This window comes from Phyllostomus discolor, chromosome 8, assembly GCF_004126475.2.
Source record: "Phyllostomus discolor isolate MPI-MPIP mPhyDis1 chromosome 8, mPhyDis1.pri.v3, whole genome shotgun sequence".
Lineage (NCBI taxonomy): Eukaryota > Metazoa > Chordata > Mammalia > Chiroptera > Phyllostomidae > Phyllostomus > Phyllostomus discolor.
The window spans coordinates 42161812-42430124 of NC_040910.2; the positions used below are offsets into that span (position 1 = coordinate 42161812).

Genomic DNA, 268313 nt, shown 5'->3' on the forward strand with positions numbered 1-268313 from the left:
CTTTATTGAAACCAGAACATTAGCTCTGCCTGTCTTACATTTCCCTTCAAGCCAGTGCTCTTATAACAAAAAACACAGTGTGGTGAGGTGTTTTGAAATTCAGGGAAAATTAGATTAGAAAAACTGCAGCATTCTCACCCTGGGAAGTTAGCTCTCCCAGGAACACAATGGCTCAGATATCTCTAGCTGTGCCCCAGGAGGTCATCTCTCTCTCCCGGGAGTCAGGGTGGGCTGAGCCACAGTTCCTGAAACAATAGCTTTAACATATGCATTACCTACCAGGCTTATTAACTAATTTACCTTAAACTAAAATTTTCCAACTCTTGAGTCCCCCAGCATTATGACCCAGCAATTCCAATTCTGAGTATTTATCTGAGGAAATCCAAAACACTAATTCAAAAAGATGTATGCACCCTTATGTTTATTGCAATATTATTTACAATATCCAAGATATGGAAGCAACCTGAACGCCCATAAATAAATCAATTGGGCAACAGAGAAACAGTATACATATACAGTGGAATATTATTCATCCATTAAAAAATGGAGTCAGCCCTGGCTGGTGTGGCTCGGTGGATTGAGTGCAAGCCTGTGAACAGAAGTATCACCAGTTTGATTCCCGTCAGGGCATATGCCTGGGTTGCAGGCCAGGTCACCAGTTAGGTACCTGCAAGAGGCAACCAGTCGAGTATCTCTTGCACACTGATGTTTCTCTCCCTCTCTTTCTCCCTCCCTTCCCCTCTCTCTAAAAATAAATAAATGAAATCTTTAAAAATATGGACTCATACCATTTGCAACAAGATTGGGCGTAGAGGGTATTGTACTAAGTGATATAAGTCAGTTAGTGACAAAGAATGTATGATTTCATTTGTATGTAGAACTGATAGGGGACTCTAGACTTGGAAAATTTTAGTTTAAGGTAAATACTTATAAACCTAGTAAGTAATGCACATGTTAAAGCTTTTGTTTCACAACCTGCAGATAAAGCCTATCCTGGGTCTTGGGAGAAACAGCTGGTCTCCTGGGGCACTGCTAAAGATTACCGCCTGGGGACAAGTGGAGGCATCTGAGACATTGTGTTCCAGGGAGAGACAGACAACCACCTGCCCCTGGAAACAGCTAACTGCCCAGGACAAGAAAGTTGCATCTTTCTCATCTACTTTTCCCTGAATTTCAAAACCCTTAACCACACTTTGTTCTTTGCTATAAACTTCTGGCCTGGAAAAAAATGTAAGACATTTTGCTTTAGGGTGTGAACCCACAGTCTTCTCAGACTATCAGTCATCTGAATAAAGCGCCCATAAAGATTCAATTGCTGTCTCTGCTTATTGGGTTTGGTAGTGACAGGCAGCCCAAACACTGGTATCTTTTCCGATTTCAGAACCTCAAAACAAACTAAACAAATAAAACAGAAGCAGACTCATATATATAGAAAATAAACAGATTGTTGCCAAGTGAAAGAGTGATTACAGGACTAGATGAAAAAGTGACGTAATTAACAAATATAAATAGACAGGAGGAGGTAAAGAATAGTGTAGAAAATCTAGAAGCCAAACAACTTATATGTAAGACCCATGGCCATGAGCTAAGGGTTTAGGGTATGTGGGTGAGAGAGGGACACAGGGCAGAAGAAAATAAATTCTGAAAAATGGGAAAACTGTAATAGCATAATCAATAAAATATATTTAAAAAACAAACAAATACAAATTCATAGTTACTACTAAATACTCATGAGGATATAACATACAGCATAGGAAATATATGAATATATACATATAGAATATATAATCAATAATATTCTAGGAACTGTTTATTATGGATTATGGGGGGATCACTTCATAAATTATTTTATTTATTAATTTTTTGTTTCATGTGACTTCATTTTTTTATTTTAATCATTATTCAAGTACAGTTTTCTGTCCTTTACTCCCATCCCAGCCCACCCACCCATCCTTCCCCACCTCCTTCCCATTTCCAGCCCCCTAGTTTTTGTCCATGTGTCCTTTATACTTGTTGCTGTATACCCTTCCCCTTTTCCCCTGTAATTCCCCTGAATTACAGGGGAATTCAGTGTCACTGTCAGCCTGTTCTCAGTTTCAGTGTCTTATGTTATATTTTGCTTGCTTGCTTGTTTTGTTGTTTAGGTTCCTGTTAAAGGTGAGATCATATGGTATTTGTCTTTCATTGCCTGGCTTATTTCACTTAGCATAATGCTTTCCAGTTCCATCCATGCTGTGGCAAAGGGCAGGAGCTCCTTCTTTCTTTCTGCTGCGTAGAATTCCATTGTGTAAATGTACCATAGTTTTTTGATCCATTCATTTACTGGTAGGCACCTAGGTTGCTTCCAGCACTTGGCTATTGTAAATTGTGCTGCTGTGAACATTGGGGTGCATAGGTTCTGCTGGATTGGTGGTTCCACTGCTCTTAGGATATAGTCCCAGCAGTGGAATTGCTGGGTCAAAAAGCAGATCCATTTTAGTTTTCTGAGAAAATTCCATACTCATTTCCATAGTGGTTGTACCAGTCTGTAATCCCACCAACAGTGCACTAGGGTTCCCTTTTCTCCACAACCTTTACAATACTTGTGTGTTGCTTTGTTTATGGTGGTCATTCTGAGTGGTGAGAGGTGGAAAGCATCTCACTGTGGTTTTAATTTGCATCTGCCTGAAGGCTAGTGATATTGAGCATCTTTCCATGTATCTCTGGATCCTCTGTGTGTCCTCTTTGGAGAAGTGTCTGTTTAAGTCTTTTGCCCAGTTGTTCATTGGGTTGCTTGTCTTCTTAGAGTGGAATCATGTAAGTTCTTTATATATTTTGAAGATTAAACCCTTGTCTGAGGTATCTTGGCAAATGTGGTTTCCCATACAGTTGGTTCTCTTTTTATTTTAATACTGTTTTCTTTAGCTGTGCAGAAACTTTTTATTTTGATGAGATCCCATTTGTTTATTCTTTCCTTTATGTCCCTTGCTCTAGGGGCCATACCAGTAAAAATGTTGCTGCATGAAATATCTGAGATTTTCCTGCCTATGTTCTCCTCTAGGACTTTAATAGTGTCATGATGTGTGTTTAAATGTTTTATCCACCTTGAATTTATTTTTGTGTATGGTGTGAGTTAGTGCTCAAGTTTCATTTTTTTGCACATAGCTGTCCAGTTTTCCAAACACCATTTGTTGAAGAGGCTATTTTTACTCCATTTTATGTTGCTGCCCCCTTTCTCAAATATTAATTGACCATAGAGACTTGGGTTTATTTCTGCGCTCTCTGTTCTGTTCCATTGGTCCATCTGCCTGTTTTAATACAAGTAGCAGGCTGTTTTGATTACAGTGGCCTTGTAATACACTTTAGTATCAGGTATTGTGATCACTCCTACTTTACTCTTCTTTCTCAAAATTGCAGCAGCTATTTGGGGACGTTTATGGTTCCATGTGAATTTTTGAAGTGTTTGTTCTATGTCTGTGAACTATGCCATTGTTACTTTAATAGGTATTGCATTGAATCTCTAAATTGCTTTGGGTGGTATGGACATTTTGATGATGTTAATTCTTCCAATCCATGAACACGGTATATGTTTCCATTTGTTTGTGTCTTCCTTGACTTCTTCCTTCAGTGTTGTGTAGTTTTCAGAATACAGGTCTTTTTTCTCTTTGGTTAGGTTTATTCCTAGGCATTTTATTTTTCTTGTTGCTATAGCAAATGGGATTTTTTTCTTGACTTCTGCTTCTGCTGTTTCATTGTTGGTGTACAGAAATGCCTTTGATTTCTGGATATTGACTTTGTATCCCATTGTTTTGCCAAATTCATTTATTAGGTTAACCAGTTTTTGGCCGAGTACATAGGATTTTCTATGTACACTATCATGTCATCTGCAAACAGTGATAGTTTTGTTTCCTTCTTTCTGATTTAGATGCCTTTTATTTCCTTTTTTTACCTGATCACTGTGGCTAAATCTTCCAATACTATATTGAATAGAAGTGGTGAAAGTGGACAACCTTGTCTTGTTCCTGATCTCAGTGGAAAAGATTTCAGTTTTTGCCCATTGAGAATGATGTTGGCTGTAGGTCTCTCATATATGGCTTTTATTATGCTGAGGAATGCTCCATGTATCCCCACTTTGATGAGTGTTTTTATCATGAATGGGTGTTGTACCTTATCAAATGCTTATTCTGCATCTATGGATAAGATCATGTGATTTTTGTCTTTGATTTTATTTATGTGATGTATTACACTTCCTGACTTGCATATTGTACCATTCCTATATCCCTGGTATGAATCCCACTTGATCATGGTGTATGATCTTTTGAATGTATTGTTGGATGCAGTTTACCAATATTTTCTTGAGGATTTTAGTGTCTATGTTCATAAGTGATATTGGCCTGAAGTTTTCTTTCTTTGTTGTGTCTTTATCTGTTTTGGGGATTAGGATGATGCTGGCTTCATAAAAAGTGTTTGGGAATCTTCCATCATTTTGGATTTTTTGGAATAGTCTGTGAAGGATAGGAGTAAGCTCTTCCTTAAATGCTCTGTAGAATTCTCCTGTGAAACCATCTGATCCAGGGCTTTTCCATGTGGGGAGTTTTTTTGATTACTGCTTCAATTTTATGTGATGTTATTGCTCTGTTCAGGCATTCTGCTTCTTCTTCATTGAGTTTTGGAAGATTATATTTTTCCAGAAATTTGTCCATTTCACCTAGGGTTTCAAATTTCTTGGCATACAGTTCTTTGTAATAATTTCTTACAATCCTTTGTTTTTCTGTGGTATCAGTTGTAATCTCTCCTCTTTCATTTCTGATTGTGTTTATTTGGGTCTTCTCTCTTTTTTTCTTGATGAGTCTGCTTAAAGGCTTGTCGGTTTTGTTTATCTTTTCAAAGAACCAGCTCTTGGATTCATTGATCCTTAGAATTGTGCTTTTGGTCTCTATGTCATTTAATTCTGCTCTGATCTTGGTTATTTCCTTCCTTCTGCTTGCCCTGGGCTGTCTTTGTTGTTGTTTCTCAAGTTCTTGTAAGCATAGGGTTAGGTTGTTTGTTTGAAATGTTTCTATCTTTTTTAGGTAGGCCTGTATCATTATGAACTTCTCTCTCAGGACTGCCTTCACTGTGTCCCATAATTTTGGGTTGTTGTGAGTTTGTTTTCATTTGTTTCCAGAAACTTTTTGATTTCTTCCCTAATGTGATTCTTGACCCATTCATTGTTTAGTAGCATGCTGTTCAATCTCCATGATTTTGAGTGTTTGTGGTTTTTTCCCTTAGGGTTGATTTCTAGTTTCAGCCCTCTGTGGTCAGAGGAAATGCTTGGTATTATTTCAATTTTCTTGAATTTGTTGAGGCTTGTTTTGTATCCTATCAGGTGCTCTATCTTTGAAAATGTTCCATGTGCATTTGAAACGAAGGTGTATTTAATTTCTTTGGGATGAAGGGCTCTATATATGTATCAGTTAAGTCCATTTACTCTAGGGCATTGTTCAATGCCAGAATATCTATGTTGATATTTTGTTTTGGAAATCTGTCCATTTTTGACAGTGGGGTGTTAAAATTCCCCACTATAATTGTGTTGTTGTCAATATCTTTCTTGAAGTTCTCTAAGATTTTCTTTATGTATTTGGGTGCTCCTATGTTCAGTGCATATATATATTTACAATGTTTATGTCTTCTGGTGGATTCTCCCCTTGAGTATTATGAAGTGACCTTCTGGGTCTCTCCTTATGGCCCTTCTGGGGAAGTCTATTTTGTCTGATATGAGTATTCCTACCATGGCTGTTTGTTTTTTTTCATGTCCATTTGCTTGGAAAATTTGTTTCCAGCCCTTCACTTTCAGTCTATGTATATCTTTTGTCCTGAGGTGGGTCTCTTGAAAGCAGCATATGTGTGGGTCATGCTTTCTTATCCATTCAGCTATTCTTTGTCTTTTGATTGGAGCATTTAATGCATTTATATTTAAGGTTATTATTGATAGGTACTTTTCATTGCCATTTTTGTGCCTGTGTTCCCCTCCCTCCCCCACCCCTTTCCTTTCTTTCCTTAAAGGAGGCCCTTTAGCATCTCTTGCAGAGCTGGTTTGGTGGAGGTGTATTTTTTTAGACTATCCTTGTTCTGGAAGCTCCTATTTGTCCTTCTATCTTGATTGAGAGCCATGCCGGATAAAGTAGCCTTGGTTCTCATTACTTGGAATATTTCTTACCTTTCTCTTCTGGCTTGGAGCATTTCCATTGAAAAGTTAGCTTATGTTGCTTCCTGTTTCATCCTTGCTGCCTTTAAGATTCTCTGTCTTGAAATTTTGCCATTTTATTTATGATGTGTCTTGAGGTGGGCCTCTTTGTGTTCCTCTTGATTAGGACTCTCTGTGTTTCCTGGATTTGTGTGACTTTTTCTCTCATCAAATTAGGGAAGTTTTCCATCATTACTTTTTCAAATAAGTGTTCTTGCTCTTTTTCTTTTCCTTCTCATATCCCTATTATACAGATATTATTACCTTTCATATTATCTTGCATTTCTCTTAATCACTCTTCATTCTTTTTTTAATTTTATTTAGATTGTTGTTGCAGTACAATTTTCTATCTTTTACTCCCATCCCAACCCACCCACCCAGCCCTCCCCTCCTCCCTCCCATTTCCACCAACCCCTAGTTTTTATCCATGTGTCCTTTATACTCAATCCTGTAAACCCTTCGCCTTTTCCCCTGAAATTCCCTCTCCTCTCCCTTCTGAATTCTGTCAGTCTGTTCTTTATTTTGGTGTCTTTGGTTATATTTTGCTTGTTTCTGTTTTGTTGTTTAGGTTCCTGTCAAAGGTGACATCATATGCTATTTCTCTTTCACTGTCTGGCTTATTTCACTTAGCATAATACTTTCCAGTTGCATCCATGCTGTTTCAAAGGGTCTTCTTCATTCTTTCTGAGCCTCTTTTCCTTTTCTTGCTCTTTCTGGGTGCTTTTTCTACTTTGTACTCCAGCTCACTGATCCAATTTTCTGCTTCATCAATCCTGCTTTGGGTTCCTTCTACTGTGTTCTTCACTTCAGAAATTGTATTCTTCATTTCTTCTTGGCCCTTGTTGATTGTTTCTATTTCCTTTTTCATGTTGATCTAGTTTTCAGTGAGTTCATTGTAGCTTCCCTGTAGTTTCTGGTAGCTCATTGTGGGCTCATTGAGCTTCCTGATGATCATTGCTTTGAACTCAATATCTGATAGTTGAGTTGCCTCTATTTCATTTAGCATTCTTTCTGAGGCTTCCTTCTTTCCCTTCATTTGGGGATTCTTTCTTTGTCTTCCCATTGTTTGTGAGACTCTTCTTGTTAGCCTCTGCTTCTTAAATGGATCTGTTCTGGCTCCCTGGGTTTTTCCTGTGCACTTCTGTGGTAGAATACTTCTGAGTTTCAGTGGTGCAGTCTCCTTCAGGTATCCTGGTGTTCACAGCTCCCACCTAGTCTTATTTGTGATCAGTTGGAGGGGAAAGGCAAAATGGTTGAAGACAGCAAGAGAGTATTCTATGATATTTGCAGTAGCAGCCAGTAGAGAAGAAATAGGAGATCCTTTGGCTATGTATAGTGTTAATTGTGATAATCTACCCAGCTAGTCATTTTTTAGAAAGGATGGAAAGAGGATAAGACTCTTGTTGGGGAAGGAAGGATTGTGAGTTGGATCTAGAAAGCAGTGAGGTTGTGGGAGGTCAGATTCTGAAGTAAGGTGGGAGTAAAGGATAGTAAATAGGTGTAGTGTGTGAGAGAATAGAGTTAACCACTACAGTAACAGATCTCAGTAAATTGTGAAGTGGGCTAAGATCTGGGGTGGGTGTGTTGTGTAGTATTTACAATTGTATGGAATAGCTATTATTTACAGTAATATTAGAGCAACAATCATATTACAGAATCTATGAGATCTAGATAACAAGAACAGGGAGTATAGAACCTTGAGTAGTGTACTAATGGAACACAAATGAAGGGAAGAACAGTAAATTAGCAATACAGTATGAATGAGATAACAGGGGAATCTGTCAAATGATTCAACATAACCAGCCAAGCAAAGAAGACTATACAGAAAGAAGAGAAATACAAAAATACTACTGAAATAATGATGTAAGAATAATGAAAAAATAATAATATAAATATGCAATAACTTGCAGGTTGTCTGTAATAGCAAAGTGAAATTTGTCGTGCTCACTGTCTCAGCTGTTGGGATGCCCCCTCTTTGGTCCAAAGGGGACCCAAAGAGGACCCATGTGGTCTTTTCACAGCTCCTGTTTTGTTTTTTTTCTTTTTTTGGTTTTTTGTCTCACTTGAGGGTATTTAAAAAGGAAAAGAGAAAAGGGAAAAAAAGAAAAAAAAGCAGAAGAAGAAAGGAAGAAGAGATAAAATTGGGACGAAAGGAAGAAGGAATAAAACCAGAAAGAAGGAAAGAGAAGCAAAAGGAATTGAGAGATATAATAATATAAAAACTTAAAAATTACTTAAAAAATTCAAACAAACAAACACCCACTTGTTGGTTTCAAACTGGTCAAACTGGTTTTTCTGGTCTTGTTGGCTGCAGCAAGCTGAGGAGCGATTGGTTTCCCTTTTCTCCCTTCCTGTTCAGCAGTCAGTCACTCACTCTCCCCAGAGCCAGTCTGGTGCCTCTCTGCAGGGCCATGGGTGTGGGATCCGGACCCTCCTAAACACCCTTCCACTGGGTTCATGGTTGTGGGCTCTGGGACTCCTAGGCAGCTTGTGCTTCCCTCGTGTTTATGGGTGTAGCCCTAGGGCTCCTGAGGAGCTCTCACTTCCCCAGGGTTCACAGTTGTGGGCTCCAGAACTCCTATGGAGCAGGCGCTTACCTCAGGTTTACCAGTGTGGGCTGCAGGACTCCTGTGGAGTGCTTGATTCCCCCAGCTTTACGGGTGTGGGCTCCGGATCTTCCACAAAGCAACTCTGCCGTGGTTACGGGCATGGGCACAAGGCCAGGCCGCCGTTGGTTTCACGGCTGTGACACGCAGTCTTCCCAGGGCTATGTGTGGGTCTTCACAGCCCCTGTGTGTTTGCTACTCTGTCCTCATTCCACTCTCTGCACCTTCAAGCAACCAGGCCTCCCCTAGTGTTGCTCAATTCTTGTTTGGCTTGGGAGGGAGTGGTTGACCCAGCTCTCTTCCAAGAGCCCTATGGGAGACCTTCCAAGTGCCCAGCCTGGGGCTACAGCCTTCTGGTCCCCCGTGCACTGATCCCTGGGCCATTACTGTCCTGAAGCACTCTCCTTACCATCTGGTTTTTCAGTGTTCACTACAATTTTTGATCTCCTATTTTTATATATGTTGTGCTACTATTGGTGTTTGTTTTTTTCCTCCATAGATTAGCTAGGTTTTTCTCCCATGAGTAGGGAGAAGTGGAATCTGCTCTCTCCTACCATGCCACATCCTGCTGTCTCCTTATTTTATGTTCATAAATGATTTTAATATCTAACCACTATATTGTATACCTAAAATTAACATAAAAATAATATTAAATGTCAACTGTGATTAAGAAATGTTTTTGAAACAACCTGCACCTGTGGTAAGTCATTCCCCATTCCCACACTGCCCCTACCCCTGACAACTGTTCATCTGCTTTCTGTCTCTATGGATTTGCCTGTGCTGGGAACCACCCTGCCTGGTTTTAGAAGCTGTAACTTCCTATGGCTAAGGCTAAGTGAGAGACCTTGGAACCCTAAGCCACCAAGGAGACAACGCTTATGTCCCTGGCAAGGGTGCCACCTCTGCCCCCTTTACTTCACCCTGCCTGGCCTGAGTATATGACTGGTTAGCCAATGATGGATATGATTCCTCAAAGGTGGGACATCCTAAGACAGGCACAGTCATGAGGGAGCCCTGAGGGAAGGACTTGGGGACTATAGAAAAAGGGGGTGATGGACCCTCACACCTCATCTTTGACATAGCTTGAGTCCTCATTCTGTCTGCAAGAAGTCTCCTAATCTCTTGGCTGCCTTACTTCTTCTGCCTCACTTAAGCCTGAAACAATGCCAGAGGTGGGTGTGGCCCTGTGCTGGAAAGGGCAGATTCCCTGGGGTTTTCAAGCCTAAGAAGGAATGCATAAAATGAAACCTGCTTTGCTAATACCCTCAATTTAAATGATAAGGTTCTAAGCATGAAATGAATTTGTTTCCCCAAAGTTTACTGGCCCTTTAGCTATCTGACCCTGACTCAAAATAAACCCTCATACTTCTTTGAATGTTACCTATTGTTTAGCCATTACTGCCTGACAATAACTTGTGAGCTTTACATATACTCCCTATATTTCTATGCAAATAAATGCAACAGTAGCCCATTGAGGAACAGACTCCTGGCCCTTCTCCTTTGAGAGATTAGCCACCTTTCCTTCCCAAGCAGATCACATCCTGGTAAACTTATACTCCTCCCTGGCATTTGGGGGTGTCTCTGCAGATGGGGCACACCCACAGCCTCTTATGCAAATTTCATGTAAGTGGAATCATACCATTTTAGAAATCCTCCTGTCTTTTCTTTCAGTGGAGTTGAGTTCAATCTCTCTCCCTTACTGCAATCAACTTGGCCCCATTGCAAAGTCTTAAGTGAAGTCTCTTACATGTTTGATGATGTCTTATGCAATTTCTCTTTCCCATTATAAACAAGCAATTATACAAATTTCTTTATGACAAATTTCTACCAAACAATCTTTAAGGCAGTGAAAGATTTCCTGTTTATGCCAATAATACCACATTTCACAAAAAAACTTTGGATTGGAAGAGGACCAAAACTCATTTTCATCAGGACCCAAATCAGTTTAATTTAGAACAGAGTAATTGAGGCAGCCTAGTACAAATATTTTCTTTTATAATACTCAAAACTTGTGAGTTCACTCAGAAGGTAATAACAATACAAGAGAAATGCAGAATAACTAGATGGAGAGAATATCAGGAGAATTTAGATGAGTGTTCAGGCATCTTAAGTGCAATATTTTAGTGGAGACTTGAGTAACAAAGAAGAAGAACACTCTAGACATAGATAATTAAGTTTAATGGTCTTTAGGTTACAAAGAACATGGTCTGTTCGAAGACGTACAAGAAAGAAGATACGTGTAACCAGACTTAGCATGCAACAGAATCGCTTGTAATGGGTTCCAGCTACAGAGGTTCTGATTCTCCAGGTCTGGAGCAGGGCCTGAAATTTAGCACATATAAACTCCCAGAGTAATGCCCATAAATGGACCAGTGACCAGTGATGGAGTTGGAAAGGGATGGAAGAGACTAAACCATAAAGGGTTTATAGACCTTGGCAAGGAGTTCTAATTATACCTAAAACAAAACAAAACAAAAAACCAAAAAACTGGCTTCCATGTAAAAGGGGAGAAAGTGAACATTCAGAAGCCTTTTAGGATGCTCTTACAAGAGTAGGAAATACAAATCATCAGGAAATCTGAGCAGTTATAGTCTCATGAATTTTGAGAGAGGAAACAGGAAGAGAGTACTTAACTCTTTAAACATACTCCTTAAGTATGTCAGCCAGCTTGCAGTTAAAGCTCCTTCCACTCTTTCAGGTCACCTGTCTGTGCATCTCTGTGTTCTAATGCACAAGACTTAGTACATGCCTCAGGTCTTCATACACCTCTTCTTCCCAGGAGGACAGCAATATCCTTAGTGATAGACACTGTCATTAAAATAGTCCTCAATGCCTTCCAAATCTAAACAACCAGAATCAGGGGAACCTAACAAAACATGGAACAAAAATCAGGGACAGATGGGACCATACATCCTCTAGAAAATTCAGGATGACAGAGGCCAAATAAATTATCATCCTTACCTCATATTTTATTTATACTCTAAAATTTAATATTTTTAAATAAATGTTTTTGAAGTACAATATTTCTGCAGATGTTATTATCTCAACTCTGTTCTCCCTTTGAATCAAACATTTCTAAATTTGGATTTCTAGATTCATTCAGATTTTCTATGGGGACCTACATACTACCCTGAAATTTCAATACCTCATTACCTCTCCCTGAATTTTCCATCACTGAGTCAAGCACTGGACCTGTAATTTATAAAGCATTGCTGACTATTTAAGAAAACTTCCTTGGAATTGTCTCAAAATCATCCCAAATAGTTTAATTACCAAGCAAATATCCCAAGTTGGCTTCCTCACAAGGAGACTCAGAGACAGTGATGAATATGCCGGGAGATTCACAGGTAATGCTCCTGGCATCAACACCTGTGGAAGATCACAGGTGTGTGAATGAATTTGTCTTGATGTACACAGAGATGTGATGTTTTCCCCAGGTCCTGGGAAGTCACCCTTAAGCCCTTGAAGTTTACTTAGTGATAGAAGTGATTGGTTATTGTGGGGGACCTCATGAACCATACCTGATAGTTTATGCTAATAAGATGACTGAAATTGGCAAATGATTATGCCAAAGAGACCAAGCATGTATGTGAAGGGTTGGTGCTTTCAGGAAACTGATGTCAGCCCAGTGTCTTGGGAGAAAGGCTGGAGAGTGAGTTCAAACAAATTGGAAATGATTCCATTTATCCCACCAATGAAATGAAGCCTCAATAAAATATCTGGACACTGTAGCTTAGGTGTGCTACCTGGTTAGCAAGACTCTGACTGTTGTCTCACATTGTGACCAGGATGAAGTAATGGATTTGAACCCCATAGGGAGAGGAAAACAACAAGATTTACCTATGAGACCTTTCAGGTATTTCCCCATGTGTATCTTCTTTTACTAGTCCTATTTTCTATTCTTTTGCTATAAGAGTAGTATAACCATAAGACTAGCACTGTCTTAAGTTTTGTGACTCAAGCTGGTGAATTATTGAACCTGAGGGAATTCCCTTGCTTATCTGGCATCTATGAAATCATTGAAAGGAAGGGAGTCCCTTAATTTTGGCCAGCTGATCAGAAGTGAGGGTTGCCTAGGAACTCCTGAACATGTGCCTGGTGTTTTAAGTCAAGGCAGTTCTACAAACACTGTTCCCTCACTCTGTGGTTTGGTGAACACTTTGTAGCAGGCAAGGGCAGTGGGAAAATCAAGCCAAGTTGAAGCTCATCAAAGGCCACCTAAAATTACCAGGGAGCTCTGGATCTAGGATGAATCTATAGAGATGGCTGGAACTGGTGCCAAGGGGTCAAATATCATGAGATGTGGGCAGCTGCAGAAGGACACATGACCTTGGTTACAGTAGCCCTGGACAGCTGAGGCAGGTCCTTATGGGAGCTGATGCTGAGGTCTGTGCAGCACACCTGACATTTGAAGCAACATGTCCCTCATCTCTAATATGACATCATTTCTCTTATGTAGTAAAATAACCTAATGGAAAATTTGACATCTTAACCATTTTAAGTGTCCCATTCAGTGACATTAATGGTCGTACATACACATTGCTGTACGACCATCATCACCATCCACCTCCATGAGTCTTTTCATCTTGCAAACATGAAAATTATTCTTTCCCAATTAAATGCTAACTCCCTGTTCCCTCTTCTCCTGTCTCCTGACAACCAATATGCTCCTCTATGTCTCCATGGATTTCACTATTTTAGATGCCTCACATAAATGAAATTATACAATATTTATCCTTTCATTTCCAACTCTGAAATTGATGAGGAGATGTTAAAGTGGGAAAAAGATTTATCAAAATACTGGAAAGCATACATCCAAATTTTCTATGAATGTCCCAGTTGATAAGTATTCATTCAAATTCAGTGTCACTGCTATCCCATTTCAATTTCAAATTATCCTGGATTGGAAAAGAAATCAAATGCTCTATCTTCTCAAGCATTTGACCATGATCATGAAGGAGCAAAAATATGGAAAAATGGAGAAGAATCATGGGGAAACAGTAAAAAGAATAAATACCAAAAAGGAGGGGCTACAGTTTTTTTCATAATGATACAATCAAGGCAGTTCAGGACCAAGAGTCCTGGGTAATGCACAGGGAACTGTGCATTACCTGGGTAACTGATGGGCTGTGCATAAACCTGGAGGGACTCTCACTGAAGTAGAGTCCAAATGACCTCTGAATCCATTACAGCTGTACTAAGAGGAAAAAAATGTGTAGACAAAGACAAGGTCCATATGGGTACAGATACACTATAAACTGTGGATTCAGAATTTCTTGTTACACATGTTTCATTTCGCTACTATTTCCAGTTTATGAGCGAAAAAAGATCCATAGGTATAAAACTAGGCTATTCTTCTGGTCATCCTCCATAGAACACTCTTGATGTCCCTGTTCCTCATGCTGTAGACAAAGGGGTTCAGCATGGGGGTGACCACAGTGTACATCACTGAGGCCACTGCACCCTTCCTCAGAGAAGATGACACAGTAGACCTGAGGTACACCCCAAGGCCCGTTCCATAAAATAAGCAAACAACTGACAGGTGAGAGCCACAGGTGGAGAAGGCCTTATACTTCCCCCCTGATGATGGGACTCTCAGAATGGAGGAAACAATTCGAGTGTAAGAGAAAAGGATCCCTGAGAGTGGAACAACACCAATGATAACACCAAAAAAATAGATCAATATGTTATTAATGGAGGTGTCAGAACAGGCAAGGTTCAGGAGTTGAGAAGCATCACAAAAGAAATGAGGAATTTCCACATCGGCACAGAAAGTGAGTTGTGACACCATCAAGTAGTGCAGCTGGGAGACCAAAAGGCTGATGAAAAATGACAGCAGGACACACAAGCCACAGAGGCGGGGGTTCATGATGACCAGGTAGTGCAGAGGCTGACAAATGGCCACCAACCGGTCATAAGCCATCACGGCCAGAAGTAGACTCTCCAAACTTGCAAACAGAGAAAAAAATGTGACCTGAGTTAGGCAGCCTGCATAGGTAATGGACTTGCTGTATGTCTGGAGGTTCACCAGCATCTTGGGGACTGTAGTGCTGCTGAAACTGATATCAGCCAGGGACAGATTGGAAAGGAAGAAATACATAGGTGTGTGGAGGTGGGAGTCAGAGATGATGGCCAGGTTGATGAGCAGATTCCCCAGCATGGTCACCAGGTACATGGCCAGGAACAGGCCAAACAGAAGAGTCTGCAGCTCTGGATCATCTGACAGTCCCAGGAGGAAGAATTCAGAGTCACCTGTTCGATTCTGTGGTACTATGCAGATAGGACACAGTTTGAAAAAGAAGAGTGTGCTGAATAAATGAAACAAGTGTAGCCACATCCATTTTTTGCATTCAAGCAATTAACAAATAAACGAATCACACTTGAGCTTGAGGACCAAACACACCCACCACCCCCCTTACCCTTCAGCAACATTTCTCAGTTGGGAACTCTTTTAGACCTCTTTCCTTTCAGATGTCTGGGTTGTTTACCTGTTTCTATAAACACCAACTAAAAGACCTTGGCTGAAAGAATATTAGAGAAGAAAGGTGAAGAAATAATATAATCAAAATGTTCATACTACCCAAAGCAATGTACATATTCAATGCAATTTCTGTTAAAGTGCCAATGGCTTATTTCACAGACATAGAACAAGCACTTCAAAAATTTATATAGAACCATAAACGATCCAGAATAGCTGCTGCAATTTTGAGAAAAAAGAGTAAAGTAGGAGGGATCACAATACCTGACACTAAACTATACTACAAGGCCACTGTAATCAAAACAGCCAGGTACTGGCATAAAAACAGGTACATGGAGCAATGGAACAGAACAGAGAGCCCAGAAATAAACCCAAGTCTCTATGGTCAATTAATATTTGACAAAGGAGGCAGCAACATCAAATGGGATAAAAATAGCCTCTTCAACAAATGGTGTGGGGAGAACTGGACAGCCATGTGCAAAAAATGATACTCGATCACCAACTTACACCTTATACAAAAATAAATTCAAGGTGGATAAAACACTTAAATATAAAATGTGACCCCATTGAAGTCCTAGAGGAGAACTAGGTAGGAAAATCTCCGATATTTACCCAGAAAATTTTTTACTGACATGTCCCCTAGAGCAAGGGACATAAAGGAAAGAATAAACAAATGAGACCTCATCAAAATTAAAAGCTTCTGCACAGCTAAAGAAAACAGTATTAAAATAAAGGAGGAGGGAAGATGGTGGCTTTACTCTAGGCAGCGTTTTTCTCGGCTTCTGTGAAGAGGGGGGAAACTCGCGGGTCGGTGGAGAAACAGAGCAAGTGGGCCAGGTTACCGAATCATTTTTTAAAGCAGGACATCAAAAATTATTGCACTTGCAGGAAAACCAGACGGTAAGGAGACGGCTACACGACAAAAGGGGCCCAGGGATCAGTGCGGGGTCTAGGGGTGTGCAGACCCCAGGCCCGCCCGGTGCTCTGGGTCCTGCCCCAGGGTGCCCGGGAGAGGGAAGTCGCTGCTTCCTCCCCCGAATACGGGGGTTGAGCAACTCCAGGGGACAACGTGTTGCTAAAAGAAACAGATTGGCCAGTTGGACTGGGAAAAAATCACCCAGGGACTAAGATCGCCCACCCAGAGACCTGGGAGGAGTGAGGAACTCTAGCCGACAAGACCAGGGGGAGCCTGAAAGGGCGCCTGCACCCCTAGCCCGGTAGAAGTGCCGATCGGTGGAGGGTACAGTGCCTGGCTGTGCTCAGCTGGCGCCCCATAGGGAGGGCTGATTCAGGCGCTGCGTTCCCAGGAGGGACATGGCACTTGGTGCATTCCTACAGTGGTGGCTCAGAGATTTCCAGCCAGCCCGGGGGAGCAGGGAAAGGCGCCCATACCTGGTCGGAGTGCAGTTCGGTGGGGATCACGGAGCTGGAAACGGCTTGGCGAGCGCACCATCAGACTGACTGATTCTCTTGCGCTTTGATCCCGGAAGGGTCGCAGCGAGGCGCTTACAGCGATCCTAGACCCCGAATCTCAAAAGTTTGGGGGAGGGGCGCTCCCTTTTACGATCCCCAGGGAGGGCGCAGTGAATCCCAAAACGTCGCGGGTGCCTCCTGAGAGCATAGAGCTGGAACCCTGCAGGACCCCAGAGTCCGCAAGAACGTGGAAGTGAGATCCAAAGAGCCAGTGTGTTCGGGAGCGCCCAGGCTACCTGAAACACCAGCTGAGGTCTGGCTAGGAGAGAGAGAAGCATTTCAATGGTCCCTCAGCCAGCTGAAGCCAGCAAGATCAGAAAAACTAGTCTGGCCAGTCAGAAACCAACAAGAGTTTTTTTTTGTTTGTGTGTGTGTGTGTGTGTGTGTGTGTGTGTTTTATTATTTGTTTGTTTTATTGTTTTTTTGTTTTTGTTTTTTCCCTTTTCTTTTTTTGTTTTTTTGTTTGTTTTGTTTTGGTTTTTGGTTTTTGTTTTTGTTTGTTTTTGGTTTGGTTTGGTTTGGTTTATCTGGCTATTGTTGGTTGATTGATTTTATCTTGTGTTTTATGTGACATTTTATTTTTCAATTCTTATTATTTTTATCTCGCAATCCCTTATGTCTCTCTTCCATTCATCCTAATATTATTCTTTCCACTCCAAATTTATCTCTCCTGCACTACATCTTCTGATTTTCTTTCCTTTTTTTTTAAAATCTTGCAAGTTACTGTAAATTTGTATTATCTTTTTCTCACTCTTCCGACATTTTTTATTTTAATAATATTTTGGTATTCTTTTCTTTCTGTATAATCTTCTTTGCTTGGCTGGTTATACTGTCAGTTGATAGGTTCCCCTGGTATCTCAGTCACAAGGTGTTGATAAGTTACTATCCTTCATCTGTGTTCCTTTAATACACCTCTCAAGGTTCTATACTCTTTTTTTTAATATTTTATTTTTTTATTTTTTTTAGAGAGGGGAGGGAGGGAGGGAGAGAGAGAGAGAGAGAGAGAGAAAGAGAGAGAGAGAGAAACATCGATGTGCGGTTGCTGGGGCTTATGGCCTGCAACCCAGAAATGTACCCTGGCTGGGAATCGAACCTGGGACACTTTGGTTCCCAGCCCGAGCTCAATCCACTGAGCTATGCCAGCCAGGGGGTTCTATACTCTTTATTCTTGTTATCTAGACCTCATCGATTCTGCCACAATACTGTCACTTTACTATTACTACTAGTAAGACCTAGTCTATACAATTGTAATTGCTTCTTAATACCCCTACCTGATCTCAGCCCACTTTGCAATTTTCTGAACTATACTATTGTGGGGGTTGTCTCTATCCTTTTACTCACGACTCCTATATACTAATCTTTAGTCCAATCCTACCTTAGAATCTGACCTCCCACAGCATCACAGCTTCCCAGATCCAACTAACAATCCTCTCATCCCCAATAAGAGTCTTACCTTCTTTCCATCGTTTCTAAAACATGGATAGTGGGGTGGAGGATCATGGTTAACACTATAAGAAGCCAAAGGATAACCCATCTCTTCTCTACTGGCTGCTATAGTAAATATCATAGTATACTGTCTTGCTGTTTTAAACCATTTTGCCTTACTCCTCCAACTGATCACAAAAAAGAATAGGGGGAAGCTGTGAGCACCAGGATACATGAAGGAGATTGCACCACTGAATCTCACAAGTATTCTACCACAGAAGTTCACACCATAATTAAAGGGAATTAGAACAGATCAAATTAACAAACAATAAGAAAAAAGAAGAAACCCACGAACAATGAGAAAACAAAGAAACAACCCCCAGTTGAAGGGAAAAGAGGAAGCCTCAGGAAAAATGCTAAATGAAATAGAGGCAACTCAACTATCAGATAGTGAGTTCAAAACAATGATTACCAGGAAGTTCAATGAACTCACAATGAGCTTTCAGAAATTAGAGGGAAACTACATCAATCTCACTGCAAACTATATAAACATGAAAAAGGAAATAGAAACTCTCAACAAAGGTCAAGAGGAAATGAAGAATACAATTTCTGAACTGAAGAACACAGTAGAAGGAATGAAAACCAGGCTTGATGAAGCAGAAGAGCGGATTAGCGAGCTGGAGGACAAAATAGAAAACAGCATCCAGAAAGAGCAAGAAAAGGAAAAGAGGTTCAGAAAGAATGAAGAGGGATTAAGAGAAATACAAGACAATATGAAATGTAATAATATCCATATAATAGGGATACCAGAAGAGAAGAAGAAAAGCAGGGGATCGAAAACCTAGTTGAACAAGTAATGAAGGAGAACTTCCCTAATTTGATGAGACAAAAAGTCACACAAATACAGGAAACACAGAGAGTCCCAATCAAGAGGAACCCAAAGAGGCCCACTTCAAGGCACATTATAATTAAAATGACAAAATTTCAAGACAAAGAGAGAGAATCTTAAAGGCAGCAAGGGAGAAACAGGAAGTAACATACAAGGGAGCCCCAATAAGGCTAACAGCTGACTTCTCAATGGAAACACTTCAAGCCAGAAGAGAATGGCAAGAAATACTCCAGGAAAAAAGAACCAGAGGTCTGCAACCAAGGCTACTATACCCAGCAAGGCTCTCAATCAAGATAGAAGGCCAAATAAGAAGCTTCCCAGACAAAAGAAGTCTAAAAGAATACACCTCGACCAAACCAGCTCTACAAGAGATTCTAAAAGAACTGGTTTAAGGAAGGGAGGGAAGGAGAGAGAGAGAGAGAGAGAGAGAGAGAGAGAGAGAAACACATGTACATAAAAGACAATGAATAAGTACCTATCAATAATAACCTTAAATGTAAATGGATTAAATGATCCAATCAAAAGACATAGAATAGCTGATTGGATAAGGAAAAATGACCCACATATCTGCTGTCTACAAGAGACCCACCTCAGGATAAAAGACCTACACATGCTGAAAGTGAAGGGCTGGAAACAAATCTTCCAAGCAAATGGACAGGAAAAAAAGCCCGGGTAGCAATACTCATATCTGACAAAATAGACTTCCAAAAAAAGTCCATAAAGAGAGACCCAGAAGGTCACTTCATAATACTCAAGAGAAGAATATATCAAGAAGACATAAACATTGTAAATATATATGCACACCACATAGGAGCGCCAAAATACATAAAGAAAATCTTAGAGGACTTCAAGAAAGAAATGCACAGCAACACAATTATAGTAGGAGATTTTAACACCCCACTATCAAACATGGACAGATCTTCCAAACAAAATATCAACAAAGATATTGTGGCATTAAACAATACCCTTGATGAAATGGACTTTACTGATATACACAGAGCCCTCCATCCAAAACAAGCTAAATATACGTTCTTTTCAAATGTACATGGAACAGTCTCAACGATAGACCACATGATAGGACACAAAACAAGCCTCAAGAATTTCAAGAAAATTGAAATCATACCAAGCATTTTTTCAGACCACAAGGGACTGAAGCTAGAAACCAATCCCAAGGAAAAAAACCAAAAACACTCAAAATCATGGAGAATAAATAGCATGCTATTAAACCATGAATGGGTCAAGAATGATATTAGGGAAGAAATCAAAAGGTTTCTGGAAACAAATGAAAACGAACTCACAACAACCCAAAACTTATGGGACACAGCCAAGGCAGTCCCGAGAGGGAAGTTCATAGCAATACAGGCCCACCTAAAAAGGTTAGAATCATTCCAAACAAACAACCTAACCCTAAGCCTACAAGAACTCGAGGAACAACAACAAAGGCAGCCCAGAGCAAGCAGAAGGAAGGAAATAACCAAGATAAGACCAGAATTAAATGACATAGAGACCAAAAGCACAATTCTAAGGATCAATGAATCCAAGAGCTGGTTCTTTGAAAAGATAAACAAAATCGACAAGCCTTTAAGCAGATTTATCAAGAAAAAAAGAGAGAAGATCCAAATAAACACAATCAGAAATGAAAGAGGAGAGATTACAACAGATACCACAGAAATACAAAGGATTGTAAGAAATTACTACAAAGAACTGTATGCCAAGAAATTTGAAAACCTAGGTGAAATGGACAGCTTTCTAGAAAAATATAATCTTCCAAAACTCAATGAAAAAGAAGCAGAAAGTCTGAACAGACCAATAACAACAAAAGAAATTGAAGCAGTAATCAAAAAACTCCCAACACACAAAAGCCCAGGACCAGATGGTTTCACAGGGGAATTCTACAAAGTATTCAAGGAAGAACTAACCCCTATCCTGCACAGACTATTCAAAAAAATCCAAAAAGATGGGAGTCTCCCAAACTCTTTTTATGAGGCCAACATCATCCTAATCCCAAAACCAGATAAAGACACAACAAAGAAAGAAAACTTCAAGCCAATATCACTGATGAACATTGACGCTAAAATCCTCAACAAAATACTGGCAAACTGCATCCAACAATACATTAAAAAGATCATACACCATGACCAAGTGGGATTCATTCCAGGGATGCAAGGATGGTTCAATATTCGCAAGTCAGTAAATGTAATACATCACATAAAGAAAAGCAAAGACAAAAACCACATGATCATATCAATTGATGCAAAAAAAAGCATTTGATAAGGTACAGCACCCATTCATGATAAAAGCACTCAGCAAAATGGGAATAGAGGGAGCATTCCTCCACATAATAAAGGCCATATATGAGAGACCTACAGCCGACATCATACTCAATGGGCAAAAATTAAAATCTTTTCCACTAAGATCAGGAACAAGACAAGGCTGTCCACTTTCACCACTTCTATTCAATATAGTACTGGGAGTTTTAGCCACAGCAATCAGACAAGAAAAAGAAATAAAAGGCATTCAAATCAGAAAGGAGGAAACAAAACTGTCACTGTTTGCAAATGACATGATAGTATACAAAGAAAATCCTATAGACTCTACCAAAAAACTGCTTGACCTAATCAATGAATTTGGCAAAACAGCGGGATACAAAGTCAATATCCAGAAATCAAAGGCATTTTTGTACACCAACAATGAAACAGCAGAAACAGAGATCAAGGAAAAAATCCCATTTGAAATAGCAAAAAGAAAAATAAAATATCTAGGAATAAACCTAACCAAAGAGGTAAAAGACCTGTATTCAGAAAACTACACAACAGTGAAGAAAGAAATCAAGGAATTCATAAACAAATGGAAACATGTACCGTGTTCATGGATTGGAAGAATTAATATCATCAAAATGTCCATACTACCCAAAGCAATTTACACATTCAATGCAATGCCTATTAAAGTACCAATGGCTTATTTCACAGACATAGAACAAAGATTTCAACAATTTATATGGAATTATAAACAACCCTGAATAGCTGCTGCAATTTGAGAAAGAAGAGTAAAGTAGGAGGGATCACAATACCCAACACTAAACTATACTACAAGGCCACTGTAATCAAAACAGCCAGGTACTGGCATAAAAACAGGTACATGGAGCAATGGAACAGAACAGAGAGCCCAGAAATAAACCCAAGTCTCTATGGTCAATTAATATTTGACAAAGGAGGCAGCAACATTAAATGGAATAAAAATAGCCTCTTCAACAAATGGTGTTAGGAGAACTGGAAAGCCACGTGCAAAAAAATGATACTCGATCACCAACTTACACCATATACAAAAATAAATTCAAGGTGGATAAAAGACTTAAATGTAAAACGTGACACCATTAAGGTCCTAGAGGAGAACGTAGGTAGGAAAATCTCAGATATTTCATGAAGAAACTTTTTTACTGACGTGTCCCCTAGAGTCAGGGACATAAAGGAACGAATAAACAAATGGGATCTCATCAAAATTAAAAGCTTCTGCACAGCTAAAGAAAACAGTATCAAAATTAAAAGAGAACCAACTGTATGGGAAAACATATTTGCCAATGATACCTCAGACAAGGGTTTAATCTCCAAAATATATAAAGAACTTACACGACTCCACTCTAAGAAGACAAGGAACCCAATTAAAAAGTGGGCAAAGGACTTGAAAAGACACTTCTCCAAGGAGGACATACAGAAAATCCAAAGACACATGAAACGATGTTCAATATCGCTAGCTATCAGAGAGATGCCAATTAAAACCACAATGAGATACCACTTCACACCAGACAGAATGGCCATCATAAACAAAGCAACAAACAAGTGTTGGAGAGGTTGTGGAGAAAAGGGAACCCTATTGCACTGTTGGTGGGACTGCAGACTGGTACAACCACTATGGAAAGCAATATGGAACTTCCTCAGGAAACTAAAAATGGATCTGCCTTTTGACCCAGCAATTCCACTGCTGGGATTCTATCCTAAGAATTCCAAAACACCAATTCAAAAGAACCTATGCATCCCAATGTTCATAGCAGCACAATTTACAATAGCTAGATGCTGGAAGCAACCAAGATGCCCAATCAGTAAATGAATGGATCAGAAAACTATGGTACATTTACACAATGGAATTGTATGCAGCAGAAAGAAAGAAGGAGCTCCTACCCTTTGCAACAGCGTGGATGGAGCTGGAAAACATTATGCTTAGCGATACAAGCCAGTCAGTGAAAGACAAATACCATATGATCTCACCTTTAACAGGAACCTAAATAACAAAACAAAGAAACAAGCAAAATATAATCAAAATCACTGAAATAGAGGACAGGCTGACGGTGACCGGAGGAGAGAGAAAAGGGAATTTCAAGGGAGAATGGGAAAGGTTTACAGGAACAAATTTAAAGGACACACGGACAAAAACCAGGGAGAGGGTGGTAATGGGAGGAAAGTAGGGAGGAATGGGTGGGTGGGCTGGATTGGGAGTAAAAGGGAGAAAACTGTACTTTAACAATGATTAAAATAAAAAAAGAAAAAGAAGAAAAGACACTGCAGATTAAACAATTCCATCAAGAAAGCAAAATATCAGCCTTCTACTTTGGAAATAAAAAAATGGAATGGGACATATTGTTTTCTAAGGAAAATTATCTTAATTGGAAGACACTAAGAAGCAGCTGAATGTACTTTGTCTCACTCAGATGCAGTACCAGAAATTCCCTTAATCGAGCCCTGGCTGGCATAGCTCAGTGGATTGAGCGCGGGCTGGGAACCAAAGTGTCCCAGGTTCGATTCCCAGCCAGGGTACATTCCTGGGTTGCAGGCCATAACCCCCAGCAACCGCACATTGATGTTTCTCTCTCTCTCTCTATCTCCCTCCCTTCCCTCTCTAAAAATAAATAAATAAAATATTTTAAAAAAAAAGAAAAAAAAAAAGAAATTCCCTTAATCTAGAATGTAGTCTTGAAGAGCTAAAACCACATTGACTGCATTCTAACTTAGAATAAGCAGTTAGATTTTTGTATGGCAATTATCTTCAAGGGTTTTCATCTTTACTTGGATTTGTGACATCTATCTTCCAGGGAGACAAGTATTCACTCAAATGTGTGGGTTGCCTGGTCCAAGTCAGTCCTTCAACTCTAATTCAAATATGTATATTTTGGGCCTTAGTGGACTTCACATTTTGCAAAATATGTCTTTGTTAAATGCACAAAATCATACAGCACCCCTGATCCTAAAGATCACGTTAGTTTACAGGGCACCAATGATTAAATAATAATTTATTTTCATGAATACTCTGTACTCATTTTTCTTTAGTGAAAGCTTATTGTCTCTCAGTGATACACAACCTCAGAGAAACATTTGCACTTGAGTTTCCCCTGTACTGTTTTTGTTCATCGTGACTGTATACATTTCTTAAATTTGACTCTAACCACAGACATTGGTGAAAGTTGATTTCTCACCAAATCCAACCCCCTAACCAACAGTGGACAAACTGAGAACCAAAGCCATACCTCAAACCATAAATTGGCCTCCTTACGCCAGCTTAAATGTTTTTCAAGTCAGTTCTTCCTGAGAGAGATAGAATAGCACTTCCTCTCAATTCAACTCCTGGAACTTATGGACACGGACAACAGTGTGGTGATTGTGGTATGGGTGAGTGGGTGTAGGTGGAAGAGGGTTTATGGGAATTAACTGGTAACGGAAAATATACAATAAAATAAAAACATAACAAAGAAATTTAGTGATGGGCTGACCATAATCTGGAACCAATTAAATCAGAACTTCTACACCTAAGTCCTTTGGGCATACTATCATAAAGCCAGAGCTGAGAACCATTTCAGACAATGAATAAACATTGTACATAGGAATTCCTTTCCATATCATTTTTAACCACTTCCCATATTAAACTATAAGTATGTAATAATCCATGCTGTAGAATTTATGCTCATTACTGATAAAACTTGAGGGTTTTTTCCCTTCCCTGCGTGAACGTACCCTGCACTTCTGTTGTCTGAAGGCAAACACTGTCATGAATCTGGTGGATGCATTTTCCTTACAATATTTTTATAATATTAGTAGTGAGTTATGCATTCATAGTAGTTTTCCTAAAAACTTACCTATATACCCACATACTACACACACTGTTCCCTGAGTCTCATTTGCCACAGCATGGCATTTTAAGTCTCTTTGTGATATGATCTCACCTTTGATCAATACATCTGTTGCAACACTTTAAGTGATGTCTAATATTACCTGTGGGTTAAACTTTATTTTATTCTTCAATTTTTGTCTGTGATAGTGGTTAAGAAAATTCTTATGCCCATCTCCACATCACACAAGTGAGAATTTCTTAAACACATAGGCATAAAAAACTTGAGTTGTAAAGAAAATTGACATATGTGCAGTTTTACTATTAATTACCTATGCTTATTTTCCCAATAGAAAAATGAGAAAAAATGATTGCCAAGGGATAAAATTAGCAAGTTCCCTGATGTCTGACTAGCAGTAATCTTTTCATGGTAGAGTCATGAAAATCCCATCTCCTATGGGTAATGGTATTTCCATATCTCAGCTTTGCAAAATGTGCTCACGTATGTGCCACTATTCATAGAAACCCCTGGATCCACACACTCATTCAGTAAAAGTTCCCTGCAAACTACTGGCTCCACTTTGCTAATTCACAGGTGAACCCCCACCCCAGTTCAAAGAGAAGGGAGTGGTGGGTAAGCCCCCATTTGCTCATCTGAGGATAAAGCAGGTTTGGAAAGAAGCAATCATTCTGCTGCAGTGGAGGGGACAGAGTCCTGAGGTGGGAATCAGGGACAGAGTCCTCAGCTGTCAGCCACTCAATGTGAAGTGTGTGTGATCTCTCCACCCCTCTTGGCTGGTATCTCTTACACAGAAATGGGAGAATAACACCCACCTCTGGGAAACATGTGACATCCAACAGAGGTTTGCCCTCAAGAAATGTTCAGTCATGCTTTTGAAATCAGGTTGAAACAGTGGGTTTGTTGATGAAAACAATCATGAGAAAGGTGTAATGACACATTATTCCATCAGATAGCAGTGAGGGGAGGAAGCCTATCAGGTCCCAGGTGATTGGTTCATGGAGTAAGTGGAAATCCTAACATGTGTCTCAGAGCACACACTAAGACTTACTTCTCTCTTTTTTTCCTCTCTTTTTTATCTTTTCCTATTTATGAAAATCAGCAGAGCTTTTCTTTATATTTGAATGTTGTAAATTCTATTAGTGAAACTTATAGGTTTCTTAGAAAATCAGTGCCATTGATATATGCAGGCACAGTTGTATCTCCCATCTTGTCCTATGAGACATTGCTGAAAGAATGAAAGCACATGAAGGATAGCACCTGTTGTGTGGGAGCAATATTGCCTACTCTCTGTTTCTGAGATCCAAGGCAGAGTCTGTGCAGTATTTAACAGAGATTGTTGTTGTTCTCTGCCAAGCAGAGTGTAGGTCCTGTGTGATCAGAAATCAATTGGACAATTGTTTCCCTCCACATATTCAGAATCAGCCTGTATAAGAACGGAAGTATCTGAAACTTTCCATGTTGGTGCCCTCCCCTCTGTTTGCCCCAACTCTCCCAGTTGTCCTAAGGATGAAAGAGAAAATGCCCCTGACAGTCCCTTCTCCATCCATCATCTCCAGAGTACTCACAGGGCTGCTCTGTCTCTGCTGCAGTAGGACCAGGCAGTGAGAATCCACTGCTGCTGCCCTGCATGGGCACTGAAGTTTCAGGTTCCATACCCAGGGCTGGCAGTTGGCCGAGTTTTTCATGGGCCTCCTGATGCAGTGACAAGAGATGAGAAAACTCAGATGTGAAGCCCACTGGACTGAGATGGGGAACTTCAAGGGCTGGAGGCAAAGCTGATGATCTATTCTTGCATAGACTTGGGAGCCCAATACTCACAGCTCATAATTAGCCAAATCTTGTCTGTTATCCCAGTCTCTGAGGACTTGCTATTATTAACAGAAGAGGGAAATGGAAGGTACTTCCAAGGATTTGGCCCCTTGTGAGGAGGAAGCTCCCCTATTCTCCTCACTTCCAACTTCCAAGTTGCAGGAATTTTATAAATTCAGAAAAGTTTTTTTCAATTAAAAAAAGCAATGTCTGACTTGTATGTCTGCCCATTAATTGGAATGATAATTCTATGTGAAGATAATTATGTTGTCTCTACCAAAAATATGATGTAATTTCCATTTTCTCATTTAAGATTTGTGCATCTAAGGAGAAACTTTCTCTTTTTCTTCTGTAGTCTGTTTTGGGATTTGGGATTTTATGTATTAAGAGATGGGTTGTTGTTGATATTTTGAAAGGCCTATTTTTTCATAGAATTTATGTGTGTTATTACATTAGACAACTATTTTTTCCAAAGTTCTATTTTTTCCACAGAAATTATGTGTGTTGTTACATTAGACAACTATCTATTTTGATATGCCAAATAGCAATTTTCATGAATACAACAGAGTGTTTCACAGATGTCTGTGTTCTAGATGTAGGGCTGCAGTCATGTCATCTTTTTAAAATTTAATTTATTGGGGTCACAGTGGTTAGTAAAATTATTAGTTCTCAGGTGTACAATTCCATAATACATCATTTGTATATTGTATTGCATGTTTACCACCAGGCATCAAATTTCCTTCCATCACCATTTATCCCCCATTTAGCTCTTCTACCTCCTCCACTCCTTCTCCCTCTGGTAACCACCATACTGTTCTCTGTGTCTAGATGGACTTTTTCCTTGCTTAACCCCTTCACCATTTTAACCCAGCCCCCCACATCCTTTCTCTTCTGACAGCTGTCCATCCATTCATTCTCCATGTCTATGAGTCTGTTTCTAGTTTGTTAGTTTATTTTGTTCATTAAATTCCACATGTAAGTGATATGGTACTTGTTTTTCTTGGGCCCATTTCAGTTAGCATAATGCTGTGCAAGAATAATAATAATAATAATAATAATAATAATAATAATGACACAAAAATATAAAAACGAAAAAAAAAATTTTTAAATTCTCCATGTCCATCCATGCCATCACAAAAAGTAAGATTTCCCTTCTAATTACAGCCAAGCAGTGTTTCACTGTGTAACTGTACCACAACCTTTTATTCACTCATCTAATGATGGGTACCTGGGCTGTTTCCAGGTCTTGGCCATTGTCAATAACACCGCGATGAACATTGGGGTGCATATATTCTTTCAACACAGTGTTTTGGGATTCTTCGGATATATTTTCAGAAGTGGAATCTTTGGGTCATAAGGCAGTTCCATTTTTAACTTTTGGAGGAAACTCCATACTATTTCCATAGTGGTGCTTTAGTCTGCTTTCCCACCAACAATGCAAGAAGTTCCCTTTCTCCACATCCTCATGAACACTTGCTGCTTGTTGATTTATTGATGACAGCCATTCTGACAGGAGTTAGGTGATATGTCATTGTGGTTTTAATTTTCATTTCTCTGATGATTAGTGATGTTTAGCATCTTTTATTATGTCTATTGGCAATCTGTATGTCCTCTTTGAACAAGTTTCTCTTTAGGTCCTCTGCCCATTTTTTAATTGGATTGCTTTCTTGTTTGTTTGGTTGGTTGGTCGGTTGGTTTGAATTGTACAAGTTTATAAATTTGGGATCCTAGCCCTTTGTAATTGGCAAAAGTGTTCTCCCATTTGGTTGGTTGTCTTTTCATTTTGGGGCTGGTTTAATTTGCTGTGCCAAAGCTTTTAGTTCGATGTGATTCTGGGGTTTTTTGTTTGTTTGTTTGTTTGTTTGTTTGTTTTTTCTTTTGTTTTCCTTGTCTAAACAGATATATCCCAAAAAATATTGTTATAAGAAATATCTGAGATTTTACTGTTGTGCTTCCAGGATTTTGATAGTTTTGAGTCTAACATTTAAGTATTTAATTCACTTTGAGTTTATTCTTGTGTATGGTGTAAGAAGGTGGTCGCATTTAATTTTTTTTGCATGTATCTGTTCAATTTCTCCAACACCATTTATTCAATAGATTATCTTTACACCATTGTATTTTCCTGCCTCCTTTGTCAAATATTAATTGCCCAGAAAGGCAAGGGATTACTTCTAGGCTCTCTGTTCTGTTCCATTGATCTACATGTCAGTACCATGTTGTTTTGATTACTTTGACCTTGTTCTATAGTTTGATATCAGGTAGCAAGATTCCTCCAAATTTCTTCTTCTTTTTTGAAATTGCTGTGGCTACTCTGAATCTTTTGTACTTCCATATAAATTTTATAATTATTTGTTCTAGTTCTGTGAAATATACCATTGGTATTTTTATAAGAATTGCACTGAATCTTTAGATTGCTTTGGGTAGTACTGGCATTTTCATAATGCTTCTTACTCATGAACACAATGTATGCTCCCATTTATTTGTGTCTTCTTCAATTTCTTCCTTCAGATTTTTTTGGGGGGAGAGCATTTTCCTCTATTTTTAAATTGTCTATGCTGTTACAGTTGATCCCATTTTTTCCGCCTTTCTGCAGCCCCACCAAGTTCCATCCTCTCCTCGTCCTGCCCCACCTGCTCCCATCCCAAGCCAAATCCCCACATTGTCATCTCAGTCCATGAATTGTCCATAAATGTTCTTTGGTTAATCCCTTCACTGTCTTTTATCCTGTACCCCATCCTCCGTTCCAGCAGTTGTCAGTCTGTTTTATGTACCTAAGCTTCTGTTCCTACATTGTTCGATAGTTGACTGTGTTCATTAGATCCATCCATAAGTAAGATCATGTGGTCTTTTTCTTTCATTTCTTCAGATTCTTACAACTTTCCTAGTACAGGTCTTTTACATCCATGGTTAAATTTATTCCTAGGTATTTTATTTTTGGATGCAGTTGTACATGAGATTGTAGTCTTAGTTTATTTTTTCTGAGTGTTGTTGATATATAAAAATGCAACTGTTTCTGGATATTTATTTTGTGTACTGCTACGTTACTGAATTCACTTATCAGTTCTAGTAGGATTTTTAGGTAGATATTTTAGGGTCCTCTAATACACAGTAACATGTCATCTGCAAATAATGACAGTTTAACTTCTTACTTTCTAATTGGATGCCTTTTAGTTCTTCTTCTTGTCTGATTACTGTGGCTAGGACTTCCAATTCTATGTTGAATAAGAGTGTTGAAAGCAGGCATCCCTGTCTTTTTCCTGATCTTAAGGGAAACACTTTTAGTCTTTGTCTATTGAGTATGATGTTGGCTGTGATTTTGTCATACTTGGTCTTTATAAGTTGAGGTATGTTTCCTGTATTCCCATTTTGCTTAGAGTTTTTACCACAAATGAGTGCTGGATTTTATCAGATGCTTTTTCAGAATCCATTGATATAATCATGAGATGTCTATCCTTTAATTTGTTTAGGTGATGTATCACATTTATTGATTTGTGAATGTTGTACCAAACTTGCATCTTTGGAATAAAACTCACTTGATCATGGGATATGATCTTTTTAATGTACTGGTAGATCCAGTTGGCTAGTATTTTGTTGAGGACTATACTGTCAAAGTTCATTATGCATATTGGCCATAATTTTATTTCTTTGTACTATCTGGTTTATAATTAGGATAATGCTGGCCTCATAAAATGAATGTAGGAGTCTTCCCTCCTCTTGAATTTATTTTATTTTATTTTAATTGTTGTTCAAGTACAGTTTTCTGTCTTTTACTCCCATCTCAGCCCACCCCCTAGCTCTCCCCACCTCCCTCGAATTTCCATCGTCCCTAGTTTTTGTCCATGTGTCCTGTATACTTGTTGAATTTTTAAAAATATATTTTATTGATTATGCTATTACCGTTGTCCCATTTTCCCCCAGTATTCCCCTCCACCCTGCACACCCCCTCCCACCCACATTCCCCCCCTTTAGTTCAAGTACATGGGTTGCACATATAAATTCTTTGGCTTCTTCATTTCCCATACTATTCTTAACCTCCCCCTGTCTATTTTCTACCTACCCTTTATGCTACTTATTCTCTCTACCATTCCCGGCTTCATCCCCTCCCAGTCCCCTACTAATAACTCTCCATGTGATGTCTACTTCTGTGATTCTCTTCCTGTTCTAGTTGTTTGCTTAGTTTGTGTTTGTTTTTGTTTTAAGGTTCAGTTGTTAATAACTGTGAGTTTGTTGTCATTTAATTGTTCATATTTTTTATCTTCTTCTTCTTACATAAATCCCTTTAACATTTCACATAATAAGGGCTGGGTGATGATGAACTCCTTTTACTTGACCTTATCTGGGAAGCACTTTATCTGCCCTTCCTTCCTAAATGAAAGCTTTGCTGGATAGAGTAATCTTATATGTAGGTCTTTGCCTTTCATGACTTTGAATACTTCTTTCCAGCCTCTTCTTGCCTGCAAGGTTTCTTTTGAGAAATCAGCTGCAGTCTAATGGGAACTCCTTTGTAGATAACTCTCTCCTTTTCTCTTGCTGCTTTTAAGATTCTCTCCTTATCTTTAATCTTGTAATTATAATGTGCCTTGGTGTATTCATCCTTGGGTCTGACTTCTTTGGGACTCTCTGAACTTCCTGGTTTTCCTGAAAGTCTATTTTCTTTGTCAGATTGAGGAAATTCTCCTTCATTATTTTTTCAAATAAGTTTTCAGTTTCTTGCTTTTCCTCTTCTCCTTCTGGAACCTCTATGATTTGGAGTTTGGAATTTTTAAAGATGTCCTAGATGTTCCTAAGCTTCTCCTCATTCTTTTGAATTCTTGTTTCTTCATTCTATTCTGGCTGAATGGTTATTTCTTCCTTCTGGTCCAAACCGTTGATTTCAGTCCCAGTTTCCTACCTGTCACTGTTGGTTCCCTGTAGATTTTCCTTTATTTTGCTTTGGGTAGCCTTCATTTGTTCCTTAATTTTGCAACCAAGCTTGATCAGTTCTGTGAGCATCGTGATTACCAGTGTTTTGAACTGTGCATCTGATAGTTTGGCGATCTCTTCATCACTTAGTTGTATTTTCCTGGAGATCTGTTCTTCCATTTGGGCCATTTTTTTCCTCTTGGCATGCCTGTTATGTAGTAAGGGGTGGAGCCTTAGGGGTTCACTAGGGCAGGGTAACCCACATAGCTGCCTTGTGGTGCTGTATGTGGGAGAGGGGATTGAGAGGGAACAGTGCTGCTTGCTGCACTCTCTTCCAATGTTCAGTCACTTCCCCACTACCCACAAGCAAATTGGACATTTCTGGTGCTGACTGCTGGGTGGGAGGGTTTATGTATGTTCTAGGACCCTGTGGGTCTCTACAACAAATTCTCCTGTGAGGCTTGGAGTTTCTCCAATCGCCACTTCAACCCCGACAGGTGTTTTCAGTCAGAGGCTTTGAGGCTTTATTTCTTCACACTGGAACCCTGGGTTGTGCAGTCTGTCTTGCTCCCCAGTTGTTCCTCCTGGTTTATCTGCACACGAATGTGGGAACACCCAGTCCACCAGCCGCTGCCCTGCTAGGTCCACCAGCCCCAACCTGCTCCCCACCCCAGTCCTCCAGCTACTGCCTTGTTGCAAGTCCTCTCTGCCCAGCTGCCTGTCTCCACCCCTCCTAACGGTCTGGATGAATGTTTCTTCTTTAACTTCTTGGTTGTAAGACTCCATACAGTTTGATTTTCTGGCAGTTCTGGTTGTTTTTTGTTTGTAAACATGTTGTTGTCCTTCTTTTGTTTGTGCAAGGAGGCACATAGTGTCTACCTATGCCTCCATCTTGGCCCGAGGTCTCCTTTTCAACTTTTTGAAGGATACGTGTTATTTCTTCTTGAAATGTTGGGTAAATCACCTGTGAAGACATCAGGTCATGACTTTTGTTTGTTGAGGGTTTGTTGTTGTTTTTTTACTACTGCTTTAAGTTCATTAGTTGTAAATCTATCTATTCAGAATATGTGATACTTCCTGATTCAGTTTTAGAAAATTGTATATTTCTGACTTCTGGCCAAGATGAAGGAATAGGTGGACAACCGAACCTCCATGCACAACCAGTATTGGAACAACAAAAATTTAGAGGCAGAATAACACCCAGAACTGACAGAAAATTTATCTGAATGGAAGTTGGACAGCCAAGAAGTTGAAATAGACCCATTCATCCAGACCGGTAGGAGGGGCAGAGACAAGCAGCTGGACGCGGGTTGAGGCGAGGAGAACAAGGAGAATTTGGTGCATAAGGCAACCGGGGGTGCGTAAGGTATCTAGGGCATGCAAGATCACAAGGGGTGGACCCAGAGTACACAGGAGGTAGCTGGCAGACCCAGTGAGGCGGCAGTTGTGGAGCAGGGTAGAGTACACAACCAAGGATCCCAGGGAAAGGACTGAGGTCCCAAGGAGAACGGAGCTACCGCCATTGTTCCCTCTTGACCCCGCCCTTACATACAACATCACAATCTAGTGACTGGGGCACCCAGCCCTGGTGAACACATAAGGCTCCGCCCCTCATGGGACGGAACAGGAGCGACCAGACCAAAAAAAAATAGAGAGAGAGAGAGAGATGGCTCAAACAGAAGAACAAATCAGTGCCCCAGAACTCATCCTTTTGAGCGACTAAGAGATAGCTAACCTATCAGATGCACAGTTCAAAACACTGGTGATCATGAAGCTCACAGATTTGGTTGATTTGGGTCACAAATTAGGTGAAAAAATGCAGGTTACCATAAAGAAATGAAGGAAAATGCATAGAGAACCACTAGTGATGGGAAGGAAACTGGGACTCAAAACAATAGAGTAAACCAGAAGGAAGAAAGAAACAACCAAACAGGAAAGAATGGAGAAATTATAATTCAAAAAAAATGAGGAGAAGCTTAGGAACCTCCAGGACATCTTTAAATGTTCCAAAATCCGACTTATAGGGGTACCAGAAGGGGAAGAGGAAAAGCAACAGATTGAATACGTATTTGAACAAATAATAAAAAAAAAACCCTCCCCATTCTGGCAAAGAAAATAGACTTCCAGGAAGTCCAGGAAGCTCAGACAGTCCCAAAGAAGCTGGACCCTAGGAGGAACACACCAAGGTACATCATAATTACATTAATCAAGGTAAAAATGAATGAGAGAATTCTAGAAGCAGCAAGAGATAAGGGGACAGTAACCTACAAAGGAGTTCCCATTAGACTGTCAGCTGATTTCTCAAAAGAGACCTTACAGGCAAGAAGGGGCTAGAAAGAAGTATTTCAAGTCATAAAAGACAAGGACCTACATCGAAGATTACTCTATCCAGCAAAGCTTTCATTTAGAATGGAAGGGCAGATAAAGTGCTTCTCAGATAAGGTCAATTTAAAGGAGTTCATCATCACCAAGCCCTTATTTTATGAAATGTTAAAGGGACTTATCTAAGAAAAGAAGATTAAAAGAAAAACATGTATAGTAAAAGGACAGCAAACACAATTATTAACAACCACACCTAAAGCAAAACCAAAAGAGACTAAGCAAACAACTAGAACAGGAACAGAACCACAGAAATGGAGATCACATGGAGAGTTAGCAACAGGGGAGTGGGAGGAGGAGAGAGGGGGGAAAGGTATAGAGAATACATAGCATAGATTGTAGGTAGAAAATAGACAGGGGGAGGGTAAGAATAGTATGAGAAATGTAGAAGCTAAAGAACTTATAAGTATGACACATGGACATGATAAAGGGGAGGAGTGGGTGGGAGAGGGAGTACAGGGTGGAGGGGAGTGAAGGAGGGAAATGGGACAACTGTAATAGCATAATCAATAAAATATATTTTAAAAAGGAAAAGAAAATTGTGCATTTCTAAGAATATATCCACTTTACCTAGATAGTTTAATTTGTTGGCCTATAGTTTTTCATAAGATGTTTTTACTATCCATTATATTTTGTTTGTGCCAGTTCTCACTCTTCCTCTTTCATTTCTGATTTTACAGTATTTATTTGGCTCCTCTCTCTTTTTTCCTTGATGAGTCTCGTTAAAGAGATTTCAACCTTGTTTTCCTTTCCAGAGAAACAGCTCTCAGTTTCACTGACCTTTGGCATTGTTTCATAGACTTGTTTGCACTTACTTCTGCTCCAATCTTTATCATTTATTTCTTCTGCTCACTTCAGGCTTCATTTGCTGTTCTTTTTCTAGTTCTTTTAAATGTAAAGGAAGATTCCTTATTTGAGGTTGTTCTAGTGTTGTGGAAAATCCACCCACACGTGGGGAGATAATGAAGCACAAACTTTATTACCCGGGGGCCCAGAGGGGGTGGTTAACATCCAAATCCTCTGAGCACCGATCCTCACTCTTCAGGGGTTTAAATACTCCCGGGCTCCCTACTTACGGGGCGAAGCAAGGTTACAGAAGCTGAATGCGGAAGTTAGGTCCAGCTACCTTATATGGGAGACAAAGGGAAAACGCAGGAGGAATTTGCAGAAGCTACAGAGCACAGGAGCTTATCATGGGAGTCTGTGTACGACCTTGAGTAACTGGCCGTTGCTTTGGTTACGACTTGTCTGCTTTTACAGTCCTGTGTGAAATTTTGCAAGTGTTACAGTTACAGAGCATAAGAAACTTTTGGAGTTTTCTTTTCCTGCCACATTCCCCCCTTTGATGCTATAAGGTGTTTTTATCTCTTTTAGCATCACTAATACCTGGCTATGAGGCTGAGATCCTTGGGAGGGTTACAAGTGTTGATACTGGTGTTGGTACCACCGGAGGGCTAGCACTGTGGCAGCTGCCCTATGAGTCACTGTAGCCTTAGGTGTAGGACTAAGGTCCGGAGGATGCAGGGTCCTATATGCCTGACACCTCTGGGTCTGGTACTTTATGGTCCTGGATGTTACTCTAGTCTAGTATACCTTCCCTCCCCAAGTGCAGAGGGATTGCTGTGACTGAATGTAACCCGATGGCATGTCAGTGGAGGAGCTGAAAGCTGACCCTAGGAGATAGTAAAAGACCACTTTACCTCTGAGCATAATCCTATGCCTGGGGGTACTATATTTGCAGGTTGGGGCTGAGACAGGGGCCGCATTTGTTAAGCAAAGTATACAATAAGTACAAATACAGAGATCAAACAGAGATAAACTATTTCTAGGGTGACCCGCTTTGTAGGGATTTTATTTCTTAGGGGCCACAGTCACTAGTCTAATTGTCAATGCTCTTGCAAAGGTGTCAATTAAAGTCAGGTACCCTGCAGAACAACGGTTTATTCCTTGGCGTCTTTGGGATCTGCTGCTGTCTTGGCCCAGCTGTAGTAGATCCAAGGGGTGACTCCTGCAGCAGTAAGTTTGTCCAGGGCAGTCTAGTTTTTTGGTCTGCACACTTGGTGACTTTTGTCTTTAACTATATAGCTGCTTCCATCTATGTAGTGGGTGACAACAACATCAGGTTGGGCCAGGGGCTGGTCCTGGAGGTCTGGCCGGCTGGCATGGACTTTTTTAGTTACTTTAAGACAGTCATGGTCCAGCTCTTTAAGTTCTGCCGGTAAGTAGGTGGCTGGATTGACTTGTTTCATGGTCTTAATATGCACTCTTGGGTTTCTTTGGAGGATGCCCTGGTATTGAGTCAGTCTGGGGTTTGACAGTCACTTGTGCCCCTTGCAAGAGGGGTATGGCAGCAGTGACTGCCCTCAGATGAGGTGGCCAGCTGGTGGCGCTAGCAGATGTCCAAATGCTTAGACACGTGAGCCACCGGGTGTTGCCATGGTCCGACAGGCTGGGTCAGGACCCAAGGGCTACCTTGTCTTTCTTGTGGGTGTACAGATTAAAAGGCCGCCCGGCTTTGACAGTCCAAGGGCAGGAACATTACTGAGGCACCTCTTAATATTTTGGAAGGCTTTTTTTTAATGTCCGGACCCTTTAAAGCCTGGTAGTAGGGCCGAGTTCCACAGCCGCAGGGTGAAGGCTGGCTTTCTCTCAGGAGAACAAGCATTTTTTTTAGAAATCAGACAAGGTTCTGGAGGGCATTGGCAACTCTGCCATTTTTTGTTCTTGTCCCTGATTACACCGTGAGTATTTCCGCAAGCCTGGTTGCTGAGCTTTTCACCTGGTGACATTGCCGGAGCCCCAAGGGAGCTTGCAGGCCACTGGGGCAGGCGAACCCGATAGAGCACCATGAAGGGCTATGACAGAGGACTGCGCAGACGGCTGTAGGGGGCACTTCAGCAGAGTGTGCGTTCCCTCCTGGCACCGTTCTAGGGATGGGCTGCCAGGAGGAGGTTGTTTATGTACTGCAGAATTGTCAGGTCCATCCCCCCTTAGTGAGGGATCTCCTGCTAGGGCTTTTTAAACAGGGCTGGGGAGTTCTTAAACCCCTGGGGCAGTCTAGTTCAGGTTAACTGAGTCTTGACCGTTGTGTGCAGAAAATGGGTTGGCTGGAAGGTGCCACAGGAATGCAGGAGAAGGCATCCTTTAGATTAAGGCAGGTAAACCACGTTGTTGTTGGGGGAAGCTGGCTCGGGAGGGTCCACGGGTTCGGGACCACTGGGTGGCGGCTGTTGGCTGCTTGGTAGACAGCCCACAGATCCTAGACAGGCCAGTACCCGCTCCCATCTGGCTGTCATCATGGGCCTAGGCAGGTGTGGCCCCATGTTATGGAGCCAATTTTTCTCCAAGCTCTTACTCGGGGGACCTGCCTCCCTGTCACATCCTGGGCAGGGGAGTTTTTTTATCTCCCTGGCCCAGAGCATGGCCACAGCCATTTAGCCTATCCAAGTGACCAGCTGAAGGCTATAGGCATGTTAAATGACCATGCCATGGGTTAACTGCAAAACTGGTGCTGTACAAAACAGTCCCGCATATTTTGCTCTTTGTGTCCCTTCTCCAACTTATGTCTGTGGGGAAGGGGTGAAGACATCCTAAAATTTCCTGGGCACCTTGAATTCTGGACTCTGTCCCAAATGCCCATTTGGGGTTCCCCCCTTGGCTGCAACTTGTAACAATTTTTCATTTTAGGTATATACCTACTTTAAATTCTTTTAAAGGACAATGGACGAAGGTCTTATCTTCTTGTAACTGCTTCCTGCTAGAAATGGACGTTGTTTTACCTACCCGTGGGTCTGGGGTGCCCTGAAAGTGGGTGTAGCATGGAGGGAGTCCTGCCTGTAAAGGGAAGGACCTTACAGAATCCTGGCTGGTTGGCTATTACCAGGAAGTTACAGGCTTGGTGTCCCAAGGCTGGCATTACTGGACCGTTGGCATCCTGGTTATATTTTGGAGGTGACAGATTTGGAAAGAGTTGGAAGGCACAATTAAATCATAACCATTAAATGACAAAGGCAGGGGCTTAGGTATGGCTTATCTGGAGGAAGGTGTACAAGACATGCTACACCTATTTAAAGTTTTTGTGGTCCATTATACTTTACTCAGGCTGAAGGGAATATATTATGATATTTCCCTCTTTTCAGATATTTAAACCTTTCTAGTTTAAGCCACTAAGACAGAAAAGGGAAAATCAGTTTTAAAGTGAAGTTCACAGATCGCCCAAACTGCTTACTAACCCAACCACTTAGTTTAGCCAAACTATTGAGCTCCAGGGGGCGACGATGAAAATGGGTTTTTTAAGTGAGGCCTATATTGCAACCAATCAATCAGGCAATGAAGTCATAGGCATACGTCCTATGAAAACAGAAGAACACACAGGTTAATTCACACAATAGTCCCCAAACCAGTCTCCATGCCTGTGAGACTGTTTTTGGGAAGGCATTTAGTTGCAAGTTTCATTTTGTAATGACATTCAGCAATGGCAATTTGACAGGTCCTTTATACCTGTAAATTGTACATTTTGATGATATTATAAAACTAGTTTTATCCTTCAAATGAAAACAAACTTTTAAGACAGTTAGCTGTGTTATTCTGATGTTTAATACTGAGCACAGTGATTTTCCTTGAACCATAATTTTTCTCCTTAAGATTACCCTCACTGTTATTAAAGGGACTATTTTGAGTTCTGTTTTTTATTTTGACTGTTCGTTTGCATAAACACACCAAGAGCAGCCTGAATTACTTATGATTTCTGATTCTGCTTTGCTGGAACTTACACAGGAAACCTTCAGATTGACTTTTTAGTCCGCCCCCTAAGGGCACAGAAGCAGAGCCACACATCCACCATCTGGCTTCGCCTGTACCAGTTGTTTCACTCAGATCCTTGAGTTTTTTATTGTGCTTATAGGTTCCTGTTTGGCCATCTTTTATGAAAGCAACCTTCGTTCCTTCCCTGGAAAGACTGCCATGAACTGCACAACCAACCAAAGTGTCAGGCTTTTTTTGTGGGCCTAGTCTCGCTTTACAAGTCAATCCCAGTTCCTCAGGCTTTCTGGTGACAACCAGAACCCATACATGCCTCCTTCAGACGTGACGTTTCAGTCAAAGTCTTGGTTAAGAAAACCACTATTAACTACTGGTCTTACTGGTCTTATGCAAAGAAACCTTATGTTTTCACTTATTCCTTCAGAATGCCAAATTCTGGAGGGATCAGGTAGGGAGAAAAATACAAAGCATGAAGGAAAATCTTTTCCCTTCTGATATTTACCAGGCTTCTTAAAACCTTTACTGCTACAGACTTATCTAGCATTTACAACCCTTTTATCTTTCATATATTTTCTGATATCCATTAAGAGTGTATTTCCATGCCTTATACCTTTTATTATTAACTAACATCACATAATTCCAAAACTCTTACTTTTCCATTTATCTTTACAGTTTCCCACAGACCTTCTTCATTTATATATATATATAAATATCTAAATTATTTACTTTTCTACAGAGTGTGAAGTTTTAACCTTCCCTGGAATCCTTTACTTCCTTTTCAGAGCAGATGCAGAGCAAAACCCAAAACACAGAGTTTCCAGAACAGTACACAGGTAGGGGCATTCTCTCACACAGAGACATGCTCCTTCAGGCCCAGTCTTTTGGCAGAGACATGCTGCTTTGCCTTTGGCTGAAGCGCTTATCAGCCCCAAATGACCCTTCCTGGGTCCCGAGTGGCAAGGGCATCTTCCCCAACTGGTTACAGGCAACGTTAAACAGATTTTAAGTACAGAGGGGTTTTGATCAGAAACAACACTGCTCTTTTCCCACAAAACCAGAAAACAAATAGTTGAGGTGTTCTTTACTCCAGGTTTAAAACTTTACATTCTTTATACATAATTTTACTTATTCAGATTTAATCATTATTCTTTTAATCCTGGTTTCTTTCTCACTCTGGGAAGGACAGCCAAAAGTCCCTGGCACTGCACGCTGCAGTTTTCTGAAGCTCAGACCCTGCAAACACCCTACAGACCAGATGTTTTCTTTAAACTTCAGTACATGTCCTTCAGAGCCATTCTTATCAGAACCAGTTACACAGAGAACCAGACGGATGCAGTCTGGAGAGAGCCCTTAGCCTGGCACCTTGCCCAGTTCCAAGATAGAGGGGCTCTCACACGACCCATTATCCAAGATGACGACAACCATGCACCTCCACCCTGGGGGGGTGCACTCACGTGGCTCATCCTCCATTTTACCCAAAATGGCGGCGCACCCACATACATGCAATATAGTACTGTGGCAGAAACCCCCCCAACCCATGATGAATTCTCCCAACTGACGCAGACAAACAAAGGAAAAAGGGGATCTTTCACACACCCGCCGCAGGTGGGGGGCCCAATCAGACTCCGTGAGCCTGGCTGGCTCGTGGAGTCACAAACACATTCACACACACAGCCGCACAGACAGCCACACAGAAGTTAGCTGTCCCTCCCCCGAGAAGGAGCCCGACGGTCTGGGTCTAAACCCAGCCCCTGAATTTTCCGGTCGAGGGGTGATCAGTCCCTCTCAGATTCTCGGGTCAGGTCCCTAGGGCACATTCCGATACCTGATTGGCGCCTCCGACAGTTCGTGGTTCGTCTCTCCCCTCTGCCCGGGTGTTAGAGCGGCCGGGGATGCAGCACGGGAGTCTCTGCCCCGGGAAGCCTGGAATCACCAGGGCACATGCTCCTCCTCTGCGGCAGGGCTCCCCCGCCGACTCCCTTGGTCGCCTTCACCGGAGGCAAAATACCTGCTCGCGTGAGGATTTCCCGGCCAATGCACCAAAATGTTGTGGAAAATCCACCCACACGTAGGGAGATAACGAAGCACAAACTTTATTACCCGGGGGCCCAGAGGGGGTGGTTAACATCCAAATCCTCTGAGCACCGATCCTCACTCTTCAGGGGTTTAAATAGTCCCGGGCTCCCTACTTACGTGGCAAAGCAAGGTTACAGAAGCTGAATGCGGAAGTTAGGTCCAGCTACCTTATATGGGAGACAAAGGGAAAACGCAGGAGGAATTTGCAGAAGCTACAGAGCACAGGAGCTTATCATGGGAGTCTGTGTACGACCTTGAGTAACTGGCCGTTGCTTTGGTTACGACTTGTCTGCTTTTACAGTCCTGTGTGAAATTTTGCAAGTGTTACAGTTACAGAGCATAAGAAACTTTTGGAGTTTTCTTTTCCTGCCACACTAGTGCCTCATGGTAGACCTATAATGCTATGAATTCCCCTCTTAAATCTTCTTTCACTGTGACCCATAGATTTTGAGTTTCTGTGTTCTCATTTTCATTTGTTTCAAGGTTTTTTAAAAATGTTTTCCTTCATCTTACCCTTAATCCACTTATTGTTTGTAACATGTTATTTAGCTTGCATGTCTTTGTGTGTTTTCCAGTTTTTCTTCTTGTGAATGTTTTCTGGTTTCATATCATTATGTTTAGAGAAGATGATTGGTGTGATATCAATTGTCTTAAATTTCACCAGACTTGTGTTGTATCTTGACATGTGGTCTGTTCAGGACAAGTTCCCACATGCCCTTGAAAAGAATGTATATTTTGCTCATTGGGGTAGAATGCTCTGATGATATCCATTAAATCCATCTGGTCTGGTGTGTCCTTTATGGCTGCTGGCTGCTGTTTCCTTGTGATTTTCTGTCTGCACAATCTGTTCATTGATATAAATGGGTGTTAAAATCCCCTCCTCTGACTGCTTTAGTATCCATCTCTCCATTCATGTCCATCAAGATTTATTTTATATATTTAGGTGCTCCTAAGTTGGGTGCATAATTGTTTTCAAGAGTTACATCCTCTTGTTATAGTGCTCCATTTATCATTATGTAGTGTTTTTCTTACAGTAACCTTTGTTTTAAAGTGCAGAAGGGAGGTCATTGGGCCTCTCCAGGATTTGTTGTTCAGTGTCCTAAGACAGTGTTCCTCAAAAACCTGATCCTTTGGCATGCTTTTAAAAGTAGTTTCTCAGGACCCATCAATCAATGTCTAGGTAGGTACTCAAACGAATTAAAAAGAAACAACTCACAGAGATTTTTGCAGGCCAAAGTCCCTAGCAGAATTACCCAAAATATCAAAACAATACAAGTGTCCATCAACAGATGAATGCATAAACAACATGAAATATATGTGTAATGGAATATTATTCAAATTTTTAAAGGAATGAAATTCTGAATCATGTGCAATGTAATTGAAACTTGAAACCATTTTGCTAAGTGAGATATGCCAGACACAAAAAGATAGGTATCATATGAGTTCACTTTTATGAGGTACCTAAAATAAGCAAATTCATAGAGGTAGAAGTAGAATAAAGGTTTCAATGTGGAGGGGGTGAGAAGAATGGGTAGTTGGTGTTTAATAAGCATAGAGCTTCCCTTTGGAATGATGAAAAAGGTGTGGAAATAGACACTGGTAATGTTTTCATGATATTGTGAATATACTTAACACTACAAAATTGTACATTAAACATGGTTAAAATGGCACATATACATAACACTTTATCTATATAAACATACATAGCCATGATAATATATATATCATGCATATATGTGTGTGTATATGTAATATATATATTACATATATATATATGTAAAATAAAGTAAAACTATTGAAATTTTCTTTTAAATGCAGTTTCTGGGGCCCTCCCCTGGAGATGTTGACAAGATAAGTCTAGGAAAAATATAAGTCTGGAAATATATATATTAACAAGAGTTTCATTTGATATCTTGATAAAACCAAAATTATGAACCATTGTCCGAGAGAAATGAGTCTCAATGGATTATAATACAATTCAGAAAAACTTGGAATTTGTGAAAATTTCAAATGATCAGATCCAAACTCAGGTCCACAAAGGCGGAAATTAGGGAAGGAGATTCTGAAATCTGTTTTGACAAGTGCTCAAGATCATCTCGGTGCAAGCTAAAGCTTGAGAGCCATCCCCTAGTGAATGCTAGGACACTTTACTATTCAACAATCTATCCAATGAGGAAAGTACCAGTTGGAACATGGTGAAAGCTGGCTCTGACCAGTATAGCTCAGCTGGGTGGGCAGCGTCCCACAAAATGAAAACCTGCCAGTTCCATTATAGGTCATCACAAATGATTGCGTATGGAGTTCACTAGGTGCCTACAAAAGGAAATCAACTGATGTTTTTCTCCCTCTCTTTTTCCCTCCCTTCCTCTCACTCAAATAAATAAATAAGACATAAATAAATATTAAAAAAAGAAAATGATGACACATTTTTCCAAGGAGAGATCCAAGGAAGACTAGAGTGACTCTTCCCAGAGGAAAGGGAGGAAGAGAATCACAGCTGGTCTCACTGTTAGTCTCTCAGACATAAGGAATTGGCAAGACAGAGACACCTTCCTTTGTGACCCTGCCCCCAAGGAGTCACCTGATCAGGGAATGGAAGAGGCATTGATCAAATTGTCTAACAAGCTTCAGAGGGGAATCTGCCCCCAGGGCCACATAACCTGTAACATATCAACTTATAGTCAGTCACCTAGGCTCCCATGTGCCAGACCCAAGACACCCATGCCTTCTCCAGCAGACAGAGCCAGGCCCTGTCTCACACACTGGGCTCTGAATTCTTGCCATTATGGAGGACAGACCTCCCTTTTTCATCACCCACCTTCCATGAAAGAACAAGATCCACACTGTCAAACCTTCAGAGCCCAGTAAGTGTTGTAGCAATTAAGAAAAGGGGGCAGTAGAGTGTATAGGGTATTGACTATTGTTAAGCACAGGGCAGGGGAAACCCTTTGCTGACTATGGAGAATGAGCTCTAGAGGTTGCTTTCTTGGGAGGGTGAATGGCTAGACTCCTTGTTTGAAGTTGCCAATGTGAGATGACATTTTCCTTCAGTGATTTGTTATTTGGCTAGATTGTTGATGGAAATTATAGGAATGGGGAGGCAGAGCTAAACCACCAGTCCCCTTTAACACCATCACACTTCCCACAATCATACTATGTAGAGGTACAGTCATTAGTCTTTGGTGTACAAATAAATGCCCCCAGGTACTGATAGAGCTTTAGGTCCTTTACAGTAAAGTCTTTTTATTTATTTAATTTTTGGCATCATGACAATTTATTGGTACTAATACAAGAGTCAAGAAGGCAGTGCAATAAAAGATCAATGAACAAAAATCAAAAGAATTCCTATTCCGTAACAAACATGAATTAAAGCATATAAAGAAAAAAAGGAACCATTTATGATCATAAGAACTTCAGAATACCCAAGGAAAAAACATAATATGAAATAAAATGTATATGAAGAAAACAGTAAGACTTTACTGACATGCATAAAAGATGTAAAAATGACAGTGACAGTGAAGTCTTGATCTTCTTTTCCCTTGTTACCTGGCCCAAGAGCTCCACCACCTCCATCTTCATTCAACCTAGACAAATCTTAATTCTTTGCCAGCCTCATTTACTTAGGAACATCCCCTGTTCCTCAGAAAGGGTCTACCTTTCCCCTTCTTCTGCACCCTTATCCATTGCTCTCATTGGGGACTTTCAAGAAGGAGAGGTCTGAAGTCCCTGGTGTCTAGGGCCACAGTGTATGAAGACTGGGGTTGGGTGGGTGAGAGAGGGAAAGTGAAGGATGTGCAAAAGTCCAACATCTAGGCCCTTATTGACATCTTACCCTTCAGCTCTGGAAATTCTGGAAAACACTAGAACTGGCATGTCCCTTTCTCATAGTTCCCCTTCACTCCATTTGGGTGTCTAATCTCATCCTTATGCAGGAACATGAAACATGAGCAAGATCAGAATTATTTCTTCACCAATTTTGACATTTGTTTCTCTTATTTGAAATAAGTGACTGGGTTCTTCAAAAACATGATGTAAGAATTCACTACCCAATTTCCTTTGCCCTCAGTTTTCTCACCTTTAAATCCATCTTTCACTCTGGACGCCAGAGGAAACTGTGATACAAATCATGACCCTCCTTTACTTGCACTTCCTCCACAGCCCCATCCTTTACTTAGTGCTCTTTTCAAGGTTCCCAGGGATGTCGTCATCTCTCCAACCTAATTCTTCATCATCCCTGTCCCCCACTGTGTGCTTTAGCTAATGGCTAAAAGTGCTGTGCTCCATGCTGCTTCTTACTCATGGTCTTTCCCCTGCTCTATTTTCTCTTAGGAAAGCCCCTATTTAATAATCCACCAGTGTAACTTCTTGCCCAGGGACCTCTTCCTCCAGGAATTCTTCCCTGATTCCATCACTCCAGGCTGCATTTGGGACTCTTCTCAGTATCCATCTCTCTAGATTGTCTTTATCTTACCATTTAAGTCACTATTACAATGACCTATTTGTGCATCTATCTCTGGAAGGTGAGCTCCCTGAGACTGAAAACCCAATAGCTGACACTTAGCCTGTCCCAAAGGAGCATTTTTTGCCAAGTGGCTTCCAGGAGTTCTTCAGTGTGTGACAAAAAGCCTAGTTCAATTCTCTACCCTCTTGCATGGCTCAACAAAACTATCCATCACCATTGGCTACTAGTAACAGAAGAGAACATATTTGGTGCATCAGTAGAGCGAAAAGTATAATTGGCAAAGGACTGTATCCTCCGATTTTGATTTCTAACCTCTGGTCCTAATGTTAAAGGTTTCTAGTATGTGGGAAACTTGTTAAGATGAATGTCATTATTCTTCTCACAACACTTTAAATCATAATTCAGCTGCTTCTGCAACTCCAGGTGGGACTTGTGTCGAAAAAAGTCACTGTGGTACATTTCACTTCCAAGAAACTAAGAGCAAGCCCTGCAGCAGCCAGACCCCTGGCTTTGTCCATCAGAACAAAATTATTTCTCATTAGTTCCTCTCCCTCTTGTTCATTATTATTTTCATTGAATATTTTTCACTGTCTCAATCTTTTTATTTGTCTTGAGGAAGCAATACTTGACAATCCTAGCAAAAACCCATCTCGTAACTTTATCAAACACACTTACCTTCTTAACCTGGAAGATTTGCATGGGCTCTGCACCCTCCCTCAGAGGAAGCAATAAGCATCTGAAACCACATTCAGCTTAGAGGCTAACCTCTTCTTTAACCATTCTTCCAAGCAGCAAATGTTCTGAAAGTATTTTAATACTGTCTTCCATGGTCCTCATGAAATACACTAGGTCCTCCCTTAGTGTCTTCAATAGCTTCTTGAAACTGGAAAAAAACATGTAACTAAACCCATTTTAGTATAAGTTAGTCTAGTGACTACACAGAAGCGTTAAGTTCTTACAGCAATCATCAACCTTATAATAAAACAACATTGAATGAAACAATGTTATTTGAGGACCTGCTGTACTTCTAAGGAGAGAAATTACACCAGGATGTTTGCATATCAACCCAAAAGCATGAGAGTCAGACAAGGGGTGATACTTAACATAGCACTGGGAAGGTGGAGGGAGGGAGCATTAGTCCAGTCTCTGCCTACCTCTGGCTCTCTCCTTGCCAGGTCCTGGGGGTCCTGGAACCAAAGGGAAAAAATGGGTGTCTTCATTCACTTTCCTATTATCACTCTCTCCTGGAAAGTGGATCTTCAGGTGTTTGGGGAGAGAGCACAAAGGAGGCCATGTCTGCTCATACAGGGAAAAGAGTGTTTAGCAGTTTTGCATGCAAGAAAAAGGACTGAGAATGTGAATTTTGAGGGACTTCCAGGAAGGGAATTAAAAGATGATGGATGTCCTCATATATAATCTCAGGAAAAAAATGTGTGACCATTATCCTTTGTGAAATTGTTCATACATTTGACATTTCCCTGTTTAGTCTCTCAGTCATCTTTGTTTGTGCCTCCGGATAATTAAGATAGAAAGTCAGGGGTGTGTGCACAGGTATTTCAGACAAAGGCTGTACAGAAGCGGTTGCTGATGCTATTTGGGAAAGGAGCCCAGGTGAGATCCAAGAACAAGAAAAAATAGGCTGAGTTGTTTGGACCTGATAGGAATCAACATTGGGAATGTGTGTTGCCCAGCATTGAGAAGAGGACAATGCTATTTAATGAGCAGTAACTTTATATTCTTTTTGGCTCCCTTTCTCCATCCACACCTTATTTATCCTCTCTCCATATAGTTTCCTCCTTGTGGGTAAGAATTGCTAAAAGTTTTGGGGTAGTGGACACCCAAAGACTATATAATGAGCTGCAGCAATGAAATAATATTGGTTTGTAGCTCATCTTTTTATTAATTCTACCACCAAACCAATGCAAGGAGTCTCTTTTGCTCTCTTAAGAACTCAACTAGCATTGAGAACTGATGTAGTTGGGAACTACCTAACCAGGTGAGAGCCTGTGCCTTGTATATAACCACAGGTAGGAATGAAGAGAAAGAAGTAGAGGGAGGTTTAGGCAAAGGGAGAAGATCTTGACAAATTTCAGACAAGTAAGTCAGTATGGCCCTTTTGGAAATGAAAAGCTTTGTAGAATGATCAGAATTTAGAACAAAAAATGAGAGGTGGTGAGAAATAAGGCTAGGGTGTCAAAGTGGAATCACAATATACCAAGGATTTTGGATGTTTTCAGCAGCTGGCACAAAGGTTTACAGGAACAAATATAAAGGACAAATGGACAAAAACCAGGGGAGGGGTGGAAATGGGAGGGAGGTGGGGAGAGATGGGAGCATGGGCTGGGATGGGAGTAAAGGGCAGAAAACTGTACTTCAACAACAATTAAAATAAAAGTTTTTTTTAAAAAAGCCATTTCAAAGACTTTAGGTAAGGGAGTGACAGGATCCAATTTCTAATTGGAAATCTCAATCAGACGGACATGTGGAGGAATCAAAGGTGAAACGGAGACCAGGAAGGAAGTCCCTGAAATAGTCTGGTAAGCAATGAAATTATTTCCTCTTTTCCAATGCAGTTGATGCTGTTAACACACACAGCACATCAGGGAATATCCAGAATCTCAGACATCTCCCGTGTACTCTCCCCTATCTGCTCAATAGGAAAAATCCAGTGCAATTCAACAAGCCACACTTACTCAAACACAAGATAATTTTTTGCAAGATATTATACTATAGAAATATATCCTGACAATTTGCTTAGAATATCTCCCATATGATCAAAGACAACCAGAGATGATTCCAAACTACCCCTACTCCAAAGAGTCAGAAGAAAGATATGTATCCATTGCTAAACAAATTGTGTATGATATGGCCATTTTTATCATTCCAGGGACAATATCCAGTTTCGAGTTTGTTTAATTGAGATATAATTGACATATAACATTATATTAGTTTCTGGTGTACAATATAATGATTCGGTATTTGTATATATTGCAAATGATCTCCCCAATAAGTCTAGTTACCATCTATCACCTTACATTCTTACAGAAATTTCTTTCTTGTGATGAGAACTTTTAAGATATACTTTCCTAGCAATTTTCAAACATGCAATACAGTGTTAACTATAGTTACCAGCCATATATCACATCCCCATGACTTATTTACTTTATATCTGGAGTTTTGGACCTTTCAATCCTCTGCTTTCTCCTCCCACTTTGGTTTTTATACCTAAGAAGACTAACAATATTGACAGCCTCCCTTGTAGTTAGGGGCATTATGGAATAGCAAGTGTAGGAAAACACTTATAACAAGGAAAAATAGAATACTGGATATCACTGAATGGGTTTATGCTATTCCTTGTCCCTGGTTATAGGACCCATCCCTCTGTGTCTGCCTATAGGACTTTAAACACCTGGGGTGAAGAGAGGAGAAAATAGGTGGGCTATGAATGAATGCACCCATGTTTCCAGCCCCATTGTAAGCAGCACCCTATGTGAGTGCCAAATCCAACTCTCATCCTTTCAGGCTGTGTTAAAATCCTGGGCAATTTTGCTCCCCCCTTCCCAGTGTCCCCAGTATTTAATGAACAGGATAGATAGCATGACTCAAAATTCTTTTTGTGACCTTTGAAGTAGTGTCTTAGAGTATTGAAATAATTTAAGCCTTGATATCGGCTCTTCCTTTGAACATTTTAAACAATCCCTTAACTTCACAGATGAAATGTATTTTGTCAAGTGACATATACAAGAAGTGAATCTACATTCTACTCATCCCCCAATCATCTGTCCAGATATTTGAGATATTTTCTGAAATTTTCTCACCTCCAAGACATGGTTATCTGACCCTTTCATGAATCCTAGAGGGGAAAGAAAGCCCAGATCAAGTTACTGAGTTCACAAGACCTCATGTTTCATTTTTGTGTTAGAGTATAAACCATATTATCTCTAAGGTGCAAAATTGCTGTTTACTGATAATTATAATCCCGGGATAAAGAAGATAGATAAGGGTTCCAGAGGACAATAGCCAAGGGTTGATCAACAATATGATATGTTGCAAGTAACAAATAAAACAATATAGAATTCTTAAATTTTGTTATTATAGCTTTTATGCCCACTTACTTCAAGAAATTTATTTATTTAGGTTTTATTTTTATTTTTTAAGTGCATTTCATTGATTATGCTCTTACAGTAGTCCCATTTTTCCCTCCTTATTCCTCTCTGCCCTGCACCTTACCCCCCACTAACATTCCCCCTCTTAGTTCATGTCCATGGGTCATACATATAAGTTCTTTGATTTCTCCATTTCCTATACTATCCTGAATCTCCCCCTCTCTGTTTTGTATCTACAAATTATGCTTATTATTCCCTGCATCTTTCCCCCATTCTCTCCCCACCTCCGCTGATAACCTTCCATATTATCTCCATTCCTGTGATCCTGTTCCTGTTCTAGTTGTTTGCTTAGTTTGTCTTTGCTTTTGTTTTAAGGTTCAGTTGTTAATAACTGTGAGTTTGTTGTCATTTAACTGTTTGTATTTTTTTTATCTTCTTTTTCTTACATAAAGCCCTTTAACATTTCCATAATAAGGGCTGGGTGATGATAAACTCCTTTTACTTGACCTTATCTGGGAAGCACTTTATCTGCCCTTCCTTTCTAAATGAAAGCTTTGCTTGATAGAGTAATCTTGTATGTAGGTCTTTGCCTTTCATGACTTGGAATACTTCTTTCCAGCCCCTTCTTGCCTGCAAGGTTTCTTTTAAGAAATCAGCTGTAGTCTGATGAGAACTCCTTTGTAGATAACTATCTCCTTTTCTCTTGCTGCTTTTAAGATTCTCTCCCAAGAGGGAATTTCAGGGGGGAATAGGTAGGTTTTACAGGAACAAATCTAAAGGACACATGGACAAAAACTAGGGGTGGGGGGTAATGGGAGGGAAGTAGGGAGGGTTGGGTGGGTGGGCTGGAATGGGAGTAAAAGGGAGAAAACTGTACTTGAACGATGATTAAAATAAAATTATAAAAAAGTGCACAATAAACTTTAATGGCTTCTCAATGTAAAAAAAAAAAATTCTCTCCCTATCTTTAATCTTGGGTAATGTCATCATGATGTGCCTTGGTGTGTTCCTCCTTGGTCCTACTTTTTTAGGACTCTCTGGCCTTCCTACACTTCCTGGAACACTATTTCCTTTGCCAGATTGGGGAAGTTTTCCTTCATTATGTTTTCAATTAAGTTTACAATTTCTTGCTCTTCTTCTTCTCCTTCCAGCTCCCCTACGATTTGGATATTGGAACATTTAAAGGAGTCCCAGAGATTCCTAAGCCTCTCTTCATTCTTTTGAATTCTTGTTTCTTCATTCTGGTCTGGTTTAATATTTATTTTCCCTCTGCTCCAAGTCATTGATTTGAGTCCTGATTTCCTTCCTTTCACTCTTGATTCTCTCTATATTTTTCTTTATTTCATTTTGCATAGCCTTCTCTTCTTTCTCTATTTTGCAACCACACTCAACCATTTCTGTGAGCATCCTGATTACCACTGTTTTGAACTCTGCATCTGATAGGTTGACTATCACTTCATCATTTAGTTCTATTTTTGGAGTTTTGATCTATTTTTTTCATTTGGGCCCTATTCCTTTATTTTGGAGTACCTGTTACATTGTAAGGGGCAAAGCCTTAGGTATTCACCAGGGTTAGGCAACCCACATAGCTGCACTGTGGCACTGTATGTGGGGCAGCAGTCCATAAGGGAACAATGCTGCTTGCTCAGCTCTCAGAGGGCATTTCCCCCACTACCCACAAGCGAACTGGTGACTTCTGGTGCTGATTCCCAGGTGGATGTGTTTGCATGTGTTGTAGGACTCTCCTGTGGGTCTCTCCTACAAATTCTCCTGTGAGACTAGGAGTTTCTCCTACCACATCAACCCCCACAGGGTTTTACACCAGAGGTTTTGAGGCTTTCTTTTCCCACACTGGAACCCTAGGTTGCATGGTCTGTCTCACTACCCAGTTGCTCCTCCTAGTTTATGCTCATGCAAATGTGGAACCATATAGTCCACCAGCTGTCACCTCACCCACCCATCCCTCCAGCCAGTGCCTTGCCACATGCCCTTCCTGCCCCAGGTGTCTGCCTCCACTCCTCCTACCAATCTGAATGAATGTTTCTTCTTTAACTTCTTGGTTGTCAGACTTCAACATAGTTCAATTTTCTGGCAGTTCTGGTTATTTTTTGTTTTCAAATTTGTTGTCCTTCTTTCGGTTGTGCAAGGAGGTAAAGTGTATCTAGCTACACCTCCATCTTGGCTAGAAGTCTCTACTTCAAGAAATTTAAAAAGTAGAGGTAATTTAGGCCTATCTGGAACCAGTCCCAGTTCAGCTACCTGCTACAACAAAAGCCAACTTTATGCAACAGGTGCTGTTGAAAGGAAAGAGGTTTATTTTTTTAATATATTTTATTGATTATGCTATTACAGTTGTCCCATTTCCCCCCTTCTCTCCTCTCCACCCTGTACTCCCTCTCCCACCCACATTCCCCCCCCTTTAGTTCATGTCCATGTGTCATACTTATGAGTTCTTTAGCTTCTACATTTCCCATACTATTCTTGCCCTCCCCCATCCACTTTCAACCTACATTCTATGCCACTTATTCTCTATACCTTTTCCCCCTCTCTCCTCCTCCCATCCCCTTGTTGCTAACCCTCCATGTGACCTCCATTTCTGCGGTTCCGTTTCTGTTCTAGTTGTTTGCTTAGTTTCTTTTGGTTTTGCTTTACGTGTGGTTGTTAATAATTGTGTTTGCTGTCCTTTTACTATACATGTTTTTCTTTTAATCTTCTTTTCTTAGATAAGTCCGTTTAACATTTCATAAAATAAGGGCTTGGTGATGATGAACTCCTTTAACTTGATCTTCTCTGAGAAGCACTTTATCTGCCCCTCCATTCTAAATGAAAGCTTTGCTGGATAGAGTAACTTTGAATGTAGGCCCTTGCCTTTAATGACTTGAAATACTTCTTTCCAGCCCCTTCTTGCCTGCAAGGTCTCTTTTGAGAAATCAGCTGACAGTCTGATGGGAACTCCTTTGTAGGTTACTGTCCCCTTATCTCTTGCTGCTTCTAGGACTCTCTCCTTCGTTTTTACCTTAGGTAATGTAATTATGATGTGTCTTGGTGTGTTTCTTCTTGGGTCCAACTTCTTTGGGGCTCTCTGCGCTCCTTGGATCTCTTGGAAGACTGTTCCCTTTGCCAGTTTGGGGAAGTTCTCCTTTATTATTTGTTCAAATACATGTTCAATCTGTTGCTTTTCCCCTTCCCCCTCTGGTAACCCTATAATTCCAATGTTGGAACATTTAAAGATGTCGTGGATGTTCTTAAGCTTCTCCTCGTTTTTTTGAATTCTTATTTCATCATGCTTTCCTACTTGGTTGATTCTATCTTCCTTCTGGTCCACTGTATTGTTTTGAGACCCAGTTTCCTTCCCTTCACTATTGGCTCTCCTTCGTGTATCTTCCTGCATCTCTTTTATGGTAACCTGCATCTTTTCCTCTAATTTGCACCCAAAATCAATCAATTCCATGAGCTTTCTGACCAGTGTTTTGAACTGTGCATCTGATAGGTTAGCTATTTCTTGGTTGCTCAAAAGGATGAGTTCTGGGGCACTGATTTGTTCTTCTATTTGAGCGATCGCTCTCTCTTTTTTTTTTTTTTTTTTTTTTTTGGTCGCTCCTGTTCTGTCCCATGAGGGGCGGAGCCTTAGATGTTCCCCAGGGCTGGGCACCCCAGTTGCTAGTATGTGATGTTATATGCGGGGGCGGGAGTGAGGACAGAAAGAGGTTTATTCAAGTGCTGCCACATGAGAAGATGGGGACCCCTAGCTCCAAAGCCAATCTTAACATCTCAATGCAGGCAATGGTTTATAAAAGGAGCGAGAGAGAAAACAGACCAACGAGATCAAGGAAGGGCTCTGGGCATGCAGGTAGTGTGGTTCATGGTCCCATTATGGATTTTCATGAGCAGCATCCTGGATTTGGCTTTCTGGCTTATCTCGGTTGCATTATTATGTCTGGGCTGTTGGTGTTGGCTGAGGCTTTGAGGTCAGCCTGCTCCTCAGATTCACACAGGAACTGAAACTGCTAACTAAAAAAATAATAATTTAACATGCAAGACCTAACATTGAGGAAAAAAATCAGGTTGGAGTAACATGCTGGGTTTAACATTTATTAGGATTATTATGGGTGGCTTTATATAAGTAGAGTGTATTTATTCCCCATTACATGTTCAGTGTCTATTTCATGCTATTTTCTTTTCTCAATAATCTAGCTGATATGTCAGCAGTATGGAAACAGGAAATCAAACAAGACTGTCATATTTTATACTTCTTGGATTTTCCCAAGACTCAGAGCATCAACCCATCTTATTCTTTCTCTTTCTGTCCATGTACCTGATCACTGTGTTGGGAAACCTGCTCATCATCCTGACCATCACCTCTGACCCCTACCTCCACATGCCAATGTACTTCTTCCTCTCCAACCTTTCCTTGGCTGACATCTGTTTCACCTCCACCACCATCCCAAAGATGCTGGTGAACATCCAGACACAGAGCAAAGCCATCACCTATGCAGGTTGCATCACCCAGATGTGTTTTTTTAATATTTTTGGAGTTATGGACACTCTTCTCCTTACACTGATGGCCTATGACCGCTTTGTGGCCATCTGTCATCCCTTACATTACACACTCATCATGAACCACCGCCTCTGTGGCCTGCTGGTTCTCATGTCCTGGTTCATCAGCATAACATACTCCCTTACCCAGAGTCTGTTGATATTGATGCTGTCTTTCTGTACCAACGTGGAGATTTCACACTTTTACTGTGAACTTGCTCAGGCCCTCACCATAGCCTGCTCAGACACACTCATCAATCATATCCTGATCTATATAGGGACTACCCTTCTTGGCATTGTTCCCTTCTCAGGGATTCTTTGCTCCTATGTTCGAATTGTCTCCTCAATCCTGAGAATCCCATCAGGACATGGGAAATATAAAGCCTTTTCTACCTGTGGGTCTCACCTGTCCACAGTTTCTTTATTCTATGGGACAGGCTTTGGTGTGTATCTCAGTTCTTATGCAACTTCCTGGAGGGGCATGATTGTCTCACTGATGTACACCGTGGTCACCCCAATGCTGAACCCCTTCATCTACAGCCTGCGGAACAGGGACATCAAGAGGGCTCTACAGAAAGTTCTTGGGAGAAAGCTCTATGTTCCTTAAGGGGAACACTCATCCTGTGATTCTAAGCTGGCAGGAATAAAAGCAGCTGTCCAAAAAAAATCCACCTTTTCTGTATAAAAGATTTAAATATAAGTCGTGACACCATTAAAGTCCTAGAGGAGAACATAGGTAGGAAAATCTCAAATATTTCACGCAGCAGTATTTTCACTGATATGTCCCCTAGAACAAGGGGCATCAAGGAAAGAATAAACAAATTGGATCTCATCAAAATAAAAAGCTTCTGCACAGCTAAAAAAAAACAGTATTAAAATAAAAAGAGAACCAACCATATGCAAAAAGCATATTTGCCAATGATACTTCACACAAGGGTTTAATCTCCAAAATATATAAAGAACTCACACGACTCCATCTAAGAAGACAAGCAACCCAATTAAAAAATGGGTAAAGGACTTGAACAGACACTTCTTCAAGGAGGACACACAGAGGATCCAGAGACATATAAAAAGATGCTCAAAATCGCTAGCTATCAGAGAGATGCAAATTAAAACCACAATGAGATACCACCTCTCACCACTCAGAATGGCCACCATAAACAAAGCAACACACAACTAGTGTGGGAGAGGTTGTGAAGAAAAGGGAACCCTAGTGCACTGTTGGTGGGATTACAGACTGATGCAACCACTATGGAAAACAGTATGGAATTTCCCTAGAAACCTAAAATGGATCTGCCTTTTAACCCAGCAATTCCGCTGCTAGGATTATATCCTAAGAACCCTGAAACACCAATCCAAAAGAACCTATGCATCCCAATGTTCATAGCAGCACAATTTACAATAGCTAGATGCTGGAAGCAACCTAGGTGCCCATCAGTAAATGAATGGATGGATCAAAAAACTATGGTACATTTACACAATGGAATTCTATGCAGCAGAAAGAAAGAAGGAGCTCCTACCCTTTGCCACAGCATGGATGGAAATGGAAAGCATTATGCTAAGTGAAATAAGCCAGGTGGTGAAAGACAAATACCATATGATCTCACCTTTAACAGGAACCTAATCAACAAAAGAAACAAACAAGCAAAATATAACCAGAGACAATGAAATTGAGAACAGGCTGACATTGATCATAGGGGAGAGGGGAGGGAATTTCAGGTTAAAGGGTGAAGGGTTTGTAGGATCAATTATAGAAGAAACATGGACAATAAAGGGTTGGGGGATGGAAATGGAAGGGAGGTAGGAAAGGCTGGGATGTTGGGCTGGGGTGGGGGAAAAAGGCAGAAAACTGTACTTGAACAAGAATAAAAAGAAATAAAAAGAAAAAGAAATCCCACTTCTTCATCACATTAAATTTTGCTTTTCATCCATTCTCTGTAAGTGACTTTGGATATGATGGCTTTTTAAGCACTTATGGATTATGGTCTCTATGGATTTACCTATTCTGGAATTTTCATATAGGTGCAATCATACCATTTTAAAAATCCTCCTGCCTTTTCTTTCAGTGGAGTTGAGTTCAATCTCTCTCCCTTATTGCAATCATCTTGACCCCCATTGTATAGTCTTAAATGAAGTCTCCTTACATGTTTGACCATGTCTCATGCAATTCTCTTTGCTATAATCACCATCTATCATACAAATTTCTTTACAATTAGTTTCTACCAAAGAATCTTTATGACTGCAAAGTGCCCAATGTCTTGCCTGTTTATGCCAATGATATCATGTTTCATAAAAGACTTTGGATTGAGAGAGGACCAAAACTCACTTACTTAAAGACCTGCACCAGTTTAATTTGGGACAGAATAACTGATACAGCGAGGTATAAGATTTTTTTATACTATTCAAAACATGTGAGTCCACTGAGGAGGTAATGACAATACAAGATGAATGCAGAATAACTGGACGGAGAGAACATCAGAAGAATTCATATGGGTGATAAGGCGTCTTTTTTTAAAGTTTTTATTTATTTATTTTTAGAGAGAGTAGAAGAAAGAGAGAAAGAAAGTGACAGAAATATTAATGTGTGGTTGCTTCTCACATACCCACTACGAGGGACCTGGGCCTAAACCCAGGCATGTGTCCTGACTGGGAATCAAACCATCAACACTTTTGTTCACAGACCAGGACTCAACCAACTGAACCACACCAGCCAGGGTACTGGTTATGCATCTTCAATTGCTGATATTTAAGTGGAAAGTCGAGTAAAAAAAAGGAAGAACATGCTAGATGTAGATAATTAAGTTTAATGGTCTTCAGGTTACAAAGAGCATGGTCTGTTTGAAAAACTACAGGAAAGACCATAAGTGTAAACAAACTTAGCATGCAACAATATCACTTGTGGTGGGTTCCACCTGCAGAGGCTCTGGTTCAGCAGGTCTGGAACAGGAACTGAAATTTAGCATGTATAAGCTCCCACAGAATGCCTATAAATGGACCAACGACCAGTGATGGAGTTGGAAAGGGATAGAAGGAACTAAACCATGAAGAGTTTATAGACCTTGGCAAGGAGTTTTAGTTACACCAAACACAAAAACAAAAACTGGCTTCCATGTAAAAGGGGAGAAAGTGAACATACAGAAGCCTTTTAGAACACTCTTACAAGAATAGAAAATACAAATCACCAGCAAATCTGAGCAGCTATATTCTCATGAATTTTGAGAGAGGAAACAGGAAGAGAGTTAAGTAGTATATCAGCCAGCTTGCAGTTCAAGCTCCTTCAACTCATTCAGGTCACCTGTCTGTACAATTCTCTGTTCTAATGGACAAGACTTGGTACATGCCTCAGGTCTTCAGGTACCTCTTCCTGGAGGAAAGCAATATCATTAGTGTTAGACACTCTCATATTCTCAATGCTTTCTGAACCTAAACAACATAATCAGGAGAATCTGATGAAGCTTGGAACAAAAATCAGGGCCAAGTGGGTGCCTCTGATTGGAACTTAGGGCCTCTAGAAATTTCAAGAAGATGGCAGAGGCCAAATAAATTATCATCCTTAACTCATATTTTATTTACACTTTAAGGTTTAATATGTTTAAATAAACATTTTTGAAGTGTAATACTCATGCAGATTTTATTATCTCAAACTGTGTTCTCCCTTTGTATCAAGCATTTCTGAGTTTGGATTTCTAGATTCATTAAGATTTTCTATGGGGACCTACCTACTACCCTGAAATTTCAATACCTCATCTCCTCTCCTTGAATTTTCCATCACAGAGACAAGCACCAGTCTTCTAATTTATAAAGCATTGCTGGCTACTTTTTTAAAACTACCTTGGAATTGTCTTAACATCATCCCAAAATAGTTTTATTACTAAGCAGATAACCCAAGTTGGCTTCCTCCAAGAGACTCAGAGATTGTGATGAGCATGCAGAGTGGTTACCAGGTAGTGCCCCTGGAATCAACAACTGTGGAAGAGCACATGGGTGGGAATGAATTTGTCCTCATTTACACAGACATATGACCTTTTCCCCAAGTCCTGGGAGGTAACCTTTAAGCACTTGAAATTTAGCTAGTGATAGAAGTGATTGATTAGTGGAGGGGACGCCATTGACCATACTTGATACTTTATGGAAATGAGATGACTGAAATTGGCAATTGGTTGTGCCAAAGAGACCAAGAATATATGTGAAGGGTTGGTGCTTTAGGGGAACTGATGTCAGTCCAGTGTCTTGGGAAAAAGCCTGGAGAGTGAGTTCAGCCAAATGGGAAATGATTCAATTTATCCCACCCATGAAATGAAGCCAAGATAAAAATCTCTGGACACTGGAGCTCAGGTGTGCTACCTGGTTAGCAGGACTCTGACTATTCTCACATTGTGGCTGAAAAGAGGTAATGAATTTGAACCCCATGGGGAGAGGACAATAACAAGATTTACCTATGGGACCTTTCAGATATTTCCTCATGTGTATCTTCTTTTGACTAGACCTATTCTGTGTTCTTTTGCTATAAGAAAAGTATAATCATAAGACTAGCACTGTCTTAAGTTCTGTGACTCAAGCTGGTGAATTATTGAACCTGAGGGAATTCCCTTGCTTTGAGTCATTCCAGCAAATCATTGAAAGTAAGGGAGTCCCTTAATTTTGACCAGCTGATCTGAAGTGAGGGTGGCCTGGGGACTCCTGAACATGTGCCTGTTGTCTGAAGTGAAGGCAGTTCTACAAACACTGTTCCCTCACTCTGTGGTTTGGTGAACACTTTGTAGCAAGCAAGGGCAGTGGAAAAATCAAGCCAAGTTGAAGCCCATCAAAGGCCACCTAAAATTACCAGGGAGTTCTGGATCTAGGATGAATCTTTAGAGATGGCTGGAACTGGTACCAAGGGGTCAAATATTGTGAGATGTGGGCGGCTGCAGAAGGAGCCATGACCTTGGTTTTGGTGGCTCTTGGTAGCTGATGCAGGTCCCTATAGGAGGTGACGCTGAGGGCTGAGTGGTAGACCTAACATTTGGAGCAACATATCCCTCATCTCTAATATGACATCACTTCTTTTATTTAGTAAAATAATCTAATGGAAAATTTGCCATGTTAACCATTTTAAGTATCCCATTCAGTGGCATTAAGTACATACACACTGCTGTACAACCATCATCACCACCCATCTCCATGAGTCTTTTCATCTTGCAAACATGAAAATCATTATTTCCCAACTAAATGCTAACTCCTTGTTCCCTCTTCTCCTGTCCCCTGACAACCAATATTCTACTCTATGACTCTATGGATTTCACTACTTTAGGTGCCTCACATAAATGAAATTATACAGTATTTGTCCTTTCATGTCTGCTGTGAAATTAATGAGAAGATGTTAGATGGAATGAGGAAAAGATTTATCAGAATATTGGAAACCATACATCCCAGTTTTTCTATGAATACCCCAGTTGATAAGTAATTATTCAAATTTTGTATTCATGCCATCCTATTTCAATTTCAAAATATCTTGGATTTGAAAAGAAAATAAATACTCTATCTTCTCAAGCATCCAGCCACAATCATGAAGGAGCAAAAATATGCAAAAATGGAGAAGAATCATGGGGAAACTGTAGAAAGAATAAATACCAAACAGGAGAAAGCTGTGATGTTTTGTAAATATACAATCAAGACAGCTCAGGACCAAGAGTCCTGGGTAATGCACAGGGAAGTGAGAGGGGTATACTGATGGGCTGTTCATAAACCTGGAGGGACTCTCACTGAAGTACAGAGTCTAAACGACCTCTGAATCCATTACAGCTATGCTAAGAGGAAAAAATGTGTAGACAGAGACCAGATCCATATGGGTACAAATACACCATGAGCCTCCAGGTTCAGAATTTCTTGTTATACATGTTTGATTTTGCTATTATTTCCACTCTACGAGCCAAAAAATATCCATAGGTATAAAACTAGGCTATTCTTCTGACCACCCTCCACAGAGCACTCTTGATGTCCCTGTTCCTCAGGCTGTAGATGAAGGGGTTCACCATGGGGGTGACCACAGTGTACATCACTGAGGCCACTGCACCCTTCCTCAGGGAAGATGACACAGTGGAACTGAGGTACACCCCAAGGCCTGTTCCATAAAATAAACAAACCACTGACAGGTGAGAGCCACAGGTGGAGAAGGCCTTATACTTCCCCCCTGATGATGGGACTCTCAGAATGGAGGAAACAATTCGAGTGTAAGAGAAAAGGATCCCTGAGAGTGGAACACCACCAATGATAGCACCCAAAAAATAGATCAATATGTTATTAATGGAGGTGTCAGAACAGGCAAGGTTGAGGAGTTGAGAAGCATCACAAAAGAAATGAGGAATTTCCACATCTGCACAGAAGGTGAGTTGTGACACCATCAAGTAGTGCAGCTGGGAGACCAAAAGGCTGATGAAAAATGACAGCAGGACACACAAGCCACAGAAGCGGGGATTCATGATGACCAGGTAGTGTAGAGGCTGACAAATGGCCACCAACCGGTCATAAGCCATCACGGCCAGAAGTAGACTCTCCAAACTTGCAAATAAAGAAAAAAACGTGACCTGAGTTAGGCAGTCTGCATAGGTGATGGACTTGCTGTATGTCTGGAGGTTCACCAGCATCTTGGGGACTGTAGTGCTGCTGAAACTAATGTCAGCCAGGGACAGATTGGAAAGGAAGAAGTACATAGGTGTGTGGAGGTGGGAGTCAGAGGTGATGGACATGATGATGAGCAGATTCCCCAGCATGGTCACCAGGTACAAGGCCAGGAACAGGCCAAACAGAAGAGGCTGCAGCTCTGGATCATCTGACAGTCCCAGGAGGAAGAATTCAGAGTCACCTGTTCGATTCTGTGGTACTATGCAGATAGGACACAGTTTGAATAAGAATAGTGTGCTGAATAAATGAAACAAGTGTAGACACATCCATTTTTTGCATTCAAGCAATTCACAAATGAAGGAATCACACTTGAGCTTGAGGGCCAAACACCACTCCCCACCACCCCTTACCCTTCAGCAACATTTCTCAGTTGGGAACTCTTTTAGGACTTTTTCCCTATAGATGTTTGGGCTGTTTACCTGTTTCTATAAACAACTACTTTAGAGACCCTGGCTCAAAGAATATTAGAGAAGAAAGGACACTTGAGAGTAAAAACTTTCATCAACAAAGCAAAATATCAGCCTTCTACTTTGGAAGTAAAAATATGAAATGGAATATACTGTTTTCTATGGAAAAATCATCTTAATTGGAAGACACTAAGAAGCAGTTGAATGTACTTGATCTCACTCAGATGCAGTACCAGAAATTCCCTTAATCTACAATGTCATCTTGAAGAGCTAAAACCACATTAACTGCATTCTAACTTAAAATAAGCAGATAGATTTTTGTATGGCAATTATCTTCAAGGGTTTTCATCTTTACTTGGATTTATGACATTCATCTTCCAGGGAGATAAGTGTTCACTCAAAATATGTGGGTTGTTTGGTCAAAGTCTGTCCTTCAACTCTAACTCAAATATGTATATTTTTTACTTTGGTGGACTTCACCTTTTGCAAAATATGTCTTTGTTAAATGCACAAAATCATACAGCACCCTTGATCCTAAAGATCGTGTTAGTTTACAGTGCACCAGTGATTAAATTACAATTCATTTTCATGAATACTCTGTACTCATTTTTCTTTTGTGAAGGCTTATTATCTATCAGTGATACACAGTCTCAGAGAAACATCTGCACGTCAGTTTCCACTTTACTGTTTTTGTTCATCATGGCTAGGTTAAACTTACATTTCTCTCTAACCCCAAACATTGTGAAAGTTGATTTCTCATCACATCCAATCCTCTAATGAACAGTTGAGAAACTGAGGGTAAAGCCAGGCCTCAAACCATATGTTGGCCTTCTTATGCCAGCCTAAGTCTTTTCAAGTCAATTCTTCCTCAGAGAGGGATTGCATTTCTCCTCAATTCAGCTCCCTGAAGGCTACTCAGGTCACTTCTCCTGACAGGTCAAAACATGATGAATTACTGAAGCATTCCATTGTCAACATATTTCTTCGTTTGTGTGACATTCTAGATTCCTATGGATATAGCTGATCATTTCTGATTTGTGAATACTACCTACATTTACATAAACTATGTCATAACTATTTTGCATCAAAAATGACATAACTTGGAAAAATGAAAAGATAAAAAACAAAGACTAATATTACAACATGTGGAGACTTTACTCATCTGTAAAATAGGTATATTAATTGAACTGACATTATAGTGTTGTTGTAAGAAATAAAATTAAATTATTTATTCCATTTTTAAAATTTTATTATTGTTCAAGTACAGTTGTCTCCCTTTTATCCCTCTCTCCCCCCCCACCCTAGCCATCCCCACCTCCCTCCCCTGATTCTACACAGCCTTGGTTAATAAAATTAAAGTATAAACATAAAATAGTTAAACAGTGGTTATCAATGCTGGTTGATATTATAGTTACCAATCCATCTTTTAAAATTAAAAGATAGAAGCTTATACTGCAACAGCATTTTAAAAAAAAATTAGAGATATGTGATATAAGCCAGTCAGAGAAATACAAGTACCATATGATTTCACTCATATGTGGAATCAAATGAACAAACTGAACTAACAAGCAAAATAGAAGCAGACTCATAGACAGAGAACAGACTGACAGCTCTGGGAGTGGAGGATTTAGGGGAGGAAGAATTGAGCAAAAAAGGGAGAGAAAGAACTTATGGACACAAACAATACTGTGGTGATTGTAGTGTGGGGGGTGGGTGTAGGTAGAAGAAGGTTTAGGGGAGATAAATGGCAATGGAAAAAATACAATAAAAAATAATAAAAAAATTTAGTTGTGGGCTGGCCATAAACTGAAACCAGTTAAATCAGAAATTCCACACATAAGTCCTTTTTGCATACTATCATAAAGCTAGAGCAGACAACCATTGTCAGACAATTAGTAAATGTATTAATGTTATCAATTCTTCTGATACCATATTAATCACTACCCATATTAAAATATAAATATTTAATAATTCATGCCATAAAATTTATATTTATTTTTTTCTTAAAGCCTGATTATTAGGCACTGTATTTGTGAGTATGTTTATATTTATATTTTATTGTTGTTGAATTACAGTTGTCCCCATTTAGACCCTGCCCTACCCACCCCCACCTCCCACATTTAATCCTTCCACCTGCCCTTGTCTTTGTCCATGGGTACTTTATACATTTATTATTGATAAAACTTGAGGTTTTTTCCTGTCCCTGCATGATCTTCCCCTATGTTCAGTTGTCCAAAGGCAAAAATTGTCATGAATCTGGTGGATGCATTTTCCTTTCAATATTTTCATATTGGTAGCGATTTATGTATTCATAGCAGTTTTCCTAAAAACTAGCCTAAATACTCACATGCTACACACATGGTTCCCTGAGTTCTCATTTACCAGAGCTTTGTATATTAAGTCTCTGTGTGAAATACATATGTTCATTTCAGCACTTTACTTTTTAAAGATTGTATTTATTTATTTTTAGAGAGAAGGGAAGGGAGAAAGACATCAATGTGTGGTTGCCTCTCATGCACCCCCAACTGGGGACCTGGCCCACAACTTAGGCATATGTCCTTACTGGGAATCAAACCAGTGACCTTTCAGTTCACAAGCCAGTGCTCAGTCCAGTGAGCCACACCAGCCAGGGCATATTTCAGCACTTTAAATGATGCACAGCATTACCTGTGGGGTAAACTTCATTTTATTCTTGTTTTTTTATGTTTTTTATTATGTTATTGTTGTTTAATTACAGTTGTCTAAGTTTACTCCCCACCCGAGCCAAATCCTCCTCCCTCCCTTACTTCCACCCCTTTGGTTTTGTCCATGTGTCCTTTATAGTAGCCGTTCCTGACAACCCTTCCCCCATTCTTCAATTTTATGTTGTGACACTGGTTAAGAAAATTCTTATGCCCCTCTCCACATCACACAAGTGAGAATTTCTTAAAGACATAGGCATAAAAAATTGTTTGAGTTGTAAAAATATTGATATATGTGCAATTTTACTATTAATTACCTATATTTTCCCAATAGAAAAAATGAGAAAAAATGATTGCCAAGGGATAAAATTAGCAAGTTTCCTGACATCTGGCTAGCAGTAGTCTTTTCATGGTAGAGTCACATGAAAATCCCATCTCCTATGGGGAATGGTATTTCCATATCTCAGCTTTACAAAATGTGCTCACACATGTGCCACTATTCATAGAAACCCCTGGATCCACACACTCATTCAGTAAAGGTCCCTGCAAACCTCTGGGTCCATTCTGCTAGTTCATGGTGAACTCCTCCAGTCCCAAGAGAAGGAATTCGTGGTTGAGCTCATCTGAGGATAAAGCAGGTTTGGAAAGAAACAATCATTCTGCTGCAGTGGAGGGGACAGAGTCCTGAGGTGGGAATCAGGGACTGAGTTCCCCAGCTGTCAGACACTCAATGTGAAGTGTGTGTGATATCCCCACCCCTCTGGGCTGGTATCTCTTACATAGAAATAGGGGAATAACACCCACCTCTGGGAAACATGTGAGATCCAACAGAGGTTTTCCCTCAAGAAATGTTCAGTCATGCTTTTGAAATCAGGTTGAAATAGTGGGTTTGTTGATGAAAACAATCATGAGAAAGGTGTAATGACATATTATTCCATCAGATAGCAGTGAGGGGAGGAAGCCTATCAGGTCCCAGGTGATTGGTTCATGGAGTAAGTGGGAATTCTAACATGTGTCTCAGAGCACACACTAAGACTTACTTCTCTTTCTCTTTTCCTCTTTTTTTAAAAATTTTTTCCTATTTATGAAAATCTCCACAGTTTTTCTTTCTATTTAAGTGTTTCAGATCTTATTAAATGAAAATTTATAGGTTTCTTAGAAAATCAGTGCCATTGATACATGCAGGCACAGTCGTATCTCCTGTCTAGTCCTATGAGACATTGCTGGAAGAATGAAAGCACAGGAAGGACAGCATCTGCTGTGTGGAAGCAATATTGCCTACTCTCTGAGATCCAAGTTTCTCTAAGATTCTGAGATCCAAGGCAAAGCCTGTTCAATATTTAACAGAGATTGTTGTTGTTCTCCGCCAAGCAAAGTGTAGGGCCTGGGTCATCCGAAATGAATTGCACCATTGTTTCCCTCCACATATTCAGAATCCACCTGTACAGGGACCTAAATATCTGAAACTTTCCACGTTGGTGTCCTCCCCTCTGTTTGCCCCAACTCTCCTATTTGTCCTAATGATGAAAGAGAAAATGGCCCTGACAGTCCCTTCTCCATCCATCATCTCCAGAGTACTCACAGGGCTGCTCTGTCTCTGCTGCAGTAAGACCAGGCAGTGAGAATCCACTGCTGCTGCCCTGCATGGGCACTGAAGTTTCAGGCTCTATCTCCAGGGCTGGCAGTGTGGCCGAGTTTCTATGAGCCACCTGATGCAGTGATGAAAGATGAAAAAACTCAGATGTGAAGCCCACTGGACTGAGATGGGGAACTTCAAGGGCTGGAGGCAAAGCTGATGATCCATTCTTGCATAGACTTGGGAGCTCAATGCTCACAGCTCATAATTAGCCAAATCAGTCTTTGTTATCCCAGTCTCTGAGGACTTGCTATTATTAACAGAAGAGGGAAATGGAAGGTACTTCCAAGGATTTGGCCCCTTGTGAGAAGGAAGCTCCCCTATACTCCTCACTTCCAACTTCCAAGTTGCAGGAATTTTATAAATTCAGAAAAGTTTTTTTCAATTAAAAAAAGCAATGTCTGACTTGTATGTCTGCCCATTCATTGGATTGACAATTCTATGTGAAGATAATTATGCTGCCTCTATTAAAAATATTATATAATTTCCATTTTCACATTTAAGATTTATGCATCTAAGGAGAAACTTTCTCTTTCTCCTTTTTAGTGTGCTTTAGGATGTTGGATATTGTGCATTAAGTGGTGTGTTGTTGTTGCTATTTTGAAAAGCAGCCCAAATCATTATTTTTTCCATAGAATTTATGTTTGTTATTAAATTAGACAAACACCTATCATATTTTTTGGACTGTCAGATGCACTCCCTCCACCCAATTTGGGAGAAATATTGGTTGTTAATGCTGCTGTTGAATTCTGTTTACATTTACATTGGTGAAATATTTTGTTATTTATTTTATTAAATATTTTACCACATTTTTTGCTTCAAAATTTATTTCCTATTTTCCTCCTCTAAACCTAGGTGTGTCTTATGGTCTGAAAAATATGGTCCTTTGATATGCCAAATGGCTATTTTCGTAACTCCATCTGGGGGTCTTACAGATGTCTGTGTTCTAGATGTAGGGCTGATGTAGTCATTTCAAGTCCTTTTCTTCTTTTTTTAAATTGAATATATTGGGGTGGCATTGGTTAATGTAGCTGCCAAGTGCACAATTCTATACTACATCATTTGTATATTGTATTGTGTGTTCACCACCCCAAGTCAAGTTTCCTTCCATCCCCATTTAATCCCCTGTTCACCTCTTCTGCCTCCCCCACAGCCTTTCCCTCTGGTAACCACCATGCTGTTGCTTGTGTCTATATTGAATTTTCTTTTACTTTTTTTTCATTTTTGCTTAAACCCTTCACCATTTAACTCCACCCTCTTTCTCCTCTGACAGCTGTCCATTCATTCTTGGTATCTATGAGTCTGTTTCTAGTTTACTTGTTAGTTTATTTTGTTCATTAGGTTCCACATATAAGTGAAGCCATACGGTACTCGTTTTTCTCTGACTTACCTATTTCACTTAGCATACTACTCTTCATATCTAAAAATAATAATAATAAAAACAAAAATATATAAAAGAAAAACAACTTAACAAAATAATCCTCCAGGTCCATCCATGCTGTCACAAGAAGTAAGATTTCCTTTCTAATTACAGCCAAGCAGTGTTTCATTGTGTAACCGTACCACAACTTTTTTATCCACTCATCTACTGATGGGAACTTAGGCTGCTTCCAAGTCTTGGCTATTACCAAAAACACTGCAATGAACACCAAAGTGCATGTATTCTTTCAAAACAGTGTTTCAGCATTCTTTGGAGATATTTTCACAAATAGAATCTTTGGATCATAAAGCAGTCCCATTTTTAATTTTAGGAGGAAATTTCATACTGTTTTCCACAGTGGCTGCATCAATCCACTTTCCCACCAACAGTGCACAAGGGTTCCCTTTTCTCCACATCCTCATGAACACTTGCTGCTTCTTGATTTATTTTTTTTAACTTTTTTATTGTTGCTCAAGTAGTAGTTGTCTCCATTTCCTCCCATCCCACCCTTGATCCTACCTACCCCTCATTGGTTTTGTCCATGTGTCCTTTATAGATGTTCCTGAAAACTCTTCCCCCTTTCCCTGCCATTATCCCCTCCTGCTTCCCCTCTGGTTGCTGTCAGTTTGTTCTTAATGTCAATGTCCCTGGTTTATTTACTGATGATAGCCATTGTGACAGGAGTTAGGTGATATGTCATTGTGGTTTTAATTGGCATTTCTCTGGTGATTAGTGATGTTGAGCATCTTTTCATATGTCTCTTGGTCATCTGTATGTCCTCTTTGGAGAAGTGTCTATTCATGTCCTTTGCCCATTTTTTAATTGGATTGCTTGTTTTGTTTTGGTTTGGTTTGGTTTGGTTTCAGTTGTACAAGTTTATAAATGTGGGATATTAACCCTTTGTAATTGGCAAATATGTTCTCCATTCAGTCGGTTGTCTTTTCAAATTGGGGATGGTTTAATTTGCTGTGCAACAGACCTTTTTTAAAATTTTTTCATTTATTTTTTTTTGAGAGAGGCAAAGGGAGAGACAAAGAGAAAGAGAAAGATCAATGTGTGGTTGCTTCCCACATGCCCCCAATGGGGACCTGGTCCACAACCCAGGCATGTGCCCTGACTGAGAATCGAACCAGCAACCCTTTGGTTCTCAGCCCACGCTCAATCCACTGAGCTACATCAGCCAGAACAAAAGATTTTTCTTTTGATGTAGTACCATTTCTTTATATTTTTGTTTCCCTTGCCCAAACAGATATATCAGAAACATATTGCTATGAGAAATGTCTGAGATTTTACTGTTTATGCTCTTAGGATTTTTACAGTTTCAACTCTAACATTTAAGTTTTTAATTCATTTTGAGTTTATTATTGTGTGTGGTGTAAGAAAGTGGTTGCATTTAATTTTTTTTCATATATCTATCCAATTTTTCCAACACCATGTATTGACTAGATTACCTTTACCCCATTGTATTTTCTTGCCTCCTGTGTCAAATATTAATTGACCATAAAGGCATGGGACTGTTTCTACACTCTCCGTTCCATTTCATTCATCTATATGTCAGTACCACGTTGTTTTGATTACTTTGACCTTGTTGTATAGTTTGATATCAAGTAACATGATTCCTCCAAATTTACCCTTCCTTTTCAAAATTGCTGTGGCTATTCTGGGTTTTTTGTGCTTCCATATCAATTTTAGGATTATTTGTTCCTGTTCTATGAAATACACCATTGTATTTTTATAGGATTTGTATTGAATTTATAGATTGCTTTGGGTAGTATTCACATTTTAATTTATACATGAGTGCAATGTATGCTTCCATTTATTTGTGTCTTCTTCAATTTCTTCCTTCAGATTTTTTGGGTGGTGGAGCATTTTTCCTTTTTTTTATTGTTTATGCTGTTACTGTTGATACAATTTTTTCTCCATTTACCCACATCTACCCAGCCCCACTATGTTGCAGCCTATCAAGGCCTGACAGCTCCACTCTAGATTCTGGGAGACAGAAAAAATATGTAGAGCCATAAGGATGCTTGACATGCCTTTATTCACAGGTGAGCAAACCATGCATGCTGCAAGCTGCATGTCTCTCTGCATGTCTCTGCGAATCTCTGCATATCACCTGTCCCCTTGCATGGCATGCAGTGTGCCCCTCTTTCCCTGGATGGCACACAGCAGGGAGCCCCTAGACCCTTTTAAATGCTGGAACAAACAAAGCCAGCTTCAAGCTAGAAAATTATATAACATAGCATAATTCTGCCCATGAGAGCCCATTTCTTGTTATGGGAACAGTTCATCAGACCCTTTCTCAAGGCTATGAGAACACTTCCATTCAAGGTTATGGAAACACTGCTTACCTTAGTTATCCAGACACCTGGGTGAGGAAGTCAGACTGCCTCAATTTACCCTACACTCACCCTCTGCCTATCTCAAGCCAATCCCCATATTGTTGTCTATGTCCAAGGGTTGTCCAAAAATATTCTTTGGCTAATCTCATCATCTTTCACCCCATCATCCATTCTCCTTTCAAGCTGCTTTCAGTCTGTTTTATGTACCTAATCTTCTGTTACTCTATTGTTCAATAGTTTACTGTGTTCATTAGATTCCACATCCAAGTGAGATCATGTGGTATTTTTCTTTCATTTCTACACATTCTTTTTTAAATATATTTTATTGATTATACTATTACAGTTGTCCCATTTCCCCCTTCACTCCCCTCCACCCTGTACCCCCTCTCCCACCCACGCTCCCCCCCTTTAGTCCATGTCCATGTGTCATACTTATGAATTCTTTAGCTTCTACATTTCCCGTACTATTCTTGCCCTCCCCCTATCTATTTTCAACCTACATTCTATTCTACTTATTCTCTATACCTTTTCCCCCTCTCTCCTCCTCCCACCCCTACTGCTAGCCCCCCATGTGCCCTCCATTTCTGTGGTTCTGTTCCTATTCTAGTTGTTTGCTTAGTCTCTTTTGGTTTTGCTTTAGGTGTGGTTGTTAATAATTGTGAGTTTGCCGTCCTTTTACTATACATGTCTTTTCTTTATCTTCTTTTCTTAGATAAGTCCCTTTAGCATTTCATAAAGTAAGGGCTTGGTGATGATGAACTCCTTTAATTTGACCTTATCTGAAAAGCACTTTATCTTCTCTTCCATCCTAAATGAGAGCTTTGCTGGATAGAGCAATCTGGGATGTAGGTCCTTGTCTTTCATGACTTGGAATATTTCTTTCCAGCCCCTTCTTGCCTGTAAGGTCTCTTTTGAGAAATCAGCTGACAGTCTGATGGGAACTCCTTTGTAGGTTACTGTCCCCTTATCTCTTGCTGCTTCTAGGATTCTCTCCTTCGTTTTTACCTTGGCTAATGTAATTATGATGTGCCTTGGTTTGTTTCTTCTTGGGTCCAACTTCTTTGGGGCTCTCTGCGCTCCTTGGATCTCTTGGAAGACTGCTCCCTTTGCCAGTTTGGGGAAGTTCTCCTTTATTATTTGTTCAAATAACTTTTCCACTTGTTGGTCCTCCCCTTCTGGTACCCCTATAATTCGGATGTTGGAACATTTAAAGGTGTCCTCGATGGTCTTAAGCTTTTCTTCAATTTTTTGAATTCTTATTTCATCATGCTTTCCTGCTTGGTTGATTCTATCTTCCTTCTGGTCCACTGTGTTGTTTTGAGACTCAGATTCCTTCCTTTCACTATTGGCTCTCCTCCATATGTCTTCCTGCATCCCTTTTATGGTAATCTGCATTTTTTCATGTAATTTGCATCCAAAATCAACCAGTTCCGTGAGCTTCCTGATCACCAGTGTTTTGAACTGTGCATCTGATAGATTGGCTATTTCTTAGTCACTCAAAAGGATGACTCCTGGGGGACTGATCTGTTCTGCTGGAAACATGTCTTATGTCTTTCCCTATCTCTCCTATTATTTTATTTATTTATTTATTTTTTCTCTGGTCTGGTCACTCTTGTTACGGTGGGGGGCGGAGCCTTAGGTGTTCACCGGGGCTGGGCGCCCCAGTCTCTGTATTGTGATGTTATATGTGGGGGCAGGGGCGGGAGCGGGGACAGGAGGGATCAATGGCGACCCTTCCATTCTCCTGGAGCCAGACACTTCCCTGGGCTTCTGGGCCGTGAGCTCTGCCCTGGTCCACAATCGCTGCCCCACTGATTCCCCCAGCCGCTGCTTGCGTACTCAGGGATCACCGCTGCACCGCTGCACTCTTGCACCCGGATTGCTGTCAGGCGGATTTTGCGCCAAATTTCCCCCGACCTACGCGCGCCTGCGACCTGCGCCAGCCCCGCGCCCGCACGGCTCATCATCCCCTACCAGTCTGCATGTACAGGTCTACTTAAACTTCTTGGCTGTCCGACTTCCATTTAGATAAATCCTCTGACAGTTCTGATATTATGACTGCAAATCATTGTTGTAAATTATTGTTGTTCTGTTCTTGGTTGTGCGAGGAGGTACGGTGCATCCACCTATTCCTCCATCTTGCCAGAAGTCCTCCCATTTCTACACATTCTTATAGCTTTCCCAGTACTGGTCTTTTACACCCATGGTTAAATTTATTCCTAGGTATTTTATTTTTTGATGAAGTTGTAAATGAGATTGTAGTCTTAGTTTTATTTTTTTCTGAGTGTTATTGATGTACAAAAAGAAAACTCTCTGGATATTTATTTGGTGTGCTGCTACTTTACTGAATTCATTTATCAGTTCTAGTAGGGTTTTTTGTGGAATTTTTAGGGTTCTGTAATATACAATACCATGTCATCTGCAAATAATGACAGTTTTACTTCTTCCTTTCCAATAGATGCCTTTTAGTTCTTCTTCTTGTGTGATTACTGTGCCTAGGACTTCCAGTTCTATGTTGAATAAGAGTGTGGAAAGCAGGCATCCCTGTTTTATTCCTGATCTTAAGGGAAACACTTTTAGTTTTTGTCTATTGAGTATGATGTTGGCTGTAATTTTCTCATACTTGGCCTTCATAACTTTGAGGTATGTTTTCTGTATTCCCACTTGGCTGAGAGTTTTTACCACAGATGGGGGCTGGATTTTATCAGTTGCTTTTTCTGAATCTATTGACATAATCATACAGTTTCTACCCTTAAATTTGTTTAGGAGATACATCTTATTTACTGATTTGTGAATGTGCCAAACTTGCATCCCTGGAATAAAACTCACTTGATCATGGGATATGATCTTTTCAATGTACTGCTAGATCCAGTTAGCTATTATTTTGTTTGGACTATACTGTCTAACTTCATTACAGATATTGGCCATAATTTTATTTCTTTGTACCATCTGGTTGATAATTAAAATAATCCTGGACTCATAAAATGAATGTGGGAGTCTTCTCTCCTCTTGAATTTTTTGAAGGGTAAGTATCAGTTCTTCTTTAAATGTTTGGTAAAATTCACCTGTGAAGCCATCAGGTCCAGGACTTTTGTTTGTTGGGAGTTTTTTTATTACTGCTTTAAGTTCATTAGTTGTAAATCTGTAAATTCAGAATTTCTGATACTTCCTGATTCAGTTTTTAAAAATTATGTGTTTCTAAGAACTTATCCATTTTACCCAGATAGTTTAATTTGTTGGCCTATGGGTTTTAATATTTTCATTTTTTCTTATTCTCTTTCAAATCATTTTAATAACCTGATTGTGAGTCAAATATAAAAAGCAAATTCAAACTTGTTCCCTTTAAGGTGATGCTACCACAAATGCCTTGCACACGCATGATCAAAGGTAATGGTGACACCAGATTCCAAAAAAGCAAGGGTGACCAGAAGGCTTCAAGGCTCACAAATTGAAGAGCTTTGTTTCAGAAAGCCTCAGAGGGGTAGCAGGTGGCAGGAAAGACATGAAATGTAAGGGACCCTCAGAGTACAGGGTGCAGTTGCAGGGTCATCAGCACCTTAAAACATTTCTTGATGATGATTTGGTGTCTAGAGTACTTGTCATCTGGGGAGAAACAAGTAGGATGGGCTGAGCATGTCTGTTGTCCTGTTGGGTCAAACTTCTTCAGGGTGTAGATCTGGTCTCACTGTTCATTGAGATAATACTGGAGAAACATGATCACACTGAAACTGGAGGTTCCAATTCCATCTGCAAGTCAGTCTCACTGGCAGCCTCACTTCATAATATTTTCTTACTATTCCTTGCATTTTGTTGGAGTCAGTTGTCACTCCTCCTCTTTAATTTCTGGTTTTACAATATTTATTTGGCTCCTCTCTCTTTTTTCCTTGATGACTATGGTTAAAGAGTTTTCAATCTTGTTTACCTTTCCAGAGAAACAGCTCTTTGTTTCACTGACCTTTGGCATTGTTTCATAGACTTGTTTGCCCTTACTTCTGCTCCAATCTTTATTATTTATTTGTTGTACTCACTTGGGGCTTCATTTGTTGTTCTTTTTCTAGTTCTTTTAAGTGTAAAGAAGGTTCCTTATTTGAGGTTGTTCTGGTTTCTCATGGAAGACCTGTAATGCTATGAATTCCCCTCTTAGATCTTCTTTCACTGTGCCCCATAGATTTTGGGTTGTTGTGTTCTCATTTTCATTTGTTTCAAGGTTTTTTTAAAAAATGCTTTCCTTGATCTTACCCTTTATGCACTTATTGTTTAGTAACATGTTATTTAGCTTGCATGTCTTTGTGTGTTTTCCAGTTTTTCTTCTTGTGATTGTTTTCTGATTTCATATCATTATGCTTAGAGAAGATGATTGATGTGGTATCAATTGTCTTAAATTTCACCAGATTTGTGTTGTATCCTGACATGTGGTCTGTTCAGGACAACTTCCCACATGCCCTTGAAAAGAATGTATATTTTGCTCATTGGGGTAGAATGCTCTGATGATATCCATTAAATCCATCTGGTCTGGTGTGTCCTTTATGGCTGCTGTTTCCTTGTGATTTTCTGTCTGCACAATGTGTTAATTGATGTAAATGGATGTTAAAACCCCCTACTCTGCTTTAGTATCCATCTCTCCATTCATGTCCATCAAGATTTACTTTATATATTTAGGTGCTCCTAAGTTGGGTGCATAGTTGTTTTCAAGAGTTACATCCTCTTGTTATAGTGCTCCATTTATCATTATGTAGTGTCTTTCTTATAGTATCTTTTGTTTTAAAGTGCAGAAGGGAAGTCATTGGGCCTCTCCAAGATTTGTTGTTCAGTGTCCTAAGGCAGTGTCCCTCAAACACCTGATTCTTTGCCATGCTTTTAAAAGTGGTTTCTCAGGACCCATCAATCAATGTTTAGGTAGGTACTCAAAACAATTAAAAAGAAACAACTCACAGAGATTCTTGCAGGCCAATGTCCATAGAAGAATTACCCAAGATATCAAAACAATCAAAGTGTCCATGAACAGATGAATATATGTGCAACATTCCATGTCCAACAACATGAAATATATGTGTAATGGAATATTATTCAAATTTTTAAAGGAACGAAATTCTGAATCATGTGCAATGTAGTTGAAACTTGAAACCATTTTGCTAAGTGAGATATGCCAGACACAAAAGGATAGGTATCATATGAGTTCACTTTTATGAGGTACCTAAAATAAGCAAATTCATAGAGGTAGAAGTAAAATAAAGGTTTCAATGTGGAGAGGGTGAGAAGAATGGGTAGTTGGTGTTTAATACGCATAGAGCTTCTCTTTGGAATGATGAAAAAGGTGTGGAAATAGATACTGGTGCTGTTTTCATGATATTGTGAATATACTTAACACCACAAAATTGTATGTTTCTATATTTTAAAATGGTTGAAATGGCACATGCACATAACACTTTATCTATATAAACATACGTAGCCATGGTAAAAAAAAATACATAAATAAAAGTAAGACCACTACAATTTTCTTTTAAATGTCAATTCTTGTGCTCTCTCCCTGGAGATGTTGATGAGATCAGTCTAGGAAAAGTGTAAGTCTGGGAAGATATATATTAACAAGAGCCTCATTTGATATCTTGACAAAGCTAAAATTATGAACCATTCATTGCCCAAGAGAAATGACTCTCAATGGATTATAAAACGGATCAACAAAATTTGGAACTTGTGAAAATTCCAAATTATCATATCCAAATTCAAGTCCACAAAGGCAGAAATTGGGGAATAAGACTCTGAAATCTGTTCTGGCAAATGTTCAAGATCATCTCAGTGCAAGCTAAAGCTTAAGAGCCATCCCATAGTGACTCCTGGAACACTTTGCTACTCAAAAATCTATCTGATGAGGAAACTATAAATTGGAAATGATGAAAGCTGGCTTCGTCTGGTCAGGCATTGCCCCACAAAGCAAAAGGCTGCTGGGTCAATTATAGATCATGGCACATGACTAGGTATCGAGTTTGGCCCCCAGTCTAGAAGCCTACAAGAAAAAAATCAATTGATGTTTCTCTCCCACATGAAAGTTTTTCTCCTTCTTTTTTCCCCTCTCTTCCTCTCATTCAAATAAATAAATAAGACATAAACAAATATTTTTAAAAAGAAAATGATGACACATTTTTCCAAGAGGAGACCCAAGGAAGACTAGAGTCACTCTTCCCAGAGGAAAGGGATGCAGAGGAAGAGAATCACAGCTGGTCTCACTGTTAGTCTCTCAGACATAAGGAATTGGCGAGACAGAGACACCTTCCTTTGTGACCCTGCCCCTGAGGAGTCACCTGATCAGGGAAAGGAAGAGGCATTCATCAATTTGTCTAACAAGCTTCAGAGGGGATTCTGCCCCCAGGGCCTATTAATCTGTAACATATCAACTTATAGTCAGTCACCTAGGCTCTCATGTGCCAGACCCAAGACATTCATGCCTTCTCCAGCAGATACAGCCAGGCCCTGTCTCACACACTGGGCTCTGAATTCTTGCCATTATGGAGGACAGACCTCCCTTTTTCATCACCCACCTTCCATGAAAGAACAAGATCCACACTGTCAAACCTTCAGAGCCCAGTAAGTGTTGTAGGAAATAAAAAAAAGGGTGGTAAAGTGTACAGGGTATTGACCATTGTTAAGCACAGGGCAGGGGAAACCCTGTGCTATCTATGGAGAATGAGCTCTAGAGGTTACTTGCTTGGGAGGGTGAATGGCTAGACTCCTTGTTTGAAGCTGCCATTGTGTGATGAGCTTTTCCTTCAGTGATATGTTATTTGGTTAGATGGGTGATGGAAATTATAGGAATGGGGAGGCAGAGGCTAAAACCCCAGTCCCCTTTGACACAATCACACTTCCCACAATCATGCTATGTAGGGGTACAGTCACTAAATTTTTGTGTGCAAATAGATGCCCCCAGGTACTGATAGAGCTTTAGGTCCTTTACAGTGAACTTTTTTTATTTGTTTGTTTGTTTGTTTTTAACATTCATGACAATTTATTGATACTAATACGAGAGTCAAAAAGGCAATGCAATAAAAGATCAATGAATAAAATCAAAAGAATTCCTATTCCATACAAACATCAATTAGAGCATATAATAAGAAAAAAGAAACAATTTATGATCGTAAGAACTGCAGAATACCTAAGGATAAAACATAACATGAAATAAACAAAATGTATGTGAAGAAAAGAGTAAGACTCTACTGACATGCATAAAACTTTAAAAATGACTGACAGTGAAGTCTTGATCTTCTTTTCCCTTGTTACCTGGCCCAAGAGCTCCAGCGACTCCATCTTTATTCAACCCAGACAAATCTTTCTTAATTCTTCTTTGCCAGCCTCATTTACTTGGGAACATCCCCTGTGTCTCAGAAAGGATTGGTCTTCCCCTCCTTCTGCACCCTTATCCGTGGTTCTCATTAGGGACCTTCAAGAAAAAAAGGGTCTGAGGTCCCTGGTGTCTAGGGCCACAGTGCATGAAGACTGGGATGGGGTGGATGAGAGAGGGAAAGTGAAGGATGTACAAATGTCCAACATCTAGCCCCTTATTGGCATATTCCCCTTCAGCTCTGGGAATTCTGGGAAAGACTAGAACTGGCATGTCCCTTTCTCATAGTTCCCCATGCTTCCACTTGGTGTCTGGTCTCGTCCTTAAGCAGGAACATGAAATCATTAGCAAGATCAGAATTATTTCTTCATCTACTTTGACATTTGTTTCTCTTATTTAAAATGAGTTACTGGGTTCTTAAAATATATGATGTAAGAATTCACCACCCAATTGCCGTTGCCCTCAGTTTTGTCACTTTTAAATCCATCTTTCACTCTGGACACCAGAGAAAATTGTGATACAAACCGTGACCCTCCTTTGCTTGCACTTCCTCCACATCCCCATTCTTTATTTAGTACTCTTTTCGAGGTTCCCAGGGGTGTAGTCACCTCTTCAATCTAATTCTTCACCATTCCCTCCCCAGTGTGTACTTCAGCTAATGGCTAAAAGCACTCTGTTCCATGCTGCCTCTTACTCATGGTCTTTCCCCTGGTCTAACTCTGTTAGGAAAGCCCGTATTTAATAGTCCACCAGTATAACTTCTTGTCCAGGTACCTCTTCTGGCAGGAATTCTTCCCTGATTCCATCACTCCAGGCTGCATTTGGAACTCCTCTCAGTATCCATCTCTCCAGACTGCCTTATTTTACCATTTAAGTCACTGTAATACGATGACTTGTTGGTGCATCCACTTCTGGAAAATGGGTTCCCTGAGGTTGAAGACCCAATAGCTGACATGTAGCCTGTTCCAAAAAGCTCTTCTTACCACATGGGTTCCAAGATTCTTCAGTGTGTGACAAAAGGCCTAGTTCAATTCTCTACCCCCTGACATGGCTCAACAAGACTATCCATCACCATTAGCTACTAGAAACAGAAGAGAACATATTTGGTGCATTAGTAGAGAGAAAAGTATAACTGAAAAGGCCTGTTTCCTCCAATTTTGATTTCTAACCTCTGGTTAAAGGTTTCTAATATGTGGGGAAACTTGTTAAGATGAATGTTATTATTCTTCTCACAACACTTTAAATCATAATTCAGCTGCTTCTGCAACTCCAGGTGGGACTTGTGTCGAAAAAAGTCACTGTGGTACATTTTACTTCCAAGAAACTAACAGCCAACCCTATAGCAGCCAGACCCCTGGCTTTGTCCATCAGAACAAAATTATTTCTCATTATTTTCTCTCTCTCATGTTCATTATTATTTTCATTGAATATTTTCCACTGTCTCAATCTTTTTATTTCTCTTGAGGAAGCAATACTTGACAATCCTAGCAAAAACCCATCTCGTACCTTTATCAAACACACTTACCTTCTTAACCTAAAAGGTTTGCATGGGCTCTGCACCTTGCCTCAGAGGAAGCAATATGCATCTGAGACCATGTTCAGCTTCAGAGGCTGACCCCTCCTATAACCATTCCTCCAAGCAACAAAGGTCTGGATGAGTATTATAATACTGTCCTCCATGGTCCTCATGAAATAGATCAGTCCTTTATTAATGTATTCAATCAGTTCTTGGAACTGGGAAACAACATGTAACAAAACCAACTTTACTATAAGTTAATCTAATGGGTATAGAGAAGAGTTACATTATTATAGCAATCATCAACCTTATAATAAAACAACATTGAATGAAATAATATTACTTGAGCACCTGCTATACTTGTAAGGAGAGAAATTATACCAGGATGTTTGCATATCAGCCCAAAAGCATACGGGTTGGACAAGAGGTGATATTTAATGTAGCACTGGGAAGGTGGAGGGAGGGGGCATTGGTCTATTCTCTTCCTACCTCTGGCTCTCTCCTTCCCAGGTTTTGGACGTTCTGGAACAAGAGGGAAAAGAATGGGTGTCTTCATTCACTTTCCCATTATCACTCTCTCCTAGAAAGTGGCTCTTCATGTGTTTGGTGAGAGAACACAAAGGAGGTTGTGTCTGCTCATACAGGGAAAAGTGTATAGCAGTTTCACATGCAAGAAAAAAGGACTGAGAATGTGAATGTTGGGGGGGGGGGGGCTTCCAGAAAGGGAATTAAAAGGTAATAAATCTCCTCAATATAACCCCAGGAAAACAATTGTCTGACAATTAATCTTTTTTGAAATTTTTATACACTTGTCATTTCTCTGTTTTTTCTCTCAGTCATCTTGTGTTTGTGCCTCTGGATAAGTAGGACAGAAAGTCAGGGGTGTGTGTGCAGGTATTTCAGGCAAAGGCTGTGGAGAAGCAGTTGCTGATGTTGCTCTGGGTAAAGATTCCAGGTGAGCTGCAAGAACAAGAGAAAATAGGCTAAATTGTTTGGACCTCATAGGTGTCAACACTGGGAATGCGCATTGCCCAGGACTGAGAAGAAGACATGGCTATTTAATAAGCATCGACTTTATATTCTTTTTCTGTCTCCATTTCTCTCTTTTGTTTCTCAACATCCTCTCTGCACATAGTAACGTCCTTGTGGGTAAGAAGTACTACAAGTTTTGTAGCAGTAAACACCCAAAGACTATGTGATGAGCTGCAGCAATGAAATAATATTGGTCTATAGTGCATCTTTTTATTAATTCTACCACAAAACCAACACAAAGAGTACCCTTTGTGCTAAGAATTTACCTGGTGTTGAGAACTCAGGTGGCTAGGAATTACCTAATAAGGTGACAGCCTGTGCCAAGTATATGGTGACAGGTAGGAATGAGAGAAGAAAGTAGAGAGAGGTTTAGGCAAAGGGGGAAAGTCCTGACTAGCTTGAGAAACATATGGTGATATGGCCATGTAGGAAAACAAAAGTTTTGTAGAATGATCAGAAATTACAATAAAAACTGAGAAGTGGTGAGAAATAATTCTTGGGTGTCAACATGGAGCCATGATATACTAAGGAGTTTGGATGATTTTAGCAGGTGGCACAAAGGCATTTCAAAGACTTTAGGCAGGAGAGTGATTCGATCCGATTTCCATTTAGAAATCTGAGTCAGAGGAACGTGTGCAGGAAACAAAGGTGAAAGGAGATCAGGAGGGAAGCCTGTTCAATAGATGGTAAGATGAAATTGTTCCCTCTTTTCCAAAGCAGTCATTGCTGTAACATACACAGCACACCCCAGGGAATATCTGGAATCTCTGGCATCTCTTACGTTCTCTCTCCTATTCTGTTTAATAAAAAAAAAATCCAATGAGAGAAAGCAAGCTACACTTATTGAAAGTCAGGAGAATTTTCTGCCAGCTATTATACTTCAGAAATGTGTCATGACAATATTGATGAAAAACAACCAGAGATGATTACAAACTGTCCCTACCCCAAAGGGTCAGAACAAAGATATTCATTCATTGCTTAAAAAATTGGGTATGAAATGGCCATTTTTTATCGTTCCAGAGACACTGTCAGCTCTGGAGTTTATTTAATTGAGATATAATAGATATATAACATTATATTAGTTTCAGGTGTCCAACATGATGATCACTATTTGTATATATTGAAAATGATCTCCCCAATAAGTCTAGTTACCATCTATCCCCTTACATTCTTACAGAAATTTTTTTCTTGGGATGAGAACTTTTAAGATTCAGTTTCTTAATAACTTTCAAAAATTCAATACAGTATTATCTAGTTACTATGCCATATATTATATCCCCATGGCTTATTCCTTTTATAACTGGAAGTATTTACCTTTGGATCCCCTGCCTTATCCTCCCACTTTCGATTTTATACCTAAGAAGACTGACAGTGATGGCAGCTAATGATGGTCTCCTGTGTAGCTAGGGGCATTACAGAACAGCAAGTATAGAAAAACACTGTAACAAGAAAAAAAATAGAACCCTGGAGATCACTGTATATTTTTATGCTATTCCATGTCCCTGGTTATAGGACCCATTCCTCTGTGTCTGGCTACAGGATCCTAAGCACCTGGAGTAAAGAGAGGAGAAAGTAGGTGGGTGGTGAATGTGAGCCCCCCTGTTACCTCTCCATTGTAAACATCACTGAACTGTGAATGCAAATCTGACTCTCATCCTTTCAGGCTTACAGGTTAAAATCCTGTGCAATGTCTCCTCCCCCAGTATTTTATGAAAAGCATAAACAATGATTCAAAATTTTGTTTGTGGTCTTTGAAGAGTATTTTAGGGTACTGAAATAATTTAAGCTTTGCTACTGGTTCTTCCCATGGACATTTCAACCAATCTCTTCACTTCACAGATGAAACATATTTTATCAAGTGACATATGTCCAGGAAGCATCTGGTCCTGTTCCTACAAGGTGTTGCTGGTCCCTGGTACACTAAGTCTTAAGTGTTGGTGAATGTGGTTTATTATTTGGTGAAAATGTTCCTTTATCTGTCTTTTTTTCCTTAAGAAGTAAATCTACATTGTACTCATCCTATAATACTCGGTCCAGATATTTGAGATAATTTCTCAAATTCTCTCACCTCCGACACATGGTTATCTGACCCTTTTGTGAGTCCCAGAGATGGCAGACAACCCAGATCAAGTTACTGAGTTCAGCAGACCACATGCTCCACATTTGTGCTGTAACCAGTACAAACCATTTTGTCTCTAAGCTCCAAGATTGCTCTGAACTGTGTAGTGATACTTCTAAGCCAGAGATAAAAAAGGTAGATGAGTGTTCCATGGGACAATAAGTAAGGATTGATCAACAATATGAAATGTTGCATGTAACAGAACAATATACAATTCCTAAATTTTGTATTAAGGCTTTTGTGCCCAGTCATTTACTGCTAGAAGTTTAAAAAGCAGAAATAATGTAGGGCTATCTGGAGCCAATCCAAGGTTGGCTGCCTGCCACAACAGAAGCCAAAGTCATGAGACAGGTGCTGGTGAACAGGAAAGAGGTATATTTAACTGCCAGCCACATGAGAAAATGGGGTCTGTAGTCCCAAAGCCAATCATAACATCTCAGTGCAGGCAAAGGTTTTTATAGGAGGGAGAGGGAAAGCAGAAGAAAGAGAACTAGGCAGGGCTGTGGATATGCAGGCAGTGCCATTGATGGTCTGGATATGGATTTTTCTGGGCAGCATCTTGGATTTGGCCTTCTGGCTTATGTCATTTGCCTCTAAGGAGCAGTTGGCATTGGCGGGGCCACGAGTCAGGCTGCTCCGTAGATTCACACAGCATCTGAAACTGCTGAAGTGTATGTAAGGCATACTAAAAAAAATTTTAACATGCAAGATCTAACTTTGAGGGAAAAAAATCAAGTTAGAGTAACATGCTGGGTTTAACATTTATTAGGATTATTGTGGGTTGCTTTACATAATAGAGTGTATTCATTCCCCATTACATGTTCAGTGTCTGTTTCATGCTATTTTCTTTTCTCAGTCATGTAGCTGATATGTCAACAACATGGAAACAGGAAATCAAACAAGACTGTCATATTTTATACTTCAGGGATTTTCCCAAGACTCAGAGAATCAACCCATCCTATTCTGTCTGTTCCTGTCTATGTACCTGATCACTGTGTTGGGAAACCTGCTCATCATCCTGGCCATCACCTCTGACTCTCACCTCCACACACCCATGTACTTCTTCCTTTACAACCTGTCCTTGGCTGACATCTGTTTCACCTCCACCACCATGCCAAAGATGCTGGTGAACATCCAGACACAGAGCAAAGCCATCACCTATGCAGGCTGCATCACCCAGATGTGTATTTTTATGGTGTTTGGAATTATGGACACTCTTCTCATTACAATAATGGCCTATGACCGGTTTGTGGCTATCTGTCACCCCTTACACTACACACTCATCATGAACCGCCGCCTCTGTGGCCTGCTGGTTCTCGTGTCCTTGCTCATCAGTGTAACATACTCCCTGACCCAGAGTCTGTTGACATTGCGGCTGTCTTTCTGTACCAACTGGGAGATTTCACACTTTTACTGTGAACTTGCTCAGGCCCTCACCATAGCCTGCTCAGACACACTCATCAATTACATCCTGCTCTATATGGTAACTAGCCTGCTTGGCATTGTTCCCTTCTCAGGGATTCTTTTCTCCTATGTTCGAATTGTCTCCTCAATCCTGAGAATCCCATCAGCAGATGGGAAATATAAAGCCTTTTCTACCTGTGGGTCTCACCTGTCCACAGTTTCTTTATTCTATGGGACAGGCTTTGGTGTGTATATCAGTTCTTATGCACCTTCCTGGAGGGGCATGATTGCCTCACTGATGTACACTGTGGTCACCCCAATGCTGAATCCCTTCATCTACAGCCTGCGGAACAGGGACATCAAGAGGGCTCTACAGAAAGTTCTTGGGGGAAAGCTCTATGTTCCATAAGGGGAACACACATCCTGGGATTCTTAGCCGACAAGGGTAGGAGGAGTTAGCTAAAGAAATCCCACCTCTTCATCACATTGAATTTGCTTGTCATCCATTCTCTAAGTAACTTTGGTTAGGATGGCTTTTTAAGCACTTTGCCTTAACCTCTTATGGTGATTCCTCTGTTATTCTCATTTCTACTCTCCTCATACCCTCTTTTTATTATGTATTACTGCACCTCATCTTGGATTTCCAGCCCTGCAGGTCCATACCAGCCACTTCAGGAACCTACTGGGAAGACTTGAATAAGAATTATGACATAGTACAATTTGTTCAGAACCATTGCTAATTCTCACCAAAGTCACTCATTCAACAATATTTATTGAACACTTTTGGTGTGCCATGCTGTTGTAGGTGTATGGAATACAGCAGTGAAGAAAATTACTTTGGCCTCGTACAGCTTAAATCTTGCATCTCAGAGTTCATTATATCACTTTGTATGAGAAGGACCCCCCCAAAAAACTGGAATTATCTTCTAGAGGGTGGGCCCCCTGTAGTAGAGGCTTCCTCCACAGATGAGTGGTGTAGGAGCTGATCTGTATCAGTGTGCCAGCTGGCATTGTTGTGAGATGCTACGTTTGGCTTCAGTTAATTTTTTTTAAGACTCTTTCAATGTATTTGCCTATTTCATGATAGGTGATTTATAAGCACATTTGCCCATATTGTGCTAAGTATTCAGCAGTTTTTGACCTTGAACTGTATGATTTCCATGCTCCACCCTCTCTATCACCTGATCTTCCCCCCAAGTGACTTTTTTTGTTGTTGTTTCCGCACATGAAAGTAGTTGTCAAAGGGAAATGTTTTGCCAATATGGAAGAGGTGGTACAAAAAACAGCAGAAGCACGAAGTTGCATCAAAATCGAAGTTCAAAATCTATTCTGAGCATTGGAGCCTATGTCTCAATAAGTGTATTACATCAAATACAGTAATATTTTGAGGTGACTGAAGTTTTAACATGTAATAATAATTACACAATATTTTATAAATAAATACCTTTTTTGAGGAGTGACTTCCCTCATATGTTCAATAAAATATAAAATGATGGATAAATTATTTATTTGGCTATTCATGAGGTTGAACTTGTTTCTATATGATTGCTTAGTACATTGCCAGAATAAGCTATAAAACTGTATCACTAGAGATTATAAAACCACATTTGTAAATGGCTGGTTCTGTTTTGCTCCTTTGTTTGTTTTGTTGATTATGTTCCACTTAAAGGTGAGACCATCTGGCATTTGTCTCTCACCACCTGGCTTATTTCACTTCGCATAATGCTTTCCAGTTCCATCCATGCTGTCACAAAGCGTAGGAGCTCCTTCTTTCTTTCTACTGCATAGAATTCCATTGAGTAAATGTACCACCGTTTTTTGATCCATTCATTTACTGATGAGCACTTAAGCTGTTTCCAGCACTTGGCTATTGTAAATAAACCTGCTATGAACGTTGGGTTCTATAGAGTTGGTAATTCAGAATTCTTAGGGTTATAGTTCCAGCAGTAAGATGGCTGAATCAAAAAGCATTTCCATCTTTAACTTTTTGAGGAAATTCCACACTGTTTTCCACAGTGGCTGCACTGGTCTGCATTCCCACCAACAGTGTACTGGGGTTCTCTTTCCTCCACAACCTTGCCAGCACTTGTTGTTTGTTGATTTATTACTGATGGCCATTCTGACAAGTGTGAAGTAGTATCTCATTGTGATTTTAATTTGCATCTCTCTAATGGCTAGTTATATTGAGCATTTTCATGTGACTTAGCACCCTGTGTATGTCCTTCTTGGAGAAGTGTCTGTTCAGGTCCTTTGCACATTTTTTAATTGGATTGCTTCTCTTCCTGGTGCACACTGATGTGAGTTCTTTATATATTTTGGAGATCAAAGTCTTGTCCAAGGTATCGTTAACAAATATGTTTTCCCATACAGTTGACTCCCTTTCCATTTTCTTCAAAATAAAGAACAAACTGACAATGACAGGGAGAGGGGGATAACAAGGGAAAGAATGAGAAAGAGCAAGAATAGGAACACCAGTAGAGGACTCATAGTCACAGACAGTGGGGGAGACTGACTGTGGGATGGTGGGGCAGGGTAGAGGTGAGAAATGGGGAAAAGGCAGGGCAATTGTAACTGAACAAAAATTTTAAAAAAGAGAGAAAGATGGTATTCTCCCCAAAATTTAATGCCATGATCCCAGCATGTTGCTCAGTAAAGATTCAATGAGATAGAGAATGAGTACATATCTAATTTACAAATATTAGGGGGGTAAAAGATGGCAGCTTTGCTCCAGGCAGCGTGATTCTTGGCTTCCATGAAGAGGAGGGAAACTCGCGGATTGGTGGAGGAACAGAGCAAGTAAGTGGCCTAGGTTACCAAGACATTTTTGAAAACAGGACATCAAAAATTATAGTGATCATTGAAAAACCAGATGGTAAGGAGACTGCTTCAGGACAAAAGGGACTCAGGGATCAGCGAGGGGACCAGGGGGGTTGCAGTCCCCAGGCCCGGTGCTCCCGGGTCTGCCCCAGAGCACCCGGGAGAGTGGAGTCGCTATAGTCTCCCAAACTACAGGGGTTGAGCAACACCAGGGGAGACCTTGTGGCTTGAAAGCACAGAGAGGGCAGTTGGACTGGGAAACAATTGCCCAGAAGCTGCAAGCACCCACCCATAGCCCTGGGAGAAGTGAGTGCCTCCAGCCGGCACGACCAGTGGCAGCCTGGAAGTGTGCCCACACCCCCAGCCTAGTGGGAGTATGGATCGGTGGAAAGCCCAGACCTCGCAGTCCCGATCAAGGAAAAGGTGCATACTTTCTCAGGTTTCTGGAGCCTGTGGTGCTGAACTGTGGAAGCACACACCCCCTCCGGAATCCTGACTCTCACGCTGTGAACCCAGAAGGGACGCAGCGCTTAGTGAGTTCCTAGAGCCCGAAACTCAAAAATTTGGTGGATGGGCGCACCCCTTTACGATCCCCAGAGATTGCACCGTGAATCCAGAAAAGTCGCAGGTGCTTCCTGAGAACATAGCGCCCACCGCGGTGGAATTTGGGGGAAGGGTACGTCTCCTTGCAATCCCCAGAACTTGCATTGTGAAACCTAAAAATGCAGGAACTCTGCGGGGCCCCAGAGCCCAGGAGACCGAGGCAGTGAGCTCCAGAGAGCGTGCTCGGGAGCACCCAGGATCCTGTAGAGGAAGGTGAGATTGGCTCTGGGGAGAGCGCCCTGCTGGCCCTGGGGATAGTACCTGAAAGACTTACTGAGATTTGACTGGGAAGAGTGATAAGCATTTCAAACACCCCTCAGCCTGCTGAAGCCAGCAAGAGCAGAAAAACTGGTCTGGCCAGTTAGAAACCAACAAGAGGTTGTTTTGTTTTCTTTTGTTTTGTTTTGGTTTGGTTTGGTTTGGTTTGGTTTTTTGGCTGTTGTTGGTTGATTGATTTTATCTTGTGTTTTAAGTGATGTTTTACTTTTCAATTCTTATTATTTTTATATCTCTCAATCCCTTATGTTTCACTTCCATTCATCCTAGTATTATTCTTTCCACTCCAAATTTATCTCTCCTGGACTCCATCTTCTGCTTTTTTCTTCCTTTTTTTTGGAGCTTACAAGTTACTGCAAATTCGTATTATCTTTTTCTCACTTTTCTGGCATTTTTTATTTTAATAGTATTTTGGTATTCTTTCTCTTTCTGTATAATCTTCTTTGCTTGGCTGGTTATACTGTCATTTGATAGGTTCCCCCTGTTATCTCAGTCACAGTGTGCTGATAATTTACTTTCCTTCATCTGTGTTCCATTAGTACACCTCTCAAGGTTCTATACTCCTTATTCTTGTTATCTAGATCTCATAGATTCTGCCACAACATTGTTGCTTTAATATTACTGTAAATAAAACCTAGTCCATACAATTGCAAATACTACTCAACACCCCTACCTGATCTCAGCCCACTTCACAATTTCCTGAACTATATTATTGTGAGGGTTGTCTCTATTCTTTTATACACTACTCCTATTTACTAATCTTTATTCCAACCCTACCTCAGAATCTGACCTCCCACAAACTCACAGCTTTCCAAATCATACTAACAATCCTTTCATCCCCAATAAGAGTCTTACCTTCTTTCCATCCTTTCTAAAACGTGGATAGTGGGGTGGAGGATCACGGCTAACACTATAAGTAGCCAAGGGATATCCCATCTCTTCTCTATTGGCTGCTAATGTAAATATCAGAGTATACTGTCTTCCTGTCTTAAACTATTTTGCCTTACTCCTCCAACTGATCACAAAAAAGAGTAGGGGGAAGTTCTGAACACCAGGATACATGAAGGAGACTGCACCACTGAATCTCACAGGTATTCTACCACAGAAGTTCACACCATAATCACAGGGAACCAGAACAGATCAATTTAAGAAACAGAGATTAACAAGAAGAATCCCACTAACAATCAGAAAACAAAGAAACAATCCCCAATTGAAGGGAAAGGAGGAAGCCTCAGAAAAATGCTAAATGAAATAGAGGCAACTCAACTATCACATATTGAGTTCAAAACAATGATTATCAGGAAGCTCAATGAACTCACAATGAGCTACCAGAAACTACAGGAAAGCTACAACAATCTCACTGCAAACTATATAAACTATGAAAAAGGAAATAGAAACTCTCAACAAAGGCCAAGAGGAAATAAAGAATGCCATTTCTGAACCGAGGAAAACAGTAGAAGGAATGAAAAGCAGGATTGATGAAGCAGAAGATCGGATCAGTGAGCTAGAGGACAAAGTAGAAGAAAACACCCAGAAAGAGCAAGAAAAGGAAAAGAGGCTCAGAAAGAATGAAGAGGGATTAAGAGAAATGCAAGACAATAAGAAATGTAATAATATCCGTATAATAGGGATACCAGAAGGAGAAGAAGAAGAGCAAGGGATAGAAAACCTATTTGAAAAAGTAATGATGGAAAACTTCCCTAATTTGATGAGACAAAAAGTCACACAAATACAGGAAACACAGAGAGTCCCAATCAAGAGGAACCCAAAGAGGCCTACCTCAAGACACATCATAATTAAAATGGAAAAATTTCAAGACAAAGAGAGAATATTAAAGGCAGCAAGGGAGAAACAGGAAGTAACATACAAGGGAGCCCCAATAAGGCTAACAGCTGACTTCTCAATGGAAACACTCCAAGACAGAAGAGAGTGGCAAGAAATATTCCAAGTAATGAGAACCAGAGGTCTGCAACCAAGGCTACTATATCCAGCAAGTCTCTCAATCAAGATAGAAGGCCAAATAAGAAGCTTCCCAGACAAAAGAAGTCTAAAAGAATACACCTCCACCAAACTAGATCTGCAAGAGATTCTAAAGGGAGTACTCTAAGGAAGGGAAGGAAGAGAGAGGGAGGGAGAGAGAGAGAGAGAGAGAGAGAGAGAGAGAGAGAGAGAGAGAGAGAGAGAGAGAGGAACATGCGTATATAAAAGACAATGAATAAGTGACTATCAATAATAACCTTAAATGTAAATAGATTAAATGCTCCAATCAAAAGACATAGACCAGCTGAATGGATAAGAAAAAATGACCCACACATATGCTGCCTACAAGAGACCCACCTCAGGATAAAAGACCTGCACAGGCTGAAAGTGAAGGGCTGGAAAAAAATATTCCAAGCAAATGGAAAGGAAAAGAAAGCTGGGGTAGCAATACTCATATCAGACAAAATAGACTTCCAAAAAAGGTCCATAAAGAGAGACCCAGAAGGTCACTTCATAATACTCAAGAGAAGAATCCACCAGAAGACATAAATATTGTAAATATATATGCACCCAACTTAGGAGCGCCGAAATACATAAAGAAAATCTTAGAGGACTTCAAGAAAGATATGGACAGCAACACAATTATTGTGGGAGATTTTAACACCCCACTATCAAAAATGGACAGATCTTCCAAACAAAATATCAACAAAGATATTGTGGCATTGAACAATACCCTAGATGAAATGGACTTTACTGATATACGCAGAGCCCTCCATCCAAAAGAAGCTAAATACACATTCTTTTCAAATGTACATGGAACATTTTCAAAGATTGACCACATGATAGGACACAAAACAAGCCTCGACAATTTCAAGAAAATTGAAATCACACCAAGCATTTTCTCGGATCACAAGGGACTGAAGCTAGAAACCAACCCCAAGGAAAACAACCCAAAACACTCAAAATCAAGGAGATTAAATAGCATGCTATTAAACAATGAATGGGTCAAAACTGATATTAGGGAAGAAATCAAAAGGTTTCTGGAAACAAATGAAAACGAACTCACAACAACCCAAAACTTATGGGACACAGCCAAATCAGTCCTGAGAGGGAAGTTCATAGCGATACAGGCCCACCTAAAAAAGTTAGAAACATTCCAAACAAACAACCTAACCCTAAGCCTACAAGAACTCTAGGAACAACAACAAAGACAGCCCAGAGCAAGCAGAAGGAAGGTAATAACCAAGATCAGAGCAGAATTAAATGACATAGAGACTAAAAGCACAATTCTAAGGATCAATGAATCCAAGAGCTGGTTCTTTGAAAAGATAAACAAAATCAACAAGCCTTTAAGCAGGCTCATGAAGAAAAAAAGAGAGAAGACCTAAATAAAAACAATCAGAAATGAAAGAGGGGAGATTACAACAGATACCACAGAAATACCAAAGCATTGTAAAAAATCACTACAAAGAACTGTATGCCAAGAAATTTGAAAACCTAGGTGAAATGGACAATTTCTAGAAAAATATAATCTTCCAAAACTCAATGAAGAAGAAGCAGAAAGCCTGAACAAACCAATAACAGCAAATGAAATTGAAGCAGTAATCAAAAAACTCCCAACACACAAAAGCCCGGGACCAGATGATTTCACAGGAGAATTCTACAAAGCATTTAAGGAAGAACTAACCCCTATCCTTCACAGACTATTTCAAAAAATCCAAAAAGATGAAAGACTCCAAAACTCTTTTTATGAGGCCAACATCATCCTAATTCCAAAACCAGATAAAGACACAACAAAGAAAGAAAACTTCAGGCCAATATCGCTGATGAACATTGACACTAAAACCCTCAACAAAATACTGATCATACACCATGACGAAGTGGGATTCATTCCAGGGATGCAAGGATGGTACAATATTCGCAAATCAGTAAATGTAATACATCACATAAACAAAACCAAAGACAAAAACTACATGATCATATCAATAGATGCAGAAAAAGCATTTGAGAAGGTACAACACCCATTTATGATAAAAAAACACTCAGCAAAGTGGGAATAGAGGGAGCATTCCTCAACATAATAAAGGCCATATATGAGAGACCTACAGTCAACATCATACTCAATGGGCAAAAACTAAAATCTTTTCCACTAAGATCAGGAAGATTACAAGGCTGTCCACTTTCACTTTCTATTCAATATGGTACTGGAAGTTTTAGCCACAGCAATAAGACAAGAAAAAGAAATAAAAGGCATACCAATCAGAAAGGAGGAAACAAAACTGTCACTGTTTGCAGATGACATAATAGTGTACATAGAAAACCCTACAGACTCCACCAACAATCTACTTGACCTAATAAATGAATTTGGCAAAACAACAGGATGCAAAGTCAATATCCAGAAATCAAAGGCATTTCTGTATACCAACAATGAAACAGCAGAAGCAGAAATCAAGGAAAAAATCCCATTTGAAATAGCAAAAAGAAAAATAAAATATCTAGGAATAAACCTAACCAAAGAGGTAAAAGGCCTGTATTTAGAAAACTACATAACACTCAGGAAAGAAATCAAGGAAGACACAAACAAGTGGAAACATATACCATGTTCATGGATTGGAAGAATTAATATCATCAAAATGTCCATACTACCCAAAGCAATTTACACATTCAATGCAATTCCTATTAAAGTACCAGTGGCATATTTCACAGACATAGAACAAACACTTCAAAAATTTATATAGAATCATAAACGATCCCAAATAGCTGCTGCAATTTTGAGAAAGAAGATCTCCTAAAGTAGGAGGGATCACAATACCTGACACTAAACTATACTACAAGGCCACTGTAATCAAAACAGCCTATAACTGGCATAAAAACAGGCACATGGACCAATGGAAAAGAACAGAGAGCCCAGAAATAAACCCAAGTCTCTATGGTCAATTAATATTTGACAAAGGAGGCAGTAACATAAAATGGGGTAAAAATAGCCTCTTCAACAAATGGTGTTGGGAGAAGTGGACAGCCACGTGCAAAAAAATGAAACTCGAGCACCAACTTACACCTTATACAAAAATAAATTCAAGGTGGAGAAAAGACTTAAATATAAAATGTGACACCATTAAAGTCCTAGAGGAGAACTAGGTAGGAAAATCTCAGATATTTCACGCAGAAACTTTTTTACTGACATGGCCCCTAGAGCAAGGGACATAAAGGAAAGAATAAACAAATGGGACCTCATCAAAATTAAAAGCTTCTGCACAGCTGAAGAAAGCAGTATCAAAATAAAAAGAGAACCAACTGTATGGGAAAACATAGTTGCCAATGATACCTCAGACAAGGGTTTAATGTCCAAAGTATATAAAGAACTTACATGATTACACTCTAACAAGACAAGGAACCCAATTAAAAAATGGGCAAAGAACTTGAACAGACACTTCCCCAAGGAGGACATACAGAAAATCCAAAGACACATGAAATGATGTTCAATATCACTAGCTATCGGAGAGATGCAAATTAAAACCACAATGAGATACCACTTCACACCAGTCAGAATGGCCATCATAAACAAAGCAACAAACAACAAGTGTTGGAGAGGCTGTGGAGAAAAGGAGACCCTAGTGCACTGTTGGTGGGACTGCAGACTGGTACAGCCACTATGGAAAACAGTATGGAACTTCCTCAGAAAACTAAAAATGGATCTGCCTTTGACCCAGCAATTCCACTGCTGGGACTATATCCTAAGAATACTAAAACACCAACCCAAAAGAACCTATGCATCTCAATGTTCATAGCAGCACAATTTACAATAGCTAGATGCTGGGAGCAACCAAAATGCCCGTCAGTAAATGAATGGATCAAAAAACTATAGTACATTTACACAATGGAATTCTATGCAGCAGAAAGAAGGAAGGAGCTCCTACCCTTTGCAACAGCTTGGATGGACCTGAAAAACATTATGCTAAGTGAAACAAGCCAGGCAGTGAAAGACAAATACCATATGATCTCACCTTTAACAGGAACCTAAACAACAAAACAAACAAATATGCAAAATATAACCAAAGACACTGAAATAAAAGACAGGCTGACAGTGACCACAGGGGAGACAAGAGGGAATTTCAGGGGACAATGGGAAGGGTTCAGGGGAACAAATTTAAAGGACACATGGACAAAAACTAGGGGGAGGGTTGTAATGGGAGGGAAGTGGGGAGGGTTGGGAGGGTGGGCTGGAATGGGAGTAAAAGGGAGAAAACTGTACTTGAACAATGATTAAAATAAAATTTTAAAAATAAATAAATAATAAAAATAAATAAAAAAACAAAACTATGGTACATTTAAACAATGGAATTCTATGCAGCAGAAAGAAAGAAGGAGCTCCTATCCTTTGCAACAGCTTGAATGGACCTGGAAAGTATTATGCTAAGCGAAACAAGCCAGGCAGTGAAAGACAAATACCATATGATCTCACCTTTAATAGGAACCTAAACAACAAAACAAACAAAGTAAAATATAACCAAAGACACTGAAATAAAAGACAGGCTGACAGTGACCACAGTGGAGAGAAGAGGGAATCTCAGGGGACAATGGGAAGGATTTACAGGAACAGATTTAAAGGACACAGGGACAAAAACTAGGGGGAGGGTGGTAATGGGAGGGAAGAGGGGAGGGTTGGGTGGGTGGGCTGGAATGGGAGTAAAAGGGAGAAAACTATACTTGAATGGTGATTAAAATTTAAAAAATAAAATATTATTATTAATAAAAACCAAATATTAAAAATGTGAGCAGTATAAATAGATAAATGAATAATAAATAAATAAATACATAAATAAATAAATAAAGTGACTCTATAAAACACACACATTTGATCAAAAACTAATAAGTTGTTCAATCCAGTCTAATTTTCAGGTCAATTCCTTGAGGCACAAATATCAGAATCTAGACGATAACAAAGTGTACCAGAAAGGGGGACATATATTTAGGTATGGTTCCAGGGCAGAGCACTGTATTACAGCTCAAGAGCACTAATTGAACCACAGAATGGACACCCAAGGTATGTGATACTGAGAGATTCAGGTGATACAGAATATTTTAGGACCTGTAGATTACCTGATATATCATGTTTAGTTCCATACTTATATGGGACTCAAGAGTTGGAAAATTTTAGTTTAGCCCTGGCTGGCGTAGCTCAGTGGATTGAGCAGGGGCTGCGAACCAAAGCATTACTGGTCGATTCCAAGTCAGGGCACATGCCTGGGTTGCAGGCCACGACCTCCAGCAACCGCACATTGATGTTTCTCTCTCTCTCTCTCTCTCTCTTTCTCCCTCCCTTCCCTCTCTTAAAAAAAATTAATAAATAAAATCTTTTTTAAAAATAATGTAAAGAAAAAACAAAACAAAACAAAATAAAGAAAACCAGAGGTTGTACAGATTTGTTTAAAAAAATTAGTTAGTAAGTAATGCATATGTTAAAGCTATTGTTTCAGAGACTACAGATAAGGCCAATCCTGACTCCTGGGAAAGACAGCTGATCTCCGGGGGCACCACTAAAGATTACCCCCTAGGAACAAGTGGAGGCATCCTGACCCTTGTGTTCTGGGAATACTACCATCCCTGGCAACAGTGAAATGCCCAGGGCAAGAATGCTGCAGTTTTTGTTTTAATCTAATTTTCCCGGAATTTCAAGGCCCTTCACCACATTTGGGTCTCAGTTATAAAACAGCTGGCTTGGAAGGAAATGTAAGCAGGTCTGTTAGGGTACAAACCCACTGTCTTCTCAGATCACTGGCCATCAGAATAAAGTGCCCATAAAGATGCAATCCCTGTCATTGCTTGTTGGGTTTGGTAGTGACAGGCAGTCTGAACACCAGTGTCTTTTCCAGTTTCAGTATTTCCAATAAAGAACTAATATCCACAATTTATAAAGAACTCATACAGCTTAACACCAAAAAAAAACAAAACAATACAATTAAAAAATGGGCTGAGGACCTCAATATGTATATTTCTCCTAAGAGGATATGCAGATGATGAATGTATATGAAATGATGCTCAACCTCACTAATCATCAGAGAGATGCAAATTGAAACTACAAGGAGATATCATCTCACACCTGTCAGAATGGCTGTCCTCACACCAACACCCAAGTGTTGCCCAGGATGTGGAAAAAAGAGAACTCTGTGCACTCTTGGTGGGATTGCACATTGGTGTAGCCACTATGGAGAACAGTCCTAAAAATTTAAAAATAGAACTACTTTATTGAAACCAGAATGTTAGCTCTGCCTGTCTTACATTTCCCTCCAAGCCAGTGTTCTTATAACAGAAAACAAAGTGTGGTGAGGTGTTTTGAAATTCAGGGAAAATTAGATTAGAAAAACAGCAGCATTCTCATCCTGGGAAGTTAGCTCTCCCAAGAACACAATGGCTAAGATATCTCTAGCTGTGCCCCTGGAGGTCATCTCTCTCTCTCTGGAGTCAGGGTGGGCCGAGCCACAGTTCCTGAAACAATAGTTTTAACATATGCATTACCTACCAAGCTTATTAACTACTTACCTTAAACTAAAATTTTTCAACTCTTGAGTCCCCCAGCATCATGACCCAGCAATTCCAATTCTGGGTATTTATCTGAAGAATTCCAAAACACTAATCCAAAAAGATATATGCACCCTTATGTTTATTGCAATATTATTTACAATATCCAAGATACGGAAGCAACCTGAATGCCCATAAATATATCAATTGGGCAGAAGAGAAATGGCATACATATACAGTGGAATATTATTCATCCATTAAAAACTGGAGTCAGTCCTGGCTGGTGTGGCTCAGTGGATTGAGTGCTATCCTGTGAACAGAAATATCACCAGTTTGATTCCTAGTCAGGGTGTATACCTGGGTTGCAGGCCAGATCACCAGTTGGGGACCTGCAAGAGGCAACCAATCAAAGTATCTCTTGCACACTCATGTTTCTCTCCCTCTCTTTCTTCCTTCCTTCCCCTCTCTCTAAAAACAAATAAATGAAATCTTTAAAAATAGACTCATACCATTTGTAACAAGATGGCTGAACCAAGAGTGTATTATACTAAGTGATATAAGTCAGTTAGCGACAAACAGTGTATGATTTCACTTATATGTGGAACTGAGATTTCCACAAGATTCCCAAGAGTTGGAAATTTTAGTTTAAGGTAAATGCTTATAAACCTAGTAAGTAGTAAACATGTTAAAGCTTTTGTTTCAGACCTGCCTGGCATAGCTCAGTGGATTTAGCTCGGGGTGCGAACCAATGGGTCTCAGGTTCCATTCCCAGTCAGGACACATGCCTGATTTGTGGGCCAGGTCCCCAGTGGGGGCCACATGAGAGGCAACCACACATTCTTGTTTCTCTCCCTCTCTTTCTCCCTCTCTTTCCCACTCTAAAAAAATATATATATTTTATTTCAGAACCTACAGATGAGGCCCACCCTGAGTCCTGGGAGAAACAGCTGACAGACCTCCTGGGGCACTGTTAAAGATTACCACCTGGGGACAAGTGGAGGCATCTGGGACATTGTGTTCCAAGGAGAGACAGATAACCACCTGCCCCTGGGAACAGCTAACTGCCTAGGACAAGAAAGTTGCAGCTTTTTAATCTAATTTTTCCTGAATTTCAAAACCACTCACTGCACTTTGTTCTCTGTTATAAAAGTCTGGCCTGGAAAGAAAATGTAAGATGGTTTGCTTTAGGGTGCAGACCTGCTATCTTCTCAGATTGCTGGCCATCTGAATAAAGCATCCATAAAGATTCAATCCCCATCTCTGCTTATTGTGTTTGCAAGTGACAGGCACCCCGAACACCGGTGTCTTCTGCTGTTTCAGATCCTCAAAACAAACTAAACAAATAAAACAGAAGCAGACTCATAGATACAGTAAATAAACAGATTGTTGCCAAGTAAAAGTGATTTAGAGGACTGGATGGAAAAGGTGAATTAACAAATATAAATGGTAGGTATAAAATAGACAGGGGGAGGTTAAGAATAGTATAGGAAATGTAGAAGCTAAAGAATTTATATGTACAACCCATGAGCATGAGTTAAGGGTTTGGAGTATGTGGGTGAGAGGGGGGTGCAGTGCAGAGGAGAATAAACAGGGGAAAATGGAACAAACGTATAGCATAATCAATAGAATATATTTTAAAAACAAACAAATACAAATTCATAGTTACTACCAAATAGTCATGAGGATATAACATACACCATAGGAAATATATGAATGTATAAGTATAGAAAATATAGTCAATAATATTCTAGGAACTGTTTATTATGAATTATGGGGGGGAACCACTTCATATATTATATTAATATCTAACCACTATATTGTACACCTGAAATTAATGTAAAAATAATATTGAATGTCAACTGTGATTAAGAAATGTTTTTTAAAAAACCTGCACCTGTAGTAAGTCATTCCCCATTCCCACACTGCCCCTACCCTGACAACTATTAATCTGCTTTCTGTCTCTATGGATTTGCCTCTGTTGGGAACCCTACTGCCTGGTTTCAGAAGCTGTAACCCCCATGGCTAAGGCTAAGTGAGAAACCTTGGGATCCTAAGCCACCAAGGAGACAAAGCTTATGTCCCTGGCAGGGGTGCCACCTCTTCCCCTTTACTTCATACAACCTGGCCCTGAGTGGATGACTGGTTAGCCCACAATGAGTAAGATTCCTCAAAGGAGGTATGACCTAAGACTAAAATATTCATGAGGGGGCCCTCTGGGAAGCATTTGGGGGGCTATAGAAAAAGGGGGTAATGGACCCTCGCCCCTCATCTTTGACATAGTCTGAGTCCTCATTCTGTCTGCAAGAAGTCTCCTAATCTCTTGGCTGCCTTACTTCCCCTGCCTGACTTAAGCCTGAAACAATGCCAGAGGTGGTGCAGCCCTGTGCTGGAAAGGGCAGGTTCCCTGGGGTGATCAGACCTAAAAAGGAATGCATTAAATCCTGTGAAACCTCCTTTGCTAATACCCTCAACTTAAATGATAAGGGTCCAAGCATGAAATGAGTTTCTTTCCCCAAAGTTTTCTGGCCCTTTAGCTATCAGACCCTGACTCAAAATAAACCCTCATACTTCTTTGAATGTTATCTATTGTTTGACCATTACTGCCTGACAATGACTGATGAGCTTTACCTACACTCCCTATATTCCTATGCAAATAAACCCAATAAAAGCCTGTTGAGGAACAGACTCCTAGACCTTCTCCTTTGAGAGACTGGCCAAGTCTCCTCCCCAAGCAGATCATGTCTTAGTCTTGGAAGACTTATTCTCCTTCCCGATGGATGTAGGGGCTGGTGGGGGGCAGCCCCTGCAAAGCCTCTTCTGGATATTTCATATAAGTTGAATCATACCATTTTAGAAATCCTCCAGCCTTTTCTTTCAGTGGAGTTGAGTTCAATCTCTCTCCCTTACTGCAATCATCTTGGCCCCATTGCATAGTCTGAAATGAAGTCTCCTTACATGTTCGATGATGTCTTCTGCAATTTCTCTTTGCCATAGTCAAAGAGAATTTTTTGTTATAGAATTTTTTAAAATTTATTTTAATTAATGTTCAAGTACAGTTTTCTGCCTTTTAGCCCCATCCCAGCCCCCCCCATACCTCCCACTTCCCTCCCATTTTAACCCACCCCCCAACCCCCAGTTACTGTCCATATGTCCTTTTGTAATCGGAAAAGACACCGGCGTTCGGGCTGCCTGTCACTACCAAATCCAATAAGCAATGACAGCAATTGAATCTTTTATGGGCGCTTTATTCAGATGGCCCGTGATCCAAGAGATAGCGGGTTCATACCCTAACAAACCATCTTCCCCTTTCTTTCCTGGCCAGATCTTTTTATAAGAGGGGTGGGGAAGGACAAACAATGTGCAGTGAGGGCTTTTTTTCTTTTTTTCTTTTCAGCTGCTGCAACATTCCTGTCCTGGGCAGTTAGCTGTCTCCAAGGGGGAGGGGTAGTGGCCTGCTTCTTCCTGATACAGATGTCTCCAAGCAGTAATCTCTAGCCAGTGCCCCAGAAGGTCAGCTGCTTTTCCCAGGCACCAGGATGGACCTTATCTGTAGTTTCTGAAACGAAAGCTTAACATACACATTACCTACTAGATTTATGGCTATTTACCTTAAGCTAAAATTTTCCAAGTCTTAAGCCCCCTATCACTTTAAATTTGTTCCTGCAAACCCTTTCCCTTTCCCCCTGAAATTTTCTCCCCTCTCCCCTCTGGTTACTGTCAGCCTGTCCCCTATTTCAGTGTCTTTAGATATATTTTGCTTGTTTGTTTGTTTTGTTGATTAGATTTCTGTTAAAGGTGAGATCATATGGTATTTGTCTTTCACTGCCTGGCTTATTTCACTTAGCATAATGCTTTCCAGCTCCATCTATGCTGTCACAAAGAGTAGGAGCTCCTTCTTTCTTTCTGCTGCATAGAATTCCATTGTGTAAATGTACCACAGTTTTTGATCCATTCATTTACTGATGGGCACCTAGGTTGCTTCCAGCACTTGTCTATTCTAAATTGTGCTGCTATGAACATTGGAGTGCATAGGTTCTTCTGGATTGGTGTTTTAGTATTCTTAGGATATAATCCTAGCAGTGGGATTGCTGGGTCAAAAGACAGGTTCATTTTTAGTTTTCTGAGGAAATTCCATACTGTTTTCCATTACAGAATGGAATCCCACCAACAGTGCACTAGGGTTTCCTTTTCTCCACAACCTCTGCAACATTTGTTGTGAGTTGCTTTGTTTATGATGGCCATTCTGACTGGTGTGAAGTGGTATCTAATTATGGTTTTAATTTGCATCTCTCTGATAGCTAGTGATATTGAGCTTCTTTTCATGTGTTTCTGGATCCTCTGTATGTCCTCTTTGGAGAAGTGTCTGTTCAAGTCATTTGTCCATTTTTTAATTGGGTCGATTGTCTTCTTAGAGTGGAGTTGTGTAAGTTCTTTATATATTTTGGAAATTAAACCCTTGTCTGAGGGCAAATCATATTTTCCCATACAGTTGGTTCTCTTTTTATTTTGATACTGTTTTCTTTAGCTGTGCAGAAGCTTTTATTTTTATGAGATCCCATGTGTTTATTCTTTCCTTTATGTCCCTTGCTCTAGGGCACATACCAGTAAAAATGTTGCTGCGTGAAATATCTGAGATTTTCCTGCCTATGTTCTCCTTTAGGACTTTAATGGTGTCATGGTTTATATTTAAGTCTTTTCTCCACCTTGAATTTATTTTTGTGTATGGTGTAAGTTGGTGCTCAAGTTTCATTTTTTTTTGCGTGTAGCTGTCCACATCTCCCAACACCATTAGTTGAAGAGGATATTTTTTACTCCGTTTATGTTGCTGCTCCCTTTGTCAAATATTAATTGACCATAGAGACTTGGGTTTATTTCTGGGCTCTCTGTTCTGTTCCATTGGTCTGTGTGCCTGTTTTTATGCCAGTAACAGGCTGTTTTGATTACAGTGGCCTTGTAATACAGTTTAGTATCAGGTATTGTGATCCCTCCTACTTTAGGAGATCTTTCTCAAAATTGCAGCAGCTATTTGGGGTCATTTATGGTTCCATATAAATTTTTGAAGTGTTTGTTCTATGTCTGTGAAATATTTCATTGGTACTTTAATAGGTACTGCATTGAATCTGTACATTGCTTTGAGTGGTATGGACATATTGATGATGTTAATTCTTCCAATCCATGAACACAGTATATGTTTCCATTTGTTTGTGTCTTCCTTGATTTTTCTTCAGTGTTGTGTAATTTTCAGAATACAGGTCTTTTACCTCCTTGCTTAGGTTTATTCCTAAGTATTTTATTTATCTTGTTGCTATAGCAAATGAGACTTTTGTCCCGATTTCTGTTTCTGATACTTCATTGTTGGTGTACAAAAATGCCTTTGATTTCTGGATATTGACTTTGTATCCTGCTCTTTTGCCAAATTCATTTATTAGGTTAAGCAGTTTTTTGGTGGAGTCTATAGGATTTTCTATGTACACTATCATGTCATCTGCAAACAGTGACAGTTTTATTTCCTCCTTCCTGACTTGGATGCCTTTTATTTCCTTTTTTGTCTGATTGCTGTGGCTAAAACTTCCAATACTATCTTGAATAGAAGTGGTGAAAGTGGACAACCTTGTCTTGCTCCTGATCTTAGTGGAAAAGATTTTAGTTTTTGCCCATTGAGCATGATGTTGGCTGTAGGTCTCTCATATATGGCCATTATTATGTTGAGGGATGCTCCCTCTATTCCCACTTTGCTGAGTGTTTTTATCATAAATGGTGTACCTTATCATAAGTGCTGTACTTTATGAAATGCTTTTTCTGCATCTATTGATATGATCATGTGATTTTTGTCTTTGGTTTTGTTTATGTGATGTATTACATTTATTGATTTGTGAATATTGTACCATCCTTGCATCCCTGGAATGAATCCCACTTGGTCATGGTGTATGATCTTTTTAATGTATTGTTGGATGTGGTTTGCCAATATTTTTTTGAGGATTTTAGTGTCTATGTTCATCAGCGATATTGGCCTGAAGTTTTCTTTCTTTATTGTGTCTTTATCTGGCTTTGGGATTAGGATGATGCTGGCTTTGTAAAAAGAGTTTAGGAATCTTCCATCACTTTGGATTTTTTGGAATAGTCTGTGAACGATAGGGGTTAGCTCTTCTTTAAATGCTTTGTACAATTCTCCTGTGAAACCATCTGGTCAAGGGGTTTTCTGTGTGGGGAGTTTTTTGATTACTGCTTCAATTTCATTGTTATTGGTCTGTTCAGGATTTCTGCTTCCTCTTCATTGAGTTTTGGAAGATTATGTATAAAAAATGTTTATAACAAATTTCTACCAAAGATTCTTTATGGCAGTTAAAGTGCCTGGTATCTTCTCTGTTTATGCCAATAATACCACATTTCACAAAAAAACTTTGGATTGGAAGAGGACCAAAACTCATTTACTTTAGGACCCAAATCAGTTTAATTTAGAACAGAGTAATTGAGGCAGCCTGGTAAAAATATTTTCTTTTATAATACTCAAAACATGTGAGTTAACTCAGAAGGTAATGACAGTACAAGAGGAATGCAGACTAAATGGATGGAAAGAATATCAGGAGAATTTAGATGAGTGTTCAGGCATCTTAAGTGCAATATTTAAGTGGAGACTTGAGTAACAAAGAGTAAGAACACTCTAGACATAGATAATTAAGTTTAATGGTCTTCAGGTTACAAGAACATGGTCTGTTTGAAGAATAACAAGAAAGACGATATGAGTAAACAAACTTAGCATACAAGAAAATCACTCAAAATGGGTTGCAGTTGCAGAGGTTCTGATTCTCAAGGTCTGGAGCAGGGTCTGAAGTTTAGCATGTATAAGCTCCCAGGGTAATGCCCATAAATGCACCAGTGACCAGTGATGGAGTTGGAAAGGGATAGAAGAGACTAAACCATGAAGGGTTTATAGACCTTAGCAAGGAGTTCTGATTACACCTAAAACAAAAAATATAAATAAAAACTAGAACTGGCTCCCACGTAAGAGGGAAGAGAGTGAACATCCATAAGCCTTTTAGGACACTCTTGCAAGAGTAGGAAATACAAATCACCAGAAAACCTGAGCAGCTATACTCTCATAAATTTTGAGGGAAGACACAGGAAAAGAGTTAAGTAGTACATAAGCCAGCTTGCAGCTTAAATTACTTCTACTCTTTGGGGTCACTCATCTGTGCATCTCTATATTCTAAGGATAAGACTTGGAATGTTCCTCAGGTCTTCAGACACCTCCTCTTCCTGGGAAGACAGCAATGTCCTTAGTTTTAGACACTCTCATGTTCTCCATGCGTTCTGAATATAAACAACTGGAATCAGGGGAACCTGACCAAATTTGGACCAAAAAGCAGGGCCAGTGGATGCTTCTGATTGGAACTTAGCGTCTCCAGAAATTTCAAGTAGATGACTCAGGCCAAATAAATTATCATCCTTAACTCATATTTTATTTACACTCTAAGGTTTAATATTTTAAATAAACATTTTTGAAGTATAATACTCATACAGATGTTATTATCTCAACTTTGTCCTCCCTTTGTATCAAGCATTTCTGAGTTTGAATTTCTAGATTCATTAAGATTTTCTATGGGGACCTACATACTACCCTGAAATTTCAGTACCTCATCTCCTCTCCTTGAATTTTTCCAACACTGAGCCAAGCACTAGACTTGTAATTTATAAAGCATTGCTGACTATTTAACAAAAATTCCTTGGAATTGTCTCAACATCATCCCAAAATAGTTTTATTACTAAGCACATATCTCAAGTTGGCTTCCTCACAAGGAGACTCAGAGACAGTGATGAACACCAGGAAGGTTACCAGGTAGCTTTCCTGGCATCAACACCTGTGGAAGAGCACATGTGTGGGAATGAATTTGTCCTCATTTACACAGACATATGACATTTTCCCCAGGTCCTGGAAGGTAACCCTTAAGCCCTTGAAATTTACTTAGTGAGAGAAGGGATTGGTTATTGTAGGGGACCTCATGAACCATACCTGATAGTTTATGCTAATGAGATGACTGAAGACAGTAATTGGTTGTGCCAAAGAGACGAAGCATGTATGTGAAGGGTTGGTGCTTTAGGGGAACTGATGTCAGCCCAGTGTCTTGGGAGAAAGGCTGGAGAGTGAGTTCAAGCAAATGGGAAATGATTTCATTTATCCCACCAATGAAATGAAGCCAAGATAAAATCTCTGGACACTGGAGCTCAGGTGTGCTACCTGGTTAGCAAGACTCTGACTGTTGTCTCACATTGTGGCCAGGATGAGGTAATGGATTTGAACCCCATGGAGAGAGGACAACAAGATTTACCTATGGAACCTTTCAGATATTTCCCCATGTGTATCTTCCTTTAACTAGTTCTATTTTGTATTCTTTTGCTATAAGAAAAGTTTAATCATAAGTCTAGCACTGTCTTAAGTTCTGTGGCTCATTCTGGTGAATTATTGAACCTGAGGGAATTCTCTTGCTTTGAGACATTCTACCAAATCATTGCAAGTAAGGGAGTCCCTTAATCATGACCAGCTGATCTGAAGTGAGGGTGGCCTGGGAACTCCTGAATGTGTGCCTGGTGTCTGAAGTGAAGACAGTCCTGCAGACACTGTTCCCTCACTCTGTGGTTTGGTGAACACTTTGTAGCAACCAAGGGCAGTGGGAAAATCAAGCCAAGTTGAAGCCCGTCAAAGGCCTCCTATAATCACCAGGGAGCTCTGGATCTAGGATGAATATTTAGTTTAGTTTTTGGAACTGGTGCCAACGGGCCAAATATCATTGGATGTGGGCAACTGGAGAAGGAGACATGACCTTGGTTATGGTGGCCCTTTGGCAGCTGAGGCAGGTCCTTATGGGAGGTAATGCTGAGGGCTGAGTGGTACACCTGACATTTGGAGCAACATGCCCCTCATCTCTAATGTGACATCATTTCTTTTATTTAGTAAAATAATCTAATGGAAAATTTGCCATCTTAACCATTTTAAGTGTCCCATTCAGTGGCATTAAGTACATACACATTGCTGTACAACCATCATCACCATCCATCTCCATGTGTCTTTTCATCTTGCAAACATGAAACTCATTATTTCCCAACTAAATGCTAACTTCTTGTTCCCTCTTCTCCTGTCCCCTGACAACCAATATTCTATTCTATGACTCTATGGATTTCACTACTTTAGGTGCCTCACATAAGTGAAATTATACAGTACTTGTCCTTTCATGTCTGGCTGTGAAATTGATGAGATGTTAGATGGAATGAGAAAAAGATTTATCAGAATATTGGAAGCCATACATACCAGTTTTTCTATGAATGTCCCAGTTGATAAGTATTTATTCAAATTTAGTATTAATGCCATCCCATTTCTCAAAATACTTTCTTTGGAAAAAAAAATTACTCTATCTTCTCAAGCATCTGACCATGATCATGAAGGAGCAAGAATATGCAAAAATGGATAAAAATCATGGGGAAACTGTAGAAAGAATAAATACCAAAAAGGAGAGAGCCATGATTTTTTATAATGATACAATCATGGCAGCTCAGGACCAAGAGTCCTGCGTAATGCACAGGGAAGCGAGAGGGGTATACTAATAGGCTGTGCATAAACCTGGAGGACCTGTCACTGAAGTACGGAGTCCAAATGACCTCTGAATCCATTACTGCTGTGCTAAGAGGAAAAATCGTGTAGACAGAGACCAGATCCATATGGGAACAAATACACCATGAGACTGCAGATTCAGAATTTATTGTTACACATGTTTGATTTTGCTACTATTTCCAGGCTATGAGCCAAAAAAAGATCCATAGGTATTAAAATTAGGCTATTCTTCTGATCATCCCCATAGGGTGCTCTTGATATATTTCCTATATTCCCACTTTGCTGAGAGTTTTGACCACAAATGGGTGGTGGATTTTATCAGATGCTTTTTCAGAATCTACAGATATAATCGTGAGATTTCTATCCTTTAATTTGTTTAGGTGATATATCACATTTACTGATTTGTTAATGTTGTACCAAACTTGCATCCCTAGAATAAAACTCCTTTGATCATGGGGTATGATCTTTTTAATGTATTTCTAGATCCAGTTAGCTAATATTCTATTGACCACTATACTGTCAAAGTTCATTATGCATAATGGCCATAATTTTATTTCTTTTTACCATCTGACTTATAATTAGGATAATGCTGGCCTCATAACGTGAATGTGGGATTCCTCCCTCCTTTTGAATTTTTTGAAGGGTAGCTGTTAGTTCTTCTTTAAATATTTGGTAAAATTCACCTGTGAAAACATCAGGTTCAGGAGTTTTGTTTGTTGGTAGGTGTTTTTTTGTTTCTTTGTTTTTTGTTTTACAGCTTTAAGTTCATTTGTTGTAAATCTGTCTATTCAGAATTTCTGACACTTCCTGATTCAGTATTGGAAAATTGTGCCTTTCTAAGAATGTATCCATTTTACCCATGTAATTTAATTTGTTGGCCTATAGTTTTTCATAAGATTTTCTTACTATCTCTTGTACTTTGTTGGAGTCAGCTGTCACTCCTCCTCTTTCATTTCTGATTTTACAGTATTTATTTGGGTCCTCTCTTTTTTTTTTAGATTTTATTTATTTATTAGAGATGGGAAGGGAGGGAAAAAGAGAGAGTAACATCAATGTGTGGTTGCTTCTCATGTGGCCCCCACTGGGGAACTGGCCTGCAACCCAGGAATGTGCTCTGACTGGGAATTGAACCCGCAATGCTTTGGTTTGCAGCCTGCGCTCAATCCACTGAGCTATGCCAGCCAGGGCTTCTTTTTTCTCTTGATGACTCTGGTTTAAGAGATTTCAAACTTTTTTACCTTTCCAGAGAAACAGCTCTTGGTTTCACTGACCTTTGGCATTGTTTCATAGACTCTTTCACTTACTTCTGTTCCAATATTTTTTATTTATTTCTTCTACTCACTTGGGGCTTCGTTTGTTGTTTTTTTCTAGTTCTTTTTAGTGTAGAGGAAGATTTCTTATTTGAGGTTGTTCTAGTTCTTCATGGTAGACCTGTAATGCTATGAATTCCCCTCTTAGGTCTTCTTTCACTGTGCCCCATAGATTCTGGGTTGTTGTGTTCTCATTTTCATTTGTTCCAAGGTATTTTTAAAATGTTTTCCTTGATCTGACTCTTAATTCATTTATTCTTTAGTAACATATTATTTAGCTTTCCTGTCTTTGTGTGTTTTTCAATTTTTCTTCTTGTGATTGTTTTCTGCTTTCATATCATTATGCTTAGAGAAGATGATTGATATGGTATCAATCATGTTAAATTTCACCAGACTTGTGTTGTATCCTGACATGTGGTCTGTTCAGGAAAACTTCCCATGTGCCCTTGAAAAAAATGTATACTTTGCTCATTGGGATAGAATGCTCTGATGATATCCATTAAATCCATCTGATCTGGTGTGTCCTTCATGGCTGCTGGCTGCTGTTTCCTTGTGATTTTCTGTCTGCACAATCTGTTCATTGATGTCAATGGATGTTAAAATCCCCTACTCTGGCTGCTTTAGTATCCATCTCTCCATTTGTGTCCAAGATTTACTTTATATATTTAGGTGCTCCTAAATTGGGTGCATAAATATTCTCAAGAGTTATGTCCTCTTGTTATAGAGCTCCATTTATCATTATGTAATGTCTTTCTTACAGTATCCTTTGTTTTGAAGTGCAGCATGGAAGTCATTGGGCATCTCCAGAATTTGTTGTTCAAGGTCCTAAGACAGTGTCCCTCAAACATCTGATCCTTTGACATTCTTTTAAAAGTGGTTTCTCAGGATCCATCAATTAATGTCTATGTAGGTACTCAAAAACATTAAAAATAAAAACTGGAGACTTGCGGCCAAGATGAAGGCATAGGTAGACACACTATGCTTCCTCCCACAACCAAAATAAAGACAACAACAACTTAGAAACAAAATAACAACCAGAACTGACAGAAAATTGAACTGTATGGAAGTCCGACAACCAAGGATTTAAAATAGACACATTCATCCAGACCAGTAGGAGGGGCAGAATCAGGCAGCCGGGCAGGGATGGGTTGCAGTACAAAAAGTGGTGGCACTGGGTGCACATGGCAGCAGCTGACAAACTCTGGGCACACAAGATGGCAGCAGGCAGACCTTGGCACACAGGCAGCGCCTGGCAGACCCCAGGCATGGGGTGGCAACTGGCAGACCCAGTGAGGCAGTCATTGTGAAGCAGGGCATGGTGCACAAGGCAGCTGGCTGACCAGGTGGTCCCACATTTACACACAGATAAACCAGAACCTGGGGAGCTAGACAGACCGTGCAACCCAGGGTGCCAGTGTGGGGAAATAAAGCCTCAAAACACCAATTGAAAATGGCTGTGGGGGTTGAGGTGCTGGGAGAAACTCCCAGCCTCACAGGAGAGTCCGTTGGAGAGACCCATAGGGTCCTAGAACATACACAAGCCCACCCACATGGGAATCAGCTCCAGAAAGGCCCAGTTTGCTTGGGGGGAGCAACAGAAGGGACTGAAATCTGACAGAGAGCAGAGTAAGGGCCATTGTTCCCTCTTGGACCCTTTTTCCACATACAGCATCACAACCCAGCAACTGGGTTGCCCATCCCTGATGAACACCTAAGGCTCTGCTCCTCATATGTAACAAGTGTGACAAGACAAAAAAAAAAAATGGCCCAAATTGAAGAACAGATCAAACTTCCACAGCAAATACAACTAAGTGACCAAGAGATAGCCAACCTATCAGATGCACAGTTCAAAGCACTGGTGATCAGGATGCTCACAGAATCAGTTGAATTTGGTCACAATAAATGAAAAAATGAAGGCTATGCTAAGTGAAATGAAAGAAAATGCACAGGGAACCAATAGTGATGGGAAGGAAAATGGGACTTAAATCAAAGGAGTGGACCAGAAGGAAGAAATAAGATCCAACCAGAAAAGAATGAAGAAACAAGAATTTTAAAAAATGGAGAGAGGCTTAGGAACCTCCAGGACATTGTTAAACATTCCCACATCTGAATTATAAAGGTACCAGAAGGACAACAGGAAGAGCAACAAGTGGAAAACTTATTTGAACAAATAATAAAGGAGAACTTCCCCATTCTGGCAAAGGAAATAGACTTCCAGGAAGTCCAGGAAGCTCAGACAGTCCCAAAGAAGTTGGGCCCAAGGAGGAACACACCAAGGCACATCATAATTACATTAGCTAAGATTAAAATGAAGGACAGAATCCTGGAAGCAGCAAGAGATAAGAGAGACAGTAACCTACAAAGGAGTTCCCATCAGACTATCAGCTGATTTCTCAAAAGAGACCTTGCAGGCAAGAAGGGGCTGGAAAGAAGTATTCCAAGTCATGAAAAGCAAGGACCTACATCCCAGATTGCTCTATCCAGCAAAGCTTTCATTTAGAATGGAAGGACAGATAAAGTGCTTCTCAGATAAGGTCAACTTAAAGGAGTTCATCATCACCAAGCCCTTATTATATGAAATGTTAAAGGGACTTATCTAAGAAAAAGAAGATAAAAAAACATGTATAGTAAAATGACAACAAACTCACAATTATTAACCACCACACCTAAAACAAAAACAAACTAAGCAAACAACTAGAACAGGAACAGAACCACAGAAATGGAGATCACATGGAGGGTTAGCAACAGGGGAGTGGGAAAAGGAGAGAGGGGGAAAAGGTACAGAGAATAAGTAGCATAGATGGTAGGTAGAAAATAGACAGGGAGAGGGCAATAGTATAGGAAATGTAGAAGCTAAAAAACTTACGACACATGGACATGAGCTAAGAATTTGGGGTATGTGGGTGAGAAGGGGGTGATGTGCAGAGGAGAATAAACAGGGTAAAATTGGACAACTGTAGAAGATATGTGAAAAAATACTACCTGGAATATGAGGGGAAAATCACATTGGCTGTTACTAAGACAAACTCTTTCATGTCTTCTCCTTTGTGAGCTCTGATCACTTTAAGATCTTCAGGAAGGGGAAGGGACTAGTCAAAGACCATGTATTAATGGCTCATTGACATGGACAATGGAAAAGGAATTGACTAGGGGAGAGAGGGGTGGGATTACTGGAGGGGGGCAAAAGTGAAAAATTTGGGACAACTATAATAGAATAAAAATAAAAATAAAGTATTTTTTTAAAAAGGGTCTTCAGGATATGATCATGAACAGTAAAAAACTCAAGACATGCAAGTCGTTTTTGAATAAAAGGTCTGACGAAAGTCAGTAGTTCTCCACCATGGCTACACTTTAGACCCACCTGGGGTGCTGTTAAGAACATTATGCTCTTTTCACACAAGTCCACTCCAGGAACACAAACAACCCAATTTAAAAATGGGCAAAAGACATGAACAGACACTTCTCCAAGAAGGACATACACAGAGCCCAGAGACATATGAAAAGATGTTCAGCATCACTAGCCATCAGAGAGATGTAAATTAAAACTACAATGAGATATCACAGTGACCATGGTCAGAACGGCCATCATAAACAAATCAACATACAAGTGTTGGAGAGAACGTGGAGAAAAAGGAACCCTAGTGCACTGTTGGTGGGAATGCAGACTGGTGCAGCCACTGTGGAAAATAGTATGGAATTTCCTCAGAAAACTAAAAATGGAACTGCCTTTTGACCTGGCAATTCCACCACTGGGATTATATCCTAAGAACCCTCAAACACCAATCCATAAGAATCTATGCACCCCAATGTTCATAGCAGTACAATTTACAATAGCTAAGTGCTGGAAGCCTAGGTGCCCATCAGTAAATGAATGGATCAAAAAACTATGGTACATTTACACAATGGAATACTACGCAGTAGAAAGATAGAAGGAGCTCCTACCCTTTGCGACAGCATGGTTGGAACTGGAAAGCATTATGCTAAGTGAAATATGCCAGGCAGTGAAAGACATACCATATGATCTCACCTATAAGTGGAACCTAATCAACAAAACAAAGAAGCAAGCATAATACAACCAAAGCCATTGAAATTAAGAACAGACTGACAGTAACCAAAGGGGAGGTGAAAGGGGATAATTGAGGGAAAGTAGGGAAGAGTTTTCAGGGACAACTATAAAGGACACATGGACAAAATCAAGGGGGGTGGAATCAGGGGATGGAGGTGGGGAACTCTGGGGTGGGGGTGGGGAGTAGGGGGAGGAGAATGCAGACAACTGGACTTGAACAACAATAAAATAATTTTTAAAAAAACACATTATGCTCTTTTCACTCTCCAATCCAATTAAATCTTCCTGTATGGTGATGGAACTGAGGCATGAAGATTTTTAAAGCTCATCTGATGCTTCCAATAGGAAGTCTAAATTGTGGGTCAGTGACCTGCACTAATCACAACCTGCACTAATACATTTGTTTGAAGACAAAGTTTTATGAAAAAATAGACATGGACAGTGAAAATAGTTGAGAATCATATATACATATACATACACATTAAAAGGGAGTTGTGAATTTTTACAGGTTGCCTGGATCCTAGACAACAAATACAGAAGATTCCATAGTTGTAATAGTATTCAATTGTGAGGTGATTTCTGACAAACATAGGATCCCAGAATACTCCTTTAATCCCATTAAAGATGTGTCAAAATAAGCACTTTTCAGATACAATAGATAAAGAGGAATGAAAACCATGAGCTACAAAAATCGTATAATCAAAGAGGTATGTTTGCCAATTCCAGATGTGGGGTTTGCAGTCATTTCCAATCCACAGACAAAAAATCCACAATGGCCCAAGTATTGAGACTAGGTTGTTCTGCTGAGGAGCCTCCACATGGCCCTCTTTATATCTTTGTTCCTCAGACTGTATATGAAAGGATTCAGCATGGGGGTGACCACAGCATACACCACAGAGGCCTCTGCACCCCTTCTGAAAGAATGTGAGACAGCAGAACTGAGGTACACCCCAAGCCCTGTTCCATAAAATAAACAAACAACTGACAAGTGAGAGCCACAGGTGGAGAAGGCCTTATACTTCCCCCCTGAGGATGGGACTCTCAGAATGGAGGAAAGAATTTTACAGTAAGAGAAAAAGATCCCTGAGACTGGAATACCACCAAAGATGGCACCAATAAAATAGACTAATATTTTATTGCTAGAGTTATCATTACAAGCAACCTTGAGGAGTTGTGGAGGGTCACAGAAAAAATGAGGAATTTCTGTATTTGTGCAAAAGGAAAGCTGTGATATCATCAAGTAGTGCAGTTGGGAGTCAAAAAGGCTGATCAAAAAAGACACCAGAACCAACAGGCTACAGAGGTGGGGGTTCATGATGACTGGGTAGTGCAGGGGATAACAAATAGCTACAAACCGATCATAGGCCATCACAGATAGGAGTACACTGTCCAAACACCCAAAAAAATAGAAAGAAGACAATTGAATCAGGCAGCCAGCATAGGAAATGACTCTGCTGTGAGTTTGAATGTCCCAAATCAGCTTTGGCACGGTGGTAGAAGTAAAGCCAATGTCAGCCATAGACAGGATGGAGAGGAAGAAGTACATGGGAGTGTGGAGGTGAGAGTCAGAGGCAATGGTCAGGATGATGATCAGGTTCCCCAGCATGGTCACCAGGTACATGGACAGGAAGAGGCTGAAAGTTAGAGGCTGAAGTTCTGGATGAGCTGAGAACCCCAGAAGGAAGAATTCCAAGGTACCTGTGAGATTCTGTGGTTCCACATAGCAGAGACACCTTTTGGAAGATACATGAGGGTTGGTATATAGAAAACAAGCACATCAGTATGTCTGTATTTAGGCAATTCATACATAAAGTATTCATACTTATGAACCATTCTCCTTTAGTAATACTTCTCAGTTATGACAAATAACCTTCTTAGAACTCTTTTCATATTAGATTTTTCTCCATTAACCTGTTACTACATGTATCACTTTGGAAAGAATGGGCTGAAGAAATTAGAGAAATAAGGTTATTTAGAGATTTATAAATCATAAACACAGTAACGTATCAGTCCCTTCCTGTGAAGGAAAGAAAAGGAATGAGAAACATCCTTCTTTCTTAAAGAAAAAAAACTGTTCTTTATCAGTGTCCTTAGTTCAAGGACACTAATAAGCAGTCAAACGTATTTTATCCAAATGCAGTGCAATTAACTCCCTTGATTTGTGTTATTTATATATACCCTATAAGAGCTATGTAATAAAGTATCTGACTTCATTTTTTGTGTGTGCGATGTTTGGCTACTAATGGTTTTCAAACCACTCCCCTCTCTCTCTCTGCCCCTTCTGCAACATCTGGGCTAGCTGATAAGAAAGCCTTGGCTCCTCAGTTATGAAATAAAAAAGTCATGCGGGTGTAATGTACAGCATGGTGACTACAGTTAATAATAAACTAAAAATCAAAGGAAACCATCAACAAAATGAAGACAAGCCACTGAATGGGAGAACATATTCACCAATGGTACACCTGATAAGAGTTAATGTCTGAAATTTACAAAGAATTCCTACAACTCAACAACAAAAGAATAAACAATCCAATTTAAAAATGGGCAAAGGACATGAATAGACACTTCTCCAAAGAGGACATACAGATGGCCAATAGACATATGAAAAGATGCTCAGCATCACTAATCATCAGAGAAATGCAAATTAAAACCACAATGAGATACCACTTCACATCTGTCAGAATGGCTATCATCAATACATCAACAAACAAGTGCTGGTGAGGATGCAAAGAAAAAGGAACTCTGGTGCACTGTTGGTGAGAGTGCAGATTAGTACAACCACTATGGAAAGCAGTGTGGGGATTCCTCAAAAAAAATTAAAAATAAAATGGTCTTGTGACCCAGCAATTCCACTTCTAGGTATATATCCAAAGAAACCCGAAACACTAACTTGAAAGAATATATGCACCCGTATGTTCATTGCAGCACTATTTACAATAGCCAAGATTTGGGTGCAACCCAAGCACCCTTCAATAGATGAGTGGTTAGAAAAACTGTGGTACATTTATGCAATAGAATACTACCCAGCATTAAAAAATGAAATCTTACCATTTGCCACAGCATGGATGGACTTGGAGGGTATTATGCTAAGTGAAATAAGTGAGACAGAGAAAGACAAACACCATATGATTTCACTTATATGTGGAATCTAATGAACAAAATAAACTAACAAAATAGAAACACATTCACAGATACAGAGGACAGACTGACAGTTGACAGAGGGGAGGGTGGTTAGGGGACTGGGTGAAAAAGGTAAAGGGATTAAGAAGTACAGACTGGTAATTACAGAATAGTCACAGAGATGTAAACTACAGCATAGCGGATATAGTCAATAGTATCATGATAACTATGTATGGGGCCAGGTGGGCACTTGAAATACTGGGGGAACTTCTCTGTAAAGTACATGATTTTCTAACCACAATGCAGTGTATCTGAAACTAACACACAATAATACTGAATGTAAACTGTAATTGAAAAATTAAAAAAGATGTAGGAACAAGCTAGGAACGCTTGAGAAATAGTGGTATGCTGGAGCAAATTCTAGGAAAACTAAGCATATTTTCAAGTATATAAGAATTTAATATTCATGTACATGCACAGGTTGTTTCTATACTTGCCTCATAAACTTCTTACCTTAGAATAATTCTTATTACTGATTGCATAACTATAGATTAAATATTCAAAATTTCAAACATTATTTGGAGAAAGGATATATAGATCCTAGTTTAATTCCAGTAGTCTTCTTTGTAAGTTAGAATAAAATCATTGAGCTTTTCTATACTGTTCATGTTATAAAATACATTTTAAAATAAAATTCCATGATAAAATAAAAAATATTATGTTTCATATTTAAAAGTTACTAAGAGAATAGATCTTAAAAGTTCTCATGACAATAAAGAAATTTTGTAACTATGTATGGTGACAGATCTTAACTAGACTTATTGTGGTGATCATTTTGCAATATGTACAAATACTGAATCATTCTGTTGTACACCTGAAACTAATATGATGTTACATGTCAACCATACCTTACTTTTCTGTAGACAAAGGGTTAGTATCCTTAATAAATATAAAAAGTTTTTACGAATTAATCAAAAAGTTTTTAAAAACATATGAATAGTCATGTCACAAAAGAAGAAATGTAAGTAGCCAAAAATATAGAAAAAATCTTCAGCCTAACTAGGAAATATAAACAAAATAAATTGATACTATTTTTCATCTATCAACTTGACAAAGATTGTTAATACCTGGTTTTGACCAAGATACAAAAAAAGAGGTACTCTCAGTCAGTACTGATAGGGATACAAAGTGATTTTCAGCATTTACTTAATCGTATGTTGATCATACCTCACTTTTAAAAAAAGGCCAGTTCCTCCCTTTTTGGTGACAGGGAAAGATTTGCATATGCAGGAACTCACTCTGAACCCACATCCTAACCATGATGGTTTTTGGATTGCTGTTTTTTTATTGTTGTTCGGTTACAGTTGTCCCACCATTCTCTGCATTGCTTGCCCCCGCCCAGCCCACCACCTCCCCACCATCAATCCCCACCCCATTGTCCATGTCCATGGGTCCTGTACCCAGATTTTTTTTAAAGCCATTTTCCTTGACCTGTCATGGCATTTCAGACCAGCTTAGAAGGGCTGCTGTGCTCTCTACAGACAGGGAGATCTTCATATTAGGATTAAAAGTTTTCATACTCAGCCCTGGCTGGTGTAGCTCAGTTGATTGAGTGCAGGCTGCAAACCAAAGTGTCACAGGTTTGATTCCCAGTCAGGGCACATGCCTGGGTTGCAGGCCATGACCCCCAGCAACCACACATCGACGTTTCTCTCTCTCTCCCTCTATCTCCCTCCCTTCCCTCTCTAAAAATAAATAAATACATAACATCTTTTAAAAAATTATTAAAAGTTTTCATACTCATATGTGTGTGGCATTTTCAGCCTCAACATCCAAGCCCAATTTTGGGTGACAGTCCATCCTATTTCTGTAGAGTGCCCACTCCACTTGATGTAGTGAGTGGAGCACTGAAATGATGACCACCACCATTGCAAGTCTGTCTTTTCTTGCTCTGGCTTGGCTATGTGATGTCAAGCATGCACTCTGAGTTACTCCCTGCTAGCAAGCTTGTATTTTAGACAGTGCTGCACTGTGCTGCATTTGTTGAGTCTTTCCAAGTCTTTCTTATAGATCTAACTGACCTGACTTAGAAGTTTTAATAATTACTTGGCTTTTAGAGACAAGACTATGAAATTGGATCTTTCCTTAATGTGGCACTGGGTCTTGTGTCTCAAGCAGACATATCTGTATGAAGATGTCTTAGCATGAAAATGTGAATGACGCTAGGGTCAGGGGAAAGATTCTTACCCTGATTTGGTTGTCTATTTCAACAAGGCATTGGTCCCTGTGGGTACTCAGGGAAACAGTATACCCTGTGCACAATATAGGTTAACTGGGTGGTTGCTCACAAAAGAGTAGGCATTAGAGAGAGAATCAGGGAGAGACAGAGAAAGAGAGAGAGGGGAAGGAAAGGGAAGGGAAGGGAAGCAAAGGGAAGCAGAGAGGAGGGGAGGGTCAGGATGGGAGTGGGAAGGAAAGGAGAGAAATGTACACATTATGTGCTATTTTGAGGTCTACCCTCCTAAGAATAGAAAGCTCACAAGGAACCTTTAAATATGTCTGCTGCTACAGTTTCCCGTGCCTTTCTCTCAGTAAAGATCTGAATCCTCAGGGTTTTAGAGAGAAACACCTATGGCATCTCTGTGTCACAGTGAATGGGTTAATTCAAACCTAATCTAAGCATAAGGTACATAAACCATTATTGTGGAAGAATTCTCTAACCCTGAAGATACTGATTTGAGACTCTCTGGAGGAAGAAATTTAATATAAATAAATATGAATAGGATAGAGAGCACATCCCTTGAAGCATATCCAGTGATGAAAGAGAGAAGAAGAGGGGAGGGGAGGGGAGGGGAGGGGAGAGGAGGGGAGGGGAGCGGAGGGGAGGGGAGGGGAGGGAAACCCCGGTATGGAGAAGGGACAAAAAACAAACAAAACTGAAACAGATGTATACAGTTTGACCCTATTGGAACCCCAAAATTTACTGAAAGAATTCATAAAACAAAAAATCAAAGTGTGTGATTGGCTTTTGCATCTCTTCAACATGGTTCTGAATTAAGTTTAACATCAGCTGAAATGCACCAATTGCCATATTTTTATATTCTCAACAAATGCTGGGGATCCCAATAATCTTAACAAGGGTCCTCTATGATCTGAGGAAGGTTCTTGAACATAAAAATAAAGGACAAACATGTATTCTTTGCCTTGACCATTGGAACTATTGTTTTGCCTGAATTTTGCATTGCAACAGTACCCGTTGCCCCCCAAAAATCCCCTAATGGGTATGGATACTCTGACTAAATTAGAATTAAATGAATTATTTATGGCTGCATAGGAAAACCTGCCCAGTTTTTCACCTCCTGCTGTGTCTCATTTACTTTACACAGGACATTTTACTTCTGACACCTCTGGTCACCAAATATTTGTATGGGGCAAGGGGACCCATACCAAGCAATTCTCCACAACACCAGCTGGGTGTCTAATTTAACTCGATTCTGACACTATCTGCCAGCAGTGTCAGATCCAATAGGGTAAGGGCTCAGTCACACAAAACCACTCTCCTCCTGACTTCAGATACCAACCAGAAGCAGTAGGTATCTGTGGGTCCCCAGTTTACCCACAACTGCAAATCAGAGGTTCTCACAATGCCCTCACTAGATTCAATTAGTCCAGAAGTCCTTCTGGAAGAGTTCTTGGAGGGAAATGACAGAATCTCATTCATTTCTTTAGTCACATGGACATTCCTGGAAGGGATGAAAGAGCAAGCAGGAAAGACCCCAATGTGTGTCAGACATGTCGTGTTCCTATAAACTAACAGTGGGTAATCAATATTTAACAAAATATATATATTCTGAAACAGAGGTATACAGAGATATATAGAGGTGTACTTTCTAAATATATATTTGTTTGTTTTAGTTGCCTACTCTGTGCCAATCCCAGTGTGGATACTGAGGAATTAGAAATAAATGAGTCCCTGTCATTTCCCCACCGGCATTCTGCCTGAAGATAACTGAAAAGAGGGGGAAAAAAGAATGAGTAGGTTGGCTGGGTGGGTATTTTTTTTTGGGGGGGGTGTCTACTTTAATTTTAACAGTTTATTTAACCCATTATCAAAAATAGTATAGTTTTGCCCTGAGTAGTTGTCTCAGTTTATTGGGCATCATCCCACAAACCATAAAGTTGCCAGTTGATTCCCAGTCACAGCACATGCCTGGGTTGGGGGTTCAGTCCCCAGCTGGGAGAGGGGGTACAAGAGGCTATCAGTGTTTCTCTTCCACATCAATGTTTCTTTCCCTCTCTTTCTTCCTCCCTCCCCTTCTCTCAAAATAAATAAATAAAATCTTTTTTAAAAGTATAGTTTTACCAATATACACAATAGAGATATTCTACAGACTTCTCTTGCACTTCTTCACAATCCAGTATTTTAAATGGACAGCACATCTTAATTTGGACTAGCCACATGTCAAGAGCTCAATAGGTATGTGCACCTAACTTGTATGGAAAGACATTGCCCTGTGACCTGTGTTCTGTGAATATAGTTTCACTGCTCAGATCCAAACCTCACTGCACCCTTTTATACCCCAGGACCTAGGTACTAATTAAGAAAGAACACTGTGCTCCTCTCCTCAATCCCAAAATAACAATCACATGTACGCCTCGACTGTGGGAGTATCATGCAGGTGAAAATTAAGGCTACATAACATAGCACTGAGCCTGACACAAGGAAGCCTCAATAAAGTCTTGTGGTATTCTGGTTTCTCCCCACATCACCATCATGATTATAATCAGAGCATCCGAGATATTCTGGAGTGCTTAGGAGATGGAGAAATCCATTTCCTGCTCTGGTCTGGGCAACGACTTGGGAAGTTAGGAATGGCCATGGAGAGGACCAGAATTCCAAATGAGAGTTCAAAATCCCCAACAGAAAAAAATGACATAAATCTCATAAGCCTCTGAGCTGCAACTTCACCTGTTAATGCCCTCTCACCTGGCTATCTCCATTGCCCCACTATCTTGGTAATGAAGAGACAAGTTTCTCCATAATTCCTTCTCCATCCACCATCTGCCTTGGTACTCACTGGTTTCTGCTGTATCCCTGCTGGGCCATGACCTAGAAGTTTGGTAATGATAAGGACCCAGGCTCTCTTTCCAGGACTGGCATGAGATAGACTCAGGCATGGATCTCCTGGTGCAGGTAGCTACTCTGGTAGGAACAGACACAGATATGAAGCTTATATGGGACTGACAGCCTGAAGAGCTGAAGGCCCTGGCTAATTATTTACTCCTGTATGGCCCTCAGAGCTCAATGCGCAGAGCTCATAATTAGCAAAATTGGTCCATGTTTTCCTAATCCCAGAGGAATTCCTAATATTAACAGAAGAGGAAAAGGAGAACAGTGAACATACTTAGAAGGATGTGGGACTTTCCTCTTCTCAGGAGAAAGCACATCTGTACACTTTGCTTCTTACTTCCATAATCAAGGACCTGAACATAGAATGCAGGCTCTTTTTTCCTTCAGGAAATGAAGGCTCCTTTTGGCTTTGATATCTGAAAATCCACTGCATTAATCATGTAAGTTAGGAAGAATTAGGCCTTCTTTAACAAGAATCCAAAACCATTTCTATTTTCTTAGTTAAGATTTCTAAAAGGATTTACAGGAAGAAGTATAAAGGGCACATGGATAAAAACTAGGGGTGGGTGGAAATGGGAGGGAGGAGGGGAGACCTGGGTGGGTGGGTTGGGGTGGGAGTAAAAAAATTGCACTGCAACAATTAAAATAAAAAATATTTTTTAAAAAAAAACAGATAAAGGGAAAAAAGATTTCTGTCTCTAAAAGAAACTTTCTATTTCCCTTTCTTAGGGGCTTTTTTAAAAACCCTCACCCAAAGACATGCTTATTGATTTTAGAGAGAAGGGAAGGGAGGGGAAAAGAGAGAGAAACATTGTAGTGAGAGATACTTTGATTGGTTGCCTTTCGTAGGCCCCTTAACCAGGCATGTACTCTGGCCAGGAACTGAACTCACAGGCTTCCAGTTTATAGGATGGTGCTCCAATCAACTGAGCCACACTGGCCAGAGCAAGGTGTTTTTTTAAGAGACAAAAGAATTATTTATTGAGAGTTTACTATGTGCAAAGTGCTCTTTGCAGCACTGTACATTTCCAATCTTTTTTTTTCACTTTTTTCTTTTTTAATTGAATTTATTGGGGTGACATTGGTTAATAAAATTGTATAGGTTTAAGGTATATAGTTCTATATTATATCATCTGTATATTGTATTGTGTTTTCACCACCCCAAGTCAAGCTAGTTTTTTCATTTTGTTTTGGGGTTTTTTTTTTGGTGGGTTTTGGGTTTTGTGGGGTTGTTTGTTTGTTTGTTTGTTTTTGGTTGTTTGGGGGTTGTTTTGTTTTGTTTCGTTTTGCTGATTTAAATGATAGTCCAAGTTTTCTCTTTCATTGGTGTTGTTGGTATGCTAGAAAACCATTGACTCTTACAAACTTTATTTCATAACTTGCCACTTTTCTTCAATAAGCCAGAGTATGTAACAAGAGTGCAATCAAAGTGTTAGCTAGGGCAACAGTCCTCAAAGTTTGACTGGGAAGAGACCTATTTCCAAGCCCAGACACTCTTGAAAGGATGGAGTTCCTTGTGGGCTGTTGGCCAGAGGTCTTCCTCAGTTCTCTGCCACATGGGTCTCTCATAGGGAAGCTCACACATGACCATTGGCTCCCAGTAGGACAAGTAACAAAGAGACAAAGTCCAGGAATATGAAACCCAGAGCCTTTTTGTACCCTAATATCAGAAGTGACACCTCATCAGTTTTGCCATGTTGTGTCAATTGAGAGCAAGTCAGTAGACCCAAGGCACACCCCAGAAGATAGGCGTCCACAATAGCATGAACACAGAATCCAGAGTAGATTAGAATCTCCCCAGCATGTAGGCCTCACCCTCTATCAAGACATTGGTTTCTACGCACCACAGTACTGGAGATATGTCTCTGCTTCCCAGCATAGTCCACAATCCATTACACCACAATGCTCTTCAGCAAAATTTCCCTGCAAATAAACTGGCATATGAGTAGAAATCACCTCTGATTTGGTGCTTCAGCAGATCACACCATATTCCTTCAGGTCATGTAGTCCAAAAAAGCCTGTATGGTCTCTATCCCATCACTGGGGTCCCTTCATTGACATCACACCAAGCTGCAGCCACTCAGTGCCCAAATTCAACAAATGTCCCAGTGGCTTCTGATTTCTGCTCATTGGGAAGAGCTCATTGTATTCCAGGATGTATTTTTTTAGCTTACTTTGTTTTTGCAGATCCTAAAATTAAAATAAATGTGCTTGGGGCCTGCTTCAGTTTTCTTCTGGTTGATAAAGTGAATATGGGAATGATGGTACTTTGCAACCTCCCACATTCTACTCACACATTCCTCCTAGCTCAGAGAACTCTGGATGATGAATTTAGAGATTGGTCTGCTATTAAGAGATTGTGTGTAGAAAGAAAATGTGGCAAAACCAAGATGATGAAATAGGAGACACCAGCCTCTATTCCCACACAAAAATCAACAATTAAATCTATTAACAAAAAAAGCTCTGGGAAAGTACAGGAGTCCACCTAAGAAACTTCAATAATACAATGGAACAAAACACCTGAGAATAACCATGCAAAAAGAAAGGAAAGGCAGCTTCACTGTGCCGGCACTACACCATCACCCAGGCCATTCAGCACCAAGAGGGAACTCCCCAGCTAGAAAGAGTTGTTACCCTTGTGGAAAAAGAAAGAGCAGAGTGACCAACCAGCTTCTCTAGCCTTTTAGTGCACCATAGCAAGGACCTGTTTCATTTTCACCCCACCCAAGGAAGAGCAAAAGTTAGACATAAAGACACAGCTAAAAACAAGGAAGAAGTGCAGACACTACTCATATCAGCCACAACAGGATGTAGGACTGGATTAAAAGTGGACACAGAGACCAATGGTACAGAATCAAGAGCCCAGGAATAAACAACTGCACATATGGTCAACTAATATTTGACAAGGGGGATCCCATTAGTTTGCAATCTAAGGAAATTTCAGGTGAAATGTGAACTGGCCCGCATGCATGGAGGGCAAGAAGAAACCAAAGGAAGAAGTAGGTCATTCCAGATTGGTAGGTGGCAATTTTCATTAGAGAGTTACAGACAAAGCTTGTCTTGGGCAGCCACAAAACAAATAGATCTACACACCTGCCCATCAAATCTTAAAAGCTTATGTACAGTAAAGTACATGACCTTATACATGACCTTAACTGGGTTCAGTCATGTATAATATCTAGATAATCTCAGCAATACATACTTACCTCAAGACTATACCCTTGGGTCAGCTTCTAGCTCAGTGTAGGCAAGTGAAACATTCCAAGGACAGGGAGGAGATAAGGAGTCTCTGATTCTCCGAGTCCAGCTCTTGGGTCAACTGGCAGTCACATCTTCTTGATGAACTCCAACAGACCCAATCATCAGTATTTATAAAAATCTCCAGGGAACTCCAATAAAATCCACAGTTGGTGGAATACTATGCAGTAGAAAGAAAGAAGGAGCTCCTACCTTTTATGACAGTGTGGATGGAACTGGACAGCATTATGCTAAGTGAAATAAGCCAGGCAGTGAAAGACAAATACCATATAATCTCTCCTATAAGTGGAACCTAATCAACAAAACAAAGAAGCAAGCATAATATAACCAGAGCCATTGAAATTAAGAACAAACTGACAGTAACCAAAGGGGAGGTGGGGGGAGTAATGGGAGGGAAAAGGGGGAAAGGGTTTCAGGAACATCTATAAAGAACACATGGACAAAACCAAAGGGGGTTAGGATCGAGGGTGGGAGGTGGGGATGACTGGGGTGGGGGGAGTGGTGGCAGGAAAATAGAGACAACTGTGCTTAAACAAAAAAAATATATATATATAACTTAAAAAAATAGTTATATTTTTAAGAATGGAACAAAACATAGATAGATGATGATGATAGATGATAGATAAATAGATAGATAGATAGATAGATAGATAGATAGATAGATAGATGATAGATAGAAAGAAACCCAGTGAACTACATTCTCAGAAATTAGCTGAATAAACAGATGTGGCAGATGCAAAAAATTGTATGGAAAATGCCCTAAAACCATGAGGAAAGATGTAAAGTTTAAGTATATAAGAATTGTGCACTTCACCTGGATACCAGAGTCAATGAGCAGACCCTTTCATGCATTTATTATGATGTACAAAAGATCCCATACTCTGACAACTCAATTAAAGACAAATTAAAAGAAGTAAAGTTCATATATGAAGCAAGGAGAGGAATGAAAACCATGGGACTAGATAGGAATGTGACCAAGGAAACAGTATTCACTGGTCTACATATTTGTTTTGACTAGTTTTTCCAACCACACTCCAAAAAGTGCAAACAGATACTAAGATGAGACTGTTCTGCTGTGGAGCCTCCACAGGGCACTCTTAATGTCCCTGTTCCTCAGGCTGTAGATGAATGGGTTTAGCAGGGGGGTGACCACAGTGTACATGACCGAGGCTGCCACATCCTTTCTAGGACAAGGCAACGATGTTGATCCAAGGTAAACCCCAAAAGCTGTTCCATAAAATAAGCAAACAACAGACAAGTGAGAACCACAGGTGGAGAAGGCTTTATACTTCCCACCTATTGATGGGACTCTCAGAATGGAGGAAACAATTTTATAGTATGAAAAAAAGATCCCTGAGAGTGGAACACCACCAGAGATGGTGCCAACAAAATACATGACTATGTTATTGGTGAAGGTGTCAGAACAGGCGAGATGAAGGAGTTGAGAAGGATCACAGAAGAAATTAGAAATCTTTACATCCTTGAAGCAAGTCAGTTGTAACACAATCAAATTGTGCAGCTGAGAGTCCAAAAGGCTGATTAGAAATGACACCAAAACTAACAAGCAGCAGAGACATGGATTCATGATGACTGGGTAGTACAGAGGGTGACAGATGGCCACAAACCGATCATAGGCCATCACAGTCAGAAGCATACCATCCATACATCCAAAAAGGATCAAAAAAGACATCTGTGTCAGGCAGTCCCCATAGGCAATGACCCTGCTGTGAGTCTGGATGTCCACAATCATCTTCGGAACTGTGATGGAGATGAAACAGATGTCAGCCAAGGACAGGTTAGAGAGGAAGAAGTACATGGGCGTGTGCAGGTGGGAGTCAGAGCTGACGGCCAGGATGATGAGCAGGTTCCCAAGTACAGTGACCAGGTACATGGACAGGAAGAGCCCAAAGAGCAAAGACTGCAGTTCCGGATCATCTGAGAAACTCATGAGGAAGAATTCTGAGACACGTGTGAGATTTTGTGGACACCTTTTGAAAAAGAAAAGAGGATTGAAAAATAAAGAAAAGAAGTAAATGAGCACACAGCACTGCATCCATATTTTGTATTCAGGCGGGTCACTTGTGAGGTCATACACCCCAGTACCTTTAGCAATATTTCTCAGTATGACAAACCCTATCTGATTAGAGCTGTTTCTTTATTGGTTTTCATGTTATTCACCTCTTTCTATACACACTTTACTTTCCAGAAAATTGACTGAAGAGAATCAGAGGAGCAGGAACATTAGAGATAACAAATTCATAATTACAGGAAAACACAGCATATTTCATAAGAAATAGTCTTTCCTCACGCAGAAACTTCTTTACTGATACGTCCCCCAGGGCAAGAAACATAAAGGAAAGAATAAACAAATGGGACCTCATCAAAATTAAAAGCTTCTACACAGCTGAAGAAAACAATATTAAAATAAAAAGAGAACCAACTGTATGGGAAAACATATTTGCCAATGATACCTCAGACAAGGGTTTAATCTCCAAAATATATGAAGAACGTACATGACTCCACTCTAAGAAGACAAGCAACCCAATTAAAAAATGGGCAGAGGACTTGAATAGACACTTCTCCAAGGAAGACATACAGAGGATCCAGAAACACATGAAAAGATGTTCAATATCGCTAGCTATCAGAGAGATGCAAATTAAAACCACAATGAGATATCACTTTACACCAATCAGAATGGCCATCACAAACAAAGCAACAAACAACAAGTGTTGCAGAGGTTGTGGAGAAAAGGGGACCCTACTGCACTGTTGGTGGGATTGCAGACTGGTACAACCACTGTGGAAAACAGTATGGAACTTCCTCAGAAAACTAAAAATGGATCTGTCTTTTGACCCAGCAATTCCACTGCTGGGACTATATCCTAAGAACAGTGGAACCACCAATCCAGAAGAACCTATGCTATGTTCATAGCAGCACAATTTACAATAGCCAAGTGTTGGAAGCAACCTAGATGCCCATCAGTAAATGAATGGATAAAAAACTATAGTACATTTACACAATGGAATTCTATGCAGCAGAAAGAAAGAAGGAGCTCCTACCCTTTGCAACAGCTTAGATGGAGCTGGAAAGCATTATGCTAAGTGAAATAAGCCAGGTGGTGAAAGACAAATACCATATGATCTCACCTTTAACAGGAACCTAAAGAACAAAACAAAGAAATAAGCAAAATATAACCAAAGACACTGAAATAGAGAACAGTCCAACAGTGTTCAGAGGGAAGAGGAGAGGGAATTTCAGGGGAATTTCAGGGGAAAAGGAGAAGGGTTTACAGGAAGAAGTATAAAGGACACATGGATAAAAACTAGGGGTGGGTGGAAATGGGAGAGAGGAGGAGAGGGCTGGGTGGGTGGGTTGGGATGGGAGTAAAAGATAGAAAATTGTACTGCAACAACAATTAAAATAAAAAATATTTTAAAAAAACAAAAAAAAAGAAATACTCTTTCCCCTTTAAGGAAAAAAAATCATTCTAATGTATACAAATTAGGAAGTAGATAAAATGCCTTCTTTTATTCAAATACAGTGCTAATTAGGTAGTCTCTTTATTTAGATAATGTTAAACACTCTATAAACATGATTATGTAATCTGGATTCTAAATGAAGTTTAATGTTCATAATCAGAAAATATTTTTATGTGATAGTTATCTTCATGAGTTTTATTATTCTTGGGTCTTCTCTCCTCTTCATAGAAATAAGTGATTACTCAAATGTCTGAGTTGTCCTTTAAAAGTCTTTTGGGAGTTCTATTTTAATTAGTACCACTTTTTAATTTTTTAAGGAATGTCCATATTGTTTTTATAATGGCTGTACCAATATTCATTCACACCAACAGTGTACCAGGGTTCCATTTTCTCCATCCTCACCAACACTCGTTTGGTTGTTTGTTTGCTTGTTTGTTTGTTTTACCCATGATTGAAATTATTGGAATGTAGACCTAAACAATTCAATACTTATATTCCTTTTCACACATGTGTTATTTCTTTTGTTATAATAGCCATTCTAATAGGTGTGAGATGTTATCCTACTGTGATTGTGACTTGCATTTCCCCGAAGGTTAGTGATGTTGAAAACCTTTTCATATGCCTTTTGGTTTTATTTTTATGACCATAATCCCTCCTATTTACAGTTGAGCACTTCACACTTTAGCACTGGGGAGGTTCCACTACCAGTTTTAAGACCCAGACTTCTTATGTTTAGATAACAGATTTTCATGTCAATCCTTCCTGATACAGGGAATGCAATTCTCTTACTCAGCTACCTGAAAGTCCTTTTTGGGGGGGAGGGGGTGGTGGAGGGTGCACTATGATTTAATTGTAGAAAAAATGAAAAATAGAGGAATGCAAATGCATCTGAGATAATAATTAACTTACCTTACAGGATTATCATAAAAAAGTTTTTAAAAATAATTTAAATTACTTAAACCAGTGGTCCTTATTTCTAGTTGATTGAATATATGCCTGTGGTTATTTAATGATATACAGGACCTGGCTGGTGTGGCTCAGGGGATTGAGTGCCAGCCTGCAGACCTAAGGGTCACCAGTTCAATTCCCAGTCAGGGCACATGCCTGGGTTGTAGGCCAGGTCCCCAGCAGGGAGCACATGAGAGGCAACCACACACTGATGTATCTCTTCTCTTTCTCCCTCCTTTCTCCTCTCTCTAAAAATAAAAAAATAAAATATTTTTAAAATAAAATAAAAATAAAAATATACAGATATTGTGGCCTCAGCCTAGAACTAATTTATTCAGCATCTGTACATATGAGATTCTTGGTTGTCCTAATGTGCAACTATCATTAATACCCACCACCCACATTAAAAATATAAACATTTAACAATATTTGCTTCAGATCTCATATTGTATAAAAATTTGAAACATTACTGATAGAATTTGATTTTTCTTGGTATCTTAATTCAATCCCATTTCTCTATATAACTCATCCACCATAGACAACCAGCGCCATCCATTTTGTGGGCATGTTTTCTTGTCAATGTTGACTTATGTATCCAAAATCAGTTTTCTTAAAAGCTTACCTAAACAGTATACTATACAGGTTGCCTCTGAAATGTACTTGTTTACTGCAACATTGAATTTCAGTCTCTTTGTGAAGTATGTACATCAACTTTAAACATTTTACTGATACACACTATTATGTGAGGGAACACTTTATTTATTTTATAAATTTATATTTATGTATTTTAATATAAACCTGACAAATGTAAAATATAGATTTAATACATTTATAATTTAATATATTCTGTTTATGTATTAAATATTTATTTTACATTATATATTTTATATTTATATTATATTATTATTTATATCAGTTGCTTCTTTCCACAATCTTATAAAATTCTTGCACCTCTTTTCACATCACAGAAGTGAGAATTTGTATTGATAAGTTAGTGGTGATTAGCAGTTCAACTTCTAATAACTGTTCAATTTTACTCATATGTACTTGACAATATGTGTTATCCCAATACAGAAATCATTTTCTATCCTCTACATTCTCTTATTATAAAGGTATGCGTTTGAAAATATCCTTGAAGTCTGCTTTGTAATAATCATTCCATGATGGCTGCACATGAAATTTTCACATTCAATAGGAATTTATTTTCCCTCTTGGATTTCAAGCCTGGACTGTAAAATGCATGATTATTTATAGAAAACCCTATTTTCCACAATGTTGGTGACATTATGGTACCTCTAAACCACTGGCTCATTGTCAGAATTCACAGGTCAACTCACTGAACCAAAAGAGGATGAATTAAATTTTTTATCTCCATTTCTCATCTGGGACCCAACTAGGTTTGAAAGAACTACTCATTAGCTAAAATGGAAGTGACAGCCCTGGTACTAGAATAAGGAGTTCAAATTTTAAGTGCTGGATTTTCACCCACTCCTGTGGAGTGTGTGTTAGTCTCTGAATCTCTCTGTGCTTGTGCTCCTTCTTGAAATGAAGAGTTAAACATCTATCTCTAAAACATCTGTTGCACCTAAGGGAAGGTTGGAACTTAAGAAATATTTGGCCATTTTTTAACAAAGAATTTCAATCATTATTGAAATAATGTGTTTAGTAACAAAATACAATTCCAAAAATGTAATGCCATTTTTATGGTAGAAATGTCGACAGGTTTCCTGTCTCTAGAGCATGGAATGACACAAAATCCTAAAATGTGCTCAGCTCATACAATAAGATTAACTGCTCCCTTCTTTTCTGCCTCTTTTTTTAAATCATTGAATACTATTTATAATATTCAATGGAAAATAATAGATCCCACTAAAAGTTTATTACATAGACACACACACTGTTTTATCTTGTCTCTAGTCCTATGGGACATTCCTGAAAAGGATGAAAACACTGGCATGAATGGTCAAATGTGTGGAATCCATATTTCCCACTTTGTTTCTATATCAAACAATGGAAAAGTCTATTTAATATTTAACAGAGATTTTTTGTTTTTGATGCCTCCTCTGTGCCAACAAAGTATAGGCCTGGAGTGAGGGATCAAAATCAAATGAGACTTAGTCATTTCCCTCCATATACGGAGGATGTACTTGTATAAACAAAAGTAAAATGTCCTGTCAGGGAAGCAAGGAAACCATAACTTCAAGTCACCAGATACTTAAGTCAAATGACACGAGAATTAGCTTTATTACTATTAATAATAAATATCTAAAATTTATTTTGCCCTTACCTTATGCATCCATCACTTATTTATTACATGGAGAGCATCCATTCTTTGTTTAATCTTTATTCAGTGAAGTTGTGTCAACTAGGACTCAACTCAGATGACAATCCCAAGTTTCAAAGGTACTAAGACCTTTCCCCATAACACACTAATAATAAGTTAGACAGACAGGATTTGGAATTAAATTGTCAGTCTCTGAAGCACTAAACTTAATTGTGCCCAGACTTTCTGAAAGCTTTAAGCAGAGGCACAGAGATCTTAACCACAGGTACATCTGAGGTACATTTTTTAACTGTTTTCAGTATCCTGAGAAGGAATGAACCCCAAGACTCTGTCCTTGTATCCTTTTTAATTGAGTGGGTTGATTATAAGAACAGAGGAAGACGTAGACAGTTGAAGTGAAATACAAGAGTGAGGACAAGAGAGAGATCTGCCCTAAATTATCATGTGCCAATTCTTTTTATGACCTTTGCCTGGGGTCTCAACCATCCTTTCTATAGTTGATGCAGCAAACGCTACCTATGGCTTTCCACTGTGGTCTACCAGAAAACTCCAGAGGGAAGAGCATAGTGAGCAGGGGGTTCTTGGTCAGGATTGACAGGAAAATGAAATGACTGCATTGGCAGAGAAGTCTGGCCAGATGCCCTGAGTCTGGAGTTAGACCGCCCAGATTCTAACCTGGCTTCAACTCTTTTTAACTCATGACCTGATACAAGTTACATAAAATACTATACTCCTTCACTTTTATATCAAATAATAATATGCATTTATAATTTGGGAGAACTTATGCAGATGAGACCAAATAAAATACATAAAACATCTACCCCAGAGCCTGGCACTTAGGAAGCCCTCAACAGAAGTACATGATGTTATGGTTAATGTCATCCTGCTCATCATCACCCTCATGATCACTCTGGAGTGCTTAGGGGAGAGTTTAGGGAGACCCATTTTCTGCTGTGGTGAGGAAGAATCCAACCAGAGCCAGAACCAATGAGGGAGGAAGCAGAACTCTAAATGAGAGTTCTCATATTCCAAGCAGAACCAAGAACACAAACTCCATAGAGTTCTGACCTGAAATTTGTATATTAGTGCCCTCTCATCTACCTATTCCAACTGTCACATTTGTCTAGTTGGGGAGGAATAATGCTCCCAACCCTTCCTTCTCCAATCACCATCTTCCACAGCACTTACTGGGCTAGACTGCATCTCTGCTGGAACATGACCAAGGAGTACAGATGGATAGGCTGCCCTTCTGCCTTGTATTCAATGAAGGATTGGGGTCCCTCCTCAGGACTGACAGGAAAACAAACTCCAGCTGGGACTTTCTGATGCATATGCCCACAAAGAAAGGAGACACAGATATGGAGCCACTATAGTTAAGACTAGCAAAACTAAAGACTGAAGACACCAGCCAATTATTTACAATGGTATAAATCTCAATACACAAATCTCCTAATTAGCCAATTGGTCCATGTTGTCCTAATCTCTGGGAGTTTGCTGATATTAATGGAAGTAGAAAAGAAAAAAAGCAAATATCCTTGGAGAATCTTGGTCCTTCCTCTCCTGAGGAGAAAGATCACTTGTACTCCTTGCTTCTTACTTCCAAGTTACAAGATCTTAACATAAAACTCAGGCTTTTTTTTTTTTTTTCAGTTTAACCACTTTATGTGTGATTTTGATATCTGTAAATCCATTTTATTAATCATGAAGTCTATGAAGAATTAGGTCTTTTATACCAAGAATGTGACACTATTTCCATTTTATCAGTTATTTGTCTTTAAGGATAACTTTTTATTTTCACTTCTTTAGATGTTTCTTGGGTTGGCTTTCCAGCACAGTCCTGAATTCATCACACAACAAAAACTCAACAAAAATTCATTGGAGACAACCTAGCAAATGGATAGACCTTCGTCTCCATTGGACACTTCTGCAGACCTCACTCTACTACTTCTGGTCACATAGTCTCAAGTAGACCCCTTGGTTTCTGTTATACCAGGACAGCTCCTCCTTCAACATCCAGCCAATTTGCAGCCATTTCACAGCCAAATTTAACAAATGTCCCCAGAAGTTCTGATTTCTGCTAACTAGAAAAGAATCAACTCACTCCAGAATCTATTTTCTTTATATTTCTTTGTGTTCTCAGCTCTTGAAAACTATAAGAAAATGTGGTTTGGGTTTACCTGGGGCTTTTTTTCTAGTGGATAAAGTGGGATGTATGTGGATAGCAGTGTGTTGTAACCCTCTAAATCCTATCCATGCAGGCTTCCTGATTCAGAGATTCTCTGCTGAGAAATGTGGAGACTGATTTGTCATTGACATGAAGAAAACTTTAGATACCATTTTATAGAACTCTAAAGGAACCCAAAGGCTGAGTTTTTATGAAAGAATCCAGGAAAACATGGTAATAAACTGAGGTCTTAACCAGACCATTAGTACTAAGAGGAAAGAACTCCCCCTTGCTGACAACATGGCCTTTTGCAATTCTACAGTAATGTGAAATAAGATAAATTAACCATAATGACTTGGTGAGTTCATGATTCTCAGACATCACTAGAAAACACAGCAACTATCAATGATATCACCACTGACTTTCCAGGTGTATATCTGTGGCTAAGACACATCATTTACAACCTCCTTTCTTCCTGAGCATATTTTGCAGTCTGCCAGTTGCAGACACCTCAGAAAATACTTTTATACCCCATATCACAATGCCAGTCAGAGTTTAGTCAAGAAAAGAGAAACCAGTCATTTTGATGAAGAAAATTTAATATAGGGAATTACTTAAATAGTTATTAAAGGACTGCAAGGCAAAGAAAAAACCAGTAACATAGCAATTATAAGTGAAGGAAGAAGATACCACACCAAGGACTTAAGGGATGTTAAGGGAAAAAGTTGAGTTTTTACAACATACTGACTTTTGCTACCACTATTGAAAGTATGTAAGATGAACACAAGATGGAAAATTGAGCAGTGGTTCAAGAGCCCCAATCCAGAATCATGAAGCATGGAAGTGAGAGTTTGGAGCAGAGACAATAACTTCATTATAAGCACACATGCCCAGCTGTATGGTATAGAGAGTGTTTGAAGAAATATTATCTGTAATAATTGGAAAAATACATTGCTTATTGCTGCAATGGGTTCTTTGTATCTTTTTCCCCCTTTGAGCTCTGATCTCCCTAGGATTTTCTGTGAGCAGTTAGGACCCAAGACACAAAGGCCATTGCGGAAAAAAAGAGCTGACTTAGATCAGTAGATTGCAAACTTCACTGCACACTATAACCAACAGGATAGTTTTAAGATCCTCATGCTTAGACCATACCCCGGTCCAATTAAATCAGAATAACTGGTGATAAGGTCCAGTGATCAGCATTTTTAAGCTTCTCAGATGTTTTCAGTAAAAGCCAAGGTTGAGAACCAGAGACAGGGATCTCACACATACCTGCATAAACAGTTGATAGATGATAAATTTGTATGGAAAATACACAGAGCTGTCAAAAATTTAAATTTTGCCTATAAAAAAATTGTTCTGCCCTTGTTGGTGCAACTCAGTAGATTGAGCACCGGCCTGTGAACCAAAGAGTCTCCAGTTCAATTCCCAGTCAGGGCACATGCCTGGGTTGCCGACCAGGTTCCCAATAGGGGGTGTATGAGAGGCAACCACACATTGATGTTTCTCTCCCTCTCTTCTCTCTCCCCTCTCCTTTCTCTAAAAATAAATAAATAAAAAATCTTTTTAAAAAATTGATCATCATTCTGGAATGATTGGGTCACCATTGTTAAACTACAGAAATCTCCATCAATGCCATAGATTCAGTCAGGCAAGGCTGGTCAGGTGCTCAGTTGGTTTGAGCTTTGTCCTTATATGCCAAGGTTGTGCATTCAATCCCTTGTCAGGGCACATACAAGAATCAACCAAGGAATGTATAAATAAGCAGAACAACAAATTGATATACTATGCACTCTCTCTCAAAAAAAATAAAATTTCAAAAATTAACCAATGAATGCATAAATAAAAGGAACACAAATGGATGTTTCTCTCTTAATCTCTCTCTCTCTAAAATCAATAAGTAAAAATTTCTTAAAAAGATTCAGTCTGGCAGCAATTATGATATACGAATGATCCCAGAATAAGACATGAGAGCTACAAAAATGATATGATGAGAGAGATAGGATTTTTAAGTCTTGACATTTATTTCTGCTGCATTTTCCAACGTCCACTTCAAATGGATGGTGCAAGTACTGAGATCAAGTTGTTTTGCTTAAGAGCTTCTGCATGGCCCTTTTGATGTCCCTATTCCTTAGACTATAGATGAAAGGGTTCAGCATGGGGGTAACCACAGTGTACACCACTGAGGCCCCTGCACACTTCCTCGGAGAAAGTGAGACAGTGGAACTGAGGTACACACGGAGGCCTGTTCCATAAAACAGGCAAACAACTGACAGGTGAGAGCCACAGGTGGAGAAGGCTTTATACTTCCTACCTGATGATGGGACTCTCAGAATAGAGGAAACAATTTTATAGTAAGAGAAAAAGATCCCTGAGATAGGGAGAAAACCAGAGATGGCTCCAACAAAATACATGACTATGTTATTGGTGAAGGTGTCAGAACAGGCAAGGTTGAGGAGTTGAGAAGGGTCACAGAAGAAATGAGAAATTTTCACATCCTTAAAGTAGGTAAGTTGTAACACAACTGAATTGTGCATCTGGGAAACCAAAAGGCTCATGAAAAATGACACCAAAACCAGCAAACCACAGAGGCGTTGGTTCACAATAACCAAGTAGTGCAGAGGGTGACAGATGGCCACAAACCGATCATAGGCCATCACAGTCAGGAGAAGACTATCCAAACATCCAAAAAGCATAAAAAATGACATCTGTGTTAGGCAGTCCCCATAGGCAATGACTCTGCTGTGAGTCTGGAGGTCCACAATCATCTTTGGGATGGTGGTAGAGGTGAAACCGATGTCAGCCAAGGACAAGTTGGAGAGGAAGAAGTACATGGGCGTGTGCAGGTGGGAGTCAGAGCTGACGGCCAGGATGATGAGCAGGTTCCCAAGCACAGTGACCAGGTACATGGACAGGAAGAGCCCAAAGAGCAAAGACTGCAGTTCCAGATCATCTGAGAGACTCATGAGGAAGAATTCTGAGGCATGTGTGAGATTTTGTGGTTCTGTGTAGCCTGGACAGCTTTTGAATAAGAAAAGAAGGTTGGAAAAGGGGAAACAAGTAAATGGAGATCCAGCGCTGTGGCTATATTTTGGAGTCAAACAATTTACAAGTATTCACACTGAGTTCATACACCCCAGTGCCCACAGCAATATTTCTCAGTATCTCAAATCCAAATTTCTTAAAATTGTTTCTTCATTGGTTTTCATGTTATTCACTTTTTCTGTACACACTTACTTTAAAGAACATGCTTGAAAATGTTAGAGGAACAAAGACATTTAGAAATAGCAAATCCATGAACACCATAAAATACAGCCTACTCTTTCAGAGAAACATATTGAATGAAAAATGTCCTTCTCCCTTTAAGAAAAAAAAATGATTCTAATTAAACACTTAACAGTGCCATTATTTTTTTCAAATACAATACAAAAAAGTCCCTAAATTTAGAACATTGATAAATGTATAATTACTAGAACTATATTACCTGCTTTTTAAATTAAAGTCAAGTGTTTATAATCAGAAGGCATTTTTTTATGTGCTAATTGTCTTCATCAGTTCTTACCACTCTTTTGGATTTCTGGCTTCTCTCCTCTATGGAAATATGTGCTCACTAAAATATATGGGTTTTCTTTTAAAAAACCTTTCCAATATAACTCCTCACTTGGCCTGGTAGACTTCAAATTTTGGTAACTGTGTTTTGGTTAAACGCACAAAATCATACAGCATCACTGACCCCCAGACGTGGCATCAGTGTACTGTGCAGCTCTCAATCATTAAACAATAATTAGTAACTTTTAAAAAAACTTGCTTCCTACTTCTCAGCCTATGCAGGATTCGATATCAATGCTACAGAATCTCAGGAAAACAACTGCTGTTTAACACTGCTTCTTGTTTGTTGTTATTGTTCTGGCCTCTGTTTTGCAGTGGCTTGGTGAAAGTGCTTACATGTATTTCTAAACCTAACTATTTGGAAATAGAGTGTCCCCATTGAATCCAACTCTTATTAACAATCAAGGAATTTAGGACTATGGGAAGCCCCCAAACCAGGTCATAAATTTTCTTATGCCTTTTCCTTTAATCAATTCTATTTTAAATCAATTTTTCTTAAATACAATCCTCCTTAAATCAACTTCCTGAAACCAACCCTGATCTTCATTTCTCTTGACAGATCACAAAATAATTTCATTTGGGAAAAATACAATACAAAAGAGAAAGGTACAGAGACCCATGTAAGAAACACCTGGGAAGTTTTCACATCAGTAAAATGGGGATAATAATTGAAATTATTGGGTTGTTTTAATTAAATTAAACCTAAAGTACTCAGATCTGTGGGTCTCAGTCCTACTTGATTATTACATTTAACCATGAATATTGTAAAATGTACTGATGCCCTGGCTGTAGCCTAGAAGCAGTTAAACAATAATCTCTACATGCACAGTTCTTAGTGGTAGTAACAGTGCCTTACAATAATTTACAGACCCTTAGAAAATAGAAAATAACATTATCTATTATCATTCTATTTAATATTAGGAATATAAGCATTTGAAAATATTTGCTTCCAAATTCATATTTTATAGAAATTTGAAATATTACCAATAAAATTTGTTTTCTTTAAATTCCTGCACGATCTCATTGCCCTACATACCTGTCCCCAGAAGCAAACACTGTCACTAATTTGGTGAGTGTGTTTTCTTCTAGTGTTTCTGTAATGTTAGTGTTCATTTATGTATTTCTAAAGAGTTTTCTTGAAAATATACATAAGTAGTGCATTACTGTACACATGGCCTCTGAAATGTTCTTGTTAACTACAATATTGTTTTTAAATCTTTCTGTGAAGTACATATATCTAGATGTAATATTTTAACTCATACATAGTGTTACCTAAGGAATTAACTTTATTTATCAATTCTTTATTTTGGCAATCCTATGAAAGTTCTTTTGCCTCTCTCCGTATCATACAAGTAAGAATTTCTTGTATGGTGAATAGTTGTTTGTGTTGTAAATATCTTCCAAGTTCAATTTTACCTTTTACTGACTACATTTTTTTCCCAATTAAAAAAAAATAACAGTTGCTGTCAACTACATGCTTATTAAGGTAGAGAGTCTGAAACATTTCTAAAGTATTTCATTATAGTAATTCCATGATAGCTCCATATGAAACTCATATCTATATAGGGGGAAATATTTCCTTATCTCAGATTTTCAAACTGGGATGTAAAGTGCATTACTATTCATAAAAAAACCAATAACCCCTTATGTTACTGCCATAATTCACAGAGGCCTCCCACTGAGGTCTCTGAGTAAACTCCAAAGAGAAAAGCACAATGAGCAGAGGGTTTCTGTGTCAAATAACCAGAAAGTGAAATGGTTGGCTGGGTTAACAAAGAGAGAATACTAGCCAGGTTCCCCATATCTGGAGTCAGACTGATTAAAACCTGGCTTCATTCCATTTAATCCCATGATCTACTAGAAGTTATATTAAAAATTTATAATCCTTGCCCTGGCCAAGTGGCTCAAGTTGGTTGGAGCATCACACTACACACCAAAAGGTTATGGGTTCAATGTCCACTCAGAGGACACTCTGGAGACAACCGATATTGATGTTTCTCTCTCTCTCTCTCTCTCTCCCTCCCTCCTTCCCTCCCTCCCTCTCATAGGTAGACATATTCTCTGGTGTGGATTGAAGGAAAAAAAAATTTAAACAAACAAGCTGCATATGGCACCTAATTCAGAGCCTGAAACTTGGGACTCTTGAATAAATGCTCATGATATATATGTGGTCATCTGGCATCATTTGGCCACTCATCTTCATCATTAGTTTGAAAGGCTTAGGTGACAGTTTAGAGGGATTCATTTCCTGCTCCGGTGAAAAAGATGACTGTAGGAGCTACAACCAGTGTGGAAGGGAAACAGAATTCTGAATCAGAGCTCTCAGATCTCCACCAGCACCAAGAGCATAAACTACATAGGCCTCTGAGCTGAAACTGTATATTGGGGCCTCCCAATCCAACTATGCTGCTTATCCTGATGATGAAGAAACAACGTTCCCCCAGTTCCTCCTGTATCCAGTATCTCTAATAGCACTCACTGAACTGGGCTGTCTCCATGCTGGGGCACGAGAAAGGAATGATGACCCATCATCACCCTTCCCATGCCTGGTGAAGGATGAAGGCTCAGGCCCCATTCTCAGGACTGCAGGAAGACAGAGTCAGGCATGGACCCCCTGATGCATACAATGACTCTGAGAACAGAAGACACACAAGCATATCCAACTGTACTGAATCCAATGAAGTGAAAGGCTGCAGGGCACAAGCTGCTTATTTGAAGTTGTGTGGGATTGAGAGCTTAATGCACAGAGCTTATAATTAGCCAAATTGGTCCACATTATCCCAATCTCTGAGGACTTGTTAATACTAATGGAATAGAATCATAAGAAGTGTAAGTGTCCCTTGTAGGGTCCGAGTCCCTTCACTTCTCAGCAGTAATCTCACCACTACTCCTCCGTTTGACTTTAAAGTTTTATACGTGTTAATAAAAAATTTAGACATACTTTTTAAATTAACATACACCAAAATGCTGGATCATAGAGTAGTTCTATTTTTTAATTTTTTAAAAGTAGTTCTTTTTTCTAAGTTTGTTAAATTTTCTAAGAAACTTAATACTGTTTTCCACAGTGGCTAATGCATTTTTTATTTACACCAGCAGGGTACAAGTGTTCCAATTTCTCCACATTTTTGCCAACATTTACCTTTTTTTTTCTTTATTGATGTTCAAGTATGATTGTCTGTGGAAAACAATATGGAATTTCCTGAGAAAACTAAAATGAAACTGCCTTTTAACCCAGCAATATTACTGCTGGGATTATACCCTAAAGATCCTGAAACACCAACCCAAAAGAACCTATGCACCCCAATGTTCTAGCAACACTTACCTTTTTAAAAAAATAATAGCCAATCTGACAGGTGTGAAATGACATCTCTGTGTGGTTTTGATTTGCCTTACTTTCCACATACTTGTTGTTTATTTGCATGTCTTTGGAAAAATGTCTAAATTCTTAGCACATTTTAAATTATGTTATTAATTGTGGGGGGGTTGGTTTTTGTGTTTTTTACTATTTGGTTGTAGGAGTTCCTACAATATTTTGGAGATTAACCATTTAGCAGACATATGGTTTGCAGTGTTTTTGCCCATTCCATAGGTTGACATTTTACTGATGAGAAATCCAAAGTGCACTGAGTTGTCCCTTCAAATTTTTGCTAAGATATAGGTGGGGCTGTCTTCAAATCCCACACCCTTTTCATTATCTGTAATGTCTCCCTCATATTAAGGATATTAGCACCATTACTAGATAATTGCTGTGGACCTTTGTAGCTTATTTCCATCCAGACTTCCCCCCATTCATAGTGCTAATCAATTGGTAGCATTCATTCTAAATTTTGAAGTTTAAAAAAGAAAGAGAAAGTATTGGCCCTGCTGGTGTGGCCCAGTGGATTGAGCGCCAACCTGCAAACTGAAAGGTCACTGATTGGATACCCAGTCAGGGCACATACCTGGGTTGTGGGCCAGGGCGGGGTATGAGAGGCAACCAATCTGTGTTTCACACATCAATGTTTCTCTCCCTCTCTTTCTCCCTTCCTTCCCGTCTCTCTAAAAATAAGTAAATAAAACTAAAAATGGGGGAAAAAAAGTATTGCCTCTGGGGAGAATGTAAAATGAGATGTCAAAAGACAACATTAGTGTATTAGTCCAGGTTCTCCAAAGAAACAGAACCAACAGGATATACATATATATTTACATAGAGAGATTTCTTTTAAGAAATTGGTTCAATTGATTGTGGAGACTTGTTAAGTCCAAATTTTGGACCAACAGGATATACATATATATTTACATAGAGAGATTTCTTTTAAGAAATTGATTCAATTGATTGTGGAGACTTGTTAAGTCCAAATTTTGCAGGGCAGACCAGCAAGCTGGAAACATGAGAAAAGTTGCAATTCAAGTCCAAAGGTGGTCTGATATTAGGATTCTTACTACCTCTAGGAGGTCAGTCTTTGTTCTGTTAAGGCCTTGAACTAATTAAATAAGACACACATCTAATTAGATGATAGGTTACCATATCATAGACAGTAACCCGCTTTACTCAAATTCCACTGATCTAAATGTTAATTTCAATCTAAAAAACACTTACACAGAAACATATTGGGGTACTATGGCTCAGCCAAGTTGACACATAAAATTAACCATCACAATTACCTTGGCAATTCTAAATGCTTTTGTCTATTACTTGGGTTTTCAGAAATGGAGACACTGCCTAGTCATTGTTCCAGGAGATTAGACCCAAAATATCTTATTTTAGTTCATGGAAACCAAGGAATCCAAACCCTAATTTAGGGATTTTTAATGAGAGATATCTCTTCTCACTGGCTGCTATGGCTTCACTCTCTGTAAAGGGCATTCCCTTCTCCAGTATCCAACTTCCTGATCAGTGAAGTTGTCGAGACAATTTCATTTACTGTCCAAAAGCCAAGTAAATTAAACTAGTTGTTAGGCAGAGAGGTCAAAGCCTTCTTCATCCCAGGGAACTTAAGCATGGAATGACTTGACATCCTAAAAGTGAAATCCTAAGTGTCTCTGTCTATGAAGTAAAATTGAGCCTGCCCTTCTCCATCCTTCAAATTTTTCATTATTTAAAATTGCCACAATTTTTGATAATTGAATGATATATATCTTATAAAGGGAAAATAATAGGTTTATAGGAAGTTCATGTCATAGAAATACCAAATCGCTATTGCATCTTGTCCCTAATCCTATGGAATATTCCTGCCCACTCTGTGCCAAAGACAGCATAGACTCTGAGGAATCAGAAATCAGTGAGATTCAGTTATTTCCCATCATACACTCAGTATCTACTTGTATGAGGACAAAATAGAATGTCCTGTCAGAGATCCAGGGAGACCCATACCTTCAAATCACAGGATATTTTCATCAAAGTGTGAAAAGCTAGCCTGTTAATATTAATAATAATGTCTGAAATTTATTTTGTCCTCTCTATATACATTCATCACATATCACACATGTAGTTTCCACAATATTGTTTAATACTGCAACAGTGCAGCTGTGACAACTAGGGATCAACTCAGATGACAATGTTGAGGGTCAGAGATACCAAGAACTTGCCCCATATTTCACAAGATTATAAATATAGCAGACAAAATTAAATTGTCAGTTTCTCATGCCCATATGATAAACTTCTTCATTGTTTCCCAACACTTCAGAAAGTTTAGCACAGAAGGTCAGAGGTCTTTACCAAACATCTTTTAACTGAATTTAGTTTCCTAAGGATGGAACCCAACACCATTAATTTATGTCTCTTTTAGAGATTGAAAAGGGCTAATATACAGGAATGAAGGAGAAAGAAGACAATTTAAGGGAAATCTAGGAGTGGGGACAAGAGCAAGATGTGCCCCAAATTATAGTCTGCTGGTTTTTCTATGATCCCCACCATGAGCTCAGCTATCCTTCCTTATAGTCAGTGTAGCAAGTGGTATCTATTGCTATCCACTAAGGTCTACTGGAAACCTCCAAAGGGAAGAGGACAGAGCATCTTTGCCTGGAGTGACCTGGCAAGTGAAATGATGAATTGGGTTAACAGGAGCGAATACTAGCTACCCATCCCACATCTGGAGTCTGGATACCTGGATTCAAATCTGAATTTACTCCTATTTTACCGCATGACCTAGTACTAGTTATATTTAAATGCTGGGCTCCTTTACTCATATGTAAAATGATGATAATGTGCCTTCCTCTTTGTTGGGGAGCGATTAAGCAGATAAAATGAAAAAAGCTGTAAGAACACTCAGCTCAGAGCCTGGAACTAAGGAAGTCCTCAGTGACTGTTCATGATATCTCACTTACTGTCTTCATCTACATTCTCCTCATCAACACCTCATGAGTATTTAAGGGACAGTTTAGAGAGGCCTGATTCCTGACATCATGGGGGTAACTTCCACAAGAGCTAGAATCACTGGGAGAGGAAAGCAGAACTCAGAATGAAAGTTCTTAGCCTCCCACCAAAACCAAGAACATGAACTTCATAGTGCCTGGAGTAAAAACTGCATTTTGGTCTGTCTACCCGAAATATCCTGTTTGTCCTGACAATAAGGAAACAGGCTCCCCAGTCCCTCCTCCTTCCACTGTCTCCCACAACACTTGCTTGGCAAGCTGCGACTCCACTGGTACCTGACCCAGCAGGGCCAGTCTGCTGCCCCTATACTGCCTGGTGAGCAATGGCTGAGGCTGTATGCCCAGGACTGGCAGAAAAACAGACTCTGTCCAGACCTTCTGACAGAGATTACGTGTTCTGAAAGAAAGAGGCACAGGTATGAAGCCAGCTATGCAGGGACTGGGAACCTGAAAGGCTGGAGACACAGACTGATTATTTAGGGTAGTATGAGCTTGAGCACTGTATGAACAGAGGTCATAATTAGCTAAATTGATCTATGAACTCTATTCCCTGAAGACTTCACAATCTTAGAGACCATAGGAGGAAAATACAGTGTCCTTGGTCCAGCTCAATTACATCTGAGCCCTACCCTGCCCTGGAGCAGATTCACTTGGCTGCCTCTAGTCACATATCCAAAAGGAAGGCTCTCCCTATAAATGTTAGATTTATTATTTCCACTTAAAAATTCACATGCAATTTTGATTTTCTGCAATGGCATGGATGGAAATGATGAAATAATATCAGGAATATCAGCATCTTTATTGCTAACATTTCCCATGGTAGAACATGAAAATATTTCCATATTTGATCATGTTTATGTCTGCAAGAAGAGCTTCATGCTTTTCTTAGCATGAGTTATTCTCATTTCTCATGGAATTCATTCCTTGGTAATATTTTTGTTGCTAATTTCAGTTACAGCACTGGTTTCATTTATTGCTAATTAATGGCATATTAGAAAACAATTAAATTGTAATTTTTCACTACCTAGCACTCTTTTTTATTCTAACAGTGATTCTAGCTGTTTTTCTTGAGAATTAAATTATCTGAAATTATTCATTATTGTGGCCTTTTTCCTTTTTTGTGTTTCTGTCCTAAAGCATAGTCTACCTTTGTAGAAACATAATAGTGATAGAATGAACTTGTATCTCTGTTCACTATGAAAATGATTCCAAGTTTCTAGCACTAAATTTCATACTAGTTCTTGGTCAGTGTACATATTTTGTTCTTTATTTTCCTGTTCTGTTAAGATTTCTAATCTGCAATGGGTTATAACTTACCAAATGCCATTTTAACATCTCTAGAAACTTAGTGTATTTTTTTCCTTTGGCCTCTTAATATGATAACAACTTCTACTTATTGATGCTTTACTATGTGCCAAACACTATCCTAAGCACTTTATCTTTATTTCATTTTCTCCTCACAGTAACCTCATAAACAATTGTCTCAATAACATCAAGAAAGAGTTAGCAAATTTTCCTGTAAAGAGCCAGACAGTAAATATTGAAGACTCAACTCTGTCATCATAGCACAAAAGTAGCCACTGACAATACATACACAAATGAACAAGGCTGTGTTCCAACCAAGTTTTATTTATGAAAACATGTGGCAGCCTAGATTGGGCCCCCAGATCACAGTTTGCAATAAACTTAGAAGTTAGGTGAGGTACTCAGAATCACAGCTTGAACTTGTCCAGGGTCATAAAAATAGCAGTATCAAATTAATTTTGAATTCCTGGGATTCTTATTTGAAATGGAAATTTCAAAATTAAATTTAAAATTAAATTTCAGATAAACAATGAATAATTGTTTGGTACAAGTATGTCCCAAAGGCATTGTTTGCCTGAAATTCCAATTTGGGCATTTTTTTTTCCTGCCAAATCTGGCAGCCCTATTTGGAAGGTAAATATAAATAATCCTAATTTGCTATTAGGAATCTGAGGCTTAGAGAAGAGATATCTGCATACTCATGCTTATTGCTGCATTATTCACAACAGCCAAAAGGTAGAAAAAAACTAAGCATCCATTCACAGATGAATAGATAAAGAAAGTATGGTGTATACATGAATGGAATATTATTGAGTCTTAAAATAGGAAGTGCTTTTATACACTACAACATGGATGAACCTAGACAACATTATGCTAAGTGAAATAACAAATAAAGACCAAAGTTACAAAAAGACCAATACTGCGTGACTCCACTTACAGTGGAGTAGTTACTCCACTCTACTCTAAAGTAGTTAAACTGATAGAAACAGAAAAGTAGAATGATGGTTACCAGAGGCTGAGAGAAAGGGGTGGAAGGGGATGTTGGGTATGATTTCAGTCATGAAGGACAGGGGTAAGGGAGTTTGAAGACTTGTTGCACAACAATGTATATGTGACTGACACTGTGCCACACTTGGACTTTGTGGGGAGGGTGAATTTTATGTGGGTTTTTTTGACAGAAGTTAAAAAATCAAAACAAGGAAAAACAAGATTGAACAAAATGAGAGGCTTACTGCTGGAAGATGTTCATCTGAAAATCAGTTTATAAAATTAAATTTTGCAATAAATTGTTTAAAGCTTAAGTTTTTGTATAAAGAAAAGTATATAACAAAAAGAGGACTCATGAGTATGTGGCACAGGGTGAATGTTTTAAAATATTAACTATTACAGTTACTATTCAGAAGTGGTACTTTGAGTTAAATATTGAAGCTAAAGAATGTCAGCATTGCTGCTGCACAACAGGCATTATTTCCCAAAATTACTCTTTTGAATAATAACATGCAGTCATCAAAAGTGTTAATTCTGAAGCCACGCTGATTTAACTACTTACAAGCTATGTGACTTTGGGCAAGCTGTTTCTCTGCCTTTTTCTCCTCATTTGTAAAATATGGATAATGAAAGCATCTATCTCAAAGATTTTTTGTGAAGAATAAATGCATTATAGCTATAAAGTGCTTCAAATAATGCCTGACACAGAGTAATCACTCAATACACCTTAGCCATTTTTGTCAAATCAAACTATCAATACTTATATAATAATAACAACATGTCATGTTTTCACTCAAAGATACAGCAGTCTTGGTCTTTCATACTGTATTGATTGGATTTTCTCCTTCCTTTTTAACACTCCTTCCATAACATAGAGAGCCCATATGATGTGGTTGGTGAAAAAGATGCCATTAGAACTATAAAAAACCTTACAGCTATTATTATACTTAATGGTGAATTATGAAACTTTCCCCTAAGAGCAAAAGCAAGTCAAAGATGCTCATTTTCATTTCTATCATCACTGTAAAGCAATGAGGCAAAAAAAAAGATAAAGTTTAGAATTTCTTTTATTGGTATTGACAGAATTGTATACACAGAAATTCAAAATAAGCCATAAATATTTGAATAAATAACTGAATTTATAAATATCACTGGATAAAAGATCAATGTACAAAAAGGAATTGCAATTCTACATGCTAGCCTAAAATTTTCAAAAAGAAAATAAATAAAAATATTTACAGTGCAAAACATACTACATACCTAGAAATAAATTAAAGTATTGAATACCTCTACAATTAAAACTATAAAACACTGTTAAAAGAAATTAAAGACAAAGAACTTCCTATCAAAATGGAGGCATAGGTAGATATGCTTTGCTTCCTCACACAACCAAGAAAGGGCAACAAAAATTTTAAAAAAACAACCAGAACTGCCAGAAAATCAAACTGTATGGAAGCCTGACAACCAAGGAGTTAAAGAAGACACATTCATCCACTGGTAGGAGTGGCAGAGACAAGCAGCCAGGGTGGAGAGGACTCATAGCAAGGATTGGCCAGGCAGTGGCTGGTGGACAGGGAGGTCCCGCATTCATATGCAGATAAGCTGGGAGAAACAACAGGGGAGTAAGACAGACAACACAACCCAGGTTTCCAGCACAAGAAAAGAAAGCCTCAAAACCTCTGGCTGTAAAAATCTGTGGGGGTTGCAACAACAGGAGAAACTCCCAGTCTCACAGGAGAGTTTGTTGAAGAGACCCACGGGATCCTAGAACATACACAAGCCCACCTACCCAGGAGTCAGCAGCAGAAAGGCCCAATTTCCTTGTGGATAGCAGGGGAAGTGACTGAAAGCAGGGCAAGAGCCAAGCAAGTGTCATTGTTCCCTCTCAGATCCCTCCCCAACATACAGTAACCCTCAAAGCAGCAAGGCTCCGCCCCTTACAACATAACAGTGTGCCCAGACCAAGAAATATGACCCAAATGAAAGAATAAATCAAAACTCCAGAAACAGAACTAAGCAACAAGGAGATAGTCAATCTATCAGATGCAGAGTTCAGAACACTGGACATCAGGATGCTCACTGAAATGGTTGAGTATGGTCGCAAAATAGATGAAAAAGTGAAGGCTATGCAAAGTGAAATAAAGCAAAATGTACAGGGAACCAAGAGTGACAGGAAGGGAACTGGGACTCAAATCAACAATTTGGAGCAGAAGGAAGAAATAAACATTCAACAGGAACAGAATGAAGAAACAAGAATTCAAAAAAATAAGGAGAGGCTTTGGAACTTCAGGAAAACTTTAAACATTCCAATATCCAAATCATAGGGGTGCCTAAGGAGAAAAGAAAGAGCAAGAAATTGAAAACTAATTTGTAAAAACAATGAAGGAGCCCTGGCTGGTGTGGAGGAGCCCTGGTTCAGTGGATTGAGTGCCACCTTGTGAACCAAAGGGTTGCCAGTTCAATTCCTAGTCCAGGCATATACCTGGGTTGCAGGCTAGGTCCCCAGTAGGGGCCACATGAGAGGCAACCACACATTGATATTTCTCTTCCTCTCTTTCTCCCTCCCTTCCCCTCTTTCTAAAAATAAATAAGTAAATAAAATCTTTTTAAAAAGTAATAAAGAATTTCCCTAATCTAGCAAAGCAAATAGACTTCCAGGAAGTCCAGGAAGCTCAGAGCATCCCAAGAAATTGGACCCAAGGAAGCACACACCAAGGCACATCATAATTAAATTACCAAGATTAAAGATAAGGACAGAATCTTAAAATAGCAAGAGAAAAGGAGACAGTTACCTACAAAGGAGTACCCATAAGACTATCAGTTGATTTCTCAAAAGAAACCTTACAGGCAAGAAAGGGCTGGAAAGAAGTATTCCAAGTCATGAAAGGCCAGGACCTACATCCAAGATTACTCTATCCAGCAAAGCTATCATTTAGAAAGGAAGGGCAGATAAAGTGCTTCCCAGATAAGGTCAAGTTAAAGGAGTCCATCATTACCAAGCCCTTATTATATGAAATGTTAAAGAGTCTTATCTAAGAAAAAGATCAAAATATGAACATTAAAATGACAACAAACTCACAACTATCAACAACTGAACCTAAAAATCAAAAACCAGTACCAACTAAGCAAACAACTAGAACAGGAACAGAATCACAGAAATGGAGATCACACGGAAAGTTACCAGTGGGGAGGGGAGCAGGGAGAATTGGGGAAAAGGTACAGGGAATAAGAGGCATAATTTGTAGGTACAAAATAGACAGAGGGAGTTAAGAATAGTATAGGAAATGGAGAAGCAAAAGAACTTATATTTACGACCCATGGACATGAACTAAGGGGGTGGGGGCAGGAGGGATGCTGGTGGGGGTGTGCAGGGCAGAGGAGGATAAAGGGGAGGAAAAAATGGGACAACTGTAACAGAACAACAAATAAAATAGTCTTTAAAAAATACTTAAAAAAAGAAATTAAAGACATCCTAGGTAAATGTACAATTATACCACATTCATCAATTGGAAGACTCAATAGTGTAAAGATGTCAGTTTTATTCAGGCTATTCTATAAAATCAGTGTGATTCCAAGCATAGTCCCAGATTTATTTGTAAAATTGATAAGAGAGATTCTAAAATTAATATACAAACAAATGGTGAATAGGGAAGACAAGTGTAGACTCTACTCTGGTTTCTAGACGAGAGTGAAAGCTAGTCGTAAAGAAATGAGAATATTACATTCCTGGGGAAAACAGTGGGCAAGTGAGCCAATCGGATTCAATTGCCATAATCATAATGGAATTGTTCCAAAAAACTATCACTCTCTTCTCCCTGAAAATTCAACCAGGAAAAAAAAAGCAGCTTGAAACATCTGGGGCCCTCTGATAAAAGAGAGAGCCTGTCAAGGAGAACAGCTAGTACAGGAAGATGCACAGCCAAGACATTGAAACAGAATTCATCCAGATAATATGTTTTTAGTCCCATGATCCAGCCATGCCTGAAGCCAAGTATACCCAAGGACTTTCCAGTAATCAAAACAATAAATTCCCTTCATAGCTAACAAAATGAAAAGAGTGAAAACACAAGCCTTAGACTGGGAAAAGTTTTCTGCAATATACATATATGTAATATACATATTATAATATATATAATATATAACACATGGCAATATATATGTATGTAACTATACAGATACACACATACATACAATAAATTTAGGACAAGTAATCAGAAGGAAATCCTTCAAATTTAAAAAAAAATGATGAGAGAAGAGGGAATTTCAGGGGGGAATGTGTAGGGATTACAGGAACAAATTTGGAGGACACATGGACAAAAACTAGGGGTGGGGGGTGATGGGGGGAAGGGGGGAGGGTTGGGTGGATGGGCTGGAGTGGGAGTAGGGGGGAGAAAACCATACTTGAACAATGATTGAAATAAAAATTAAAATTAAAATTAAAATTTAAAAAAAATTTTTTAAATAAATAAATAAAATTAAAATTAAAAAAATGATGAAATGCTTTAATAGATACACTCATAAAAGATATCCAAATAGTCAACAAGCACATAAAAATGTACTCAACATCATTACATGTCAGGTAAATGCAAATTAGAACCAAAAACAAGATATTACCACATCTTCTGCTGAATGGCTAAAATTAGAAAGTGCAGACCAGATAAGTGAAATAACTGGAACTTTCATATATTGCTTTTAGGATTATAAGTGGGATCACCCTTTTTGAAAAAGTGGAATACCTACCAAAACTAAGTATGAAATCTACCCTTGGATTCACTAATTTTATTCCCATGTATAAAGCATTTACCAAGAGAAATGTATTAGTCTGCCAAAGAGCAATTAAAAGGCAAACAGACATTATGGTGAGAAAAGAATCCAAACACATAACTGTACATACTATATTTTAACATTTATATAATGATTAAGAACAAGCAATCCTAATAAACTGTAACAAAAGTCAAAATTGGGCTTGCCTCTTTGGAGCACTTACTGAGAAGGAAGATGAATGAACTTTCAAGAGTCCTGGCAATGTCCTGTTTATCAGGATGTAAACATTATGTGAAACTTCATCAAGCTGTACACCTAAGATTAGCACATTTCATGCACATTAGTGTGTGTGTGTGTGTGTGTGTGTATATATATATATATATCTCAATAAAACAATAAAAAGTGATTAAGGGGAAGTGATACAGGTGTACAGTGCTTCATACCTCAACAACTGGGCCACATTCTGAGAAATGCATCATTTGGCAATTTCATCATTGTGCAAATATCACAGAATGTACAGGCAATAGAAATTTTTCTGCTCCATTATAATCTTACAGGAGCATCATCAGACATGCCACCTGTTGTTGAATGAAATGTCATATGTGGCACAGGACTGCGCTCTTAGAGATAAGGGGAAAATATAATGGAAGGAAAAAGGTTGATAAATGCACTTAAAGCATAAACCAAATAACTTTCATCTTCCCAGATTTTAAAAAAAGTGATAAAATCTTCCTTGTTTGAAAGTGTCAAATATAAATCTTTCTTCGCTAAAATGGATTGGTACCCTGATGCTTATTTCAATTATACCTAATTTTCCTGACTGTCCACAACTCTGCTTGTTTGGGGACCACAGTGAACTTACATAGATGTACTTCCTCCTTGAGCAGAATGACATAATGGAACTGGACTGTGGAGATGACAACAGTCCTGCTCCAAACTGGGGCCAACTCTGTATAATCAGTTGATGTGCCACAGGGATTGTAATATCAGCAATGCTAAAACTTGCCAAAAATTTAAGAGGCTGTGAATGGCCACGATGGAGAAACTTACAGCGATGTCTACGGAACTGCTGCTTCTAAGGTAACTTAAGTCAAGCACTGTATGTTCCACTTGAGCCAATATTAATTGCTGGGGCTAATAATCAGGAAAGTGAGCTGGAACTAGAGCCCACCAGGCACTCTATGCATCTGTCTCCCTGTCTCATGGCCTCACTAAACTAAAAATAAGAGATTCTGTCCTCTGCCTTCCAATTCACATACAAACTGTTTATTTTAGACAACTCTAACCTGGAACTGCATAAGGAAATGATTCTGGGAAGTAAGGTCCAGCCATGCCCAAATTAACACAGGGAAGCCAACCCACCCAACTTTACCTGTCGCTTTCTTGTTACAAGGTCTCTTTTCACTCTCAAAACATTGAGTCCAATTCCCAGCCATGAGAAAGAACAAAGAATGAAATACAAAAACAACGTATCAGGTAAGACACTTCTTTTAAGATCTTTGCACATTAATTTCTGCTGAAATTACTTATTAGACAGCAAAAGCATTGAATAGTAAAAAAATTATTAATTTCAAAAGCTGTAGTTTCACTTAGTAAAAAAAGGGGGGGGGAATATTGAATAGGCAATTTCCAGTATCTGCCATACTAGATCAAAATGCAATTACCAATCACAAAAGAAAATTATAAAAGAGGGCCCTGGCCAGGTAGCTCAATTGGTAAGAGCATCGCCCTGATATGCCAAGGTTGTGGGTTCAATCCCTGGTCAGGGCACATACAAGAATCAACCAATGAATGCATAAATAAGTGTATCAACAAATTGATGTTTCTCTCTCTCTCCCTTCCTCTTTAAAATCAATTAAAAATTATAAAAGAAATTATAAATACCAAAGTGTCCATACCATAATCACTGAACACTTATAGAGAACAGTGAGAGTTAATCAGAAACTAATAAAAAAGGGCCACTCCTGCCTGCACATGAAAAAATACACTCCAGGACTTAGTAATGGAAATAACAATTACATCTGAACCAAAATAAAAGCACCTCAGAATAAAACATATTAGAGCTAAAAAGGAATTAGAGGGAAATTTATCACCTTAAATATTCCTATCAGAAAATAAAACCCAGAAATCAATAAGTAAACATTCCACTGTAAGGGTGAGGCACTGATCTTTGCTTCCAGTATGAATTTTTTTGTACACTTATTTCTTATGTGATTTTCACTTACAAGTGATATCAGGAAGGCATCACCACATGGTTTACATACAAAGTGTTTCTTCCAGTTGTGAGTTCTCAAATGTCTTCAAACGCATGAGCAACAATGTCGCATATTCTCGCAGTCACAGGATGTCTCCACATGAGACATGCTGCCTGAGATTGAAACTCCTTGCATACATTCCCCTATTCCTTACCTTTACATGCTTTCTCTAGTGTGAGTTTTCACATGTCTTCGAAAGTAGGCAGGACAAACAAAGGCTTTCCCACACTCCTCACATTCATAGGGTTTCTCTCCAGTGTGGCTTCTTACATGTCTCCGAAAGGATGAGGGACAACTGAAGGCTTTCCCACATTCCAGACACTCAAACGGCTTTTCTCCAGTGTGCATTCGGGCATGTACAGTAAGGTATGAAGAATGGCGAAAGGCTTTCCCACAGTCCTTACATTCATAGGGTTTCTCCCCAGTGTGCGTTCTCATGTGAATCCTAAGAGCTGAAGGATAAATAAAGGCTTTTCCACATTTCTTACATTCATAAGGCTTCTCTCCAGTGTGAGTTCTGACATGTACTGTAAGGTGGGAAGAACTAATAAAGGCTTTCCCGCACTCCTTGCATTCATATGGCTTCTCTCCACTGTGAGTTCTCAGGTGTTCCGTGAGGGATGAGGAACGGCTGAAGGTCTTCCCACATTCCTTGCATTCGTATTGTATCTTCCCAGTGTGATTTCTCACGTGCACTCTAAAGGATGAGGGACAGCTAAAGGCTTTTCCACATTCCTTACATTCATAGGGTTTCTCTCTACTTTGATTTTTCACATGTGTATTAAGGGAAGTGAGAAGATAGAAGGCTTTTCCACATTCCAGACACTCATAGGGTTTCTCTCCAGTGTGTTTTCTCATGTGGATACTTAAGGAAGAGGGACAATTGTAGGCCTTCCCACATTCCTTACATTTATAGGGTTTCTCTCCTGTGTGTGTTCTGACATGTACAGTGAGTTTTGAGGACTCACTGAAGGCCTTCCCACACTCTTTACATTCATAAGGTTTCTCGCCAGTATGAATTCTTATATGTATTATAAGGTGAGAAGAAGAACTAAAGGCCTTCCCACATTCCTTACATGCGTATGGTTTATCTCCGCTATGAATTCTTTTGTGTTTGGAGAGTGAGGAGGAGCAACTAAAGGCCTTTCCACATTCCTTACATTCATATGGTTTATCTCCACTATGAATTCTTTTGTGTTCCGTGAGGGATGAAGAACAGCTAAAGGTTTTTCCGCATTCCTTACATTCATAGTTTGTCTTTCCAGTGTGAATCTTCATATGTGCCCTAAAGAATGAAGAACAACCGAAGGCTTTGGTACAGTCCTTACATTCATAGGGTTTCTCTTCGGTGGGAGTTTTCATATGCTTCTTGAAACAAGCAAGAAAATGAAAAGCTTTCCCACATTCCTTGCACTGATAGGGCTTGCTTCCAGTGTGAGAGCTGACATGACTTCTAAGAGATAAATGATCTGTGAAGACGTTTTTACATTCATGGCATTCATACAATTTTACCTCAGTAGTTCTCTTGAGTATATTAAGATTTGAAATTTGGCTGAAGGTTTGTCCACACTGATTTTCTTCATTACACCCACAGATGTTCTCCACCACATGACTTCTTTTAAAAATAAAAAGCACATCATTAGTAATAAACACACTTTTATCATTTTCTGTAACTATATCTGTCTTTTGCCCTGTCAGGTTATAAGCTGGAAGTTCCTACAGAGGGCTCTATAACAGCCAGTATTTATCACTGAGTTTTTGACTTACGGGATTTTTCTCATAATTGTTTACATCTGAATTATATGTTAAATATTGAAGATCTCAGTCTCATTTGTGAGGAAAAAATCTTGTGAAAATTCTTTATGAAATTACAATTTTTGACCAAGATTTGTAACATGTTTTTTAAATTTCATGACGTTTTAAGATTCTCTTCTGAAGCACTACCTTCTTTTTTATGAATGGCACTCACCCCAGATGTCTCTTGTGGTTTTTGTTCTTGTCATCAACAGCATGGTATTCCCAGTTTTTGTATAAAATGGATGACCAGGAATCATTCCTTTTGAATCTTACTATTTTCTGTTCATCAGATATTTTTTCTCCATAATTATTTTGTGAAATAACTGACGCACTACTTTTAAGCTGAGTCTCAAAACCTGAAATAAAAGGTAAAGGCACCTATGAGCAAAGGGCTTGTGCAGAGCAACTATGTCAAGACTCTAGTGATAACTGCAAGGGTCAAAATACTAAGCAAGTGACTAAGAAAAAATTCCAGAAGATTGAGACCAATGATAACATGAATAGGTTATTATCAGGAGAACAAAGCAAAAAGGAGCTGGATAAAATATATATAACCAAATACTAACTTACAAAGAAGAAACATGGAAAGTCTTTCCCAAAAACAAATGTGAAAGGACTAATAAAAAGTTAAACAGTAATCAATGGTATCTATGGAAAATCTGCCTTTCAAACAGAAGTTTCACCTCGTTTTTATTTGATTTTTTCTGAATGTCATATCCCCCAACCAGGACACTTTCTCCCCAGAATTCTTGCCTTCCTGGTACTGCTCCCATAGAGGCCCTCCCGTTGTTTTCTCCAGGTCCTCCTCTTGTTTCCACTGGAAGATGAAACAGGGTGTGTGCAGAGGATACCCTGTCAATGCAGAAAGGTGTATCACATGAAGGAAAATAATGAGGAACCATAAACATTTCCATGAGACAAGGCCAAAACTTTGGTCTTCTGATACTATAAAGATGGGGCAAGTGTGAATTTAATTGCAACAAAATGTTTGTCAAAAAAATTTTTAAGGGAGGGGCAGAGTTGCAACATAGTCATTGATGTCTAGAACCGATCTGATGTTCATATCTAATCCTCAATATTATTAGAAGTTGGTCTGATACTTATAGCCAGGACATTTTGTTCTCCTACTGAGCATAATCTCACAGAATACCAATCTTAGACAAGGTTACTCTGAGACTATAGTGAAATGAAGTTAAGTCCACTTCATAATTTAGTCTAAGGACAGGGAAAAAGGAAAGTCACTGCTACCCACAAAATACCCAATAACAGAATTTCCCCACTTTCCCCCAATCTACCCAATTGGGTTCAATCCAACTGGGATGAACAGTGTTCTTCAAAATTCCATCCAAATGGTCAATGAAACAGAATAGAGGGTCCAGAAATAGATCCACAAAACAGTCAACTGATCTTTCACAAAGGAGCAAAGGCAATACAATGGAAGAAAAAAATAGTCTTTTCAACAAATACTGGAACTAGATATTGACATCCAAAAAATGAATCTAGACACAGACATTACACTTTTCACAAAAATTGATTACAGACTGAAATTTAAAATGCAAAACTATAACATTCTTAAATGATAACAGGAGAAAAATCTAGATGACCTAGGGCTTGGCAATGACTTGCTAGATACAACACCAAAGGCATGATCTACAAAAGGAAGAATTGATAAGCTGGGCTTCTTTAAAATTAAAAACTTTTGCTCTGCCAAATACAATGTCAAGAGAATAAAAAGACAAGCCACAGACTGTGAGAAAATATTTGCAAAAGACGTATCGGATAAAGAACTGTAATCCAAAATATACAAAGAAATCTTAAAACTCAAAAATTTTAAAAACCCAATTTAAAAAATGGGCCAAAGACACCTCACCAAAAAAGAAATACAGATGGCAAATAAGCATATAAAAAGATGCTCCAGCCCTGGCTGGTGTGGTTCAGTGGACTGAATGCCGTACTGTGAAGCAAAGGGCCACCCACCAGTTTGATTCCCAGTCAGGGCACATGCCTGGGTTGCAGACCCAGTCCCCAGGAGGGGATATTTGAGAGGCAACCTCACATTGATGTTTCTCTCCTTCTCTTTCTCCCTCCCTTCCCCTCTCTCTAAAATAAATAAATAAATAAACAAACAAACAAATAAATAAGATGCTCCACATCATATATCATCAGGGAAATGCAAATTAAAATAAGAGGATACCACTACACACCTATCTGAATGGCCAAAATCTGGAACACTGATAACACCTAATGCTGGTTAGCATGTGGAGCAACAGAATTCTCATTCATTGCTGGTGGGAATGCAAAATGGTACAGCCACCTTAGAAGACAAGCTGGAGGTTTTTCATAAAACTAACCATATAATTCCCATATGATCAGACAATCATGCTCTTCAGAATTTATCCAAAGAAGTTGAAAACATGTCCACACAAAAGTTGCACACAGTTTTACAGTAGCTTTATTCATAACTGCCAAAACTTGGAAGCAGTAAAGATGTCCTTCAGTAGGTGAAGGGATAAGTAGACTGTGGTGCATCCAGACAATGGAATATTATACTCAGTGCTAAAAAGAAATAAGCAATCAAGCCATGAAAAAACATGAAAGAACTATAAAACATGTTACTAAGTGAATGAAGCCACTGTAAAAAGCTGATATATTGTATGATTCCCACTGTATGGCATTCTCCAAAAGAGAAAACTATGGACACATTAAAAAGATCAACAGCTGTCAGGGATTAGAAAGGAAGGAGGGATGAATCAGCATGACAATGACAATCTTTAAGACAGTAAAACTACTCTGTATAATATTGTAATAGTGGGCATATGTTATTATATATTTGTCCAAACCACAGAAGGTGCAACACCAAGAGTGAAGCCTAATGTAAATTATGGACTTTGGGCAATAATGATGTGTCTGTGTAGGTTCACCAATTATACCTAATGTGCTGCTGTGCTGAGGGATGCTGACAGCAGGGGAAGCTGTGTGAGGGGTGGATAAAGGAGTATAAGGGAAATCTCCGCACCTTTCATTCCATTTTGTTTTAAATCTAAAGCCACTCTAAAACTAAATAAATATATTCTCTTAAAAACTTCACATCCACCTAGAACCTCAGAGTGTTGCCTTATTTGGAAATAGGGTCATTGCAGATGTAATTAAGTTAAGCTGAAATTACACTCGAGTAGGGTGAGTCTTAAATCCAAAGCCTAGTGTCTTTATAAAGAGGGAGAGACTTAGAGACAGAAGAAGTCTGTTTGAAGATGGATGCAGAGATTAGAGTGATGCAAGTCAAGAATACCAAGGATTGCTGGCTACCTCCAGAAGCCAGGAAGAGACAAGCAGGACTTTTTCCACAGAACCTTCAGAAGAAGCATGGCCCTGCTGACACCTTGGTTTTGGACTTCCGGCTCCAGAAATGTGAAAGAATATGCTTCTTTTGTTTTTAGTCATCCAATCATAGCACTTTGTTACAAAAGGCCTAGAAATCTAATATAGCCTGCTTCCATATACCAATCCCCAAATCACCCAACCAAAGTTCTAATACCCTCTTAATGTGACACCCCGCAGTTCCCTACATCATGCTCTCCCTCACTGCACTAATAAACCCAACGTGTTTAACTTTAGGTGTGTTCCTGATGCTCTTTAGGTAAATAGCAATGATGTCAGCAAAATTCTCAAAAGGTCCCAAATGATAAACCTCCCTGTGGCTCCTAAGTAAACCCTGAAATCTTCACCCACACTTTCAGCACTTAATAAGCCTGAGGTTTTCAACCACAATAAAATGTCAGCTCAACACACAGATGTTTATTTTCATGGTGAAGCCACTCTAAGTTGCTTGGGGTCAGTGACCACTCTGTCTTGTTTACCAATGTGTTCCAATTCCTCAGCCTGAATCCTAGAATAAGAAATAGGATTGATTTGTCAGATTTGTTTTCTAAACAACTAAATAAAAGAATGTTGCCCATTCTTACCTAATGAGGCCAGGTTTTGGAAGTTCTCCAGCATCACCTCTCTGTAGAGGCTCCTCTGAGCAATATCTAGCAAAGCCCACTCCTCCTGGCTAAAGTCCACAGCAACATCCTCAAAGACCACTGAGTCCTGAAATATCACACATACTTTGTTCAGAAAGGTACCAACTCCCAAATGTGTTCAGGAGGATGCACGATGCTGAAAATACATGGGAACTGAGAATCCATTCATAGGAAGTTCTAAAGACTTTATGGTCTCCTAACATTGATGGGATGCAGCCATCAGATCTCTTTCTTTCTTCCCACACATCTTTCCTGGGAGATTGAATCCTGTCTCCAGACTTAACACTTCTAAAATGCTCAATCTATCTCTCCACAGTGTGATGGTAAATCATTCCAGTCTTATAATGATCCAGAGCAGTCCAGAGCATATAGCAAAAATGAGAGAAATGCTCTAAAATTGAATTACAGCAGGCCCTCAAATGACTTAATTTTACTATTACATTGATGAGATGCCATGGGAACTTAACACTTGTTTATATCAATTAGCCTATGGTGAAATTGGTTTCATTATCTGTTGTTCTGCTTAAAGTTGCAGAGCCTATCAATAATGTTGAGGATGTACAGAATTTCCACACTGACACCAACAATTCCTTGTTAAAGAAACAATTTCACCTGCTTCCTTCTCTCCCACTATAGCAAGCAGCACAACATGAAACACTGGGGCAAATCTGGATGAGGTTTTAATGAATAAAAACACACGGAAGAAAAGGAAGCTTTTCATTTTTAAATAAACCCAGGAGCCTGCAACCTTCAACCCAGGCCCCCAGGTGCCCATATATTCTTATACTCTAAGCCAGGGGTCAGCAAACTATGGCCCACAGGCTAAATCCAGCCTACCACCTATATGTATAAGTCAAGTTTTATTGGAACACAGTAAAACGTGTACACATTGTATATAATGTCTATGGCTGCTTTCATACTACAATGACAGAGTTGAGTTCCAACAAAAAGTCTGGCCTGCAAAGCCTAACATACTTACTCTATGGACCAACTCAGAAACAGGTTGTTGATCTTGCTCTAAACAATTAGATCGATGAACTGGTGAAATGGGAATATTCTTTTGGAGAATTATTAGCTCTTACCTACCTGTGTCATGTCTTTCTGTAACTCAGTAGCTCTTCTTTCTTCATCCATGTTCCCTTCATGAAGAAAGGCAAAATATTAAGAAGTTACAGGTGAGGCAAGAGAAAGATGACATGATAATCTAGGTTTCCCCATAATTTGCACACTTAAGAGCCTGGGTGCTGCAGCATATTATGGTGACCATTCCCCTCAACAAACACATACACACACACACACACACACACACACACACATGCATAAGCCCAAGATAACCAAGCAAACATACACTGATCTTGTAAGAAGGTCAAGCAATCTTAACCTCATTGAGAGCTAAAAAACTGTGCTTTGGCTCTTGTTGACCATTTCTTTTAAAGGTTAAGGCTCCCATTTTACAAGTTAGCTGAAGTCTAAAAGCTTAAGCCATCTATTTGCCCATGAAAATGAAAAACATAAAAAGTATCAGACAATAACTTCAACCTTAAGAATATACTAAGAATATACACTCTGTCTCAAACCCAAGGAAGCACTGACTTATATACTAGAGTTCTTACTTCTGCGCCCTTTGACAGGCCAACAAGCATTACTGCTCAGCCCCTCATCACTGGACCCTCCCCCCATGGGCCACAGAGTTCCTGAAACCTGGTTTTTGAGAAAGAGCATCCACTGACTAAATTCCACACACAGGAGGCAGAGAAGACTGCCACACTGTAAGTCTCATGCTAAATTTTGCCTTTACAGAAGCAGCCAAAAAAGTATACCTAAGTGAGCAATGAGTGTCATCTCCAATAGCAATATCTCCAGTGCTTTGCCCAAATTTCAAATAATGAAAATGCAACTGTTTCTTCCACTGCAGTGGATCCAGTATGTAATTTAAAGCCAATAAAAAGTGTGATATTCTTTACTATGTTAATAACATTTTCCATTGAGCGATGATGATGTGAGAATGACCTTGCAAAGAGATGCCCATACCTTTGCAAAAAACTTATTTATTGTTCATGAAACTCTGCAAATCAGATATATTACAACTAATTTATAGTTGAGAAACCTTAGAAAGGGTGAATTAACTACACACTCAATATTACCAAAATTAGAAAGCTGCTCTGTCAGGGTGTGTATGTAGGTCTATTTATCTTCAAAGTCTAAATGCCCCGTGAGTATATTTCTGAATATATACCTTACAACTTAGCTACTAGTGAAGCCCTTGTTCCCTAACATTACCAGTATCTGGCCTAGAATTCATTGGGCACACTATGCAGAGTAGACAAGTAAAATATTCTATTCAAATGTTTTATTTTTGAGCTCCTTCTCTTGATTATGACCTATGTGTTGAGTAAAGACGCTTCCTTTAAGGCCCTTACCTCCTGCTCCTTCAGTGCATACTCATTTAGGTAATATTTCCACTGATCCAAAACAGAAAAATCCTGGACTTCATAATTTTTTGTGGAAGGGCAGTAAATTAACAAAATATCAGGTAGTGGTATATGCTACATAAAACTGCAGCACATTATGGGGATAAGGAGAAACACGCATATTTATCTTTAGCGAGTGAAGACTACTCATGTGGCAGAATAGAAGCAGAAAATTAAAATAACTATTTCAGATGACACTGGAAATGCATAGCTGGTGTCGTATATATATTTATATGCTTGTAAGTATCATCAATTCCCAGAGAAGAAAAAATGAGTATCAATGGACTACCCACTGACTTATAAGGTTGGGAAAAGAACAGGTTAGTTAGAAAGAAAAGTGAAAACAAGGCACAATTAATGATACTTAAAAAAAACTAATAAACAGAATCAGAAAAACTAGTAAAGGACACAAGCTAGCTGTGTCCTTTGAAAAACTAATGAAGTTGACAAACCCATAGCAATTTTCTTTAAGAACAACAGAGAACAGGCAAAAGGAGTTAGGAATAAGTCATAATTACAGATGTTACAGGGAGGCTATAACAAAAAAAAATAAGGGAACAGATATGAAATTGTACAGGTAATGAATGAATTTTGAGAGAAGTACAACTTTCCAGCAATGATCTAAAATAAATATAGCACTTGATTATATCCAGTCACTAAAGGAAAAAATATGATTTGTTTAAAACATACCCACGAAGGAAACAGAAGTTACAAACTGTTTTACCAGTAGGCTCACTAAATAAGGAAAAAATTCAAAATTCCATTGTAGGGGTACAACTCGGAAAAGAAAAGATCTCATACACATTACAAATAACATATTAGTTTAGCCAAGAAATGAATAATCACAAACCAAGTTCATTTTGTCCTAATAAAATGTGATTGAAAATGGAATCACCGATTAATATAATTCACCACATTCACAGAAAAAGATCATATGATTTATCCCCTTAGATACAAGCTAGTGACTGATCTATAGTAATGTCCATTGGTGATAACAATTTAACCCACCAGAACTACCAGGGAATATGTTTTATTAGAAAAGAATGTACAAACACCTACAGTAAACATCCTATTTAGTGGTGAAGTGGCAGCATAAGTCCCTCTGGGATCTAGAAGGCAAGGATACAAATTCTATGCTATTCTACATTGAACTGGATGGAGGTCCTGGCAAGTGCACTAAAGAAATAAAATGAAATACAAGGTACGGGGGTGGGGGGAGAACGCTGAAACTGAGAGATGATCACACTTTATGCGTGAAATTTTAAAAAAATCTACAGACAAATGATTAAAATGTATAGCTGGACTCGGCGAAGCAGGTTACAAAGATACTTAATCTGTTCACTTTTATGCACCTGAATATAATTTAGCAAATGGATGCCCACGGCAGGGTAAAACTGAGGTTAAATAGTATCTCTAGCACCGGGAGGAACGAGGTGGGGACGTAGTTCAGGCAAATGCCAGCCCGTGCTCACCGAACACGCCGAAATCCACAGATCAGCGTAGACAACAAGGTGAGGCTCTCATCTCCGTGACCCGAATAGCAGGGATGTTTTTCCCTTTTGGAAAGATAGCAAAGGACGCTTTGGGAGGTGAATTAAATACGTGGGTAGTTCTCCAACTCTACTTTGCTCTCTTTCCGACTGCTGCACCCAGCCTGGAGTTTCCGATTCAGTGAGTTTGGGAAGTGCAACAGCCACGGGTGCAGCCGGCCAGGGCTCTGAGGAAACGCCGAGGTGTCTGAGGCCTCGGGCGCGGGGGTCCAGGCGGCGGCCGCCCTTTGACCGCTGCCCGCCCCTCAAGGCCAAGCTCTCCGCCTCCAGTGCAGGGACCCGGGAAAGGCCAGACTGAACCCCGGCAGGCTGCAGACCCAGGTGAAAACTGACCTCAGACGCGCGCGAGGGTACTAGAGAACAGCGCCCACGGCTCGCGCACGCGCAAAAGTACACTTTAGCTTCCGGTTTTTGCGCCACGCCCAGCGAAAGGGGAGGGACCTCAGAAGCTGGAAAATCAGGATGGAGAGGCGGGAAGACCGGGAGGTATCCGGAGGTACTGAAGGAGACAGGAGAGCGGGACAGCAGCGCTTCCAGCCTAGAGTGAAGTTTCCTCCCAGGACAGACGCTGTCGGGTCCTGGCGCCGTATTAGCTCAGGAGCTGAGAATAGACGGAGGTGGGGCGGGATCAGGTCAGTGGAGCGCGGCTTGGTTGTCTGGTCCTTTTGGGCGGCACTTACTCAAAACAGTAGGGTTTGAGGTGGGGCGGGGTCGAGGGGCGGGACTGAGGTAAGGCTAGAGGTGGGGTTAGGGTTAGGGCCTCCTATCCAGGCTCTAAAGAGACAGAGAACAAAACAGAAAATTTAAGCCTATACCAATCCAGGAGATCTCCCTTCTGTTCATTCAGTCCTTTCATTAGGCCTTTAGTGTTCCCTTTCATTGCTTTATTGATAATTGCTCATGTAGAGGAAGGATATTAATAATTATTTTTGTAGGTTCACGTACCTGGAAACCTTGCGGACCACTAATATTTGCCCATTCGTCATTTTGGACTTAAACTATAAATAAAATTTTCTGTACATATATTTTTCTTGTTCGAATATTAACACCTCTTTTTTCTTCTTGTTTGTGCAGTGCCTCTCAAATTATGGTATAAAGTCAAAAAGAAATAAAGCATTCTTGTCTTGGTCAGTAATGATTATCAAGCTATTGTAGGTTGTGGCCTTTATTAAGTTAATGAAGTCCCTTTTTTAACTTTATTTTTATTGTTTACACTATTACAGTTACCCCATTTTTCCCACTTTGCCCAACTCCACTCAGCCCCCACTCCCTCCCTCAGGCCATTATCACAGTATTTTCTGTCTATGGGTTATGCATATATGTTTTTTGGCTAATCCCTTTACCTTCTTTTATCCAGTCCTTCCTTCCCCTCTTCCCTTTGACAGTTGTTAGCCTGTTCCTTGTTAATTAATGGGATAAGTCTCTCCCATTAATGTGTCAACAGCAATCAAGACTCAACTACAAGGGAAGATGTATACAGCCCACATGAGGCTGGGGTGGGTGCGACTGGAGTGCCTAGCTTGGGTGGTCAGGGAGGCTGAGCCAGTGGACCCTATAGGACACCTACTATATTAGGCCACTCTATCAAGCCCAAAAGATGTAGCAGCTCTACCTCATACATAGAAACAAACACAGGGAAGCTGCCAAAATGAGATGAAGAAACCCATCCCAAAAGAAAGAACAAAACAAAACTCCAGGAAAAAAAAAACTAAACAAAATGAAGACAAGCAATATACTAGATGCAGAGTTCAAAACACTGATTATAGGGATGCTCAATGAACTTAGGGGAAGAGTAGTTGAACTTGGAACTTCAACGGCATTAAAAAAAGGACATGGAAACCATAAAAAGGAACCAATCAGATAGGAAGGATACACTAACTGAAATAAAGAATAATTTACAGGGGATCAACAATAGAGTAGATGAAGCCAAGAATCAAATCAGTGACTTGGAATATAAGGAAGCAAAAACACCCAATCAGCACAGGAAAAAAAATCTTCCCCCAAAAATGAAGATAGTGTAAGGAGCCTCTAAGACAACTTCAACCATACCCACATTCACATCACAGGAATGCCAGAGGAGAAGAGAGAGCAATAAATTGAAAACCTATTTGAAGAAAATAATGATGGAAAATCCCTAACCTGGTGAAGGAGATAGACATACAAGTCCAAGAGGTGCAGAATCCCAAACAAGATGAACCCAAAGAGGCCCACACCAAGACACATCATAATTAAAACACAAAACATTAAAGACAAAGAGAGAATCTTAAAAAGTAGCAAGAGAAATGTAGTTAGTTCCCTTGTTAGCTGATTTCTCAACAGAAACTTTGCAGAAGTTTCAGGATTGGCAAGAAATATTCAAAGTAATGAAAAGCAGGGACCTACAACCAAGAATACTCTACCCAGCAAAACTATCATTTAGAATTGAAGGACATATACAGTTTCCCAAGCAAGAAAATACTAAAGGAGTTCATCACCACCAAACCAATATTACATGAACTGTTAAAGGGTCTTCTTTATGGAGAAAACATTACAAAAATTAAAAATATGAACAATAAGATAGCAATAAATACATATCTACCAACAAATGAACCTGAAAAAAACAAACTAAGCAAACAAGAACAGAAACAAAATCATGGATACAGAGAGCATTTCAATGGCTGCCAGATGGGATGGAGTTGAGGGGGATGGGTGAAAAAGGTGAAAAAATTAAGTACAAATTGGTTGATACAGAATAATCATGGGGGTGTAAAGTACAGCATAAGGAATATAGTCAATAATATCTAATCACTATGTATGGTGTCATATGGGTACTAGATTTCTCAGAATAATCACTTATAAGTTATATAATGTCTAGTCACTGGGATATACACCTGAAACTAGTATATGTAACTGTAATCAAAAAATTTAAATGATTTAAATTTTATAAATCAATAAATAAAAACTCTTTAATACAAAAACAACCAAAAAATGGTTTCTGGGTTTCCTAGCATGCTTTTAAAAGTCTTCCCAAACTGTAGAGCATAAATGTGTTTTTCCTAATTTTCTTCCAAATTTTATTATTCCTAAACCTTTTCAATCTTTACTCCTCCAGGGATGTATTGTGGCACATAGTATGAGATCTATTATGTCAAAAGGTCTATTATGTTAAAAAGCCACAAATGAACCCTGGCTGGCGTAGCTCAGTGGATTGAGCACAGGCTGCAAACTAAAGCATCGCAGGTTCGATTCCCAGTCAGGGCACATGCCTGGGTTGCAAGCCACAGCCCCCAGCAACCACACATTAATGTTTCTCTCTCTCTTTCTTTCTCCCTCCCTTCCCTCTTTAAAAATAAATAAATAAAATCTAAAAAAAAAAAAAGAATATACTTAAAAAAATAAAGTGTAAATTCGGAGAAAAAAATATATTAGAAAAAAGGCACAAATGGACTCTGTGTTTTGACCCCTAGCTGTTTCTTTCTTCACCGCAGGCCAAGACCCATGAGCTCAAAAGCCTGCTGACACCAAACTCAAATTTTTATACATCCAATTATTTTTAAATAGGCTAAAAATAAGGCATATTTTAAGCCATTTAGAGTCTGACTGCTTTGCATACCCTGTGAAACTTCATCCAGCATTTGTTGAAGATTGATTAAATAGAGTCTGTGGTTTTAAGACCCCAAGCTGCTATGGCCCCTCAGGGCTCTCTGAATCAGGGACTCCCCTCCCTGGGCTGGTGAGCAACATCAACTGAACATGTAAGCCCCCTCCCACATTCCCCTTTCTCCCAAGGGTTTCATGCCCTCCTCACCTTTCCAATTGGGGGCCTCTGTGTCATAAGCCTCTGGACAGTCTTATGCTGTGAAGCAGTTCTCCTCTCTCCCTACCTGGCCCAAGTGTCACACTGCCAAAGAAAAAAAAGTGTCAGAAAGTAGTTAAAGTAGTAAAAACACCCTGCAGACACTGAGTGGACCCTCCCAACCACCATATACATACCACTAATTTTGTTTGTGGTATGTCAAGACTGATGATGCCACACACCAAGAAGGGTGAAAAGGCTTATTGTATTACAAATGCCCCTTGGATCAGCAAGGTGAAATAACTATTACTAAATGGTCATCAAGCAGCAGTTTTTGAATACAATAGAGGCAACTGGTGCCAGGATCAAAACTCACAGCACTGGAGGCATTATGGCCTATTGTACACTTCATAGCCAAGAGCTTACTTATTATTTGTACCAGCCTCTGCAACACTCCTAGCCTCTTTTTTAAAAATGGGGGTAAGTATTGTTTTGTATAAAACTTAGGTCTGTAAGTTGTATTGGATGCCCACATTTCCTGTGGCCCCCAACCCCAATGCTATTCTGGCCTTGACCCCTAAAATCAATGTATTTCATGCTAGGAGGTCTCTGTTCAGCCTCTTCTAGCATTCCTTTCCAGCCTATTCCCAATACCTTTTCACTTTCATGTGGCAAAATAATACACCTGCACTCTGATGCTACAGGCCTTCACTAAAGGCCCTTCATACTTCTTTCAGGTTCTCAGCCATAATTGTCACGGACCCATACATGCCAGGGACCCACATTGCAGCTCTGCCCAGTGTCACTCGAACCAATAGAACAAAAGTGTGTTTGGTAAAGCAGATCAGAAACTTTATTCTTTGACCAAATTCCTTTCCCATCATGGAGAACTGGGAAAATCTTAGAGTTGGGGGACAATTAAGCAGATGCAAGGGTGGAAATCTCCATTAGAGTGTTCTGGAATTTCCTAGTGAGCATGCTCAGTTCCCAGACACTCTGGGGACATGCCTAGCCATACATTGCATGCCTTATTTTAATATTAAATCTCCGCCTCTGTGTGTTATTTTTCAGTATGCTAGTAAAGAAATTTGTCAAAAGGTCACTTGGGAAAGGGTTTCAGGCACCATCTTGGATCTTTCCAGGGCAACCCGATTTCTCAGTTATGGTCCTTAATGGTCCTTAAGTTTCTTACCTGGTTTCTGACCACAAGCTTAGCTACTCTCCCTGGAATTTCTGTCTTTCTTTTCTTTCTTTCTTTTTTTTTAATGGGTTCAGCCTGCTTTTGTCAAGAGATGTATGGGAGAGAATACAATAAAGTTAGTAGAAGTTCAAAGACTAATAATGTGGTGGGGCAACCCAGTGACATAATCTCCCACATATACAACCTCCTCCTTCTTCTACATTAATTCTAGTTGTAGATGACTTGCCTTCAGCTGATCTAACCTCTTCTCCCCAGGAATCTCTTTATCTCTGGAAAACTTTGCCTATATAAAGACATAAAGTCAACAAGGATAAATTACAATACAATCAGACTGCAGGTTCACCAGCCAATGACAACCCTGGGAAGCAAATCCCTCACACCAGAGAATTAGATATTCAGAATTCCCTTTCTTTTTACCAAGTCAACTTAGAAGATTCCTAACATGTATTGTAAACTGCATTGCCAACTTAAATAATCTGCCTCCTTCTATGTTGTGACTAATGACACCCCTGAATCTCTGCTGTGGGATGTCACTGCAGAGTTAGCCTTTGGCCAACTTAAGGCCACTACTGAGAATTCTCCCAAATTACAATAAGCTATGTTCTTTTTCTGTTAGTATCTGAAATTGATGATCAAGCTCTTGTACTTTTAACTTTAAAAATGTAGTGAAAATCAGAGACCCATTGGGCATTCCACTTGCTCTTCAAACCCAGTAGCTAAAGAACCTCCCTCTCAGCCCCACAGTTAGAAGAAGCCATCTCAAATTTAAATTTACCGCCATTTCTTCACCTCTAGTATAGTATCAGAACCCCAGGCTGAGATGCTGTGTAGCGCTTGCTCCCTCTCACTTAACTGCAATTTGCATCTTCCTTCCCAGGTAAGAGAAGTCATAGGAAGCTAATCTACACGGAAAAGCTGAAACACGAATCTGTGTTGCGGTATGAAAAGGTTAAATGCCATAGATGGCGACTGTATTCATCATCTTCATGGGGAAAGATTAGTAACAATGGTGCAAAGAACAGTAAGGTGCATTCAAGTATGCAGCAAAATTTTTAAGTGATACTGACTGACTGGAACTTCACAGGAGCTTAACCGGTCAGGAGGGTCTAAGCGAAGAGCTAGGGCTTAGGAAGTTCTCACACACTGTCATCGGGAAAACCCTACAGGAAGAACTGTATGTTTATAATATAGCTGTATGGTTCTAATTTCCCCTTCCCTTAAGTTCTTTTTCCCTTGTACGAATACCCCTCCATCTTCTCAAGCAGTACACGGCTAGCCACGTCTGCATGCACCGGATTGCAACCCTTTCTCCCCGGCCCCTTTCCCCAATAAATTCTTTTTGGTGATGAAATAACTAGTGATATTATTTTTCAGTCTACAAAGCAATTGCTTTTCATGTAAGACGAGTAAGAGGCATGGGTCAGGGAGGAAAATAAACCACCGCGGGGGCGTCCTCGGTGCTCCAGGTCAGACGTAGCCCTTCTCCGTGGGCTGTAGAAAGCGGCGACTCCCGGCTCAGTCCAAACTTCAAGGCTCCGCCCCTTACGCTCACCCCGGAGACCGAGCGTGCGTGGGCGCGTCTACGTGTGGGCGTGCAGATGGTGACGGCCATGTTTACTCTGAGCTGCGGCAGGCGTTTCAGGTATTGGTAGGCTGGGGTCTCAGGAGACTCGTAGCGTGCTGGTGGCCCTTCGTGCCTCCGGCGGACGCTCTGGGACGATTCCCCCTTCGTAGAGCTTGGACCACAGGGGTTCGGGCAGCAGCTCAGGGAAAGGGTGGGTTGGCTTCCTCCGCTTTCCGAAAGAGCCCCCCAAATCCCCCTTTGTGCCCTTTCTTTAGAAAGAAAAGCATCTCTCCGTCATTGGCGTTGCAGACTTAGGCCCCAGCGTCCCCACCAGCCCGGCAGTTCCTCCCGTCGGCCCCGGGGACCACTCCGTGGGAATGTTCCGACGTGGGTGTACGTTATTGAAGTTTGGTAAGTGACATTCCAAAGGAAAGAGAACCTTTTCCTGGTTGTTGGGGGAGCACGTGTGTTGGATGTAAATAAATTCGTTGAGTGAATGAATGACTAAATACGCTTTGATCACGAAGTAAAAGTGGGCTGACTGCTCTGATCTGAAAAGTCTGCTCTTGTCAGAGCCCTGCAAGTCCCCAAAGCTTTAAAATGGGTGAGTCTCTGGGAAGAAATAGAGTGCAAGCTGATCTCTGCTAGTAGAAGTTGGGATTGAATTAACCTTAAGTTGTTTGAGTTTGGACTGGTGGATTGTTCTCCCAGGGACTCATTTTGAAGTTCTTATCTGAAGAAAATCTGCATGTAGCGTCATTAAAACGAACGTCCACGAATCCTTTATCTAGATTCACTAAGTGTTAAGATTTGTCTCATTAGTCTTTTGTGGTACAGATACTTGTGATGATGAGCCATTTAATGCTAAGTTAAAAGACATTCACTTCACCCTTTGCACAGCCCTTTAAATAATGAGGGCTGTATCCTTCAAAAACAGAAAACTCCATTATCCACCCAAGAAAATCAAATTTCTCCAGCTTCCGAGGAGTATGTATTAAGAGTTGTCAGGGATCTTTTGGAGCTAGGAGCCAAACAAGATTCATACATTGCATTTTGCTTTTCTGTCTCTTTAATTTATTATACCTAAAACCTTTCCCTGCATTTCTTAAAATTTAATTTTGGTTCTTGAAGATTCCAGGAGAGTTATACAGGGGTGGGCAAAAGTAGCTCTACGGGTGTAAGTGACATTGTAAGTGACAATTTAGAGTTGTAAGTAAGAATTCAGTTCCTCGGTTGCGTTAGCCAGCCAGTGGCTACCAAGTGATACTGCATAGGTTTAGAGACTTGAAAATTTCTTAGGTGATGTGTACTTCATATTGTAGCTCATCAGGAGACACTCAAATGCAAGTTGTCCTACTGTTCATTAGTGATGCTAAGCCACATTTTTCTTTATGGTACTCACAAAGAAACATGGTGACGCTTAATTCCTCAAAGCCTTTCACCCAGTGGTTTTAGCATCACTTGTTGACTTTTGCCTTGACCAGTTTTTATAATGGGGTATACAAATTTTTTTTTCAAATTGTCATTCCTTCTCCATTATTTAGCTGGCAGTCTTCTGTGAAGAGGAGCTTTCCTTCCCCACTCTTCTCCCTTCTATACTTTTTTTCTTTTTGTAGTATCACAACATATGCTTGGACTTTTCTTTCATTTACTATACATATTATAATTGGTTATTTTTTTAAGTATGTTTCATTGATTATGCTATTACAGTTGTCCCATTTTCGTTCTCCCCTTTATTCCTCTCTGCCCTGCACCACCCACCACCACCACCCGCCCCCGACATTCCCCCACTTTAGTTCATGTCCATGGGTCCTACATATGAGTTCTTTGGCTTCTCCATTTCCTATACTATTCTTAACCTCCCCCTGTCTATTTCCTACCTACCATTTTATGCTTCTTACTCCCTGTATCTTTTCCCCCATTCTCCTCCCTCCCCTACCCTGCTGATAACCCTCCATGTGATCTCTATTTCTGTGATTCTTTCCTGTTCTAGTTGTTTGCTTAGTTTTGGGGGGTTTTTTTAGGTTCAGTTGTTGATGGTTGCGAGTTTGTTGTCATTTTACTGTTAACAGTTTTGATCACCTTTTTCTTAGATAAATCCCTTTAACATTTCATATAATGAGGGCCTGGTGATGATGAACTCCTTTAACTTGACCTTATCTGGGAAGCACTTTATCTGCCCTTCCTTTCTAAATGATAGCTTTGCTGGATAGAGTAATCTTGGGTATAGGTCCTTGCCTTTTATGACTGAATACTTCTTTCCAGCCCTTCCTTGCCTATAAGATTTCTTTTGAGAAATCAGCTGATAGTCTTATGGGCACTCCTTTGTAGATAACTGTCTCCTTTTCTCTTGCTGCTTTTAAGATTCTCTCATTATCTTTAATCTCAGATTATGTAATTGTGATGTGCCTTGGTGTGTGCTTCTTTGGGTCCAATTTCTTTGGGACTGAGCTTCCTGGACTTCCTGGAAGTCTGTCCTTTGCCGAATTGACGAAGCCTGCCACCCCACCCCCCAGCCCATCATTGTTTTTCTCCAACAAGTTTTCAATTTCTTGCTCTTCCTCTTCTCCTTCTGGTACCCCTATAATTTGGATGTTGGAACATTTAAAGATGTCCTGGAGGTTCCTAAGCCTCTCATTTTTTTTGAATTCTTGTTTCTTCATTCTGTTCTGCTCAAATGTTTATTTCTTCCTTTTGCTCCAAATTGTTGATTTGAGTCCCCATTTCCTTCCTGTCACTCTTGGTTCCCTGTACATTTTGTGTTATTTCATTTTGCATAGCCTTCACTTCTTCCTGTATTTTGTGACCATACTCAACCATTTCTCTGAGCATCCTTATTACCAGTGTTTCGAACTCTATATCTGATAGGTTGGCTCTCTCTTCATCGCATTGTTCTATTTTTGGAGTTTTGATCTGTTCTTTCATTTGGACTGTATTTCTTTGTCTTGGCACACCTGTTATTTTGTAAGGGGTGGAGCCTTAGGTATTTGTCAGGGCAGACAACCCACGTCACTGTGTTCTGGCACTGTATGTGGGGGAGAGGTCCAAGAGGGAATAGTGCTGCTTGCTCAGCTTTCTGCTGGCATTCAGGCACTGCCTCCACTTCCCACAAGCAAATCAGGCCCTTCTGGTGCTGATTCCTGAGTGGGTGAGTTTGTGTATGTTCTAAGACCTGGTGGGTCTCTCCAATGAACTCTCCTGTAAGACTGGGAGTTTCTCCTGTCTCTGCAGTCCCCACAGGTTTTTACACCTAGAAGTTATGAGGCTTTCTTTTCCCACACTGGAAACCTGAGATGTGTTGTCTGTCTTCCTCCCCAGTTGTTCTCCCAGTTTATCTGCACACAAATGTGGGACCTCCCAATCCGCCAGCCAACGCTTTGCCATGTGTCCTCTCCACCCTGGCTGCCCGTCTCCGCCCCTCCTACCAGTCTGGATGAATGTTTCTTCTTTACCTCCTTGGTTGTCAGACTTCCATACAGTTTGATTTTCTGGCAATTTTTTGTTTTTAAATTTGTCTTTGTCCTTGTTTTGGTTGTGCAGGGAGGCAAAGTGTATCTACCTATGCCTTCAGCTTGGCCAGAGGCAGAGCCCAGCATTGAGTATTCTAAGCAGTGAAATGTGTGTGTTGTTTATCAGTAATGCCTGTGACTCTAAAGGGAATAAGGAGTGTCCTTGTATGGTAGTCTTAGCTCTATGTAAAGACATGTGATTTTGATATGTATTGTGAGGCAGAGATTGCCAAAGTTCTGTAATATGCAGGGGACAGTTTTTACGTAATGGCCCAGTAGTTTAAAATAAATGTGAAGAAGGGACCATTTGTTGGCCCGGGCATCCCATAAAAAGATGACTTTCTAAAGTTTGGCCAAATGTGTTGTTTCTTGGATTTTGCCCTTTATTACGGACATCTGGCTAAGGGATAGAAAGCAGTAACATTCCATCAGGTTCTGTCACATGTGATGGGGGTTTTTTTATGTATTTTTTTTTATTTATTTTTAGAGGGGGAAGGGAGGGAGAAAGAGAGAGAGAGAAACATTGATGTGTGGTTGCTGGGGGCCGTGGCCTGCAACCCAGGCATGTGCCCTGACTGGGAATCGAACCTGTGACACTTTGGTTCGCAGCCCGTGCTCAACCCACTGAGCTATGCCAGCCAGGGCTTACATGTGATGGTTAGCCGTGCCATTTGTGTAATCCACGTATTCTCATTGCTGTTCACTTACTTCATCCCAAGGGGCTTCCTTGGTAATCAAATATCTGAAGTAGTGGTGACATCCTCCAGCATTATGGCATCTGGCAAGAGACTGAGGGCAGGCAAGACCACTCCTCCCATATGTGAGAGATAGCAAAGAACCCAGGTTTTGTCCATCTTGTCTTAGTTTGTGGATTGTTGTTTCCATGACCCAAAGTATAATGGACAATTGGGTATGCAGGGTCACAGGCTCAGGGTCCATGAGCAGCTCTGTTTCTGGGACAGCCCAGTGTATAGACAGCAATTACTGTTTTATGACATGTAGTATGAGGCCAAGGCAGGAAAGTGTATGCATCAGAAGTCCTTGAGCAACTAATGGCCATCATGGGTGGTCCATAGATTCCAGGAGGCATGAGAAAAGGTTGCCAGAGCCTTTACAGCAAAGAAGTCTTTGAAGACACTAACAGGAGAGCCTGTTTTTAATTTGAAAGTAAAATTTATAAAGGAGGCATGTGTTCACACCAGAACCCCAAAAAGACTAAAGGATATTGGGTAAATGCCCTTAATAAGTATGTCAAATGAATCTCCGTGGAAGAGAATATCATCAGTGTAATATGAGACCTGTTCTCCTGGAGAAAGGTGGATGCAGTTAAGATCTTGTCTGCAAAGATTGTGTGATGGCAAAGCTATTGAGGTACCCCATGGGTAGCCTGGAAAAAGTGTACCATGTGTCTTCAGAGGTGGCAAATTGCAGCTTACAGGCTGTCGTAATAGGTGCTGAACAGAACAGGTTAGTCAAATCTATAAGAGCAAAATGTTTAGTGGTTGTTGATTGAATGGAGTCAGTCATGTTAATATCCGTTATCGGGAATGGGGACCATCGTGTATGGAACCACAGTATTAAGACTGTACTACTCCACCGTGAGGTGCCTATTATTTTTTCCAGGTTTAAAAAGAGGCAGAATTGGGTCATCAAAGGAGAAGCAGTGGGGAATAATCACCCCTTTATTAATTAGGTTTTATGTAGTAAATTTTAACCTTTAAGGGCTGTTTTAGATTATATTGGGCCATATTAACCATTTTAAACTGGGAGGTGGTTCATGGGGTCACATTTTATCAAGCCAATTATAAGTGTTAAAGACTTAATTTTAATTTGGTATTCATTATGTTAGGGTAACTATGTCCAATATGGAATACTTTAGGTCAGTGTGTACTATGACTATGGGAAATTTAGGCAAGGTATTAAAGAAAAAAAATCAATGACACTTGTTAAAGATAGAAAGGCAGAATTAATATTTAGGACCATCTAGATAGGTATAGAGACCAGTACAGTGGGATTTTGCAGTGTGGGAGAGAGATTGGGCTCAACTTCAAATACAGCATGGTGAAGTGGGAAGTTATATAGATAGCCAAGGAGCATTGTGGGGGAAATGGACGAACAGTTACTACTAAGGAAACATCAGGGGTAGGGGGATTCTGGCTAAACTGAAGATAGGCTGTGGTGATTTTCACCGGTGAGATAAGGGAGGATGAGAAACCTGGTCAGATATCAAGGGTCATCATATACTGAGGGTTCTAATTAAACTGACTTAGCAGAGTTCTTGCTTAAACTGGATTTTACAAAGAAGTACACAGAGAGGCCTAGGATGTTGAGTGAAAGATGTTAGACAGAAAACTAACGCATACCATATGATTTAATTTATGTGAAGTTCCAAACAGGCAAAATTATAGTGTTAAAAGTCAGAATAGTGTTTTCATTTGGAGAGGAGAGAGGAGTAATGCTTTACGTGAGACGTGACTGCCCCAGGGGTGTAGGAATTGCACTTACTTGAATGTATAGTTCAACAAAATGTTTTTAAAAATTAGTTCAGCTATAATTTCCAAATGTTTGAATGTGATCAACAAAATGAACATAAAGCATAAGTAAGGAAGAGTAAAAATAAAGGCAAAAATTAGTAAAAAAAAAAAAAAAAAGACACGAAAAGTAGAAATGATGAATAATACTGAGAGGTGAGTTTTTTAGAAAAATAATAAAATAGATAAATTTTAGGCAATGTTTTATTTAGCATTCTACCCACTCCATACTATGTCCTCTAATAGCACCAAGGGGACAGTGTCATATCTTATGATTTGAGTGTTTCTAAACCCTGGTGAAGGAAACCAGTATTCTAAGTTAATTTGGGAGCTGTGAAATTATTCTAATATTTTGGTTCAAAAGTTGAATATCACTTTTTAGACAAGCCAGGTGCTGCTTTTCAAGAATCTTCTGAAAAGGTTGTTTTCCTATTCTGCCATTATCTTTCCTAGAACCAGTCCTGAGTTCATTAAGAAAAATGTTTGGGTGTACGTGTGTGTGTTGGGGGAGGTAAAGGGTAATATTCCTTAAACATTCATCTACTTTTTTCCATAGCACTTACCACCAACTACAAATTTATATGTTTACAAATCTCCTTGGCCCTCTGGAATGTGAGATACCTAAGATATGGGACATTTTCTCTATAATTCAGTACCTTCTCTTTAGTGCCTAATGTTTTATGTGGCAAAGAGAAGGCCCTTCATAAATATTTGCATAATGAATGAAGACGGAGGCCTGTGTAAGGACTTGAAGGCAGGCACCCGGGCCTGCATGGCTTTGCCAGTGGGAGGAGGAGCTCAGAGATGTCTGAATTTAATAAACCGTTGTGTTGCAGTCCTCAAGACCATCCTAATGCTCTTAAACCCACAGCCATGGTTTATTACCAAAGGGTACAGAGTAGAATCAGCAAAGGGAAAGGACACCAAGTGTTCTCTCCCAGTGCAGCTACATGGGCATTGCTTAGTTCTGGTAACAGTGTGTAACATCACATGTGAAGTGTTGCCAACCAAGGAATCTCATTGGTTGGGCTGTTGTACCAAAAAGGTAATAGATTTGGATGGCTTATAAACAAATATCTCAAAGTTCTGGAGTCGAAAAAACAAGATCAAGGCATCAGCAAATGTGGTGCCTGGTGAGGAGCCACTTTCTGGTTAATAGATGGCTGTCTTCTCACTGTGTCTCACATGGCAGAAGAGTCAGGGGTGTTCTCTGGGGTCTCTTTTATAGGGCACTAGTCTCATTAATCTTGACCTCAAAGGCCTGCCTCCAGATACCATCACACTGGGGATTAGGTTTCAATGTATGAATTGAGGTGGTGGTGGTCGGGGCACAAGCATTTAGCATTTAGTCTATATGTAGCACCTGAGCTTTGGTGTCCAGGTTTTTATAGGGGGTCAGTAATGTAGGCTTGCAGCACCTGCATGACCAACTTCAACCACTTCAGCTTCAACCCAGAATTCAAAATTATGCTTTGCCCAGAGCCTGAGTCATATAAAAAACAGACGTTCACCAGTAATTACATTGTTAGCTTAAACTGTCTGGTCACCCTGGTGTGATGTGGCTCAAGGCTTCATGCATGCAACAGCCCTTGTCAGGCAGGCTATGTCAGGGGTTCAGAAGTCATTTCCCACAGGCCCAGCCAAGGGTGGTCCTAAAGACAGGCCTTTCTTGGGAAAGCATGGAGTTTGAGCAACCCAGACCTGCTGAATTCATCACTTCCTGCATACCATTTTATGATTATCTTCTAGTCATACTGGAGAATAGCAATAACCTCAGGAGTTCAGGTTTTTTATGACAGTAACGTGCGTTTAGACCCTAGCTCACCACTTCCTAAGTGGTCATCTTTGGCCACTTCTGTCTGAACTCAATTGCCTCAGCTATTCAGTGGTAATCACATGAGCTACCATTGTTTCTGGCACACTTTGGGTACTCTGTAAATGGCAGTTGTTATTTATATTCATGTAGTGTGCTATGGAGTTGCTAATGGCTCTCACACGTATAATTTCATCTTTTGCAGAGAGATGGCTAATGAGTGATGCTTGATGACAGATGAGTAATGCTTATTGCTAAAGATTGAAGATATGAGGCAAGACTTCCTGTTACTACTTAATCAAGAGGAATTAAGATTGAAACTCACTGTCTTAAAAAGACTTTGGGAGCAAGAAGTGTTGAGGCAGATTTCTCAGTCAGACTCACAGGATGCCAGCCACTGATCTCCCCTTGTGGTAAGTCGCTTTGTTGCTCCAACTCCAACCCAGGAACTGTCTGTCTTGGGATCAGGGTCTCAGCAATCTTGCTTCTAGGCTGTCTAAGTGGGGAGGCTTAAGTAGATAAGATTGTCTAAATCCTGAGATTAGAGAAGAATGGGTAAGTATGTGTTTTTGTGGGAGAGGGTCTACTTAATCATTTGATGAATTATATCGTTGTTGGCAATGAACTCCACCTCTCAGGATTTTAGTTTCTTTATCTTTAAAATGGGATTATTAAACTCTTCCTCTTACCTATCAAAGCCAAAACCACTTTTCTGACTTCAGATGAGGTAGACTGCTTGGGGATTAAACAGGAGCTGTGTGTGTGTGTGTGTGTGTGTGTGTGTGTGTCCATTTGTCTGTGTGCCCACCCATTTAGAATTAGTGTGGAATGGTGCTTCCAGGCTTGTGAGTGTGGAAACTGGGCAGCTTGGGTTTTCAGATTTTATTTCTTCTCCTCAAGGTTGTCTTTCTTAAGACTTTTCCTGTCTCCGTGAAGAGAAGTGAGAGGGGGGAAAGGGTTATGACTGGATGTCTGATGCATTATTCTCAGGTAAGTAGGAAATGTATATTTTTTATTAACATACATGCTTCTTTCTACCTGTTAGACATGTTTCCTTCTAGTGGAACAGAGCAAATAGGGTCTTCTTAGGGACTGAGTCCCCAGCTGAATTTTCTCAGGTCTCAGGGACTCGGGTGTGTGGTTGACAGATTACAAGGGAGATGATACCATTATCCCAGTATTTACTAAATTTGGTCTGATGCTCATCCAAGCTGATTATGTGCTCTCATTTTGTTATGCTACGCAGTGAGAGTATGGGCATGGCCTACTAAGAATTTGTGTTATCACACAATGGAAAGATTAATTCATTTACTAGCATTTATGATATGTCTATAATGTACGTGCTTGGCACTGTGCTAACTTCTGTCAATAGAGAAAAATAAAACCAGAAGAGGTCACAGTCTAGTTGTGGGAGATATATACATTCATTCAGGTAAAAGAGATACTTGTAAAGCTGTGTGACTAGTTGAGGTTGCCAGTGAACATGTCCAGGTAGAGAGAAGGTGTGTGGGGACTGTTGAGCCCTAGGGGAGATAATGATGGGAGACCGTGGAACACTGTCTAGACATTGGGTCTCTTTCCTTTCTCTCCATTGAACAGTGGTGGAAGTGGTGATTGCCTGCTGCTAGAATGTTTGGGACTGTTTAAGTCCCAGCGACTTTTAAGGATGTAGCTGTGGAATTCAACCAGAAGGAGTGGACTTTGCTGGTTCAAACTCAGAGAAACCTGTACGATATGATGCTGCAGAACTACAAGAATCTGGTTGCAGTAGGTAAGACTGGTACCATTTGTTCATTTAGTTTTTCTCTGGAACAAATATTTTTTGAGTAACTATTCTAGGCTCTGTACTGATTAATGGGAATGCAGTGGTAAATAGAGAATACATGTTTCTGCTTTCATGTCAAGGGGCTTTTTCATGAAAATGAAGATCTGTTCATCGTACTAGGTTTATTTTCTCTATGGATAAAATACTTAGGACTTGAAAAATGTGTGTATAAGCTTGAGCCTGGATTTCAGGGGAAATATCAGCAACCCTTTTTGTGTATTTTGAGAGAGTGAGTATGTGTTTGATTTGGAAGTTTACTGGTTTGGTAGAGTTGGCCTGAACATTTGTTTTTTCCCAAGTTATACTTGATAGTACTTGGTATCCCTGCAGAGCAGAGTCTTGGTCCATGATTTATGAAAGTATGTGCCCTGTCTTTGCCATGTTCTTACATGAAGGACCTTTCTGTAAGAGCAGGGCGCCAGCTATGCATACCTGGTCTGGTCCTTCAGGTAAAACAAAGATGAAGAGCTGAAGACACTGGGAAAGTTCTCCAAAGTGAGGGGGGAAGGGCAGATGTGATTCTTTTAGAGAAGTAGTCTTTACCCGTGAGAGCTGCAGTCCATTTGGAAATGCTAAATAGGAAGCTTTTGAAGATGTATTTTGCTTTTCTAAGAATGCTGAGGCCATTGTGAGTTTCCTTGAGTACCTTACACTTCCCTTTCTTTTTAAGTTTTCATCTACCTTCTGAAACTTCCTTTCAACCCATTTCTTTTTTAGATTTTGAGTTTAGTTCTTTATCCATTTTCTTTCAACTTTGTTTTCCTGGTTATGGTGCTTTCTGTTCGCTATAAGTGTCAACATTTATAGAATCATTTCTTATTAATCTCCTACCAATTTGACAACAGCATCTTATCATTCTCAAACTCTTAATACAGCCAGACTTCTCAATCTCTTATATTTTCATTTCTTTGTTTTTATTTTTAATATATTTTAAGTCAGTGCTTGAAAGCAAATACACAGTGGCCTTCGTTTTTAGTATCTTCTTTCTATCATTTATGTCTCCAAAAATTTAATTTTTTTATCTTATTTCAGATTAGGAGATTTGTCTAAATGCCAAATGGTCATCACCTGAGCAGAATATTTTGCAAGGGAAAATTCCTACATGGTGGAAGTGGTAAGATTCATATACTGTAATTCCTTGCTTTCCACAGTGGTGGAAGATTGGAAATTCCATAAGATAGAAAAGCAGCACAATAATCATGACAGACATTGAAGGCTAATGATATTCACCCAAAATGAAACTGTTTCTCATAGTCTCTGAGCATCATGAATTTGGCAAATACCTTATATACCCCTCATAATGACCTGTTTTTACAGTGTTCACTCCACTACATGTTCTCATATAAGGAATTCAGATGAAGTTTTTGATAAATTGTCTTGATCAGTTATCATCTGAACTATATAAAAATCCCCACAAAAGTAAAGAATACAACTCTAGCAGAATGGTCACGTCATTCTACTTGAAAGCACTCAGGTTTGGAATCACGTATTGGAGTAAAAATGGAAGAAAAAAACAAATAAAGACCTTGAATCATAGTGGTTTGTTTTCTGTGTAGTATGACAATTCAAGGCAGAGGGGAGATCTTTGAAAGTAATAAAGCTGGAAAACTTTTATGAGTAATCACAGCAACAGGAGAGGAGCCACACTGGAGAGGAATTGTTTACATTTAACTACTATGAAGAAGTCCTGAGTGAACTCTCATGCCTTAAAGCTCACCAGAGAACTTACATTAGAAAGAAAACTTGGGAGTATAATCATTGTGAAAAAACCCTTCACATAGAACTTTGCCTGTGATTTACACACACACAAAACCCATACTGTAGAGAAACCTTGTTAATGTCATCATTTTGAAACAGCCATCAGCCAAAATCTACATCTTCTCGTTCACAAGAAAACTTACACTCAAGAGAAACCCTGTAAATGCAGTGACTATGGGAAAGGCTTACATTCTTCTTCACACCTTAAGAGAATTATCAGAATTCTTAGTGGAGAGAGGCCCTATGCTTTTAAGCAATGTGGGCAAGTTTATTATCATTCAACAAGCCTTTTTATACACATGTACACTCACCATGGAGAAACACCCTATGAACGTAAAGAATGTAGGAAAACTTCACTCAGTCTTCATAATTTATTCAACATTTCAGAACTCACAGTGGGCTGATGCCTGTGGAATATAAGAAATTTGAGAAAGCCATTCCTTATTCCCTTAATCTTGCCAAACATAAGATTTCATACTAGAGAGAAACACTATGTAAGGAGTGTGGCAAAGAGTTTGTGTCTCAAAACTGAATATTCACATGTGAGTTCACACTGGGGGAAAATCATGTGAGTGTAAGTGTGAGAAAGCCTTACACTGATTGTTCAGGTCTTATAAAACAAGAATTCACTGGAGAGAAGTTCTGCCTATGAACGTAAGGAATATGGAAAAGCCTTTGCTACTCCTCACACCTCATTGCACATATGAGAGCTCACAACAACAGGAAACCTTATCACTGTAAGGATTGTGGGAAACTCTTGAGTAATTCATCTTGCTTTAAAAGTCACATGCAGACTCACTCTGGAGTAAAACCCTATAATTGTAAGCAGTGTGGGAAAGGCTTTATTAAATCTTTATTTCTCCTTCAGCATTTAAGAATTCACAGTGTAGAAAAACGTTTTGAATGTAAAGAATGTGGGAAAGCATTTAAATATTTTTTGTCAACATAAAATAACACATACTGGAGAGAAGCCATACAAATTTAAAAATGTTGGAGAGCCTTCACTATCTCCTCAGACCTTAGAGTACACATGAGAACACTGGTGAGGAACCTTTTGAGTGTAAGGTGTATGGAAAAGCCTTTACTGGGTCCTCATATCTTATTCAACATTTAAGAACCCACAGTTGGGCGATGCCATATATGTGACGAATGGAAGAAACCCTTTAGTAAATCCTCATGCCTCACTGAATGTATTAGAATTCTCACGAGCCCTGGCTGGTGTGGCTCAATGCATTGAGTGCCGGCCTATGAACCAAAGGGTCACCGGTTTGATTCCCAGTCAGGGTACATACCTGGGTTGTGGGACAGGTCCCAGTAGGGGGCATGTAAGAGGCAGCCACATGTTGATGTTTCTCTCCCTCTCAAAAAAAAAAATTAGTTCTTGGGAGAATATTATACTTGTAAAGAAGAAGGGAAAACTTTCTCACAGTGCACATGCATTTAATAACCTTAATTGTAGGAATGTGAGATGTCTCTAGCTCTGCTTTACACCTTAATATTCATCAGTGATTTCCCAGGTGTAAAAAATCTTATGAATGTTAAAAGTGTAGGAATGTTTTCAGTTTTTATCCTCTGCTTTGGGAAAGTGTAAAACCACACATTATGAGAGAGCCCGTGAGCAAAAGGGATATAGGAAAACCTTGGATTGTTTCTTGTTATTAGGAAACATGATTCACACTAGAGAAGCACTAGAAATTATAAATAGGGAGTGTGGGAAAGGCTGTGTTAATTTACCATACATGTATAGTCTGTATGAGAGTTAAGTGTTTTCAGTAAATATACTTTTATAAAAGTAAAAACCCTAAAATGTTTTAATGTTTAATGAAAAACCTTTGTCACAAAAAGCTTTTTAAATAAAAACTAAAAGAGCCCTGGCTGGTGCAGCTCTGTGGATTGAGTGTTGTCCTGCAAACTAAAGGGTTGCCAGTTTGATTCCCAATCAGAGCACATGCCTGGGTTGTAGGCCGGGTTCCCAGGAGTGGGTGTGAGAGAGGCAATTGCACATTGATGTTTCTCTCCCTTTCTCGTTCCCACCCCTTCTCTCTAAAAATAAATAAAATCTTCAAAAAAAGTAAATTTTTAAAATCTGTTTAAAAGTTTTGTTACTGATAAAGAGCATTGGAACTTCATAGGATCTCAGATCTCCTTACACTCTTCAAAATTAAGCACCCAATTATGGGTGTTATATCTATGATTATTTAACATTAGAAATTAAGATAAAATTTTAAATATTTACAATTCACCTAATGTAACATTCATGAAAAATAATAATATTCCATAATAACAACCAAAGAATGTGAGAAGTGACAAAAAGTATTTTCTTGACTAACTTTTAGTCTCCTGAACCTAGGTCCATTTGTGTATTCGAAACTCCAGTCATAGCAAGAACCCTAAGTCAATGAAATAATAGTTCACCATCCTCCATATCTGATCACTTTTACTATATAATCTAGTCCCGCACTTTTTACCATCCTTCAGCTGATTTGTCATCACCCTGCTCTGTCTTCAGCAACCATCCTGTTAGGTCAGTTTAGCCAGAATCCCCCTTACCTTTGATGTTTCCTTTTAGTAGTAATTTTCCATCCATTAACCCCCATGCTGCTCCTTGGCCATGTCTTCTCACTTGCCGATGTCGTATTTGGAGTTAAGACTAATCTCTCCAATGCTGTAAAATCCTATTGCATTGGTCCCTCTACCTATCTTGATGGTCCTAAATATTAATTCTGCCTTTCTATCTTTAACAAGTGTCATTGATTTTTTTTCTTTAACACCTTGCCTAAATTTCCCATAGTCATAGTATCCATTGCCCTAAAATATCCCATATTGGACATAGCTACTCTAACACTGAATACCAAATTAAAATTAAGTTTTTAACACTTATAATTGGCTTGATAAAATGTGACCCCATGAACCACCTCCCAGTTTAAAATGGTTAATATGGCCCATTGTAATCTAAAACAGCCCTTAAGGGTTAAAATTTACTACATAAAGCCTAATTAATAAAGGGGTAATTATTCCCCACTGCTTCTCCTTTGATGGCCCAATTTTGCCTCTTCTTAAACCTGGAAAAAATAACAGGCACTTTATGGTGGAGTAGTACAGCCTTAATATTGTGGTTCCATACACGATGGCCCTCATTCCCGATATCTGATATTAAAAGGACTGACTCCATTCAATCAACAACCACTAAACATTTTGCTCTTATAGATTTGACTAACCTGTTCAGCACCTATTACAACAGTCTGGAAGCTGCAATTCGCTGCCACCTCTGAAGGGACATGGTACACCTTTTCCAGGCTGTCCATGGGGTACCTCAACAGCTTTGCCATTGAGTTTTCATTTCTATATGAGTAGCATGTATACAAAGAGATTTTGTAATTCTCTTTATTTAATAGATGGCAGCTGGATTCTCATACCCACTTCTGCATTCAATTTTTTGCCATAAGTTGTTTTTTTGAAGTACACATAGGAAATTTGGCTTCAGTGAAATACATAGTTGGAAGAGGGAGAAGTATTTTCAGATAAGTTTGGATTATTTGATACTTCACCAAAACTCAACTAATAGTTGCTTAAAGGTTACTTACACAGTGGAATATGAAATTCTGCTGGTGAACTCCCTACTTTGTTAAAGTCCTTTGCTTTGCTTTGTACTTTGGACATTTTACCTATGCACAGTTTGTGCCATTATGTGTTATGGAAAAGAGTTAACTGCATTATGCATATTTTTCTAATGACCTATTTTGTTAAACAACATCAAATAGCATTCACTAATATTATGTCAGAAAAGTTTGTAAATGTTGAGAAGTTGCCATAGTCATGGTCACAAATACAAGTTTTTCAAAAATTTCTTCTCCTTCAAGGACATTTTTAAGGAAAACCAGATTTTTTAAAAGGGAGTGTGTGGCAGTGGAGAATACTACAACTGTTTGTGCAACCTGCTGCCACTGCCTTGGTTTCTGCTAAGGCACCAGGACTTACCCACCACTGCTTGTATCATCAGTAGAAATACCATGATGAAAAGGTAAATAACTTAGAACCAGCATAAAAAAATAAAAATAGTTTGACCTCACATATGCCCTGAAAGTGTCTCAGGTCCCTGGGAAGTCTGGAAACCACAGTCTGAAAAATACTATTATATATCACTATATTTGGAGTGACTTATTACACAACAATAGTAATTATAACAGACTGATTCCCATTTTTTCTTTATTATTAGTCTCTTCAATAGTTTAAAGAGTTGACTGGGAAGATTCCACAGCCCCATATGTTTCAGAGAAGCAAAGCCTCTGGACAGTCCTGGGCATTAAGAGTTCAGATTCTGCAACCAACTGCTAGAGTGTGGGTCCTGCTGCTATTGCTTTCAAGATATGTGTCCTGTGTACTTGCCTTAGCCTTTTCATTTATTGTTCAATTAAGTTCTCCCCATTTACCCCCAATTATTCTCCCCTGCCCTACCCACCCCCATCTCCCACATTCAATCCTCCCCCCTACGTTGTCTTTGTCCATGGGTCCTTTATAAATGTCCCTTGACAACCCTTCCCCATCTCTCCCCCATTATCCCCCTTCCCCTCTGGTTACTGTCAGTTTGTTCTTTATTTCAGTGTCTCTGGTTCTATTTTGCTTGCTTGTTTCTTTTGTTGATGAGGTTCCACTTATAGGTGAGCTCATACGGTCTTTTCACTTAGCATCATGGTCTCCAGTTCATCTGTGCTGTCAAGAAGGGTAGGATTTCCTTCTTTCTTTCTCCTGCCTAGTATTCCATTGTGTAAATGTACCACAGTTTTTAGAGCCACTCATTTACTGATGGGCACTTAGGTTGCTTCTAGCACTTGGCTATTACAAATTGTGGTACTATGAACATTGGGTGCATAGGTTCTTTTGAATTGGTATTTCAAGATTCTTAGGGTATAATCCCAGCAGTGAAACTGCCAGGTCAAAAGGCAGTTCCATTTTTAGTTTTCTGAGGAAATTCCATGCTGTTTTCCATAGTGGCTACACCACTCTGCATTCCCACCAGCAATGTACTAGGGTTCCCTTTTCTCCACAACCTCACCAGCACTTGTTGTTTGTTGATTCTGTATGTTGGACAAGGGTTTGATCTCCAAAATATATAAAGAAGTCACACAACTCCACACCAGGAAGACAGACAGTCCAATTAAAAAATGGGAATGGGACTTCCAGCCTAGATGGAGGTGTAGGTAGATACACTTTGCTTCCTTGCACAACCAAAAGAACAATAAATTTAAAAACAAAAAATAACCAGAATTGCCAGAAAATCGAACTGTATGGAAGTCTGACAATCAAGGAGTTGAAGAAACATTCATACAGACCAGCAGGAGAGGCAGAGAGGGCAGCTGGGGTGGAGAGGACTCATAGTGAGGCAGCAGCTGGAAGAACCAGGATGGCTGAGGCAAAGGCTAGCAAACCAGGCAGTCCCACATTTCCGTGTGGATAAACTAGGAGAACAACTAGGGAATGGGACCAACCACGCAACCCAGGGTTCCAGCATGGGGCTATAAAGCCTCAAAACCTCTGACTGTAAACTGTGAGGGTTGTGGTGGCAGGAGAAACCCAGCCTCACAGGAGAGTCTGTTGGAGGGGCCCACAGGTCCTACAGAGTACACAAACCCACCCCCTCAGGAATCAGTACCAGAAGGGCCCAATTTGCTCTTGGGTAGAGGAGGAAGTGACTGAAAGCCATCTGAGAGCCAGACAAGCTGCACTGTACTCTCTCAGACCCCTCCCCCACATAAAGAGTCACGCGCAGCCACATGGGTTGCCACACCCTTGTGAATACCTAAGGCTCCACCCCTTACTATGTAACAGGTGCACCAAGGTGAAAATAAATGGCTCAAATGAAAGAACAAATCAAAGCTTCAAAAACAACTAAGCAATGAAGAAATAGCTAACCTATCAAATGCTGAGTTCAAAACCCTGGTAATCAGGATGCTTGCAAAAATTGTTGAGTATGGTCACAAAATAGAGGAAGAAGTGAAGACTATGCAAAGTGAAATAAAGGAAAATGTACAGGGAACTAACAGTGATGAGAAGGAAACTAGGACTCAACTCAGTGGTTTGGAGCAGAAGGAAGAAATATTCAACCAGAACACAATGAAAAAATGAATACAAAAGAAAAAAAATGAGCAGAGGTTTAGGAACCTCCAGGACAACTTTAAACATTCCAACATCCAAATTGTAGGGATGCCAGAAAGAAAAGAGGAAGGGCAAGAAATCGAAAACATAATGAAGGAGAACTTTCCCAATCTGGTGAAGGAAATAGACTTCCAGGAAATCCAGGAAGCTAAGAGTCCAAAAAAAGTTGGACCCAAGGAAGCACACACCAAGGCACATCATAATGACATTTCCCAAGATTAAAGATAAGGAGAGAATCTTAAAAGCAGCAAGAGAAAAGGAGACAATTAACTACAAAGGAGTTCCTATAAGACTATCAGCTGATTTCTCAAAAGAAACCTTACAAACAAGAAGGAGCTGGAAAGAAGTATTCAAAACCATGAAAAGGACCTACACTCAAGATTACTCTATCCAGCAAAGCTATCGTTTAGAGTGGGAGGGCAGAAAACTTGCTTCTCAGATAAGGTCAAGTTAAAGGAATTCATCATCACCAAGCTCTTATATGAAATGTTTAAGGGACTTATCTAAGAAAAAGATGATTGAAAATATGAACAGTATAATGACAATAAACTCAGAACTGTGAACAACTGAACCTAAAACAAAAACATAAACTAAGGAAACAACCAGAACAGGAAAGAATCACAAAAATGTAGATCACATGGAGGGTTATCAACGGGGAGGGGGGCGGGCATCGGGGAAAAGGTACAGGGAATAAGAAGCATGATTGGTAGGTACAAAGTAGACAGGGGGAGGTTAAGAATAGTATAGGAAATGGAGAAGCCAAAGAACTTATATGTACAACCCACAGACATGAACTAAGCTAGGGGAATGCTGGTAGGAGGGGGTGCAGGGCAGAAGGTAGTAAAGGGGAGAAAAAAATGGGACAACTGTAATAGCATAATCAATAAAATGTATTTTAAAAATGGACCTTAGCCTTTCTTAAGATTCATTTCTCATTTGTTAAATAAGATCAATAATAAGACAAATGGTTTTGTTAGTAAATATCAGGTGGAAACTTCCTAGAAACAGTCATGCCTCAGTAGGGCCAGTCAGAAGAGCCCCTGGTTATTTTTACACTTACCCGACGCTTTGGAATGCCCTGAAAGCTTTCCGTGAATCAGCTCACTTAATCTTCATTACAGCCCTTTAAGGTAACCATTGTTATTTCTCCATTTCTTCCCTAAAATGAACTAAATGTCCCCTGCACTTCTTCCCAACTATGAGCAGTGGAGTCCTGGCTCCGCCTCCTGGTCCTGACCCCGCAGCTCACATCCCCAGAGCGGAAGCGAACTGCACAGCAGGGACTTGCCTGGGACTGCAGTGTCATCTGCTTCTGCAGCCTGCATCTGACTTGGGGCTGTTAAACGCAAGCCTAGGTGCTGTCTGTGTCGGGGCCCTGCAGATTTGGGAGGGGCCAAGAGCGTGGTTTCCAGTACCAGCTGCTCCTGAGCCACAGTGCCAGAACCATCCCGGTCCTCCGTTTCCTCCCAGAGCCAGGCCCGCTCCCTCGCAGCCCTTGCTGAGGCTCCTCTTGCTGTGGGGTTTGGGACGGTTGCCCTGGGCTTGGGTCTCTAGCCAGAGGCAGGTGGATGTGGACAGGGCGCCGTGGCTGGCCTTTTTTTCCGTACCCTTTATTTCCCTCTTGAAAAGTCCTCCCCAAATCAAGCATTATTATTCCATAAGAAAGTGATCCTTCCTGTACCTCTTCCTCCATTATCGGCAGAGTTTGAAATGCCCCACAGTTTATGGAGGTCTTCCCCTCCCCCACTTTTTTTTTTTGGACTTCAGTTCTCTGTCATGTGGGTGCACCATAGTTTCTTATTCATGGGGCGGCTGAATTCCTATCTGAGTGTGCTTGAGCATGTTTCTTCGTATTTCTAGACTAAAGTCAGGTTTTAGAAGTGAGTTGTTGGGCTCTGTGTACTACTATTTCTAGATACTGTCAACTGCCCCCCTCCATTAGGCTTGTTCTATTTTGAGCCTTCACAATGTATACTTCTTGTCTGGCATGCTACAGTTCTCTTACATTTCAAATAGTTTATCCTTAGATTCTTTTGAGCGTTTACGTATAGTCATATCATCTGTGAGTAATAGCAAGTTAATTCTTTCCCTACTGTCCTACAAACTATTATGTCTCCTTACCCTTGTCTCTCCTCCCCTTCCCAATTTGCTTTACTGGCTACAACTTCTACAACTTAGTAGGAGGAGCCACCCTTGTCTTTTTCCATGTCTCAAAATAAAGGCCTTGAGTTTGCAACCAATAAATTAGGTATTTGCTCTATGTTTTGCATACAATTTCAGATTAAAGGCATTCCCTTCAGTTCCTTGTTTACTAAGATTATTTTTATAAAGGTTTATTGAGATATAATTCACATATACTGCATCAATTTAAAGTATACAATTCAGTGGGTTTCAGTATGCTCCCAGAGTGGTGCAACCGTCACAATCTAATGTTGGAGCATTTTTGTTACCCGCAAAAGAAACCCCATACCCATTAGCAGTATCTCCCCATTCTTTCCTACTCCCCAAACCTAGGCAACAACCAACCTACTTTTTGTCTTTATAGATTTGTCCATCTAAACATTTCATATAAATACAATCATACAATGTGTTTGTGACTGGCTTTGTTCATTTAGCATAAGGTTTTCAAGGTACATCTACATTGTGCCATTTGACAGTATATAATTCCTTTTTATGGCCAAATATAGTCCATTGTATAGATACATTTTATTTATTCACTCGTTATTGGATGGACATGTGGGTTATTTCCAGTTTATGAATGTTATAAATAATGGCTGCTGTGAGCCTTCTATACAAGTTTTTGTGTGGACTTATGTTTTCATTGTTCTTGGATATATAGCTAGGCATGGAATGGCTCATTCATATGATAAATCCATATTTAGCCATGTAATGAAGTGCAGACTGTTTTAAGGTAGCTGCACCATTATACATTTCCATCAGGAAAATATGAGTTCTAATTTCTCCATATCCTCACCAACACATGTTATTTGTCTTTTTTATTATAACCATCAAAATAGGTATGAAATGCTGTCTCATTGTGGTTTTGGTTTGTATTTCTCTTGTAGTTAATGATAGCCATCTTTCATTTGTTTGATGGCCATTTGTATTTTCTTAAGGAAAATATTCTTTTGCCCATTTTTGAGTTGGTTTTTTGTGAGTTGGCTAAGATTATTTTTGTCACGATGCAGTGTTGGGTTTTATCAAACATTTTTACTCTTATTGAGGTGATCATACAGTTTTTTACTTTGCTCTATTAATGAAACAAGTGATATTGATATTCTAATACACCTTGCATTTATTATCTTTCTCATTTTTTCAGCATTTGGTTTGGACTGATTTTCTTTAGAATACAGGGCAGGGCAAATGTAGGTTTACAGTTGTTCCTATAGAAAATAATATAATAATTAATAAATAATAATACAACAATAAACTCTGTTTTGTGTACTCACAACTGTAAACCTACTTTTGCCCCAGCCTGTATTTATTTGTATCTATGTCTATTAAAGAGATTTACCTATCATTTTGTTTTCTTGTAATGCCTGTGTTATGTTTGATAGCAGCATTATACCAGGTTCAAAGAGCATTTCATCCCATTTATACTCTTAATCAAGGTAATCCCTTCAATAAGTCAAACTGGTTTGTTTGCCTCTGTCTCGGTGGTGTAATAGAATACTCACAATGCAAACATGAGGTTTGGGATTATGGGCTTTCTAATGTTTTGTAGGAAGGCTAAATTAAATAAAACCTTCCAAATACCTTAATCTTTTTAAATTGATTTTAGAGAGAGGGAGAGAGAGAGAAACATCAACTTGCTGTTCTGCTTATTTAGGCATTCATTGGTTGCTTCTTGTATGTGCCATGACAGGGGATTGAACCTGCAAACTTGGAATGTTGGGACGATACTCTAACCAACTGAGCTACCCAGCCAGGGCCATATACCTAATTCTTGCCTCATAGGTTGCACAAGATATTATTACCTCTACTAATATTTATTAATATGCACATATGTGACTGAGTACATTGAAGTCTAGTTTAAGTAAACAGAATCTTCATAAGTGTGTCTAATCCCTGGGAGATTTTGAATCAGATTAGAATTCTTTTTGAATAGCAGAACTGACTTAAAACTACTGAGCCAGGTGTTTTCTCTGTGGGGAAATACAAACAATTTAAAATTTTCTTACATTTTGTTTTTGTTTTCTTTTTTCTTTAAGGAATCTGTCCAGGCAGTGAGTTATTAGGGGCTGCTTATCTCCAGAATATCTTTTTATATCTTTTTACACTTGGTTTATTCAAATCAGAATCCTAACAGGGTCCCCCACATTGTTTTATTTTTTTTTTAAACATATCTCTTATAAATTTCTGTTTTATGTCCTTAAAAAATCCATTCACTTATTGGAGATACCAAGTCATTGTTCTTAAAATACCCTACATTTTGCATTGGGCTGATTGCTGGTTCTTTGTGTTGTTTAACTTGGTAATTAATCTCTGTATTTCCTACTAATAGTATTTAATCTAGAAGCTTGATTAAGTTCAGGTTTCATTTCATAAATTCATTTGTAAACCTGAAGAAGATATTTAAACTGGATTTAGAATTCTGGGTTGATGGTTATTTTTTTCTCAGCACCCTGAGGTTTTGTTCTGCTTTCTTCAGACATCCAGTGTTGCTCTTGAGAAGTGAGCCACTAACTCATTTTTCACTTTTAGGTGACTTGTAACTTTTCCCTGACTGCTTTTAAGATTGTTGGGGGAGGGAGGAATCAAACACCAAGAAAGAAAATCCTAGAATGAATCTAGGTGTGGATTTCTTTTTCTTCATTCATCTTAGGACCCAAAGGTTAATGTCCTTTACTAATTCTAGGAAATCTTAGCTAATTTCCTGTCAAATGGTGCTAACAAATTCTAATCTGATGGTTAATCCTTGAATTGAGTTTCTAACTTTGATGAGTATATTTTTAATTTTTAAAAATCATGCTTGTTTTTCAAAATCGCCTGATCATTTTTATTGTGTCTTATTCCATAAACATCCAAGTTGCTCTTAATTTCTTTAAGCATGTTAAGTATAGTTTCTTATATTCCATGTCTAAAAAGTCTAATATCTGCAGTGTTTTTCTTTTTCCTGCTGCCTGTATTTTGGTTGCTTCTTATTCATGGTACATTGTATATTTGTGTTGGATAATTTTATTAACAGTAACCTCCTAATTTACTTCAAACTTTATATGTGGGAATTCTTTGAGGCCTGATTTGAAGTTAAATTTCCCAGAGATAAGTCCACTTGTTCACAGCAATTGCCTGAGGACAGTGCCACCTAAGAACCTCTGTAACTGAAAGTATTCTCTTGAGATTTTTTGGACTACATGAATAATGTGAATTTGGATTGAAACCTAAATTTTCTTTTTCTACTATATCTGATGCCAAGGCCTAGACAGTACATTTTGCTGCCCTCCTCTTCTGTATGGAAGGTTTTCTTTCTCTAAAACTTGTAATTATGGATTACATAATTATATACTCAGGAGTAGAGAGTACTATGATGAAACTTCTCTGTACTTAACACCTAGCTTCAGTGATTACCCAATATCCCACCATTCTTAATACATCTGTTCTTCCCCTTGCTTACTACTATAATTGAGTTTTATTTTCCTGGAGTATGCTAAAACAAATATCTGACATCATATCACTTCATTCATAATTTGAGTTGTACCTCTAAAGAAGAGGACATCACAAGGATACAACCAGCATGACCCAGTTTGGTGCTAAGAAGAAATGTTACAGAGGAAGAGACATGGGAGATAATCTATTAATAAAATAAACATTTAACAGAAGTTTCTAGCATTATCACAATACTGTGATCACACAGTCGCCCCCGACCCCTTCCAAAATTAACAAAACTTCTTGATATTATCAATGACCTTTAGCCAAAGACCACCAGGGGCACACTTATAGTTAAACAAATTGGGTTTATTACTCATTGCAACAGGCAGAACATATACCGTGGTGAATGGTGAGACATCTCAGGAAAAGCATGTGAGGAAAGAATTAATGGATGTGGGCCTATTAGGTGGTTTTGGGGGAAGGTTCTGGGTTGGATGTCAGAAAGTGAGGGCAATTGGATGACTGGGTATCTTAGCAAAGTTTACCTAGAAGGGGAGAAAACTAGACTGAAGCTAAAGGTGTCACTGATAAACAAGCATCAGTCATTTGTGTTACCCACAAAATGAGGACGGCTGTTCAGTCCTCTTTGAGGCCTAGAAGCTTATGTTTTGCCTGTGTTCAGACATGATTACAGAGTGGCCTCGTTTTTCCCTTAATATTTCATGGTCACACAGTGGCCTTGTCTGCTGTTGCAAAATTGTTTATATTGAACAGAACACCCAGACATAACTGGATGTCAGGGGCTGCTTTTCTCCGTACCAGTATCACATAATGCCCTGTCTGTATTCATTTCACTCCAAATGTCTCAAAATGCGTTTTTACAGTTGGCATTGTTGGAATCAAGATTTAAGGTACACACGTTGCAGTGGATAGTTAAATGTCTTAGTGATAATTCCCCCATTCTCTTTCTACCCCATAATAGGTTGGCTAATTGTATGCTCAGGTGTTGTTTAATACATCTGGGTCTCTCCTCTTCCCCTTCCTCTCTAAGCAGTTAATTAGATTAAGGGACTTGTCAGATTTTTTTAAATAGCCCGGTGCTGTTTCTCCAATCAGAACTCACATGGTATCCAGATGCCTCTTTTTTCATGTTAAGATTTATCAGTTGATCCTGGTATTAGCTTGATCCTTCATTTATAAAATTCTTCATCTTATTTATGTAGTCTTAAATGATCACATAATTAATGGGATTCCTTATTCATTACAAAAGGAAAAAGTGTAACTTAATGGAAAATCCTGGTTCATACCACTTTAACCAAGTGATTGAAGTTACCATCAATAATGAGACAAACCAGCATCAATGCATAATGAAGTGATGTGCTGAGGATACACATCAGTTATCTAAAACTTCACCCAAAAATGTACTTGACAAATCTAATCCAAGAAAACATCAGCTAAGCCAAAACTAAGGCACAGTCTGTAAAATAATTTGGCCTGGACTTTCAAATCTTCAAAGATGATTAAAGGCTGAGGGCCTGGTCTAGATTAGAGAAGAGTCCAGAAACATAGTTTGAGAACATCAGCCAAGTGAGAAATTTAAAAAGTGATTGCTATAAAGTTACATTATTGGGCCAGTTCATGAAATTCTGCATAAGGGCTGTGTGGTAGACAATAATATTAAACCCGTGTTAAGTGTTCCTGATCTTCATTATTGTGGTTATGTTCAAGAATGCTCAAGTTCCTCTGACATTCTCAAGGATGTAGTAGAAAAGGGTCATGACATCTGTAATTTCCTTTTAAGGAGAGTCCTCTCAGTAGCCCCTACAGAGAGGAGAAAGAGAAAGGAAGCCGAACAGAACAGTTGGTGAATGGTCATGTAAAGAGTTTCTAGAAGCTGATCATATTCTTCCTATTCTTACAACTTTTCTTTAAGTTGAAATTTTTTCATATTCAAAGTTGAAAACAGCCCTGGCCAGGTAGCTCAGTTAATTAGTGTCATCCCAATATGCAAGGTTGTAGGCTCAGCCCCCTGTCCGGGCACATACAAGAATCAACCAGTGAATGCATAAATAAGTGGAACAACAAATAAACCTCCCCCTCTCTCTCTCTCCCCCACCTCCCCTCAAAGTCAAAAATTTAAAGAATTTAAGGTGAAAATAAACATCGCTATTCACTTCTCACCTAATATTTTAGTAGCCATTGATTATTGTCGCCTAGATCCACTCATTCATTACTGGCTGCAGAATGGTGACTTTCCAATTCTAGCATTTTCTTCATAATAAATGAAGCTTCCAATAAAGCTTCTATGGTTCTTCTATAAAGGAAAATTTTCCCTTATCACAACTTTTGATAATGATAAAATACTCTTCCTAAAGGAGGAGCGAGACATGCTTGATTCTTCTCCTTTTATGAATTTTCAGAATAATGACTTGCTATCCTGGCCACCTTCACTAGTAATCATTGAGGGTCTTTTTTATTTTTTAGTATCATTACAAACTCATGATTTTGTTTTACATTTAATACATTTCAATTGACTTCAGGCATTATTCTGTATTAAATTGTTCCATCCAAAGCCAGGGGAGCCCTTTTAAGGTCTTTCTGACACAACCCCATCAACCTTTGATAAGCTCCTTGCTTTCTGATATAAGATGTTCCAGGATCATTGTGCGTATTTACTGTTCTACACTGGACTCAGCTATTTCCCAAATGAGTCCTAGTTTCTCTCACAGGCAGATGGCATTTAGGAGCATGTTGGCACTAGAGAGGCTTAGGGCTCTTTGCTCTTGAGTTGTTATTGACTCTAGGTTTCCCATGGTTCAGTTTAGGAAAATTTTAAAAAGAAAAAAATAAGTACATACGTTCTATTCCCAATTCCTAATTGTTCTTGGATAGGGAGATAAAATGTTGAGTGAACTGTTGATGTGCAAGTGTAGTGGTTACTCTGAAGCTATGTAAGGAAGTTCACAGGTCTGTGGGTGTTGAACGTCTGTCAGGATGAGACTTTTATGGCTCCTTTCTTTTTCTCTGGCTCTGCATGCTCAGAACTCTGCCTGGTCAGCAGGGAGTCACAGAGGAGGCAGAATGGATGCGGAATTGCTGACAACTTGGTCACAGGTATATGGGAAGTTACTCTCTTTCCAAAAACAGGCATTGCTCTTCCCAAAGGACACATCTCTTGCCCATGACCCACAGCTTCACAGCCCTACTGGGCCAGCCTCAGGCTTTCCCAGTTCTCTGGGCTTCTTAGAATGAGAGAGAGAATGCCTTAGGAAAGCCTTCTATTACTGTTATATTAGTTATATGTTTTTCCAGACAATCCTCCAGGTTGAGTATTAGTTTCATATTCTGCAGGGTGCAATGAAGGAAAGAAAGATTTTTCACTGGGAAAATTATTTATTTATTTTCTAAATATGCTTTTTCATCCCATTGTATACTCAATCTGTACTGGATCTTGAATAAGACCTGAAGAGTGTTCAGAACCTAGGTGTGGAAATGTTGGGTCAACTGTGTGTTAGAAAAGCTGCTCAAACCATGAGCCTGAATGAGATGGCCTAGGGGGTGAGAATGAAAGAGGAAAGTTCTAAGAACTGAGCCTTGGGGCAGACAGTGAGAGGCCTCTGAAGCCTTCTCAGCTTCCTGTGCACTGAGTCTCCTTCCCCAGCCCTGGAAGCCTCACTCTCCCATTCTCCTACTTCAGTGTTAGAGATGGTCCTTGGCTGAGCCAGAATGTGTGTGATGTTTTAGGACTTGGTGACCTTTGAGGAAGTGGCAGTGGACTTCTCCCCAAAGGAGTGGGCACTGCTGAGCCTTGCTCAGAAAATCCTGTACAGAGATGTGATGATGGAGACCTTGAGGCATGTGGCCTCTGTGGGTAAGGCTGGCCTGATTTCTTCATTTTTTCACACAGTACATAGTTTATCACATAGTGTGTTCCAGGATCTCTGAAAGGAATGACAATATGTGATGAACACAAAATGGATGGCCCCTGCCCTTGTGGGGCAGTCTCATGTCTTCCCATGAAAATGCACTGATTTTATTTCCTCTCTCATTACAAGATTTAGGTAATTTGCATTGTATATCTATCTGATCTTGGCCTTGGATTTCAAGGGTCAGTCCATGTGGGACATGGAATGTGGGTGGTTGTTTTGGGACCCTGTGAAAGATCTTTGATCTAATCTGTTTGCTGCTCCTAAAGTTGCACTTGCCTGTCTACTTCACACTGGAGTGTTGGAATCAGGTTTATAGAAAGATTTCTTGCCTCCTTCACAGTGCCCCAAAATCACATGTCTTTTCCCATGGACAGGGTATTATCTCTGCAAACACAGTCTGGTAACTGAAGTAGAGCAGGAAGAGCTGAGGACAGAAGAAAGAAGAAATCTCCAAGTTGAGCCAGATCTCCAAATCTCCTGTTCAGGTGAGCACCAGGCAGAAAGGACTCATTGTGTGGAGCAGCCATAGTGGGTGAGGGATGGTATATTTGGGAATGTAGGTGTGGGAAACAGAGGCTGAGGCCATTATGTGAGCTTGCCTTCTTTCACCATCTCTCCATTCATTCACTTTTTATTTGGTATCAGAGAAAGATTTTTAATTCCTCTTTCAATTTCGTATCTCCTCGAATACGTTTTGTTCAGTTCACCCTACTTTGCTTTAACACCCTCTCTTGTTGTTTCAAGTCTCCAGAATCCATTCTGAGTAAAATATTTCCCATTTCCATTGCTTGTTCCTGTCATAGGAACGAGTCCCTAAAATAGTGACTCTGGTCATGACTCTTTCACATTTTTTCTGTATTTAGTGTTATTATTTGAAAACATATCTATAGGGTGTCTGCCTTCTTATTTCTTTCATCCCTACTTTTTTTCGCTGTAGTCATAAAAATTTTCCTCCTTCAGTTTCAGACTCAGCTACTCAACTTAAACCAAAACATGTAATTCCTATGCAGGATGTTGCTGGGGAAAAGACTTCCAATGGCATAAAAATGGTAAGATTCACTAGAGATAATATCTGTTTTTTTATAACAGGAAAAGTCTGTGAATTTCAATAAATTAAAATAGCAGCAGCACCTACACAAGGGGAGACAGTTGAGGCAAGTGACATTCACTCACCAAAAAGCTATCTCAGTAAAGACTTTATGAATCTCACAAAATTGGAGAAATCGCCAATCTGACCTCAACATTTGCTGCCTCACAGTAAGCAACTTCACAGAGAATACCAAAGAATAGGCATTTACTTAAATGTGATTTTTGTTATTAAGTATTAAATACATAGTTCATTTATGCCTTACAATTACAGAAACTCTATTTAGGATGATGCCCTTTGATAGGTATGAATACAATGGGGCCTTAGAAAGCATTCAACTCATTCAACTTGAAAAAATCAATAGGGCAAAAATTGCACATGCACTAAAACTGGTAAAAATGGCAGTCATAATAATGTATTTACTATGTGGCAGATTCCACATGGCAAAGAATTCTCATAAGTGTAATGAAAGTAAAAAGGCCTTAGATCACCTCTTATTCCTTATTCAACAGGCAACAACTTGCCCTGGTGAGAAATCCTTGGAATCTGATCACTGTAGAAAATTCTTCAGAAAGAACTGTCCCCTTATTGGTACAAGGTATCACAAGGGAGAAAAATGCTGCAAATACAAAGAATATGGGAAAGACTTTGGCTGTTCCTTAACTCTTCAGAGTCATGTGAATACTCGCACCAAAGAGAAAATTTTCGACTTTAATGATTGTGACAAAGCTTTCAATCAAGAGGCCTCCCTTAGGGAGCACTTCAGAACTCCCACTGGAGAGAGACTTTATGAGTATAATCAGTATCTTGCGTCTCTCAGTTTACAGCCTTCCTTTTTGGTGCATGTGCAAAAACCTACTGGAGAGAGACTGTATGACTGCAGTGACTCTGGAAAAAGATCTTCCCACAGTGTGCATGAGAAATTGTGTACTGTGGAAGAAAGCTCAAAACATAACGAACAGGAGAAGGTTTTCATGGGCCCCTGGTCCCTTCAGAAATGTGTGAGACCTCCCGCTGGAGAGAAACCTTTTCAATGTAGTGACTGTGGGAAAATCTTCATCTTTCACTCCTCCCTCAAGAAACACGTGAGATCACACACTGGAGAGAAACCTTATGAGTGTGATCATTGTGGAAAATTCTTCAGCCAGAGCTCTCATCTTAATGTGCACAGAAGAACACACACTGGAGAGAAACCCTATGACTGTAAGGAATGTGGCAAGGCTTTCACCGTGCCCTCATCCTTGCAAAAACACATGAGAACCCACACTGGAGAGAAGCCCTATGAGTGCAGTGACTGTGGAAAGGCCTTTATTGATCAGTCATCCCTTAAGAAACATCGACGCTCTCACACTGGAGAGAAGCCTTATGAGTGTAATCAGTGTGGAAAATCCTTCAGCACAGGCTCTTACCTTATTGTGCACAAGAGGACGCACACTGGAGAGAAAACCTATGAATGTAAAGACTGTGGGAAGGCCTTTAGGAATTCCTCTTGCCTGCGGGTCCATGTGAGGACTCACACAGGGGAAAAGCCCTATAAATGTGTTCATTGTGGAAAAGCATTCAGCACCAGCACTAACCTTATAATGCACAAGCGAATACATACAGGGCCAAAGCTATATGAATGAAATGGCTACAGGCTAGCCTTAAGAGGTCCTTCACACCTCACTCCGCAGTTTAGAATTCACGCTGTAGAGAAACCTTTGGTGACCAATGTTGAAACACATATTATACTGGCCAGTCTTGTAAGTGTTAGAGTTCTGTGATTATCTTTATTGGTGAGTGTTTCATCCTTAAAGTTTGACAACTCATCACTTGATGAGTATTAAATGTAGTGTAGCACTCTAAATTTCCCTTGATTTACATCACAAAAGTTTTGATAGATAATGTTTTCATTGTAACTTAGTACTAAATATTGTCTACTTTTCATCAAAGTGTCTTGGACATATAGATTATTTAGAAATGTGTTTTTTAATGTGCAGACTCTGCCTATTTTAGTTACACATTTGTAATTTAATTGCATTGTGCACTGAATATATGTTCTTCATGATATAGATTCTAAATGGCATAAATTCAGACAGAAAATTGTTGGAGATTTGCTTTGTGGCCTAATGTGTCATATACAACAAGGTGCTGTCCCAAAATCCATTGCCATTTGTGACTGCAGTGACTTACAGTAAGTCACTTTAAGTCATTGCCCTTCCTTCCTTAAAGTAACAATTACAACTGTGTTCAAGTTGACAGTGTGGAGAGTTTTTAAGGACTTATCTCCTAGCTTTCATTGCAGCTATGAGTGCCAATGAGCCCACAGTCCTGTCCAATAAGAAATAGTGAGAGGTCAATGCATGTGGCTTTTAAAGAAAGGGGAGCATCTCATCTGGCATTTTCTCTTTACCATTTTTCCTTTATCTTATCTCTTCTTCTTCCTCAGAAAAGAAACCAAAAAGATGACAGTCATAGGCTACCGATTACACAGTAGGGATATACAGTATTATTTGGCTGTACCAACCCTGGGTTGCTTATTTATGGGTTTCATGTAACATGAAAAATAAACTCCAAACTGATCTAAACCTGTCTTGTAGAAAGGTTCTGTTCCAAGGGATTTTAGTCTCAACTGATAGGTCTCACATGTAACCAGGTTTTATGGATCCTACAAGTATGGTTGAAAACAACATGTATTCTGTAACTGTCGGGTATAATAGATTTATCTGATGGATAAATCTTACTCTGTTTGTTAAATCTGTGTCATCACAGACTGTATCTCCTGATTAACCAATGGTCATTGGCACCAGTTACACTGGTATGAATCCCTAATTTGGGCTCCAATGAAGAAAGAGATTTTCTTCAGTGCAAAACAGCTGAATTGTGATGCAGCACAACTGTGAAACAGCTTAATAGTGATATAGTTCAATTACAAAGCAGCATAACTGTGACTGTGAAGAGGCCTTGGGGTAAAGTTCCTCTTTGGCTAGGCAGCTCTCTTCTGCTCTGGTCTAATTCCCCTTCTCTGGCTCCCTGCTGCTCTGCTCTGCTCCGCTCCCGTGAGACATTTTCTGTTTTAGCTCCAGCCAGGGAGATGTAGCCTTGTCTTCCGTGGAATAGGAAAGTGTACTCTCAGAAGTAGAGGGGAGCTGACTTAAATAGACAGAAGTCCCTGCCCCTGGTCTGTAATTGGCTCATCTTCATGCAGATGAGGACTCCAAATCCTAGCAGTTTAATTGATCCAAAAAGCATCCTCCTGATTGGTTGGTGAAGATGTTGATAGGGTTTTGGCTACACAGCTCCAATTGGACAGGGAAGCCTCAGTCCCATTGGTTGAAACAGGATTCCAGAAACTCCTCTATATGGGCTGGCTCAGATGGCAGAAACACAGTGCAGGAAGGCAGTTCAGTGCAGGCTTCTCCATGGAGTGCAGTTTGTGTCTGAGGCCCTGTTTAGAAACAGCTGCTAGGCTCTTTTTTTTTTCTTTTCTTTTCTTTTCTTTTTTTTTTAATTTAAGGCCAGTTAAGCCAGCAGAGGCCCTTCTTAGTAGGTATCTCTTTTCTCAGGGTCCACACAACTTATCCTCAAATAGTTTCTCCCAAAAAATGTATTTCTTTATCTAGAGAGAGAGAGCCAACATTCAAAATGCTAATATGGATAAATCTACTTCAGTGCTGGGTCAGCTATGGGATAGGTACAGAATCAACAAGAAGTGTCACTCCTGAGGATTGGCTGTGGGCAGCGTATTGGAAAGTTCATGTGCAAATAAGAAGTGGAGGCTCTTGGAGTTCAACAAAATCTAGGGTTCCTCTGGCCAGATGGTCTCGATATTCTCAGTGCACAGCTTTGGCTCTTTCTGGAAGGACATGCACCTCAGAAGGGGTCACACCTTTCTTCTTGAAATTTTCTTCTTGAAAATTGCTAGTATCTTCATTGATAAACTTTCTCTACTTAGATTTTGGAACACCAGCTCTCCTAGTTTCCTGCCACATCACTAGTCTCTCCTGCCCAGGCTCTTTACGGGTGACTCCTCTCCCAGAGCACCCCAGGGCTCTGTCTATAGTTCTCCTTCATATTCACACTTGTTCCTTCTGTATTTATATGTCTGTGACCCTCCAGTTTTTGCCTCCAGTACAGACTGTATCACAAACTGCAGATTCCACTGGATGTCAAATATCTCCATATTTTTTATTGTGGTAAAATACACATAACCTAAAATTTACCAAATAAATGTATTTATTTATTTTTGGAAAGAGGGAAAGGGAAAGAGAAAGAGAGGGAGAAAAACATCAATGTGTGGTTACTTCTCATGTGCCACCCCTGGGGACCTGGCCCACAACCCAGGCATGTGCCTTAACTGGGTTTGAACTACTGACCCCCTGCCTTGCAGTCTGGCGCTAAATCCACTGAGCCACTCCAACCAGGACATTTTTAACTGTTTTTAAGTGCACAGTTCTGTGGCTTTAAGTACATTTATAGTGTTTTACAATTATCACCACCATCCATCTCCAGATATTTTTAATCTTCCCCAAATAAAAATCTGTATCCATTAAACACTGACTCCCCATTTTCCTCTCCACACATTCACTGGTAATCTAGATTAACCTTTCTGTGTAATGAATTTGACTATTCTAGTTATCTAATATAAGCAGAACCTTATAATATTTTTCAATTTGGAATATCTCAATTTGGACATTTCAAAGAGAACGTTCTAAAGTTCTCTTTCCTTCCCAATTTTCTCCATTCTCAGCACTCCCTGTCTCAGAAGTGGAGGCAATTCTGTCCTTCCAGTTGCTCAGGCCCCAAATCTTGGAGACATTCTTGGCTTCTATCTTTCTCTGACACCCATATCCTGTCTGACAACAAATCCTCTTGCCTCTACCTTCAAGATATAGCCCAACTGATGACTTCTCAACCCTTACACTGGTATCCCCACCCTGGCCCTAGCTATGTATATCACACTTGGATGGCATAAGTCAGCTCCAAGCAGGCTGCCTCACACCTTACAATCCATGCCATACCCAGCAGCCACAGTGATTTTTTGAAGTCCCAAGTCAGATCATGTCATGTGTCTGCTCAAACCCCTTCAATGACTCCCCAATCTACTCAGTAAATGAAAGCAAAAGTCCTTCAGTGGCAGAGAAAACCTCACATGTTGACCCCTGATACCTGTCCCCCTCTTAGCTAATATGCCCCACTTCACTGGCTCTGCTCCAGCCACATTGCCCTTAGAGAACCTCCCACCTTAGAGTATTTGTATTAATCTCGCCCTCTGCCTGTGGCACTGTTTCCCCAGATATACACTCACCTAAATCATTCACCATCTTCACAAATGAAGTTCTCAATGAGGTTTATGAAGACCACCATTTTAAATATGATAACCTGCTTTTACCCATATCCCTGATCCTCTGAATCCTGTGGTAGTTGAGCCTAAAATAATGACTGACACATAGTAAATAGTAAAAATAGGCTCGATAAATTGAATAAACAAATGTGGTTCTGAAGGGGCCACCAGTCACATTGTCTCCTGGCCATAGTTGATTGGCCAGCATGGAAAGAAGATATGCCTATACCAATTACATTCTTTTTCTAAGTTTTTTTTTTAACACATAGGAGCTTAAATAAATCTAGTTTCTGTTAAGTAATGAAGCTACTGAATGTGAGTAATGAGAGCTACTGTTTTCCATGTCTCTTTTTATGTAGAGGTAACCAGTCTGAGAATATAAAGCTGATCATCTGAAAGGAAATCCTCATAGTGTTTCAGCCTCTGTGTTGAGTGGTGCCTGTATACAGCTGAGTCTCTGCTCACCTAGGTTCAAATGAACTAGCAGATTCTCTTTCCTGTCACTTGCCCCCAAAGCACACATGTCTCATGCAGCCTCATCTTTATGTGAGTCAGTATCATGAGATGGACATGCTCAATGAAAATCAGCTCAAGACTTATGAATTAATTGTTGGCAAATTCTGTATCACATATATCTTTTGTCACAGGTTGAATAATACCCTCCCAAAGATTTCCACATACTAATCTCTAGAATATTTGAATATGTTACCTTGGATGGCAAAAGGCACTTTGCACATGTGATTAAGTATCTTCAGACAGGGAGATTTTCCTGAGCTACCTGGGTGACCTCAGTGTAATTACAAGGATCCTTATAACAGGAAATCAAGAGGGCTAGAGAGAGATTTTAAAATGTTATACTGTTGAATTTGAGGATGGAGGAAGACATCACAAGCTAATGAATGCAAGAGATCTCTAGAATTTAGAAAAGGCAAAGACATAGATTCTTCTCTAGAGCCTCCAGAAGAAAAGCAGCCCTGCTAATATGTTAGACTTCTTACTTCCAAAGTTGTAAGATAATAACTTTGTGTCATTTTAAGCCACTAGACTTGTGGTCATTTGTTATAGCAGCAATAGAAAACTAATATGCCTCTCTTGCATATTAGTCTTATTGCCACTGGCTAGGCAGGTTCCCATCATCTCTCCCATGGAATTCTTCAACAGCCTCCTAACTGTCCCTTCTGCCTTCAGTTTGACACACTCATACCAACTCTAAATTTTTCATATTATACCTATGGTTACAGCATGGCCCTCATGCTCAGTTGCTTTTAGAAGAGTTAATATGTCAAGTTAGACACTCAATAGTCTGTCTTACACCTACATATCTAGGCTTATTTCTAGTAACTTAGTCATAAGTTCCAAATATTCTCTTGAAATGTCTTACTATGGAATATCTCCATGTTTATGTGTATGTAGTTCCTTCTTCCTCTAATTTCTACTCTCCTGTCCTCTCTCCTTCCTACCCAAATCCATTCTCCAGTTAAATTCCTACTGATTATGTGTTACTCAATGCTCAAGTATAGTCTCCTATTAGAAGTTGTTTCTTAATCCCAAGTATTGGTGAAGATGTGAAAAAACAGGCCCCTTCATTCATTGCTGGTGGGCATGTAAAATGGCACTGCCATGTTCAAAAACAGTTTGGTGAGTTTCTTTTTTTAGTTTAAAACAACAGAACTTTATTCTCTCACGATTTAGGAGGCAAGAAGTCTGAAATCAGGGTGTCGACAGGGTTGGCTCCCACTGATGGCCCTGAGGGAAAATCTGCCCCCACCTTTCTTCCAGCTTCTGGTGGTTGTGGGCAGTCTCCGGCATTCCTTGGCTTATGGCTGCATCACTTCAGTCTCTGCCTGTGTCTCCATATGGCCTTGTTCTCTATGTCCTTGTGTATCCTTTTCTCAGTTTGGTAATTTCTTAAAAATTAAACATAAATTTACCATATGACCCAGTAATTATACTTCAAATCATCTACCCCAAAGAAATGAAGACACAGGTCAACACAGAGATGTGTATTCAAATGTTTATAATATTATCATTCATAATAACCTAAACTGGAATGCACAAACACCTATCAACTGGTAAATGGATAAGCAAAATGTGGTACAACCATATATCAGAATACTATTCTGCAGTTAGGAACAAAATACTGATACATGTTTTCCACATGGATAACCCTCAGAGATCATTATGCTAAGTGGAAGAAGCCAGATATAAAAGATCACATATTATATAATTCCATCGATATATATGTCATATATGAGATATACACATCTCATATATATCTCATGTATATATTATGTGTATCTACATATCCTATAGGTCTATGTATTGTGATGCATGTCACACGATGCATGTTGTATATATGATATATTGTGTGTGTGATATGCTGTATATTATATGTTCTATATCTGTCTATATATTATGTATCACGTGGCATGTATATATCATGATATAGCATGTGTGACATATTGTGTGTGATGTATCATCTATATATCATATGATATATGTCATATATGATATGTATCATATATCATATATGGTGTGTATCATATATCTCATATAATATAAAGTCCAGTTTGTAGAGACAGAAAGCAGATAAATGGTTGCCTAGCAATGAGGTGGGAGTGGACATTAGCCACAAATTAGTACAGGGAAATTGTTTGGGATGATCAAAATGTTCTATTATTATTGACTTCTGGCCAAGATGGAGGCATAGGTAGACATACTGTGCCTCCTCTCACAACCAAAAGAAGGACAACAATTAAAAAAAAAAACAGAATTGACAGAAAATTGAACTGTATGGAAGTCTGACAACAAAGGAGTTAGAGAAAACACATTCATCCAGACAGGTAGAAGCAGCAGAGACGAAGGCGGTGCCTGGAGGACCAGAATAGGCAAGGCAGTGGCTGGCAGACCCAGTGAGGCAGTGGGTTGTGGAGTGTGGCAGGGAAGGCTCCAACTGGCCAGCAAGGCAGCAGCTGGTGGACCCAGCAAGGTAGTGGCTGGTGGAGTGGGAGGTCCCATATTTGTGCTCAGATAAACTGGGAGAAACAACTGCAGAGTGAAACAGACTGTGCAACCCAGGGCTCCAGTGTGGGGAAAGAAAGCCTCAAACCTCTGATTGAAAACACCAGTAGTGGTTGAGGCAGCAGCAGGAGAAACTCCCAGCCTCACAGGAGAGTTCATTGGAGAGACCCACAGGGTCCTAGGATGTACACAAATCCACCCACCTGGGAATCAGCTCAGCACCCGAAGGGCCCGCTTTGCTTGTGGGTAATGGGGAAAGTGACTGAAATCCAGCAGACAGCTGAGCAAGTGCCATTGTTCCCTCTCAGACCCCTTCCCCACACATAGCATCACAACCCAGTGAAGTGTGTTACCCTTCCCTGGTGAACACCTAAGACTCCACCCCTTACTATGTAACAGGTGTGTCAAGACAAAAAAAAAAATGGCCCAAATGAGAAAACAGATCAAAGCTCCAGAAATAATACAACTAAGCAATGAAGAGATAGGCAACGTATCAGATGCACAGTTCAAAACACTGGTAATCGGGATGCTCACAGAATTGATTGAATTTGGTTGCAAATTAGATGAAAAAAATGAAGGTTATGCTAAGTGAAATAAAGGAAAATGTACAGGGAACCAATAGTGATGGGAAGGAAAATGAGACTCAAATCAATGGAGTGGACCAGAAGGAAGAAAGAAAGATCCAACCAGAAAAGAATGAAAAAACAAGAACTCAAAAAAAAAAAAATGAGAGGCTTAGGAACCTCCAGGACATCTTTAAATGTTCTAACATCCAAATTATACAGGTGGGTACCAGAAGGAGAAGAGGAGGAGCAAGAAATTGAAAACTTATTTGAACAAATAATGAAGGAGGACTTCCCCAGTCTAGCAAAGGAAATAGACTTCCAGGAAGTCCAGGAAGCTCAGGGAGTCCCAAAGAAGTTGGACCCAAGGAGGAACACATCAAGGAACATCATAATTACATTACCCAAGATTAAAGGTAAGGACAGAATCTTGGAAGCAGCAAGAGAAAAGGAGACAGTTACCTACAAAGGAGTTCCCATAAGACTATCAGCTGATTTCTTAAAAGAGAACTTACAGGCACAAAAGGGCTGGAAAGAAGTATTCCAAGTCATGAAAGGCAAGGACCTACATCCAAAATTGCTCTATCCAGTGAAGCTTTTGTTTAGAATGGAAGGGCAGATAAAGCGCTTCTCAGATAAGGTCAAGGTAAAGGAGTTCATCATCACCAAGCCCTTATTATATGAAATGTTAAAAAAGAAAAAAAATGTTAAAGGGATTTATCTAAGAAAAAGAAGATAAAAAACTATGAACATTAAAATGACAGCAAACTCACAGTTATTAACAACCACACCTAAAACAAAAACAAAAGCAAACTAAGCAAACAACTAGAACAGGAACAGAAGCGCAGAAATGGATATCACATGGAGGGTTATCAACAGGGGAGTGGGAGAGGAAGAGAGGAGGAAAAGGTACAGAGAATAAGTAGCATAAATGGTAAGTAGAAAATAAGGGGAGGGTAAGAATAGTATAGGAAATGTGGAAGCAAAGAACTCATATATAGGACCCATGGACATGAACAAAAGAGGGGAATGTGGGTGGGAGGGGTGTGCAGAGCAGAGGGGAATGAAGGGGGGGAAATGGGACAACTGTAATAGCATAATCAATAAAATGTATTTAAATTTTTTAAAATATTCTATTAGATTGTGGTGGTGGTTGCCTAACTCTATAAATTGAATAGAGTTATTGAATTTATACTTTCAAGGGGTAAATTGCAGGGTAAGTTATACCTCAATAAATCAGTGAAACAAAAATTTTTAAGTTTTCTCGGAAATTAACTCAAAGTGAGTTGAAAATTATTACCTTTGTTTTCCACAGATTCTATTACATCCAAATTTATTGTGCTTACCACTCTGTGTTGTCATCATGATTACATCTCTGGCCCCCTCTTCAGTTTGTATACAGCAGACAATAAATACACAGTTGATGGAACTTAATAGAATCAAAGTTCAATGAAGCCACATTGAGTATGATTTCTCAGTAATTTGAAGATCTTACTGTACACCTACTACTTGCTTGCTTGCTTGCTTTTTCTTTGTTTTTTTGCCCCCAAACAACTTAGTTCCATCCATGATATTGTTTGATACCCTTCACAGCTTTACCACTGGTCTTGGTTTTGGACTACAAGAAGCAGACACTGAGCCAAGGATTCATGTGTAAGCCCTTTAACAGAAGGAGCAAGGAACATGGAACGTGGGTTTGACAGTGGAGATGTGATAGAGAGAAGAAAATACATCCAATAAAATTTTACATTACATCAGTTCCCACAGTTAGTAAGCAGAATTTTCATCCTGTAGGGAAATTCTGAGAAGTGGCACAAGATCCAAACTTCAGAATTATCCCAGCTGAGGTGCGAGGTACATGTTATACCCTGCATCTCTCCATCTGGAGCAGTCTCTGACAGAGCATGATCCCCGTCACTTCTGCCATCATGCACTGGGAACAGGAGATTCCACTGGGTGCTGACCATGGCCATCAGGCTGGTATGTGATGGAGATACAGAAAGGATCTCAGAAAACATGGGAGCAGTGCTGACTACAAACTTTATTCTATCTCAAAAAGTGGACTAAGTTCTGAATACATTTTACAATATGTAACCAGCATTCCTGATGACACCTCCAGAGTGTACCCTCCCCTAAAGATAAACCACTTAACACAACAAGCTTTTTTTTATTGTATTCATTATGATGTGTTTTAGGATCTTGGGGTGTATCTTTAAACTACAGCAATGGGAAAGCAAAGAGGAAAGGAAGAAAAAAGAAAGGAAGAAAAAGGGCAAAGACTGAAGCAATATCTAAGACTTATCCTACGCAACATATTAAAATGAATCACCTGATGCATTTGGGAGGAAGATGGTGGAGTGAATGGAAGTCACACTAACCTTCTCCCAGGACCAATCTGGAATTACACCTAAATTGTATAGAAATCACCCAGAACAGAGAACTGAGTGATAGCAAGAGAGAAGCCTCAGAACCATGACAAGACAAAAGAATCAGCTTTGGCACAACCTGCCTGGTAAGGAGTGTGATGGAGACTCAAAAGGGCTGGCTGAGCACCCACAGGTGGCAGCACCAGAGGGATAATTGGGCAGCCAGTTGGATCCCCCTGAGAAGAATGGGGTCTACACCCTAAGCTGGGATCCCCAGCCTACAGCACCAGAGCCTGAAAAGTACACAGATAACAAACAGGTGCGAAAAGTGGCAGGGTTGCTCTCTGCCAGAGACAGATGGCTGGAGGTGCAAGAGCTGCTTAAAAGGCCAATACACAAATTTTCATTTGCAGCCATGTACCCTGGGCTCTGGCAAAGGTGAGGGCACAGTGGGCTGGAGACACCTGAAGAGAAACTGGGGACAGAAGCTTTGGGGAGAACTGAGGGAGTAGACACTGGGATCCCAGTGCGAAATCATTTCCCGCATGGCAGCAGTCATCATGCTTAGGCAGACCACTCCCCTCTGAGCGGCAGCAGTCTGAGGGGAAACAATAGCCCCAACCCCAGGAGGGTCTCTACCTGTGGTGCTTAAGCCACACTGCTGAATGCTAGTGACCAGATTAACAACCAAAGGAGACAGCCACATACAGTAGATCCCTGGCAAAGGGGGCACAGATAGGACTACAGACATTTGAGGAGAGACTGAGGCAGAGGCTTTGGGGAGAGAACTGAGAGAGTAGATGCTGGGGTCCCAGTGCTGAGTCATCCCCCAAATGGCAGCAGCCATCCTGTTCAGGCAGACTACTCTCTTCCAAGCAGCAGTAGCCTGAGGGGAAACAATAGTGCCCTCCCCCACCCCAGGGATTCAGCCCCACCCTATAGTACTTAAACCTGACTGCTGAGTGCAACTGAAGGAGACAGTCACAGGCAGAAGATCCCTGTAAGTCTCCAACTGGCTACCTAGGGTCAGACAGGGTCAACATCTGACATCACCAGAGGTGGGTCCAGAAGGAAAAAAAAGTGGTAAATACTAGAGGCTACCAAGATGAAGTCCACTGTGGTCTTCTCCACGATTTACTATATTTTCTTTCCTGCATAGCTTTTTAACATTCATTTCTTGTCCAGCAAGTTTGTATATGTTAAGTCACTAGATTTTATACTATAGTTTATTTCAATTCACATATTTTGCCCCTCCCTTCTCTTACCCCATTTTACCTTCTTCTTTCCTCTCATTATTTTCATTTCAAATTTTGTTTTCTCTCTTGCTACAACTTGTTTGCATTCCACACTCTTACCATTTCTCCCCACTCCAGACACACAAAAACAATTTTCTTATCAATGGCCATCTCATATCCTTTTTCCTTGCTCTTAAAATACCCATGTTCTCTCTCCACCTTTAGCAATCTTTGCTGGTTGGTTGGGGTAAAGTAGATGTTGTTGCATTTTTTTTTTCAATATTATCTCTATATTTTCACTCTAATTTTGTATTTCAAATCTCAAATTTTACCATTCCCCTCTCCTACCCTTTTTCTTGTCTCAAATTTTTAGTTTTGCCCTTAGACTGTTTTTTTCTCTTTTTCTTCTGTCTCTCTTTCTTCCTGCTCTTTTATTTTTCTTTATTCTCCTTTTTTCTTTTTTCTTTTTTCCTTTTGTCTCAAATTTTAGTTTTTCCCTCTTAGTCTGGTTTTTGTTCCTCACTCTTAATACTCCCTCTCCCTCTATCATCTCAAAATCACTTCCTGTTCCTCTAAACATCTCTTAAACTTTTCTTCATTTCTTTTCCCTCAATAATTCCCATACCACCTACATTAATTTTATCTCATTTGTTGTTGATAGTGCTGCAGTGGATCTTTCTCTCCAATTTGGTTCCTATACTTTTATTATTTATTTACTTTTTTCCTTCCTTTTTCTTTCTCTCACTTTATTATACTTTAATTTCTGTTTAAGCCTAATACTATACGCTTCCCTTCTCATACTCCATTCCACATTTTTCATTCTTTTTTTTATTCATGATGTAAATTTTACTTTCTATCTTCACATTGCTCTGACTCCAAACTCTTACTAGGGCTCCTCCCTCTACCCTCTCAAAATCTTCTTTCTTTCAGTAGGTCATCTCATATCTGCTGTCTCTATGATAATAGTCTTAATCTTTATACATCCTTATTAATACTGGTACATTTGCTAATGACAGTGGGGTTGTGGTAGGGGCAAGTTATTTTTGTGGATGTGGGTTTGATTCCTGGCTTTGTGATTTTCTTCTGGCAGCACTTGCCCAACAGCACACAAGATATGGTGGGCTGAGTGACCTTCTGCCAACCAGCTGGAGGAAAGGGCCCACCAAAGAAAGACCCAAACACAGTCAAAACCCAGTTACATCCAGAGAACCAACATAAATGGCATAAAGGGCATCCCAAGAGCATCAAATTTGGGAGATCAAGGAGACTGCACCACTGAATCTCACATGTCCCCTACCACAGAAGTTCACATCACAAACTCAGAAAGTCAACAGATCAATTTAAGAAGCAGAAGCAAACAAGAAGAGTCTCACAAATAATAGGAGGATAAAGAACCCCCAATCAAAAGGAAAGGAAGATCCTCAGAAAGAGTGCTAAATGAAACAGAGGCAAGTAAACTATCAGATACTGAGTTCAAAACAATGGTTATAAGGAAGCTCAATGCAAATTACCAAAACTACATGGAAACTACAAGGCACTTACTGCAAACTATATAAGCATGGAAAAAGACATAGAAGCAACCAACAAGGGTCAAGAGGAAATGAAGAATACAATTTCTAAATTGGAGAACACAGTAGAAGGAATCAAAAGCAGGCTACGTGAAGCAGAGGATCAAATCAATGAGCCAGAAGACAAGGTAGAAAAAAACTCCCAGAAAGAGCAAGAAAAGGAAAAAAGACTCAAAAGGAACAAAGATGGGTTAAGGAAACTGCAGGACAACAGGAAAAGTAATAATGTCCATGTAATAGGGATACTAGAAATAGAAGAAGAGGAGCAAGGAATAGAAAGCCTGTTTGAAGTAATGATGGAAAACTTCCCTAATTTGATGAGAGAAAAAGTCACACAAGTCCAGGAAACACAGAGGGTCCCAATCAATAGGAACCCAAAGAGGCCCATTACAAGACTCATCATAATTAAAATGGCACAATGCAAAGACAAAGAGAGAATATTAAAGGCAGCAAGGGAGAAACAGCAAGTAACATACAAGGGAGCTCTGATAAAGCTAGCAGCTGACTTCTCAACAGAAACACTACAATCCAGAAGGAAATGGCAAGAAATATTCCAAGCAATAAAAAACAAAGGCCTGCAACTAAGACTACCCTAGTCAGCAAGGCTCTCTATTAAAATGGAAGACTAAATAAAGAGCTTCCCAAACAGAAGAAAACTAAAAGAATACACCTCCACTAAAACACCATTGCAAGTTATGCTAAAGGAACTGCTTTGAGAACAGGAAGAAAAACAGTGATAGAGAGAGAAGAAAACAGTTACAAAGGGACTAAAATGACAATGAATAAGTACCTACCAACAATAACCTTAAATGTAATGGATTGAATGCTCCAATCAAAAGACATAGAGTAGCTGAATAGATAAGAAAACATGACCCACACATATGCTGTCTACAAGAGACCCACGTCAGGACAAAAGGCCTACACAGACTGAAGTGAAGGGTTGGAAAAAAATATCCCAGGCAAACAGAAAGGGAAAAAAAGCCAGGGTAGCAATACTTATATCCAACAAATTAGACTTCAAAACAAAGCCCGTAAAAAGAGACATAGAAGGACACTTCATAATACTCAAGGGAAGAATCCATCAAGAAGACATAAATATTGTAAACATATATGCAACCAACATAGGAGCACCCAAATATATAAGGAAAATCTTGGAGGACTTCAAGAAAGATATAGACAGCAACACAATTGTAGTAGGGGATTTTAACACTCCACTGTCAACAATGGATAGATCTTCCAAACAAAAATATCAGCAAAGGTATTGTGGTACTGAACAACATATTAGATCAAATCGCTTTAGCTGATATATATAGAACCTTTCATCCCAAAGAAGCAAAATTATTTTCGAAAGCACATGGAATATTTTCAAAGACAGAACATATGAATGATACAAAACAAGCCTCAGCAAATTCAAGAAAATTGAAATCATATCAAGTATTTTCTTGGACCACAAGGGCTTGAAACTAGAAACCAATGTCAAGGGAAAAAATCAAAAACACTCAATCTCATGGAGACTGAATATTATGCTATTAAACAATGAATGGGTTAATAATGAGATCAAGGAGGAAATCAAAAAGTTTCTGGAAACAAATGAAAATGAACACACAGTAGTCCAAAACCTATGGGACACAGTGAAGGCAGACTTCAGAGGCAAGTTCATAGCAATACAGGCCCACCTAAAAAAGATAGAAACATGTCGAATAAACAACCTAACCCTACATCTACAAGAACTGGAGGAACAACAACAAACAAAGCCCAGAGCAAGTAGAAGGAAGGAAATAATCAAGATCAAAGCAGAATTAAATGACATACAAACTAAAAGAACAATTCAAAGGATCAATAAATATAAGAGCTGTTTCTTTGAAAAGATAAAATCAGCAACCCTTTAACTATATTCATCAAGAAAAGAAGAGAGAGGACCTAAAGAAATAAAATCAGAAATGAAAAAAGAGAAATTACAACTGATACCACAGAAATACAAAGGATTATAAGAAATTACTACGGAGAACTATATGCCAAGAAATTTAAAAACCTAGATGAAATGGACAAATTTCTAGAAAAATATAATTTTTCAAAACTGACTCAAGAAGATGCAGAAAGCCTAAACAGACCAATAACAGCTGGTGAAATTGAAGCAGTAATCAAAAAACTCTCATCACACAAAAGCCCTGAACCAGATGGTTTCACAGAAGAATTTTACAAAACATTTAAGGAAAATCGAACCCCTATCCATCTCAAACTATTCCAAAAAATCGAGGAAGAAGGAAGACTATTAAACTCTTTTTATGAGGCCAGCATCATCCTAATCCCTAAATCAGACAGACACAACAAAGAAAGAAAACTACAAGCCAATATTGCTGATGAACATAGATGCTATAATCTTCAACAAAATATTGGCAAAATGCATCCAGCAATACATCATAAAGATCATACACTGATCAAGTGAGATTCATCCCAGTGATGCAAGGATGATACAATATTCACATATCAATAAATGTAATATATCACATAAACAAAAGGAAACACAAAAATCACATGATCGTATTAATAGATGCAAAAGAAGCATTTGATAAGGTATAGCACCCATTTATGATAAAACACTCAGTAAAGTCAGAATAGAGGGAGCATACCTCAACATAATAAAGCCCATATATGAAAAACCTGCAGCCAACATCATACTCAATGGGCAAAAACTAAAAAGCTTTCCCACTAAGATCAGGATAAAGCAAGGATGTCCATTTTCACCACTTCTACTCAACATAGTATTGGAAATCCTAGCCATAGCAATCAGACAAGAAAAAGAAATAAAGGCATCCAAATTGGAAAAGAGGAAGTAAAACTGTCACTGTTTGCAGATGACATGATAGTGTACACAGAAAACCCTGTAGACTCCACCAAAAAACTACTCAACCTAATAAGTGAATTTGGCAAAGCAGTGGGATGCAAAGTCAATATTCAAAAATCAAAGACATTTTTTTACACCAACAATGAAATATCAGAAACAGAAATCAGGAGAAAAATCCCATTTGCTATAGCAACAAGAAAAATAAAATACCTAGGAATAAACCTAACCAAGGAGGTAAAAGATCTGTACTCAGAAAACTATACAACACTGAAGAAAGGAGTCAAGGAAGACACAAACAAATGGAAACATATACCATGTTCATGGATCAGAAGAATTAACATCACCAAATGTACATACCACCCAAAGCAATTTACAGATTCAATGTAGTACCTATTAAAGTACCAATGAAATATTTCACATAGAACAAACACTTCAAAAATTTATATGGAACCATAAATGACCCCAAATAGCCGCAGCAATTTTGAGAAAGAAGAACAAAGTAGGAGGGATCACCATACCTGACATCAAAATATATTACAAGGCCACAGTAATTAAAACAATCTGCTACTGGTATAAGAACAGACACATAGACCAATGGAACAGAATAAAGAGCCCAGAAATAAACCCAAGTCTCTATGGTCAATTAATATTTGACAAAGGGAACAGAAGCATAAAATGGAGTAAAAATAGCCTCTTCAACAAATGGTGTTGGGAGATCTAGACAGCTACATGCAAAAAAAATGAAACTTGACCACTGATTTACACCATACACAAAAGTAAACTCAAGATGGATAAAAGACAAATATAAGTAATGCTACCATAAAGTCCTACAGGAGAACATAGGCAGGAAAATCTCAGATATTCCATGTAGCTATATTCATCGATATGTCCCCTAGAGGAAGAGACATAACGGAAAGAATAAACAAACGAAACTTCATCAAAATAAAAAATTTCTGCACAGCTAAGCAAACATAAGGAAAATGAAAAAGAAACCGCTGTATGGGAAAATGTATTTGCTAATGATACCTTGGACAAGGGTTTGATCTCCAAAATATATAAAGAACTCACACAACTGCACTCCAGGAAGACAAACAATCCAATTAAAAAAATGGGCAAAGGACTTGAACAGACACTTCTCCAAGGAGGACATACAGACAGCCTAGAGACATATGAAAGGATGCTCAGCATCACTAGCCATCAGAGAGGTAACAAATTAAGACCACAATGAGATACCACTTCACACTGGTGAGAATGGCCACCATAAACAAATCAACTAACAGTAAGTGCAGACGAGGTTGTGGAGAAAAGGGAACCCTAGTACATTGTTGGCAGGAATGCAGACTGGTGCAGCCACTGTGGAAAACAGTGTGGAATTTCCTCAGAAAACTAAAAACAGAACTGCCTTTTGACCTGACAATTCCACTGCTAGGATTATACCCTAAGAATATTGAAACACCAATTCAAAAGACCCTATGCACCCCAATGTTCACAACAGCACAATTTATAATAGCCAAGTGCTGGAAGCAACCTATGTGCCCATCAGTAAATGGGCAGATCAAAAACCATGGTATATTTACACAATGGAATACTAGGCAGGAGAAAGAAAGAAGGAAATCCTACCCTCCTCAAGAGCACAGATGGATCTACAGAGCATTATGCTAAGTGATGTAAGCCAGGTGGTGAAAAAAATACCATATGAACTCACCTATAGGTGGAACCTAATCAACGAAACAAACAAGCAAGCAAACTATAACCAGAGACATTGAAATAAAGAACAGACAGTAGCCAGAAGGGAGGGGAGAGGGAAATAACAGGGGAAAGAAGGGAAAGGGTCACCAAGGAATATGTATAAAGGACCCATGGACAAAGCCAAAGAGGGGAAGGATTGAGGGTGGGAGGTGGGGGTGGCTAAGGTGAGGGAAAGTGGTGGCAGGAAAATGGAGACCACTGTGCTTGAACAACAATAAAAAAAATTTAAATAAAATAAAATCATGAATTTGAGGTTTTTTTAAATAAGTAAACAAAACAAATCACCTGAACAAACTACCTTTCAAATCTAGATTCCTATTCTTGAAGTTGAAAGTCACATCTCTGTTTATATGACAGGTCTGATAGCTCAATTAGGAGTGTGGGCTCCCAAGTGTCAGATTAGAGTCCATCCCAATCTCAATGTCTTTCTCTGAAAAATGGGGTAAAGGAAATAAAATAGCTCAAAGAAGTGTTGTTATGACCACATAAAATTATACATGTGAAGCAGCAATGTTTAAACTTTTTCATCTCCTGGCACATTTAAACTAATTACTAAAATTACTATGATATGCCAAAATATAATTTTTGTCAATCTGACCCAAAAAATAGGTATAACTTTGATTCATTCACACCAGGCAGCTATTGTTGCATTGGCTGTTGTTCTTTTTTTTTTTTTAAATTTGACAACCTAAGGGAAAAGAGATCAGTCCTGTCTGCTGTAGCTCAGTGGATTGAGCACAGGGCTGTGAACCAAAGGGTCACTGGTTTGATTTGCAGTCAGGGCAAATGCCTGGGTTGCAGGCCAGGTCCCCAGTAGGTGCATGAGAGGCAATGACACGTTGATGTTTCTCACCCTCTCTTTCTCCTTCCCTTCCCCCTCTCTAAAAATAAAATAAGTAAAATCTTAAAAAAAAAAAAGAGGTCACTGACCCTGACTAAATTGTCATGTACTGCATGTTTTAAAAATTCTTGCAGCACACTGGTTGACAATCACCAACATAAAGCAAACAACAAGCTCAGTCCTGATGTGGTAAGCACTTTTTATGACTATGGTATAATTTTTATTCCATTTCTTTCAGAGAAAAACAAACACACAACCAAATCAAGGTAAAGAATATCTGTATTTGAGAGAACAGCCTGGGGGGAAACCATGCCAGCACTTCATGGAAGTTTTTCAAAGCTAATGTTAGAAATCTCAGGAGTGGCTTCAAGAAAGATACAACTTTATGGGCTGCAAATAGAGAAGAAAAAGTACAAAGAAAATTACTGAAGAGGTTGCTGAGGAGAACTAATATAAAAACAAACAAAATAGAAACAGACTCACAGATATAGAGAGGAAATTGATGGTTGCCAGAGGTGAGGGGAGTTGAAGGACTGAGTAAAAAAAGTGAAGGGATTAAGTACAAATTGGTAATTATAAAGTAGTCATGGGAATATAAAGTACAGCATAAGGAATACAGTCAGTAATATTGTAATAACTATGTGTGGTGTTAGGTTGCGTAGTAGAAATATTTGGGGAGACACTGTAAAGTATATGATTGTGTAACCACTATGCTGTACACCTGAAAATAATACCAAATAATATTGGATGTAAACTGTAATTGAAAAAATAAAAGTTAGAAGTTAAATAGATACAAAATTGTAGGTGCTTTGAAAATAGAAGTAATGAAGCATGTGTTTTTAGGAAAGATAAAAACCAGATTTAAATCTACAACATTGGCTTTTGAGGCCCATAATGCCTACTTAGTTCTGAGGTGAGTGATCCATCACAGACAAGAGGCTCCTTGGCTAAGGAGCCCTCCCAAGGCCCCTTTCACATCCTTGTTCCTCAGGCTATAGATGAAGGGGTTCAGCATGGGGGTGACCACAGTGTACATCACTGAGGCTACAGAGCTTTGCAGGGAAGAATGGGTCACAGCAGAACTGAGATAGACCCCCAGGCTTGTCCCATAGTACAAGGAGACCACGGTGAGATGAGACCCACAGGTGGAAAATGCTTTATATTTTCCCCCTGTAGAGGACATTCTCATTAAAGAGGAGACGATCTGAGAGTAAGAAAAGAGAATTCCAGTGACAGGAATCACACCCAGTAGGGCAGTAGTCACGTACATGAAGACATTATTGATGAAGGTGTCTGAGCAGGCTACCTTGAGAATCTGAGCCAGTTCACAGAAAAAATGTGGAATTTCAGTTCCTACACAGAAGGTCAGCCGACTCATCAGTAGGATATGAACCAGGGAGACCCAGAATATGATGAACCAACACAACAGAACCAGCAGGCCACACAGGTGTGGGTTCATGATGACCATGTAGTGCAGGGGGTGGCAGATGGCCACGTACCTGTCATAGGCCATCACAGTCAAAAGGAAACCATCCATTACAGCAAAAATCATAAAAAAGTACAGTTGAATGAAGCATCCAATGTAGGAGATGGCTTTGCTCTGTGTCTGGATGTTCACCAGCGTCTTCGGGATGGTGGTGGAGGTGAAACAGATGTCGACAAAGGACAGATTGCAGAGGAAGAAGTACATGGGTGTGTGCAGGTGGGAGTCTGAGCTGATGGCCAGGATGATGAGCAGGTTCCCAAGTATAGTGACCAGGTACATGGACAGTAACACTCCAAAGAGGAAGGGCTGCAGTTCAGGATCCTCTGAGAGACCCATGAGGAGGAATTCTGATACTTCTGTGTGGTTTCCTGTTTCCATGCCACTGGTGTGTCTGCTGGAAGAGGCAAAAGCAACATTTAGGGAACTGCCAACTGGCACATCAGCTTGTTGTCTTTGTTTCTACCTTTGGAAGGACCTCCTTCACCCTCAATCAGTCCTTCCAATGATACTGATTCACTCAGACAAATGGTAGCCATTTTCATTTCAAATGTAATTAGCCTGTGTTAAATTTATTAGAAATCTCTTTCTATCTCCTACTCACTTGTCCTAATTCTACTTTAAGCTACATAAATCAATTTCCTCTATGATATGACCCTTCCAAAACAATTGAAGACATTTAATATCTTTTCTTTGATAATCTCCATACTTCTTTCATTTACATAGCTCTTAAACAGATGTTAATTCCTGGATTCTCAACTCAAAACAACCTCAATTCTATGACCTGATGCTTCCCATTGATATGACAGTTAACTCTCTAGTGCCTTATTTTACTCCTGAAAATGTTGTTACTGCTGTTACTTTGTGAGTATTAATAATGCCTTTGTGCAGAGTAGGATCTCAGTAAATTATAGCTATTATTATTATACTATCATTATTAATCTATTCCTCTAATTGCAATGATCTTTGATATAGAACTCTTCCAAAGTGTAGTATAGAGATGTGATTCACAAAATGGGATTTTGAGTGAGTCTTGCTACAATGGAATTTTGGTCCACCCACTTCCTATGTGTGTGACCTAGACAGAGTTCTCTCATCTCTACTAGCTGCAGATATCTCCCTTCTATAATGGGTGTCATAGATATTTTCTACACTGTAAGATTAATGAGTGATTTAAATGAGATGATGCATGTGATTTTTCCAAAGCAGTTCCTGCGACATACAGTGGACACCAGAGAAGTATGAACTTTTGTCCTTAGCATCACAACAAATCTGTCTGGCATGACCATCATTAATCAGTACTGCCTACAAACTGGGCCAGCCATCAAAAATGGAATTCTGATCATTGTAAACACAACAGATGTGTTACCTCTTTTGATCACCATGCAGCACTTCTCCTTAGTGCAAATCCTTATGACTCCTCTTTCTGATACTGCCTGCCAGGTGGATTCTTCAAAGGAGAGGGGAAAAACATGTGGACTGCATAGGTAAGAGGGGTAAACAAAATCACAAAACCATTCAAATAGAATACAAAGCATGTGTGACAGCATATGCTCATGTGTACATGCTCTTGAGTAAAGGTGCATTGCATTAGACATCCAGTTAGCCCTGGCCAGGTAGGTTGCTCGGTTGGTTGGAGCATTATCCCATACACCAAAAGGTCCCAGGTTCAATTCCTGATTGGGGCACATACAGAAGCCAACCAATTGATATTTCTCTCACATTGATGTTTCTCTCTGTCTGTCTCTCTCTCTCCCTTCCTCTCTCTAAAATCAATAAACTTATCCTCAGATGAGGATTAATTCTTTTTAAATTGGCAGTTAATTATAAAAAAAAGTACTGATAGATTTGATTAACAATATTCAAAGCTTCTATAAATTAAATAATCCCTAAAAGGTTGAGGCAAATTTAAGATGAAAATAAATGTTTACACTCTCTGTTACTTACATAGAGGAGAAAAAAAATCTCTGAGGACCCATTTAGTCTGGGGAAGTGGGTGGAAAAGGCCTTTCTGAAATATGAGCATTTGAACTGTGAAAGGAAGGATGGGTAATTGTTAATCAGAGAAACAAGGGAAAGGGCCAGCTTTGGGGGCTGAGAGAAAAGAATTCATGTTTGTACCAAGGGTCAGCAAAGTTGGAAAGAAAAGGGACCGGAAAAGCCACTGTGATGGAGAACAGAGTATGGGGATCAGGAGAACAGAGGGTGTGAGGCTCATCTATCAAGCATCCTGAAGTATTCCTTGAAGTGCCTCTCACATTGGTAATTTTATGTTTATTTGTGGATCAGATGTCATGACTGTTTTGCTCACCCTTGCCTTCCAGCAACTTGCATGGTGCCTGGCACATAATAGGTGCTTAACACATACAAATATTAGATGCATAACAGAGATTGGGACTGAAAGCATCAACTATAACAGAAAAAAACAATCTTCAAGGGCATCATATGCCTGCATAAAGACACAAAATAGAATAGTAAAGTTAAGTCAAATGCATCCATATCTATTTTAAAAGAATAATATATCATGAACAAGTAGTACCTACTCTAGATATGAAAAACTGGTTTAGTAGTAAAATGTTTGCAAACATAACTCACACAAAAAAAGGCCAATAATGAAGAATCATAACTATAATCACAATAGAAAATGTGTTTGAGAAAATTTAACAGCTATTACTGTGTTTAGCAACCATGACAGAGCCTCTCACTAAGTGAGGAAACTCTTAGGAAATTGCTAAGGACAATTTCTTAACCCAGTAAGGAACGGCTATTTTAAAACTACAGCCAACAGTATATTCTACACTAAAACCCTAAAATTAAATGAATTAAAGCCAGGAACAGGCCAAAGCAGTCTGCTCCAGCATCAATCATTCCTGAATCAGTAATCTCCAACATCAATCATTTAAATATCAATAGTCTACTGGATATTTAAAAGAACTGGTTAGACACTCTTCTGGTATGGCTCAGTGGATTGAGCACCAGCCTGCAAACTGAATGGTCACCAGTTCGATTCCTGGTTAGGGCACATGCCTCAGTTGCAGGCCAGGTTCCCAGTTGGGGATATGTGGAAGGCAACTGATCGATGTGTCTCTTGCATATCAATGATTCTCTCCCTTTCCTTCTCCCTCTCTTACCCTCTCTCTTTAAGAATAAATAAATAAAATATTTTTTTAATTTTTAAAGAAATTGGTAAGATGAGAAAAGGAAATTAGTCTGATTACCAAGCCTTGGAAACATGCACATTATCTGTAAATAATATTGTGGGCATTGAACAATGGAAACAGTTAAGTCCGCTCTGCTGCAAAAATATTTAGGGAACATGATAGAAAAATCCAATCATGCAAAGAACAAAACAGACAATACTTCATGTAGCTCTCCAGTGAGTAGTTAATAAATAAATAATTAGACACAGAATATCCTAGAGGAGCCTACACTTACAAGAAAGAGTTGAAAAGTGTTGGAGACTCTGGGAAATAACTCTTATTGGAGAAAGGCTCTAAATTCCAAAACCAGAGAGAGAAGGAAACAGAAAAAGAACTGGAAAACACCAGCTTCATGAGAAACTAAAGTACCTTAAAGCTACAGGGACTTCACCTTTCCCAGTCTCATTATTCTAGAAGGAAAAGTCCGGTACCCACTTTTTCTTCTCTTTTTCTTCTTACTCTGCCAGCCCCAGTAGGACACAATGACCCTATGTAATGGTTGTCAGTGAAGCCCTCTGTTATCTGAGGTATGCCCCAGAGAAGTCCACCTGGGTTTTCACATAGGCTGGGATCAAAGAATTATAGGAAATAGGCAATAAGGACATGCTATTATCATCTCAAGGGCTGAATTCTCAGAGCTCCATATTAAATAAATTGTTTTATTGACTTTACTTTCTCCAAACAACACAACTCCCTTGGGACACAAAGATAGCAGAATGGAAATTTTTCAGCCAATGTTGTATCTCTTAGGCAACAGTAGGGGGAAAAGGTATTTTCTCCAAGCAGGAATACTTCTTTCTTTGGTTAAACTTCAAAGTAACAGGTGTCCCCTAAGGAATGTTTAATTTCCTCAGGAACCAAACCCAGGAGTTTCCTACAATGCTCTTGCCTTGAATAATCTGAGACTTTAAGAATCACTTGGTGTTCACAGTGTCATTCAGGCCAAGAGGTCCTTTCTGAAGAAAAGCAAAGTGGTTAATAGTTTGGGTTCTGTTGAAAGGACTAACCAAATAGAGACTAAAAAATATCCATTGACATTTACTGGTGACATGGCAGCCTTTTTGATAGTGAGGGGTGCTCCATTTATTAACTCTGCATCAAGGGGTAGAGGCAGAAATCATTCAGCTAAAGTGGGTGGAAAAGTGACTATTGAAATAAATATAGGTTGCAAACCTAAGTCACCTATACAGTTTGTCAGGGTAGGGGAGAACAGAGGGGAAACATAGCCTAAAGGAAGTATAGAGTATGGGGGAGTTTAAATTTTTTCTAATAGACAATATGAAAACACAATTTCAAAGAGACAGATCATATTTAGTGCAAGCATTAGAATACACAGGAACTCTGGCTACTTAATTCACAAGATACAGTATATACCCGCAATCAATGGCAATAATAATATGCTGTACTTTCAGTTCATAGAAGTCATGGGTCTGGAAATCAAGGATTGGAAGTACAATCGGCCCCTTGGAGTAAATTGGTTCTCATGCAGTTGAGCCTGTCCTGAGTGAGGTCGGCATGAAGGGAGGGCCCTAAGGTGCCAGAAGAGTGTTAAAGGGCAGCTTTGGCCCTAGTCCCTCAGGGGCCTCCTTAGATAGGGATGGCCTCTCCCCCTGCGTCAGTCAGGCCCTCAGCCCCCACATTGAGCTGCATTGGGAAGTGCAGTAAGGGTGTGGCTGTGGAGTGTTTTCATTAATGCCACATTCCTCCCACATTAATGCCAGAGTGGTTTGGCTACCAGTTCCTGTTCTATCTAGTCCTTTGGTGTCATTCCTGTGGTTGGGCAGTAGCCAATAGACTAACTAGTGCCATTTGCATACAAGAGGTCTCTGGGTACCTGTAGAACTCAGAGAAATTCTCTAAGGTTAAGTGTATCCTGAGATGCAGAATTTGCATGGCCTCAGCAGGGTTCCTTACAGTATCTTATAGAACAGCTAGAGCCATTTCAGAGGATTTGGAGAACAAACAAAAACATTCATTCTACAGTATCAAGAAAAACCAGGGGAAATGAGTGAAAGGCATTCAATGTCTGGAGTCAAAACCTAAACCCATCTATGACGGATTTTACATATACAGACTGAAAGTAAAGAAGTGGAATTCCCCTCACTGGTTTTATCAACTTTTCAATTACACTGAGTAAGAATGATGAAATTGATTCCACTGGTAAAAGTGATTCCTTTGGGCACTAAGGAGTGGTAGTGAAAGGAGATATGTTCCGATGGGTCAGAAGTTACCCAGTGCATAAGCTCAACATGAAGAGTATGTCCTCTCCCCATGACTGAACACATGCAACAGCTGACCCTGCCCTCCTCAGCCCTAGTGAGTAAAATTCTGCCCCACCTCAAGGCTCTCGTACTAAAGGGAACCTTCCTGCTGTTACAACATGTGGAAAGATACACTGCTTAGTGGCAGCAGTTTCCTTTGGAAAGTCCTCCTCCCTCTCCAGGGACTCACAGACCACTATTTATGTGAGACGTGGCAGAGTCGTCAAGGAAATAGAAAAGATGGAAAGAAGGCAATGACCTGCGAGAGAGGCAGGTCTGAGCTGAATGAAGGGCCAGAGCTGCACTGACTGCAGGAGTCACCACAAGATCAAGGGACAAATCCCATGGGACACTCAATGGATGGCCCTCCTAGGGGCTGAGGGAGACAGCCAGGACTAAGCTTGTCTGGGATGGAATAGAACAATGTGAAGTCTGTATTATGAGGCAAAGCTGGAGAACACTTGTCCCCAGCATCGTCACTAAGTTTTGTTCACAGTGAGACAATCCTACAGTCTCCACTGCTCTGTCACAAGAGTGCTTTCCATTCACTTCCCCAGAGGGTATCCACATCCCTGTCAGACATGGCCTCTGGCAAGGGAGGCTCTCCGGCACTACCTCAGCCAGAGTGGCACAGCATAAATGGCCTCAGTGAGGAGTGTGCACAGTGAAGCAGTCATTGTCATTACAATGTAAAAGCATGTCAACCCAACAGGAGAATCCATGTGACTAGAGGATGATTAAGTGTCAGTCCTGTAGGCCCACTTTTGGCCAGGTTGCAACCGGGAAGGTGTAGCAATGAGACTGGCCTGGCTTGGCTTTCAGTGAAGAGCAAAACACGTCATGCACAGGGATGGTAAGGGCCGAATCGCTAATGCTTAAAAGAGATCTATAGACCCACCCCAATCACTATGCCTCTCAGCAAACCCTTAGATTTCAGACTCAGGATAATTTATCCCACATTGTTTCTTTTGACTGTGAATCACTTTTTCCATGACCTCAAAAGAACTGAGAGAACAGAAGGATTTCCCACACTTTTTACAATACATTTTCTTTACAGAGTGAAGCTTTAATGCAAGTAAAATGAATGGAAATGACTGATAGCTTTCCTCACATTGTTTACATTCTTGGGTTTCTCTCCATCGCAAGTTGGTACATCTTTACAAAGGCCTGAGCCCTGAGTGAAGGGTTCCCACATTCTTTACATTTATAGGATTCTACTTCAGTATGAAGTTCTACATGTTGACTTAGGCCTGTGGAGGCAGTGAAGGATTCCCACATTCCTTACATTCACAGGGTTCCTCTAGGAAATTCTTACTTAACAGGAATATCATCCTCTTAAGTAAGAATCTGCATATAATGTGAAGGTAGACAATATATTCTGAACATGGAAAGTGCCTCTCCAGTGTGAGCTTTTCCATGTTTCCTCAGATGAGAAGCTTGAAGGTAGACTTTCCCACAGCCCTTGCATCTATAGGGTTTTCTGCAGTGTAGATTTTCACATGAACTTAAAATATAAATACCAAAAGGTTTTTTCCCATGTTCTTTACATTTAAACCATCTCTTGGGAGAGTGAGTTTCTGCAGTTACACCTGTGTTTGTGGGATTAATAAATGCTCTTTCCATTCTTTCCCTTCACAGAGTTTTTCTCCATTCTGACTGCTCATCTGTTCAGGAAGGCAAGCTTTATTACCAAAGGTTTCCCCACTGCCACTGCATTTGAAGGCTTTCCCTTCACACCAGTTTCCCAGTACCCAGAACCTGGAGTCAGGCTGATAGCTTTTCCACACTGATTAAACCTGGGAAGTTTCTCTCCAGCAGAGGTTTTCTTCTGCAGAGCAAAGAAGCTTTTTTCATACTGATAACCCTCGAGAGCGTTCCCTCCACTTTGAGGTCTCCTGGGTGTCTTATGACATGCAGTTTTGCTGAAGTCTCTTCCATGCTGCTTATAGTCACAGAGTTCCCACCTGTTGCGTAGTCTATCATGTTGATGAATAAATAAATGATGGTTAAAAGAGTTCTCAGACTCATTAATTAATCATACTAATCTCCAAATCAAAACATTAATACAATGATGATTATGATTTTTACCATTTCCATGACATTCATACTCTTCCAGTCCTGTTGATTTCTTGTAAGTTGAATGATAAATCCTTCTGCCAGAATGATGTGCCGTCAACTCTAATCTTAAAATACTCTGGTACGATTTCAAAGATTGTTTTAAATACTCCAAGTCTCAAGATTTTATATATATATATATATATATATATATATATATATATATATATATATATATATGAACACACACTTATGGGGATTCTAAACAGTTTCAAGCTAGGTTTAGGACCCCTAAATTTATCATATTCAGAATATCTTCCCAGAGATATTGCTCCTTTTAGGGGAAAGCCACTTTCCTCAAATATATATCACTTGTGCTGATCTCTCAAATGAAAATCCCAAACTTTTCTCAATGTGGAAAATAAAATATATCTCTCAAACTTACTAATCTTACCATTTCTATCATATTGAATGTGTTTCCCCGCCCCCCCCAAAAAAAAACACCCCAGAAATCAATGTAAATCTTTGCAAAAAGTATAGGTTAGAAAAGTTAAAAACAAGTAAGGCTCATTTGTGTTTGTTAACAAAATTAACATGCTATAAAGTTTTAAGATTTGAGGAATTTATGTCAAACATTTAGTTATCATAAAGATGTAGAATCAAAATTCAGTAATTGATTAACAAACTATTCTATTAAAATTAAATATCATGGGGGAAAGAGAGTACTATCAGAAAACAAAAGTAGGAAACTTTTACACAGACATAATCAAAATAATAATCTTGGAAAAGAAAAAAGAACAAGTCATTTTGTAAGATCATAGTAAATTTTGGATAAATATGAAATAAGTACATATGAGAAGCTGAAGAAATCCCAAAGCATCTCAGACTAATAATCTCAGCCTTCTGTGAGAAAGCACATCTTTAAAAGTTTCCTCATTATAACTCCAAACATACTGAAACTGTGCCTGGGGATATTCTCAACTACTCACCTTGGAGGATTCCTCTCTCCATTGTCCTCAACCCTTCTTGTCCCAGCCAGAAGATCAAATTAGGTTTGAACAACTGATACCCAGTTCACGAGGAAAGATATATCAATGGAAAGAGCTCCTACAAAAGATGACAAACCCTCCCATGAGTTTGGTCCTGTGTCTCTAATGAATGTAGCAAAATTATATCAAATGGGATAAAAATGGAAATATCACCTCTTTTATGTCACAAAAAGATTGTTTATCTCTGGCTTCAGAAACCCATGTTCAGACATACACACTGACTTAAAAAGTCAGTGTCTTTGAAGGCAATTGAACTCATAATACAAAACCACCACAGAGAATTAAGGGAATGGGTGCTTTCCTTGAGAATAAGACACACAGAAAGACAATCTCGTTGTCATGTCATTTATTTCAATTTCTCCTCCAGGAAGAATTCCCTTGTGTAAGTAAGAAGAGTCCCTAAAACCTTTCCAAAATTCCTCACACTCATAGTTTGTCCCTCCAAGGAGTACTTTACAAGTCTCTTGAGAGTTATGTATCTACCAAAAAACATTCCAACACTTTTATATTCATTTAGTTTCTTTCCAGGTGCATTTTCACATGTAGTGTAAGATTTATAAAACAGATACACTATTTCCCATGTACCCTACAATCACAATTTATCTCCAGTGTGAATTATCATTTTACTAAAGGTTGAAAGCCAAAAAATACACTCACTTATGCATTCCTGTATGTTAGCATTTGTAACATTTTCTGCCTCTGTGAGATTACCAAAAAATATTAACGAGGCAGAAATACACATTTCCCACATATATTGCCCTCATAAGTTTTCTTTCCACTCCATGTTATGACTTACTCGTTAACACCTGAACAATTTTTAACATTTCCTACATTCATGAGACGTCTTGCACGTTGAAGCTTTCAGGAATTTCTGAAGACTTTCTCCACAGAGTTTTTAAATGTTGAGTTCTTAAAAGATGTGAGCAGCACATGTGGGTCTTCCGGTACCCTTTCCACTCACAGGGTTTATGCCCATCTGCAGTCTCACGTGGACATCAAGTCCTCAACACTAAGTAAAGGTTTTATACCACATTCTTTACACACACATGGTTTTCCTGACTTGAGCTGTCATGCGCTATTAGAACATGCAAAATAGTTTAAGGCTGTATGTCAGCCTTACCTTCACATGGCTGTTATAGTAATTTTAGATATGTAAAAGTAATGTTAAAACAAAAATTAACCAAAAAGGCTTTTGCACATGCCTTATATAGCAGAAGTTTTTCTCTCAAGTGTGAGTTCTTACATATTCTCTAAGGTATGAACAATTACTGCTCTCTCACATACCTTATATGAGTGGAATTTCTGCTCTGAGTAAGTTCCCCCATATCATGTGAGGATGAAACCTGACTAAAGCTTTTTAATATTCTTTATTTGTAGGAGACCATTCTGCATGGTATGGTCCCAGCTCCCACTTGGAGATGCACAAAATCTATCCCCCACAGATAGGTTCTCCCATGGTGAATCAGGTCTGCAATGTACCTAGGCCACTTTGAGACTTATTTTTGCTAAAACTCCCTCACCCTGAATTGAGGCAGCAAACGTTTACTGCAAAGTAACTTCCTAAAATCCATGCCAAACCTTCCAAGGATGAGTGTAATGGGTTCAACTACTTTTCCCTTTTCATTTGCAAATATTCTTCTGTGATGTGATTAGTGGCATCATCTCCTTTGTTTTCTGTAAAAGGTAACCACCTAAAGCCAACATGTGCATAGCAAATGAGGACCATCATGAAATGTGCCGAAAAACCCAATAAAGGCTAGTCACAGCAAGGGCCTCAGCTTTTGCGCCTCTTGAGAGAAAAGCTATGCTCACCCTTTTCCTCCAAAGGACTCGGTAGTCCATGTGAATGTCTTGTGTCTCATCCACAATGTGACGGACCCCAGAAGCTGGGGTCCACATCATTTATTTTCATAAGGTCTTTTTTCCCCCAATGAAAGGGAAACTTTACTGAGGCCTAAGGGCCAAGGTTCAGGCAGGTGTACCCTGTGGGCTGAAAAGGTGATGGAGGGGCCTTATTTGACCTTCTTGGGGCACAGGTTGTTGGTGTGGCCACATTTCTTGTGGAGTACTAGACAGCACAAGGGTACAGATGGATGTGACATTTGTGGCAGATTATCTGGTTGCGATTGTACTTCTGGGTGAGCTGGCAGAGGGAGGGCTCCATGATGCCTCCCACAGAGGAAGCACCAAGTGCAGGGTGAACTCTTCCTTGATACTATATTCTGAGAGAGTGCAGCCATCCTCCAGCTGTTTGCCCAGAAAAATCACAGATGCAGCTGGTTGGGTAGGGTGCTCTCCCTGTCTTGGATTTTAACTTTGACATTCTCAGTGGTGTCACTGGGCTTACCTCCAGGGGGATGGTCTTGCCAGAGTCTTCGAAAAGATCTGCATCTCTGCACCTGCTGGGGAGGCTGCTCCCCACCTCAGCCACCTCACTGAAGAGAAAGAGCTACTTTCATAAGGTCTTTATCCAGATGAATTTAGATGTGAATAAATTCTAAGGTCTGAGGAATATTTCAGGTTTTTTTCGCATGCCCTAGTTCTTCGGTGTTTAGTGAGTGCTGACAGTTGAGTGAAGGCCTTCCCACATTCCTTACATGCATATGGTTTCTCTCCAGTGTGAGTTCAGATGTGAATATTAAGGCATGTGGCATATCTAAAGGCTTTCCCACATTCTTTATATCTGTAGGCCTTCTCTCCAGTGTGAGTTCTCACATGGATAGTAAGGCCTGATGACTGAGTGAAGTCTTTCCCGCACTGCTTGCACTCATATGGCTTCAGTGTGTGTTCTTACATGTTGGTTAAGCATTGAAGAATTATTAAAGGCTTTCCCACACTGCTTACACACGTAGGGTTTTTCTCCAGTGTGTGTCTGCATGTGTAAGACAAGTCCTGAGGAATGGATGAAAGCTTTCCCACAGTCCTTACATAGATATGGCATCTCCCCACTGTGAGTTCTTCCATGCTTTGTAAGGTATGAAGAATGAATAAAGGCTTTTCCACATTCCTCACATTCACACAGCTTTTCCCCGCTGTGAATCCATACGTGTAAAATAAGTCCTATGGATCGAGTAAAGGCTTTTCCACATTCCATGCACCTATAGGGCCTTTTTCCACTGTGAATTTTTATATAATCTGTAAGGCCTGAGGAATGGGTGAAGGTTTCCCCACATTCTTTACATTCATATGGTTTTTCTCCAGGGTGGTGTCTCATCTGTGACATAAACAATGACTGACTATCAAATGTTCTCTGACAATCTTTGCATTCACACAATATCCCTCGTGTCTGAGTTGTTTGGTGCCCAGTAAGATGTGAAAGCTGACTGGAGGCTTTTTCAGGTTGAACACACTCAGAAGTTTTCTCCCCAGTGTGGATTGCCTTGAAGGTCTGAATAAAGTTATTTTTGAAGGCTTTTCTACTCTGCTTACCCTTACAAGTTTTGTGTCTAAGGTGAGTCACAGGAAATGGGTGTTCACTGAATACTTTTCCACAAAAGTTGGACCCACACTGGTTCACTGCAGCCCTGTTTCTCTCCTGTTAACATATAAACAATCATTAAAGACATGTCCACACTCACTATAACAGAATGTCCCCCCATCACAACTTTTATGCACTGGAATCATTATCATAATTATTTTTCCCCTATTTCCATTCAGTATACAGAGTTTCTGTCCTTTTTTCAGTTAGTTCAAGTTGAGGACAGTAGCCTACAGTATATTCTCTACTTTCACAGAGCACCTTAGAGAGTTTTTCTGGTAATTACTTAAACCAAACTGGGTTTCAAACACTGGACAACAGAATTACATATATGTGGGTGTTTATTTGTGAGATCTCTGTGGATAAACAGATTTGAAGTAAGTTTACAGTGCTCCTCAAATTCTTAATATTCAGAGATTCTTTTCACAGACTCTGCTTTCTCTGGATAAATAGCATTTATCTCATGTAATTTGCATGGATTTTTTACTCTTGGCCCTGATGTGGAGGACAAAAATCACTTCTTGGAGATCTTACCAATTGTATTCTATTTGATGTTTTGTCCACAGAAATATCTTGAAGATGTGTGGAAGCTTTGGTTTTGAGTTGTAAATCCAAGGCTAAAAGAAGTAGAAAAATTGAAGTTTGGAGAAAAATTGTAGGATCAACTGGTTCAAAAACGTATTGCACAGAAAATGACATCACAAAGCACGGTGCACAGGGAACTCCAGGGCTCCTTCCCATCAGAAAACAACAAGCTTACAAAAACAATCAGAACCAACTCTTGCAGAATTTGGAATCTCATCAAAAGGTACAATAGCCAAGAGACACTTAGGAAAGAAAGCAGCAGCCATATTTCCCCAAGAGGGTGTTTTGGCAGGTAAACCTGCCACCTGCCACCCACACTCTCCAGAGAAGCTATAGCCACAGAGATGGCAGGACACACTCCTTGAGCAAGTTGCTGGTACCAAAAGGAGCAATACGGGCCTTGTTCTCAAAGAACTGCCATTGTGTGTTTTGATCTCTTGGGCACCTTCCTTGGAGACTAGTACAAGGGAGACTAGTAGCCCCCCTTTATATCCACTCACTAAGAGTTCCCAGGAGTGAGGAAGCATTCCAGGAGGCTCCTGCTGAAAGTGTACACAGGTGCAGGTGAGGTATTGGCCACAAAAGCATAAGGAAATAGAAAAGGGTTGGGACAAACCTCAAAAGAAACAAGTTGGGGGTGTTATCTGTTGGTGAATGAGGGCTTTTAAAAACTTGAGTGTTTCCAAGGGAATCAAGAAGTCTGTGAGCATACCCAAGGTGGGGTGCCTGCTCCAAAAGGCTGGAGAGGACCAAAAGCTTCCACCTCCAAATGACCTTAAGAATGCTCTTAAGCAAGAAAGGAAGGCTAAGGAAGAGTTGCAAAGGACATGGCTAAGCATTGAAGAAGTGGCTCAACCCAGAAACAATCAACAAAAATTAAAAAAGAATTTTTAGTTTTCTTTTCTTGACTTAAGGCATTTAAGGAATTTCTGTCATTGTAAAGTAATGACTAAGCTAACAGAACATGTATTTCAGGGTCAACACTAAAAAATATGTAAAACATACAAAACATAATGGATGAAAGTCACTAAATTGCTGGTGAGAGTGTAACATGGTACAGCCTCTGTGTAAAATAGTTTGGTAATCCTTAACAAGTTAAACATAAAATAACCACATGACCCAGTAATTCCATTCCTAGTTATGTACCCAAAAGAGCTAAAAACACATATTCAAGTATTTGTACACAAATGTTCACAGCACAATTGATAAAGGTGGGGGGGGGGGAAGTCCATCAAAGGATAACCAGATAAACAAAATGTGATATAGTCACAAAACTGAGCACTATTCAGCCATAAAAAGGAATGTGCTGATACATACCACAACATGGATGAACCTTGAAAACACTATGCTAAGTGAAAAAAGCCAGACACAAAAGCTCACATGTTGTATAATTCCATTTATAAGATATATACAGAATAGGTAAATCCACAGAGACTGAAGGCAGATGAGTGGTTGCGGGGACTGGCAGGAGAGGTAAATGGGGATGACTGCTTGAGTACATGGTTTCCTTTTGAGATGATAAAAATATCTTGAAACTAAAAAGAACTCATGGGTGCCTAGCACTGTGAATGTACTCAATATCCATGAATTATACTCACTAAAATGGCTTATGCATGCATGTTGTACCTTGAAATAAAGTATATGGCACATGTGTATGTCTAAATATGAATGAAACATAATTTTAAAAGGTGAAACAAAAAGAAAGATGGGCCACAAAAAGTGTGGCTGTGTTAGGCATTCGGTAATAATAAGGGTATACTGTCAAAACTGTAGGCAATTTATAAAGCTTAAGGCAAAACTCAGGCTGTCAGTAAACAAAAAAGATGATAGAATCAGGACGCCAAGATAGGAAGGTACTGGGAAAAGAGCTACCTGCAAGAAATGAAATTTTCAAATAAGCCAAACAGATCTTTCTGAGAAAACACAAAAACGCTGAGATCAGTGGAAATTAAGGGTAAAGGGAAGTTGAAGCTTCCTGAGGAAACTCAGAAACCAAATGGCCTCAACCTTCTCAGAAAAAGAGTCTATATACCTTTAAAAGTTTGCAAAGTGGCATTTGCAAAGGTACTGGACCTTTCCCAGGCTAGCACTGCTCTTTACAAGCTGTCTGCTTGTGAACTCACCCTGCAGAACTCCAGTTCCTGTCCTCAGTTCTTCTGCTCCTTCCAATCCAGAGTTGACACCAGGTTTGCATGGCTCATACCCTGCTTAAGGGGAAAATACGCAGAGGATCTTGCAAGAAGTGAAAAACATATCCTTGAACTAAGAACCAACCCCTTAGCCTCCAGGGTTTCTCAAGACAGTGAAGTCTCACTTTAGAAAGAGCAAAATAATCTAGCAAAATTTTGAATAAATCCAATAAAACTGTTTTAAAAGAAACAGAAATCCAAGCACATTCTCTCTCTCTACCCTCAAATGCCTGTAGGTCTCTAAGACCTAAAAACTATGTCCAACTTCACACATGTTTAAAGTCTTAAGATTATTAGTCCCTAAAGGAAATAAAGTCATTTATTTACATAGAACTTCATTTTCATGGCAAATCCTCTAGACAGTAAAGGCCCATGAAACCAGGGACTATGTCTGTCTTGTTTATCGCAGTTTTCCAATTTGACAGCAAAGGTACTTCAGAAACTTTCATTTCATAAAGGACTCAGTAAAGAAACAATGTGAGCCATACTTAAAGTAATGAGATTCTTATAGTTCTCCAACATCACATCTCTATAGAGATCTCTCTGCATTTGATCCAATAACATCCACTCCTCATAGTCCACAGCCACATCCTCAAAGGTCACTAAGTGCTAAACCATCAAACACACGCTGGCTTTAGCTGAGTACCATCTTCACGGATGTCCTCAGAAAGATAAGGGACTGAGGAAGGTAGACCAGAGGCCTACAGTATTCCTGAGCCCAGACCTCTTCTCTCTAGCTTTAGATACTGTCTGGTGATTACACCCAGTCACATGGATTTACCAGCATCACTGGCATGTACTGAACTTCTCTTACCACAGCCTTACCATGGGCTCTTCATGCTTTATTCCTTCTTTACTTATAGGCTGCTGTTAGCACTGAACACAATGCAACACTTTGTAAAATCTAGTAACAAAAGAACTTCCACAGCTACACAAATTTCAAAAGATTAGATATCTTCATTTCCTTCCACAAGATCTGTCATAATACTGGGCAAAACAATAAGCATGATCGAGGATCAGAAAGAATCACTAAATTATCTGAGATTAAAAAAATCATTTCCAAGGCCCTGGCTGGCGTAGCTCAGTGGATTGAGCGCGGGCTGGGAACCAAAGTGTCCCAGGTTCGATTCCCAGCCAGGGTACATTCCTGGGTTGCAGGCCATAACCCCCAGCAACCGCACATTGATGTTTCTCTCTCTCTCTCTCTCTCTCTATCTCCCTCCCTTCCCTCTCTAAAAATAAATATAAATAAATAAAATCGTTTAAAAAAATCATTTCCAGCACACATGAACTGAGATAGCAGGATTCCTACAGAAATTCACTGAGAGTCATTCTTTAAGCAGGGTCATAATGCTTTAAGCAGCTTGGGGTCAGGGCTGCCTGATAGAAACAAACATGACATTTTGAAGAAAGGTCAACTTTCTACTCACCTGAGAAAAATCCATCGGTAACGCAGTTACCATCCTTGCCTCAATTTTCCTCTCACGGGGACAGAAAGGACCCCAGGGAAGATGACCTCAGAGAGAAGAATGGCACAGACTTCCAGGCCAGTCCAGTTCCAACAATCACATGCCCCTAAGCTGTCCCAGGCCATGCATATAACACACCATGAACACTACTTCCATAATATGACAAAGCACCTTTGAGCTACCTGGAGTGAGAAAATGGTTTGTAGTATTTTGCTACCCATGAGGAACAGGTTAAAAATTTCATCTTAGAGTACACACATTAAAGTGCAGAAAGGCAGAGCTGTTTAACAGACATGGTAAGAGTCATAAATACTTTCCCCCAAAAAACACATACTCACCTTCTTGCATCCCAATTCCAGGAACCTGACTTATACACACCTGGCCATTTCAATCCTGCTTACATGGCCCACTGCATGACGGCTCAGCCCCTGAGCACTGGATGTGCCACTTGTGAGGAAATTATATAGACAGTTGGAGAGCATCAAAAAGAACTCACCACTCACAGGTCAAATCAATGGCTGGCACACTGGGAATCCGACAGTGAGGTTTCCCAGAACATTCCATTTCTTCATCAGCAGAAGCTTTTGAATTTAAATTAAGGGTTGATCTCATTTTCTCTTCATATACTAGAGTGTCTAGGTAACTGGTTTGCAATGTCAATCATCAAGCAACAGAGGTTTTTTCAATTGCCAAACACCACTTTTTAGCCATCTCTCTGCAGATGAAACATGCGACAGTCATTAAAAGCTAATACTGCCCTGGCTGGTATAGCTCAGTGGATGGAGTGTAGGCTGCGAACCAAAGTGTCGCAGGTTCAATTCCCAGTCAGGGTACATACCTGGGTTGCAGGCCATGACCCCCAACAACCGCACATTGATGTTTCTCTCTCTCTCTCTCTCTCCCTCTCTTCCCTCTCTAAAAATAAATAAATAAAAATTTTTTAAAAAATTAAATTAAAAAAAATTTTTTTTAAATAAGCTAATACTGCCCTTGCCAGATAGCTTAGTTGGTTAGAGCATCTTCTCAATATGCCAAGGTTGCAGGTTCGATCCCTGGTCAGGGCAATCCAAGAATCAACCAATGAATGCATAAATAAGTAGAACAACAAATTGGTATTTCTCTCTCTCTCTCTCTCTCACCCCCACCCCCTTCCTCTCTCTCAAGTCAATATATAAAAAAATTAAAAACTAATACTTTACTATGCAAATATTAATAACTGCCATTTACTGAGCACCTGTTAAGTAGTTCTACATATATAAATTCCTTTAGTTGTCCAAACAACCCTCCAAGTTGGGTACTAATACTGTCACTTAATAAATGAGAAAACTAAGGCTCACATATGATTCGTAATTGACCCAAAATCACCAATTAGGAAATGTGAGCCAAGAGTACACACAGGTTAGTGTGTCAAGCACCAGATCTCCTGTGGCTGTAATTCCTGACATGACCAGAATTCACTTTAGACCCTCTACTACACATCATGAAGAGAAATACAAAAAATTTTATGAAATCTGAAGTCTCCCTGAGTACCCCTGCTGGAGCTTGATTGGACTTGGAACCTTTGCCTCCCTCAGTCTCATTTCTTCACTCACTCAGCAAATATTTAATAAGGGCCTTTCTTATGCTAGCCCAGGCACTAGGCACTAAGGAGGAAACAAGCATCTCATAGTTCAACTGGGTAATGCAGATAATGAGCAGATAATTGGTATCAGTTGGGGATGAGCCGTATAGTTGAAGACAGAATCAATCCCATTAAAGTATAAGGAGTACCACACAGACAAAAATATAATCCTGATACAGAGATAAGACTACTTGGGGATAAGATAAACATAGAACTTCAGAAGACTGGTAATTGATATCTTGCTTACAAAATTAGGGTTCTAATTTTGACTGAGACATCCTAACTTGAATATCAGGATTTTAGAAAAAAAACTCAAAATGCATTTCTAATGTTAAGCACTCCAACAGGGTTTGAATCATTTTTCTTTTATGTTGAAATTAAAGTCCTCCATATTACCTCATAGTTAACTACAAAAATTATTATGTATGTGTCACCTTTTCATATTACTGATCAGTTCTTTTTCCCATTAAGTATTGATTTTATTTTTGCTCCTCCAGTATATTTTGCTCTACTTGTGTATTTCTCAGTTCCATTTCTTGAAATTCTTTTACTGACTTACAGCATACATACAATTAAGGGAGGCAATCGTGAAAAAAAAAATCTATGAACTCTCAAGAAATGATCAGGCCCAGGTTGGCAGCATTCAGGCCAAGAAGTAGAACACACCCATATCCAGCATCTCAAACATACTCCTTGTCTTTTTCCCAAATTACTAACTCCATGCCTCCCTATCACAACCACTATCCTGACAGTTAACACTTGAGGCTATTCTGTGTGTTTTTGAATTTTAAAGAAACAGTACCAAACAGCATGCATTGTGTGTGTGTGTGTCTGGTTACTTTCATTCAACATATTTGTGAGGTTCCCATTATTTCATCTATCTACCTATGGTTTGGTCCTTTTCTTTGCTGAAGTTTATACCACGGCAAATGTATGCCACAGTTCATCCGTCTTCTCTTGATCCACTTTTTAAAAAATCTTTGTTTACTGATTTGAGAGAGAGACACTGATCTGTTGTTCTACCCATTCGTGCACTCACTGGTTGATTCCTATATGTGCCCAGAGTGGGATTACACTGCAACCTTTGCATAGCCCAACAAAGCCCCAACCAACTGAGCACCCAACCAGGGCTTCTTGATACACTCTGAGTTATTTCCACTTTAGGATGCCCCAAATCATGATGCTATAAACTTTATGTTTAACTGGTACACATGTGCATGCCTTACTGGTCTGTTACCAACAGATATTTAGTTGATACTCTTTAAATGTGTTTCTGCTAACAGTGTATGCATAGGTCACTCTTTTTAGTTTTACTTTTAACCATTCAGTGTGTAGTACTTACCATACTGTAGGGATATTTTAAAATATTTTACTTATTTATTTTTAAAGAAAGGGGAAGGGAGGAAGGAAGAGAGGGACAGAAACACCCCCCAGTTGACTCTCACTCACCCCCACAACAGGGACCTGGCCCGCAAGCCCGGCATGTGCCCTAACAGGCAATCAACCCGACCTTTCAGTTTGCAGGACGTCGCCCAATCCACTAGGCCACATCGGTCAGAGCCACACCGTGGTTTTAATTTGTATTTTCCTGGTTGCTGATGATATCAAGCACCTGTTCACATACTTGTTGTCCTTTACCAAAGAGCCCATCTAAACCTCTTGCTCATTTTTCCCTTGCATTTTCACTTTGGGTATTAATCTGTAGGAGTTATTACATAACTCTTCGTTGTTACATGTGAGGCAATTAACCAAAGTTATTAAAGGCCAAATAAGGTGATTAAAGGCCAAATCACCTTGCTCTCAAAGAATGTATAAACACACATGGAGAGAGACGCAGAAACACAGTAGGCAAAATGTTAACAAGCGATCAATGGACGACCAGGTAACACCTAAATAACTTATCAAACTTCAATAACGGAAGCCCACAGCCCAGGCATTGCTGGCCAGTGCTCACCGGGACGCACTGCATCGCCGGTCGGTCAGGAGAAGACGACCTTGGGGCCATTTCCCAAAAAAAAGGAAATGCTTTCCCCTCTGGAAAAAAGGCAGAAAGGTTGATTTGCCAGCTTTTGAAGAGAGGCGCATGGCGGGTGGAGAAAAGCCCTACCTCCACCCAAGACTCAGTGCCACGGCCCGGACCCCGCGGGCAGAGCGGGCACCGCTCTCAGAAGAATAGTGGCGGCCACGGGAATCCTCAGGCAAGGGGTACTGGCGAGGAGTAGGCTCGGTGACTCCTGGGCAGCGGGAGTGGCTGGCCTAAGCACCAGCCCTGATGCCGACAGGCGAGAAAACCTATCTCAGACACCCAGAGGAACTTGGAGTGACCCGTAAGCCCACCAGAATTTCCGCTTCAGGTCAGTACACCCTCAGAGTAAGGGGCGGAGCCTCGGGAGCTCCGAGATCCGAAGACCTAAGGCCGGGATACAGACCTGCAGTACTTAGGTGGCGTCTCTAGTCCATAAAATGGTCTATCCCTTCAATTCACCCAGTTCTTTCTTTAGACCTTTAGTTTTGAGATACATTTCTCATAGCATACAATTAATCCATTTAAAGTGTACCATTAAGTGGCTTTTAGTATATTCAGAGTTGTGCATCCATCACCACAATCAATTTTGGTTCATTTTCATTATCACAAAAAGAAACCCAGGGGATTTCTTACCCTCTTAGCCATAATCCCCTACCTCACTCTCCAGCCCAAGGCAACTACTAATCTACCTTTTGTCTCTATGGATTTGTCTAGTCTTCACATTTCATATTAGTGGAATCTTAAAATATGTAATCTTTGGCTTCTTTCATTTACATATATTTTATTTTTAAAGCACATTTGGGGTTTTTTAAAGATTTTATTTATTTATTTTTAGAGAGGGAAGGGAGGGAGAAAGAGAGAGAGAGAGAAACATCAGTGTGCGGTAGCTGGGGGTCATGGCCTGCAACCCAGGCACATGCCCTGACTGGGAATCGAACCTGCGATGCTTTGGTTCACAGCCTGCGCTCAATCCACTGAGCTACGCCAGCCAGGGCTCATTTACATGTATTTTAAAGGTTCGTTAGTGTTATAGCATGAAATTGTACTTCATCTCTTTTTTAATATTTATATTTATTTTTGGTTTTAGAGAGAGGGGAAGAGAAGGAGGAAAGAGAAACGTGGATCAACACACCCTGGCCAGATGGAGCCCACAACCCAGGCATGTGCCCAACCAGGAATCAAACCAGCAATGTTTTGGTTTGCAGGACATGCCCAACCAAGTGAGCCATACTACCAGGGCTACTTCATCTCTTTTTATAACTGAGTAATATTACATTGTATGGATATGTCGACATTTATCCATTCATCTGTTGATGGACATTGGGTTGTTTCCACTTTGGGGGTTGTTACAAATAGTATGGGATGCTTTTTAAGCAATGCAAATGGAAAATAAAAACTAAATTTCAAGCTCAAAAAAAAACGCACAAAAACCTTGAAATACAATATTAATACAAACCAAGATATAAAAAGTTACATAAGACATTACACTACAAAATAAGCATCAAACCTAGATGGGCTGATTCTGGTTCCAGGGTTTGGGGTTGGGGGGCGGAGATTTTTGTTTGTTTGGTAACAGTTTTCTTAAGCTATAATTCACATACTATACAGTGCACTTATCTAAAATGCACATTCAGTATTTATTATATTCAGAGTTGTGAAACCATCACAATTTTTAAAACAATTTCACTACCCCCAGCTCCTCATTTTAGTCCTAAACTGCCACTAATCTATTTGTCTCTATGCAGGTGTCTATTCTGACCATTTAATATAAGTTAAAGGAAAAATACTATATGGCCTTCTATAACTGGTTTCTTTCATGTAGCATAAATTTTTCAGTGTTCATATATGGTGTAGTGTGAATTAGTATTTTATTACTTTTATTTGGTATAATATTCCTACCAGTTGATAGTCATTTGGGTTGTTTCCACTTTTTGGCCATTGTGAATAATGCTATGAAATATTCATGCTTTGGCTACATTTAAAACAATTAAGAGTGTAAAATTTTGAGTTTAGCAGTGGTGAACTATGTGGAGAATTATGACTAATTCTGCTGTGAACAATGGTGTAAAACAATGTCTATTGCAGGGGGCTGCTCCCTCACTGGTCATGCAACAAGGATTATTAGTGGGGAACCTGGTGCTAAACCATACATAGATGACCTGCTTCTTGGTCAGGTTTCATCGGTAGCAAAGCTGCTCCCTCGCTGTGACTTCCTGAAAGTCAGCCCTCGACACAAAGGGAAAAAATGTCTACTTGAGTCCCTGCTTTTGGTTCTTTTGCATATACACCCAAAAGTGCAATTGCTGGATTTTATGCTACTTCTCTGCTGAATTATTTGAGAAACAATTTTCCACAGTAGTCACACATTTTCACATTCCCACCAGCAATATGAGAGTTCCAGTTTCTTCACATCCTCACCAGCATGTGTTATTTTCTATCTCTCAGATAGTAGCCATCTTAATAGATGTGAAGTGGCATCCCATATGGGTTTTATTTGCATTTCCCTAATGATTAGTGATGAACATCTTTTCATGTGCTTATTAGCCATCTGCATATCGTTTTTAGAATGCATTTAAGTACTTTGTCCACTTTTAATTGGGTTGTTGTTTTTTTGTTGTTGTTGAGTTCTGGGAGTTCCTCAGAGATTCTGGATATTATTACCTTATCAGATATATGATTGATACCTTATCAGATATATGATACTAATACCTTATATTTTTCTCCCATTTTGTGGGTTGCATATTCACTCTCTGGTTATTGTCCTGTGATGCACAAAAGTTTGTAATTTTTATAACATTTAGTTTATCCCATTTTGTTGCCTGTGATTTAAATGTCATAGACAAGAAAACGGTTAAATCAGATATTGTAAAGATTTTCCTCTATGTTTTCTTCTAAGAGTCTTAAAGTTTTAGCTCTTACATTTAGATTTTTTTATCCATTTTGAGTTTAGTTTTGCATATGGTATGAGGGAGTGGTCCAATTTCATTCTTTTGAATGGGAAAGTCCACTCATTTCAGCACCATCTTTTGAAGAGCTTATTCTTCCCTCATTGAGTGGACTTGGCACCCTTGTCAAAAATCTATTCACCACAGATGTTGGGTGTATTCTGACCTCTCAACTCTTTTGCATTGGTTTCTATGAGTATTTTCAGCCAGTGTGTTTTAATAATACTTTTACTTCCTGAAAATTGGTGCTTAAGCAGCCACAAAATGGCCTAGCTATTAGTTCTCAAGTAAACCATGGCTCACACAAAAACATCTGGAGATTTTAGATGGCCCCAAACCATAATCTCTAACAGTCCTAAATATGCTTACTCTATCTTCCCCAATCCTGTGGAAACCAGAGAATGATGCTTGCCCACAGTTCTGCTCCCTTCCTCTATCTTATGACCAACTCCAGTGCTTCCCCCTAAGTAGTGCTGCATGGAGTGTTATGTTTTCCCTAGGGAACTGTGAATATAACAAAAGTGTGAAACTCTTTCTCATTTCTCTTGACCTGTATCTGGCTTCACCATACCTCACCCCAAGTAATGTAATTAAAATAACTGGAACAGTGAGCAGGATTGTTTGGGCCCAAATGAGAAAGAGATGCTATTGGTCTGCTCTTGGGTTACTAACTGGATTCACTAGATGGCAGAGGAGGCTTGGAAGACACCATTGCCTGCTGGAGCAATCACACATTGACCTCTGCTGCTATGTGCTGTTTGTTTGACTTTGGTATCAGCATAATGCTGGTCTCATAATATGAATTTGGAAGTGTTCTTTCCTCTTCTATATTTGAGGGTTTGAGAATGTCTGGTGTTAATTCTTTGTGAAATGTTTGGTAGAATTCACTTGTGAAGCCATCCGGTCCTGAGCTTTTCTTTGTTGGAAGGTTTTTGATTACTGATTTAATCTGCTTATTATTGATCTGTTCAGAATTTCTATTTCTTCATGATTTAGTCATGGTAGGTTGTATGTTTCGAAGAATTTAAACTTTTCTTCTGGGTTGTACAATTTATTGGCATAATTGTTTAAATTAATCTCTTCCCATGCATTGTATTTCTGTGATGTCAGCAGTAATGTCTCCTCTTTCATTTAGAATTTTACTTATTTGGATCCTGTCTCTTTTTCTTGGTAAGCCTAGCTAAAAATTTGTCAATTTTGTTTATCTTTCCCAAAAAAACTCCAACTCTCAGCGTCACTGATCTTTTCTATTCTTTTCCTATTCTCTATTTCATTTATTTCTGCTCTGCTTTTTATCTCCTTCCTTCTAACTTTGGGTTTAGTTTGTTTATTTTCCTCTACCACCTTGAGATGCAAACTTAGGTTGTTATGAAAGAGCTTTTTGTCTTAATGTAGGCATTTATTACTATAAACTCTCCTCTTATAACTGCTTTTGCTGCATCTCAAAAGTTTTGATACATTGTATTTTCATCTGTGTTTGTTCCAAGACATTTTTTTACATGCAGTGATGCTAGGGTTTGTTACCAGTTTTTATGCTTGCTTATTGCAATATAAATTGCTATTTTTGAAGTATATTTGGCAATTCAAACAAGAAAATCCTAAAAAATGAATACGTGCTCCACAATCCCACTTTTATGTATATATAATATGAAAAAATACAATAGAGGTAAGTTTCATTACAAGGATATTCACTATAGTATTGTAACAATAACAAGAACGGCCAAAAACAAGTTTCTAACAACAGGGCACTGGTTAAAATATAACTTGCTAATGTGAACAACAGGTACTACTAAAATGAGAAAATATTTAAAGTATATGAACTGAGTTTTAAAACCACATTACAAAACATTATATATGATCTTATTTTATTACAAAGTATGTGCACTGGAAAATGATTAATAGTTGTTTTAGGTAGTTAATGGAATTTGGGGTTATTCTCCCTTTTGGTGCCTTTTGTTTTCTACAATTGTTAGGGGAGAAACTCCAGAAACTCATTTCTTCTCACTGATGCAGTAAAGAATTGCAGATCAGTGAGCCTACTAGTATGCACACAGTTGACTAGTGCTAAGTTCTAATGGGAAAGCAAAAGCAAGGGTGGCTAGAGGCCAGATGACCAGTACCTGGGTGGCCAAAAGAGAGCGAGTCCTTTGTTCTGAGGATTTATAAAATTGGTGGGATGGGGATGAGGGAGCTACATATTGACAGGTGAATGTGGTGCCAGCTCACCCACCCACCCCCCACCCAGGGGAGATGTGACTACCCAAACATAGATATGTTATGGTGGTCTGTTAGCCCAAATCCTTATCTTGCTCCAGACTCTATTTGTCCATTTTGCATACATAACAGGGGACAGGCAATTAACCAACGTTTTTCATGGGCTTTTTCTCTGGGTACTGTAATTCCACCTTTATCTCCCTCCAGACCTTGGGATGAATACACAGTCTCAATACTTTCCATTTCCCAGTTAGTGGAGATGATACACACAGATTTTCAAGGGCTCCCCCCACACTATCATACTTTACTTGTGTTGTTCAGAATGCTTGGCAGCCTTATCAGACCAGGCTCAAAATTACCAATTTTGTTTCTTCTGTTATTTTTAACATATCCAGCTGATTTTATTGTGTAATAGAATTCTTTTATGTACTTCTTTACATATGGATTTTATTATTTAAGATTGTTTTAGTTAATTCTTAGACATACAATCTTACCTTGATCTTGACCAATTCTTCTGAAATAGGTTTCTTTTGTTTCTGCAAAATGTTTTAAGGCTTTGCTCTGCTCAGAATTTTTTAAATGGTATTAAACTTCAGTATTCAGTTAAAACTGAGTATTTTTTTAATTTATTACTGTTACCCACAGTTAAAAATAATAAACCACTACATGTAAACACAAATAACATATTTTATTTAAAATTAAGAATATTTTCAAAACAAAAAATTTAGAGTGGCATTATTTTACATATTTGCATACCTCTTTAATATTTGCTTAATAAGTAACATCTGGATTCTTATATCTGCTTCTATAATCAACATATTTTATGATTTTTCCACAGTGTACAGTGGGATTTTATATTTTAAATTAAATTTATTGGTGTAACATTGATTAATATTATCATATAAGTTTCAAGTATATAATTTTATAATACATCACTTGTATATTTCCTTGGGTACTCACCACCCAAAGTCTGGTGTCCTTCCATCACCATATACTTGACCCCCTTTATCCTCTTCATCCTCCCCCTACTTCCCTCCCTTCTGGTAACCACCATATTGTTATCCGTGTCTATGAATTAGTTTTTTGAATGTTCATTTGTTGATTTCTGTTTTATATCCCACATATGAGTGAAATCATATGGTTCTTGTCCTTTTCTATCTGACTTATTTCATTTAGCATCTATCCATGTTTTCACAAATGGTAATATTTCATCTTTTTATGGCTGAGTGGTACCACATATTCTATAAAGTACTCATACAACTCAACAACAACAAAAAACAAACAATCCAATTTAAAAATGGACAGAGGACCTGAACAGACACTTCTCCGAAGAAGACATACAAACGGCCAAGACATACATGAAAAGATGTTCAATTTCACCAGCTATAAGTGAAATGCAAATCAAAACCATAATGAGACAGCACTTCACAACTGTTAGAATAGCTATTGCCAGTAAGGCAAGAAATAACAAGTTTGGAGAGGATGGAGGAAAAGAAACCTTGTATGCTGCTGCTGGGAATGTAAATTGGTGCAGCCACTGTGGAAAACAGTATGGTAGTTCCTCAAACAATTAAGAATAGAGCTGCCATATGACCCAGCAGTCCCTCTTTGGGGTATCTGCCAGAAAAAAAAATGAAAACATTTATTTGTAAAGATAGATATATCCCTATGTTCACTTCAGCATTATTCCCAATAGCCAGGAGATGTGATGTGTTGTTTTGATTGAAGAATGTGAATAAATTCAGCTTCACACAGTTACACAGATGGAAAAGGGCTGCTTTTATAGCCTCTTCAGATCATTGTGGACACTCTCTTTAATACTGCAGCAAAATTAACAAGTGATCATTTCTTAAAGATTAGTTTCTATGTGGAATCTGAAACCATATCAGTAAACTTGTCACACTCTGTCACAAATAAAAATCAATTTCAGGTTGATTGAGAATTTAAATGTGAAACAAAACTTTAAAAAATGAACAAGACAATGAAGTCAAGCATATTTATAATCTGAGGCTTAGAAGGATTTCTTCAAGACACCAAAACTCACTAATAAACTTGGCTAAACTAAAATTAAGAATCTCTGTCCATAAAGAGACTATAGAAAGATGGGAATATTCACAACCAAAAAAAATGAAACTGTACCAAAGATATCATACTCTGGGGAAATGACAACAATACAAAGAAAAAGCAGCAAAAACACATATAGGTAGGTACTTCCCAAGGGGAAATTCAAAATGGCCAATAAATATTAAAAAGATGCCCATTCATATTAGTAATTAAAACAATACAAATTAAAGCAATAAACATTTTGACTACTCTAAAAAAATATGAAAACATAAAGTACGAAACAAATTTGAACATACAGATTTTATACCCAGAACTCATGAGTAACGCCTACATATGTGCAATGGGAGATGTATGAGAATGTGGATGGCAGCATTATTTATAATGAGAAAAAGCTGCAAACAACTAAAGAGGTCCACTCACTACAGACTGGGTAAGTAAATTGTGATATTTATGCAAAAGATCCCTATGCAGCAATTAAATAAACTACAGATACATGTGACAAAATAAATATATGAACAGAAGCATGTCATATAGGAATATATTAGCATGCTATTGTTCCTGTCAGTATTTAGCTAGAAAAGGGGAGCAAAGGAAACTAGAGATTTAGTTTAATAAGCTGGGAAGCATAAACCTAGTTGCTAGCCAGGAAGCTGCAGCTTCACACTCCAGGGAATTACAGCATTTCTCCAAAAGATTAACACTCTTCCCTTCTCCTCCTCTAGTACCAGATTGTCGGGTGAAAGCAGGGGAAGGCAGGCACTTGTGCAATAGAAATCAAAATGGCGCAGGGGGAGGTGCTGACCAAAGAAGCCTGTCAGTCTAGCCTGGGAAAAGAGGAGATTGGTTGGGAGGTAGGCCCATCCAAAGGCTGAGAAAGCTTGGGAAGTTCATTGGTTGTTTTGAAAAGGCACCTAGTCCACCCCACACCCAAGCTACTACAGTCCCAGAAGAACAAAGAAGTTCTCTCTCTCCTGCCCCGGTAAACTGCCCTCGCCCTGAGTATTTGCACATCCTCTCTCCATAGCCATGCTGCCTTAGCAACTACATAGCCCATGGCCGTGCAATTCTGTAAGAGAGTACAGCCGGGGGTCCCCAAAAGAAGGATTTGTAATGGGATCCAGAACTCAGGGCGTCCAGGAACTATTAAAAATATGGGATGTCCTCACCCCCACAAGTCTGAGCAGGGGGATGGTACACATGGAGCAGGGCCATTGAGTTGTTTTGTATAGCAACAGTTTTGCAGATAACCTCTAGAATGGTCATTTAACATATCTATAACCTTTAACTGGTTTCATGGATATGTTAAATAGCTGTAGCCATGCTTTGAGCCAGGGAGAAGGGAGTGACTTCCATCCAAGATGTAACTGGGAAGCAATTTCCCCTGGTTATGGAGCCTGCAAGAGCTTGAAGATGATTGGCTCCACACCACAGGGCCAAGCCTGTCCAGACTTATTAGGCAGTCCAGAAAAGCTGGAAAATATGGGAGTGCTGGCATGTGTAGCCAATTGTGGGAGGAGTCAGAAATGGGGCTGCAGAGGAAGATTAGAGCTGAGATTTAAACCCAGGTGTGGCAGCCATGACAAGAATCACCACGCAGTTTTGGCAAAGAACCGCCATGCAGCTTTGGCAGGGGAGAATCACGCAGCTTTGGGTCTCCCTTTGCCACACAGCTTAGGAAGCTGGAAAGCAAGAGGTAGCAGCCATGCAGAGTTCTCTCTTAGCAATTTGGAAGAATGCAGGAGAGACATTGCAGAAAGGGGAGGGGTGAAAGGACTCTTGCTGGTGGGCCATGAGGAGGTGCCACATGGGTTTGGAATAAGAACTGGACATCCCAGCAACACAGCTGATGGTGCCAGAAACTGAGGGAGGCCTACCAGCCAAGGACAGATTACTGGAAAGAACCAGGGGCTTCTGAGCCACGGACTTCTGTTTCTTTTCCTGAGATATGGTACCCCAGGCCAAGCAAACGGAAGAAGGAAGGACTGTTTGTGTTTGTGGGTGTTTTAAGGGACTTTGGGATTTTGATGAAGACATTAAGTCATTACTCTTAAGTCTGTATAACTTGAATAAATAATTCCTTTCCTTTCACCAATCTCTAACATGAAGAGCTATAATTCTCTGGCAATGGGCAAGGCGAACCTAGTACAGGGGGACCCCAGGACAATAGGGAGTCAATTAAGTAACATTGTGGGACCCCCTTCCCTGGTGACTAATCAGGGAAAATCATGGGAGACCACATGCACAGTAGCTTTAAAGTAATACAACTACTTGCGCATACATAGTAAAAGCCTGCCAAAACTAGTCAGGAAAGATCCACCCTATAAGAATAGAGTCCCTCTAGCCCATGAGGTCAATCTCTACTAGGAGTTGGCCTGCTCCCATGTTCTCTGCCATAAAGTCTGGGTGTTTGGTTCAATTCTTTGTCCCAATCACCAAGAACCTGTGACAATTCCACATGAATGCTTTAGGAGTGAGCCTGAAATGGGCTACAACTAGAAACATAGGCTAAGCTAGTTGGATGCTGGACTGAACTATACTTTAATATGGAGCATAACCTATGGGTAGTGACCTTCATCCTGGCCTTACTAAAGACAAGATTGAACTTTTTCCATGCTGAGACAGACAGAGATGGAATGTTGGGGAGTCAAGAGGGAACCCCCTTAATTTTACATCATTAATAAACCATACCACAGAGCCACATCCTCCTGTGTGGGTATCGGGAAATTCTTTTCCCTTAGGCACCACAAGAGCCCCACTTCCTTCCGTAACACTGTTATGTAGTTTCTTTTCTTGATTTTTAGTACCCTTTTTTAAAATAACTTAAAATTACCAGAAATTGCAAAAATAATACAAAGTTCACATGTACTCTTCACCAGCTTCCCCCAATAATAATATCTTACATAAGCACATGGTACATTCTCTATACCAGGCACTGACATTGCTGTAATGCTGTTAACTCAGGTACGGGCCTTACAGGAATTTCACCAGTGGTTACTTGAACTCTTTTTGGGGGGTGGGGAGGTGAAATAATATAGTTATGAGGTTTAATATATGAGCAATAAAATTCTATAACATTTTATCACATGTGTACATTCAAGTAACCATTCTCACAATTGGGATACAGAACTGTTCCCATCACCACAAAGACATTCCCTTGTGTTAGCCTTCCCCCAACCCTTGATAGTAGTACATTGTTAGGCAAGGATAACAATATTGATACATTTAAATATCACAACAATTGTTTCCTAAGAATAATCATAAAGGTACACACATGGGATTTCTGAGGTAGAGCCATCTTCGATCTCTTGGCTTAGTTAATGGGTGCAAGTTTATTGTTTTTAACTGTATGTATACATTTTCTTCTATTTTTTCTCTGTTTATAATTTTTAAAGAAAAATGCAGAATGGAAATCATAACTATTACCACTGTCCTAGCTCTGGGGACCCTTAGACCTCACAGAAAAAGAGAAGTTGCAGAACAGTCAATGGAGGGGGGTGTTTGAAGCACTACAAGCCAAACTTAAGTCAACCCAAGAGGAGGTGGATACCCTAACGAAGAAGCAATGGCAGCATCAGGACACAGAATGGAAGGGGTAAATAAACAAACTTTAAGAAGACTGAAGCTAAGGAGAGAGCTGCAGGAGGAAAATAGGGGGATGCAGAAGGAGGCTAGGAAGCTACAGCAGAAGGATGAGAGGCTGCACCGGGAGAGTAAGAGGCTTCACACCATTCAGTCTCAGAATCACATAGCAGTTGCCCAGTCCCAGCATCAGATCAGTCCCCTCTACACCCCACTTCAGCAATAAGCTAGGCTCATTACCTCTCACAGGAGGTGGGACATTGTGAAGTTGTACCCTCTCCAAAAGCTCCCTGAAAAGAACAAAAGGAATCCCTGGCTGGCGTAGCTCAGTGGATTGAACACAGGCTGTGAACCAAAGTGTCACAGGTTCGATTCCCAGTCAGAGCACATGCCTGGGTTGCAGGCCATGACCCCCAGCAACCCCACATTTATGTCTCTCTCTCTCTCTCTCTCTCTCTCTCTCTCTCTCTCTCTCTCTCTCTCCCTTCCCTCTCTAAAAATAAATTTTAAAAAGTCAAATCTTTAAAAAAAAAAGAACAAAAGGAGTTTTGAAGCATGTCAAAGTTACTCATGGTTAAAATCATTAGGACAAAGCAGGAAAAGAAAAATAATACTAAAACAACAAAATTACTAAAATTGTGGAGTGAAATTCACTAGGTGGAGTGCTACTGTTCTTCAAGAAATAGCACCAGTTGAGAATTGTCAAGTATTCTGAAGTATAAGGGACAATAAATATGATGAGAAGGGCTCTTGGGTTTGGTGAATTGTTAAGCAGTGATGAGATTGGTTGGAGACAGTGCACTTTTGTAAGTGTAACTTTGCTTAACAGTAAATAAAAATACTTAAAGAAATCATAACTATTAAGATAGTAGACATTGGTATAATATATTAGGAATCACAATAAAAAACTAGATTGGTTTACAAATTAAAAGACATTCTCAGATTAGATTTTTTTTTGGATTCAGCTATATCCTATTTACAAGATACACACCTAAAACTTAAGTGCACATCCCTGGCCAGGTGGCTCAAGTGAAGTGTCATCCTGTATACCAAAAGGTTGCCAGTTCATCTCAGTTGGGATGCCTGCGGGAGGCAACTGATTGATGTTCCTCTCTTACACTGATGTTTCTCTCTCCCTTCCTCTCTCTCTAAAAGAAATCAATAAACAAATCCTCAGGTGAGGATTTAAAAAAAAATAAACTTAAGTACGCAGAAGATTAAAATGAGGAGGATGAAAAAATATATAACAAATAGCAACAGAAGAAAATGAGTAGCTTTATTAATATCAAAATAGACCTTTTAAAAATATTTCTCTTTATATCTCCAATTTTTCTCCTACTTTCTCCTCAACCCATTTCAATAATGTGTTTATGGCCCTGGCCAGGTAGTTCAGTTGGTTAGAGCATGTTTTCCATACACCAAGGTTGTGAGTTCTTTCCCTGGCACATACAACAATCAATCAATGAACACATAAGGAGAAACAACAAATTGATGTCTCTCTCTGTCTTTCTCAAATTGGTAATTTTTTTAAAAAAATTAAGAAAAAATGTGTTTGTGGGGAATAAGTCACAGAATCAACTTTGACTAGGTCATCAATGACTTCTATTGCTATTTTGATAGTTATTATCAAATCCAGGTAGAAGGGATGGAAAAGGGCCAAGGAGGGCTGCACAGGGAGTCTCAGACCTCGGCACAGTCTAGCCAAGTTTGGGCCAGGCCACTGAGGGTTCTTGAGCCAAACCATCGCCAGAGGGGCACTGGGCTTTCACTATTACTCCTGCTGTGCTTAGTCACTGCTAGAAGTAGTCTTAGCACAACTACAGGGGCAGGTTCTCAGGAGAGGCAGCAACCAGGGCCATCAGCCTGCTAATACCCCAACCTGGATACCAAAGATGGGTTATTATGGCCACCATACTAGCAGAAAATGTCCTCAACTCGGAGTAATAAAAACTTCCTGAGAGTAAGAAAAGAAATCCTGATAACTCCCCACTGTGAAACTACAAAGAGGATTTTTAAAAAGAATGTTTATCTCATGTAACACGAGTGGAGAAATGAGTGATGAGGAACTGGTGTAACCACTCAGAGAAACCTCTGGAAGCAAGGAGCATTGTGTTCTGGCTGTACCATCTTTGCCTGAGGCTTCTGCCTAATGGTCACAAGGTGACTTCCTTCCAGCTTAAACTTTTGTATCCAATTTTTAGGCACAAAGGAGGATGAACAACAAAGAATAAAAAGAGTAAAAGACCTGTTCCCTGTTCAAGAGTTTTCCCAGAGGCCATACCAGCAACTCTGCCTACCTATCATGGGCCTGGACTTGGGACATGACTATTCCCTCAAGAAAGATGAAGGTAGGGACTTCCAGCCAAATGGAGGCATTACACTTTGCCTCCTCACACAACCAAAAGAAGGACAACAACAAATTTAAAAACAAAAATAACCAGAACTGCCAGAAAATCAAACTGTATGGAAGTCAGACAACCAAGGAGTTAAAGAAACATTCATCCAGACCAGTAGGAGGGGTGGAAATGGGCAGCCAGGGCGGAGTGGCAGCTGGAGGAACCAGGTAAGTGAGGTGGCAGCTGGCAGACCAGGTAGCACTCATTTGCATGTGGAAAACTGGGAGAAACAACTGAGGAACAAGAGAGACCATGCAACCCAGGGTTCCAGCATGGAGAAATAAAGCCTCAAAACCTCTGGCTATAAAAACCTGTGGGGGTTACAGCAGCAGGAGTAACTCCCAGCCTCACAGGAGAGTTCATTGGAGAGACCCACAAGGTCCTAGAACATACACAAACCCACCCACCCAGGAATCAGCACCAGAAGGGCCCAATTTGCTTGTGGAAAGTGGAGGCAGTGACTGAAAGCCAGCAGAAAGCTGAGCAAGTGGCATTGTTCCCTCTGGGACTCCTCCCCCACATACAGGCCACAACACAGAAACTTAGGTTGCCCCACCCTGGTGAATACCTAAGGTTCCGCCCCCTACTAACAGGAGCCCCTGAGTCCAAAAAAAAAAAAAAATACAGCCCAAATGAAAGAACAGATCAAAGCTCCCAAAATAGAACTAAGTGATGAAGACACAGCCAACCTATCAAATGCAAAGTTCAAAACACTGGTAACCAGGATACTCACAGAAATGGTTGATTATGGTCTCAAAATAGAGGAAGAAGTGGAGGCTATACAAAGTGAAATAAAAAAAACGTACAAGGAACCAACAGTGATAGGCAGGAAACTGGGACTCAAATTAATGGTTTGGACCAGAAGGAAGAAATAAACATTTGGCTAGGACAGAATGAAGAAACAAAAATTCAAAAAAATGAGGAGAGGCTGAGGAACCTCTGGGACTACTTTAAATGTTCCAACATCCAAATCATAGGAATGCCAGAAGAAGAAGAGCAAGAGCAAGAAACTGAAAACTTATTTGAATAAATAATGAAAGAGAACTTCCTCAATCTGGCAAAGAAAATAGGCTTCCAGGAAGTCCAGGAATCTCAGAAAGTCCCAAAGAAGCTGGACCCAAGGAAGTACACACCAAAGCACATCATAATTACATTACCCAAGATTAAAGATAAGGAGAGAATCTTAAAAGCAGCAAAAGAAAAGGAGAAAGTTACCTACAAAGGAGATTCCATAAGACTATCAGTTGATTTCTCAAAAGAAATCTTGAAGGCAAGAAGGGGCTGGAAAGAAGTGTTTGAAGTCATGAAAAACAAGGATTTACATCCAAGTTTACTCTATCCAGCAAAGCCATCATTTAGAATGGAAGGGCAGATAAGGTGCTTCCCAGGTAAAGTTAAAGGAGTTCATCATCACTAAGCCCTTATGATACAAAAATGTTAAAGGGACTTATCTAAGAAAAAGATCAAAAATATGAGCAGTAAAATTACAACAAACTCACAACTATCAAACAACTGAAAAATGACAAACCCACAACTATCAACCACTGAAAAAAACAAATACAAAAACAAGCTAAGCAAACAACTAGAATAGGAACAGAATCACAGAAATGGAGATCACATGGAGGGTTATCAGCAGGGAGCGGGAACAGGGAGAATGGGAGAAAACATACAGGGAATAAGAAGCATAAATTGTATGTACAAAATAGACAGGAGGAGGTTAAAAATAGCATGGGGAATGGAGAAGCCAAAGACATTATATGTGCAACCCATGGACATAAACTAATGTGGGGAAATTATGGTAGGAAGCGGATGCAGGGTGGAGGGGAATAAAGGGGAGAAAAAAAATGGGACAACTGTAATAGCATAATGAATAAAATATATTAAAATAAAAATGTAGATAAAGCATGTTGTTTATTTGTTTGTTTAAAAGTAAACATTAACAAGTTGAGCAAAATCTAGATTCTGACAATGAGGAGAATAAGGAGAATGGATATAGAGGCAGCTGGCAGTGTTGGCTACACTGAGCCAGAGAAAAAGTCCCAGTGAATGCCAGAGAAGTCACATCCTATAGACCAGCAATTCTAACCACACAGCAACTAGATTGGAAATGAAAAACAAGGTAGAGAAGAATCCCTAGCACAGCACCTTGAAAACACATTCCTGAATAACCCATGAATTCAAGAAGTCATCAAAAAGTTATAGAACTCTCATTTAGAACTGAGCCATAATAAATATATTGCCTATCACAACTCGTTTGCTAACTTAAAGAGCACTTACAGGGATATGTGTGGACTCAAGTGTTTAGATTGTGAAAGCAAAAACAGGAAGTAATGAGCTAGGGGTCCACCTTAAGGATGCAGCACAGAGGCAAATCCATGTTCACAACACAGACATGGCCTCTCTCAGAATGAGTCCTCTTGTGAACAGTGAGTGAAGAGTCACACCTGGAGGCCTTCTACACTCATTGTAATAATAGGAGGTTCCCTCCAGTGTGTCCTCCCCTGTGCCCTAATAGGATGAGTGCTTGTGATGGCTTTCACATCTTTTTTTATGAAAAAATATTATTTTCTGTGCAGGTATACAGTTCCTGACCTGATTCTTTTAAGTTGAATTAAGTGACTTATGCTAGAAGTCTCAATTTAAGTGACTATTTTCCCAGAGCTTCTTACATAACATTTTTAAAAAATAATTTTGAAAAATTAGATTACAGCCCTGGTTACATGGCTCAGTTGGTTGGAGCATTCTGTGAACCAAAAGGTTGACGGTTTGATTTCTGGTCAGGGCACAAACCTAGGTTGTGGGTTTGATCCCTCATTGGGGTGTTTATGGGAAGCAACTGGTCAATGTTCCTCTCTCACATGGATGTTTCTCTCTCTCGTCTCCCTTTTTCTCTCTGAAATCAGTCAGCAGCAGCAGTGGGGGCCACAGGAAGAATTGGTCGTGATTCTTCCTCCCAACCACAAATAACAGACAGAGGGCCAGTGTGGACCCCAGCTAGCTTGGAAGCACCAGATCATGAAGAGAACTGAGTCTGTGAGGACTTGCTAGGAAACTCTTCACTACAGGGACTCTGGTTGATGAGTCACATTGTTCCTTATAGAAAAGATAAAAACTTTCTTGGCTGTTGTCTTGGCTACTGGCTGTTTCTTGTATACTTTGGTAAAATGTCACATGAAGATATTATGTGCTGTTATTATCAAAAGAAATCTATACAATGAAAACAAATATGCTCCACAGAGTCAGCCCATTATGTGCCTCTAATGTTACAAATCCAAATTTCTGCATCTAGTGCTTTGTTAACACAGCTTTGAATCTCACTGTTCATATTCAATACAATGGAAAATGCCAAAAAAAAATCTCAAATGTGATGTGATTTTTCTTCGTCATGAGTGAACCTGTTTGAAATCAGCATCGTCTTTCTTTCAAAAAGTAGAATTCATTATTTTACCTTATTTTTTTAAACCAGTAAATCTTATCTTATGGAACAACAAAATAATAATAAGAGAAAATCAATCAACAAAAAAAATTTTTTAAATAAATTATATTTCCAATCCTCAAAAAAGGATGTTTGTGGGAGGAGAGAAAATTGAATAGGTTGTGTGCTAGTAACATTCTTTTATTAATGTTAAATTTCATAGTTTGATTATAGAGAAAAAGTGTCTGCTGGGACACAGTTCTTCATGGGCAGTTCCCATGTCCACATGTCTTACTGTGTTCTGGACTGTGTCTTCAAGGATGTTCATATAGCAAACATCCTCACAGTGGGGGCAGGTTTGTTTGCTGCTCAGTTTAGGGCAAAGATCGGGCAGGTTTATTTGCAGCACCTTAGAAAGGCCTGGGGTTCCTCAGCTGTGACACAAACCCCTGCATGTGGAGCAGCCACCAGAGTTGATTCACATCACCCAAGTGGGACTTGGGAGGCAAGGGAAACTGACAAGAGCCGGAAGCTTATGTTTCCCGCTATAAACATGTAATGTTTCCAATAAAGTCCTTGGTCTCTGACCCAGACATCTAGTGTCTTTGGTCAACATCCATGAAACGTTAGCTTACAAGTAGGGGAAAATCTCAGATCTTCCAGTTCCTGACAATGGCTTTGTTCTCAGGATAAATGCTAAAGAAGGATGCTGAATACTAAAGGAAGCGAGAGAAACACTAAAGATGTCACATATCTGTAATGGCCATTATAAAAGAAAGTTATACACAAGCAAAGAAAGATATAAAACTGTCAAAAATATTGACAACTGGTGAATCCAGGTGAAGTCATGGGATTTGGGAAAATTCCCCCAACTAATTTTTCTACAACTAGCATATCCTTTTTTTAAAAGATTTTATTTATTTTTAGAGAGAGAGGCAGAAAGAGAGGGAGAGAAACATTGATATGTGAGACAAACATCGATCAGTTGCTTCTCACACGCTCCCACTCAGCCACAACCAAAACATGTGCCCTGGAATCCAACTAGTGAATTTTCCATTAGTGGAACGATGCCCAACCCAGTGAGCCACAGCAGTCAGGACAAGACTAGCATATTCTTGAAACAATAAAAAAAGACAGCATGAGGAGGGGAAAATTGCAGGCCAATCTCACTCAAAGATGCAAAATCCTACCATATTAGCAAACTAGGATCGATGATGTGTAATAGATAAGTGATGGCCAAGTTATCCAGGAATGCAAGTCTAATTTCACAGTGGAAAGTCTATGAAAGTAACATGTCACACAAACATGTTAAAGAATAAAAGTTATATGTATTCATTCATTCATTCATTCTACAAATACATATTGAGTGTCTGCAATGTTTTCTACCATTGTTCTTGGGGTTTCAAAATACACCAGTGAACAAATATTATCATTTCAGGAGATGTGGAACAAACATTTGATAAAACCCAACATCTGTTCATGAGAAAGAACACTAATACCCTAGGCAAAGAAGGGAACCTTCTTATCCTGATAAAGTTGTCCACAAAAAGGCTACAGCAGACACCAAACTGAAAGGTGAAATATGGAAAGAATGATCCTTAAGTCAGGAAGAAGAGTGCCTGATACCACTTTGGGTTGATAGGGTTTAAGCCACAGCCAGGTACAGTTAGGCAACTAAAGCATGAGAAAGGTACAAGGATTCAAAATGGGTCAAATAAAATCTTCACTTGTAGATATGATTATCTGTAGAGAAAGGTCTATGTGTGAGTTACTAAAATAAGAGTGAAGCAGGTTTGCTACAAGCTGAACTCCTCAAACAAAGAGAAATATCTATGAGAACCAGCAAAATACATATACTTCTAGTCCTTCTCCAGAAACATGTAGCCTCATTTAGTTTGAAGTAGCCAAAGCCTATGAAAGAAAACCATTCGATGTTTCACAAAAAGTCCAAAAGGACTTTTAAAGCACACAAGGAAAAGAACCAAATTAGAAAGTGCAGGATTGAAACTACAGCTTTGTTAACATTGGACAAAATCAATCCACTTATGTTTTCTGGGATGAGAGATATGTTTTGCATCTGAATTGGGGTCATGATTATAGGGGTGAATATTTAAAATGGTGTGTTTTACATACATGCTTAACCCATAGACACAGGCAACAGTGTGATGATGGCCAAGAGGGCAGGAGGGTGAGGGGGGCAGGGGGAGGTGGGCAAAGGGCAAGGAAAATGGGGACAACTGTAATAGTATAAACAATAAAAGTAAAACAATAAATAAAATAAAATGGTGCATTTTTATGTGTAAATTAAGTTTTGACACAAAATTATAAAATTAAACATAGTTTTTAAGAGATAGTGAAAGAAATTATTACCTATATGAAATACACATTTGAAGACTTTTTGGTCTTCTTAGAAATATGGAATATAAAAAGAACAGATATATTTAACTATAAAATATTGTGATTCATCAATTAGCACAAACTGCCATTTCATGGAGTTCATCAATTGACTTTGAACATAAATTATGTGGTCAAAGATGAAAAGATTTTATCATATTTGTCTTCAAAGTGCTATCCATTAAAAAAGAATGTTCACAAATTTGTATCAACAATGATTAGTAAATTTTTATAGACATTCATCTCTAGCATCCAAGAAACATTAAAAATATATTTGTACAAAGAAAAGCTACATTTTTAATATTCAGTTGACCTTTGAACAACACAGGTTTGAACTCTAGGTTCCACTTATATGCAGGTTTTTTTTAAACAGCTTTGTTGAGGTAAAATTAAATGAGGTAATATTAAAACAGCAAATATTTAATTTATATAATTTGATGGGCTTGGACATATGAAAATGTCAATGAAACTATTGCCATAATCAAGGTAAGAGACACCTCCCAGAATTCTCCATGTCTCTTGTGTGTGTGTTGGGGGGTGTGTGTTAAGAGAACTTAACGTGAGATTCACCCTCTTAACCAACTCTGAAATGGACAATCCTGTACTGTTAATACAGGCACTGTGTTGTGCAGCAGATCCCCAGAAAGTAGTGGTCTCCCACAACTAAACTGCCCATTGAACAATAACCCCCCATTTTCCTCACCTCCTCACCCCTGGAAACCACTATTGTACCCTATGCTTCTATGAATTTGACCATTTTAGCAGATTTTTTTCAATAAGTACACAGTCAGCCCTCTATATCCCCATTTCACAACCACAGATCCAACCAAAATACAGTTTTCAGCCCACAGTAGGAAATCCATGGATATGGAGGGCCAACTATATGCATCTGTCTGTCATTTTTTATAAGAACTTGAGCCTCTGTGGATTTGGGTGTCCACAGAGTCCTGGAACCAATCTCCTACAGATACTGAGGTATGACTGGAGTTCAGTTTGGGGAAGTCCAGAGTCATATGAAGTTTATCAGACTAACTTCACCTAGATTTTTCACTCCACAGAGTAGGTGTCAGTGCTCCTGACGCCCTCATTGTTCAAGGGTCAATTGTATAGCATTTAGGGAAAAAATAATTTTATGAAAAACATGAAAAAATATGGAGTTCCTAGGAAGATATCTGACAGTAAATGTGCCAGATCCTCATAGGAAAAGATATAAAACTTTACTGAAATATATTAAAGAATGCCTAAATAAATGCAGATACTGAGTTCATAGTCTGAAAGATTTAATAAGATAAAAATGTTGATTCTACTGGCACTGATTCAATTAAATACAGACATGATACCAGTATGATTTTTTGTGGAACTCTACAAGCTTATTGTTAAATGCATATGAAGAAATAAAAGGCACAGAGAGGACAAGTCACTCTTGAAGATAAACATGTCATAGGAACCTGCCCCTCAGATACTATGAAATAGTATAAAATTATTAAAGATGGTTCTATACCAATGCAGGGACTAACAAATGGATTAGAACAGAATGGAAGTCCCAGAAACAAAAGCATGCACACAGAAACAACTTATGGGAACTGACTTTTCGATTAGCATTCTAGGAACATCTACCAGGGATTAATGGACCTCTTATGATCCCCTATGTAAAATATCAATAGTGGATAAGAAAATATTTTTGAAGCTATTTTAAAAGAATTTTGTAAACATTTTAGAAGTCAACAGAGTAGAACATATTTATAACTGCACATTATTGTCCCAACACAATCAACCACAGACCACAAAGGACAAAACCTATAGTGTGACAAAGTCAAGTTTACTGGCTCATTACTGTGAGGGAGACCACACACCTGAGGAAACATGGGGTGTCTCACCAAACAAAGGAAGATATGTGAACATTATAGAATTTGGCGGGAGGAGAGAGTTCAGATAAATTTAAATGAAGTTGTATTTTGATGGGCTCAAAGTAAAATGACACTCTGAGTTAAACTACATCTAAGAGATATCAGACAATATTTAGAACTAAATCAAAATTTTAAATCTTAGACCATGAGGTCAAGAGGGGGAAATAGGAATAGGGGGTCCATACATGGTAATGGGTGGAAACTAGATTTTTGGTGGTAAGCACACAATAGGGGACACAGATATCAAATTATAAGGTTGTACACCTGAAATTTATATAATGTTATTAACCAATGTTACCTCAGATTAAAAATTAACTACAGACCAGCCAACTCAAGGGAGGCAGCAGCAGAGTGGTGGCAGGGGTACAACCAGGCACTGAGCCCTGTCCAGGACCCAGCAGCTCATGGGTCCCTGCTAAGCACATGGTTTCAGCATTGTTGGGAAAAGGGGGACTGCTGAGTGAAGCTGGTGACAGCACTAAGGAGAGAAGGCTCTTCATGGGGAACAAACTAACTCGTCACCTGAAGCCCAAGGCCAGCCCCAAGTTGGGCCAGCAATCCAGCCAAGTGAAGGCTGACAATGACTGTAAGGTCTGTGAGGCAGGGACCAAGGATTCCGTGACAGTTCCACCTGCCCAGCTGCCCTGGAGCCTGCTGAGTTGGATTTTGGAGCCTGCAAAGACAACCATGCTCCACATATGACCAAATGGGAGATGCCCAAAGTATTGCCTTTAGAATCAAACCCTTCTGACCATCCAAGGGCAAATACTATTTCTCTGAACAATTCTGAAACAGAGAAACAACTATTTAAACCACATACTCCCAGTGTGCCCTACTAAAAAGTATACCTCATGCTCACCTGTATTCCTAGCAGGGTCAGCCAGCCAGCCAGCCTATTCTTAGAATCACAGCCCAATATGTGATCTTAGAAATATTTCCTCATAAAGAACAGAGATAGATCGCTTCTCGGCCTTTTGGCTAAGATCAAGTGTAGATATCTGTTCTTGCCAGTTTGTCCTCTCTCTGAGGACAACATATTAAATGGATTTTTGAGCAGGGAGATGGAATAGGAGCTTGCTCTGTTCATGCTGTAAGTACATGGGCCTAGTATTTCAGTACCTCTGGAACAGTGCACTCCCACATGGACAAAAAGAGAAAAAAGGAAAAAAAGGAAAAGAAAAGAGCTGGAAATAGACTGTACAGTATTTTTGATGAAAGATTATATCCACTCATATGAGAAATGGTTCCAAAGGAATACTTTAAGCAAGATCCTAAACCCAAAGTTATACAGAGATTTTTTTCATACTATTTTCAGAGCTACACAGCTAATGGCTAACTGCAATAGTAACTTCGTTTACTTAGAAAGGCTTTCGACTTATGCCAAGATCAACATTTGTCCCACTAACTGGAAACAAATTGTTCTGAGAGCCATTATTCTTGGTACGAGTTTTGGGACAATCAGGCCGTATGGATGGTGGACTATTACCAGCTCTTCAAGGACATAATTACAGTTGAGGACATAAATTTTGCTTATAAACAAAGCCTGGTAGAGAAGACCCGCCTGCCCCAGATAATTCCAGGAATCAACCACTCTAAGAATAAGCATAATTTCTAGGTGATCATCATCTCAAAATTGACCATTAGTCTTGGCGGTGGAAGAAAGCACATACCATAAGTGGACAGGTCAGATTAAGCCTCCATGCAGCTGTGGAGGCCTGTCCTGGACCAGGGGACATGCTCCACTGCAAACTGCCTGTTTCTGATAAAGGAAAGAAAGCATTATAGAGAAAGTCTAGGTGGAATACTAGTTGCTACTTACAAAGTGGAACCAGAGAGACCCTCAGGCCTAAATAACTACCACAGTTCCTCAAATAGCCTTCATGACAGGAGGATATTCACTGACTCCATGTAGGAAGAGACCTCAGGTCCAGGTCTGCTGTGCAGCGGTGTGTGCAGGGTGAGGCGTGCACTCCCGGAGACAATGTGCTGGCTGGATGGTGCCACTCTGTCATCCAGGACCGCCCTGAGCAGGAGCTGTGGTTGCTCAGTGCATCACTGCATTTTCCTTCAGATTGGAGACATAAAAACAGCTGAAAAGTATCTTCAAGACGTGAAGAAAGTAACTGGATGCGCTGTACGGGTTAATAAACAGAGCTTTCCTTCAGAACTTTTGGTCAGAATAACTTTGCAGAAGCCCACAGATTCTTTACAAAAATTTTAAGGAGTAACTCAACAAATGCAGTGGCCAAAAGCAATGCCACCATGGGTCTGCTCTACCTGGACAATCTTAACATCTCCCTGCAGCAGGTTCAGGTCTTGGTGCAGCAGGACCCCAAGCACTATGTGCAGAGGGTGTGCAACTCAATCTGACCACCATGCACGAGCTAGAGTCTTCCCAGCACATGCAGAGCAAGCAGGCCTGGCTCCAGGCAGTTGCCAGCAAAGAAGGGAACAGCTTCAACACTCAGTGCCTCAAGCTGGCCTATACCACTCCTGTTCTGGAAGCACCAGGTCTTTGTAAACTGTACATTGCAGCTAATACATGAATGTGACTGGTGTATTGGTGAAGCCTCTCTCAATGGAGTCTAGGAGCATGTCTCCTTGGTCCAGAGCCAACCAAGGCTGTTGTGCAGTTTGCTGAACTCCAGTCAGTTCAACCCCGCAGCTCTGCACTGCTTGTGATTTGGGGTAAGCTTGCCGTTGGGATGGTGGTCACAGACAGAGAAAATCCACAGGACACACTGGGTCCCTTTTCTTTATTCCTAGAAGCAGCATTGCTTGGTTTATTAACTCTGAATATCCTCAAAGAAAAGCTGGAAAATGAAACATAAACCATTCTCACACTGTGCCTAAGTGTCTAGTACATTTAATAAAAATGGAAGGACACCAAAAATTAATTAATTACAATTATTTTTAAAACCCATGTAATGTTGCTAAAGGGGTATTTAAAGGGCTATATATGGCCTTAAATGCTTTTACTAAAAAACACAAACTGAAAATTAAAGAATTAGATCTCCAACTTAAGAATATGACACTGATTTGATTTTTTTTAAAAAAAAGTAAGCCCACATTTGCAATATTTGTAAAGTTTCTCTCCCACTCTGAAGTTCCTTGTGCAGAAGGTGAAGGCCCAGCAGAAGTCTTCCCCAGACTGAAGATATTCACCTGAGAGGTCGATGGCGCTTTCCCACATACTTCCATTCCTAAGGCTTCCCTTCACTATGAGTTCTCACATGTTTCCTATGGAATGAGTGACTACTGCAAAGTTTCCTACAGTCATTGCATTGGTACACCATCTCTCCTGGAGGTCCCCTCTTGTGGGCAGTCAGGTTAGAGGCCCTACCGAGGGTTTTTCCACAATCATGGCATTGGTAGGACTTTTCCCAGAATGGGTTCTCATGTGCACCATCAGATGGAACTTCCTGCTTATATTTTCACTGCTGTCACTGCACATATAGTTTCTTCACAGTGTGTGCTCCCCAGTCAAGTCACAGCTCCTGATGAAGGCCTTTCCACAGCCACATCATTTATACAGTTTCTCCCAAGTGTATGTACCCTCCCATGTATGACCAGGCTTGAGCTAGATCTGAAGAATTTCCCACACTGGTCACATTCATATAGTTTCTCGACAGTGTGAGTCTCCAAGTGTGCCTGTCCTAAGAAGTTAGTGGTGACTAAAAGATTTCCCATGCTGAAAACATTCAGATGCTTTCTCACCAGCATGAGACTGAGCATGGATTTTATGGGATGAAGGATGACAACACTTGCCCACATTCTTTACATTCATTGCATTTCTCTCCTATGTAATTTTCTCTTGGGCAAAATAATGTTAGAACTTCTAATGACTTTTCCACATAGATTACATTCATGGGGTTTCTCTCCAGGATGCCTATTGATTAAGGATAAGTGGTAACTGGAGGATTTCTCACTTTCCTTTCATTCACAGGGATTCTTCCGTAGAAAAAATGTGCAGTAAGAAGAAAGCAAAATCCTGCATTAGAAGTTGCTACCATTCCCAGAGCATGCCTCCTGATCCTGCCCTCTTTGAGTCCTTTCAAACTGAGTGAGGTGGATGCTCTGCCACAAGGTTCTGTCAGTCATGCCACTCATATAGCTTATTATATACAGACTTTGTTCTGATAATTGTTGAAACAAAAACTGAATTATGTGTCGATATTCACTACCTGAGTCACATTTGTGGATATTCCTACTCATGGGACTTCTCACATGAATAATCACTTTAGAATGTTCCTCAAACTCATAATACACAGAGACTCTCTCCTGAGCAATGGATGACTTCTCTTGGCTGAAGGTCACTGGCCCCAGCTGCCTGTCCTTGTGGCTGTTCTTCCACCTCAAAGCAACCCAGACTTCCACTCCAGAAAGCCAGCAAGGAGCCCTGGACAGTCTTTCTCTTTTCCTGCCAGTAGATAGTTTTTCCCAAACTTTATTCTGCTTTGCAATGGTCTCTCTGGTTTTAAGTTGAAGTCAAGACTTCTGGCCTGAAATGACTGGAAAGAAAAAAAATTAAATTCCTATCAAAATAAATGATGAAATAAAGGCAATTTTTAAAAAATAAGTCAGGTTCATACAAACTTTTTTTCAGATACTGATCCTAAGCATGAGAAGTCAATGTGGAAAGAACAGACCAGCAGTTAAAGACACATTTCAAGGATTTCAGCTATGTGAAGAGTTTTACAATGGCAGGAATGAGGAGTGGAAAATGGCAGGTGACTTTCTAAGATATGATTCTGTCAAAAATGAGAGGGGAGTTAATAGTCTGAGAGAGAGCACTATCAGACAAGCAAAGTCTGGAAACAGTGGGAAAATAAACAAATGAGTAGGTAGGGCCATGTTCCAGTAACATTTCATTTACAAAAGTGGAAATGCTCTGGAAAGAGGGAGCAGGACAGAGCTTTCACTGTGAGCAAAAGAAAGTAGGAGATAAAAAAAAAAAAAAAAAAAAAAGAGGAGAGGGAGGAAAGCTGAAGTTTCCAGAGGAAACACACTCCAAGTGGGCTGAGATGATCTCTCAGACAAAATAACATCCTAGAAATTTTCTAAAGGGGTTCATTTCACCCAGGGCTCACCTGCACTGGTGTATTGGAGAATTCTTCTCTTCTTCTGTACTCAACTCCTCCTGCTCCACCTAGGTGAGCACACTGGACTTACAGAGATGATAACTGTACCCATAGGAGGGATGTACAGGGATAAAAAGGAAACTCCTCCCCCCAGATGGGGGCCAAAACTTTCAGAGGGGCATGTGTGACCCCATGAACAGTGACTTGATGGTATTCAGGACCCAAAACTCAAACTGCCTAATGTCATGCCCTGCAGGAATTGGGGATCCTCAGACCCAATCGCAGACACATTTCCAGAACACCAAGATTCTAATCATGAAGAAAATAAAATCAGCATAATGAAGAAATCTTCATTCTCAAGGGGTGGCTACAGCCTGAAGATTAGCCACCTACTTTTGTAAATAAAGTTTTATTGGAATATATTCCTGTCTATTTCTGTACATACATACCATCTATGGCTACTTGGGCACTACACTGGCATCATAGAGTAGTTGCAAAAGAGACTGTATGAGCCATTAAGCTGAAAATATTTCTTCTCTGGCCCTTTAAGAAAAGTGTGCCTACGCCTGCTGTGCTCTGTCACTCCTCAAAGTGTGGGCCACATCTTTTCTTCACTACTCTCTTTCCAAGACCAAGAATGATTCCTGGAACATAGCAGGTGCTTCAGAAATATTTGCATCAAAAATCTGCCAATAAAGGCCCTGGCTGATGTGGCTCAGTGGATTGAGCACCAGCCTGTGGACCAAAGGGTCACTGGTTTGACTCTAGGCCAGGGCATATGCCTGGGTTATGTGTCAGGTCCCCAGTGGGGGGCGGGGGTGAGAGGCAACCACACATTGATGTTTCTCTCTCTCTATCTCCCTCCCTTCCCTTCTCTCTAAAAATAAATAAATAAAATCTTTTTCAAGAATCTACCAATAAAGACATAAGGCTGGCCTTACCTGCTGAGGCCAGGTTCCCGTAGTTCTCTAGCATCACGTCTCTGTACAGCATTTTCTGAGCAGTGCCTATCAACACATGAGTGGATAAACAAAATGTATATATTCTGTTGATGCAAAAGACATCCAAACCTATAGAGAATGTTTATAAGACTTTATCAGGTCCAAACTGACAACACATGCCAGGGGACAAGATCTCAAATGCTCCAAAGAATAATAGTTTTATGTATTTGAAATTAAGAAGCAACTGAAGAAAAATTATGTGGAGAGGGATAAGCAAGGCAGGGATTGGATTATAGGAATGTTAACAAGATTATATGCTTTCTTGAGGGTGGTTATGACATATTTCAAAACTATGTTAATATACATGCACAGAAACAATGAACGGGGTTTGCTTAAGGCAAAGATAAACCTTTTCCTAAAGAGGTAGGGTGTGACTACCTACTGTGACTGCCCAGTAAGGAATTTATGATCAGATCATCCTATAAAAGCAAGTGTGGGGTCAGCAAGACAGAGCAACACAAGATCATTAGCAGAGCATTAATTAGCATGGATGTTGCCAGTGGGGACCTTTCCAGAGCATCAGCCATCTAAAGTATCCCTAATCCTTGTCTCTTCAAGTCCCCAGGGAAGAAAGGTTTGGGGGCAAGGAACTAGTATCAGGCAAAGAGCAGGACTCTGGTGTCTTCCCCCCACCCTGGGACAAACCAACCCTAAGCCATCTTTTTTTTGTCAGTTCAAAACTTCCCCCAGCCTTTCCCAGCCAGAAACAACTCCCAGCTGGCAGTACCTCCTCCTCAACCCCCAAGATCCTTCTCACTATTCCCAGGTGTCCATGAGCCCAGCCTCCCTGACTTTGTGCCAGAGTTCTCCCATGGAATCTTCTAGGAGGCATTATGCAATTGTATCTGAGCTACCTGACCTTCTCCATCCAAAAGTTTCCTCATTTCCCCACCATAAGGCACCCAATTTGCATCATTAAGTAGAGCCCAGCCACTGAGGAGATATAGAGGGGAAGCTGGAGCCCTGAGGGCTACATCGGGTTGAGTGGGGGTCTATTTGAACAGAACCTCCTCTGGTGAACTGGGTGAGCTGCAGAGGCTGGCTGGTTGCTCAGGAGAGGTCCTGGGCTGGCTGTGAAATCACCCAGAGACTAATTGATCCTTTTTTTATAAAGACACACACTGATAAATTTTCATGAAGAATTTATTTCCTATCACTGGACCATTAAGTCTCTAATTTCTCAACTTGTTTTCTATACAGCACAATTACAACAGTGGTAAATTTTCTTTTCTTTTAAGTTTTGTTTCCTTATTTGTTAAAGAGAGGGGATGGGAGGGAGGAAGAGAAACATCAATGTATGAGAGAAACATTGACTGGTTGCCTCTGCCATGTCCCAAAGTGGGGACCTGGCCCACAACCCAGGCATGTGCCCCAACCAGGAACTGAACCCGTGACCTTTTGATTTGTGGGACAACACCCATCCCCTGAGCCACACCAGTTAGGGCACAAGAGTAGTAAGATGTGATCGCTTTCCTTCACCCACTTTGACTTAGTCTACACCTTTTCACGGACATCAGTTACTTTTCCTGTGTTACTTCATTCTTCCCATAGCACTTGGCTTCATTGCAGTAAAAGGCCAATTGGGATAGAAACTTGGGTATGCTTACTCACAGATCTAATCAAAGAATTGTTCAAAGGATGGTGGTGGTAAGGATCCATGAGCACTTTCCCCCTGTACCCCCTCTTTTCCCTCCCTTTCTGACAAAACCCTTTACTTCATCTTTCAGGTTTCAGATTCAAGTCACTCCCTCAGAGTTCTCCCCACCCCATCTATTTTTCACACTCTCCCTTGTAATGATTAGAACTTGTAGTTCTTATGATCATGAGAACAGTGCTGTATATTTTATTTACATATGTTTATTGCTTGGACCCCATACATACATAGCCCTAGCATAAGCACGCATTAGGTGCTCTTTTATCCTTCAATAAATAAATGACTGAATGAATGAAGAAGCAAACCAGTACTCTCAACAACACGTCCTACATCTCTTTCAAATCCTCTTCTTTCCTACTCCACAGCCACCATGTAAGTGCAGGCTATCTATACCCTGTTCTGAGACATATTTCTTGCCACCATGACTTCTGAAGTGTTTCCTGAAATCCATCTCCATCCAGGAGCTAGAATGTTCTCACTAAATCAGATTGAATCACATCACATCCCTGTTTTAAACTCTTCTGTGAACTGCAATTTCCTTAAAGTCCTCCCAAGTCCTGCTTTCCTCTTCCGCCATCCTCCCCACATTTCTGGTCAGGCCTGTCTTTCCTCAATTCTGCAACACACCAGACTCTTCCTGCTCCTGGGACTCTGCACGACATGAAGTTTCTCCCATCTCTCAAACCCCCTCCCTCCACAAGCCCCTGCCTAGCTCAGTCATACTTATCTTTTATTCTCAAATATCAGTTCCCCCTAAGAGGTCTCTGGATTGTCCATATTAAGCTCTTCTGTTGGTCATAGACTCCACATCAGTTTCTTATCTGTTTCTGGTCTAAACAGCCTATTCTGGAGGGAAAGCACTATGTCTTTTTGATTGTCTCTGTGCCCATGCACTAGTCGAGGCCTGACTCATACCCAGCACCCAAAGAGTTTCTGCTGAGTGCCCTGAAAATGTCCCTACAGCTGTATTGAGAAGGTGCACACATCCAATAGAAATGCAATACAAATATTAATGCAATACAGGAATTACGTTAAATGCCTGTCCACATATAAACCACCAGTGATATTTCTGAAACTTAAGAAAAAGGCAAGGGATGGGAAATATTATTTTTAGAAAAAAGTGAACTGTGTTGCTGAATTTCCTTCAGAATTATTTTTCCACCAACTTCTCACCCCTGAGTTTTTAACCTCATTGGGGGGGAAAAAAAAAACAATGGACAGAACACCTCTCTTTAGGGTTAGTAAAGTCGGTTTTCTGCTACTAACAGTAGGAAAGCTGCTTCCTCCCTTTCCTGGAGATCCCTGTATTTTTCATAAATACAATTTCATGTATTTCACTTAGATTTTAGACTTCTATTAGCTTTAGGTACAAGTATATACCACCAAACTCCATTTTAATAGTATGAATATTAGGAAATCCTTATGATTTCAAATTCTGCGGGGATCATAGCCTCAGGAAGAGAGGTGGAGCTGACGTGAGAAGTACACAGCTGAATAACCTTACTTTAATTTTTTTCATGTTCACTTATTCTATTTAGTTTTCTTTTATTACACTTATTTACACTCACCCTAGCATCCTGAGAAAGTATTTTCCCAAATGAAGTTGTCAAATATAAATAGCTGAGAAAAAAATTTTACGATCCCCTCACATTAAAGATGCTCGCAAAAGCGGAAGCCACAGGTAAAATTCTTCCCAAAGCGGGGCAGAAACGGACCTCCTCGATTAAATTTCTCCAGCGCCTCCTCACCTCCAAAACCCACGAAATCCCAGGTTACCGGACGCAAGGACTCGGGGACCCAGTCACGTCAGCACGTCTCCCACCTCCCAAGTAGAGGGGCAGCAGCGGGCCTGCCGGCCTGCCGGGTGGGCAGTTGCCGGGAAGGTGGCGGCAGGTGGAACGGTTGCAGCGGAGGCAGCACCGCCCTGGCGACGCACGCTCCACTTCCGGACTCCGGGTCTGAAAGGCTGGAAAGCTCTGGCCGGCGTGGGAGCGCCTGAGGGCGGGAGAGGTAGCGGCCCAACAGCCCTCCAGCCCTCCAGCCCTCCAGCCCTCCAGCCCTCCAGTCCATCCCTACCCGCAGGTTCCACTGGGGACTTTGGGGACAGAACCTGGCGAGAGGATCGGGCTGGGAACCTGACCGAACAGTTCCGGGCCTATGGGCGTGTTGGGTGAGGTCTCTCGACTGCCCCAGACCCGCCAGATGGAAAGAGGCTCAAAAAATGTTTTTCCTGTCATTCATTCAACAAATACTTGAGTCTTGCCTTCACAGAATTTTATTTCAAACGGCAAAGAGGTCAGATGGTAGAACAGATACACGAAAATACGTCCTATCAAGGCCACATCGGAATATTTGCAGTACATTTCCAAATTTCTGTGGAGATTCATTCAATCGTTTCTTTGTAAAGTCTTTTCAAAAGATAAAACACACCAAAAAAAAAGGGGGGGAGACACAAAACAAATGGTGTGATGAATACTTTTAAAATCCACTACCATATAAATTTCTTGTGTCCCTTCTCAATCACAAGGCCGGTTCCCCTCCCAAAAAGATGCAATATCTTGCCTGTTTTACTAATTGTCTTTATACTTTTACCCCCTGAGTATTCATTCCCAGTACCAGTTTAATTTTGCCTCTTTCTGAGTTTTATGTAATCATACAGGGTTTTGTTTTTGTTTTGAGTTTCTTTCACTCAACATTGTAAAACTGATGCATATTACTGTATATACTTGAGCTGGGTGGGCAAGGCGCGAGGCCCGAGCGCGCACTGAGGGGACACCGCCCTTGACCACCAGCGGAAGAGTAGAGATGACATCCGGTTTTGTGCGCGGAGGCAGAGCGGTACCCCAGAGCTTGGGCCAGGCAAAGGGAAGGGAAGGGAGGAGCCTAGGGAAGCCAGAGGGACAGTCAGGAGCCGGAAGTCTGTCCAACCCGGGGTGAGGAAATAGGGGCGGGAACAGTGCGTGGAGGGCGTGACCTATCGAAGACCTATCAGGCGCGGTGAGACCAAAAGCTACCCCACCCAAGGGCGGGGCTAAAGTGGGCTCCACCATCAGAGGGTGGAACCCCAGGGGAGGGAATGAGGTTGAGGGCCGGCCTTGGGAGGGACCTCGTTTCTAGTTGCCAGTTCTAAGGATACCAAAAAAGCTTTTCTTGATCTTCTTTATCTGCATTCTGAGACTATACAAGAGTACACCAGGCTTACAAAGGTATCTGCCAGTCCACAAAGTGGATCACACTTCCATTCATCCCATTCCTTCTTTACGGCCTTGAAGAAAGTCTTATTTTCTTCTTCAGTGCATTGTCTTTCAGTTAGGTCAACTCCTAGACACTATATATACATACACTTAGCTTTTTGTTTCATTTCCCATTTTATTATTTTTGGAGAGTTCTGACAGATAAGGGACATGCTCTGACAAATCACAAATAGAAATCAAGAACATCCAGCTGATAAAAGCAGATGCCCAACAAATATGCATTTCCTTCTCCTTCCCCTTTCTGAAGTAGAGACAAATATTGGTAGTTTCTCAATTCCTGTTATGAAGATATAATTTACCTGTAAATCCAGTGATGTACTGCCATCTTCTGGGATTCATGGGTATTACACACTATCTCTCAGCTGTTCTTAATACCAGTCATACCTTCCTTCCCTATGAGAAATTTCCTATTTTTGAAAGCATTTTTTTAAAATAAAATCTTTAAGAAGCACTTTTATCACCCAATATATCTTTGGGTTAGAACATCTGCCTAGTGTTTGGGCTGGGGGGAGAGGAGCAGTGGGAGGAAAGGAGTGACAATTTGACAGATGAGAGAACTGAAGCCCGGAGTCGTTGGAACACAGAAGTGCAAGTGTGCACACTTCACATTTCACCCCCAGAAACCAGGCTGAAGGAATTTAGGGAATGTCTATGGATTTCTGTGGAGAGAGTGAACAGCAAGTGCAAAAAGCCCTGAATGTTTGGTCTCTTTAACAAACAGCAGAAGCCAAAATGTCTGAAAGAGTTGAAATAAGTTTGACAGGATAGAGACTAGAAGGAAGTGAAATCAGAAAAGTAACAGAATTAGATTATACTGGACCACCTGGACATCTGTAAAAATCTTGGGTTTGACTCTGAGTGAAATGGGGAGCCCATGAAGGGTTTTGAACTACAGGAACATTATCTGATGTGTATTTTTAAAAGGTCTCTTTGTCTTTTGTGCAACTCTAGGGAGGCAAACATCGAATCAGGGAGGAAAGATGGAGGTGGCTAGACCATGGTGGCAGGGGAGGGCAGAAAGAGTGGGACTTGAGTATTAAGGCAGAGCGGGTGGGTATTTTCTGGTGGATTTGATGTGTAGTTTTGGGTAAGGAGTTGAGAATGACTTCAAGGATTGCTTTTTTGTTGTTGTTTTCCAGTGTCAAATAAAAATAATTCTGGACCTCAGTAAAGAAACTTCATTCAGCCCTGGCTGGCGTAGCTCAGTGGATTGAGCACGGGCTGTGAACCAAAATGTTGCAGGTTCATTCCCAGTCAGGGCACATGCCTGGGTTGCAGGCTATGGCCCCCAGCAACTGCA

At 39.7% G+C, this 268313-nt stretch overlaps 11 protein-coding genes, 1 non-coding gene and 1 pseudogene across 15 annotated transcripts; 4 read left to right on the top strand and 9 right to left on the bottom strand.

Annotated features, from left to right (window-relative positions):
* Positions 1 to 14084: 14084 nt before the first annotated feature.
* LOC114503381 (putative gustatory receptor clone PTE01) lies at positions 14085 to 26976 on the bottom strand. The gene is made up of 2 exons (XM_028520924.2): positions 26757 to 26976; positions 14085 to 15081 (listed from the first exon to the last, which is right to left on the bottom strand). Exons 1-2 carry the CDS (start codon positions 26842 to 26844, stop codon positions 14156 to 14158), a joined length of 1014 nt encoding a protein of 337 aa, XP_028376725.2. The 5' UTR covers positions 26845 to 26976; the 3' UTR covers positions 14085 to 14155.
* Positions 26977 to 53834: 26858 nt separating this feature from the next.
* LOC114503648 (olfactory receptor 7C1-like) lies at positions 53835 to 54829 on the top strand. The gene has a single exon (XM_028521295.2). It carries the CDS (start codon positions 53897 to 53899, stop codon positions 54827 to 54829), a length of 933 nt encoding a protein of 310 aa, XP_028377096.1. The 5' UTR covers positions 53835 to 53896.
* A 4884-nt stretch (positions 54830 to 59713) lies between these two features.
* On the bottom strand, positions 59714 to 61433 carry LOC114503378 (olfactory receptor 18-like). The gene has a single exon (XM_028520918.2). The coding sequence runs from the start codon at positions 61149 to 61151 to the stop codon at positions 60159 to 60161; it is 993 nt and encodes a 330-aa protein (XP_028376719.1). The 5' UTR covers positions 61152 to 61433; the 3' UTR covers positions 59714 to 60158.
* An 11210-nt stretch (positions 61434 to 72643) lies between these two features.
* Positions 72644 to 73086, bottom strand: LOC114502317 (annotated as a pseudogene).
* A 5969-nt stretch (positions 73087 to 79055) lies between these two features.
* On the top strand, positions 79056 to 83184 carry LOC114503649 (olfactory receptor 7C1-like). The gene is made up of 2 exons (XM_028521296.2): positions 79056 to 79175; positions 82236 to 83184. The coding sequence occupies exon 2, from the start codon at positions 82252 to 82254 to the stop codon at positions 83182 to 83184; it is 933 nt and encodes a 310-aa protein (XP_028377097.1). The 5' UTR covers positions 79056 to 79175; positions 82236 to 82251.
* Positions 83185 to 110687: 27503 nt separating this feature from the next.
* Positions 110688 to 118265, bottom strand: LOC114503484 (olfactory receptor 18-like). Its single transcript, XM_028521095.2, has 2 exons — positions 118149 to 118265; positions 110688 to 111683 (listed from the first exon to the last, which is right to left on the bottom strand). The coding sequence occupies exons 1-2, from the start codon at positions 118175 to 118177 to the stop codon at positions 110741 to 110743; spliced, it is 972 nt and encodes a 323-aa protein (XP_028376896.2). The 5' UTR covers positions 118178 to 118265; the 3' UTR covers positions 110688 to 110740.
* Positions 118266 to 122453: 4188 nt separating this feature from the next.
* Positions 122454 to 129527, bottom strand: LOC114503650 (putative gustatory receptor clone PTE01). Its single transcript, XM_028521297.2, has 2 exons — positions 129359 to 129527; positions 122454 to 123447 (listed from the first exon to the last, which is right to left on the bottom strand). The coding sequence occupies exons 1-2, from the start codon at positions 129499 to 129501 to the stop codon at positions 122514 to 122516; spliced, it is 1077 nt and encodes a 358-aa protein (XP_028377098.2). The 5' UTR covers positions 129502 to 129527; the 3' UTR covers positions 122454 to 122513.
* Positions 129528 to 132371: 2844 nt separating this feature from the next.
* LOC114503651 (putative gustatory receptor clone PTE01) lies at positions 132372 to 136608 on the bottom strand. Its single transcript, XM_028521298.2, has 2 exons — positions 136423 to 136608; positions 132372 to 133355 (listed from the first exon to the last, which is right to left on the bottom strand). Exons 1-2 carry the CDS (start codon positions 136485 to 136487, stop codon positions 132413 to 132415), a joined length of 1008 nt encoding a protein of 335 aa, XP_028377099.2. The 5' UTR covers positions 136488 to 136608; the 3' UTR covers positions 132372 to 132412.
* Positions 136609 to 147074: 10466 nt separating this feature from the next.
* ZNF699 (zinc finger protein 699) lies at positions 147075 to 160091 on the bottom strand. 2 transcript variants are annotated; one of them, XM_036032298.1, is made up of 5 exons: positions 159371 to 160091; positions 156514 to 156566; positions 155368 to 155494; positions 151578 to 151761; positions 147075 to 151220 (listed from the first exon to the last, which is right to left on the bottom strand). In XM_036032298.1, exons 2-5 carry the CDS (start codon positions 156559 to 156561, stop codon positions 149765 to 149767), a joined length of 1815 nt encoding a protein of 604 aa, XP_035888191.1. In that variant the 5' UTR covers positions 156562 to 156566; positions 159371 to 160091; the 3' UTR covers positions 147075 to 149764. The 2 variants fall into 2 exon arrangements, with proteins under 2 accessions (XP_035888191.1, XP_035888189.1); XM_036032296.1 differs by having other exon boundaries at positions 147075 to 151223.
* Positions 160092 to 165793: 5702 nt separating this feature from the next.
* Positions 165794 to 205222, top strand: LOC114502580 (zinc finger protein 177-like). Of its 3 annotated transcripts, XM_036032300.1 has the most exons (10): positions 165799 to 166399; positions 174047 to 174254; positions 174742 to 174831; positions 175441 to 175612; positions 176699 to 176780; positions 192209 to 192280; positions 192911 to 193037; positions 193470 to 193580; positions 194056 to 194144; positions 194695 to 196373. In XM_036032300.1, the coding sequence occupies exons 5-10, from the start codon at positions 176769 to 176771 to the stop codon at positions 195805 to 195807; spliced, it is 1524 nt and encodes a 507-aa protein (XP_035888193.1). In that variant the 5' UTR covers positions 165799 to 166399; positions 174047 to 174254; positions 174742 to 174831; positions 175441 to 175612; positions 176699 to 176768; the 3' UTR covers positions 195808 to 196373. The 3 variants fall into 3 exon arrangements, 2 of the variants coding, with proteins under 2 accessions (XP_035888192.1, XP_035888193.1); XM_036032299.1 differs by lacking the exons at positions 175441 to 175612; positions 176699 to 176780 and having other exon boundaries at positions 165794 to 166399; positions 174741 to 174831; XR_004904673.1 differs by lacking the exons at positions 165799 to 166399; positions 174047 to 174254; positions 174742 to 174831; positions 176699 to 176780 and adding exons at positions 204405 to 204553; positions 204683 to 205222 and having other exon boundaries at positions 175435 to 175612; positions 194695 to 195957.
* Positions 205223 to 214312: 9090 nt separating this feature from the next.
* LOC114502581 (olfactory receptor 7D4-like) lies at positions 214313 to 216812 on the bottom strand. Its single transcript, XM_028519603.2, has 2 exons — positions 216546 to 216812; positions 214313 to 215573 (listed from the first exon to the last, which is right to left on the bottom strand). The coding sequence occupies exon 2, from the start codon at positions 215555 to 215557 to the stop codon at positions 214619 to 214621; it is 939 nt and encodes a 312-aa protein (XP_028375404.1). The 5' UTR covers positions 215558 to 215573; positions 216546 to 216812; the 3' UTR covers positions 214313 to 214618.
* An 8854-nt stretch (positions 216813 to 225666) lies between these two features.
* ZNF846 (zinc finger protein 846) lies at positions 225667 to 235409 on the bottom strand. Its single transcript, XM_028521300.2, is given in 8 exon segments — positions 225667 to 226520; positions 226522 to 227276; positions 227754 to 227836; positions 229928 to 230011; positions 230482 to 230602; positions 231424 to 231644; positions 231959 to 232177; positions 235038 to 235409. Coding segments are annotated over 6 exon segments (1389 nt in total). The 5' UTR covers positions 231457 to 231644; positions 231959 to 232177; positions 235038 to 235409; the 3' UTR covers positions 225667 to 226207.
* A 21572-nt stretch (positions 235410 to 256981) lies between these two features.
* On the top strand, positions 256982 to 257163 carry LOC114504459. Its single transcript, XR_003685224.1, has one exon. It is a non-coding gene; the product is annotated as a U2 spliceosomal RNA (small nuclear RNA).
* The last annotated feature ends 11150 nt before the right edge of the window (positions 257164 to 268313 follow it).

Excerpts from the sequence above, each read along its gene's own strand:
- LOC114503381 (XM_028520924.2), bottom strand. The coding sequence starts at position 26,844 with ATGGAACCTGAAACTTCAGTGCCCATGCAGGGCAGCAGCAGTGGATTC. Across the intron at positions 15,082-26,756 it reads AGCAGAGACAGAGCAGCCCT|TACCACAGAATCGAACAGGT; the intron begins GTGAGTACTCTG and ends CTATCTGCATAG.
- LOC114503648 (XM_028521295.2), top strand. The coding sequence starts at position 53,897 with ATGGAAACAGGAAATCAAACAAGACTGTCATATTTTATACTTCTTGGA.
- LOC114503378 (XM_028520918.2), bottom strand. The coding sequence starts at position 61,151 with ATGTGTCTACACTTGTTTCATTTATTCAGCACACTATTCTTATTCAAA.
- LOC114503649 (XM_028521296.2), top strand. The coding sequence starts at position 82,252 with ATGGAAACAGGAAATCAAACAAGACTGTCATATTTTATACTTCAGGGA.
- LOC114503484 (XM_028521095.2), bottom strand. The coding sequence starts at position 118,177 with ATGGCCCAGCAGGGATACAGCAGAAACCA. Across the intron at positions 111,684-118,148 it reads CAGGGATACAGCAGAAACCA|GTGTCTCTGCTATGTGGAAC; the intron begins GTGAGTACCAAG and ends ATCTTCCAAAAG.
- LOC114503650 (XM_028521297.2), bottom strand. The coding sequence starts at position 129,501 with ATGCATCAGAAAGTCCCAGCTGGAGTTTGTTTTCCTGTCAGTCCTGAG. Across the intron at positions 123,448-129,358 it reads CAGAGATGCAGTCTAGCCCA|GTGTCCACAAAATCTCACAC; the intron begins GTAAGTGCTGTG and ends CTTTTTCAAAAG.
- LOC114503651 (XM_028521298.2), bottom strand. The coding sequence starts at position 136,487 with ATGGGAAGGGTGATGATGGGTCATCATTCCTTTCTCGTGCCCCAGCAT. Across the intron at positions 133,356-136,422 it reads CATGGAGACAGCCCAGTTCA|CTGTCCAGGCTACACAGAAC; the intron begins GTGAGTGCTATT and ends CTTATTCAAAAG.
- ZNF699 (XM_036032296.1), bottom strand. The coding sequence starts at position 156,561 with ATGGATGAAGAAAGAAGAGCTACTGAGTTACAGAAAGACATGACACAG. Across the intron at positions 155,495-156,513 it reads TACAGAAAGACATGACACAG|GACTCAGTGGTCTTTGAGGA; the intron begins GTAGGTAAGAGC and ends GTGATATTTCAG. Across the intron at positions 151,762-155,367 it reads CCAAAACCTGGCCTCATTAG|GTTTTGAGACTCAGCTTAAA; the intron begins GTAAGAATGGGC and ends CTTTTATTTCAG.
- LOC114502580 (XM_036032299.1), top strand. The coding sequence starts at position 174,229 with ATGCCAGCCACTGATCTCCCCTTGTG. Across the intron at positions 174,832-192,208 it reads GTCTGATGCATTATTCTCAG|AACTCTGCCTGGTCAGCAGG; the intron begins GTAAGTAGGAAA and ends CTGCATGCTCAG. Across the intron at positions 193,581-194,055 it reads TCTCCAAATCTCCTGTTCAG|TTTCAGACTCAGCTACTCAA; the intron begins GTGAGCACCAGG and ends TTCCTCCTTCAG.
- LOC114502581 (XM_028519603.2), bottom strand. The coding sequence starts at position 215,557 with ATGGAAACAGGAAACCACACAGAAGTATCAGAATTCCTCCTCATGGGT.